Here is a 288,358-nt window from a genome sequence, read left to right as displayed (position 1 = left end):
AAAAGCTACTGTACTCCATGTAAGCAATGCGGACTGGCTTCATATCAGAGGTGCTATTTAGCTGGTTCTGACCAGTTCTCGAGAACCGATAGCAGAAATTTTGAGCAAACCAGCCAATACCAGCTCTGAATGGAGATTTTACAGTATCCTTCCCCTGCCATGCCTACCTAGCCACGCCCACAGAACCGGTAGTAAAAAAAATTGAATCCCACCACTGCTTTACACGTCAGGCTAAAGAATGGTACATATCATTTGTTGAATAAAAATAACATGCTGAGCAATAAACAAACCCCCATTATGGTTTAGCATCAAATATGAAATCAAATATGAACCAAATAATAGAATGAGACTAACCATTATTCCGATGATAATCGCCTTCTGTGCTCACAATGCCCAAGGTCAACACATTTCACACAGAAGTCATATTGATCTTTACAAGAGAAAGAGGATGAAAGAACAGGGACTGTATAGGCCTGTGATGGTGAACCTATGGCATGCATGCCAGAAGTGGCACGCAGAGCCATTTCTGCCGGCACGCGAGCCATCACACGGAACTGATCCAATGCGCATGTCCTGACTGCCAGGTATCTGCCATGCATGAGCGTGTGGGGGATCGTGCCTGCATGCACAGAGGGGCACAGTGCATGTGCAGGGGATCATGTGCATATGCACGGGGGGCAGGAGGGTCTCGGGCACTTTGCATTATGGGTGGAGGCATGTGCACATGCTCATGCACTTTCAGCATGCGATGACAAAAAGGTTAGCCATCACTGATATAAAGCAGAATCAAGCCCAATAGCTCCCGAGCCTCTATCCATGAACCCTGACCCTGACAGAAGCAGCAAAAGCATCTCTATCTCCAAGGGAATAGAGAAAAAGATGAATATCAGGTTGCCATGGATGCCAGGTTAACCATCTATGGAATGAAGATGTAGATAAAAATAGGGCATTGTTTCTGAAGAGGGAGAAGTAGTAGCCTTCATCAAGCACATGAACACAGGTTGAGGGTTGAGTTTAACAGCTGTGCTAAATTCATATGTAAGATGTTAAAGAGAATTCTCTAGCTGTCCTGATCTGTCCAGTACATATTAAGGAAAGCAAAAACCTCAACATTAAAGTATGCAGAAAACCAACACACAGAGATCAGTATTTACACTTCAGATTTTCCTTTTCCCTGACAAGAAATAAGAAAGTTCTAGATAGAAGATGACACCACATCACTATAAAAATCAGTGACTAAATATAGTGATAGCAACAGAAATGTTTTACTTGGAAGTCTCTCTGGGAACTGCAATCATTATTGGAAAACAAGTCTTCTGACTTTGCAAGACTCCAGTGCAAATTTTCTCTGCCTTCTCCCTCTTTTTCAACTGCTTCCTATGGGTAGAACTTTATGGATAGTCTCTGTTTAATGTCATAGAACATACCTGGCAACGTCTATGCTATAAAGTCTTACTGTACCTTATAACGTATACAAAGGTTTGGTTCATGTATGATTCCATGAAATTGTGATAGAATGTGACCAATGTGAGCGAAGACCAAGAAACTGAGAATAAGATGAAAAATAAGTGCGATCTCAAATATTGAAAACCTCACACTTATGAATTTTATAACTGTGATCACAGCTATCACATTTTCCTCTTTTTAATGCAATGTTATTTTGGGTATTATTTGTTTTTTCTTTCCTTCAAACCATCAAATTGCTTTTGGAGTCTCATGTTAAAAGCAAGGTTTAATCCTATTCAGGTGCATCTATATCTGTCCTTTTAAGAGAATGAACAATGATGACCTTACATGTTATTTTCCTAGTGAGAAAACATGCCTAGGAAATGGAAAGTATGTGGACTTATCATGTATTCCAATCAAAACAAAGTTTGTCCTTTTGTTATTTGTTGTTCTGTTCTGTAGGGATGTCATCTCACAAAATGTTATGAGGACATTTTCCTCTTGTAATTTTAATAAAAATGCAGCGACCAAAGCCACAAACAAGTAAGAAAAGACCAGAGAGGAACAATTCATATATATGTCCCAAAGGTTCTTTTTCAGGAGGCAGCTGAACTTTCTTGTTTTTTTTTTTCTTTGAAGTCATTTTGCTTCTCATTCAAGAAGCTTCTTCATATCTGAAAGGATAATGGGGAATGGAAAGATAGTGGGGAATGGAAGGATGAAATCCTTCCATTCCCCAACTATCCTGTCAGAGCTGAAGAAACTTCTTGGATGAGAAGTGAAATGTCTTCAAAGAAACAAAAAACCAGAAAGTCCACTTGCCTCCTGAAAAAGCAACTTTGGGACAACCATGACCTGGATGACTGAGAATCTCTATAGACTTTTAGCTATACAATTTGGGATGAACATTTTAAAAAATATGTCAATCTCTGAATCCAAGGGGCACCATTGCTCTCAAATTGCTTTCCATTAAATCTGCTATCTTGGGAGCATTTCTGCTTTTATAATTAGTAACCTATCAGTCTATTAAAGAACATACCATAATCTCACAGTTTTGGAGGATGTGTTATGTGCCCGAAAAGCACGACTGTACTCTTGTACTCTGCAATGTTAGCACTGAACAAGATAAGCAGACGTTGTTCCATTTCAGAGGATAAGAATTCCTGGACTTGTAATGGTAACAAGAAGGAAATGAAGGACAAGAAGAATTGGAATAGAATAAGGGGGCATTAGCAGCTGGTAAATTTTGCACAGCCAAACTTTATGGTGGTTTCACTTGTAAATTGTCTATGGAGATTCTCAATCATTCAGGTCATGGACTTGTCAAGAAAATACAGTTGCCTTTTAAAAAGCACCTTTAGGACTTGTAACCCAAACTGGAAAAGTTACAGAACTTGACAGATCAAAATAATCGAAACTGTGGATAGAGGTCTTTGATGAAGAGTTACAATAAACGAACTTTTTTCTCTTAGAAAAACATTGAATAGGGAGGATCTAATGAATGATAAAATATTGCATGATATGGAAAATGTGTAAAAGGGTTTAAAATATTACCCTAAAATATTAATTCTCAGGGTCATCCAATAAAGCTGAATAAAGATATTCTGACTTAATAAAAGGAAGTATTCCTTCTTAATTAAAGTCTGAAGTAATGTCATGATGAAAAGATGCTGTTCAACCAAAACAAAGAAGATTTGTTAACATGAATGAGGAAGGTTGTCAGTGGCTGCCTATCATTATGACTATTTATCTTTTGTATGAGTTGTTGGGATCACAAGTGGGAGGTGCTACTGACAGGTGTTAACAGGTTGCAGGGTAGCCTCTCTGATCACAGGACATAGGAGTACCATGTACTACTACATAGTGTAGGCCTTTTATCCAGTGGCCCATTGGTTTTCATAAGTTTCCTACTTTTCCTTAGTTACATGGTCAAATAATAATAATTACATAATAGATATTACACTTGTCTTGGCTTGGCTTCCTAAACAGCTATTGCATCATAGTCAACAGCTATTGGTGCCTTAAATCCTTCTTATGTCTCATTCTTTACAACAGGGATGTCAAACTCCTGGCCCATGGGCTGGATGCATCACACGCTGGCCACACCCACGCCCAGTTTAGCGAAGGGAAAAAAAGTCCCGATATGTCATGTGACACCACTGTGACGACATGAGTTTGACACCCCTGCCTTACAGGCACAAGTGACTTACATCCAGTTCCAATTTCACTATACCTGAACATGACCACCTTCTCCCAGCCTTGGAGACAGTGGTGGTATTCTCCTGGTTCAGCCCGGTTGTGGCATACTGGTAACGCCGAAGATTCACTCCAAGGCTCTCCGAGGCTCTGCAGTTGGGCCCACCCTCCCACCCGTGCTTCTAGGTCCTTTTTAACCTCTCAGCTGTTTGGCACAGCAGAACAGATTGCTGTACTAAACAGCTGAGAGGCAGCATAAGCGCACCAACATGCCTACCGTCCCTGTCCTATTGTTTCTTTTTATTTTTCTTATATGTATCCGTTTTATGTATTTATAACTATGTTTATACTTATACCTGTTATCTTATAATCGCTTGACAAAATAAAATAAATAAAATAAAAAATAAATAAATAAAAACAGTAGCTTCCCACCAAGCCACACCGACAGAACCGGTGGTGGGAACTTTTGAATCCCACCACTGCTTGGAGCATTATATTTCTTTCCTTCACTTTCTTAATGAACACAAAACTAGACAACAGAAAATCCCCTGCTTAGTATAAAACCAGATTTGCTTTTCTCCCTGCCTTTGAAGGAACTTTGAACTTCCTGAAAAGTACTAAAATCTGAATATTTAGGCCTGTAGCATTAAAAATCTACTCCGTAAGCTTTTTTAAAAAAAATTACACTTGGCACAACTTCAGCATTTACCACTCTTCAATCTAGGGCTTGTTATCTTATTTTCAGAGCCTGGTGAACTGTTTTTAATCATCCGGCTACTTTTAAGTATATGCATCACTTATTCTCAACAGTTACTGTGTACAGCATGCCAATTATGCCTGAATGAAAACTTTGGTTTAAAACTATCTGGTTTCTTTTTCCAAATGCATTTGTGCTCCCACCAGAGAAAGCAAATTCTTTTTCACGTTTTTTAAAGAAATACTTACTAATCATATTTATCCATTTTTGTCTAGATTTAGAAATGGAGTTGACAATTTGTATTTTCAACTATTTTTGGCTCCTGGAATAAGAATCTCATATGTTGTATTGGCTCAGATGATTGTATTTATTACAGTGTATGAATGATATAAGGTTAAATAATAAAACAGAGTTCTAAAGCATCATTAAAATGTAAGAAAATATATATATCAAACCATGTCCAAGTGAAAAATCCAAGAAAATTGACCATGATTCCTTGCGACTGTATTTTGGATAGCAATCCAAAACCCAAAATTACACATACATATATACAGTAGAACTGCTGGTCATGACCATAATTTTTTCCATAACTTCAGTTTGCAATCTGATTTGGTTGTGACCTGAACCTAATTTTGGAAATTTGGTGCTTACAAAAAAAATGGTGTGGAAGGGAAATTGGGCGTGAAATTTTTTGTGTGAATTTTTTAGTTGGAAGCTGATTTGGTCATGGTCAGAAGCATTCATGACCAGAAGTTCTACTGTATGCAGTCTCTCTCTCTCTTAGGAATAAAGTTTGCTTCCTCTCTTATAATTTTAAAGCCTCAGCACGAATTTCTATATTTTCCTGATATGAAAAATCCTCTACTCATGGATCTGAAATATTTTCTCTTAATTTCTTATTTTTTCTTACAGTAGAAAATATGCAGCATTCAAGAATGAAAGACAGAATGAAGGACCAATTGCTCCTAGAAGTCCTACTTTTGGAGGGAAGTTTCAATAACTGAATTAGACCTCTTCGTAAATAGGAACATGAATACAGCTAAGGAAGTCCAAAAGAGCAACAGAGATTGATGCTCTTTTATAGGATTTTTGATGAAGTTCCTAATATGGTATCCTTTTCCAATATGATCTTAGAAACAGGTGCATCACCTTCGTCTTGGCCTTTATCTAAAATAATAAACATATTTAAAGCAAAAAAGATGAGTTTCTTGATTTCATTTACATTTGCCATTTTGATACATAACAATGCAAAAATCTTCACTGCATTTCTTGCTCTTTCTCTCTCTTTTTTAGATAGATAGATAGATAGATAGATAGATAGATAGATAGATAGATAGATGATAGAATTCTTTTATTGGCCAAGTGTGATTGGACACACAAGGAATTTGTCTTGGTGCAAATGCTCTCAGTGTACATAAAACAAAAGATACATTCATCAATAGTCAAGAATCATAAGGTACAACATTTAATAATAGTCATAGGGTACAATAAGCAATCAAATCATACTAGGAAACAATCAATAAAAACCGTTAAGATACAAGCAACAAGGTTACAGGCATGCAGTCATAAGTGGGAGGAGATGGATGATAGGAGTGATGAGAAGATTAATAGTAATAGTAGTGCAGACTTTGTCAATAGTTTGACAGTGTTGTGAGGGAATTATTTGTTTAGCAGAGTGATGGAGTTCGGGGGAAAACTGTCCTTGTGTCTAGTTGTTCTGGTGTGCAGTGCTCTATAGCATCATTTTGAGAATAGGAGTTGAAACTGTTTATGTCCAGGATGTGAGGGGGTCTGTAAATATTTTCACAGCCCTCTTTTTAGAATAAATTCATAGGTCAAATATATTTAGGGACAATGGTGAAATTTTTCCTGGTAGATTTCCAAATGTAATCTATGTTGCAATTGTTATTGTTGTTTGGTTGATAAATTATTTCCGATTCTTTACAACTCCATGGACCATAGCACACCAGCCCACATCCTCCACTGTCTCCTGGAGTTTGGCCAAATTCATGTTCACTGTATCAATGTCACTATTTAACCATCTCATCCCCTGTCGTTCCCTTTTCCTTTTGTCTTCCATCTTTCCTAACATCGGGGTCTTTTCCAAAGTATAATCTATACCATGAAACAAAGGTCAGTTTTCTTTCCACCTTTTCTTTTTTCCATAGCATATGCTGACAAAACCTTTGAACTGAAAATTGATTTTTTTTTCCTGAACTTTGCGATGATATAGATGAGAGAGAGAAAAGATAAATGTTTATAATCCAATTGCACTGCGTTAATAAAAGGTATGACTTTAAACAAAAATAAAATAGTCAGGGTAATTTCCTTTGCCCCATTCATTGCCTTAATTATGAGACAAAAAGTCTATATACCCTGCTTTATGTCTTGCTCAAAGCAATAAGAATAGAATAGAATAGAATAGAATAGAATCTCAAATCAAATTGAATTGAATTGAGTAACAGAGTTGGAAGGGACCTTGGAGGTCTTCCAGTCCAACTCCCTGCTTAGGCAGGAAACCCTATACCTTTCAGACAAATCGTTGTCCAATCTCTTCTTTAAAACCTCCAGTGTTGGAGCATTCACAACTTCTGGAGGCAAGTTGTTCCACTGATTAATTGTTCCAACTGTCTCCTTAGTTCTAGGTTCCTTCTCTCCTTCATTAGTTTCCATCCATTGCTTCTACTTTTGCCTTCAGGTTCTTTGGAGAATAGCTTGACTCCCTCTTCTTTGTGGCAGCCCCTGAGATATTGGAACACTACTATCATATCAACTCCCTAGCCCTTCTTTTCAGATTGTATATAGATAGTGTAGTCTAATCAGCATGCTGGCTGTGGAATTCTGAGAATTGAAGGCCACACATCTTAAAGTCACCAAGTTTGAAAAGCACAGATCTAAAGCAACATTAAAATCCTAACACAGGCATTAAGCTTGCTCTTCAGATTAAATAAGGAAATCAAGCCCAATGAAGACACGGGGAGCAAGCAACAATTTCACTCTGACAAGCTGGAAGCTGGGAAAGTCAGCAGAATTGGATAACCATTATTGGATGAGTTTGATTTATCTAAAGAATCTGATTTGGGTGGCAGAATATTCTAGGCTCACTGCTGCTACTGCTGCTGAAAGAAGACTGGTGACTGCCAATGTCCTGGAGACCTCAGGCTAATTTACCACCGTGGGAGCAGAACATTGGATCAGACCTTCTTTAGTTGGTTACACACTTTATTTTTTTTTTAAAAAAAGAAGGATAAAAAAATTACACTATTTATGGATTTACAGATCCTATCTTTCGTGTTTTTAGATATTTATAGTACTGGAACACAAACATCTGTAAATGCAAAATATTTCAGATGTAGAAGAATTTAAAATGAAGATCTTGACATATGATGGCAACAGGCACATACAAAATAGCTTTTGGTTTTGATGAGATGAACAAATGTTTTGAAGATATATGAAAAAAGTCATATGGATCATTTTTAATTTAAAAAAAAAACACAACTTCTGCAAAACACTAATGGTTTTGAACTTAAACCCAGAAAAAGTACAGCTGCTTATAAAAGAAGAAATCAGTGCAGCTGCAGCTCAAAGATAGTTTATCCATTAGGTCAAAGTATTTTGGGCAGAGATCCTAATGAGCACTTTGGCTTTCACTTATATAGCCTGGTTTGTTGGGAAAGCTAATAAATGAGTGGCCTGAACTCTGTCCAAGCTGTTCAGAGACCGGACTTACCCCATGCATGCCTCATAATGATAAAAAGAGAAATTTATGCACTTTCTTAGAAACCTCTGACTAGGCTGGTTGCTCATATCTTAATGCATCTTCATTTGCCAACTATTTCTGTGTGACAATTCTACTAATGAGAGAATAGTAGAGCAAGTCTACTCTAGCACTGATGTTGCCTAGTTTGGGTAATGTAAAATCTGCCAGAAAACAAGCAAGCTCAGAGAGCATCAACCCTTGTCAACCCTGAGCTACAAATATTCTCCTCTGCTAATGTATCCCTGAGGGAACCTCACGGGTCTTTGAGCAATCTAACAATGATTGCTTGATTAACTATGTATATCCCACTTTTCATTGGAGAGCTCACTACCTGGGGAGCAGGCCCGCTTTCACATTTTATCCCCACCACACAGCCCTGTGAGATATGTTGGGCTGAGAGATAGTAATTGATCCAAGGGTGGGCTTCAACAATTTTAGCAATGGGTTAATAATAACAGATAACAGATAATCAGAGTTGGAAGGGACCTTGTAGGTCATCTAGTCCACCCCCCCAAGCGGGAGACCCTACACCATTTCTGACAAATGGCAGTCCAATCTCTTCTTGAAAGTCTCAAGTGATAGCGGTCCCACAACTTCCGAGGGCAAACTGTTCCATTGACTGATTGTTCTCACTGTCAGAAAGTTTCTTCTTATTTCCAGATTAAATCTCTCCTTGTTCAGTTTCCATCCATTATTCTTTGTCTGGCCTACAGGTGCTTTAGAAAATAACTTGACCCCTTCCTCTCTGTGGCAGCCCCTCAAATATTGGAAGACCGGTATCATGTCTCCCCTGGTCCTTCTCTTCACTAGACTAGCCAAGCCCAGTTCCTGTAACCGTTCTCCATATGTTTTAGTCTCCAGTCCCCTAATCATCCTGGTTACTCTTCACTGCACTTTTTTTAGAGTCTCAACACCTTTTTTATAATGTGGTGAACAAAACTGGATACAGTACTCTAGGTGTGGTCTTACTAAGGCTTTATAGAGTGGTATTAGTACCTCCCTGATCTTGATTGTATCCCTCTGTTAATGCAATTTAGGATTGCATTAGCTTTTTTGGCTGCTGCTGCACACTGCTGGCTCATATTTAGCTGGTTGTCCACTAAGACTCCAAGATCCCTCTCACAGTTACTGCTGTTGAGACTGGTTTCACCCAGTCTATATGTGTACTTTGTTTTTTTCTTGCCTAAGTGTAGGACTTTACTTTTCTCTACCTTGAATTTCATTTTATTAGATATGGCCCAGTGTTCTAGTCTGTCAAGATCCATCTGGATCTTGAGCCTATCTTCTTGGGTGTTAGCTATTCCTGCCAGCTTAGTATCATCTGCAAATTTGGTAAGTTCCCCTTCTATTCCCTCATCTAAGTCGTTAATGAAGCTATTGAAGAGTTCTGGGCCTAAGACGGAATTTTGTGGCACCTCATTGCTTACTTCCCTCCATGTAGACTTAAACCCATTAAGGACTACTCGTTGAGTACATTCTCTGAGCTTCAACAATTTTAGCTATGGGTTCTCTGCCTGGTTGCTGGAAGGGTGTGGCCATGGTGTGCATGGCCTATTTGACCTCCTGCACTATGGCGGGGAGGGGTGTTTTTGCCCTCCTTGGGCTCCAGAGGCTTTTCTCGAGTCTCCGGGAGGGCGAAAATGGCTTCCCTGGGTTCTGGAGGGTCTCTGGAAGCCAAAAACAGGCCCATTTCTGTCCTTCCGGAACTTCTGAGAGGCCTGTTTTTCACCTCCCATGAGCCTCCATGCGCACCCTGCATCCAAAACGGGCCACATGGGGATTCCGGGGAGGGGTGGGCAGGGACAGCCAGGAGTGGGATTTGTGGGTTGTCCAAATTGTGCAGAATCTTAACTAGGGGCTCTCCTGAACCCCCAGCAGCTCACACCTGAATTGATCCAAAGGTGAACTGAAGTTGGACTTGCACAGCAAGGAGAGGGCTTCCCGACAACACTTGGGATGCAAAGGCCCATCTTATCAACAAACTCTCTCTATCCAGCTTTATCTTGCCACTTTTCATTGCATTACACACGGAAAAATGACAAATCTAGAGAAAAGTAACAAGAACATAGAGCCAATAGCAAACCACACAATTGCCATCAGTGAAAAGATGAAGAGTCAGTGAAATAAAGAAGGGAAAACTAAGATAATCTAGGCACAGAAACCAAACATGTATAACTCATGGTGGCTTAATGGTGAAGACACTCACTTCCCACTTGGAAGGTTGAAAGTTCAATCCGAGGTAGCAGCAGGTGTTTCTCTCTCAGGGCACAAAGAAAAATATCTGCTGTGAATTCTATATAGGTGTCAGGAAGGGCATCTAGCCAGTAAACACTCAGCTCTACCCAGTTGCCCCAATTCTACCCTGAATAAGGACTACAGGGTTGTAAAAAGGAAAATTTTATGACAAGAAAAAAGCAGAACAGTGTAGGAATAGGCCTAACACATAGTCTTACGGTGAATCAGAATTTGCCCTTTCTAGCTATCATGTGTAAGTAGCAGTCCAAGGTTTTAGATGTGAGTCTTTGCAGACTACCTGCAAAAGTCAGCTATTAAATCTAGGTCAGCTATTAGGGGTGGGCTTCAAAAATTTTAGCAAAGGGTTCTCTGCCTGGTTGCTGGGTGAGTGTGACAATGGAGGACGTGGCTTAGTCGGCCGCCTGCACCACAGGGGGGGGGGGAGTTTTTGCCCTCCCAGGCTCCAGAGGCTTTCCTCAAGCCCCCCTGGGCTCTGAAGGCTCTCTGGAAGCTGGAAATGGGCCATTTCCAGCCTTCCCAAACTTCCAGGAGTCCCGTTTTTTGCCCTTCCCAAGCCTCTGTGTGCGCCCTGCACTTACCTGCATCCAAAATGTGCTGTGTTTGGACTCCTGGGAGGGGCAGGGTTGTCAGGGCCAGCCAGGAGTGGGATTTGGGGGTTCTCCAAACAGCACAGAATCTTAGCTAGGGGCTCTCCTGAACCCAGGGATGGGATTCTACCAGTTTGCACCTATTCGCTAGAACCGGTTGTTAACATTCTAAGCAGTTCGGAGAACCGGTTGTTAGAAGAAATTACTGGCCTAATCCTGTAAGGCAGGCAGGAAGGAAACATTCTGGTGTTGCTTATAGAAACTGTCTCTCCGTTAACCCTTATTACATGCTTGGCAGGACTAGACTTCCTGTCTCTGGAACTTCTCTGGAGTTTTCCCCCCCTCCTTGGCTGGTACTTTGCTTGTGTTGAGTGACCATTCAAAGTTACAATGGCACTGAAAAAGTGATTTATGACCCTTTTTCACACTTACGACTGTTGCAGCATTCCCACAGCCATGAGAGGCCAAGTGAGGAGATGCGTGCCTCGATGTGAGTGATATTGAGTTGCCCACACTCAGCCAATAACATGACCACCAAGCCACGTCCACCCAGTCACATGACCACTAAGCCACGGCCACCATCTAAGCCACAGAACCGGTTGTTAAAAAATTTGAATCCCACCCCTGCTCGAGCCCCTGCAAATCCCCAGCAGCCCACCCCTGATTTAAAGCTTCAACCAGTAAACAGTTGCAATGATTTATCTCTTTTTGGGCTTTAGTTTTTAATTGACTAGCACCTTTCCGAAGGGGAAAAAAAGCAGTTCTTAGGAAATAACATGGACCAACTGCAAATCAGCACTTGAGCCACCTGGGAATCAATGAGGAACAAGAGGCCGTTACTCTTCTCCCACTCGTTATATGGCCCTAGTAAAGCAAAGGAAAAGGAAACGGCAACACCATCAAGAGATTTTGATTGTATCAGCAAACATCTGCAGAGGGCCTCACATTTTCTTAGGAAGGACACAGTCCTCCCAGACATGGTCCTCATTCTTCTGCTGATTTGCTGCTGTGCCTAAATAAATATACAGGGAAAAGAACAGCAGACTGAAGAAGCTGCTACCCCAGATATCTTCTCTTTTGCTAGTTAATACTTGTTTAGATTGTTCCTTCCCTGAATGAAACCCGTGGATCTTGGCCACTGCAGCAAGGAGAAGGTGGGCCTTGACCCAGAGAAGGAAGTAGACCAAGACCACCTTCTAAAATCTGGGGTCGACACAGGCAGCATGGGAAATTAGGGAACGATCAATAGTTGTCTAAGTCATCCCATTGGCAAGTCAGACCAAAACACAGTAAGAGAAAGGCTGGAACTCAACAAGAGTTTTGGAGGGACTTTTTTTTTCTGTATAGTTCCCTGGTTAACGTGTGTGTGTGTGTGTGTGTGTGTGTGTGTGTGTGTCCATAAAAGAACAGCGGACTTTCTCTCCTTAGTCATAGGGCTGATCTGCTTGGCCCATCACCAGTTAGGCCATTCACCCATTCCTGATTGAAGAAATCATCTTCCTTCCACTCACATCCTATTGCAAAGGATCCCCACACCCTTGTTTTGATGCAAAATTGTTGTTTCTCAATCTGAGTGTCAAGATTTCAACTAATGAACCCAACCAATTCAGCACTCCCAGACTTTCAGCTTCCTCAGAGAACTGTTTTATTGAGTACGTCGTTTTGGCATGAGTGAAAACCTTGACACTGAGCTGTCTTAAGCTCTTCTGGGCAGATGATCTCAAGGCTTTCATTCTTGCAGCATCCACAATTCTTACTGGTGGCAGAGCCCCCTTAACCAGCGGTGGGGTTCAACGCAGGGGTGGGATTCAATTTTTTTAACAACTGGTTCTGTGGGTGTGGCTTAGTTGGTGGGCATGGCTTAGTGGTCATGTGACTGGCTGGGCGTGGCCAACTCAATATCATTCACATCGAGGCATGCATCTCCTCGCCTGGCCTCTCATGACTGTGGGGATGCTGCAACAGTCGTAAGTGTGAAAAATGGTCATAAGTCACTTTTTTCAGTGTCATTGTAACTTTGAATGGTCACTCCACACAAGCAAAGTACCAGCAAAGGAGGGGGGAAAAGAACTCCAGAGACGTGCCTGAGACAGGAAGTCTAGTCCTGCCAAGAATGTAATAAGGGTTAACGGAGAGACAGTTTCTATAAGCAACACCAGAATGTTTCCTTCCTGCCTTCCTTACAGGATTAGCCCAGTAATTTCTTCTAACAACCGGTTCTCCGAACTGCTTAGAATGTTAACAACCGGTTCTAGTGAATAGGTGCAAACTGGTAGAATCCCACCCCTGGTTCAACCGGTGTAACAACCATTTTGGTGAGCGCTTCAAACAAAAGAAATATAGGACAGACTAGCGCAGAGGCAGGTGGGTGGGGCCAACTCGTCAATGAATCCCACCACTGCCCAAGCAGTAATTTTGTCTACAGCCACCAGGATTCTGTATTCTCTGCACTGCTTTTTCAAAAATAAGCTTGTGACTGATCCAGTGATGGTCTATTAAATCTATGGATTATCCTCAACTCATCCTTATATCTCCCAATGGACACCTTTCTTTGATTTCTGTCCAAGCTAAGGAAGGCATGCTCTCATTGCTTTCCCTTCCCTTCCCCCCTCCCAAATACTTAAGTTGCAAGACAGGATTGTTACTATGGGTAGAAAGACTTTTGTCTTTCGTTTAATGACAGTTCCAAATTACAACAGCCTTAGAAAAAATGATTTATGGCCTGTACTCTCACTTATAACCATTGTATCACCTCCACACTCATATGATTGCAATTTGGGTATTAGGCCATTGGCTGGCATTTACCACTGGTTGCAGCATTCTGCGGTTGTATAATTGAGACTTGCAACAGTTTTTGCTTGTTTCCAGCAAAAAACACCCATTGGGGAAGTTGGATTTCTTAAAAACCACGTGATTCATTTAATAAAAATTGTTGTAAAAATGGATGGATGCAACTCAATTTATATCTGCAATGATTTACCTTGAAATTCTGGTCCCAATCATGTTTATGAGTAGAGGACTGCTTGTGCTTTGCTTCTATGAAGCTGAACTATCCATTCTGCCTTCTCTAGTTCCATCAGTTTCCATGGATCTATAGAGGAATTTAAGAGCAAAAGAACAACCTGTTCCCTATTGCTTTGATTATTGTATCACAAAGAAAAAGAAAAAAACAGGCTTTGTATTAGTGTCAAATGAGATATGTGGGAAGGGAGTGTGAAAGCCCCCATGTGTGCAAACATTTTGGAAAGCAAAGAAAAGGCATGGGGACTAGTGAAGATCAAACAGTACATAAAAAGAAAATGCAGGCACTGATAGGCCAGTCCACAGTGAGGCTTCCCTTCCTGCATAAGAAATGCTAGAAGTAGAAGAACAACCCATGACGTCTTCTGGTGGCCAGAGTCCAGACCAAGCACCAGCCCAGTCCCCTTGCTGCCCCGTGGCAATCCAGACTGGAATTTCTAAAGCTAACTTTAAAAAAACAGCCCGGAGCAGCATGGGAAACAATTTGCTCAGGCTGGAGGTGGAGTTATCCATGGATGGAAGCAGTGGTGGGATTTTGAAAATTTTTTTTTACTACTGATTCTATGGGCGTGGCATGGTGGGTGTGGTGTGGCATGGTGGGCATGGCAGGGGAAGGATACTGTAAAATCTCCATTCCCTCCCCACAAACTTGCTTTCTAGCACTGTTTTCCTGTGCAGTGCAACAAAAGAAGACCCGACCAACCAGCTGAGATTTGGGAGGCAGAGAATAGATGCGGGCGGGGCCAGTCAGAGGTGGTATTTGCCGGTTCTTTAAACTACTCAAAATTTCCGCTACCGATTCTCCAGAACTGGTCAGAACCTGCTGAATACCACCTCTGGATGGAAGGATATCAATCAAATGTGTTTTTATAGGATACGTTCCTTGGTTTTTCCTGCAGAGTGCAGATCAAAATGTGGAAAGGTTTTGGAAAGGCTTCAGGGTAGACATTCAGGGATGCCCCACAGAGATTTGCAGAAGAACCATTAAATCCTCCCCGTCTTTCCACAAAAGCCCTTCTTGAATGGTCTTCCATTGCCTACCTGCTTTGCATTATGCTCATCTTTCTCCCATCGCCATGGTGTTCAAATATGAAGGATCGTTATGTTTCTCGCAAATGGGGGAAAATGTACTCCTGCTTTAAATTTCAAAGAACTGCGTGGCGTGAGAGGTCTATGCTATTTCTATCTCCAGAGGCAGTAGGCCGCTGAGTTTAGGGAGTTGTCCTGCCTCCCTGACCTTCTGCTTACCATGAGTGAAGAGGGCTGGGCAAGATCAATTTCCCACTATCTTGTGTCTTAAATGGGATGTAAAACATCAGCATGGAAGTTATGAATGGATGCAGATAGTCTTCAACTTGCAACCCTTTGTTTAATGACTGTTCAAAGTTACGACAATATTGGGGGGTGGAATATTGAGATGACCTGTTTTCAGTCTTCTGACTGTTGCTGGATCCCCACAGTCACGTGATCAAACTTGGGGAGATTGACAACTGGCTGTCAACTCATAAAATATTTCTATGGACTTTTTAAAATTGACAACAGAAAGGGAGGGGGAGCAGTGCAGCAGCTTGCATTCCATAAATGTTGTCAAAGATAGTTTCTAGGTGACCGAAGTTTCTGCCGTGCAAAATTCTAACTGGAGAGTACGATTGATGACTCTTGGCTATGGATGTGTCCCATTGGAGAATATGAATTATGATACATCCAGGGGGTGGGGAAAAAACAGGATCAAAGTTGACAATGAATGATGTGACTCAGAGTCAGCTACACCCAGGCAGTGCCAGCATGGAGCCCTGACACTGGCATCTATTCATGATGGTTGCAGCATCCTGGGAGCCTGGAATTGTCATTTGCAACCCTGCTAGGGAGCTTCTGATAGCAAAGTCAATGGGCAGAAGCAAGATTTATTTAGAGACCGCATGAGTCACTTAACAATTGTAGTGATTCGCTTAACAACCACAGCAAGAAAAAGTCATAAAATAGGGCATGACTCCCTTAAAAGCTGCCTTGCTTAGTAATAAAAAATTGGAGCTCAATTATGAAGATAAATCAAGGACTACCTGTATTGTATTCAAAATAAGTATTCAAAAATTTCTAGATTTTTTTTTTAAAAAATCAGCTCTAGATGTCATGCTTCACAAGGCACTTTTGCTGTTGCAACTATTACCTCTTTTCAACTTGCCAACGAACTATGGGGTAGATAGAATATAGCTTCCAGACATCAAGACGTCAGCTGTGGGAACCAAGGATGTTTCAGCAAATGTTTACCAGAACCAAAAGAACTTCTCACAACAATACCAGGGGCCTCCATTGGACAATGTGTCCTAGTCTAATGGGGAGAGGAAAGACTGGAACTTTAACTATATAGGTTTGTGTGGGAAATAGTTAGATCTGATTTTGCCCTCATCTTTGCCGATACGATGTATTCAATAAAGTTTTACATGAAGAGATTGGATCATCTCAGCCCTGCTTGCTTTGGTTGGGTTCGTCAGTTTGGAACGTTGACACTAGATGTATAAGAATTATAGAGTCAGTCTCAGGATATTGCTACTTTCCAGATCTTTCAGTAGCAGTATATTTTTCAGTTTCAGTTAATAATTTTTCCTGTTATTACTGAATCATCCCACAATCCGTTAGTTTTCTTTGTATAGACAAATTTCATGTTTGTGAATGGTATTTTCATGGAGGGAGAGGAGAAGAGGGGAGCGGGAGGGAGGGAGGGAGAGAGAGCGAGAGAGCGAGCGCATAACTCAGTGTCAGAGCACATATATTGTGATGCAATGTTTCCAGACTTAGAAAAATAGAGCCATAATACACAACTAGATAGACCAGTTATTGAATATGGTATAAAGCAGCTTCAACATTTGCTGAATGTAAAAGATACAAAGCAGAAACAGCTGTGTTATGTGCTTTGTCTGATCCCCGAGAACTTGAAATTGTTATGCATCACTGTTTGTCTGGCAGCAATCTGCTCAACTGGAACTTCTGAGGCTTCTTTCTTTGGGTCAGAGTTTTTCTCAAAACACGTTATTGAAATTAGCCTTTTCTCCTTTGGGTTTTGGTAGCCACATTGCAATCCAGTTCCTGTTGGCCCTATAAAACGGAGCAGTGCAAGAGCTCCATCCCTGTCATGCGGGGTTTTATGGCATTTGGTTTTTAGTAGCCTGGCCTGGCTGTGCTGGTGGGAGTTAGTAAAGGGAACAAGAAAAGGGGTGTGGGTGGGTGGGTGGGGGGAGAAAGCTCATTTCTGGCCTTGCGGGGCAGCTGTGCTGTCACAAATCAGACAAAGTGACCTGGCCGCTAACCAAGGCGGTTGTGGGAGATGTCAACATAGCAATCCTATTGCTCCAGCCTGATATTCAAGTGTGGGAGGAAATTCACCTCCTATGTTTCTTCAGGGACATGGTGACTGTTTGACCTAAAAATTGGAGAGATAGGAGGGACGCAGGGAGAGAGGGAGAGAGAGAGACTGCAAAAGGGAGTGTCTGGAGAGAAAAGTTGGGGAATGAACTTTCATGAATGCAGTAGAGCAGTTAATGCTTCCTTTGTCAGGGGAGGGAGAAGACAGTCCATAGGTAGCTTCCCTGGAAGAATGAAAGAGGATATCTTCACCCAAGACAGGAAAGAGGGAGCCACCTGGCTGCAGACAGCATCTTCGCCTTTTCAAGGCCCAAGGTGGAAAGGAGAGGGTTTGTTGGTCATTGCCAAATCCTAGCCTCTGGGGAAGGGCTGGGCAGAAGAACATGAGAGAGAGGTTCTTCCCTCAGTGAAGAAGCAGTAGGTGTTTGGCTGAGCAGATCCAGGAAAAAGTCAACTTGTGCTGAGCAAACTATAGTAAATCCAGCTGTTCCTTTCTTCTCCCTCTCTCTTGACAAGCCAGAAAAAAGCGGGACGAGATGGGGTAAAAGTAGGAGACAGCAAGACAATTAGGGGCCACATAGTCTCTGGGAGAAAGACCTAGGATGCTGCTGGACCCTCAGGATTGTATTGTACATACCGAGGAAATATGTGTTGTAAATAACTTCACCGTACAGGTAGTCAGGTACGACCACAATTGAACCCAAAATTTCTGTTGCCAAACAAGACAACAGAATTGCCAAGCAAGACAACAGTCACTGTTAAGTGGAGGTTTGTTCTAGTTTAGGACCTTTCATGCTACAGTGGTTCAGTGAATCACTGCAGTTGTTAAGTTAATAATAAATTTGTAAAGTGAACCTGGCTTCCCCATTGACTTTGCTCGTCAGAAAGTTGCAAGAGGTGATCACTGCAACAGACATAAATTTGAGGCAGTGGCCAAGTGTCTGAATGTTGATCACGTGACCCTGGGGAGATTTAAATGGTTGCAAGTGTGACAAATTTCATAATTCACATTTTTCAGGGCTTTTCTAACTTTGAATGGCCACTAAATGAAAAGTTGTAGGTTGAGGCCTACTGGTAAATATAAAAAGCACAAAAGCCTCCTTGACTATCCTTCATTGCCAAAATTAAGCTTCTTCCTTTTCTCACTCCGAGTGTTGATTACTGCTAGCACCCAGATATAGTATTCAGCAGGCTCTGACCAGTTCTTGAGAAATTTTGAGTAGTTCTGAGAACCGGCAAATACCACCACTGACTAGAGATTTTACAGTATCTTTCCCCTGCCATGCCCACCAAGCCATGCCCAAAGCACAGGTAGTAAAAAAACTGAATCCCACCACTGCTAGCACCCCTACAGCCATGCCATGCCACAAAACACTACATGCCCTAGGTCTGAAACTCCACATATACGGAACAAATATACTGTGCTAACGGCCTGAGTGTGAGTCTTTCACTCTCGTTTTTTCTTTGTCCGAATTAGAGAGGGGTTTGTCTGAGTTGTTTTCTCAAATTAACTTCTTGAAAAGACTCCAGCCCCACTTGTCTGATCATTGTTTTGATAGTAGCTCCCTCTTATCCTTCAAGGCCATTCCTATTCATTTTACATCTTCCTTCACCTTCATTTGGTTTCTCTGTTTATCATGATGTCTGGGAATGATGGGATTTTTAACCTAATATATCTGGAAGATAGCAGCTTGAGGAATGTTGACTTACGTTCATAATTTGATTATCATAGATCTCTGTGCTAAATAGCCAGTTTTGGGATTTCTTTACAAGATTGTTTAAGCCAACATCCTTTTGAGAATTGACACTCACAGAATGAATAACAGGAAGAGAACATCTGGTAATAGCAACCGTAAGAGAGTGAAAACATTTTTTGAAGGATAGACACTGCTAAAAAAAACTTATCTGTGACCGTATATGGTCCCTTTTCCCACAGTTATTACCCAAACAGCCTTATTATGTTTGATGTTCATCATGTTTTCCAGCTGGGTAATTTAACTCCAGTGTTTTAAACAAAAAGCTCAATAAAATCAATCATTTAAAGCTCAAAGTAAATATTGTCCTTTTCCAAAATAATAAATTGTGAACTGATCAGAAATTAATGCCAAAATTATTTGTGCACTGCAGTTAATTAGAATAAATTAATAAGCTGGGAAATGTGGGGTCAGTTTAACTTGATAGAGCAATTTCAGAGAGGCTAATGTAACCTTTTAGTCTACAAAGGAACATTTATGCTAATATGTCTGATTAGCAAACACACACAAACAAATAAATGATTCAAAGTGCATTTCAGAAAAGCAAGAAGAATAAACAAGCAATCACCATCACCCTATCATCCTCATATTGAGTCTTGTGAGTGTCTAGAATCGCCTTTGGTGAGATGGACAGCATAACAAATTCAATAAATAAACAAAAAAAAAACCCCAAACCCCAAAACCTCACTCTAAAGGTATCATTACTGAAAAACTGCACAAAAATGAAGTATAAGGTATTACTCCTTAATAATTGCTTATAATAGTAGTTTTTTTAAAAAAAAATCATTCTGATGCAATGCCATGGCTGCACAGATATGTACTGAAAAAAAAGTGAATGGACAACTACAAAATGTGTTTTCAAAATATTGTATGTTGACCTGCAAAAGATACTTTTCCTAGAAGAGTCCAAAAGTGAAATGTAAGATTCCTACTGGGATTAGAAATCCAAAGAAATGAAAGCCAGAAAACATCTGTCTAAGTAGTGCAAAGAAATGTAGTGCCAATTTCATAGTTGGAATTCATACAATCAGATTGCCCCCAACCCAATAGAGGCTGGGTTGTTTAGAGAACTCTTTCTAAAATGAAACAAGACAGGAAGCTGCTTTCAAAATAAGTTGGGGCGGATGAACATCGGTGTTCTACAAAACCCATTAACGTGATATCTTCATGCAGGGACAAACAAGGAATGAATTGAGCCTCCAGGCTTTGCACCAGCATATCTAGCTAACAGCAAACAAAGATTGTCATTCTGATCTATGACTGTAATAAACTAAGTCGATTGATTGATTGTCAATTTTAAATGGAGGATGCTGTTGTTGGAAATAATAACATTGGATCAGATGTTCACCAGTCCTTTCTGATTCTCTGTTTGGGAATTTCTAACCTCTATCCGTATTAATAGAAAATAATCCCTTTAAATAACAAAAGTTAAGCAAGAGAGCACCAAATTTCCTCAGAAGAAACAAGTATGATACTCTACCAACAAATTGTGCTTCTGAACAATTTGACTCAGCCCAACCCTGAATATCTTCATTCCTAGGGAAAAACTACAGGAAATGTGGTAGGATACCAGGACAAGCCAACCAAATAATGTGGAACTCTTGACTCTCCAGAATCTCGCAAGGTGGGAGATTTCAGTGAATAGAATGAAGTAATAGTAGCCAGCTTGTCAAGGGGATTACCCAAATGTTTCAAACCATTTTTGTAACCACAATAATAACAAGCTTTCAAAATGCAAACACTTCCCATTTCATTATATCCGATGACAGACTTGAAATCTTCAGAAGCAGAAAGCCAAAGGTTTAATTAATTTGAGAATGAAACCTTACACTGATTCACTGAGAAATAAATTCCACTGCATGTAGCAGGGTGCCCTTTAGAGCAGAGGGTTTTCAACTTTTTTGGCACCAGGGACCAGTTTTGTGGAAGACAATTTTTCCACAGACCACGGGGCAGGAGGAGAATCGCACAACCTAGATCCCACATTTGTGCAATTTTGCTCACCTGCCATTCACCTCCAGCTGTGCGGCCTGGTTCCTAACAGGCCGCAGACCAGTACCAGTTCATGGTCCGGGGTTGGGGATCCTTACTTTAGAATAGAATCAGCATAGGATTGCAGTCTTATTAAACTAGATTTAGATACCACATCCAGATATCCAGGGAAGATCAGAACTGTAGCAAGACTCAAAGTTTGTAGATATTCTCAGTCATCCAGGTCATGGTTGTCCCAAAGGTGTTTTTTTCAGGAGACAACTGGACTGTCTTTTTTGTTTTCTTTGAAGACATTTCACTTTTCATCCAAGAAAATTCTTCAGGTCTGACAGGACGGACATATAAACACACACACACACACACACACACACACACACACACACGTCATAGAATTCTATATTGGCCAAGTGTGATTGCATACACAAGGAATTTGTCTTTGGTGCATAAGCTCTCAGTATACATAAAAAAATATAAGTGATAAATCATGATCATAGTCATCATAATACATTCATCACTTAGTGATAGTCATGGGATAATAAATAAGCAATCAAAATAATACTAGGAAACTAAATAAAACAACATAAATTGTAAAGATACAAGCAACAAGGTTATAGTCATAAGTAGAAAAGGAGGTAGATAATAGGAAGAAGAATAGTAATACAGTCTTAGTAAATAGTTTGACCGTGTTGTGGGACTTAGTTGTTTAGCAGAGTGATGGTGTGTGGGAAAGAGCTGTCCTTGTGTCTAGTTGTTCTGGTGTGCAATGCTCTATAATGTCATTTTGAGGGTAGAAATTGAAACAATTTAACTTGAATTTAACAATTTGATATATATATATTGTCACTGACTCTTTTTGTGGAATTGCATAAACATACATTTAAAAGAATCATTAACTTCATTTAACTTTTCCTAATGTAAGTTAATTTTGATTCTACTTATTTTAAATATTTTATCCATCTATCCAGAGATGTGTGTCAAGTACCCTTCTTCAAGCCAAGATTTCTTATTATGATTGTTTGTTATATTTATGCAGTTTATATTTATAATGAAGAAATAGTTCTGGAAATGTTTTAGATTGATGGAAGCAATGATGCATATTATTTAAAGATTTTTTCATCCTTCCCAAAGGTGGGAACCCTGTGGATAGGATGTAGCAGATGGGATAAATGACATTTCCCATGACTCAAGGCCAATCTGCAAACTGTCCGTTGACCCTGGAAATCTGAGATAAGTCCATCAAGTGTTGCCACCTTTTGGAAAAGAAAGGAAAAGAGAAAAGGAAACTATCCAAAGACAAGGGACACAATAATATATTTATTATTTAGCTGTATTGATGGGTAGGTTAACTAACTTTTGTAATACAGTTTTAGATAAAAATAGATAGAATAGAATAACAGAGTTGGAAAGGACCTCAGAGGTCTTCTAGCCTAACCCCCTGTCCAGGCAGGAAACCCTATATAATTTCTGACAAATCGTTGTCCAATCTCTTCTTTAAAACATTTTAAAACATTTACAGTGTTGGAGAATTCACAACTTCTGGAGGTAAGTTGTTCCACTAGTTAATTGTTCTGTCAATAAATTTCTCCTTAGTTCTAGGTTGCTTCTCTCCTTGATTAGTTTCAATCTAAAGCTTCTAATCCTGACCTCAGGTGCTTTGAAGAATAGCTTGACTCCCTGTTCTTTGTGGCAACCCCTGAGATAGTGGAATAGTGCTATCATGTCACCTCTAGCTCTCTCCCCCACCCATTAAACTAGATACACCCAATTCCAGCAACTGTTCTTTATATTATTAGCCTCCAGTCCCCTAATCATCTTTGTTACTCTTCTCTGTACTTTTTCTAGAGTCTCAACATCTTTTTAAAATTGTGGCGACCAAAACTGAATGCAGTATTCCAAGGCATTTTAAAGTGGTATTAACACTTCACATTATCTTGATTCTATCCCTCTGTTTATGCAGCCTAGAATTGTGCTAGCTCATATTTAAATGATTATCCACTAGGATTCCAAGATCCCTCCCACAGTTACTACTATTGAGTGAAGTACCACCGATACTGTACCTGTGCATTTGGTTTTTCTTGCCTAAAATGGTTTTCTGTGGTAAATCAGGTCATAGATCTTTCTGCCTTTAGAAAAAAATGGTTCTACCAAGGTGATCAAATTCAAATGTTTGAGAAGGATGTAAAGGAATCCTTATGGGTTTGTCGAAGGCATGCCTATATCTTTAAATGTTTAACAGCGATTGTGCTATGGGCTTGAATCAATATTGCTTGCATAAGCTCAAAGAAATATATACAGTACTCCTTCCTCCAGGTGTATCCCTTGACAACAATTTTTTGAGGAAAATTAAGAAGTATTGGCTGGCTCAAAGCCACTAAGGGAACTTCTGTGACTAGAAGTGGACCTGAATCATAGGCTCCCTGGTCCTAATCCAATGCCTTGGTATTTACACCACATTCAAACCTTGCCTGTTCAATTCAGTAGGTTGTGCAATCCATAGACAGGATTCTTTAATGATTCTTCAAGAAGTGAGGCCAATATGTATATTTGCCTATTCTGAGTAGCAACACTGATGGAATGGATTGGCTGAATGGGTGGCTGAAATGATAAATACCTTACTACAAGAGGTAGCTGTTGGGATTCCAGCAGTTACCTCCATTTAAATCATGAGTCTCGAGCCAAATTTCCAAAACTTAAAAAGGATTTATTGGGAGTTAACATGCCATCACTACCTGGGTGTAGCTGATTCTGAGACACATAATTCATTGTCACCCTTGACCCTGGTTTTCCCCCCACCCCCTGGGTGTATCATAATTCATATTCTCCAATGGGACACTTCCATAGCCAATAGTCATCAATCATGCTCTCCAGTTAGAATTTTGTGAGGCAGAAACTTCGGTCACCTAGTTACTATCTTTGAAAACATTTATGGAATGCAGTTTCGGTTTTGCAAGCTGCTGCACTGCTCCCCCCTCCCTTTCTGTTGGCAACTCTAAAAAGACCAGAGAAATATTTTATGAGTTGACAGTAGCTCTTGCAAGAATATCATTAAAGAATATTCTCCCCAAGAATACCTGACCACTCCCTGATATGCCATTTTTCAGTTTCTTCCTCATGAAATAATTCCTCAACTTCAGATCAAACAAAATGGTTTCCTCTCTTTTAAAAGGTGAGCTCTTTATTTGGGAATTTTTCTAAACATGACCTAGAAACCCAACTGTTGACAGTGTCTAGGAGATTGTAGTCAGGAGGGGATGCCAATACAGCCCTTTCTTAAAAATTATGCAGATCTAGTCAACATGACACTTACATATTATATAATACCACCACAGTGCACTTCACACAGTGCTGGCTTTAAAGTCTTTGGAAACAACTGCCTGAAAGATATTGTATAAGCATCCATATGTTAAGAGGGACAGGTCGTCATGGAGAAAATCTATTTATGTGTCTGCTAAGAATTGACACCAACTTGATGGTGCATAATCAATCAATCAATACTTTAACAGGGCTGGCTACAGAAAGCAGACTCTCTTTCTGAAAGAGCTATCCTAGCTTCCAGGAAAAACTGTAACCACTGGTTATGACCTTTTCAGCTCTGAATGATTTAGGACCGTGATATTTTAATGACTGGCTTATCTCATATGATCATCTTCAGAAGCTCTCTTGTTACACCCAACAATTTTTGAGATTCATATTGAAGAGGATCGCTTTGAGGGCTATGCCTAAGCTTTGGAACATCCTTTTCGGGGAGATCTGCCTTGCTTCTTCGCTAACAACTTTTCAGAAGCAAACAATCCAGTTTTATAGGAAGGCCTTTGTTGTTTACTCCTCCCTGCTGTCTGTGTTCTGTGGTATATTTTGGCTACTGCTTTGTGTTTTCTGTGTTTATGCACAAAAGTCATTGTGAAAGATCTTTTTTTTTTAAAGAACTTCCTAGAATTGCAGAGACTGTGTGGAATGTACAGTAAACATAAACAAATTAATAAAATGAAAAAACAAAAGCGTAATATTAGTTATTTATAATCATTACAACACTTAAGAGATTTACCTATGATGTGAACTTTTAAATAGTAATGGTCAATTAAACTGCAAGTTTCAGTTGCATTCAATGTCTTGTTTATTGGATCATAAACTGGAAATTATAAAATCCGCTTTATAAATGCTATCCAGAAAGCATAAAGAAGTACTGCAGACTAATTATCACTTTTATAACCAAGAATTGCTCAGAATACATCAGGTATACTTAAATAATTCACAACCAAACTTGTGGGAACTGACACGGGGAACTGACACTGAGGGGACAATTTAGTTTCAAAGCCCATACAAGAGGTGAACTGCACTCTAAATGCTTTGATCAGAAGACTTTTGGGAAGTCATTAATTAATTAAGCTTCTATCCATAAGAACTCCAATTATAACTGGTGATTTCAGGCTTCTTGGGTGTAAGCGGTAGAAAAGAAAGTTGCAGGATCCAACCTGGATTGGTCACCAGGAGCGGACCCAGTGTCTGGTGACTGATCCACATAAAATCCTGCAACATTATCCTGGGACACGTATATTCACCTTCAATTGTGAGAAAAGAAAATGCTTAGATTAGGGTCTGTCTCTCAGATGCTTCTGAGATTGGGATACAAAGAACCTAGAGTAATGCTCAAAGGGTAATCAATAATAACAGAGAGATATTATCACCAGATAATTCTGACAAATATAATAATTGGAAATAGGATTTTCAACCCTTAGATGGACAGAAAGTTGGAATCGCTCTTTATAATATGTATGCCATTTACTCTGATACATTCTAATATTGTCCACTCAGCAATTCTAAAAGACAAATACTACAAAAAGCGGGGGGGGGGGTATTGTGGACAGGGTGTAATTGAAATGATTCACGTTTTTTCTATATTCTTCATTTCATTTTCACAATATGTTTTGAACCCTATAATTTGCAAACTCCTTGTTGGCTCAGAAGATCTTTATGTTATGTGTGGATTCAAGTTCTAAAGTGGCATGGCAGGTTACAAAATTGTATTGGGCTCTTTAGGGAAGAAGGAGTTGTAATGAAATGCTGTAGAATAAACAGTCACATTTTTATTATTTTACTTTTTATTTGTTACATTTTTATGCCACCTATCTCTCCTATAGGATGACTCTGGGTGGCTTATAAATCATGTAAGTCAGAGGTGGCATTCAGCTGGTTCTGGTTGGTTCTGGTGAACCCATAGTGGAAATTTTGACAGGTTCGGAGACACCCCTTCTGGCTAGCCCCACCCCTCCTCTCCCCGCCTCTTCCAGGAGTCCCCATGTGTCCTATTTTGGCTACCTGGTAAGTGCAGGTAGGCTTACTAGGCCCAAAACGGGGTGCAAGAGGGTGGGGGGGTGCGGCATGCCCTCCCGTGCCCCCTTTTGTATCTCTTGGGACTGCAGGAAGGCTTGCTAGGCCCAAAACGGGGCACAGGGGAGGCCGTCAAGGGAGAAAGTAAGTCTTCAATGGCAAGAGAAAGAAAGAAAGAAAGAAAGAAAGAAAGAAAGAAAGAAAGAAAGAAAGAACATAAGAGGGAGGGAGGAGAGAAAGAAAGGGAGAGAAGGGAAAAAGAAAGAAAGAAAGAAAGAAAGAAAGAAAGAAAGAAAGAAAGAAAGAAAGAAAGAAAGAGGGAGGGAGGGAGGGAGAGAGGGGGGAAAGGAGGAAGAGGAAAGGGAAGAGAAAGTGAATGAGATATGGATGGATGGAGGGAGCGAGGGAGGGAGGGAGGCAGAAAAAAAGGAGAGGAAGGAGGGATCACAAACCTGCTGGCACTAGACACAGCTTCAGAGAATGCTTTGAAATAGCACAGCAATCCAGGACTGGAAAGGACTTCAGAGGTCATTTAGTCCAACCCCCTGTTCCAGCAGGAGACTTTATATCATCTTGGTTATTTTGGTGCTTCTAACACAAAGGAAAATTCCTAGAAATCTCCAGGCATTGCCAACCTGTCTCTCCTAGTAAAAAAGAACAACCCTAGAGCAAAAACTTCATGCAGTATTAAAAGGGAGAATAGAAGAGAGGGCTGCTGTGTATTGTTTAGTGGACTGCTAAATTGGCAAAGTGGACTGTTAAATTTGCCATCCTCACCCAGTCACATGACTACATAGCCACATCCACTAAGCCACGCCCTCACCAAGCTACACCCACAGAACCTGTAGTAAAAAATTTTGAATCCCGGCTATGTTATTTAATTGTGTTTGAGTTTTATTTTGTTGTCTAAGTTGCTTATTTAAAGGGTGAACTTGAATATTGATTACTAACCAATACTTCTTATATTTTTGTAGGTGTAACTGGGTAAATTAGTATAAAAATCTAATTAAGTTCCTCTCCCAAAGAAAGAATATTATCCTGGGCATCTCTTCTAAAACCATCATCCCCACATTGTCTTTAAATTCAGGGAGGGAAGAAATGTTGATTTTTAAAAATAGATTTTTAATAGATTTCTATGAATTATTTTTGTAAGTTTTGTATTACCATATGACATGTTGGCATTGCTTTTGGGGCATATCAGCTGAATCTCCAGTTCTGCTTTAAATCCCCTGTTTACTAATTGTTGGTCACTAAAGTGTTAAGAGTTTTTAATACGTACTCTCTTGGGGAAAACAAATAAGAAATATAGACCTCTTTGGGACTGTACGGGTGTCAAATTCATCGTGAAATCCTAAAATGGGCTGTGTACACATTGTGCCAAAGTAATATAATAGCTGCGCGTGCACACATGTGTGGATGTGTGTGAGTCTTTCAGAACGAAAGGAAAAAAAAGAGGAGGGAGTGAAACTTTGATCTGTCCCAGCTTTGCTTATATTACTTCATGACATTTGTGAGGAAGGCAGAATGAGAGAGAGTGAGGGAGAGAGGGGGAAAGAGAGAGAGAAAGAACAAGAATGTATGAGTTATAGGAAATACTCTTTATATAGTCACAAAGTTGGAAGAAAGTTACTACCGCTATCATTTGGATTCATCCAACTCAGTGCCGGTGTGTGTGTGTGTGTGTGGGAGACAACTAGCATTTATAATGCCTTCTTTTGATGAGGTTTTAAAACAGGCTGGAGACTTTGGAAAGTTTCAAAAAAAGGCCTTCTTCCTTCTGTGTCAGACTGGCATTACCTTCTCCTTTCTATTTGTTGGGATTGTATTTCTGGGACGAGATCCTGAGCAATATTGGTGCAGGATCCCTTGTGTATCTGAACTGAAGAAGCAGTGTGAATGGACTCTTGAAGAGGAATACAACACCACCATTCAAGCCTCGAGCCTGGTGAACTTTTCGCAATGTGAGGGGCATGACATAAAGTGCAATAACGCCAGGCATAATTGTACGTATCCACTGGCTCATCTTACCAACAACAACTTCGCTGGCGAGTCATTTACTACATGCCAGGATGGCTGGCTATTCAAAAAACCTCACTCAACTATTGCCAGTGAGGTAAGTAAAGGCAACGTTATCCAGAAAAATAGGTGTATTTACATAAAGAAAATAAACAAATGTTTGTTATTACTTCTGGTCCATAAATTTTATAAATATATGGTATATTAGATAATAAATACATTGTGCAGTATAAAATTAGATTTGATATTTGGATTATATAGTGTTCATTTCCTATTTTCTACACAGTATACAAGTGTCGTGGATAATACTAGCCTTGTGTCATTGCCTTTTTGAAATAAGTTATATCTGGAGAGAGGGGAGGGGAGAGAGACGGAGGAATGCTATTATAGATGTTGATTTGAATATAGGAATGGGAACAACTTTGAAAATTGAACATATTTGCACACAGACTATACTGTCTCAGTTACAGAATTCTGTCCTTGTCTTCCAGATGAATCAGATGTAATTTCTAATTGGAATACATTTTTTTAAAAAAATGTTTTTTATTGATGGAGCAGGTCAAAGGTTATAAATTCTTTTCCCAGCATCTCCCTTTCAGGAGGTTCGTATAACATGACATGTGAGATTTCTTTCCTTGAGTCCTGGAAGAGCTGTTGTCAGTTATAGAAGAACATACTGATTGAGCTAAGTGGGCAGTTAGCCTTAGCTAAACTAAAGCCATTTTGTTTTAGTTTTTAAATTCCCACCAAATTTCAGGGCAGTTCAGTACCATTTATTTTAATGCAACCTTGGCAAAAATATGAGGCGGGAAAGAAAGGAGGAAGCAATAGCTAGTATCTCAATCAATGCATTTTCAAGACCTAACTAGTGTGCATAGCATAAACTATTACTTAACTACCTAGGCAGTTTAGACAAAATGAATTTTACAGCAGCAGTTCAGTTGTTTTGATAGGGACTGAAAGTAAAAAAAAATCATAAAAAAGCTTTTGAGTGTCAGGAAATACATAATCTGATATTAAATGGCTGGAGGGGGAGGGAAAGTAAGGGAAGAGAAAAGAAGGACTGCTCATATGAGCGATGATGGAAGTTCATTGGCTGTTTATGAATGGTCATTAATTCGGAAGATTCCCAGATTACTAAAATTGCAGCACCGAGTTCAATTAACTAGGGAAGAGCCTTCAGATTATATTATAAGGCTGCAACCTTATGTCAGCCTTATGGGTAGGAATCCCAGTCAGATAAGTTAATACTATTTTATTTAAAGCTGCATTGATGGGATCTTACAAGCCTGAAAGTACAGTCCTCTCCTCTGTCTCCTTTACAGTCTGAGTGGGAAGGTCTCCTCTAAACCTCTTGCCCCACCCACACTACAAATGTTAGGCTATGCCAGGGGTCTCCAACCTTGGCAACTTTAAGACTTGTGGACTTCAACTCCCAGAGTTCCTCAGCCAGCTGAAGAACTCTGGGAGTTGAAGTCCACAAGTCTTAAAGTTGCCAAGGTTGGAGACCCCTGGGCTATGCTGTCTCTTATCTGACCGTTCCCTTGGCAGCATTTCTTGGCCCAGTTTCTCAAGGTCTTTCCCATATATCATTACACTCTGTGACCTCAAAAGTAAATCTAATTGAATGTACCAGGGCTTACTTTTAAGTAGGCTTGTATCAGATTGCACAGAATATTGGCATGTAAGACTACATGCCAAACCACATGGTGATAAAAAAACAATGACTCTTTCATATATTTTTTTTAAAGTTAGAAATAATAGCTATTGACCTGCCCAGCTATGACTGGTGCTCATAGGATCCTCATGAGAGGCAAGAAGAAAGCATGGCAGTCCAGATGCTATTTACTGCTTCTTCCCCTTAGGCAGAGACTTCACAAAATGTCTAAAAACATAAGGGACTAATAGAATAATGAAAAGAATGGATTTATAAACAACAACCACAGAAATCCCTATCAGCACCATACAAAACCAAAAACCAGTGCGGTCATAGAAGAAATAGTAAATAGAAAGAAAATTGCAGGAAGCTTTCCACTAATCTCATTTGTCAATTGAAAAACAACTACTGTAAATGCCTGCTTCCTAGGTCTCATAAGATGACAATGTTTAAAAGAAGGAACCTGGAACATACCTTCCCAATGGGACAGGCAGATGTTCTTGGTAAGGCAGTCCTTCAAGTGCTTATGTACATGCTGCCTTCTAGACCTACTAAAGCTTCCAGGTGGTCTTCAGGAGTAGCCCAAGTACAGCATGTGGCAATAAAAAGAGGAGATGAGAAAGTCATGAGTGACCATGAACAGAGCCTACCAGGCTCAAAATGAGCACAAGTGCAAGAAGCAATTGTGCAAAGCTTTCCACTCCCCATCATCGATGCAACCTATTCTTCAAGCATGAATCACAAGTCCAGCATGAGTCCAGATTGTGCACCAAATCTCAATGTGGCACTGCCCATTCAGAAGCAAAAGTGAGAACACTTTAGATCTCAAATCCAGGCAGTTCATAAACATTCCCTCTTGGAATCACAGCCTCTTCTTCCCCATCCAGACCCTTACAGTCCCCAGATACTGAGACAGTGTCAGGCCTGTCCCAGCCTGGTGTCTTAGGAAAGAAACACCACTGATTCCATTCATAGTGAAAGGGTTACTTTTATTAAAAAGCCAAGGGTAACCAGTACCAAAGCTGGATCTCAAAGTTTGCATGCAAAGATTCATTAGTTCCAGCCCCCTGTAATCTCCCCATTATCTAGTCATATTCGAAGATGTTTTGGGAACTGCCACAGGTGGTATTCAGCAGGTTCTGATCAGTTCTGGAGAACCGGTACCAGACGTTTTGAGCAGTTTGGAGAATACCCCTGACTGGTCCCACCCCCATCTATTCTCTGCCTTACAAGTCCCAGATGATCAGCTGGGTCTTCTTTTGTTGCCCCACACAAGAGAACGGAGCTAGAAAGCAGGTTAGTGGAGTGGGGAGGGAATGGAGATTTTGCAGTATCCTTCCCCTGCCATGCGCACCAAGCCATGCCTACCAAGCCACGCCCACAGAACCTGTAGTAAAAAAAAAATTGAATCCCACCACTGGAATTGTCCCTGCAATGGTTGGGTAGAATGAATAGGCGTTGCAATCCATTTCCAGGTCTGCAGCCTGGGATGTCTTGGGACAGCATGAAGATCACTTTTGATTTCACCCTTGTCTTCCCACAGCTCCCTCCCGCAATGACTTAGGCAAACTGGTATCTAGTGAAGTGTATCTGCCAGTGAAGCATATCTGCAAGTGAAGAATGACAGCTCTGACAGCCACAATAAGAGCAATGGAATATTAAGATAATTAAATGCAATTAAAATTGACTGTCTCTGAATCAAACTCTTATCTAAAAATAAATTTAACCTGATCAGATATACATGGAACAGAAGGCATTCGGTACCAATCCTCTCATATTAGATTTGTGGCTGGTTATTGACTAAAGATCATTTTGAGGCTGTGAACTCGGGGAAGCTGTTCTATCAGCACTAGAAAGATCAGCCTCCTTAACTTAAACCAGACCATTCATTTATTTAGCTCTGTATTATTTCACAAAATTGTAGGTGGGCATTCTTCCCTGCAATTCCTGGAAAACGACAGGAACTGAATTGGCCTTTCATGCACATGGGCTCAGGGACTTGGCTTTTGACAGCAGGTCTAACCCTGACCTAAGTAAACATCTCTACTAAGGCAATGGGTCAGTTCTTATGCACCAATAGGATTTCCTATTAGCTCATGCAATCAAAGTCCCTCTCCATAGTGATTTTTTATGGAATAAACCCTCTGCTGGGAGGATTCAAAAACTGTCAACATAATTCTAGGTTGTCCCAATTTTTTGTCTCTTTCACTACTGATAGTCATACTAGAGAAAAGAAAAACCTGCTCAAATCACAGTTTAAGAAGAACAAATCTCTCTCTATAAAAGTGAAATACCACTCACGCATCATCACAAAATCTCCAGAACCTTAAAGCTTTCAAACTTGAAATTTGACACGGATGTTCCTCTTGGCTTCTAGGTGCTCACTAAGAAAGGGTTTTTCGAAATGACTATCAGAGCATTAGTATTTTGTATATTATTATTAACACATTCTGGTGCTAAGGAGTTCTACTCCCCCTCCCCACCTGAAAAGAAATCTGTTCCAACACAAGCAGAGAGGAGTTTCAGTTTCACAGCACCAAGCAGCTTTAGCACAGAACAGTTGACCTAAGCCACGCCCAGGTTCCTTGCTGCCTCCTTCTTGCTCACACAGCAAATACTATTTCAGTTTCTAAATAGCCCTCAACTCTTTCACACTCTGACAGGATGCTAGCCAGATGAATACTCATGGATGCTGGTAGGCAGAGGCAGATGTTTTCCTCCCTTATTTTCCTCCCCCAAAACTAAGCCCAACCACATAGTTTCGTAGCGAAGCACGGGTATCGAGCTAGTTAGGAAGTAAATCTGGTATTGCCAGGCAATTCTGGTGATGTTGTCAATAACCAATGCATTCTGCTGTCTTTTTTTGCAAGTTTATTTTAGGGAATCCTCATTACATGCGCCTTACGTTACAATGTAAAACACAGAGCACAGTCACAACACCAGGTAGTTAATGCCAGTACAGCAGATAGTTGTAATTAAACTAATTTGCATTATATGCTGGATGTATTTTGTTTTCCTGTAAAAATGCTATTATGAATCTTTTATGACTTCATCATGATTCATCAACATAATCCCACTATCCTACTTTATTAACGTTCATTGAAAAATCAGATAGCTAGATGACCTTATAAAATAAAACAATACAAAAATCCTGAGGATTTTGTCAGGACATAACTCTCCCAGGAAATTTTGTCAAATCCTGAGCTCAGATCCAGCCTCCTGAAATATATCAGTTGTTACCCCATTTTTCCAAATGAGAAGCAAGTAACATTTGTGAGAAAAGAGGAATTATTGCAACACGTTTTCTTGGCTTGTCAACTACATCATCTGTTTTCCTTAATGCAGCTTCCCTGTCACTCCATATCATAGAGGTAAACAAGGTACAGCTTACAGGTGATCTTCCAGCCCTCCTTTTTCAGCCATGACACCACACTCCGATTGTACTGTCCATTATTGATAGCAAAAATGTCGATTTTGAGCTCTGCAATTTTGTATATTTGGAGGAACCAAAATAAGCATATGATGATTGTGCATGTCTTCTTTGCAGTTGGCATACTGTCATCATATAATGATCTAACAAAGCCGTTGGCTTTAAATTTCAAAAATGAAAAATTATTTAATTTCAAATACACTGAGATTACTGTACAGAGGCTTTTTGAGTGTGGAGAAGTGTTTATATGCACACAGATGTGATAGGCATGAATGTGGATGACTCATGCATCAACCATCAACCTTGATTCGTGCATCAACCATCAAAAACTCGGGAGTGGCTTTAAGAGACCACGGAAGGAACAAATCCCTTTTAGATATTAATTTGAACTGGGTATTATCACTGGTGACCCATTCTTAAATATTTTTTTAAAATTTACTCTCTTCTCTCTCTCATATATTGGAATACAGGATCCAGTATGATGACTGGATGATAAACTGTTTGTGTCTAAGAAAGGAGTGGGGAAGGGAAAAGAGGAGCATTAAATACATAAAATAATAAGACTTTTTTTTTTCAAGGCCTAAAATCCATTGTTCCTCTGCTGAGACTTACTGTACTTTTATCCTTCCTCCTGCAGTATGACCTTGTCTGTGACAAAAAGTGGATAATAGACATAACTCAGTCTATACTCAATATAGGATTCCTGGTAGGAGGATTTGTTCTAGGATACGCTGCAGACAGGTAACAATGCCTTATGAACACTTATCTATGGATTGCATTATTTTCCATGACAAATAAGGCTATGCTGTGCATTATGTAGATCAGGGGTGTCGAAGTTGATTTCATTGAGGGCTGCATCAGGGTTGTGTTTGACCTCGGGGGACTGGGTGGGCATGGCCAGGGTGGGTATGGCCAGCTCGACATCACTTGTGTTGGGGGCATCCCTCCTAGACTCCATTTTCAGCTGCAATGGCTTCCTGCATTGCTCTGCCAGAGAAAATGGAGCTTGAGAGGACTGAGGCAGAGGCCCTGTGGGCCTGTCCATTGCAGTTTCCAGGGCGGCCCTGTGGGCCAGATCTAAGCACCCCACGGGCTGAATTCAACCCACAGGCCTTGAGTTTGACACCCATGATATAGATGGAGGGAGAAATACTTTACAGGTAGTCTTTGATTTGTGACCATAATTAAGCCCAAAATTTCTGTTTACTAAGTGAGGGAGTTGTTAAGTGATTTTTTCCCCCATTTTATGACCTTTCTTGCCACAATGAACCTTGCAGTTAAGATAGTAACATGGTTGTTATGTGAAACTGGCTTCCCCATTGACTTTGTTTATCAGAAGGTTGCGGAAGGTGATCCCAAGACTCTAGGGCTCAGCAGCTGCCATAAATATGCCATAAATATTACCAAGCATCCAAATTTTGATCACATGACCATGGGGATGCTGCAACGGTTGTAAGTGTGAAAAACAGTCATAATTCACTTATTTTCAGCACCATTGTAACTTTGAATGGTCACTAAATGAATGGCTGTAAGTAGAGGCTTACCTGTATGTTCTGCATGCCCCTCTCACCCTTCCTCACATTCAAATTCGAGGGAAGGATATTGGAAAGTTGCATTTATGTTTTGCAACAAAACATACTTTTTCTTTCTTGTTCAAATATAGGAAAGTGTGGTTTCTGTCCATTGTAATTTGCTAAGAAACCAACATATCAAAACACTATCCTAGTCAGAGGTGGACAACTAGGGCCCCTTTACATATAGCTGGGCGTTGAAGTCCACAGGTCATAAAGGGTCATTGTTGCCGACCTCTGATCCTATTGATGGACAGAGAGTTCCACACTCTGGAGGCCAGTTCAAATATAAAGCAGTTTATCTGCAATTTCTGGCTCTTGTTCTGACAGCTACAAGTATTTAAATGTAGATGACTAGAATTATGCAAGATTATGATGCTGCATAAACTTTTGCAAAGTTTTGTCCACTTTAACTCTAGTCCAGTCTTTATTATTCCAAAGCCTTCCATGATCTAAGAGTTGTGGGCTACCAAAAGTAACAAAGATAGCAAAAAAGTTGTTTTGTCCCAATAGGAAACCACTGTCCCATATATAGACACTTTTCACCGAGTTTTCTTCCCAGAAAAAGCCATACTTCCAATATTAGGTTTTCTTACGGTGTCTGAAATTTATTGGCTGTCATAGTATGTGGCAGGAAAAGTCATTCTACCAATGTCTGGCAGTGCTTCTAGTTATTATGTGACTCCTGATAGTGTTTTCATCATTTTCAGAGATCCTAAGTCATAATTTTGAACCCTTAAGGCCCAAAGCAACAACAAAATTAATAGTCTGGGATACACTGAACACTTTTGAATATTTGATTAAAATACTAAAGGATAAAAACCTCCAACCCCCTGTATTTCTTGAATGATAAATAGACCATCTTTAATTACGATCATTCATAGGTAGAAGAATGGAGATAATTTTCACATTCTTAACCTTCAACTTCTTATACTTCAAAAGAGTAATAATTTTAAGGCATTTATCTTCACTAGTACAAACAGTGAAGAAGCATCCGATCTCTTCCACAGACAGGCACATACCTAGGATGTTACAGCAATTAATATATGGAGGGAGCTGAACTGGTGTGAGATACCTTGGCATTCAGCTAGGAATTATTCATATTTAGAAGACTTAGCTCTATAGTAGTAACACTATCCTACACATGTTTATGCAGAAGATATTCCCAAATAGTTTTATTAGACAACTTAAATTAATCTAATAAGGCGAATAGCAATGAATGATGCTGATTGAAGGTCATGGAGCTTGTAATTGAATGTATCTGGGCAAAAGTAGTAAAGTGTCTATAATCTGAGAGAAGAAGATAAATTTTGCTAGAGCTTTTCAAAGTTATCTTTTCCTCCCCTTGGTTCCATTTCTTCTTTATTTATTCATTTATTTTGCTTCCCTTGACAGATTTGGCAGAATCACCATTTATCTCTTTTCTTGCTTTGGGGCAGGACTATGTGGCCTAATAGTGGCTTTTGCACCAAACATAGTTGTATTTTCAATATTTCGCTTTCTACAAGGAATCTTTGGAAAGGGAACCTGGATGACAAGCTTTGTACTGGGTAAGGCATGGTATGTTTTCACTTCTTTCCCAATGCAGCTGGGCCAACATACCGAAGCTGAATAGCTTTACTGAAGGAGCTTTGCTGAACTGGATTTTATTGTGAAATTTTTATCATTGTAAAATTTACTATGACATCATTCTGATGAAGGATGGTTTCCTATTGTTTTTTTCTGCTAAAAGCACAGTTTGACTTGTGTGAGCGGCAGGCTGGTGCATGCATGAGTGCCAGCCCACCCCTTGCAGGCCAGTTTCCCTCTCCACCCGCAACCCCCAGGTTGCCAAGCCAGAAGGGTTTGGGACCGCTGCCATAAGACACTGGGAAAATGTGCTAGTACTTCAGCTATGCTTTTTATAATGGATTTCTTGTTATCTTTCAAAGTTTTTGTTTGTCTTTTTGTCAATTCAGTAACAGAGCTGGTTGGTTCAAATCACCGACGGGTCGTTGGAATTGTAATACAGATGTTCTTCACACTCGGAGTTGTGATTCTTCCTGGAATTGCCTATGTGATTCCCACGTGGCAGGGGATTCAACTAGTTACCACACTTCCCAACTTTCTTTTCCTGTTATATTACTGGTAACTCTGCCATTACTTTCCTTTTTCTCCCCCACCCCCAAAATTGTCTTCTGATGCTTTCATGATGAGTGCTATTTAATACAAATAGCAGCTGTTTCTTGCAAAAGAGCCTTTCCCAAGTTAGTTTTTTTTCTAGAAGTTGGACTCTTGGTGTATCTTCAGAGAAGCACATCCAAAAATTATGAATACTATGAGTCCAACACTTATTAATGGCACTAGATGAAGGAAAGCTAAATGAGTTATTGTAATAAGCTGAGAATCATTCTTGTGTTGTGATTAAGACAATTTCTCTGGCTGAATCTCAGTCATTAATTAAAACTGAACTTATATAAGCTCTTATGACATCTACACTATGGAAGCAACAATAATACGGACCTATATTTTGGAGTTATTATATGGATTATTGATTTATATAAGTTTGAAAATAATACTTATCATTATTAACGAACAGCCATAAGTCATCATCCTTATATGCCTATATTCTATTAATATAATTGCAGCTCTTAATAATAAGGTAATTAAGATGTTCAGTTATTAAATTTAAAATAGTCCTAATACATAGTGAAAAAATGGAAATACATTTAAATAAAAAGAAAACCAAATTCATGACAACTAGTAGAGCGATCATGTTTAAAATTTACAATGAAGACACTGAAGTGATGAATATCTTCTCCCTTGTAAGATCATCTATCAAGAGGAAAGGAGCTAGCAGTTAAGAAATATGCTTGCAGACTAGCAATTGATATAGTAGCAGTGAAGATCTTGGAAAAGATATTCAGATGCTGGGATGTATCTTACATCCACAGAATTAGAACCATGGAAACAACATTTTTCCCCATTGTCTTCTATGGAAGTGAAATTGGGATTATGAAGAAGCAGGATAGAAAGAAGGTTTATAGAACTGGTTGTTATGATTCTGTGCAGTTCAGAGAACTGACAAATTTTGTCCCTGGCTGTCCCACCCTCTCCACCTGCCCCTCCCCTCCTTTCACAGTCAATCGTTATCGTGCATGCCTGACATCACTGACTGTGTTCTCCTCCACCCAGTCATTCTTTAAGGTATTTCTTTTTTCCCCTCCCGACGATCAGCTATTCCTATGATCAGCTATGCCGGGATCCTCCTTGCTGTCTTACTGCTTCTCCCAGGAAGCCCAAAAATGGAATGCAGGGGGGGTGCTGCATTTCCCCCCAAGCTCCATTTTTGCCTTCCTGGGCCCCAGGGAAGCCTTCTGGGAGCAATCGCCCCCCAGGAGGCTTCCCTGAGGCCCAGGGGGCAAAAAAATGGGGGGGTGTTGCTGCAAAAAAAGAGAAAGAAGCCACGCCCACCCAGTCACCTGGCTATGACCATCTGGCCACGCCCACAGAACCTGTTGTTAAAAATTTTGAATCCCACCCCTGCACTTGAGGCACAAATGACCAGACTTAAATTACCAAATCTCAGACACATTATGTAAAGACTCTGGGAAAAGTTCTAATGTTGAGAAATTTAGCAGCAGGGAAGATGGATTCAATTACACTGACGATAGGTGAAGTGTTGGAAGATCTGCAAGACCAGGCTGGGGACAAATTGTCCTAGAGAAACTATCTATATGATTACAAGGAGTTGACACCAACCTGATTGCAATTAATCAAACTTGCTGATTATAAAGTGTTGTAAGCCCTAGGCAGAATTTCAGAGCCATCAAATTATGGGTATGAGTCACCTAATAATCAACATGAACTTCTAGATTACTGTTGGCATGATTAGATTCATCAGTTTCACTTAGTTTCACATCACTTAGTTTCACATCAGTCTCACTTCGTTCAAATGTGCTGGATCTCTTGCCTCCTTCACCATATGCAATATCATTTATTGGGTCATAAAAAGTAACAGTAGCTATGCTGGTGTCTCAAGAAAGGTGGGGGGGATATATATATATATGTTTTCTTAAGTTTTCACGGGTATCTATATGTCTGGTATTCAGCTTTGTTCGGGTATTTTCCCACGTCATTATAGTTGTGCTTTTAAAGTTGTAGCGACATTTCGGCAGAATCTCATCTGCCATCATCAGGCTTCTGTATTGTGTTTGTCCGTGAGTCAGGCTTTCACAGCCGTTTCTGTTTTAAATTTGGTGCTAGCTTACTGCTGTGTTAGAATGGTTTTTTTTCTTCATCCTGATTGGTTGGGAGTTTTGGTCTGTGTTTATTGGTCTTGGAGTTTGCTGTGTTCTGCTTGATTGGTGTTTCTAATATCTTCTGTCTGTTTTGTAGTGTTTTTTTGTCTTGATTGGCTGGCAACATTGTGTTTCCTGTATTGAAGGCTTTTAGTGCGGCTTGGCTTCAAGTAAACAGACAACTATCATTTATTAGGAAGCTAGGTTTCATCTGGGTGCCTGGTTGGGGTGTGTTTGAGCTGGAGGTATATGGTGTGTCCTAGTGTACCATCTGTTTTTTTGTAGATTAGTACATCTAGGAATGGTAATTGTTTGTTTGTTTCCGTTTCCATGGTGAATTTGATTTTGGGGTGTGTGCTGTTTAGGTATGTTAGGAAATTGTTTAGGTTTTCTTTTCCATGGGGCCAAATAACAAATGTGTCATCGATGTATCTTAGCCATAGTTTGGGTTTGTGGGTGGCATTGGCTAGGGCTCTGGATTTGAATTCTTCCATGAACAGGTTTGCAATGATGGGTGACAGTGGTGATCCCATAGGGGCTCCTTCAATTTGCTTGTATCTTTGTCCTTTGTATATGAAATATGTGTTCATTAAGCAGTGTTCTGCTAGTTCCATGAGGTGTTTGGGTGGTTGGTATTTATTTTTGATGATTTCTAGGGTTTCTTTTATCGGGACTTGAGCGAATGGTGAAACCATGTCGAAACTTACAAGGAGATCTTTTTGTTTCATGTGTAGATCTTTGATCATTTCCAAGAGGTGGTATGAATTTTATACACATGAAGCTGCTGCTTCAGCATGGGGCTGTAGCTGCTTTGCTAGGTATTTGGCTAGGTATTGTAGTGGTGCTCCTCTTGAGCTGACTATGGGTCTGAGAGGTATGCCTTCTTTGTGTATTTTTGGGAGACCGTATAGTTTGGGGCATCTGGAAAACAGACCCCCCCGATACCTCCAGCTCAAACACACCCCAACATCATCTGGCTTGTGTATTCTGGCACAGCATAGGCTAGCACCAAATTTAAAACAGAAACGGCTGTGAAAGTCTGACTCACAGATGAACACCATACAGAAGCCTGATGATGGCAGATGAGATTCTGCCAAAACGTTGCTACAACTTTAAAAGCACAGCTATAATGACATGGGAAAATACCCGAACAAAGCTGAATACCATACATGTAAGTACCTCGAAAACTTAAGAATATATATATATATATATATATATATATATATATATATATATATATATATATATATATATATGTATGTATGTATGAATGTATGTATATGTATATGTATATATGTGTGTATATATGTATATATATATAAAACAATCTCAACCAAACAAACACAAAAGAGTATGAAACCTTTTGGAAAGATATTTCAAAAAGCAGGAAAGGGGGGTTGGGGGGGTGGACGAAGTGGCCGTATTTGTAAGAGTCACTTTCACCAACAAAAGAAGTTTTCAGGAGGGAGAAAGAAAGTCTGAGTGCCAGGAAAGAACTGAAAGGCTGAAGAACTCATTAAGATGCTGATGAAGTTTTGGCATTCTTGCAGGCAATAAATCTGATCTGCTGACAGCTGCCGACTCTTCCTCATTGGTCTCTCGGTGTTGTTGTTTTTTGGCAGGCTTGTCCCTGAATCTCCACGGTGGCTGATCACTCGCAAAAAAGCCAAGAAGGCCCTGCAGATTATGCAGTCCATTGCCAAGGAAAATGGACAGAGCCTTCCAGTGCATTTTTCGGAGGTACGAACTGTAATTTAATTTGTAAAATGTGATGTTATTACCTTACCACCCAGGGTGGTGTACGATACGCTAAATTTAAAGTAAAACAACCCATGCAACAGACCCAGGGGTTCTGGGGGAAACAAACCACCATCTCACAAATCAAGCAACCCTTCAGGGGCCCACCACCCGCTTTAGCCCAAGGTCTGGGAAAAGAGCCAAAGTTTAAGGACTCGTCTAAATACGGTCAAAGTGGAGCCAAACAGATCTCGGGGAGGGGAGCAGTGTTATTCCAGAGGACAAGCGCTATAACTGCAACAATGGCTAAAACTTTTATCACTGTATCTTAAAGAAAATATTCTGTAAAAATAACTCTTGCCATTTGTTTAGACCAGGGGGCCTCAAACTTGGCAACTTTAAGACTTGTAGACTTCAACTGGCTGGAGGATTCTGGGAGTTGAAGTCCACAAGTCTTAAAGTTGCCAAGTTTGGAGACCTCTGATTTAGACAAAGTCTTCATATACATTCACAGGCTAAGCCCTGGGGAGTGGTTCAAAGCATAGGATCCAAAGGTGGTATTCAGCAGGTTCTGAACAGTTCTGGAGAACCGATAGCAGAAATTTTGAGTAATTTCAGAGAACCAACAAATCCCACCTCTGACTGGAGATTTTACAGTATCTTTCCACTGCCACGCCCACCAAGCCACACCCACAGAACCGATAGTAAAAAAAATTTGAATCCCACTGTGATAGGATTCCCCTCAGCACAGATGTCCTGTAGTTAAGGCAAGAACAGCTTGTAGGCCACATGTATATGTGTTGCTATCAGCCATCAAATTTCTTTGAGGTGTTACATCAGGAAGCCACCTAGTATTTAGGGGAGACTTCTCCCCATTATATTCTTCAGTTGTTTCATGGCTCTGAATTGCCTCCCATTTCTCCTAGATTCCAGTTCAAATGGGAGGAAAAAAACTGAATGCCACTTGTAGCAGTGTTTTGGTTCTTCAGTTCATGTAAGGTTCCCCTCCTCTGTCCATTGCTTCTAACCAGAGCCTATGTTTATTAACAGAGCCCCACAGTCTTCTGGTGATGTCCTCACGTGTTTTCTATACGCAGTTTAAACATTGTACAGTTGTAATATTAATAAGATTATTCTCAATAGTTCTCTTTCTTTCATGATGGATTTTGTCAGTGAGATTGATTTTTCACACAGACACACAGAGAGAGACAGAGACAGAGAGAGACACACAGAGACAGAGACAGAGAGAGACAGAGACAGAGAGACAATAACACACACAGAGAGAGATTTTTCCCAAATTTGATGATCCAGCTTACTTCTAAGTGCAAATAGGCAACTTGAAGAAGTCAATTTTCATTCACTCCTTTGCAAGATGAAAAGAGAAATATGATAGGGGTTTTTCCAATAACTACTCCTGTTTTTTGCTAACATGGATGTCATTGCCAAAAACTTGATGGATTTGTTAAACTTTTCAACAAAACATAGGCATAGTGAATCCTTTCCCAAGGAAATGAAACCTATCTATTTTCAGAGAAGTAGGCGCAGGGATTTAAAATTCTGTTGTTGCTTTTTAAGGAAAATATTGTTTTAGACAAAATTTAATGATTTTTGGATAAATCCTAACAGGCGTTAGGCCACAAAGGAGTCTTGACAGATTGTGAAGGAAGCATTTGTCAGTATTTCCTCACCAACTATCCCTCCCCAACAATTCTTAAACAATATTTACAAAAATAATAAGCATTGTACAGGTATCACTTGTCTTCAGAGGAAAAAAAACCCTTCTAAATTATAGTTAGTTAGTTCTAACTATAATTTCTAACTTAGTTCTAACTTCTATAGTTCTTTTATAGTATAGTTTGAGCAAGCCACCATCAAAGTAAATTTTGGGTTTCCTCCATTCCTAATAGTTGCATGTCTATTACATTTCAAAAGGAGAGGGTTTATGAGCCCGCATTGTCTCTGATTTCATATCTTAGTTTATCTTGCACACAGCACTTAATTCCCTGCTTGGAAAATGTTGTTAGAAAACTAAACTCTTTGAAAGAGAAATGGAATGGAAAATTGGTTATTTTTGCAGTCTCTTAAAAGAGCAAAATTAAGATTCAGTATGGTCCATCCCACATTTCCAAGAAGAATGTACTAAAACTTCATAAATCACTTACAAAGAGATTTTCCAACTTTTCATAACACTTGGACAGCGCTACATGAAAGAGTCTCTTTCAACATAAATCTTATGAAAGCATTGCGTATAAATAAATATATTTGTATAAAGTCAGATTAAAAATAGTAAACAAAAATTGATGCTGGGGAGGGCATCTATCATTTTATACTAAATTCTATTTGTTCAGCCACAATATTTTTAGAACTTTAACCTTGGCTTCCAGATTGTATTACTTTTCCTGCGTCATTTCAAAAATGTTAATCTAAAGTTTCGAGCTAGTGTTCTCAGCCACAATCCTAATTTATTGACAGCTGCAACTGGTTAGTTTTCAGTCATATCTACATATCTAAAGTGCACTTTGGCTCTTTTCCAAAGTCCTTTTGGATACACAAGTCCAGTCATTCTTGATTCTATGCCCAGCAAAGAGCACGATGCTTCCGGAAGTGCTAGGATGGGAACATCAAACACATTTTACATTCTGTACTCTCAGTGGAGTTTCTCCCTAAGTTATGTAGCTCCAGTTTCCAAAGGAAGGTTGCATTTGGGGAAGCAATTACCTCCAAACAACTAGGTATAGCAAACGCCTTCTAGTGCTGGGCTTGTAACAGAATAACAACAGCATCATAGCATTGGCAGAAATAAATTGATGCATTCCTTTTGGGAAAAAAATGATTTGAAACCATATTGCCAAAAAGCGTAATTTAGAAGAAAATCCTCCTAGGTAAGACTTGGAAGAACAGAGCAGTATGGGAGATACCAACCTTTTCCCTCCTTGGATAAAGGATACCAAGATGCCCTGATAATATCTATTTTCTGCCATGCCCCCAGAACTCCATCTTCAGCTTGTTCTCCACCCATGAATGAGATAGCCATAAGTTATTTTTTGCTGTACTGCTGTACAGTATTGCTTTTCCCTTTATGCCAACGGTATTGGTAGGAAAGTATATAACTGAATTTTTTTTACTACCCATTGTGCCAGTTGACAAATAGTAAGTGGAATTGGACTGGTTGCTTGGGCCATCTCAGGCTGATGAAGGCGTGCCCGTTCCCTTTTTGGCCCTGATAACACTCCTATACCATCGTTTTGAAATTCTCTCTCTAAAGAGCTGATTAGATCAACTTTGCTGATGCTCTATTTATTCAGTAGGCAAGGCAGTAGGTGTCCCAAAGGTGTGTTTCCCCCACCCCAAAAGGCAACTGGACTATCTTAGTGTTTTCTTTGAAAATGTTTGCTTCTCATCCAAGAAGCTTCTTCAGTTCTTGGATGAAAAGTAAAACATTTTCAAAGAAGATATCTAGAAAATCCAGTTGCCTTTGGGGGCGGGCGGGAAACACCTTTGGGACAACTATGACCTGGATGATTGAGAATCTCCATAGACAAGACAATAAATGCTTCAACTCAATGCCACCTACTTTTCTTTTCTTTTCTTTATTTATTTTTGTCAATTGCTTACAAGATAAAAGGTATAAGTAAAAACATAGTTATGAATACATGGGTACATATAAGAAAAATAAAAGAAACAATAGGACAGGGACGGTAGGCACGTTGGTGCGCTTATGCACTCCCCCTACAGACCTCTTAGGAAAGGGGTGAGGTCAATAGTAGACAGTCTAAGGTTAAAGTTTTTGGGGTTTGGGGAAGAAACCACAGAGTCAGGTAGAGTTTACTAGTTTACTAGTTTAGTGCCAGGAAAAAATAGTGACACAGTGGTATGATGCCTCCATGGTGTCTCAAATTGAAGAGGAGAAATTGTTATTTGTTGTTTATATAAAAAGAGACAAAAGAATTCATAAGGATAAGTGCTGCACAACTTTGTGAGTCCGTGTATTGAAATCCACACATTTTCAAATGCACAAGGTTGGGAAACACCTTGCTTTGGAGTGTAGCTTTTAAGTGGGTCTAAGTGTTTATAAGCATCATACATTGACTGGAATATAAACAATAGAAAGTTAAAAATTAAATATCTATCTACTTTTTCCAAGCAACTCATTTTTTTTACCCTTTTGTAACATTACATAAAGGGTACAGACTTTAGTATGAAAGTCAAAGATCAAAACTAATTCAGTGCATTTTGCAACTGTTTATTAATGTCGTGCTTAGCATTTGCACAGTTTGAAGCCACCATGTGTTCATGACATTTTAAAAGCCATATTTAACCTTGATACAAACCTTTGCCCTTTCATCTTTAAGATTTAATTGATCAAAGTCATCACAATGTTAAGAATTACTATTTTTTATTGTATAAACAATAAAATGCATAAAACTATACAAAATGTAGTTGGCTAGTTATTCTAGACCTAGAAAACCTTGAATTACGCCGTCTTTGGTCTGATCTAAGTATGGTATATAAAATCATACATTGTAATGACTTACATGTCAATGAATACTTCAGCTTCAACCATAACAACACAAGAGCACACAATAGATACAAACTCAAGGTTAACCGCACCAAACTTGATTGCAGGAAATAGGACTTCAGCAACAGAGTAGTCAGTGTCTGGAATACTCTACCTGACTCTGTGGTTTCTTCCCCAAACCCCAAAAACTTTAACCTTAGACTGTCTACTATTGACCTCACCCCATTCCTAAGAGGTCTGTAGGGGACATGCATAAGCGCACCAACGTGCCTACCGTCCCTGTCCTATTGTTTCTTTTATTTTTCTTATATGTACCCATTTCATGTATTCATAACTATGTATATACTTATACCTATTATCTTGTAAGTGATTGACAAATCAAAATAAATAAATAAAAAATAAATAAAATAGTTTGGGTTCAATCTGTTCCGCAAACTTTGTAAGTATTAAGTAAAGTTCATTCCCACCTGGTAATTGTTAGCTGTAAGCTAAAAATAAGAGTCACTTTGGGATAGTGAGATGGGTGGCATATACATTTAATAAATAATAAGATAGGGTGGAATGCAATGCAATGCAATGCAATGCAACGCAACGCAATGCAACGCAACGCAACGCAACGCAACACAATACAATACAATACATTGTATTGTAGTAGGTTGAACATTTGTGTGGCTACATCCAGCTGTACTCTGTTCACAGGGATGCAGCCATGCAGTTTCGGGAAGACACAAATACCATGGCAAGGAAAAAAAGAAAAAGAATTAAGATGAAATGTGTTGGCTTATTAGCAACTCTTTGGTGGTCATCCCTCTTGCCAATTTGCCTTTTGTTTTTAAAATTAAAACTAGTGTATTTCAAAACGAGAACATTTCCCCACAAAAAACCATTTCTTTACTGTTATTGGGAATATGAACTCTGCCTCTCTTACTTGTTAGATTACAGTCTCTGATGAAGAGGTGAAAAACCCTTCTCTGTTTGATCTGGTTAGAACTCCGCAGATGAGAAAATTCACTTTGATCCTCATGTACGCATGGTAAGTATCTTGCAGCTGCACTGCTGCTATGCCTGTCATGTTTGATATTTCCCAGGCAATCCTGGAGGCCCCACTGTTTCTTCTTTTTGTCTTGCTCTTCAAGGTTCACCAGCGCAGCCGTTTACCAAGGGCTTGTGTTGCGCCTGGGACTCATAGAAGGGAATCTGTATTTAGAGTTCTTCATCTCTGCGGTGATAGAATTGCCATCAGCTTTTTTAATCTTAGCCACCATTGACCGACTTGGCCGGCGCCCTCTCTTTGCCTCAGGAACCCTCGTGGCTGGGGTTGCGTGCTTAATCACAGCATTTTTACCAAAAGGTAACTAGATGGCTTCATTTTTCTTTTTCTTTTCCCTTTGTTATCTCACTTGTCTCTCAAAGCACCCCATTTAAATTGCTTTTTAACAGAAGGTTCAATTCAGGAGTGAAATTCAGCCACTTTGGCCCACCTCAGGAGAGGTGGTAGGGACGATTTGAATCAGTAAAAAGTGCTATAAAATCAGTGCTATTACTATTATACCAAGTATACAAAGCCACGCCCACAGCCACACCCAGAGAGCCAGCAGGGAAAAATATTTAATTTCACCCCTGGTTCAAATACTTCAGTTTGGTGAGATAAGATAGTGTGATACTCTTTCAAAAGTAATGCACTGCTTTTTGGAACATGATGGAAAAATACGGGTAGTGTTGTGGTTAGCTGGCAGCAGGTGCAGATGGCTGAGGATAGCGATGACTCAGATGAGGGGCCAGAACCATGAGGGAGTGGACTGCTGCCTTCAGTGATTGTGGGGGCTGGCAGCAGTGATGAGGAGGTTCCCGAGGAGCCTGTGCCAAGTGTGCGTGAGCGCAGGATGATTCGTAGAAGAAGAGAACAGCTGGAGTAGCACAGGCGACTCGGGAGTAAGGATGCAACAGAATGGCCCCTCCCTCCAGGGAATATAAGCCTGGTTTCAAAAGGTTTTTGCTTTTGCAGAAAGCAAAAACGTTCTAAGGACTCAGCATTGTGTGTGGAGACTCCAGCTTATCTAAAGAATTCTGTCAAGGTTTTTCTGGTTGGACTAATTGGCTGCAAGCCATCTTTTATCTACAAAGAAGTTATTTGTAGATTAAAGCTGAGAAGGTTTGAGTTGCTGCGTTTGTTTGAGATTTTCTTGCTGGTAACACAGTTGGGTCAGAACAGGTAGTCCTCAACTTATGACCAAAATTGAGCCCAACATTTCTGTTATTAAGTGAGAAATTTGTTAAATGAGCTTAGCCCCATTTTACGACTTTTCGTGCCATGCTTGTGAAGTGAATCACTGCAGTTGTTAAATTAGTAACATGGTTGTTAAGTGAATCTGGCTTCCCCATTGACTTTTTTCATCAGAAGGTTGCAAGAGGTGAACACATGACCCCAGGGTGCTGCAACCGTCATAAATATGAGTCAGTTGCTAAGTGTCTGAATTTTGGTCATGTGATTGTGGGGATGCTGCAATGCTTGTAAGTATGAAAAATGATCATACGTCCCTTTTTTCAGTGCCGTTGCAACTTTGAACACTCACTAAACAAACTGTTGTAAGTTGAGGACTATCTGTAATAGAAGAGGTTGCAGCATTCAGCAGTTAACACACAAGGCTCTTCCACACCCAGTGTTGATGCCAATTTAGCCTCGAGGCCTGTTATTTGTCGTCCTTGAGTAGCTCAGTTGATTTTCCTCCAGATTGTCTGTGGCATAAAACTCTCCTTTCGTACCTTGTGATCATATTGGACTTAGTCTTAGAATAACTTTATTGTCACTTTGAATGTACACTAATCAGCATACATTAAAATGAAATTTTGCTGCATACAGCTCTCAAAGGGTCACCACCTCCAATTACACTAACAAAATAAATAATAAATACAAAATTATGCACATTCCCACATATATTATATGACATGGAGTAACAACACAGTCTAGATGGGATCTACACATGTACATGGCGAGAAAAATGAATCTTTATTTTTATTTATTTATTTGATTTGTCAATCGCTTAGAAGATAATAGGTATAAGTATATACATAGTTATCAATACATGAAATGGGTACATATAAGAAAAATAAAAGAAACTTTTATTTTATTAAACTCTTGCAAGTTTACCAGATGGATGAGATAGGGAATACAGCTGTTACAGAATCTGATAGTCCTGCTAGAAATACTTTGAAACCTCCTCCCAGAGGGGAGCAACAGAAACAAACCATGAAGTGGGTGCGTGGGGTCTCTAACAATGTTTTGAGCTCTAAGCACATAACGCTTATAAGCAGTATCCTGAATGACAGGAAGGGAGCTTCCTATAATCTTCTCGGCTGTCCTTACCACTCTCTGTATGAACCTTCTATCTGAGGCACGGCAGCCACCAAACCAAACAGTGATGCAGTTTGTTAAAACATTCTCAATAAAACTCTCCTTTTGCACCTTGTGATTCATATTGGAGTTACTCATTGGAGTTATTGGGGATTGTTTGCTGAGGTCAGCAGGTAGAAAACAGATGCAGGCTAACTTCAAAACACCTTAGAGGTAGTGAGGAGTGACCCAATACCAACAAGTAGAAATGACATCATTTCCAACTGTACCCGATTGCAGGCCTTGATATTCTTATTTGTTGCATGATCAATAACAAAAGTACATGTTCCAGTAATAATATTACATAAAATAATGAGAACTCAATGAAGGCCACAGAGATTGTTTCCCAAGTTTTTCACAGTTTCCCAAGACTTTTGCTTCAGTCTTATCCAGAGTCAGCTTTCATTAATTCACCATTTATCTAAGTATGGATGCTGTGTAAGCACGGAAGGATATGATTTGCCAGTCATTTATAATCTGAGTTAATCTGACTCAGGCTTCTGGGAACACTTATCAGGTGATTCATCGTCAACTTGTGAGCCTAATCAAAGTTCAGGTAGTCCTTGACTTACAACAGTTCACTTAATGTCTGTTCAAAATTAGAATGGCACTGAAAAAGTGACCTATGACCATCAGTTGCTCTCTTTCTTCTTTGGAAGAGATTGCGAAGACCAGACTCCACTCTAGAGCACTAAAAATCTCCATAGAATGTTCTCATCCTGGACATTCATATTTCAATCTGTTACTGTTAAGTTTGAGCAATGAGAGGCTGAACCAGAGCATGAGTGCAACAGTACTTTATTTTACAAATAAAGGGCTGACCGTGCTTGCCAAGCCTGGAACTGGCTCGCAGCAATCAGCAGCCAGTTGGACCCCGCAGCCTGCTTTTATAGCCGGCTGCTGGGGAGAACCAACCAATGGGAATGGGGGAATAACGCCCACACAAAGCGAGTGGACCTGAGTGAGAACTCCTTGAGTCCTCAGGACATAACACCCCTTCCCCCCAGATGCGAACACGCATAGTCCTTGAGGTAGATGGGGGGTTTGTGTTGGCGCCCGGAGCGGCGCAACTCAGGAACATTGTCTGACTGTTCGGTATCAGTCTGTGATGGTTGAGCTGGCATAGTGTCGCCAACACTCTCTCTGGACTGGGCATCCTCGGAAACCACCGGGTTGGTTTCTGGGGTCAAGCTCTCATGGGTTGGATCCGGTTGGTCAACTCTCTGGGCGCTGTTGTCCGAGTTTGGGCTGACCGGAATGACCGCTGGCGCAGACTGGTCACTGGGTGCGGTGTGGCTGGGTGGCGGATGAGACGGTTCCCCTTCGACTGGAGACTCTGGATTCTTGTTTGCGAGGTTGCTGAGGCGCCTTCTGAGTTGGTCTATGTGTCTCCTCCAGACGCGACCATCCTCCAGCCTGACTCTATACGATCTCGGCCCGGTGACGGCGATGACCTCGCCCGGAATCCAAAGTGGGTCCCCAGCGAAATTCCTTGCGAATATCGGCTCCTGTAACATAAAATGTCTAACCCCCGAAGTGGAAGCGAGGGGAGAGTCAGGGCAGTATTGTGGGTGCAGTCTATCTAATACAGTCCTCAGGCGCCGGCCCATCAGAAGTTCTGCTGGGGACTTATTGGTGACTGCACAGGGGGTTGAGTGCTGGCTGATCAGGAACCGTGAGAGTTTGTGGTGCCAGTCATCTCTGCCAAACCTAGCGAAGGCCTCTTTGGTGGTCCTGACGGTCCTTTCAGCCAACCCATTACTCGCAGGGTGAAATGGGGCTGTGAAAATGTGGCGAATGCCTAGGTTGGCTGCAAAACGGCTGAATTCTACTGATGCGAACTGTGGGCCATTATCGGAGACCAAGGAGTCGGGTAGTCCATGTGTAACGAACAGGCGCGTTAACACGTTGGTGATTGCTAGTGTGGTGGTCGTGGATAGCTGCGCCACGTCTATCCACTTGGAATAAGCGTCCACGACCACTAGGAACATCTTTCCATGCACGGGCCGGCCAGATCGATATGGATTCTAGACCAAGGGGCGCTGGCGCTCTCCCATCTGGTAGGGGTGGCGATGGGGGAGCAGGACGGGATTCCTGGCAAATGCTGCAGGAACTTACCCAATTGACAATGTCCTCGTCTAGACCCGGCCACCACACGTAGCTGCGTGCCAACGCCTTCATTCTCACAATGCCGGGTGTCCCTCGTGCAACGCTTCCAGGACTCGGTACGCAGCGAGGTCGGAATGACCACTCGAGTGCCCCACAGTAGACAACCCTGCAAACTGGACAGCTCCTGCATGCGAGTCTTAAAGGGTGCGAATTTGTTATCAACATTGCCTCCCGGCCACCCCTCCTCACCCAGTCGAGCACCTGGGCGAGCGTTTGGTCTGCCTTGGTTTTGGCGGCGATGTCAAGGCGGTGATGGGCAGGTCCAACTGGGTGATTTCAAAAATGGCATTGACAGGAGCTGGGTCTTCAGCCGGAGCGGGTAAGGGGCAGCGACTGAGCGCGTCAGCGTGGGATAGGGTTTTGCCCGGGCGGTGGATAAGTTTGTATGAGTAGGCCGCTAGGAAAAGTGTCCACCTTGTCATCCGAGGGAGAGGACTTGAGGTGTCTGTTTGTCGCCGGCCAGTAGGCCCAGGAGGGGCTTATGGTCAGTGACCAGTTCGAAGAAGTGGCCAAAAAGGAATTCGTGAAACTTTTTCACGGCTGCAACAGCTGCTAGGGCTTCCTTGTCTATTTGGCTGTAATTTCGCTCCGTGGCTGAGAGCGTCCTGGAGAAAAAGGCGATGGGGGCCTCGGCGCCATTGGCGAGTCGGTGACTAAGGACCGCCCCAATTCCAAAAGGGGATGCGTCTGCTGCCAGTACTAAAGGAAGGTTGGGGTCGAATTGGATGAGCACTGCCTCTGACGTAAGTAGTGATTTGACGGTGTTAAACGCCTGGTCTTCTTTGTGCCCCCAGTGCCACGGTGACTTTTTGTCTAGTAATCTGTGTAGGGGTTCGGCTACTGAGGCTTTATGGGGCAAAAAGGATGCATAAAAGTTTAGGAGCCCCAAGAAAGCTTGTAGCTCCGTTTTGGAGGTCGGTGTGGGAGCTTCGTGGATCGCCCTGACCTTGGACTCCAGGGGTGAATGCCAGAGGCGTCAATTTTATAACCCAGAAAGTCCACCTGTCTAGTGGCAATGGCGCATTTTTCTTTTTTTTAACTTGAGGCCATGCTGTCTGAACCTCTCTAACACTGCTCACACTCTCTGGAAGAGTTGGGGTCTGTCCCTGGCCGAGACCAAGATGTCGTCGAAGTAGGGTACTACACCAGGGAGGCCCTGTAAAATCTGCTCCATGAGGGATTGAAAAATACCCGGGGCAACACTTACGCCAAATTGGAGACGCTTGCATCGGAAGGCACCCCTGTGAGTGACGATGGTCTGAAGTTCCGCTGTTTGGTTATCAACAGGGAACTGTTGATATGCTTGAGACATGTCCAATTTAGCAAAAATACTGCCCGGTTCGAATGTGTGCAATAAGTGCTGAATGACGGGCACGGGGTAGGCGCTAACTTGTAAATATTTATTGATTGTTGTCTTGTAGTCCGAGCAAATTCTCAGGCTACCATCTTTTTGAGGGTGTGACAATGGGCGTCTCCCACTTGGCGAAATCTGTTGGCTCAATGACCCCTTGTTTTAGTAGCTTATCCAATTCAGCGTCTAGTTTTGGTCGAATAGCAAATGGAACTCTACGTGGTTTTAATCTGATTGGGACTGCCTGGGGGTCAACGGTGAACGAGATGGGGTTCCATTATAACACCCCAGCTCCTCGCTGAACACATCTGCGTAGTCAGCGAATAAGGAGTCAGTGTCTGAGGTTGAGACAGCATGGACTCCTGTTAACCCTAGGCCGAGGTGGGGAAACCAATCGAGCCCCAATAAGGTGGGTAGATTGCCGTTAACTACCACTAGAGGTAGGTGGCCTTTAAAAGCTCTAAAACTGACAAAGAACTTGCCTCTGCCGATCACGGGAATGGCCTTCCCCTGGTAGTCCTTCAGACCGAACTGGCATCTCTGAAGCCGGGTAGTAGATAGGCTGGGGTGGAGTCTCTTGAGGGTGTTCCACGAGATTATTGAGAGCGCTGACCCTGTGTCAACCTCCATGTGGCACGGTTTACCTTCTAGGGAAACGGAGAGAGAAATTTTACTAACAGAGTGGCAAGTACGCCTGGCAAGGCGGTGCATGCGACAGTTTAATACTTGCCTCTGTGGTCCCGAGTGCGAGGACGGGGTCTGTGTGCAGCGCTTTGGGGGCTTGGCAGACTCTCGCAATGTGCCCCTCTTATGGCAGTTGTTGCAAACGGCTCCTTTAAACTTGCAGGTGGCCCTTTGATGTGATCCCCCACAGGCTAGGCACAGGGTGATGTGCTTGGGTGGACCGGTGTATTCTTGTTTGGCCCCTACCTGCGACCGTCTGTCATTGGTGAGGCGATGGACATCGTTCTCATCGTTGTGGCCTTCCTCCGCTTCCACCTCTTCGGAATGGACTGGGAACGCTGCTAGTTTGGCGCTTGGGCCCTGAATTTCGGTGGCTGAGTTCATTGCTAGCTCGGCTGCTAGGGCCTCCTCTACGCTTGCTTGCGAGGTTGAGGTCTTTTTAGCTAGCAGTCGCCTCTGTAGGTTGAGATCCTTGACCCCACAAACTAATTGATCGAGGAGCATGTCCTCCAGGTATGTTCCAAACCCGCAGTGCAGGGCTGCTGTTCTGAGGCGGCCATATATTGGTTGATGGTCTCCTTACTTGATTGCTTCCTCATTCGGAACGTGAACCTCCTGGCGATTTGTGAAGGCCTGGGAGCGTAGTGGTTTGTGAGGATCTCAAGCAACTCGGACCACGGAACGTTTTTCAATTCTCTCGGCGCCACGAGTGCTGCAGCGGTATCGTAAACGGTGGCTCCACAGTAGATTAGGAAATAGGATTTTTTCCGATGCTCTCCCGCATCCGACAGGCCGACCGCATCGATGTAATGATTGAAACGGTTCTTATACGATTCCCACTTCTCTTCGTCTGGTTTAAACGCCAGGAATACTGGATTGGAACTCATGGTGCTGGAACGGCTGGGCTACCTGCGGAAAAAATCTCTCTGGGACTACGAACGCTCGTGAGTTACTAGTGATATCAGCTCTGGAGAGGTTTTTGCTACCCTCTCTTTCTCTCTCTCTGGGTTACCACGTTGGCTGCTAGCCGTTGGAGGTGTCTTGATTCGCGCCAAAAAGTGGGCGTTAGTGACTCTCTACAGCGCTGTGCTGTGATTCCTACTGGCTCGAAATTCAAATGACACCCGTTTGAATTTCGCGCCAAATGCAGAGCGGCTGCGGCTCGCAGCGCTTCACTTTCTCCGTAGCGGGGCTAACAAGCGGCTACAGACGCTTCTAACTATTTGACTCAGACCGCTTTCTCTGGCTGCGGATCTGCGTTTGCTCTTTTTGATCGCTCGTTTCGCTAGCTGACTGCTCTCTCTGGCTGCGGATCAGCGTTTCCCTTGTCGCCAGCCGATCGCTCTCTCTGGGCTGTAGATCGGTGGCTAGTGACTCAGCGGTTGCAAGGTGCTTCTGGTAGCCATTCCATCCTCGTCGCCAGTGTTAAGTTTGAGCAATGAGAGGCTGAACCAGAGCATGAGTGCAACAGTACTTTATTTTACAAATAAAGGGCTGACCGTGCTTGCCAAGCCTGGAACTGGCTCGCAGCAATCAGCAGCCAGTTGGACCCCGCAGCCTGCTTTTATAGCCGGCTGCTGGGGAGAACCGACCAATGGGAATGGGGGAATAACGCCCACACAAAGCGAATGGACCTGAGTGAGAACTCCTTGAGTCCTCAGGACATAACAGTTACCATCAGAGAGGCATTACAGGAGTCTTAAAATGAGGACTAATAGACTGAGAAACAGTTTCTTTTCCAAAGCAGTAATTGTCTTAAATCAAACAGTACATTTGTGATTTAGTCCTATTATTATTATTATTATAATTATTTTAATTTTTAAAACTCTGTAGTGTGATTGTGATGTGGTATTTGGGGCACGGTGCTGGAGTAGCTTTCAAATTTCATTGTATTCGTGGAATGCAAAGACAATAAAGGTGTTCTACTTTCTTTCTACTTTCTACTTTTCACACTTACGACTGCTGCAATATTCCCATGGTCATGTGATTTACATTTGGATGCTTGATAATTGACTCACATTTATGATGATTGCAGTGTCCTGGGGTCATATGATCCCCTTTTGCGACCTTCTGGCAAGCAAAGTCAATGGGGAAGCCAGATTCACTTAACAACTGGGTTACTAATTAAACCGCAGTGATTCACACTTAACAAATGTGGCAAGAAAAGTTGTAAAATGGGACAAACTCACTTAACAAATGTTTCACTTAGCAACATAAATTTTGTGGTTGTAACTGAAGGACTACCTGTATCTAGAGCCTGTAGTAGATAGATCTGACCTCAACTACACAAAGAAAAGGGATCATTGGAGTCATGAATGGGCCATGAACTTGCAGAGCTAAATGGAGTCTTCTGAAGGAGCCTGATAAATATCTCCTTGTTTAATTATAATTATGATCCCTCTCAACTTTTAGGCCAGAAGGATTCTTAAACTTCTTAAAGTCAAGTCCGCAAAGAACAAGAGATATTGAAGATGGGGCCATGCAGGGGATTTTTGGAGCGCACTGTGGATATCTTATGAAATAAATTTCACTAAGGAAATTTGCACATGTGCAACGTAGTTAGAGGGTAGACACCTCCTCTTTTTGATTTTTATATCCCCAAAATGTTCCTTGCTATTTACAGGTGACTTTTTATTTTTCTGAGCAGGTGGGCATATTTCCCAACCAAACCCTAGATTGCAACTTGCAACCAGGTTTGTTTTGCAGGAATGTTTATGGTGTTCAAAGGCATGAAGATGCATCATCCTTATGCCTTTGAACACCATAAATATTCCTTGGCTGGCATTCTATTTTGTGGAAGTGTCGTCTTTCCATTTATCTCTTTTTAAAAAAGTAAATACATTCTGCCTAGAGAATTCTGGGAGTAGAGATCAACACACTTTAAAGTTGACAGGTTTTACTGATATAGAAAGCTAGGTAAGGAAGGGACCCCAAAAGAATAAGCTCATAGATGTATAACTGTTCGTTGATGTATAGATGCCTTAGACATCATGTAGTGGGTGCCAAGAATACAACTTACAAATATGTTCCACTCATCGGTTATTTCTTTCCCGCTGCTCACCCAACCCCAAATAGAAAGAATAAAAAGAACTGATGCCATCCAGTAAGACTGGAACAAATATTCTCTTGGCTGTAATATTGGAAGAGGTTTTTTTTTTTTATAAGATCAATTTATTTTAAAGGGATCGTGGTCCTATTTTCTCCTTGGGAAAACACATGGATTTGTATCTTATCTGCCCACCGTTGCCTCCAGGTCAGGAGTCCAAGTCAAGTCATGCAATCATTGCATTGCAAAGGTTTGAGATCAATAATGGCAAAGGATAGAAGAACGAAGAAGTTTTTTTCCTCCTGGACTTTTATTTGCTGATCTTACAATACACTAGAAGTTAGGCAAGTTTTTTTTCCATTCTGCCCTTTTCAATGAGATGCTTGGACAGCACACACCATTGGCCCAAAGGCTTTGGTAAATAGTTAGCAAATAATTCATCTTATAAAGTTTTTTAGAGTTTAGAATTTCTCCACTGGGCAAAAAGGGGGCACTGCTTTCCAATCCCACAATCAGACACACACGTGTCCACGATCACACAAAATTACTCCCATAATTACTTAATAGGGAGGGGTTGCCACATGGTGTTATCAGGCTGCCTTATTGGCCCCCAAATTAATTCAAAATGGATAGGCTGGACTATATTCATTGATGTTTCTGTGATCACCCAAGAGAGAAAGTCCAAAAGGTGCTTTTTGAAGAGACAACTGGGCTTTCTGGTTTTTCTCTGAAGATGTTTCACTTCTCAGTCTTCAAAGAAAAACCAGAAAGTCCAGTTGCCTCTTCAAAAGGCACCATTGGTACAGCTGGATAACTGAGAATCTCCACAGACATCCAAGAGAGATCCATGATCGTTTCTAGCTACGGTTGATGGAATAGAGAGCAAGTACCAAGATGCCTAGGGCAACACGGCCTGTGTCTCTTTTTTTTCCGGCAATGACGAGGAAGTTTCAAATACTTCCAGAGACCTTTTTAAATCTAAAAAGAAACAGTTGCTGGGCAATGCACTGTAGTGAAGCTTAACTCCTGCTGATTGCTTTTATTCAGTTTCCTTGGCAGTATTACGGAAGTGGCTTGCAACTGTCCTTTTGCGTAATACTGTCTTTCTTTTTTTCCTCTTTAATTCTCAGTCAAACCAAGAGCTTGAGAACAACAGCAGGAGTGCTGCCACCTGCTGCAGTAAAATGGCAACCACAAGCAGAGAAATTTAGATCTGTCCCTAATGCGATCAGGAAATAAAAGGTCCTACAAAAATGAAATCCAGAAGTGAAGGAGGAAAAAAAACAAAAGCATTCCTCCTCCTCCACCACCTCCTCCTCCTCCTCCTCCTCCTCCTCCTCCTCCTCTTCTTCTTCTTCTTCTTCTTCTTCTTCTTCTTCTTCTTCTTCTTCTTCTTCTTCTTCTTCTTCTTCTGTTCCCTTTCGGAAAAACCTGAGAGTTTACTCTTTTTTAACAATAATACTATTTGCAGCAAGAACAAGAGTCCTTAACAGGAGTAACAATACAGTTATGCTCATAAGTTTACATACTCTGGCAGAATTTATGATTTCTTGGCCATTTTTCAAAGAATATGAATGATAACACAAAAACTTTTCTGTCAGTGGTTAGTGGTTGGCTGAAGCCATTTATTATCAATCAACTGTGTTTACCCTTTTTAAATCACTCCACTATGAACACTAACCCTCATGCAAACTCTTTGTTAATAAAATTTTCCGCTTAGAGATTGTGATGATTAAAGCACTAGATGAACTGCATAAATAAATTAAATTAATTTTTTAAAAAATTAAAGTGCCCCAAAGCTGCTTTTCCAAAAGCATTTGGACTTTCTTGTTTTTTTCCTTGAAAGTGTTTTGTTTCTCATCCAAGAAACTTTTTCCGTTCTGGCTGAATAGTGGAGAATTGAATAATTTATATTCCACCTGGTTGTTAGCACTCTGAAAGTCATTCTCTATCACTAAGAACTTTGAGAGCTGTGTGCAATGAAATTTTATTTTAATGTATGCTGATTAGTGCACATTCAAAGTGGCAATAAAGTTATTCTAAGTCTAAATCTAGATTGTTTTCCCAGGTCTTGCGATAAGGTGATTGTTGCAACATAAATCTGACTAATTGTATTGTTCTGGCTAATCTCCCTTTTTTATACATCCTCTTTTTCTTTTTCCTTCTTTTTATTTGTAATTTACCCAGAATCATTAAGGAATTGGGCAGCCTTGAACCTGAATAATAAATACTTAAATGTTTCTGAAATCAAACTCTTTGGCTAATTAATTTGGAAGGCAGTTCAAAAAATAACACTAGCCAGAGACCAAGATAATAAAATGGGTTAAGGAACAGGATCTTGACATCTGGGTCTCAAGGTTAAGCAAATTCTTTTAACATTTCCTTCCTGCCTACTGTGTATCTCAACAGATATACCATGGTTAAGTACAGCAGTAGCCATCTTGGCAAGATTGGGGATCACCATCACTTTTGAACTTGTGTATCTCGTGAATAGTGAATTGTATCCTACAGTTTTCAGGTAAGTGGAATCTACACGTTGAGCAATTTTCACAAGATCACAGAAAAAAACCCTGCTTTTTAGAAAGTAAGAAATAATATTCAGCAAGAAAGTGACTCATAGAGCTGCAGGGCAATCCTAATGTCTACAACCCTGTTGTATTCAATATGATGTAGTTATCAAGAAATGTATAAAATGTATAAAAGATTGGGATTCTAGAGAAGAGGACGTTCACAGGTCACAGCCACCAATACCCTATTTGAATCTGCTTACAACATCCCCTAATTCAAAACAAATTTTCCTTAAGAGATTAAGAGGCTTATTTCTCAGCCCTTTTGCACTTTTCCAGAAGTAGGGAAAACGTTTTCCTACTTTAATGTCATTATGTTTCACCAAGCAATGTAAAAGGCCCACCTGGCATTGATTAACTAATGACAAGTATAAATTTATAATTATTACAAATTAAGATATTTAATGAAACTTACCTGGAGAGTGTCTGATCCTTCCAACTCTGAATACTTGGACACTTCCATACAAGGATGTATATGAAAGTGTTTGTGATCCACTATTTGTAATGGTGTGTATTAAATTTTGTGGCAAAATTGATCTTTTCTTGAAAATATTATAGTCTTCTAGAACTTCTTAGTGGCCTCTGTTTTGCCATTTGTAGAAAGTCTTTCCTTGTTCATATCCAGCCTTCCAGCCTTCAAGTGCTCTAGCAGCAAGATAAATTGTGATTTGATAGCTTTGCATTTCCCCTTATAGGAGCTTTCCTTCCTTCCTTCCTTCCTTCCTTCCTTCCTTCCTTCCTTCCTTCCTTCCTTCCTTCCTTCCCTCCTTCCTTCCTTCCTTCCTTCCTTCCCTCCCTCCTCCCTCCCTCCCTCCCTCCCAGTATCCTTCCATACCTCCCTTCTTTCTTTCTTTCCTTCCTTCCTTCCCTTCCTTCCCTTTTGTTTTAATTCCATTTATTTATTTAAAACATTTGTAAAGCTGCCTATTTTATGCAATGTAACTTTGGACAGCTCACAAACACAAACACAGATAATTTTCTCCCCCTCCATTCTATTCTTCCCTCCATTCCAACTGCTCGGGGTAGTTAAACGGTCAGGGGTGGGATTCTACCAGTTTGCACCTATTCGCTAGAACTGATTGTTAACATTCTAAGCAGTTTGGAGAACTGGTTGTTAGAAGAAATTACTGGGCTAATCCTGTAAGGAAGGCAGGAAGGAAACATTCTGGTGTTGCTTACAGAAACTGCCTCTCCGTTAACCCTTATTACATTCTTGGCAAGACTAGACTTCCTGTCTTAGGAACATCTCTGCAGTTTTTTTCCCCTCCTTTGCTGGTACTTTGCTTGTGTGGAGTGACCATTTAAAGTTACAATGGCACTGAAAAAAGTGTCTTATGACCCTTTTTCACACTTACGACTGTTGCAGCATCCCCACAGTCATGAGAGGCCAAGCGAGGAGATGGTGGCTCGATGTGAATGATATTGAGTTGGTCATGCCCAGCCCATAACATGACCACCAAGCCATGTCCACCCAGTCACATGATCACCAAGCCATGCCCACCACCTAGGCCACGCCCACAGAACTAGTTGTTAAAAATTTTGAATCCCACCCCTGTAAATGGTTGTTCGCAAAATATTTCAATGGGTTGTTTTGACCCAACATATCTTGAATGAAAAACTACCTTCCTTCTTTTGCACTGAAAAGCCTTTTGTGAGGTATCAAGATGGTAACACATCAACATTTTTGCAACTAGGCACTTTTTCTGATACAGTACCTCCACCCATGCTTGCATGCCGCTATGGAGGATGGGTAGAGGGAAGACATTTTTCTAAAGATTGCTTACAATCAGATATTAAGACAAGATGCTGAACCTATGAAAGAGGGGGAGAAAGTAATGGTTGTCTTGGATATGGAATAAGACAAAGTGTTCATCAATTGGATAATGGCTCATCAATAAGCTCTCAAAAGCTTCTCTTTTGCAAATGGAGAGCTAATCTTTTCTACTCTTCTAGATACACCATAGTAGAGTCAAAGACAAGTACTTAGCAAGCAAGGGATCACATATGTGAGGGATCCCCAACCTGGCTGCTGCATGCTAGCAACAGGTCTCCGCAAAGTCGTGCAAAGCCACGCAAAGAAGCAAAGCCGCATCCAGCACACAAAACCACACCTCCTCTGATCTGAGGAAAAACCTTTCTCCACAGAACTGGTCCCTGGTGCCCCAAAAGTTGGGGGCCACTGACATATGTGACGGATACCTTGCATGCCTATAAAAAGGTTTCTTGTGTGTAGTGAAAAGAAGTAAATATATTAATCTGAACCTGAAAACTATACATCATAAGTAAGATGTTTTCTTTTCTTTTTCTTACAGAAACTTTGGTGTCTCACTATGTTCAGGAATGTGCGATATAGGGGGCACGGTAGCCCCATTTCTGCTTTACCGATTAGCAGCCATCTGGTCAGAGCTTCCTCTGATTGTCTACTGTAAGAAATTATTTCAACATTTGCTTTTCTTTTGCCAGTTTGGAAGAAAGCTCAAGGTTGATGCCATTTCAGAATAAAAAAAGGCATACAATATGATGAGCAAATGCACATACTGACTATTAGTGTATGTTGGTGCTGATCAAACCAACATTGAGAGAGGGAATTTTCAGCAAAAGAGGACAGGGATTGGGAAGAGATGTTTATCATTTGTACTGTACCCTCCTCAAAAATTGCACTTGTTGTAAAATATTTTTACAAAAGTGCCAACAGATCTGTAGTTCTGTACAGAGATAAACAGTTGGAGGAGGAGTTGCAGAAATGGCAGATGGGGATGGGATTTACTTTCTTTTATTTTTTATTTTTATTTATTTATTTGATTTGTTAATCGCTTACAAGATAATAGGTATAAGTATAAACATGAGTAAGAATATAGGAAATAAGTACGAATAAATGGGGACAATAGGATGGTAGGCACGATGGCGCACTTATGCACGTCCCTTACAGACTCTTAGGAATGGGGTGAGGTCATTAGTGGATAGTTTGAGATTAAAGGAGTGGGGTGTTAGAGGATGTAACAACAGAGTCAGGTAGTGCATTCCAGGCATTGACCACTCTGTTGCTGAAGTCATACTTTCTGCAATCGAGTTTGAAGCAGTTTATGTTGAGTTTGTATCTGTTGTGTGCTCTTGTATTGTTTTAGTTGAAGTCATTCACCGGTAGGACAGTGTAGCAGATAATTTTGTGTGCTATGCTTAAGTCTAACCGTAGGCGGCGTAGTTCAAGGTTGTCCAAGCCCAAAATCTCAAGCCTGGTGGTATAGGGTATTCTGTTGCGAGCAGAGGAATGTAGAACTCTCCTCGTGTGAAATACTCTTTTCCAAAGTCACATCACAACGCACAATGGAGTTTAGGAGCATACTTGTATAAAAAGTGAGTTTGGTACTCAGGATAATCATGAATCTACAATACAATACAAGTAGTCTTCAATGTACAAACATTCGGTTAGTGGCCTTTTGAAGTTACAATGGCACTCAAAAAAGTGACCTAGGGCTGGTTTTCATACAACTGTTGCAGCATCCCCGGGGTAACATGATCAATTTTCAAGCACTTGTGTTTATGACAGATGGACTGTCCGTGATCATGTGATTACCATTTGTAGCCTTTCCACCCAACTTTTTACAAGCAAAGTCAAGATTTGTTTAACAATTACAGAGATTCACTTAACTGTGACAAAAATTGTCACAAAATTCACTTAACTACTGCCTTGCTTAGCGATGGAAATTTTGGGCTCTGTTGTGGCTGTAAGTTGAGAGCTACTTCTACTTTTTTTGTCCAAGAATTTAGTTTCCTGTAAGAATATTGTGCATCCCAGAAGAGACCTCCACGTTGCTGGTCTTATTATGTTCATTTTATATAGTCTCAGTTAAAGGAGAGAACAAACTGTGTTAAGGACTGGAATTTATTTTTAAGTTAATTTATTTCTGAGAGAGGTCACTGTTTTACAATTAAAACCAGAGGCGGCATTCAGCAGGTTCTGACTAGTTCTGGAGAACTGGTGGTGGAAATTTTGAGTAGTTTGGAGAACCGGCAAATACTACCTCTGACTGGAGATTTTACAGTATCCTTCCCCTGCCACACCCACGAAGCCACGCCCACAGAACCAGTAGTAAACAAAATTGAATCTCACCACTGATTAAAACAGATTATTATACTATTCCTTAAATTAAAAAATGCTATTAATTGATCCTCATGTTTCAATCCAGACTAATATATTATTCTGCACCTAAGACATTTGGGAAGACCCACCCATAAGCACAAGAGCTGGTTCTGAAACCATAATGAACCAGAAAAACTTAAATTATAGCATTCTTGCTAAGAAAGCACAATAACAAATCACATCCGTGTTGTTGTCCAAAAAATGGCATGGTTGTACTTATGTAGTCACCAGGAGTTGAGTTCAGCTTGAGGAACCTGACTCTATAGAATCTTCCCAACTATCATTCCCAATAAATATGACCCTAATAAGTATGGTATTCATAACCCATCATATCTGAGGAGCTCCAGGTTGGAAAAACAATGATTTGTGGATCACCATCTATAGGACTAGGACAGGATTCTGCCTCTTATATATATATATATTCCATATCTACTAGAACAGGGGTGTCAAATTCAATTTCATTGAGGGCAGCATCAAGGTTGTGTTTGACCTCAGGGGGGCAGGGGCCGTGGCCAGGGTGGGTGTGACCATCTTGATATCACTCGTGTCAGGGCACCTCTGACAGCAAAAACGGCCTTGGTTCCTAAGCTCCATTTTTGTCTGGGAGGGCCTCTTTTGGCCAGCAAAAACGGAGCTCGGGGGGGCTGCGCGTGGCCCTTGTGAACTCTGTTTTTAGTCGGGGTGGCTTCCTGCAGCCTTCTGCCAATGAAAATGGAACTTCCTAATTGCAGGAGGCTGTCACAGCCAAAAACAGAACTCTCCCGAACTCTCTTTTCACTGGCAGAGGCACTGCAAGCCAGACTTTCACTGTTTTCAGGGTGGCCCAGTGAGCTAGATCTAAGCACCCCTCTGGCCTTGAGTTTGACACCTCTAACCCTGATACAATTGGATAAGTTATATCTCAATTTTGAACCTATATTTTAAATATGTAAAATGCTGCCTCAGTGCAATATTTCATGGGATTTTAATCAGGTGATTTAGACCTTTTCTTGCGCCCTACATTAAAAAAAAACTATTTAAACTGTAGCTTTTTTTCCCAGCACAAACAGTAGAATTAAAAAAAAAATCTAGGACAAATGTCTAATGCCTGATATATTTTTCCCTTCACTTTTTCATAGGCATACTTTCTCTTCTCTGTGGGATTCTGGTGCTACTTTTACCTGAGACCAAGGGGCAGCCCTTACCAGAGACAGTGGAAGACGTGGAGAAAATGTCAAGGTATTGACTAAATATCCTTAGAAGAGAATGTAGGCATCCTTAGATATTCTTGCACACCCTCTGGAAAATTCAGCCTTTAGACGATTCATTCTAGACTTTAGTTCAACAATTTTTGAGAGACTTAGCACAAAGTATACACTAAATACATATGCATCTGTATTTGTGTGTATTCATGCACCTTAACATCCATGTATGTTTTTTTCTTTAAAAAAAGTCATTGCAAGGAGCAGTTTGGACTAGAAGCAGAATAAGAGCAGAAGGAATTAATTTTATTCCCGCCCCCCATGAATAAAATTATGGCATCTATATTTTACCTTCCTCCAAGAAAATGAAAGCAGCATTTATTTTCACCTGTTACCATTCCAATTATCACAATTATTCAAAATAGGTTAGGCTAAATATAGCAGAACAGTTTGTACTCACATTAAGCTATTGATTGTTTTTATAACATAATAGGTAGGTTTGTCTAAGCCAGAATGGCTGAGTTTATACAACATCCTAAGCCAAAACAAGCCACATTATACTTCAATGTGATGCCAGATGAGTTGAAATTGCAATGCTATCTCCTTGGTCTTAGTCTGACCACTGCATTCTTTAATTTAGGAGAGAGGAGCATCACTGTTCATCTAATCCTTGGTACAAGAGCAAATTCACTTTTATTTTTATTCATAAACCCAACCTAAATTTGGCCCTCTTGAGCTGCCTATTTTTAAAAAATTCCAGTGCACCTTACAAAGTGAGATTCAGTCTCAAAAATCACTTTAAAGAAATGGCATTTCTGCTAAAATCATTCTGCCCAATAAAGTCAATCACTTATAAACTTATTTTTTTATTTCTTCTCTACGCAGTTTCAATGGCTTTTGTGAAAAAAACAAGCATCAAAATTCCAGCAAAGAAATTTGATATTTGGTTAATATTGCAAAGCCTCATGAGCTACCTGGTTTTCTATTTCACAACCACTGGACACCACCTTCCTGTTGGAGGAGATGAATTCAATCATGTCATAAGCTCTAAAAGAAACTTTTTATAAAGAAAGCATAGAATTTTTCTATGGAGTAAATGTGAACATATTTTTGAAACCTATTGTTTCCAGATAGGGAACTATTACATGCGGCTCTCATAGAAGAGTAATCACTTTCATTAAATATTTTGTTTTACTACAGGATCTTGGTGTATGTATATCAGTGGTGGGATTCAAAGTTTTTTACTACTGGTTCTGTGGATGTGGCTTGGTGGGTGTGGCAGGAGAAGGATACTGCAAAATCTCCGCTCCCATCCCATTCCAGGGAAGGATATTGCAAAATCCCATTCGCTCCCCACCCCAAAAAACTGTTTTGCAGCTCCGTTCTTCTGTGCATGGCAACAAAAGAAGATGCAGCCAATCAGCTGGGACTCAGGAGGCAAAGAATAAATGGGGGCAGGGGCAGCCAGAGGTGGTATTTGCCGGTTCTCCAAACTACTCAAAATATCCGCTATCGGTTCTCCAGAACTGGACAGAACCTGCTGAATACAACCTCTGATGTATATACGCAGGGGTGGGATTCTACTGGTTCTGTCCGGCTCTGTAGAACCAGTAGCTCTGAAGAGCAGCAGACACAGAACCGGTTCTGTGTCTGCTGCTGTATTGGCCCATCTGCCCACCCGGGCTCTTACCTGACCTTTATTTCCTGCTTTTTCAACCTCAGCTGCTTTGCGAGGCACAACTGCCGTTGAAAAAGCAGGAAAAAAGTGCTTTTTCAAATGCTGTGCTACTCAGCTGTCCAGGCAGCAAACTGGCGATGTTTCACATGCATGCGCAGCACGTGTCAGGCATGCGCGTGCCCGCAAATCGTAAATCACCGAACCGGTAGTTACACTGGTTGGATCCCACCCCTGCATATACGTATATATACACATAATATATATACACTATATAGTGTAGATTTTTTCAAAGTATTGTCAACTTACATGGAATCAACCAGAAGCCATTCATTTCATTTATTGGAACAGGATCAGAATGGAATTTTAAAAACATTTCCAAAGAAATATGTTTCTTATTTCGAAGGTTTGTATGAATAAAGACATTCCTACAAGAAATGTAGGAATTAACTCTGCTTCCCGTGGATTCAGAACAACAAGCACCTGTGTATATCCTCATAATAATGCTGTGGTGTGGGTAAGACTTTAAAATAGTTTCTTGATGCAGACTCAACAGGGACTTTCAAGTTGGCCTGGGAATTAGAAATTAGCTTTCTATTAGAAACAGCTTTCCATGTTTAACCTCAGCACAGTTAGCATTACAAGCTGATATTAAATTGTTAGCCTGTCTTGGATGCATCGAAGTTCCAGAGATTAGTCCAGCCACAGTTAGACAGGTTAAAGATGCAAAAACTTAGGTACTGTTAATATTTAGCTCAACAATAGTTCTTGGTATGAATCAAGCAGTGGTGAGATTCAAAATATTTTACTAGCGATTCTGTGGGTGTGGCTTGATGGGTGTGGCAGGGAAAGGATCCTGTAAAATCTCCATTCCCACCCCACTCCAGGGGAAGGATACTGTAAAATCCCCATTCCCTCCCCACCCCACTAACCTGCTTTCCAGCTCCGTTCTCCTGTGCATGGCAACAAAAGACCCAGCCAATCAGCTGGGACTCGGGAGGCAGAGAATAGATGGGGGCAGGCCCAATGAGAGGGGTATTTGCCGGTTCTCTTTCTGAACTATTCAAAATTTCCACTACCGGTTCTCCAGAACTGGTCAGAACTTGCTGAATACCACCTCTGGATGAAGGTGAATATATGTTGTTCTGCTCTTCAATTACTAGCTGAATTTAAGGCAGACAGATTCAAACTCCACAAAGGCATCCATATAAAGTTTCTTTATTGGTTCATCAGGCATCCTCAAATATAACTCACAGTTACGTCGAGATTCATCTCAATGTCCAATTTTCTGTATAGCTGACTTTCTGGTATAAAAGGATGGTAATCTCTCATCCCATATTGAAGGAGCAAGGAGGTGAGACGCCAACATGATGCTGGGTTCAGGCAAGAGTGAAGGAACCTCCCACAACCCAACCAAGGGTCAATTCAGTGACCAATCAGGATTACAGATTGGCCACATGATATGGACTACCTTTCCCAAGATACCTTAACTACATTTACCATGATGCTTTCCCTTAAGGGGACAGCTCCCAATTCCTAACTAACTATTCCAATTCCCAATTAACTATAACTGGCTGGACAGCGCATATGTGTCCCAGGATAATGTTTCAGGATCCAGTCTGGATCAGTGTCACTGGGACAAGGGATTTAATCTTCCAAGCTTTTGTACTCATGCTGGAGCCCATTCTCAGGGAACTTCACTCTGGTTAGAAGGAGGATTGGCTCCAGTAGGGGTTCAAAAGCTTGGAAGACTAAACCTCTGATCCCAGTGATTGACCCAGATTAGATCCAGGTATTGAAATCTTGATTAACTTTTTTGAAGCATACAGAGTTACCTCCATTACTGGAGGCAACACTAAAGTCAAAACTCATATTCCAAGTAAAATTTTCCTTAGGTTTTCATGCTTCCTCCTGAAGCAAAAGCTATTTCAATTTTTTCATGCATACATAACTAACATTGCTTGCATTATAGCTGGGCACCGAATATAAAGCCAGATTAAATTTTCTCTCTGGTTTCTCCCTGAAGATAGATTTAGTGCTCAAAACAGAAGATAATTTGCCTATCACTTTCTCCTCCCACACCCAGCAACTGGTCTAATACTTGTATTATTAATCAGGTTTTCTGTATAAATATGAGGTAGCTACATATTGTGCACACATTATACTGGGCTAGGCTTGTTAGTCATGGTTTTAGATGCACTCTAAAAGTGAGTCAAAGTAAGTCAGACAAAACAATATACAAAACAGAAATAGACAGAAAGGACTGTTGCAGATGCATGTTCAGTTATAACTTGGGGAAACATTTCTTGGTGAATTTTTACTCCTGGTGCTCCATGAACCTGTATGAGCAATGCATGTAAGGCAGCATTAAAGATGATGCCATTTGTAGAAAGACATGGATCTTCCACCATCATAGCCATCCAGCATTGCTGCATAGAAATTTTGTAGACATTTTTCTCCAGCTCATCTTAAGAAAGAGCCTTTCCTTTTGGAACCATATTGTATTCTTCTGGATACTAGGTAGGTAGATAGGCAAATAGGTAAGTAGATTAGATGATAGCTGTATACCTAGATAGCTACAGAGGTGGTATTCAGCTGGTTCAGACTGGTTCTACTGAACCGATAGTGATAATTCCATGCAGTTCGGGGAACCGTCAATTAGCACCACCGGCTGGCCCCACCTACCCCATCCCACCCAGCTCCACCTCGCCCTATATATCTTGCCTTCACCATGTGGCCCAGCTAATCTCCATGCCTCGCTCGCATAAGCATGCCGCTGGTTCACCCTTTGCCTTGGATCGGGGTCCAGGGATGTGCCATTCCCCGGCTCCAGCCTTGTTCCAGAGCCTCCGCCCACTCACCATTCACCTCAGCTGGGTTGGGAAACATGCCACAGCCTAGTCCCAGAGCCTCCCCCCAACTTCGGCCGGGTCAGGCAATGCACCATTCCCCTGCTCTGGCCTTGCCCCGGACTTCCGCCTATATGCTGCTACCCCCCCTCTGGTCTCAAATTACGGCCTCCCAGGCTGAAGTAATTTATTTGACTTGTAGCCTTCTGCACCAGGCTGAAGGACCACGTGGGCAGGGGAGCACAGGAGGGTCGAAGCTGTTTGGGAATGGACTGGACAGTTCTTCTTACCTGTAAGAAGTCCCATCCGGAAAACACTACAGTGGAGATCTTGCAGGCCGCTTCTTCCATTCCTTGCCGAGCCTCATTCACTCGCGGAGACACTCCATGTGCTCTCCAGGTCGGCATCTGCTTCTCTCCACTGCTGCTCTTGCTGGGAGAGCGTCTTGTGAAATTTAGCAGCTGTGAGCCACTGCTTTGCTCTAAGTCCCATCCAGAAAGCACTGCAGCTGAGAGAAACCACATTCAACATGGCTGCTGCTTCTTTGTGCTGCAGCGCTTTCCGGATGGGACTTAGAGCAAAGCAGTGGCTCACAGCTGTTAAATTGCACAAGACGCTCTCCCAGCAGTGCGGAGAGAAGCAGCCACTGCCCTGGAGAGCAGAGATGGAGGGGAGCAGGCCCCGAAATGCTGCTCAGTTGAGCCTCACCACATGGTGGAAGCCTTGTGCATGCACATGCTAACATTTTCAGTGAACCCGGTGGTGAAATTATTTGAAACCCACTGGATATCTAGATAGCAAGATAGCAAGATAGCTAGATAGCTAGATAGCTAGATAGCTAGATAGCTAGATAGCTAGATAGCTAGATAGATAGATAGATAGATAGGCAGGCAGGCAGGCAGGCAGGCAGGCAGGCAGGCAGGCAGATGCCATGTGTTTCATAGGTCAAAAGTAATGCAATAATACCATATTCCTCCTTCAGTGGCTATTTATCCTGGCAAATGCTAGCAATTCAATTTCTGCAGATTTTCTGCATCATTACTAACACAGCTGACAGTTCCACAAACTCAGACACCTTGTAAACCAGTGTTAACCAACAAAGAAAGAGACGTTTATGGGATATTCGTGGTATTTATTTTACAGTCATGTGAATTATTTCATTATATTGCACTTCACTTCTATTTATTCTTCTCTCTCTTTGTTGCTTTCGGCAAGAGGTCACTGTCAGCTCAATTATTGCTCATTGTTCTTATGATCCATGGAATAAAGTGAGACACTCTCACATAAACACCAGGTTTCATGGGCCGGGCACAGCCCAGCCCCCAGGAGGTGACTCCATGTAGCACATACCTTCCTTCCTCTTCACAGACCAGCGGGCCTCCGCTGTCACCCTGGAACCGATTAATTGGAGGGGAAAAAATGAACCAGGAGTGCAAGAGAAATCAACATAGCCCCAAGATGAGTTACACACCATTCTTTACTGGATGACTTTTATTGCCTGACAATAACATTTTTTAGGGATGAAAATTTACAAAGCTAATCATTAAAAGGACATTATGAGGTTCAAATTAGACTTGTGATGGTGAACCTATGGCACGTGTGCCCGATGTGGCATGCAGAGTCATCTTTCCAGGCATGCCAGCTGTTGCATGTTGTTCTGCCGGGTTCCGGCACACACATACATGCCGACCAGCTGGTCTTTGCATGCACATGTGCATCAGAAACCGGAAGACCAGGTGACCAGTACACATGCACATGCTGGGGGGCTGGTCTTCCGGTTTCCAGTGCTTCCCCATGCATGTGCACATGCTCCCGTTTTGGCATACGGTGCCGAAAAGGTTCACCAACACTGAACTAGACCCAAAGGGTGGATGTTATACAAACAACTTGAACTGGGTGGGTTCTTAACTAAGAAGATATTTAATTAATTAAATGTATTTAATTGGGTCTAGATATAATATATATATATATATATATATATATATATATATATATATATATATATATATATATATATATATGTGGATCTTTGGTTGTTCGGTTTTCTCCCGCGTAAGATTCAAGTATCTAGGCAACGTTTCGATGAAGTCTCATTCATCATCTTCAGGCTTCTGTCTCTGGCTCTGTGCTCGAAACGTTGCCTAGATACTTCGAATCTTACGCGGGAGAAAACCCGAACAACCAAAGATCCACATATAAATACCCGCGAGAACCTCAGAAAACATATATATATATATATATATATATAGGTCTAGGTGTGTTCGGGTCTTTTCCCGTGTAAGATGTGAATAAGATGTGCACTGGCACGAAGCTGAAAGCACCAGCCTGAGGATGGCGAGTGGGACCTTGCTGAAACGTCTCCAAGATACTCTTAATCTTACACGGGAAAAGACCCGAACATACTATATATATATATAGTTATAGTTATAGCTAATTAATATATATATATATATATATATATATATATATATATATATATATATATATATATATATATATATAGTAGCTATAACTTTAAAAGCACAACTATAATGATGTGGGAAAATACCCGAACAAAGCTGAATACCATACATATAGATACCCACGAAAACTTAAGAAAACATATAGATAGATAGATAGATAGATAGATAGATAGATAGATAGACAGACAGACAGACAGATAGATATAGCCACCGATCTCAGTATATGCCTTGGAGTGGCTCACAATATTAAAACAAATAAAAGTATATACAACAATAAAATAAACAAGAAATAAAAACAAAGATTAGCATTGAGAATCATAAAAACATCCTCAACACAGCCTGGAAACAGGCTGTGTCACACAGCCACATTCAGGATATAAAATGAATATTTTCTTCACTTGCCGTAATAATTAGAGGGGGAAACCCTCTGAAGGTAGCATTTTCACTGGGAGGAAAAAAAGTGAAACATCCTTGGGTTTATTGACAAAGGCAGCATGCCATATCTTACCTGACAGCTATCAGATACCCCATCAATATTACCAGCACAGAGTTCGTGGTTACGGACTCTGTTATTAAGGAACTCAGGCCGGTTACACACTTTATTCTCAATGACAGGGAAGCCAGTCTCTTTAAGCAAGCCATCTCCACCAGTTCCTTTGAAAAGCAGACAGGAGGGAGGAAATAATGAAAGGAAAATCCATACAGGATAATGCAGTGAAGAAGCAACATAGATGATTAGGGGACTGGAGGCTAAAATATATAAAGAACGGTTGCTGGAATTGGGCATGTCTAGTTTAAAGAAGGACATGATATCTCAGGGGTTGCCATAAAGAAGAGAGAGTCAAGCTATTCTTCAAAGCACCTGAGGGCAGGACAAGAAGCAATGGGTGGAAACTAATCAAGGAGAGAAACAACTTAGAACTAAGGAGAAATTTCCTGACAGTTAGAACAATTAATCAGTGGAACAATTTGCCTCCAACACTGAAAGCTCCAACACTGGAAAATTTTAAGAAACATTTAGACAACCATTTGTCTGAAATGGTATAGGGTTTCCTGCCTGAACAGTGGGCTGGACTAGAAGACCTTCAAGGTCCCTATCAGCTGTGTTATTCTGTATGTTTCCTGATCTGGTAAGAATGGGATCAGATACATTCTTCTAGCTTTTTCTAATGGAAATGTTACTTAAAGTTTCAGGATGCAGGCATGATTTTTCCATGGTATAAGTTCAAGCTTAAGTTCAAACCTTTATTGTCAATGCACAACATGTGTACAATGAAATTGAATGAGCCTCCATTGGTTCAGCCCACACAAAACACAATACATCTCAATAAGAAAATCCCTAAACCCAAGTAAGTTAATCTATATCTATATCTATATCATCTATATCTATATCTATATCTATATCTATATCTATATCTATATCTATATCTATCTATCTATCTATCTATCTATCTATCTATCTAATCTCTCTCTCTCTCTCTCTCTCTCTCTCTCTCTCTCTATCTCTCTCTATCTCTATCTCTATATATAGATATAGACATATTACTACCAATAGTAGTATTATAACCAATAGCATTCTTATATGCTTAAGGAAGCATATTCATCACCAAGTATGGCACCATAAAAAACTCCCTTTTTATCACTTTTAATCCCTACAAATTCCATATGACTAACTTGCCCTTCAGAAACTAAAAAGTGTAGGCTTTTGTTGCCATCTGGTGGTCATGTGGATCTTGCAGCCCAATATAATTCAGGTAATCCTCATTTAGTGAGAAACCACTTACTTCAGGTTTCCTTTGCTTTACAGACTCGTGAAGGTCAAAAATGTGAGGACTTGTCACAAACTACTTTTTCATCACCATCATAACCGCAAATGGTCACTACACAAGGATTACCGTTAGTCTTAACCGAGTGTCTTGCAAAAATTTTTAACCACTCTGAGGTTACTCACCTTTTGTATCACCCCATCCTGTGACATAACATTCTGCTCCATCTGCTACAACAGTGTTGGCGGAAGGCAAGCAGACCGGGATGACTTCATTGGTGATCTTTACTGGGCTGGAAGAAAAATGATATCTTTTCATTCTAGTCACTCTATTATTATATTACACTGTGTGCATCTCCGGCCTTTATATTTTATTTGCAAATAACCAAACACAGCAAACATATTGGCTATGGCAGGACTTGAACTCATGGCCACTTGCTTTCTAGCCTTGTGCCTTAATTACTAGACCACACTGGCTCACATTAGATTCTGGTTTGTTAGCCCATGGACATTTTTTAAGTAGTACATGCCTAGGAGGCTAAGGTTTATACATTGTGAAGTCAGCTTACTTGCTAGTTGCTTAGGCAACTCATGAAACTTCAGAATTTGGTCTCTAAAATGAATATAAATATAACATTTACATTAATGCAATCACTATAACTTAGCATTGTATGGTATGGCCATGTATCACATATCTCCCTGTTTCAGCTCGTCTGTTCTTCAAGTCAAACAATTCTTGCTACTGCATTCATGTTTTTGAAAGAAAGATAATCTGATATAACAGTTAAGAGGGTTGCACTCCTTGAGTTATCCTATATAAAAGCACAGTCTCCAGGAGATAATCTTTGGTATAATGGAATTGAATCTTAATGTTGCATGAATAAAGAATTAATTAAGGTAGCTTCAGCATCACTGTAGCCTCTAGTGCAGTGTTTCTCAACCTTGACAACTTTAAGATGGGTGGATTTCAACTCCCAGAATTCCTCAGCCAACCGGGAAACATTGCTCTACTGTTTCTTTTGTAAAGTTATCCTGCCTTCATGCTATTTCACGTTGTCAGCTATTTTCCAGCAAAACAACCACAAATATCTCAAGTGGGTTTTTTTCAAGTGAGCTGAGAAAAACCTGGGTTTTGAAATAAATTACAGGTAGTCCTTGACCTGTGGCCACAACTGAGTCCAAACTATCTAAGTAAGACAGTTGTTAAGTGAGTTTTGCCCCATTTTATGACCTTTCTTGCTACAGTTGTTAAGTGAATCACTGTAGCTTTTAAAGATAGTAACATGGTTGTTAAGTGAATCTGGCTTCCCCATTGACTTTGTTTGTCAAAAGGTCACAAAAGGAGATCACAAGATCCCTGGGACATTGCAACGGTCATAAATATGAGTCGGTTTCCAAGCGTCTGAATTTCGATCTCGTGACCATGGGGATGCCACAATTGTCATAAGGGTGAAAAAATGGTCATAAGTCACTTTTTCAGAGCCATTGTGAATTTGAACAGTCATTAAATGAACTCTTGTAAGTAGAAGACTTCCTGTATTTACACTTCTCTGGAAGTAAAGGAACAGGAAGGCATATCAAGGTTAGGGATGGTCAGAGAGAAAGAAAAAGAAAAATTGTGGAAACTCCTCAAATTTAAGCTGGAATCTACCCAAACACAAATTTTCCAGGAAGCACATTGTCTATTCCAGAGTGAATTTATTCTCTAGGCTAGAGCAAGGTTTCTCAAATTTGTCAATTTTAAGAGGGTGGACCTCAACTACCAAAATTCTGGGAATGATTTGTGGGAGTTGAAGTCCACACATAAGTTGCCAAAATTGAGAAGTACTACTATACTTTTAGGAGTCCAAATTGGTCTTTATACTGAGGGAGTCCAGATAAGCATCATCCTTTTACTTGTCTTGGGAATTCGAAGATATAACTATCCTTTTACTATTCTGTCCTCTATAATTTCTGACTGAATGTATAAAGGCAGATAGATAACTCCACAAAACATCCATACAAAGTCTTTTTATTGGCTCGTCAGGCATCCTCAATATAACTTACAGTTACGTCAAGATTAATCTCAATGTCCAACTCTTTGCATAGCTGACTTTCTGGTGTAAAAGGATAGTAATCTTTCATCCCCAAAATGAAGGAGCAAGGGGGAGAGACAGCAGCATGTGGCTGGGTTCCAGGCAAGAGTGAAGGAACCTCCCCCAACCCACCAAGGGTCAATTCAGTGACCAATCAGGATTACAGATTGGCCACATGACATGGACTACATTTCCCAGGGTACCTTAACTACATTTACCATGATGCATTCCCTTAAGAGGACAGCTCCCAATTCCTAATTAACTATACCAATTCCCATTACTATATACTGGCTGGACAGCACAACTACTCTAGAGGATTTGGGAACAGATAACGAAGAACTGGAGAAACATTAACTTGTGTGGAGGGAGTGCTATGCATCCCACCATGAGCCTTTGGAAGAAAGGAAGGACATAAATCTCAGAAACAAGTAATACAAATAAGTCACCTGGTAGAAGAACTTTATGTTTTTATCTTTAGTGGACCTAAACTTAGGTATTGGGAAATAAAAGCTCTAAGTATGCTATTGTTATAGATTGATTCCTATATATTTACTGCTAAAGCCAAATTTGAAGTTAATGTTCTTCCTTCTAAATTGTATGCAAACCAATTTGTATCAGTTAAAAAATAAAAAACTATATGGATACTATTCCATATAGAAGCTTATCCCAGTTACAATGATTTTGTCCATAACAAAAATGCAATTGCCTAAAAACAAAGGCACGGTGTGCATTAATAAATTTGGACGTTACTTCAGTCAAGCATTGTACCATAATAAAATTGGATCAATTCAAAGGTCATTTTAGTAATGTTACTATATTCACAGCAAGGAGTTTTGGAATGGAGGATAGAGAGAGAGAGAATATTAAAGATAAATATTGTCACCCAAAGGATACCTGCTTAATTTCAGCAGGGCAATGTCCGCCCTACTTGGTTCTTTGAATATTTTCTCAACGTTGCGATGTTGGGTGGATGGCTCTAAACCTGCCTCTGTGTGCAGGCCAAGCGACACTTTGTAAAAAGTAGGATTTGGTGACCTACAAAAGACAAATTTCTCAGGTGAGAATATCTTCATAGACGCACAACTTACGTAGATAAGAAGAAGACAATTCAGTAAGAATTTCTGAAGTCTGGAGCCATAGCAGTGGTGAGATTCAAATTTTTTTACTACTGATTCTGTGGGCGTGGCTTGGTGGGCATGGCAGGGGAAGGATACTGTAAAATCTCCAGTCAGAGGTGATATTTGCTGGTTCTCTGAACTACTCAACATTTCCACTACTGGTTCTTCAGAACTGGTCAGAACTTGAATGCCACCTCTGAGCCATAGGTGGATGTATGTCATGTAAGTCTGCAGGGAGAACAAATAGGGCTAAACTAGCTGTGAGAATTGGGGGGGGGGGGAATGTGCTGGACTTAACAAGCTAAATGATTGGAAATCACTGTTTCAGTGGGAACATTTGGGGAATTATGGAAAACCAGAATATCAGATAACAAGCATAGGATGCCAATGGCTCTTTAATTATATTCATTTATTAAACGGCACTAATTGCTATTAATCTATAATCTATGCATAATTGGTTGGAGCTATTTGTTCTTTATTGAGAAACAAAGAAGCTGAAACACCAAGCCAGGCTATTATTCCATACTTATACAGCTCAGTATTACCACTGTGCCACTTGGCAAGTGGTTTCCAAGGCTTTAGATGCAGATCCTTGCCAGCCCTGGACAAAAATACCAATTAAGTACTTTTCTGTATCCAAAGCAGGATCATGTCACCCTGGAGCTTTCAACCTTTTTCCATGCGCAATTACTCAGAGATAGTAGCTGAGAAAAAGACAATATATGAGGGGCCCTTGGTATTCTCTGAGTTGGTGGACGTTTCATTACCCAAACTAGGTAACATAATCACTGCTAGTAAGGAGTGGGGGTTTGCTTTCAGTTTAAATTCTAATAGCTCGGTGGAGGAAGAATCTTAGAGATTCTTTGATTGGGCTGTTTACTGTTAGCAATTGTAGTGAATATCTGTAGCTCGGGTGTAGGATGAGGGTGAAGGTTTGTTCTCCGAGCTTGTGGTTGCTTTCTAAACATTTCATTGCCTCTTTTTGTTTACTGTTTATGTTTTTGTTTACATTTGTTTATGTTTACATTTTTGTTTACTGTTACCTGGTTTGGCAATTCTTTGATTTATTTCTTGTTGGTCTTCGTGTTAATCTATGCTCGTCTGGGTATTGACTGCTAATGGGAAAGTGTTTTTGTCTTTTTGTTCCTTTTTTGGTTTGTTGATTGTCTCTTTTGCATAGTATATAGATATCTATGCTTGTGTATATATATCTATTCTAGAGATAGTCATTCCCTTTGGCCATCAGGTCTTTCTGAGAACCCAGTTAATAGGTATGCCAAGCCACAACAGAGATATTTACACACATCACAAAAGCCAGATCCAAACAAATCATACTATGGATTGGAACAAACTGTGAACCAAGCCACAATCTGTGTTGTATAAGGAGATCTTGCTGTCAATTGGTCATGTATAGTTCATGTAGGTCATACATAGATGTGGTCTGGTCTAAGCATAGTACACAAAATTGTCTGATACAACATCTTACCTGTCAACAACTTCTTCAGCCTCGATCACAATAATACATGGGCAAACAACTAATAGAAACTCAAGATAAACCACTCTGAACTCGATTGCACAAAATACGACTTCAGCAACAGAGTGGTCAACACTTGGAATGCTTTACCTCCGTTGTTATAACCCCTCACAGCTTCAGCCTCAAACTGTCTACTGTGGACCTCACCCCATTCCTAAGAGGTCTTTAAAAGGGGCCTGCGTATGCCTATCGTCCTTGTCTTACTGTGCCCATTTATCTGTATTTACTCCCATTGTCTTGTTTATGTTCATACTTACATTTGTTATCTTGTACATGTTTTACAAATAAATAAATAAATAAATAAATAAATAAATAAATGTCCAATGAAAAGCTTTCAAATTTTGTTAATAGTATATTAATTCTCAGAAATTACTTTCTGAGTAATTGCTTTCTTCTGATTTCTGATTCTAGTTTTGTTTTTTTCCTCAAATAGTTTCCTAAGAGCTAATAATCTTATATAACATTGCAATTTCTAGTGTCATGGTGAGATATCTGTACATCCAACAGGTTGCTTGCCAGCTGCAAACAGATTACAAACCTCTACTCTCAGAATTGCATTGAAGGATGGGATATAAACCACTCAGGTAATCAAGAGTGAATTAAACTGCAGGCATGGCATATTTGTCATCATGGCAAAATGGTAGATTGACCATAATCTGACAGATACCTGCTAGGATTAATATAATGGTACCACAAAATGGCTCCAAACAGACACAGAAAGCTCCAACTCTTTGTTGCTAACTGATGGTCATCTGAATTTCTGCAACCCAGGTACAATAGTCTAATGTCTACTGTGTTCTGGTGTTTTCTAGCTATCGAGTGACTACAACTCCCAGAATTCCCAGGTTGTGAATTTTGCCAGTTGACATTTCAACCCATTGCAATAGTATTGAAATGGGAAAATCTGGTCTCTTGCTCAAGGGAAGTTTTATTTTTATTTATCATATTTTGAAGCTTCCCATCTCCTTCATAAAGGGACTCTGGGCAGTGTACAAATAAAAGTTTTACCGGTCTAAGCAGTGAGTTGCTGTCAGAACCCATTGTGGCTGTATTAAAGTGCCTCCACAAAAATGAAAATTGTTGTAACTGAAAAAAAGAAAACAGAAGATTAATTTTATAGTAAATAAGGCTGTCCATTCATTATTCAATCTCCTTATTCTCAAGCATTACACAGAGCAAATACCAGCATCCATGAAATGGCTTTAATTTTTACAACAGTTCAGAACAAACTGAATGGCATTTCTTTTCTTGCTTCTTTGAGACTAATAAATTCAGAGTGTGAAACCATATTTTCAGAGCAGAATATTATACTACCCAAACTACTAGTACATATATTATTGCTTTAGACTTTGTGGATCTATCTTGCAAAGTGACATCTACATTAACAATGTATTACAAGCAGATGACAGACAGATGTAAACCATTAGGGAAAGCAACAATGGTATGTAAAAAGCACTGTTTCAATAGTACAGGGTAAATGTTAAAAGGATAATAATTGCTCATGACACTGTTCTAAACAGGGACAGAATTGGCTGTTCTGACCAAGGCTTCCTGAGACACCAACAAACATGCCCTTTTATTTTAGTTCAACAGCTGTGAATTATCATCATTCATAGCCCGCAATGAGTCTCAACCAGTTATAAATAGTCCCATGGAAATCTGCCAAAGTCCTTCTGAAGAAGTCTGATAAAAACACACCTTTATCTTTCTTGAAGTGCTGCCAATGACTAAAGTAACAATTAGTCTTTCAAAACCAAATGGAGCACAAATTTACCACGGAGCTTTCGGGTTCCAAACCAACCAGAGCAAACAACGTTGCTTCCTGCAAAGGTTCCTGTCCCTTTGCACTTCCTTTATATCTTATGGGAGGGGCAATCACCTCCAAGCCTTACTCCCAGGTCGCCCCTTTTGTCTTAGCTGCTCTTGCCTTCTGGCAGCTCTGCGTACACGTGCACTGGGAACAGGCTCCCCTTGTACCTCTGCCTCACTGCTTTCAGATTCTGGAGGCTCTGGAGTCAGCACATAACTCCCAGATGGCCCTTGCCCCATCTCTGTATCGGACTCAGGACCATCATCTGAGTCCTCCCCAGACTCCCAGACTGGCCCATGTTCTTCCCCACTTCTGCTGCCATCTCCACAGGCTGCTTATGGACCACAACATTGGCTAGTGCTAGAATGGGAGACCACATGAAGACCTCACAGTTGCATTCTAGACTTGAGAGTTGAAGGCACTGGCAAAACACTTCCAGGTATTGCCACTGAAACATGGATATAAAGTTTGCAGGAATGAAATGTTATTTGAGAGAGCCTTTACATTTATATTTATTATTATTATTGTTGTTGTTGTTGTTGTTTCTCTTACTGTTATTCTGAACAGACTGAGGTCCTTTCATCATTGCTGAATTGAAGTGCTGCTACCCACTGGTTTGGGAGAAAACCATACCAGAATGAAAGTTGTAACCAATCCAAGCCCTGTTTCTGCTGTTACCTCTATTGAAGTCAATATAACCAGCTGACTCTCTTCCAGAAACCTGAGTGACAAAATCCAGAATATTTCATATCCTTTCAGACTACTTTGGGGAAGCATCATAATATGAGGAGAAATACTATTTTAATAAAGATACAGTTAAGAGCAATCTAAGAGATGAAGCCAACATCATGGAAAGGTGGCAGAACTGATGTTGTCGTTGCATATTTGTGCCATGGTTAGATGCAGCTGGGGAAAAATCTTGAGTGATGCAACATTGCACAATTAACATCTCCCTCATCCAAAGTGATGTCTGGAGATAACTTTACCTGTATGTCAGCCACATAAGAGAAGGCTCAGAAAAGGACGTTGGTACTGCAAAAATGGGAAACATCTGGTACCAAGATTTAGTGAGAGGATAAAGGCTTTACTGCTTGCCTGGAAGCAAAATTCAAGCTAATTTCACCCGGGTGGACTGCTGGAAGCTCACAGGGGCTCGGGAGAGCCACTAGCTAAGACTCTGCAGGGCTCGGAGAGCCCCAATAACCTCAGAAAGACAAGCAGCAAGGGAAAGCTCTTAATAGGCTTAATTGAACTTCTGGGCATTCAGCCAAGAGCATTTCACACCTTGTGAAAGTGTTGCAAGCTAGATAAACGATCCACTTAGCACTTGCGAGGGAGAGCCATTGAGAAAATCAGATAACATAGCCACTAGCTTCCAAGGGGATTAATTCCCAAATAATAAGAATCACGTAACTCACCAGAAACTCCACTAAGACTCCAAGATCCCTCTCGTAGTCACTGCTATTAAGTCTGGTTTCATCCAGTCTTTTATTCAAGTATTAAATGCACAAAATAAACCACTTTTTGGTATATATCCTTTTTTAGATAATTAGGGCAAAGAAGCGATGTCAAGTTGGCCACGCCCACCCAGGCATGACCAGTCATTAGGGCAGAGAGCACCTTGCTAAAAAATTTGAAGCCCACCCCTGAATTTCACCCATGTGGAATAATACATTCTGTCTGCCCTCAGTAACTAGGGTAGTCCCTATGACCTTAGACTTATGACCATAAGTGAGCCGCAATTCATGGTGAACATAAAGCAGGTCATCACCTGATTTGATTTGGCATTCCTGGCTTACCCAGGTGTGGTCATTAAGTGGACAGAGCAAAAGGACTGCTTGCTGAAGCTCTCCTCTACATGGGCAGAAGAGAACAGCAATGCAGAGCTTTTCAGCCAGCTTCCTGGAACCAGCTAGGTGCCAACAGCTTGTGGATTTCCCTGCCGGCTTCCCTGATGACTTTCTGGGGAAGCCAGCAGGGGAGACTACAAATGATGATCACACGATCACGAGGCACTTGGCAACATGTCATAGGTATGAATGCTTGCCAAATGCATAGGTCACAATTATGTAACTGTGGGTGTACTGGAAGCTTAGCTGTAGGTCATTAGTCTCTTTGTTCAGCAGTGTTGTAATTACAAACGGTTGCTGAACAAATGGTCACTAAGTGAGGACAATCTGTGTAGAGAAACTAGCTTTGATAAGGAAAGATGGGCTGCTATTTACAACTTTTGAGAAAATAATTTGGTCCCTTAAAAAAGAACTATAAGCAAGTTCATTGAAAAGTTTCAAATAATAAAGGTAGAGCCCTGAGCAATAAACAGAAGAACAAATGTAGAGTAAAAATAGTAAATCAAATAGGACACAGGAGAAAATCACAATCCAAGCCTAGAATATAACCACAGAGAGATTTTTGCTTATTGGGTGGATGAGAAGTATAATAAATAATCCTATTATTTATTTATCTATATCCCACCTTTAGTATTCTTATAAATAACTCAAGGTAGTGAACGTACCTAATATTCCTTCCTCCTTCTATATTTTACCTACAACAGCAGTATGTAAGATATTTATATTATATATTATATATATATATATATAATTATTTAATACCGAACACGGAGACTGATCTGCCAGGGCCAAGAATGAGGTTTTGAAACACAGCCACCAACAATTCTTCCAAAACATAGAAGCGGTGGATATTTGGCTTTCCCACATCCAGCATCAGAAGCAGCTGAAATATGAATGGGAGAGATGTAAGATATGCATACTGTAGCAAAGGTTCAATAATTTCTTTTTAATGAGAAATCCTGAAAATTGTCTTCGTCTGTGGAGGAATAGGTCCAGAAGTTAAGAGTTATTAATTTTGTCAACAGCTGAGGCCTGAAACAGTTCAGTTGGGCTATCTGAAGAGAACCATATGCGCCATATGTTTGCATATGATGGGGCAAGGATAGGGAATTAGAGATGGCTGCTCTTCTCAAAATTTGGAATTTTTAGTGTAAACTACTGAAACACTTTGATTGTCATGGTACATCAAGATCACAGACAGGTAGATGGATGGATGATAGATCAAACTAGATAGTTGATAGATTAGATCAGGGATCTTCAAACTTGACAGCTTTAAGTCTAGTGGACTCCAATTCCCAGAATTCCTCCTCCAGTCATGTTAGCTCAGGAATTCTGGCAGTTGAAGTCCACAAGTCTTAAACTTGACAAGTCTGAAGACACTTGGATTAGATGATATATGTTAAATGATAGATAGATAGATAGATAGATAGATAGATGATATATGAGACAGAGACAGAGAGATGGAGACAGAGAGACAGAGGCAGAGGGGGAGAGAGAGAGATGATATAAAACCTTTTAAATGAAATTGAGAAGTCAGCAATGGGAACCAGCAGTCTAACTACTGGCTGCAGCCTTTATCTTCTTCAGCAATTAATCATTAAGAAAAATAAGCATGTGTTTAGGGTATCAAGGGCAGTGGGGGAAGCAACACAGAGTTCCTCGGTTATCCTGCTCTCAATTTTTTCACTGCAACATTCAACATTATACTTTTATTGAGTCTTAATGTCGTTTTGGTTAAGAACCAAAGAGCCATCGTTGCTGGGCTACGCTTAGGACAGGACATCAATTGGCCTTAATCTGGATCTCCCTTAATTTAAATTACTCAACTGAATGTGGGGAGAAGAATTTTGGGCAGGGAGAGTAAATTCTATAGTAAAGAGCAGAATAAGAGAAGATGATAAAAATTAAATAGTCATTGCCAGTTATGGTCATCCCACTGCGGCCTCATCCATCATTATTTCCCACTAAAGAAGGATTTCTCGCCCCCAAACTAATAATAATACAGTTATTAATAGTGTACTTACGGCACTGCGGAACGTCACAGTAATCCCAGATTTTATTTGTATCTGTTGTATAGCACCAAGGACCATTTGTATCACCATCAGGATTTCTGCAGTACTATAAAGAAATAAAGTAATACTGTGCTTTCCTAAAAATAAGGCCCAACCAGAAAATAAGCCCTAGCTTGATTTTTCAGGATGCTCGTAATATCACCCCTATCCCAAAAATAAGCCCCAGTTAAGATTGTCATCCAGATGGGTGCATTTTGGCCCATATTTCCCCCAAAATAAGACTAGTGAAAAATAAGCCCTAATGTGTCTTTTGGTACAAACATTAATCTAAGACCCAGTCTTATTTTCTGGGACACACAGGTATTAACAAGACTGAACTATATTTAGCACGCTATTTTAAAAAATGAAGCCTAAGTAAATGTCGGTATAGTGAAATGAACATAGTTATGGAAATATGAGGCGAAATAGTAGTCATTTATTTATGTATAGTACCAACATGATATTGACTTGCTCAGAAATCATGGTCTGCCATTCAAGAGTGAGACTTTTTTGCTGCCTTCCATTTCTCTTATCACAAATAAAAATATTTACACTTCTTTTAGTAGCCTTAACCATAATTCAGTAGCCTCAACCATGTCTCAGTCTTGCAGTGTCTCATTTTCAATTAGGTTATGCAAATAACCTAAGAGACTACGAATCTAGAGATCCAGTTTGGTCCAGTGGCTAAAGCACCAGGCTAGAAACCAGGAGCCTGTGAGTTCTACTCCTGCCTTAAGCATGAAAGTTGGCTGGATGACTTTGAGCCAGTCACTCTCTCTCAGCCCAACCCACCTCACAGAGTTATTGTGGTAGGAAAAATAGGAGGAAGAAGGAACATAAAGTATGTTAGCCATCTTGAATTATTTATAAAAAATAATAAAGGCAGGAAAAAAACATAATAACTGATTTAGTTTACTACTACAGTGTCATGTTTTGTAATACAAAACATTTTAGAGTGAGGGCAGAGCTGGCATCGTGGCAGTATGACACACAAACTTGATCCTCCAAGATCACCGTCGATATCTCCGCTGCTGGATGGTCCCACCAGACCTAAACCATCCTGTAGAGACAGTGACTGATAAGTGCACGTCTTGCTGATCCCAGAGACATCGCAAAGTCCCTGGTTGATCCAGGAAATGCCCTTTTTGCTGGCAGCGGAGAGGCAGCCATTCAAGCTGCTGAAGCTGGCATAGCTCCAGAACGGAAGAGATCGGAAGAAAGTGTGTCAGTTTGGTGAGATGAACTTTTACTTATTGTTTTTTGGAGAGAACACCCTGAAAGACTTAAAGTGGAATTAAAAGTGAAGAGAAAAGAGCTTAAGTGGTGAGATTAAGCTAGTTAAAATGAAAGTTTCTTTTTTCCCCCTTTTTATTGGAACTTGGAATTTGGCATAGTTTCTCAATTTTAAACTGGACTGGTCTTTTTAAATTTTTCATCTTTTTAAAAAAAAATAATTTTCTTGAAAGTCTGTTTTGATTAAGACTCTTCTTTCTGATTTGAGATTTATTTATTTCTCTTTTTAAAAAAAGAAAAGATCTTACTTTTTTCTGTTCCTGGCTTTGGATACATGAGGGAAAGTGAAAGTGAAGAAAAATAAGTAGCACTGCCACCTAGAGGCTTGGATATACTGTTTTCTTTTTTTCTTTTTCTTTGTGTGTATTTGTGTTATACTCAAGGACTCTAAGCTTGGCACTGAAAAAGATAGTGGGATGAGCATGGCAGATTGTTTATACAGGTGCTCATCTGTGAAACTATAGAGAGCCAAATTCTGGAGTTGAAGTTGAAAGAAAGAAAATTGAAGTGACCTTGAAGATACTGGAACTGGAAAGTCTGAGCTGATTCACCAAAGAACCTTGGATATTTAGTGGCAGTGGTTTGCCTTCTATTATAATTGTTTGTTATTTCTTACCTTCTTTTTTACTTCCCCTCTAGTTGGATTTTTATACTTGGATTTTAACCTTTTAACCCAGGAACTAGAATATAATTTTTTCCTTTGCTTTCTTTTTTTATTAAGAGAAATACATAGACTGTTATTTTTTAATTGTTTTAATTTTTTCCTCCTTCTCCCATCCTCTTTTTTTTCAAAAAAAAATTTTTTTTCCCCACATCTTCTCTTTTTTTGCATATTACTGCAACTAATTAGATTAAGGTATACAAGTGCCTGAAGATTTTTCTTCTTTTTTATTTTTTGGAGTGGCAGCTGTTTGCTTTTGCTCCCTTTTTTTCCTTTTTTTCTTTCTCTTTCTTTTTCTACAGATGAGTATTATAAGATGAGCAGGAAGACAACAGGCCCAGCTTCCTCAATACCAATAGCCTCCTCTTCACTATCTGGAGGACAATGATCAATACAGATAATGCTACAACAGGAGAAAGAGACAGTGACATTGCAGATGATTATGCAAGGAATCCAGAAGATTGAAAAGAGAATAGAGAATATTGAGCAAAAGGACTGAAAAGGCAGATGAGAAAGTAGAGAATATTCAACAGATGATGATGAAATATGAGGACAGATTTAAGAAAAATGAAGAAGATATACAAAGAGATAAGAAAATTGGAGATATTGATACTCAATTGAGTGATGTTGAAAATGGCAGGAGTGGACCATTAGGATGGGAAATCAGAATTTTACCTGAGATTTCAAAATGTAGAAGAAGAAAAAGGTGAAAACCTTGCTGAAATAATGACAGAAATGTTGGCAGAAGTGTTAGAGATAACCAAAGAGAAGATGATGGATGGGAGGGATGAAGTATTCCGTGTCTATAGATATGCAATGAGAAATAGGTTACCAAGAGACGTTCACATCAGATTTACCAAGAAAATTATTAAAACACAGATAATACAGGTGGCAAGAGGGAAAATATTAAAGTACAAAGACAAAGAAATTGTGGTGCTGAAACAGATACCAATAAGAGTAAGAGAGATGAGAAGAGAATATTTATTTTTGACTAAAGGGTTACTTAAAAGAGGAGTAAATTACAGATGGCTGATGCCAGAAGGTCTCTTGTTCACCTGGCAGGAACAAAGTCACAGAATTGACACAGTCAAAAAAGCTGAGCTATTCTACTTAGAATATCTTACAGGAAAGGAGGAAGACAAAGAAAAGAAGAGTCGTTAATTGAATTTCAAGAGGAGTGTACAGCAGTACTTGAAAAAAGAAAAAGAAGGTGCAGTAGGTGGTGTACCCAGAGAGCAACGAGAACTAAGATCTACTAGAACAATAAAACCCTCTCACAAAACTTAATATGGATGAAAGAAAATTGATTACAATTAACATAAATGGACAATTTAGCTACTAAAAGAAGAAATGTATTTCATAAATTAGAGAAATTAAAATTTGACATAATTTGCCTACAAGAAGTACATATTAAAAACAAAAAATATATATATTGAAACAAAAAAAATTAGGGAAACTATTCATGTTGTTAACACAATGTAAAAAAAGAGGTGTGGTCTTATATATTAGAGATACAATTTTGGCAGAACTAATTTATACAGATGACAATGGAAGGATTTTGATGGTGGAAATAATGGACAATAATGTTAAAACACTTTTAATTGCAATTTATGCTCCAAATGACTACCAAACTCTTTCTTTCGAATGATAGAAGAAGCAAACTTAAAAGATGCATGGAGAGAGAGAAATGTGGAAAATAAGCAATATACTTTTTACTCAAACAGACATGCATCATGGTCTAAAATAGGCATGATATGGATGTCAGCAGAATTACTTGCTAACACACGAAAAATTGAAATAGATACAAGCACTTGGGCAGACCACAACCCAATGACAGTCATTTGGAAAGGACAAAAGAGGAGATCTAGATGGACTTTAAATAATATGATATCAAAGGAAAAAGACTTTAAACAGAAAATAGAGAAAGAATTGGTTTTCTTTTTTAAAGAAAATAGAAAAGAGGATACATCTTTACAGAATCTCTGGACACGATGAAGGCCTACACAAGAGGATTGATAATAGACTATACAAGGAAAAGAAACAGAAAACAGAAAAAGACTTTCAAAATACTGGAAGATGACTATAAAAGACTGGAAAAAGAATTATGGAAGTCCCCACAAAAAAAGACATTAAAATTAAAATGTACATAACTAAACATAAAATGGGACTAATGGAAAAAGAAGAATTAGCACAAAAAATTAAAAATGCTAAACAGAATTACTTTGAAGACACAGACAAACCAGGCAGATGGTTAGCCTATACATTGAAAAAGGAAGGAGAATCAAGAAGGATTAATCAATTAATAAATGAAGAAGGACATGTTTGCTATGGAAATGAGGAGAAGAAAAATATTATACAAGATTACTATGGAAAATTGTATTATCACGACACTATTCAAAAAGAAAATGTTAAGCAATATTTACAGAAAGCGAAATTACCCCAGGTACCCAAAGATATTGAAACAATGCTAGAAGGGAACATAACAATGATGGAATTAACAGAAGCTTTAAAAGAACAGAATGTTGGAAAAGCACCAGGTCCAGATGGATTGCCAGTGGAATTTTACAAGACCTTTCAGGAAATATTGAATCTTCACCTATTAGAAGTCATGAATGAAGTTATGTCAAAGAAGAATACCCAAAACATGGTCAGAAGCATATATTACACTTATACCAAAGGAAGATACAGACCTGCAGCAAGTTAAAAATTATAGACCTATATCCCTATTAAATTCAGATTATAAAATCTTTGCTTCAATCCTGGCAGAAAGACTGAAAAGATATTTAAATAACTTTATCCATGCTGATCAAAATGGATTTCTGCCAAAGAGACAAATCAAAGACAATGGGAGAATAATTCTGGACACTTTGGGATACTATGAGGCACATCCTGAAAAGCAAATGGCCTTGATGTTTTTAGATGCACAAAAAGCCTTTGACAAAGTGAGTTGGCGATTCATCTTACTGCAATTGATACAAAAATTGGTAAAAAATTTATCCAAGCCATTGAAACGATATATCATAAACAAACTGCAAAGATTATGGTAAATGGACAATTAACAGAATCCATAGATATAAGAAAAGGGACAAGACAGGGTTGTCCACTGTCGCCTCTGCTGTTTGTGTTAACATTGGAAGTGTTGAATAGGAATATTAGAGAAGAAAAAGAAATAAAAGGAATGAAAATCAAAAAGGAAGAGTATAAATTGCATGCCTTTGCAGACGACCTGGTATTTATATTAGAGGATCCATTGGAAACAGCACCTAAATTAATAGAAAAGATAGAAGAATATGGAAAAGTAGCAGGTTTGAAAATAAATAAAGATAAAACAAAGATATTAACAAAGAATATGTTAGCAAGATGAAAGAAAGAGTTGGGAGAAGTTTTAGAAATACAGGTCACAAATAAGGTTAAGTATTTAGGGATATACATTACACCAAGATGTAGCACACTGAAGGAGGAACAGCAGATTGTGACAGATTTGACAAAATGGGAAAACTTACAATTATCACTGACTGGGAGAATATCTACAATTAAGATGAATGTATTGCCTAGAATTTTATATCTATTCCAGACAATTCCAGTTCGACTAGGGAAAGTGTTTTTTGAAGACTTAAACAGAATTGTGCTGAAATATATTCGGCAGGGTAAGAAAGCAAGAATAAAACTTAAACTGTTACAAGATGCAAGAACAAGAGGAGGGTTTGACTTGCCCAATTGGGAGCTGTATTACCAGGCGACGCATCTGATGTGGGTAAAGGAATAGATAACATTAGAAGGGCATGACTTGCTGCTGGGATGGTAAAAGACAATACTACTTAAAAATTCCATTATGGATATCTACAATTGAAGCTTTTTCTTATCCAATAATATATAAAAAGGAACAGTTAGATATGGTAAGATATTGAATAAAAAGGGTGAACTTAAATCTATGCAAGCATTGGAAGAACAAGGTGTAAAAATGAATTGGTTTTCATATCTGCAAATACAATCTAGATTTGATAAAGATTTTAAAACAGAAGGTATTTATGATAAGTTGACAGATTTAGATAAAACTCTGATGGGTAGTGATGAAAAGGTAATTAAAAACCTCTATGGACATTTATTAGAATTTAAGTTGGAGGAAGAACAAGTTAAAGAAACGATGATTGCTTGGGGGGGGGGGATTTTGAATATAGGATCAATTTAGAGAAATGGCAAAAATTGTGCTCTCAGAATTATAAAATGGCAATGTCAACTGCATATAAAGAAATTTTGTATAAGATGTTTTACAGGTGGCATCTACCCCCGACAAAAATCGCGAGAATGTTTAAGAACAAATTGGGTAAATGTTGGAAATGTCATCAGATACCTGGTTCATATTACCATATGTGGTGGACATGTTCAGATGCAAAAAGATATTGGACTAAAATCCACACATGGTTGGAAAAAATGATAAAACAACAGATAGACTTTAAACCAGAGATCTTTTTATTGGGAATTATACCAGAAATATACAATAAAGAGCTGAAATATTTGATTGTAAAGGTTTTAACAGCAGCTAGAATTGTATTTGCTAAGAATTGGAAAAATGAAAATATACCTATGCAGGAGGAAGTTATTAAGAAAATTATGGACTGTGCTGAAATGAATAGATTGACATTTGCAATCAGAGAGCAAGATGATAAATAGTTTTATATGAAATGGGATTTGTTTTATCAATGGTTGGACAAAAAGACATGGTAATGTAATAAATTAGATAATTTTTGTAATAGAAGGTTAATAGATTGATATAAAATACAATATAGACAATATAAACTTCAAAATAAAATTTGGAATATCTTGTTTAAAATGATAGAATAAATAGTTTAGTCATGGATGATTAATAACTGATAATATATAAGCATATGTTAGTTTGACAATGTGAAAATTTATATAAACTGAGTAATGACTACGAAAGGATAGCACAAAAGATTTGTAACTGACACACTGTATGTATATAAAATGGAAGATAGTTTTATGTTTTTATGTTTTGTTTGTATATGTTTGTCTTAAAAAATAAAAACTTTTATAAAAAAAATTAGAGCAAGATATAGGCTATTAATTGAGAAGGGAAGGATAGAAATAACAGGGGGGAAAGAAGAAATCATGTCCAAGAGCAAGAATATTGATGGGGAAACAACACTTTCATAATTCTTGTCATAAACCTGAATATGAGCTTGTCTGATAACATTGTTATTATTGTAATTGGTCACGTAGTCAGCCAGATGTTTAGATGGAATCTGGCAATTTTATCTGCTTATCAAGGCTGGTGATATGTAGCAGATATTTTGGGATTCTATACGAAGTGCCTATTATTATTGGTGCTATCTTTGCTTTCTTTTGCCATAGTCCTTCTACTTCTATTTACAGGTCTTCGTATTTTGTGATTTTTCTCCAGCTCTTTCTCTTCTCTTCTCCTGTCTCCAGATACTACTATGTCCACTATTCAGACCTTTTTGTCTTTCTTATTGACAATTGTTAAATCAGGGGCCCGATTCTCGTGGCCAATGGTACTTACATTTTTCTCCAGTCTTGACCTTGGGTGAGTCTCTGGTGTGAAAGAAGTATGTTCATGAGGGACCTGTGACTGCCATTCTTGGCAGGTCCTACCATTCACTGTGGTTGCAATATGTCCATGATAGTCTCTGCCACTTCCAACCCTACAGTCTTTAAAGAGAGAAAAGGATGAATTAGAACTTGCTATTACATAGGATACAGGTTTATTTCAGCACAGGTTGAATAGCTATTTATGAGAATTTCTGGGAGCTACCATTGTATGTGGGGGAATAGGCCCGACAGCTAACAGTTATTCATTTTACTGGTAACTGTGGTCTGAAATAGGAACACTTGGAATATCTGAGGGCAAAATTTTCATGTTGCAAAAAGTGAAGCCCAGATTACTTTTGAAAGTTTTAATTTCTGACATTTTCTGGACTGTAGCCACAAAGGGCATAAAAAACAATTCAACATACATGTGGTAGGTGCTGAGTTTAAGGTGAAAGGGCCCAAATTTTTCAGGGCTATCTGATAGGTTTACCTGAATGGATAATCTGAAGAAAAGGGGGAATGAATACTTTTAAAATCTCCCAATTAAGAATCTAGAATCACCTGAGGTTTATGAGTAGAGACAGAAGGAATAGATGAAATAAAGCAAAAGAGATTGAAGTAAAATAGGAAAGAAGGTAGATTCGGAACAATCCTAATGGAGATTTCAAAAGTGATCAGAAAGATAGAGAAAAGATCTCTCTCTCTCTCTCTCTCTCTCTCTCTCTCACACACACACACACACACACACACACACACACACACACAGGTAGAGACAGACATATACAGACAGACAGACAGACAGACGATAGAGATCAATGAGTCTCAATCTTTTGGTACATGTAGTAAAGTGGAATTTCAAAATAGCCTCAGCAGAACCAGTCAATGTAAAAGTACTCAATGGAATACTGCACAGATGGAATAAATGAATACTATAATAGTGGGATTCTTATTAAAACAAATTTCCTTCTCAGAATTAAAATGTCTTTATTTTTGCTTTGGTAGCTCATGCACAATTCCATGACAAAATCCTTGGTGAGACTTCAATATGAAACCTGAGCATCAATGTTATACATAATGACTCAAAACACTGACCACACAGGTCAGCAAGACTTATATTCAAGTAAGTAAATGTCTTCAGTCCTATATCTATTTGTCTTGAAATAAGTTTAATTATCTAATTGTCACTGAAAGATCATTAGAAATGGAATATGACTTCTATTGAAGTATAGACAAAGAATAAACAAAGTTTAGGAAGAAGAGGTTCAGATTAAGAATAAAGTATGGAGATGTGATGGTAAAATCCCCAAAACTCAAGGTACCAAATTCCTTTAAAAAAACAAAATTAAGTATGGGGAGGGCAGAGGTAAGAAATAGCTTCATCAGAAAAAGAAGCCATGGAATTCTAAGTCCTAATCATCTGCTCATCTTCTCTCATGCACAAATTTTTCAGAAATAATTATCTGAAAAATTAATAGAACGTGATATAAAGAACAATGAACTTGGCTATGGATTGCTAATGGTCTCTTAAAAACCTCATGGCTTGAGCTGGAGTTCTCTCCAGCCACTAAATAACTCTTTTCTACATTGAAAACAATGGCATTCACAAGTTAAGAGTGGCTTTTGCCTGGTTGCTTGTTCTAGGACAAGAGGAGAAGTCATACCCATGTTTGGTGTCAATGTCTGTGAAGTTCCCGAGTTAGCACACTTTTTCAGGTTGCAGTACTCCCACCTTGTATCAGGATGAATGGTATAACACCAGGGTGCTGTGTCACCCTCTGGGTTTCGGCAATAGTTCCTTCTCAAGTCCCTAATAATAAATGGATAAAGTGGATTAAATCTTATGTTATAGAGCAGAGATGGGCAACTTGGTGATAAAAGTACATTAACAGGCATGAATATTTCTTGGTGAGAATATCCACAGACAAAGGATGAATTATTAAGCCCATACATTTAGAAGAGCATCTCTCATCGTAGAACAATGTTCTGCAAGTTCTGCCAACAAATCTACATGTTGTGATAAATGTGCGGCTTCCTCTTTGTCCCATATAGTTTCCTAAGTATTATGTAGTTATACTATCTCATTACCCTGCAGGTGTTACCACACCTGGTTCAGTTGCTAAGTCATGTCCCACTCTTTGCGGCTCTGTGGACCTTAACACCCCAGGGCCCCCCTCCTGAGGTTTGCCCAAATTCATGTTCATGGCATCAATGACACTATCTTATCATCTCATCCTCTGCCGTCCCCTTCTTCTTTTGCCTTCAGTCTTTCCAAACATCAGGGTCTTTTCCATTGAGTCCTTTCTTCTCATTTGGTGGCCAAAGTATTTGAGCATTGTGTTTGATCATCACACCCATACGAAGTCCTATTCTATCCAAAGGGAAGTGGAAAACAATCAGAAGCAGTTGATCTGAAGTAGTTGAGCTGAAGTATTCTGAAGTGCTAATTGCCCAAGTGCATAGCATGTTTGCTCATGTAAAGGATCTCTAATGGATCTCTCCACATGGAGATCAGCTACATACTGAGATCACTGTCATAACCTGGAGAGAGGAGAGACTGTTCACTGCTCCTGTTGTGTATGATCTGAACATGGCTATTTTGTACCCAGGGGAATTTTGACATTTAATGGCCAGCACACACAACAGATAATGAACACTTCAAGAAACCTACGCATGTGGGAATGCAGAGGGTGTCTTAGAGTGACGATGGGGCCTCATAGAAGCCCATGCTTGGCATTTCTTTCCTGTGGTGGTCACTGCAGTAGTACCCCGATAACTTGAGCCGTTGTCATAATAGCAATCATCAACCTGTTGAGGTACTTGTTGAGGTACCTGTTGAGGTACTTGGGGAGGAACAACAGGGACAGTAGCTACATTAAAGAAAAAAAAGCAGAAATAAAAAAAAATTGTAGGAAATTATAGTATTTTCTTTATTGCCAAAGACCTTAAAATCAATCTTATCAATGTCCCATTCTCACTTAATTGTATAGTAATAACAGTGCAACTCTTCCTATTTTTCTTTATCGATTTTTCCTTATGATTTTGGTGACAATATATTATTTATTTATTTGTTAATATAAAGTGCATTCTGTTTTGCAAGTGTGTAGTAGTTCCAAGCCACTATCCAAAATATTTTAACCAGAAGAAAGTTCTTTTCACACTCCTCTTAATAGCTGAGCTCCAGACTGTATTTCTAAAATTAGAAGATTTCTATCAACATTTAAATTGCTCCTGTCATTTTCTGTAAATAAGCACTAATATGAAATAAATATAATAAGCATAAAGAGCCACGATGGCACAGTGGTTAGAATGCAGTGCTGCAGGATACTTCTGCTGATTACAGGCTGCCAGCAATATGGCAAATCGAATCTCACTAGGCTCAAGATTGACTCAGCTTTCCATCCTTCTGAGGTCGGTAAAATGAGGACTCAAATTGTTGGGGGCAACATGCTGACTCTGTAAACCACTTAGAGAGGTCTGTAAAGCCCTATAAAGCAGTATATAAATCTAAGTCTATTACTATTGCTATAACAACATCTGTATTTAAAACATGCTTTTCATAAATCATATTGAATTCACTCAACCTGCCAAGTCTATTTCTATTTCTCAATTTTACTTTAGTTTTCTTTTAAAGTTCAAAACATTTTATTTACTTCACCCCTTTCTCAGTTATACAAATATAAATATTCTTACCAGTAACTGTGATGACATCATCACATTTAGCAATGTTGCAGTATTCCCATCGGGTACTTGAGTCAGCTGTATAGCACCAAGGCTTAGTCTCTCCATCAGGGTTTCTACAATAGTTTGCTTTCAGATCTCTGAAATAAAATGTGCATAAAAGCAAGAGGGGAACAAGAGAGGTAAACATTACTAGAACATGAGTTAGTAGCTTGTAAACAGGTATTGAAAAATCAAAATTCTCCATTAAGTTTCAGATTCTAATTTGATTCTGCGCCCATTTTTTAATGCAATGGTTGGGTTCATTGCAAGGATTTTTCATTGAGAGTTTGTTAAGGAAGCCATAGGGGGCTGTTCCATATATAACTTGCTAGAAATTTTTCTGAAGTTGCTCACCCTTTATGGAACATTGACTATGATGAGAATTTATAGAATTGAATGAATGAATGAATGAATGAATGAACAAATGAATGAATGAATGATACATCATGACTGAAAGATGCATGCATTAAATTAAGCCAAAAATAAATAAATAAGCCATGCTGGAGCTTGGCACAATATGGAGCTACCCACTATTTTGAAAGATGCTAAGTAAGACTATGTCCGTTGAACACTATCCTTTGTACACTTTGCACACTGTCTTCCTTGAAAATGGATATCAGAATAAAAATCAGAGTACAAACTTAGGTTACATATCTCCACGTGAGGTTTGGGCACCATTAACTTCTTAGACCAAGCCTTCCCCAAATTAAGGTCAGGGTGAAGCCTTCCTTTAGATTAACTTAATCCCTGATTATACGAACACATCTATATGTGGTATTTTTAGCAACAGCATCAGAGGTGCTATTCAGCAGATTCTGACCAGTTCTGGAGAACCAGTAGCGGAAAATTTGAGTAGTTCAGAAAACTGGCAAATACCACCTTTGACTGGAGACTACAGTATCCTTCCCCTGCCACGCCCACATAACTGGTAGTAAAAAAAAATTGAATCCCACCACTGAACAGCATTGAAATAGTCTGTCACTAACTCCTTCCATCCTTTGGAGGATGGGATGGAAGTGAAAGGGAGATTCCTTGAGATTTCCTAGTGGTTTTCATCCAAGTGCTAACCAGATCAAGCCTGCTTAGCTTTTATGTGATCTACCAAATCTAAATGAATTCAGCTTCAATACCCATAATAATCAGTTGGCACCAGCTGGAAGCCTTCAATTTGAGGAAAGCCAATTCGTTTTTTTAAGATGCCTAATACAAGTTGCATACTACTTGGCAGACATGAGATCTCTGCCAAGTCTTGAGGTAGCAGAATGAACCTGACTGAATTTTGAACAGAATTCCTGGTTGAAACTTGTTTAACTCACATGCCCTCTCCTTGATTTTCAGAAAGTGAGAGAAAAGACACAGCTCCAATAGAACCGTGGTGGTGCAGTGGTTAGAATGCAGTATTGCAGGCTAATTCTGCCCACTGCCAGGAATTTGATCTGGACTGGGCTCAAAGTTGACTCATTCTTCTATACTTCCAAGGTGGGTAAAATGAGGACCCAGATTGATGGGGACAATATGCTGACTCTGTAAACCACTTAGAGAAGGCTGTAAAGGACTGTGAAGTGGTATGTAAGCTATTGTTATTGCTATCTTGGAAGCAGAATAGCTGAACTGTGTGTGGTTTGTTTCTGAGTGCCTCGCTTTTTTCTTTACCATAGCGACAAGGTGATGACAGAGCTGTTTAACATACTTGCAAGGGTAGTTCTCTGGAGTTCTTCCATGGGCATGAGGTTCTTGGGATGCCCATGATTGACAGGTTTTTCCAGATTCTGTCACTCCTACATTTCCTCGATAATCTTCTCCATTTCCAACAAGACACTGTTGGCCCGTAATAGCTGGTGGAGATGTAGCTATATCGGCAAAGGTAATGTAAAAGAAATCAGCACCTTCAGAATCTGTATGCTAAAAATGGCAAGGTCCTGGCAATCCACAGGTGTGAAAAGCCAAAAAAGCTACTGCATATGAAAATAATATCACAGGTAGTCCTCCTTTAGTGACTGCCTCATTTAGTGACCATTTGTAGTTATACTGTGATAAAAAAGTAACTTTGTGTACAATCCTTGCATTTATGACCTTTGCGAGTTTGTAAAGCAAAGGAAAACTGAAGTAAGATTATAAGTACAAAGTTTTTCTTAGCAACGACCACTTCACTAACAACAGTTGTGGTAGCTAAATGAGGACTACCTGTACCGCACTTCTTATTTTAAAAATATAGATATATGGAATATATATGCCATATAGACAAATAGAATAGATATGCTATTCTCAAGGTTGACTCAGCCTTGCATCTGGGTAAAATGAAGACCCAGATTGTTGGGGAGCAATACGCTGACTCTGTAAACTGCTTAGAGAGGGCTGCAAAGCACTGTCAAATGAGATATAAGAGCTATTGCTATTGCTATTAAACGCCACTTTGAAAGAGTGTCTTTCAAGATTATAGCCTGCATATTCTATTTGTATATATTTTTTACATTTATAAAAGAGACATCACAGAATAATAAGTTGCACTGAATTGAAACGTACAGATTATGGCACAGAATAATAATATTCAAGTTACATGTTATATTGTAATGCCTTGATTATAGTATAGCTATTAATAGCCAGCAATTAAATTGAATATTCAATAATTGTTTACCTGTTGTCAAAATATTTCTTATTAGATTAACATTTCACTCAAACTAAGCCGCAATCCTGGTGATTTGATGGTGATATCACTTAAGATCTATTCATATTCCTGGGACAGTGACGACCCCCCCAAAAAAAATAACTAACCTGTGGTGTCCACTATAAATCTGTTTGGGAGTTTATTTTTATTTTCCAAATCATATTTTATCCCCTCAGCTGCATTAATTTTGCCTTTTACCCATTTTTAAAAGCTACAGCCAATTAAAAAAGATTGAAAGGAAACACCCAAACTCTCCTGCTTGAATTAAAACATTGTTTTCTCCACAGAATTGTTACTCTATTATGACCATTGCGGGTCAGTAATTATATAAATGATACTTACCGCACCGTGGAATGTTACAGAATTCCCAGCGTTTCGTCAGGAGGGAAGTGAAGCACCAAGGACGTGGCTCACCATCTGGATTACGGCAGTAATTTGATATCAGATTTTTTTCTGGAAACCTGAATATTGGATGAAAAAGTAGAAATGTCAGCCTACCATCTCTTGACAGGTTGGGCTTTAACCCAATGGTCTTTCAATGTTGACAGAATGGTGCTTACCCAAGATAACGTATACCTGTATTCCCATTCCATACTTCCACATTCTGTGATCTCAAATTTATTCCTGTTAATCTCTTCTGGTAGTTCAGAGAATACTCAGAGCAGATTTGATGTGTGGGAAATAAAGGTAGTGGAGAAAAAGGAAAATTCTCTTTGATAACCAGAATTTCCTTTGGATGTTGCCCAATACAGATAGTTCTCAACTTGCAACAGTTCATTTAGTGATGGTTCAAAGTTACCACCAGATTGAACAAAAGTGACTTATGACTTTTTTCACACTTATGACCACATGATCATGTGATCAAAATTCAGATGCTTGGGAACTGACTCATATTTATAACGGTTGCAGTCTCCTGGGGTCACTTGATCACCTTCTGCGACCTTCTGACAAGCAAAGTAAATGGGGAAGCCAGATTCACTTAACAACCATTTTACTTACTTAACACCTTCAGTGACAAGAAAACAACTATGGCAAGCAACATTGTAAAATGGGGCAAAACTCACTTAACAAATGTTTCATTAAACAACAGAAATGTTGGGCTCAATTGTGATCTTCAGTTGAGGACTACCTGTATCACCATGGAAAATTATGTAAACGTGGGTATTGGGGTGTATGTGTGTGTGTCAAAATCCAAGATAGTAAGACTAGTGTGAGTAAATGCATTGATTGTAATGTGTAAAAAGGGACGATGACTTTTATTGTACCCTCACATCTAGGGTCTTGGCTTTTTTCAACCACTTGCCCTGTGAACAGATATCTCTGCATATCAGATTACATTATTTCTGTTCAGACTACATCTCTGAGCTAAAAGAAACAACCAAAGACTTATTTGTTAGATGCCAAAGCCTTTAGTTCTGGTACAGATGAAAAATACTATTTTCAGTCACCCTAATGAAATTTGAAGTAAAAGTCCTTCCAGTGAACCATGTGTGCTGCTTAATATATTACATACAAAATAAGGTATACTGTTATTTTTATTGTCAAGGAATCAGCTACCTGAAATTTTGCATTTCCCACGCACACTTTGACTTTTCCCCATATGTCACTAATAACGGACCCATAAGTGAAACTGAGGCTTGTAGACTTACTTGGAAGGAATGTATCCATGAGTGTGAGGCTCTTGAGAAGCCCATGCCTGGCAGGTGACCCCAGATTCTGTGGTGGAAACTTTGCCTCGATAGTTTTCCCCACTGCAGTGCATACACTCATCTGTAAGGATAAATATTGAGTGAGTGGAGCAGATTTATCCTACTAGATTATTTTATTTTCTGTCCTCTGGATGGCAGGAATCATGATGCCCAAGTCTTCTGCTGTCTGAAATGGGATCTGTTATTCTAGATTGCTCAGCGATCACGTTTCTCATTTTATAAGGAATCTAGAATGGTGAGGATTAGTTCCTGAAATTGCTTTGAGCTAACTCTAAACAAAAATTACAAATTAATATTTTCGTTTTGTCTTTGTAGACACCTAATTTACACTATAGTGTAAATGGTGTGATGGTGAAGGCATCAAGTTAGAAACCAAGAGTTCTAGTCCCATCTTAGGTACAAAGCTAGCTGCATAAACTTGAACCAGTCCTTCTCTCTTTGCCCTAGGAAAGACATAAGAGCAAACCACTGCTGAAAAACTTTGCCAAGAGAACTTTGTGTGTGTGTGTGTGTGTGTGTGTGTGTAGATAGTTATAGATATAGATAGATATAGATATATACACACACATATACACACATACACACTATTACTCTAGGCCTTACACATAAACACATCTATTGACATTGCCTTTTGATTTTGAAATGATTTCCTCTTTCTTGTTTTTGTCTAAAGAGATTCATATCAGGTATGGGCTGATACGCAATTTTTCTCTGGTAATTATTTATTGTTTTATTTTTTCATGCACTAAATCTCAACGGACCACAATAATCTTTAGCACCTTGAAGACATAGCATGATGATTTGCCAAATCATTAAAAAGATATTACAATAGAACAAATGGGGAGCTTTTCTCCAGTGTATTACAAGTTTTATATGAATAGAACTTCTCACAGAACTTCTCACTTTGCTCAATGGTTTGCAAATTTCTGCATACGACTGGCATTTATGTAGACATGCATTGGTTGTAAATGGACCAATTGGTGCCTACAGGGAATTTATTGTAATAAAGTTCATCTCTATCATACAATACTTTTGCCTTTTTAAAAAACAGAGGCATTTACAAACAAAAGAACATCAAATTGTTGACTAGTACAGCAATAGCTTAAATATAACAATAACTTTTAAATATAACAATATTTGTTCTACATTTGCAAATGTTTCAACTTCTATTAGTTATAAATGTTTCAAAATATTGTCATTTTCATTATTATTAAACTATTTCTATCTATGAAATGCTATTGTTAGAGAAGTTACACATTTCTTGAGAATAAATCTACAGCTATTTAATTTAACCTGTTCCATATCATGAAACATACATAGGTTAATTATATGTAAATAATTATCATTCCACCTTGATCACTTCAGTGATATTATTATAATTATGTTCATGTTTTATTTTATTTGAAATAGAAAATAAATATTAAATAAAAAGAATGAAATAACATTATGTCTAATTGATATTTACTTGGGAAACTATTCAGTTACCGCTTTTTAAATAATTGCTAGCATTCTTTCATGTTCTATCATATTTGAATAAGAAAGTGCTACTCCAATTTTTACTTTTTTTCCTAAATATTGTACAGTGCAGGTAAGAAAAATAGATTTTCTACCTATATGTCATTAAAAAGAACAATACTTTGCATTCAAAATTTTCTTGAGGAACTAAAATTCCAGTGTGTGCAATTCTACCTTCACATTCAGGAATGTTGCAAAAATCAAATCTGATTTCAGGATTTGTTGTATAGCACCAGGGACCTCTAGGATCACGATCTGGATTTCTGCAGTAGTTTTCTTCTAATGAAGCATTAGGATAAGCAGAAGGTTTAAAACTAACAAAAAGAAAAGAAAAGACTATTGTTGCAGAAGTCATACTTTTTTTTCTTAGAGATTCAGAAGATTAAGCTCTATTAGACAACCTTTGACTCATTTAATCATGGTAGTGAAGTTCGATTTGACCAGAATGAACATTAAATTATTTTTGGATGGCACTGCTACCACTTTGCTTTGAAAACTAAAGCAGAAAATATCAGTTTATTCAAGAAGAAAGACCCAAACAGATAAACAGAATTGATCACAGGCCGGCAAAAAAGCAACAACGGTGGGGGGAACTTCTGACTTCCTGCGGACTTCCCCATTCACTTTTCTTGGGGGAAGCTGTCCGAGGGCATCATAAATCATGACTACATGACCCCGGAAATGCTGCAGTGGCCACCATTTTGCAAATAAAACTGATCTGAACTTGTGGAAATTTCAATTTCCCTGGAGTCCTCGATTTTTTTTGCACATTATTTGAATGACATCAGGTTTGGACAAGGAAATGTTATCAGGACACAGTCAACAAGAGTTTAACTTGTTAAAAGAAAACATTTAGAACTGCTGGAGGCTTCCAGACAGGAAGAGCTGAAATTATTCACCTTTTCCCCATCCCACCTGGGGCAAAATGAGGGGAGGGTTTTAACGGAAAGACAGTGCTTCTCTTTGGAGATTTCACATGGGTAAAAGCATTTCTTTCTTGCTTATACTACTGCTTTCCCCAATATTCTACCATTCTATTCCATTGCTGATATATCTCCCAAGTTGTCCTCCAAGTCAAATTTTAGTAAATACAGTCTTACAACTTTGAACAGACATCACAAGCGAACGATGTCTCTTAACAACAGCAGCAACAACAACAATGTCATGTGCATCCATGGTATGAAGGTTTCCTGGCAATGATTTAGAAATGGTTTTACCTTTTTTAAAGAACATAAAGAATTGGCCAGAAGTTGTCACTCACTATGATAATTTTGTAATAAGTGAAGAACATAATAAAAAATTTTTTTTTTAAATGTATTGAACATGTATTAATTCAAAGCTTTTGGGGATAGCTTTAAAAAAGCAGCAACAATTACTTCATACAGCTGTAGTCCAGATATATTAGTATTTAATAATGTTTTCTGCAACATGTGGGAATAGAGAGAAGCCAATGGAAATTCTAGTTGAGGCACACTAATATGCTTCACTGTACTCTATGCAATTTCAGAAAACTGTTCAGTAAACTTGTTCTTATTAATGGGACAAGAATCCTAGAGTTGCTTCAGTGAGATGGGCGGCTTTGAAGTTTAATAATTTAGTTTAATAATAAGTAAAATAATTTTTAAAAATCTCAATTCCAAAGATCCTGTTGAATTCAATACAGCTAGTTCCTTTCAGTTAAGCAAGCAGAAGATTGCAGCCTTAGCCATGGCTAACATGAATTATTGTATACACGTTTCTTACAAAAATTCAGGTCAAATCATTCTAAATTCATACAGCTATTGAAAATAGAAGACCATTTTGCTGGGAAAAAGCCATACTTGGGAATATGAGGACTGTTCTCGGCCCATTTCTGGCATAGTACACCATTCTGTGTTTTTGATTCCGTTCCTCTGTAGTCCACTCCAATTCCAATTCTGCATTCCAGGAGATACACTGAAAGAAAATGTGGTTATTAAAAATTGCTATAGTTATCACAGAGCACCTTTCCACCAAAAAAATAACCATTGCTTACAGATGGAACTCTCAGATCATGAAATTGCAAACCTTGGATTACAAGCAAATGTTTAACAAACTTAGTTAAAAGGGTAAAGATTCTCCCAAGCTGGACTTGATTTTCAGGGATCTCATGGCTACAACCTGGAAAATGTATGTCATTACCTTCTTCTGCTTATTTTTAAAAATTTGCCAATCAAGATTGAATCCTGAGATTTACTGTTGGTCTCCCATGTAAGTGCTGGATCCAATGCTGGCTAGCTTTTTTCAGCTTTGCCAAGTTTGGTTTGATTCTACCTCTAGCTAAGGTCTCAAAATTATTACCAGATGGTTATTTTAATTATGATAGTCCAGAGGGAATGCAGTATGAAATTGGTGACTAGAGAATAATTATATTAAACCAGTTTTGATATTAATTCAATACAGAGGTGGTATTCAGCAGGTTCTGACCAGTTCTGGAGAACCGGTAGCAGAAATTTTGAGTAGTTCGGAGAACCTGCAAATATCACTTCTGACTAGAGATTTTAGAGTATCCTTCCTCTGCCTCGCCCATCAAGCCACACCCACTGAACCAGTAGTAAAAAATTTTTTAACCCCACCACTGATTCAATATAAATGTAAGTCAAACCAAATTTAAGGTGTTTTTTTTTAATGTTTTGAATTCCTGGTGCTCATTCCCTGAGCACAGAATAGAAATTTGAGCTGAGCGATAAATGAGAGATTATCCAAATGAAATTAACAACTGCTTGAATCACAACATTGGTGACTACATCAGCTTCTCTTTCCAATTGCAAATACAGTAAGGGACGTATAGGACGCCATGAAAAACAAACTTATAGAGGGTGACCTTCAATTTTACTCAAGGGGACCATTTCCTGCTCTGTTGTAGCCTCCTATGTTCCTTAAACTACTTCATGGAGTATTCCAATCTCATGAAATAGTATTGGACTCAGTTGGGTGTGTGTGTGACACATTGAAAAAGAGGGGATAACTGACACCATTTTGTTGGCATCATTGAACAAAACTACAGGTAGTCCTCAACTTACGGCCACAATTGATCCCAGAATGTATGTTACTAAGTGAGAAATTTGTTAAGTGAGAAATTTGTGAGAAATGAGGTTTGCCCCATTTTACGACTTTTCTTGCCACGTTTGTTAAATTAAATTGGTAACACGGTTGTTAAGCGAATCTGGTTTCCACATTAAATTCACCTAGCAGAAGGTCGCAAAAGATCATCACATGACCCCGGGACAATGCAGCCGTCATAAATATGAAGCACTTGTCAAGCATCCAAATGTAAATCATGTGACCATGGGGGTACTGTAACAGTCATAAGTGTGAAAAATGGTCATAAGCCACTTTTTTCAGTGCCTTTGGAACTTTGAACAATCACTAAATGAACTGTTGCAAGCTGAGGACTATCTGCACATATGGATCTGTCAGAAACCCATCAACATGTTGCATTCACCCACTATGATCTTGTAATGCTTTTTGCATTTGCCAAGTTCCTTGGGCTACTGATTGGTAAATCTTACAGGGCTGCTGATTGGTAAAGCTTACGTGGCTATTGATTGGTTTATATTTAGCTGGGCTTTGAAACAACTTCGGATGAATAGTTTCTTGCTTGCTTCCATGTTTTATCATATCACAACCAATATCTTGAATTGATTCACCTTATTGACTTTTTCTCCTGAGGTCAAAGTTCCGTTGACAAAAAGAAAATACCACCTGCAAAATTCATACTACCCCAACTAACAATTCTTCCAAATTTCATGAATGTCGCCCAGTGATGGGATTCAAATTTTTTTACTATCGGTTCTGTGGGCATGGCTTGGTGGGCGTAGCTTGATGGGCATGGCATGGGAAGGATACTGCAAAATCTCCATTCCCACTGCACCCCACTAACTTGCTTTCCATCTCCGTTCTTCTATGCAGGGCAACAAAAGAAGAACCAGCCGATCAGGTGGGATTCGGGAGGCAGAGAATAGATGGGGACGGGGCCAGTCAGAGGTGGTATTTGCCCGTTCTCCAAACTACTCAAAATTTCCGCTACCAGTTCTCCAGAACTGGTCAGAACCTGCTGAATACTACCTCTGATGTCACCTAAAGAACTGCAAAAGGCATAATATCCAAAAGTGTACACTTACTTCGTTTTTCAAAGAGAATGGCCCCCGCTTTTCTGAACACAGCCGCTGTTTTAGTATTCTCTTTCAATGTAATACATTGCTGCTCTTTCACTGTGAATAGAAACGCCCTGTGGAAAGGGCAGAGAAGAGGCATAGTTTCTTAGACTTAGAATAACTTTATCGTTACTTTGAATGTACATTAATCGGCATACATTAAAATGAAATTTTGCTGCATACATCTCTCAAAGTGTCACCACCATCAATGTACACTACATAAACACGACTAAAAAAATAAATAAGCTGCAGTGGCACAGTGGTTAGAGTGCAGTACTCAGGTTACTTCTGCTGACTGCCGGTTGCCTGCAATTTGGCAGTTCAAATCTCACCAGGCTCAAGGTTGACTCAGCTTTCCATCCTTCCGAGGTGGGTAAAATGGGGAGCCAAATTGTTGGGGGCAATAGGCTAACTCTGTAAACTGCTTAGAGAGAGCTTTGTAAAGCACTGTGAAGTGGTATATAAGTGCTATTGCTATTGCTAAATAAATACCAAATTATGCATATACCCACATATATTATATGACACAGAGAAACAACACAGTCTAGTTCGGATGTATACATGTACATGGCGGGAACCTTTAATTGTTGATTTGCATTTTATTTCGAAGTGTAATTTACCCAATTTGGAGGCTCATTCCAACTTACCATAAAATAACAGCAACAAAATACATTAAAAGCTAAAGAAGGTGGACAGTCATAAAACAGCAGCATTCAACCCAGTGTAGATCAGATCGACTGAACTTTGTATGAAGAGCTAAGGGTTCTCCTCTTCTTCTGTACCTTTTATACCTTCACTAAATCTACTTGGAAGTCTAGATTTGGAGCGAAGGAAGAATTGCTAAGGAGCAAAAGATTCTCCTCCTTTTACTGGTTCAAGCTGTAATGGAGGAGATCGTTGGATCCTCATGCAGATTAAATGCCAATACTAAATGCATACTTCTGAGGATCCTTTTCCTGATTTTATACAGTAAGAATGAAGCACTTGAAAAAGAAGAGTCATATTTAAAAAGTCACAAGTGGTATCTGCTCCTGGAAACAAATCACAGTTCAATACAAAAATCACAAGGGTCCTTAATACAGGTAGTCCTCGACTTACAACAGTTTGCTTGGCAACCATTTGAAGTTACACTGGCACTGAAAAAAGTGACTTAAAACTGTTTTACGCACTTTGAAACATTGCAGCCCCCCGGCATGGTCAGGTGATCAAAATTTGGCTGCTTGGAAACTGGCATGTACTTATGCCAGCTGCAGTGTCCCAGAGGCACGAGACCATTTTTTGCAACCTTTTGACCAGCAACGTCAATGGGGAAGACAGATTCACTCAACATGTGACTAACTTAACATCTGCAGTGATTCACTTAACAACTATGGAAAGAAAGATAGTAAAATGGGAGGGGGCAAAACTCACTTAACAACTATCTTGCTTAGCAATGGAAGGTTTGGGCTCAATTGTGGTTGTAAGTCAAGGACTGTAAGTCAAGGACTGCCCATAGAGTTGCACCGCATTGTATCAAGCTGTCTAACTATTAGCTGAATTTTGTCTTCATTACTGTCATTCGTCTCTAACGAAGATTTCAGATAATCAGCGACAATCAAAGCATTTGAGCAACTTTCATAAAATGCAAGAATCCTATGATTACCTGCAGGTAAATGCTGTTTCAGTTTCACATTTGATACCACAAGCTGTTTTAGTTAAAGTTCTGTAGGTGCTGGATTCTTGACCAAGGATCCAAGCCCCATCTGTCCTTACATAATTGTCCAGAATATCTCCTTGAACTAAGAGAGAGAGAGGAAAGCGAGAAGAGTTTAGAAAGTAAAAATACCAAATACATACTGTACTTTTCACCAGATGAGAGGCTTCCTCATTCTGCATGCAGGGAAGGATGTATACCAGAATGTAAAGTCTGCAGATTGCCTGAACATGTAAGAATTATATTGGTGCACAGGGTTAAATTAACACTTGGGAAAAACTTTAATTATTCCAGTGGCAGGTGGGAAAGAAAATTCACCCAAAGTTATTGTGTGGTGATCTGAGTGGAAGAATAAGAGTGCTTGTGAGAAAGTGACATTTCTGGGACTGGAATCATGGCCTAGGAACTAGAATAACAGGCCTGCGGATGAAAGTTTGATTCCCCTGAGCAAGGGATGATAAACCTGCAAATGAAATGATAATTCCTAGATTTCTTATTAGAAAGACAGAGTAGGGCTACAGTGATCGGAATGATTACAGCAGGGCTGCCAAACTCCCAGCCCGCGGGCCAGATGTGTCATACGCTGGCCACGCCCATGCCCAGTTTAGCGAAGGGGAAAAAGTCCCGATACATTACATGACAACATGAGTTTGACACTCCTGGATTACAGCAAAGGAAGATCCTGAGACTCTGCACTGTTTTTCTGCAGTATTTGACATGGAATCCTTCTAATGCTTCTGCTGGTTTTATAAGTGTCTATATAAACTCAACAGCAGGAAAGCACTGAGTTAGATAAAAATAATTGCCTCGGGTACCAAATAAGGATATGTATATTTGCAAAAGAAATAATGCCAACACACCCTTTCATTTTACACCTGTTGTGCATTGACAATAAACGTTTGATTGATTGATTACTTGTTTGTTTAGATTTTGTTTAACTCGCCTTTATTATTTTTGTAAATAACTCAAGGTGGTGAACATATCAATATTCCTCCCTCTTTTTATTTCCCCTTACAACAACCCTGGGAGGTGAGTTGGGCTGAGAGTGAGCGATGGGCCCAAAGTCCCCCAGTCACTTTCATTCCTAAGGCAGGACTAGAACTCCCAGTGTCCTGTTTTCTAGCATGGTGTCTTAACCACTAAGGCCAAACTGGCTCTCTTCTTGCAGTTCTTTGCAATTCCTTAGGTAGTTATCGCTGTCTTAGGAAGAAGCAACAGTGCTTAAATGCCATCTCTTCTAAAAACCAGCTGCTGCCTTAGGTGAAGGAGGGTGGCATTCTATCTCTTGATAGTCTTGATAATCTTCAGTTTCCAGGCCAGGAGATAAAATGGGGAAAAGACCACAAACCAACTTTTTCAAGGCCTCAAAGTTGTGCTATCATTGGGCTCATTGCTAATTTTTTGTTCACTTTTATAATTTATCCATGGGAAAAGTAGAGATTGTGAGATTTTGAGTCCCAGGATGCTGTTGTTTATTTCACTGTTAATGATACTCTGCAAAATCAAGTCCTTTGTCCGCTGGCTTGATTTTGGCTATGTTTTAAAGAATGTCTCCAGTAAACCTTATGCAATGGCAAACTGTTGAGGCAAACAAAAGGTCACCTTTGGGAAATTGTTATTTGTTTTGTTTCTACCTTTTCTGGTTGAGCTCAGAGTGGTATGAGTGATATGTCTTAGGCATTTTCTATTTAAGCAGGAGAAAACCTAGGTCTTAATAAGCTTAGAAGAGAAAAACTGTTATTTATCTCCAGCCTCTAGGATTCTCCTTATCCATTCCTGAAGTCCGAATGGACTTCAGCATCTGACACCGTAGTGAATTGTTGATTGAAAGCTATTAATATAGGAGAGAAAAAAACCTAAGTGACAGAAACCTTGTCCATCTGGAATATCTAACAATATGCTAAATAAAGTCAACACACAACTAGGCTATGTTAAAAATTATTGTATAGAAGTTCTGTCTTCTTTCTGGTTTAGGATGAAGAACGGCTCTAATGGTCATTAAGATGGCTGCTGAATTACTGAATTACACATGCTGCTGCTGTCAGCTTTGTTGTATTCAGAAACATTTAATTCCCCTTTTAAGAAAGTATTGTCCAGCTAGAAAACTGACCTAGAACTTGTTTATAATATGAAACATATTTAGTTTGTGCCTCTTCTGAAATAACTTGTGATGTTTTCTGACAAAAGATAGAGTTGTCCCACCACTAATTAAATCTAGCTCTATAGCCTGCCTGCCCAGTAATATTATTTTTAAACAACCAAGAGACATCTAGAGGAAAACAAGAGGAATATAATCCAAGGATAATAAATATTAATAGAAGAAGCAATGTCATATAAGATACTGAAGTTTCATAGACAATATGATACACATGCTTGCTTTATATGAGCTGTTCTTAGATTATTGAACATTACATAGCATACAGGACCCAATTTGCAAAATTTTAGCTATAGAAACTCTCACATCTCATTTTACATTAAAATGGGCACAGACTTCTTCAGCCAGTTTCTCTTAGCATTATTAGTTCCTGGGACTGTTCAACATTTAGAAAAATCAGATCTCATTGTAACATAAGGTTTTAGAAACAGAAATGCAATTGTTTAGTATTTTATATATAACGTTAGTAACAACAGGCATTTATCCAGTATGTGCCCATTCAAACTTCCAAAGTTAAGTCCAACACCCATTAAATATGATAATATTTCTGAGAAATCTATTATCTCCATTCTTCTGAAAAGCAACAAAAAAGAAACATACCTGTGTAGAAAAAGAAAACTAATCCAAATATATATTTGCACCACTCCATTTTGGGACAGGTAAGTTCTGTGCTGAAAGCTCTGTGTGTCTGCGGACAAAGTTTTATTGACTTAGCTTAGTTAGACAAGCCTCGAGCAAAGGAGATTAACCAAATTGGGTTAAATATTCTCTCAGTACTTTGGGTCTCTCTTCTCTGGTTGAAATGTTCAAACATTACCTTGAATCCAGGATCTTACAAAATGACATTTAAATGTTTGAATTGATGAAACAGAAAGGTAGAAGACCTTTTCCTAGATTTTTTTTATTCTGAAATTTTCCTTTACTTAATCAAAAACGAAGTATCATTAAGAAATATAGGTGGATAGATAGACAGACTGACTGAAAAAGAAGGATAGGATAGAATAAAGTAGGATAAGGGTAGGGATGGAGTAAGAGTAGGGTAAGGGTAGGAAAGGAGAGGCGAGGGGGGAGGGGAGGGAAGGGAAGGGAGGAATAGATGTTTTTTTAATGAGTTGCTTAGCTAAATTCATATATAGCTTCTTGCAACCTTTTTCAAGATATGACATTGATGGGGAATCCTAGTTCAGGCTGTTTTCTAGCTAGTGTAGGATGTATTTGTTAACTTTATACATTTGATTTAGCTTTTGGATACATAAACAACAATTCTCCTAGTGTGGCATAACCCAATCCAACACATGGCAGGAAATGAGTAAATGTCACCACAAGAGAAAATGGTTGGAAATCTGCCGGGGAAAGCCTTTCAACTGACACAGCTTTAAAATATTAACTTTGGCTCCATTTATGCATATGCATTTCTTGCTCCAGCCATACTCAAGCATATTGTCATCTGGTGACATAAGAAAGGAATCAAGTATTGGTAGCGTTACAAGCAGTTCCTAGTACAGAAAGCATTGAATCATGATTATTAGCCATTGCTGAAATTCCCCCTTTAAGAAAGCATATTTATTTCCATAGCATCTTTTCAGCTAAATATATATCTAATCTTTCTTAATAATCAAAACTTGGTTTTCAATCCCCAAGGTAATGTTTGAAGATTTCAACCAGAGAAAAACATTCCTTCGAGAGAAATTCCCTAAGGATGGGTTCCAGCATAAGCCCCAAAGCTTGGAAGACTAAACTTCTGGTCCCAGTGACTGACCCAGATTGGATCCTGCAACAATCCTGAACTCCTTAAATATAAGATTTTCTCTATATGGGCAACATGTATAGATAGTTGGGAAAGGATTAACCTTGCTGGAGCAGAAGAGACTAGAGTGGTCAATGCCTGGAACTCACTACCTGACTGTTGTTACATCCTCAAACCTCCAAAACTTTAACCTTAAACTGTCTACCGTGGACCTCACTCCGTTCCTAAGAGGTCTGTAAGGGGGAGGCCATAAGCGCACCAGCATGCCTACTTCCCTGTTCTACTGTTCCCATTTATTCATACTCATCTATTATGTATAAACTTATCCCATTTTATAATTATATGTTTACATGTTATGTTCATTCTAATACTTGTTTTCTTATGCATGCTTGACAAACTAAACTAAATAAATAAAAATAAATAAATACTTAACAGAATATTCAGCATGTAGAATAACAAACTTGGAAGAGATCTTGGATGTCTTCTAATCCCACCCCCTGGTCAAGTAGGAAACCCTAAACAATTTCAGACAAATCATTGTCCAATCTCTTGCTAAAAATGTCCAACGTTGGAGCAATCACAAATTCCTGAGGCAAGTTGTTCCACTGATTAATTGTTCTAATTGTCAGGAAATTTCTCCTTAGTTTTTAGGGTGTTTCTCTCCTTAATTACTTTCCATCCATTGCTCCTTGTTCTATCTTCAGGTGCTTTGGAGAATAGCTTGACTCTCTCTTCTTTGTGGCACCCGCTTAGATATTGGAACATTGCTATCATGCCACCCCTACAGTGGTGAGATTCAAAAAATTTTTACTACCGGTTCTGTGGGCATGGCTTGGTGGGCGTGGCAGAGGAAGGATACTATAAAATCTCCAGTCAGAGGTGGTGTTTGCTGGTTCTCCGAACTACTCAAAATTTTTGCTACTAGTTCTCCAGAACTGGTCAGAACCTGCTGAATACCACCTCTGCACCCCTAGTCCTTCCTTTCATTAAACTAGACATACCCAATTCCTGCAATCATTCTTTATATGTTTAGCTTTCTGTGCCCTAATCATCTTTGTTGCTCTTCTTGGCTAGCTTCTATGACCTCTTTGCATGCTGTCTTTTTATTTAAGAACGTCAATTTTCATCTGGAGGCTGGAACTACTAAGATGCTGACAGTGCATATTAAGGATGTTTTGGCTTGTAAATAGGAAGGAGTTCCTACTATTGCTGCTTCCTCTCTATCAGATATCTTGACTTACCTTTGAGGACCTCTTGATATATCATGTTTGCCTTCTTTGATACACAGAGGTTTACCTTGAAGAGTGTATTTGTTGGAGATAACTCAGGGCTGGCCCTTTAGTTAGCATAGTGGTTAAATTGTAATCAGCTGCAGAACACATTTAAGTAGCAGTGTACCACTGAAGTTTTCCTCTCATGTGACTGACTATACATTACCTACTAGCATAGAAATAATTTTGGCTAATGTTTTTGTCTCTAAATTTAGGTCATTGTTGAATGTTTGGGGAAATCCAAAAATTACAACTCTGAAATCATTGACATAATTATTTACAAAACTAATAGACTTTCAGAAGGCAAGAAGTGATCTAGAAAGGATTGGACAAAGGCCAAACTACCGGAGGCTTACCAAACTGATGGCAAAATACTGACATGCAATCTTTTTTTAAATGCTAGGTCAACAGTGAACAAGTCTTCTGAACATTCCTGTTGTCTTTCTCTGAAGCTGTTCCCACTTGGATACATTTTGTCACTGGACAAAAGTGCGGGGGGCGGGGGGGGGGAATGCTTGAATCTGATCAGAGTAGAATAAAATGGAACAATTGCTTTCTGCACTATAAAATTATATTTCTGATAATAGATTGATTATCCCCAAGAAGGAAATTCTTTGCTGCCACAATATGCTGATGATTCATCTTCAGCTTGCAATCAACTATTAATCCAAGGTCTACTTTATGCTTGTTATTGCCCAGTCAAGGATCCCCCCCCCCCCATGATTTCAGTGTCTTAAGTGAATAATTTTGCATTTGCTTGGTACATTTTAGTCTGGTGACTTCAAGTTTTATTTCTGACTTGGCCACCCACTTTTATCATTTGCAGGTTTGCGAGGCATTCCCTCCCCATTTCATCCCAGCTGTTAATAAAATAGTGAAGGAATTCAGAGCCAAGGATTGAACTTTGTGGAAGTCCACTATTCTCTATATCTTTTCCACTTGGTTAAGGATAGATTCTCTTGCAGCTCTGGAGCTGCATTAATACACAATCTGATAAAGCAGTGGCCCCCAACCTTTTTTGTACCATGGTCCGGTACCGGCATCACAAAATGATCCACGGACCAGTACCGGCATCAGCACGCACGACCAAGGCAAGGTGAGCTGAGCAACTGGCCAGCCAGCCGTCCCCCACTTTTCCCCGCCACCTTCAACTCCTCCTTTGTACCTTTTTTGTGTTTTTCGGGCTCTTTCTTAATCTCCTCCTGAGTAACGCGAGACTCTACCGCCATCGGGACGGCTCTTCGTTCGAAGCCGCCCCCCCTTCGACAAAACTAAGGCGTGAGGATTCCTTCAGCACCCAAATGCTGCTTTCCAACAACCAACAACCAACAAGCTCACCCGGAAGTACTTTCTCAAGCACCGTCGAAATAAGATGGCGGTGCCCAAGCAAAATAGGCGGCCCGGTACAAAATGATCCACGGACCGGTACTGGTCCGGGGCCCGGTGGTTGGGGACCACTGCTTTAAAGAGTAAATATGTATACTGTCCTAACATTTGCTGCCCTAATTAATTGTATTAATACAGGATAAGTTAATAAAAGTGACTGGTAGATTCTCCTAGATCCATTTCCTCTTCTCACCAAGCATTACTTGCCAATTGGAAAAGTAACCACCTTTGTAGGGCAGGGAGAAGAGGCAGGAATAGGTTGAGATGGGCAAATGAAGGCAGGTCCTTAGGGTGGCTGATCTGAGAACCCACAAAGGTTCTTTTGGACTAAGAAATGCAAAGTGGGAAGGGACATTTATATTTCAATCTGTTACCATCAGGGAGACGTTATAGGTGTCTTAAAATGAGGACTAATAGATTGAGAAACAGTTACTTTTCCAAGACAATAATTGCCTTGAATCAAATGGTGCATTTGTGATTTAGCAATTTATTATAATTATTTTAATTTTTAAAACTCTGTAGTGTGATTGTGATGTGGTGTTTGGGGCACTGTGCTACTCGCTTTCAAATTTCATTTTATTTGTGGAATGCAATGACAATAAAGGTATTCTATCAGGAGAAAGAGCCAGGATTGTTGCAGTGGGGGATCTGAGGTGATACTGATGATTGTGTCTTGCTTGTCTGTCCTTTTGGTGCAGCTGGCCAAGGTAAAATCTTGGGGTGGCTTATGTGGGACCAAGGAGGGCAAGATGGCTGGCAATAGCAACCCAGGAAATAAAAGGCTACCTCTCTGTGTCTTTGGTTTTTCTTCTACTCAGGAATGGAGGGAATGTAGCCTGCCAGTTCTTTGTGGAATCCAAGTTATATTGGGGAGATGAGTGAAGCCAAGTCACAAAGCACCCTCACTGGTAGCTGACCAGTGACTGGCCTGATCCTTATTAAGGGACAGCCCATGTCAAGAACATACTTGTGGGGCCTGCCTGGTGCAATGCAGTGACTTGCCAGCCATATTTCCTCCATTGTCCAGTGAACACGATGCACTTGCCCACCTGGGCATTCATTAAAGCCCATCCATAGGGCTCTGCAGTCAGCAGTAGACTTCTTTGGCATTTCACTCAATGGCTCTTGCTTCTAAGCAAGGACAGACCGCCTGAGGCTGCATTCTGTTACATGTTTATCTAGCAGTAAGCTTGGTGAAAGAACTGGAGCTACCTGTTCAATAGGTTTTTTTCCCTTCTCCTTACACAATTGTTGCCAACAATATGTGAATGCATCACCTTGTCCTGTACAACTTCTCTTTCTCCTGCCCTTACACACAGAAATGCAGAATACAAGTGTGTTAACTGTAATGTTATTACAGTTGTTCACTGTAAAGCGCTCTCTCTCTCTCTCTCTCTCTCTCTCTCTCTCTCTCTCTCTCTCCCCAAATCCTGATGCTTATGTGCTGCATGAAGAAAGAAAACTGGGTGGGGATTTCTAGTTCAGCCTTTTTTCCTCTTCAGAGCCAGTATGGTGTACTGTTTTGTTTCCTGGGATTACTTCATTCCTCAGAGACATTATTTTCCGCTTCTTTCAGAGCCTTGGCTAAAGAATTGTAGTCTTCTTCAGAATTGTACAAGCAAGGATATGGAAATTGTTTGCAGATTGCTGGGAGTGTTTTCCTCACACAGAAACAAAATCAAGGAGGAGTGTGACAGAATAACAATACAGAGTTGGAAGGGACTCTAGTCCAATCCACTGCTCAAGCAGCAGACCCTATACCATTTCAGAGAAGTGGCTGTCCAGTCCCTTCTTAAAAGCTTCCAGTGATGAGACACCCACTACTTCTGGAGGCATTTGGTTAATTGTTTTCACTGTTAGGAAATTTCTCCTTAGTTCTAGATTCCTTCTCTCCCAGATTAGTTTCCATCCATTGTTTCTTGTTTTGCCTTTCTTGCCCCTTCTTCTTTCCGTTGTTTAATTAATGCTTCTTGCAATCCTTCTTCAAGGTCACCTCTATATTCCTGGATCCTACAGAGGCTAGGCCTTTCCTGATCGATTAGGAGGGAAATTGCTTGAAAATACATATGCTAGAAAAAATATATGAAAAATATGTTTATGAGGAGAAGTTGAAATAGTTATTTCGGTCCAGTTACAACTTCTTTCAGTCAAGCTACTCCACAGCCTTGATGCTGAAGGAAAAGTAGGAGGAAGGGGCATTATTACATGTGCTGCCTTGGGCTCTTGGACAACAGTTGGAATATAAATCTAATAAAACAAACAAAGCAATGTACTTGAAGATCCGTACAAATTTTCAGATATGTGTTTTCTCTGCTGGCTTTGCAAATTAACGAAGGAAAGGTGTAAAACCTAAACAATGGATTCACTCATCCACAATGAGAGCCATTTGAGTAATTACAGTATATAATTGTGATTCTAAACAAATGACATGCTAAGAAAGATTTATCTATTTGTGAGTCACACTAGCTCATTGAGAAGTTTAGAATGGAGTTTGTCAGCCTGCATCTAGTTTAAGGAGGAGTTATATAAGCTGAAAAATAGCACTTGTGCGTACACGACACATTTTTCAATACCAGTCATCCACAACATATATTTTGACAGCAATGAAATTCCTCCCATTTTTCGGGAATAGGCAAAATTAAGAGCTAACTGGGAAGGCTTTAACTTAAGTCATATTCATTCTTCTTGAGTGATCTTGGGCACATCAGAACTTTATTCTGAACATGATCATGGAAGTCAGAAGAGACATTTTGCACCTTCAGCCTGAAATTTATCATTATAATTATACAGGACCTTTTAGTCATTCCTTAGGTAAGCTTTCATTCAACATACAGTACTCATTTGGATAATGTATTCTCTATTATTTAAAATGTATTATGAATCTAATTGCACAATACATTTTAAAAATCTAGTATTACTTGATTTGGGAAAGCTATTAGGTAAACTAATTATATAATACATACCGGTGTATATTTAATTATGAACATGTTGAAGCCCACTCCAAAATTCGAATCTGTAATTCTATATATTACATTAGAGCTGTGATGGCGAACCTAAGGCACTTGTGCTGGACGTGGCATGCAGAGCCATCTCTCTAGGCATGCCAGCCGTTGTCTGATGCTCTTCCGGGTTCCGGCACGCACATGCCCACTAGTTTTCGCATGCATGAGAGTGCTGGAAACTGGAAGAGCAGCTCCCCGGCATGCATGCATGCGCCAGGAAGCTGAGCTTCTGGTTTCCAGGATCTGCATGCGTGACAGCCAGCTGGTCTTCGCAAGTATGGGACCACTGGAAACCGGAAGAGCAGCTCCCTGGAGTGCATGCATGTGCCAGGAAGCTTAGCTTCTGGTTTCTGGGGCATGCATGCGTGCCGGCCAGCTGCTCTTTGCGTGTGTGGGAGCACTGGAAATCAAAACAGCAGCTCCCTGTGGTGTATGCATGCACCGCAAAGCTGAACTTCCGGTTTCCGGGGTGCGCATGCTGCATCACTTGGAAGCTTTCAAGAGGAGACTGGACAGCCACTTCTTTAAAATGGTATAGGGTCTCCTGCTTGAGCAGTGGATTGGACTAGAAGACCTCTAAGGTCCCTTCCAACTCTGCATTCTGTTATTCTGTCACACTCCTCCTTGATTTTGTTTCTGTGTAAGGAAAACACTCCCAGCAATCTGCAAACAATTTCCATATCCTTGCTTGTACAATTCTGAAGAAGACTACAATTCTTTAGCCAAGGCTCTGAAAGAAGTGGAAAAGAATATTTCTGAGGATTGAAGTTATCCCAGGAAACGAAACAATATACCATGCTGGCTCTGAAGATGAAAAAGGCTAATCTAATAAAATAAACAAATCCCCACCCAGCACTGGAAACCAAAAGAGCAGTTCCCCGGTGCAAATGCACATTTACCAAAAGTGTAAATCTTATTAAGATACCCTCTGGGTTGAGATTGGACAATTGAAACAGCACTATTACTCACTTTATTTATCAAAGCAGCTTTCATTTAACCTTTTGTTCTGTATTCTAGATTGAATTATTGATCAGTTTTGCTGTACTTTGCCTCCACCCGAATCATAATTCAGTTTTATACACTACCCAACACAAATTAATATCAAAAGAAAGAACACAAGCGTTTGGACTTGACTTTGTTATTAAAAGCTTGATCTTTAAAAGCTCGATCACCCACAAATTAGGCCATGCCCACAGAACCAGTTAGTGGTCCCTGGGATTTAAATTATGAGTTTGGTGGTCCCTGAGGTCCTAAAGGTTGGCGACTCCTGTCCAAGAGTATCTTTAGTAAATGCTTGGCCCCATCTGGCAGAGTTGGGGTGCTCCAGGTTCTATCTATTAAAGAATGCCACCTATCAGGACCCCCTCTTATAGTAGCTTCTCCTGTCTGAAATGACATTCTCCCAAAACTGAAACTATCCCATCCTACAGATATTTCTAAGAACCCTAAAACCTGGTTCTGGTAAGGAAAACTGATGCTTTGTATTTCTTTCCTTTGTTCCCCTCTGGGTTTGTTTTCTGTTCCATCATTGCTCTTTTGTCTTCTGCTGTTTTCATGTTTTTTTATGTTTTTTTGACTACACGGACAAGTCTGTTCAATTTCTTGGCAACAATACAGAAGCAGTTTGCCACTTCCATTTTCCACAATTTTTTTCCCCCATAATTTGGGGGTATCTTAGTGGTCTCCCAAGTGGTAATGCTTTTTCAGTATTATCTAATGCTAAATAGTGTTACTTATTGACCTGTGCTTTCATATTTGTTCTGGCTAGTAATTTTTAAATTCTACTGACTGCATTGTGCTTTACTGCACAATATTTGCCTATTTTAGGCTTGTTGGTTTTTAGATCAATTATTGCAGGAATTTTTACATCATGTTATGATGTTTATGGAATCTGCAACATTAGAATATTTCTTTTATAATGCATCTAGTAAAAAACAATTTAAAAAATTTCAAGATAACACAGTTCCAATATCATATCCATGTATATCCCGAGAAAAGCAAGAAAATTGGTGGGTGTAATTTTAATTACCTTTTAATATTTTGGATTCTGATTTGACCAGAGGAGATAGGGCTAACACTTTTCAAAATATATACAAAAATCTAGTAACTAAACTAACAATTGCATTATAGCAGTGAATTTTTGAAGCAACATGCCAATTGTCTCATATTCATACATGTTCCTAACCATGATGATGCCATTGCCAAAATGTCCATTATAAGTTCCACTTTTGGTACCTGCATCATGGCATTGCACATAAATACATAAGAGTTTGTCACAATACATGTTTTGTCACTTGCCCCTCCAGGGTAAAGTTGCAGAGATAGCAAATTTACATGAACAATTTGTCTCATTTCCATGCAAATGTGCAGAGGCAAGCCTACATTGGTTACATACTGTTCAACTCTGAATTCTGAAAGATTTTTTTCTAGAGGTGCTCAGCATTCTCCAGTAAAACTGCAATTCTATCGGAAGAACGCCTTTAAACCAACTGAAATGTCTGGCTGACAAGCCACAAAAGTCTCTGAAATACCACCAGATGGAAAGCTCTTCTTAACTGTAGTCATTTCTATGCAAAGGACAGATTGTAATCCACAAGTACACAAACAGCAGACTTGCAATGAGAAAATAGAGCTTGGTTATAGTAAGAGAATGTTCACTTAGCCAGAGGCAGATTAGTGGTATCACTGCATTATCATTTTACCAGACATAATGTTGCCTAGAGGCCCCCTGAAAGTAAATCCTGGGCTGATCTTACTTTAAATTAGAGCTAGGGCTAAATTAGAAAACTCAAAAGAATCTTTAGCAACTCAAATGGTAAATGACTATTTATAAGACATAACCCAGATCTAATTGGACAATCTCAAAGTACAACTGGGTGGAAGCCATTCTATCAAAATGCAACTCCAAGGAAGTGTTGATGTTTTCCACAAATTCTCCAGGGATCCAAGGCATTTTTGAAGAGTAAAAGGAAATTATTCCACATTCATCATCATTTCAACCATTTGACTACAGCAAAGTTGGCTCCATTGTGCCAAAGAACCAAAAAACCCTGCAAAGAAGTGAGCTCTATCAGTGTCACACGTTTAAAAAAAAAAAAAAAAGCAGGGGGGGGGGAGTTCGCACTGTAGCTGCTAACATGACTTTTTAAAACCATATCCTGTAGGTGGCTCTGATGAATAGAAAAACAGGGAACAAAGTGCTCACCAAATATTAAAGTAAGCAGATGCCGGCTGTATAGAGTCCCTCCAGACTGAGTGGATCTAAAATCAAGGAACCATTTTTAATCGTATTTGTGTCTATGGGGGCATGCATAAGTGCACCAACATGCCTACGTCCCTGTCCTATTGTTTCTTTTATATATATATTTTTTATTTTTCTTATATGTATCCATGTGTTCATAACTATGTTTTTACTTATACCTATTATCTTGTAAGCAATTGACAAATAAAAAATAAAATTAAAAAATTAAAAAGTGGGTTAACGGAAAGTACCTGACCTGTGCTTTAGTATTGGTTCTTGCAATGAATTATAAAACAAAATAAGTCTACAGACCATTCTACTGAAGTTATGGCATCCTCAGCCATTATTTCTATGGCTCCCTTCCCCTTTCAGGCTAATATCAGTGACTGATAAGTAATGAATGATGATTTATAATCCTTAAAGCCTAATTCATGCAATAGACTTACCCAAAACCACATATTAGCTTAGCTGCTTGTAGAAATGAGATCATAACTCCACACTACTCAGAGATCATTAAACTCAACTAGTGACTTACCTGCATAACATCAGTATCTATTCATAGGTTATCTACTCCTAGTATCTTTGGGGCATTAAACACAAGCATTTATTTAATCATTTATAAAATGTAGATCCCACGTTTTTACCTCCCCCCACCTTTTAATCAATCTTGGTACATTTCACATCAAGCCAGCCCCATCTTGGCACACATTCCACAATCCTAGCAAGTATGCCCAATGTCTACGGAGATTATGGTAACTGTAGTTCCATTCAATTCAATTGCAATTCAAGACTACAGGTAGTCCTCGACTTATGATCACAATTGAGCCCAAAAGTTATGTTGCTAAATGGAACATTTATTGAGTTTTGCCCCATTTTATTTTTCTTGCTATATTTGTTAAATGAATCACTGCAATTATGTGCCAAGATGAGATGGCTTGCTGTGAAATGTGCTAAGGGGGAAAAAAAGAAAATGTGGAAGTTACATTTTATAAATTTAGTAAAACTGTTAAGTGAATCTGGCTATCCCATTAACTTTGCTAGTCAGAAGGTCACAAAAAGTGATCACATGACCCCATGACATTGCAACCATCATAAATAGGAACCGGTTGTCAAGCATCCAAATGTAAATCACATGACCATGGGGATGCGATAATGGTCCTAAGTGTGAAAAACAGCCATGAGACACTTTTTTCAGTGCTGTTGTAACTTTTAACCATAACTAAATGAACTATTGTAAGTCTAGGACCACCTATAGCTGTGAGGGCGAACCTATGGCACGCATCCCACAGGTAGCACGCAAAGCCATTTGTGCGCGCACACGAGCCCTAGCCAAACTTACCTGCACTGCGCATGTGTGTGCCTCCTAGCTGATTTTTGACTCATTTGAGGCCTTTTTCAGCCTTCCAGGGGCTTGAGGGAAGCCTCTGCAGCCTTTGGAGGCCGAAAAACAGGCCCATTTTGTTGGATCTATTTTTCGGCCTTCAAATACTGCAGAGGCTTTCCTCAAGCCTCTAGGAGGGCGAAAAAGGCCTCAAACGAGCCGAAAATCAGCTGGGAGGTACACACATGCACAGTGCAGGTAAGGGGGCATGGGGGGGCACATCCATTGCCTGCTGGGTACTGGCATGTGCACACATGTGCGAGAACGTGCGCGCAATTTTCGGCACAGGAGTCCCAAATAACAAGTTGTAACATGTGTTACCGCTGGTTGTACAATCCGAGGTTTTGGCAAAAAGTCGTTTATTGTGGACCTCCTGCACCAAAAATATGGTTTACAAACAGGGGTGGGATCCGACAGGGTTAACTACCCGTTCGGTCATTTACGAGGTTCAGTGATTTACGATGTGCTTCCCTGCACTCTGCCGGCGCCCGCTTGTAAATAGTCATCAGCATGCTGCGTGCAGAGACGCAGCCTTTCAAAAAGCCCCTTTTTCCTGCTTTTTTAACTGCAGTTGTGCCTTGCATGGCAGCTGAAGTTGAAAAAATCAGGAAATAAAGGTCAAGTAAGAGCCCGGGTGGGCAGATGGGCAAAAACATCAGCAGACATAGAACCGCTTCTATGTCTGCTGCTCTTCAGAGCTTCCGGTTCTACAGAGATAGACAGAACCGGTAGAAACTCATCCCTGTTTACAAACTGTCTAGGAAAGTATTAGATATTTTACTTGATTACTACACTAACTTCCATTAGAGAAGAAACGCAGGTAAATCTCAGGTACAGGTAGTCCTCAACCTATACCACAACTGGGCCTGGCCCAAAATTTATATTGTTCAATGAAAAATTTGTTAAGTTAATTTGTCCCCTTTTGCAACTTTTCTTGCCAGGCTTGTTAAGGGAATCCCTGCCGTCCTTAAATTAGTAACAGGGTTGTTAAGTGAATCAGGCTTCTCCATTGGCTTTGCTTGTCAGAACGTCACAAAATGACTCCGGAGCACTGCAACCATCATAAATAGGAGTCCATTGTCAAGTATCTGAATGTAAATCAGGTGACCACTGGGATGTTGCAATGGTCATAAGTGTGAAAAATGTTCACAAGTCACTCTTTTCCATACTGTGTAATTTTGAACGGTCACTAAATGAACTGTTGTAAATCGAGGACTACCTGTACTTAGATCCCACCTCACTTTTTTGGGGGGGGGGGCTACGCTTTGAAGAGCGCCCCAAAGAGGGCAGCCTTCTCTAAGCGCCCGTTGGCCTCTTTTTCCCAAAATCGCCCCATCCGAGGAGATGGTACGATTCGGAGAAGCCTCTCCCTCGGGGCCGCGCCTTCTCCAACGCCCCTCACGCTGGCAACCCGGGTTGCTCGATCGCCTCCTTTCCGCTAAAAGGAAAAGGAAAGAGCCCCAAATTGGCCGCGGCTTCTCCCCCGCCCTGAAAGACGCGAGGTAGGAGGTTGCACAATTGCGCAACCCCTCGGCTGAGCCGGGGGAGCCGCTGCCTTCCGACTGAGGCCGCGTGGGAACATCGCGGGCAACTTTTCTCCATTGTTCTCCGGCCTCTCCCGAACGGGAAGATTATTATGGGTGTAAAGCCAGCGAGGCAGCAGGTTTCTAGCAGCTCTTCTGATCCTCGGTGGAAAACCGGATGATTTAGTGGATGCAAGTAAGGCCTATTTACTTTCGTCATCCCTCTGTGTTGGTTTCTTGGGAAGGAGCGGCCCGCAACAAAAGTTTTAATACTCCAGGGATCCTCGCCGTCCTGTAAATACTCGGGCTGCAGTCATAAACGCGTCGGAGCCCCCCGGATTTGCAATTTTCGAGGAAGGTAGGTAAAGGCGATCTGGCTGCTCGAAATGTAGGCAGCAATCCTGTGTGCGTGGACACACTTCATTGCGTCCAGTGGCACATTCCTTTGAGAGGTAAAGGCGATCTGGCTGCTCGAAATGTAGGCAGCAATCCTGTGTGCGTGGACACACTTCATTGCGTCCAGTGGCACATTCCTTTGAGAGAGGGAGAGAGAGAGAATAGAGTTTGAAACAGAAGTTAAAAAATGAACAAGAACGAATGCAAAGTAAAAATGAAAAAGGGAAAAGTCGCAAAAAGATAAATTAGAAGTCACCTTGAATTTCCTTTACAAAAAGTATAGTTTACAAATACAAAATTACCTCTAACTCTATGGTTACAAAAACAAACCCTCTTTTTTTCTTTATTTAGTTTTTGTCTAATCATCTAAACTGCAAGTCCTCAATTCATTTCTTTTCCCTTGTATCTATCTACTTCCAAGGAAGCCGGCTTGTTGCTCTGTCCATCAACAGGCATTTCAGCCTTTCTTGGCATTACTGTCTTCCTTTCTTTTCTTTCTTTTTCTTTGGGGGGGGGGGGAGGGGGACATTGTTGCATATGGGAACAGGGAAGAGTTCACAGGTGAAAGGGAATATCCCTCAATCCAATTGCTAAGTAAAAGCTTTTTCTGGCATATCCTTGCTGTCGTGTACTTGTCACTTTGTGCCATGACCCATCAGTGTGTCCTTATGATGGCCCTTGGCAACAGAATAGTTTCTGCATAGGTCACCTTTGTTTTAATAGGTAATTAATGTATCGGTCCTTAAACACAGAAAAATGGCATAGAAACAACTTCAATTTGATTTTCCAGAAATATGCTATTTGTAAAGCTGCTTATACTGTATATATTTGACAGTATACAAATTGCCTTGTATCTATTTTTCTTTGCCTGATTGAAAAATCTGAATTGTTATGGGTGGCACACTTTTCCTGCCATAGCTTGGGTATATGCTGGTATTTGAATTCAGAAGCATTTTCATGTCAAATATGTTGCTGAATTAAAACCCTTCCATAGCCTAATTATGAACCATTTTTAGTAAGTATGCTGTGAATTTAGCCCAAACCTAGGTGCCTTTTTTTCTGGGAGTTCCTGAGGTTTATTTAGTTCCTGAGGTTTATTGTGCTTTAAAGATAAATTGTCTTAGATTTGCTGGAGGAATTAGTGCTATTATCCTTTGGCTGGTGAGCATCTTAAAATCAAGGTCGACTTCCTTTTGCGTAAATATAACATGCATAAACAATATTGTAAGCGTAGAGCGTGACCCTGGTTTTTTCCCCCATAAAGATAATTTAAACTGAGTTTAGTTTGTAAGTATGTGCAGGAGTCCTATCAATACTTTTTTCAGTAAAGTTCCACTTTTTTTCAATAAAACCTGCTTCTTGGTAAATGGGAATATCCATAGGATTGAAACCTTACTGTGCAGAAATATTTTAGATGTAGCAGAATTTATATCTTCTTCTAAACATAGAGTTGGTTAAGGAGATGATGTTACTAGTTGTCAGTTCTAGAATACAGATGTTATCAGCAAAGTTAAATTACCTTTACATAAATACATAATTTGCATGTCCAGATTAGATTGCTTGGTGCCTGGATTACTCTGAGAACAAAGGAAGGTTGGGCTGTGTATTTGGTATCTTCTGTTTGGCACTTGCAAGAAGTTCTAGGAAATTGTTAAGACTGCATGACTGATGAGTTTGGACCTTTATGTGTTTTATCTCTAGGCTTGCTGCATTAAATTATATTTATTACATTTGTAACCATCCAACTACTGAGTTTCTAGAAGATGCACATTTTGAATTGTCTTCTAATCCATATGTCATTCTTGTTATGCTCTGTCTTTACATTGCAAAGATAATTTGCTATGGATGGCTGTGATCATTTGCTGCTGCTAATAGGATCTCATATATCACTCATAGAGTTCTCAGAGAAGGGTCCAAAAGTCATCTGCAGCTGGCCGGAGGTCTTGAAGATTGATCTCCTGGCATACTCAAAAGCCTACTGTCCATGATTGTTACTCCAGCATCATATGGTTTACCCTAATTGGACAAGATCTGTGTATATGTGCTGGATTCAAAGATCATCCTAAGATGTGGTTTGCTTTAACTATGGTTTGATGAAAAAGTCCAGTTTCTATATACTGTTTCATGATAAACTGGTTCACAAATCATGCTGAGCCCAAATCAACAGTCCACAAAACAGTTCAGCATGAAACCAACAACTGCAGAAACCATAGAGGAACTATATTCATGTATTCAGGAACTATGGTTGCCCTTTTGTAATAACACATCCAAAGTTGCTGAAAATTTGTGGTTAATACATATCCTGGAACACCACATTAAATGGAGCAATATTCCCTTCAGGTGGGTTGGGAGATGTTTCTGCAGAAAGCTGTCATTTACTCAGGTATGCATGAACTTTATGTAAGAGTTGTTGAATAATTTTCTAGAGTAGCCCAATTACAGACTAGATCACTGGATCTGAACAATGTTCTAAGTCAACTCATACATTAACATAATTTAGTGTGATGGCTTCTTCAACAAACCATAGTTAGCAAATAAATGTATTAAATTCCTGATGACCAAGTTCTCATCCTCTGAGGAAAAGTTTATAAAGTGTTAGATAAATTTAGAAGAAATAGACAGTTTGAATATCTTGTTACGCTGAAGATAACACAAAATTTATTTTTCCTAAGTTTGGTAGTAGTAGTGCCCAAGCCAATTTGGTAAGAGAAAGCTTGATCGGTTGAGTTTCTGACAATTTGCTATAGTAACTTGGGGGCTGAGATCGCTGAGTAAATTAATATACCTTGTATTACATAGCATGTGAGAAAGATTAGGTATGGCAATGAAGTAGTAGTTGTTTTTAGTTGCGAAGTCATGTCTGACCCATGGACAGTGTGCCTCCAGGCAGGGGTGGGATTCAAATTTTTTAACAACTAGTTCTGTGGGTGTGGCTCAGTTGGGCATGGCTTGGTGGTCATGTGACTGGCTGGGTGTGGTCAACTCAACATCATTCACATAGAGGCATGCATCTCCTCGCCTGGCCTCTCATTACTGTGGGGATGCTGCAACAGTCATAAGTGTCAAAAATGGTCATAAGTCACTTTTTTCAGGGCCATTGTAACTGTGAATGGTCACTCCACACAAGCAAAGTACCAGCAAAGGGGGAAAAAAAACTTCAGAGAAGTTCCAGAGAAGGAAGTCTAGTCCTGCCAAGAATGTAATAAGGGTTAGCGCAGAGACACTTTCTGTAAGCAACACCAGAATGTTTCCATCCTGCCTTCCTTACAGGATTAGGCCAGTAACTTCTTCTAACCACCTGTTCTCCGAACTGCTTAGAATGTTAACAACCAGTTCTAGCGAATAGGTGCGAACCTGTAGAATCCCACCCCTGCCTCCAGGCCTCCCTCTCCTCTACCATCCCCCGGAGTCCATTTAAGCTCACACTGACTGCTTCAGTGACTTCATCCAGCCACCTCATTCTCTGTCATCCCCTTCTTCTTTTGGCCTCAAACATTCCCAGCATTAGGCTCTTCTCCAGTGAGTCCTTCCTTCTTATCAGGTGACTGAAGTATTTGAGTTTCATCTTCAGGATCTGGCCTTCTAAAGAGCAGTCAGGGTTGATCTCCTCTAGGACTGACTGGTTAGATCATCTTGCAGTCCAAGGGACTCGCAGGAGCCTTCTCCAGCACTGTAGTTCAAAGGCCTCAATTCTTTGGCGCTCAGCCTTCCTTATGGTCCAACTTTCACAACCATACATTGCAACTGGGAAAACCATCGCCTTGACTCTATGCACTTTTTCTTGGCAGGGTGAAGTAGTATTGAATGTAAAGCGCCCCCAATAAAAAAAATAAAAATAAAACTACCCAGAACATAAAGATTAAAAGAAAGGTAAAAATCTATATGTAAGCTTATACTTCTGTCCCATGAAATAAATATGGAATAATCATTGGACATGTAAAGTGCAATCCTCCACATACTTGCTCCGAAGCAAGTACAGTATATTATCAGGATGTAAATGAATAAAGGCTTTCTTGAACTGAGCTAAATTCCTGGTGACATTCATATTGGTTTCTCAGCTGCACTATGGAAAATGTTCCATTCGTTGCAAATTAGATGTCCTTCATCACATGAACTTAAAGCTATTTCCCATTCTTTCCCCAAATAGCTGACATTTTATTCTACTGAGTGGAAAGAACCCTGGGTTCTGTGTAGAAGGTGGAAAAATAAAGGGAAACCAGTGAAATTGGCTTTTAAGACCACAAGACTAACTTCCTTTCGCTTGCAGGAATCCAGATGTAATGTTTTCAAAAAGTTTTTTTAAATATATATTTATATATATCCTCCTCTCTCTCTCTCTCTCTCTGCCTGTTTTCAAGCATCATAATTATTGCTTAAACAATTCAGTATTGACCCTTTTGAAGATTATTGGATACTTCTCAAAGTGGGATAAACCACAAAGAAGTCACCTTTTTATTCTTGCAGATTTTCAAATTGCAGCCTCATTTAATCTCTTTGTGGATGTATACTCTGTTAAATACAAGAACAGAACAAGATAAAGGATTTGTGTCTATAATTAAGCTTATTGTACAAGCTCACGCCTGTTATGAAACAGCTAGTGCTTGGTTTTTTAGCGTTCATCCTGTTTTTGTCTACAACACTGTGCCTTCTGTAACTCCTTCCCCTTTCTAATTCTCCCTACATTTGGAACTGTTTTTTTTCCTCCGTGTTGTTTAGTTCTTTTCCATTTTTATAAAAGTTGAGTTAGTTTATGCTTATACTCCCTTAGACTCTTAGACTCAGTAATTGAGCAAAGGCTCACAGATACAGGCAACCTAAAATTCCACATCTTAACACAAATATGTCTAGTAGAATATCCTAGCAAACAAAGCATAAATGAAATATTAATATATACACGTGCTGTTTCTATACAGTCTAATTTTATCAGCACTTCTACAGGATTTGTAGATTAATTGCAGGGAAAAACAAGTTTCTTCTTCAATTTGGATGTCATTTTGTAGCAACCTAATTAAAAATCCTGATTGCTTTTTACAGCCCCGTTCCCTGAATATGAAGTTGGTAGTGAGGAACAGCTTCTTGCCTGTGTTTGGTGATATTAAAATTTCTGCTTTGTGTTTTTGTGATAGTACCGAAGTGCTGGTAAAATTAAACTTGTGTTTGCTTCTGCCCAATTTCTTCCCTTATTTCCAACTATTGTATTCTGTGATTTCTGAAGTTTCAGCATATTGATTTTCAAAATGGGATCCTTCTGAGGCTGAGTTCACTTGAATCCATTTTTTTTATCTTGGTATGTGGGTTCTTGTTGCCTAATGTAGCACAAAAATATTGAATATAATCTTTTTCCTCACTTCAGATCATATTTATGTTTAAGTTTTCAGCATTAACATGATTACAATATGAACCTTGAGAACTGAGGTTTGGAAACACAGACATGCTTGTTTATATTCATGGGATTTGGGAATTGGATTAATAACACATTTGGCATCTAGAGCATGCAATATACTACAAATGCTGCACTTGGTATGTAGAGTTCAAGCTCCCTTTCCATTCCATGTTAAGTGAGAAATTTTCAATGAGATAGATAGGCCTGTAGCGTAGGATTTCATTCAGCATTAGTCTTCAATCATACAATGGAAGATCTTGTTGACTTAGACCCAGCAGAGGTACAGTACCTACCTATTATGGAGCTAGCATTATTTGTGAGTCATCATGTCAGTGGCCCTTGAAAGAAATGCTCTTTAAATTACTTTTGTAAGCTACCTAGAGTCACTGAGAGTATAAATGTTCTTAAATACATAAACGGTGGACAGTTGTTCCTGAGTCCTGTTCCACTTCTTATGTGGTACAGTGGTTAGAATGCAGTATTGCAGGCTACTTCTGCTGATTGTCTGCAGTTTGGCAATTTGATTCTTACTGGCTCAGGGTTGATAAAATGAGGACTCAGATTGTTGGGGACAGTATGCTGATTCTGTTAACCGCTTACAGAGGACTGTAAAGTACTGTGAAGCGGTATAGAAGTCTAAGTGCTTTTGCTACGTACCCACTCCAGGTCAGGAACACATGAAGCTGTCTTATACAACATTAGACAATTTACCTCAGGTTCCCCTTGACTCCCACCTCCCACCCATCTCATATTAATGTTCTCTATCAGTGGTCAGGTAGGGTATTGGTGACAGGAGCTGTAGAGTCCGTGGTGGTCTCTGAGTTTGGTTGTTTCCTTTCAGACATTTCATTACCCAGATAGGTAACATCCCCAGCACTAGTCAGTGTGGATTTCCTGAGAAAAGAAAAAGAGAGGTCTAAACCTAGGAATTGAACTGAAAAGTAATGCTCTTAAACTTAACAAAAATAATATCCAAGCAACACACACAATATGGTAAAGCTATTCACGAAACAATATGAAGTTTAGACAGTTTGTTTCCTTTAAGCCATTGTATTGTATCGTTACAGTTCTTTTGATGTTTACATTTTAGAAAGGAGAAAAATGTTTAAAATATACAGGGTAGTTATTTTCAGGTGGCTTAAGCAATAACACATCAGTCACTTGAATTTGCTTCTACTTGCCATTATTTGTGCAGGCAGTCCTCAACTTATGATCACAATTGAGCTCAAAAGTTTCTGTTGCTGAGTGAAAAAAGTTGTGAAGTGAGCTTTGCCCCATTTTACGACCTTTCTTTCCACAGTTGTTAAGTGAATCACTGTAATTGTTAACTTAATGACATGATTGTTAAGTGAAGCTGGCTTCCCCATTGACTTTGGTTTGCCAGAATTTCGCAAAAGGCAACCACATGACCCCGGGACACTGCAACCGTCATAAATATGAGCCAGTTGCCAAGGGTCTGATTTTTGATCATGTGACCATGATGATATTGCAATGGTTGTAGGTGTGAAAATGATCATGTCACTTTTTTCAGTACCATTGTAACTTTGAATGGTCACTAAATGAATTGTAAGTCGAGAACTACTTGTATACATGGACGCATAACAATACTTTTCCCACTATTGTTTCCCTGTGGGATGCCAATGATTGAAGAATAGTTTTGACAACCTTCTCTGCCTGATATTCTTCAGGTATATTGATATTGTAACACCAAGAACTCCCAACTAGCACGACTATCTGTTACAGTCTCAAAACAACTGGAAAATATCAAATAGGTGCAGGCTAAGCTAGAAATATGGGAAATCTGTCAGGGAGGGAAGAGGATACACCAGTTGTTAATGTTATGGCAATACAACTGCATGAGCTGTTCTTTTCTTATGTAGGTTGCCTCTTTGGTGTTAGCATGAGTCATTACTCTAGACTTGCCTTCTTCCAGTCAGGAGGCATACCCAGATCAGTGATTCATCTCAACATGTTTGGAGGTAAGAACATGGGAAGCTGAATTGGAGTTGTTCAGACAAACTGTCTTTTTTAATCCATAATTTGTTTTCTCTGACAGACAGAAGCTTTTTGCATTAACTGTCAACTGTTTGGAGAAAAAGTGAAGAGTAGGTGTGTCTCCCCAAATGTCACCATTGTTGAGGGTCTTGGATTGTTTGCTTGAGGCTCCTAAAGCAATAATTCATTTTGCTCTAAGTAGATAGATGCATACATTCTTCTTGCCTGTATTCCTCGCATACAGAGCCTGTCAGCGCATCAGGTACTGGATTCTTTTTGTTTGGTTTATATTTTGGACAGGGAAGAGAACTTCTATGAAATTTTGTGTAATATTACAGATTTTTGTCTGTGTTTATGTTTTTCCACATAATTTCTTTTAGAAAAGAGAGAAGTAGGGATTACATAAAGACAAGGTTTGCTTAACTGCGGTTTGTTGAATAAACTGTGACTGTGACTGACTGTAATCGCACATTATGTTACACGATGAATTTTGGTTAACAGCACAAAATGGCTGGGTTCACCCAAACCACAACTTGATCCCTAAATATCAAATATTCCCATCAGCCAGGAAAGGTCTGGATCCCTAGTGGAAGCTTCTTCTACTGCTCCAGATTTCTCTTATTTATAAACACATTTCTGTCAGCTTTTAAAACTCATTCAAAAAAATGTACTATTATGATAAGTTCTACTGCTTCTAAAGTTGGACAAGAAAGATACAATCATATTAGCATCCTGGGATAGAGTTGAACAGAGGTGAAGAGAAGCTGGTCTGCAAAGCAAGAAGATCCAAGTTTAAATCCTATCTCAATCCACATGGAAGCTTTGATAGCTTGTGTCTCTAAGGTTGGAGGATCAATAAAGGGGGCAGGTTCAAGATATCTTCTAGTAGTCCCCAAACATCTGCTTAACTAGTTGCGAGTTGGGGAAAATTCTACATGGAACCAAAGATAGAATAAACTCCCCTCTTCCTTCTATTTCAGCAGCACAAACCCAATAAGACTCTGGATGTGGTGGCACCTCCATTTTTCTGCTGCTGACCAAATCACTCAAGTCCAAGTGAACTCAGTGGTATTTCAATAGCAAAATTGTGACCAAGGCTTCAGCCTTTGGGTGGAATTGGGTTCCTTGAAGTCTACATTTCCTGGAAGAAAAGTTAGAATGCTTATGCCCTAAATAAAATATGAAATTTTTGACTTTGTATAATTTTTTCAATTTATAAAGATTTTAATCAGATTTAAGGAATTTGGGGAAAAAAAAATATAATTTCTGTTCTGTTGTTCAGAGCTGAACAGTTTTTCGTAAAGAGGTTGATCCAAAGGTTAGAGCAGCTAAACTTAGACTGACTCTAGCTTAAAATCCCTAATTAGGGAGTTGAATGATAAATAGTTGCATGACCTCATGCAGCCATGATAGTTATGTAACTTTGGCACAGAACTTTGCAACCAATCATATCTAATGCCTATTATAGACAGGTTTGTCAGCAATCTTTTTCTCACTGCTAGAAGGATAACACTGGTTCTCTTTAAAATGGTTGTTGAACCCAAGTGAGTATCAGTGATGAATGAGTGATGAATGTACATGGAGACTCCTCAAGAGTTTGGTGAGATTTTCCAGAATAATTAGCAAGCTACTTTTAAATGGGAGTTTCTGTCACTTACCATTCTCTCAACTGATTTAATTTTATTGCTCATTTATATACAGGTAGCTAATTACTGATATTATTTGCCTTTCCACTAAATGTTGATTTACAAAACTGTTAAAATATATTCTTTTTTTAAAAAGGAAGAAATTAAAATAAGATGAGTTTATATTTTAGATTCTGAAATTAGTTTTATTTGTTTTTGAGGGATAATGAGTGGTTTAAGATAGTTTACTCATGCTACGTATCATTCCAGAATCTCTGTTGGAAAGTTTGAAGCTTTGTTTTAAGAACTTCAGCTTTTCTGAATTGGCTTCTTCATTATAGTGATTGTATTTTTGAAATCAGCTTTGATGGCCTGAGGTATAGGAAGAACAGTAGTTTTATGAAGTCAGTCCTCAGATGAAAGAAATTAGTGTCTTCTGTTCACTGGTTTTTATGACTGAGATCCACAAAGCTCCATTTTAGCTCCAATCTTGCTTAACTTCCTTTGGAAATGATTGCCTAGATTTGATCTTCAATGATGTAAGGATGGTGGTAATAAAAGGTGAGAGAGGCATGCTTAGGTACCGTAGAATGAGACATTTCAATTATCCTGGCGTCTGGTGAAAATGTAACTCTTGACAAGACTTACAGATCCAGCAAATTCTTGTCCTCTCTCGTTAGAAAAGGCAAGAAATTTTTTTTACTATCTTCTTTTAGTAAATTTGGTAATGGTTAATGGTGAGAAGACAGAACTTCTTTACTCTTACTGTGTATCTGTCTTTTCTCAATAGGGAAATGGTGCCTAGTTCCTTGAGGAAAGGAAGGATATTGAGCTTAAGCTAAACAAGAAGAGGGTAAGAGAGATTTTTGCTAATTTAAGCTAACTTGGGTCTCTGGGCCAGAGAGATTTCAAACCAGGATACTGAATGAACTAGCAGACATGATTATAGAATTGCTGTCAGGAATTGTTGAGAATTTGTTAGACTGATAAGGTCCCAGAAGGTTGGGAAAGAGCAAATGTTGTCCCTATCTTCAAGAAAGGAAAATATAGAACCACAGTTTGATATCTATACTGGGCAAGATCCTCAAACAGATTATTAAAATGCATTTGTGAGCTCTTGTGTAGGCATGCTGCAATTAACAGAAGACAGTCTGGGTTTCTCATAAACAAATCTTGCCAGACTAACTTCACCTCTTTAAGTACAGTAATTTAGTAGAGCATGAAATCCATGGACACAATGCACCTCAGTAAAGCCTTTGACAGTCTATCACAAAATTCTTTGTTAATAAAATGAGAAAATAAGGGCTAGAGGGAAGATTCAGAAAGATCCAAACAGGATGGAACAGTGTGCTGAAATGAAAAGACCTTGTTGACCACACATTAAACATGAGCCAATGGTGTAAAGCAACTGTCAGGAGGACAAATACTATTGCAGAATATATGAATAGAACCATAATGTCCAGATCAGAGAAGAAATTGTTCAATTCAATTGCTCAGTTTCATTCAGCCCTTATCATATCCTATTTGAAATATTTTGCCCAATTCTGGGCACCACAATTTAAAAAGAACCATGATAAATTAGAACAAGTTCAGAAAAGGACAGTCAGAAGAAATAGTGAAAGAATCTGATGATGTTTAACTTATAGAAAGGCCTAAGGGGCGATATGATAGTAGTCTTCAAATACCTGAAGGATTACCACACAGATGAGGTAGTGGATTTATTCTCTATTGCCCTAGAGAGCTGAACCAGAGACCACAAGAAAGGAGTGTCAGGCTAGATATCGGGAGGAACTTTCTGCCTCTACACGCTGTTAACCAGTTGGACACTGACACATGAAGTGGTGAGTTCTCCTTCATTGGAGGTTTTCAAACAATCTATTATAGTTTTATATTGTTTAAGTCTTATCTTAAATATATTGCAAGCCACCTAGAGTCCAGTTAGAATGAGATGGTGTATTCATTGCAAATAAATTAATAAAGATGCTGTAGTGCACAGGTGGAGAACGATAGTCCTTTTATGACTTGTGGACTTCAACTCCCAGAATTCCTGAGCCAGCCAAGTCCATAAAAAGGGCCATCCCCACCCCTGCTCTAGTGGATCTTACACAGAGGTTCCGTCCTACTCTCTGTGATTCCACAGTACTCATATTACTCTGTTTCTCTCATATCTGAGTCTAGACATTTGGTGGACATCCTATGTTAGTTTACTAGGCTCCATGGGGAGATAAAAAAACCAAACTTAGATTTAATTCAATTTACTACAGCTTCTTTTGGGATTTATAGCCAATCTGGAAATGAATTTTCAGTTTGTTGTGGCTTCAGTTTGCACTTCTCTCTAAATAAAAGGTTTACAGAGTGGAAATGTGCCAGTGTCTAGCTTTGCACTTGCATAACCATTACATTACATTAATTTCCCATTACTTTTGCATAAATTCAGTTACTGTGTTGACTATTTTCCTGGTAAAACAGAGGTTGCCTTGGTAACTGCTTAAACGACTTAAATACATTCTCTGTAAAGATGCTTTGGGAAAAAAAACTGATATTCTGGGTGGGAGCTTCTTTTGAACTTCAATTGATGCAAAATGAAGATTTGTATTTTCACAGCACTAAATCTTTTTGGATGACCTTTTGAATTTAGACAATTTTCTCATAGCGATTTTGTGCCAATGGCAGGAAACTTTTCTGCCCCAGGAGTTGTTTCCATTCTCAATTTTTAATAGAAATTCTGTTCAAGGCAGGAGGGTTTGCTCTATCTTTTTGCTCTCACTAAAAACACCTTCCTTTTTAATCATCTTCAGTGCTGTGAAACAGCTCTGTGCAATTAACGAAGTAGACAAACTCTCCCTATCACAGATTTTAGCACGGGTTGCTGACTACCAACACCCACTAATGCCTTGAGCTGACCGTGGAATTAATCTGTGATTTAAGACGTAGTGCTGTGGTGCTGAATAATCGTATAACTGTACTGCACGGTCTGCTTATCATGATTTATAACATACAAATCAAAGACAAAATATTTTGGTAGCCTCTATGTTTTTTCCCCAAGACATCTATTGCATATTTATTCTTTCTCAGAATTTGTCAAGGGATCTGAATTCCTAAACTTCCACATATAGTCTTTCCAACTTTTTCCATGCCTTGGAGTGGAAAGTGGAGCATGCTAAACAGAAAAGTTAAAGTATCTGTTCAGTAAATTTGGATAGTCATCTTTTGAAAACGCTCTTTCCTGTTACTCCCTTATACTGATTTTGACCTTAATAAGCTCACAGTGGTTATCAAATCAGTATGTCAAGGTTTGAGGAAGGGCACAGGTCAGCAAACAGACACCAAACTACTGTGTGAACACAAAAATAAAAGCAAACTGTACTGTTATAGATGAACATGCAGGTCCTTTTAATATAGAGATACCTTATCCACTTTCAGCAATTCATACATGGCAAATGCTTGATAAGTAACTGTTGTTAAATGAATTAGTCACAGTGGATGGAGCTTCATCCTTTCTGGATATGTCCTCCTGTGCTGAAGCCAGTGTGAACTGGGGGTGTGGTATTTGGATTCAAATGTTTGTTCAGTAACAAAGCTTATAGATGATCTAGGTTTCAGGGCTCCAACAAATCCACCCTCATTCAAATCCAAAGCTGCATCTCAGAGAAAATCAAATTGATTTATTAGAGGTTGCCATGTTGGCACGTGGCTGGGTGCGGTCGATACTAGATTACATCATACATTTCCCCCTTGACCCTGGATGTGACTTCTCCAATGGGACATATCCATCCCCAAGAGTCATCCATCATGCTCTCCAATAACCTTCTTATGCTCCGAAAACTTTGGGCTACCGGGGTGATTATCTAGGCATTTCAAGAATGCCTTGTTTTTCCCCACTCCCTTTTTTGGGCAGCTAAAAAGACCAAAGGAGTATCTTTTTAGTTGACACTAGGACCAATTACAGGTAGTCTGTGACTTACAATTGAGTTTTCTGTTGCTAAGCAAAACAGTTGTTAGATGAGTCTTGTCCCATTTTACAATCTTTCTCACCACAGTTGTTAAGTGAGTTACTGTAGTTGTTAAATGAATCTACCTTCCCCGTTGACCTGGATTGTCGGAAGTTTGCAAAAGGTGATCACATGACCCCAGGACACTGCAACCATCATAAATACATGCCAATTGCCAAGCAACCAAATATTGATCACTTGACCATGGAGATGTTGCAATAATTATACATGTGGAAAAACAGTCACAAGTTACCTTTTCACTGCCATTGTAACTTCAAATGATCACTAAACGAATATTAAGTCAAGAGCTATCTGTACTGCTAAACATATGTGAGACATTTAATATGCTTTATGAATACAACAGTCATCTATGGAACAAATGACTTGGCATCTCAAACTACCTTGAACACTTGCCCTTCTGCTATGCATGTTACCCTCAGGGATATAGATGTATTTGTTGTACATACTACCTCACTCATTCTCCCGGAATAAGTGACAATATGCAAAAAAAGCGTAGAAAGTGAGCAAAATAAATTAAAGGAACGAGATAACAGAAAAGGAATTCTGTTTACATTTAGTTTACACTAAAATCTTTCCATATTTTACTGTCTTTATTTCCCCCTTGCCATATTTTGTTCTTTTAAATGGTCACATTTTTGTGGATCTCTTCAAGATTTGTCTGTCTGTTTATCTATCTACCTTCCTACCTATCTCCATCCATTGATCCATCCATTATTTTCTTCCCCTTTCTCTCAACTCATTCACGCTTCTTTCATATATATATTCAATCCTAAACACTTAAAGTCTTGTCAGGAAAGCTTTGGAATAAGATCTTTGGTATTTATAGCATAATGTTTACATGACTTTATCTGCCAATAAAAATTTGAAATGGCTATTATATAAGAAGCAAGATGTACTGTAATTTATAATAGCTTTTCAAGACAGGAAGTACAGACACATTCTTTAGCGGGCAGAAGCAAGAGAGAATGAAGCTCAAGAATTCTCTGACCTTATGGCACCATGCTTTAAAGTCTCCCAGAATAGCAGTGACTTAATAGCACCCAGATTTGATACGTAGAGAGTAAGATGAAGGTGCTAAGACAAAAATATCCTTTCTGTCAAAGGTTTTTCTTGGTGCCTAATGTAGGCTCAGGGTTAAAATTTTGCAAGTATGGCAACAGTAGCTTTCAGGAAAGAATGTGTTGCAGTAGAAATGCCTAATTGAAGATAGATATATTTATTAATTTATAATTATTTAGAAAATGTATGTATGTATCTTCAGCTTAAACAAATAACTGCAGTTGATTAATAAATACGGCAGTATACAAGGAAAGACCACATTATAGAAAGGACAATTAAAAATAATAATACAGGTTGTCCTTGACTTACAACCATTTGTTTGTGTTACAACAGCATTGAAAAAAGTGACTTATGACCAATTCTTGCATTTATGATTGTTATAACCCCCAGTCATATGATCAGAATTTGGGAACTTGGCAACCAGTATTTATTTACAATGGATGCAGAGTCCTAGATCACATGATCTCTATTTGCCACCTTCCCAGCAGGCTTCCAAGAAAAATCATGAGGAAGCCAGATTCACTTAACAACCATGTTACTAACTTAACAACTGCAGTGATTCACTTGAACAACTGTAGCAACAAAGTTCATAAAAAAAATTCACTGAACTGTCACACTTCCTGAACAGAAATATTGGGCTCAATTGTGGCCTTTAAGTCGAGGACTACCTATATTGAGAAGAGGAGGTAACCTGGCCGTGTGCCATGTGGGTAATAAACAAGCACGTAGAATTGTACCTGAAAGGCTTCTGGAAGACAGGGCAGCTGGATGGTGGTGCTGCATGGGTAAACCTTGCCCAATGGGACGTATGCCACTGCATTCTGGACCAGCTGAAGAAGCTTCTGAATGTTTTTTTTAGGGCATTCCCACGTAGAGTCCATTGCTGAAGGCCAAATGGGAAGTGACTAAGGCATCATATATTGTTAAATGATTTTAATGATAGGTTAATTTATTTTAATTGTATTAGGTTTTATGTCATGTTCTGTAGTCTGCATTTTGTTTTATCGTTGTAAAATGCTTGGTGGGTTTGGAAAAACAGAAAAGTGGGGTATCTGTTTAATAATAAATAAATACATTGAGGTGGCAGTTTATGGTATTCCAGATATTCCTGGACTGCCATTTCCATACTTCTTAACCTAGTTGCCATGCTGACTGAACTTTAGAAGAGTCAAAGATAAATAGTACCCTGAGGGCAACTCATTAGCTGTCTCTGCTGATTACATACAGACACGTAGGACCTGCCACCCAAACCAATGTGAACTGTTGCTATCTGGTCAGAGAACGTTGTGTGACACTGAGCGTAGCCAGTCCTTGTGCTTGCTTGCCTTTTTTTTTAATGAATAGTGCCAATTGAACTCTTTTAAAACATTCATTGGATCTTACTATTCCACTAAAAAGTTAAAATAATACATTTCAAAAATTGAAGAAAGAGCTGGGACCTCGCAACAAAACAACGCATCAATCACTATTGTCTGTGGAGATAGAATAGAATACTTTATTGGCCCAAGTGTGATTGGACACACAAGGAATTTGTCTTGGTGTAAATACTCTCAGTATACATAAAAGAAATGATACATTCATCAGGAGTCAAGAATCATAAGGTACGACACTTAATGATAGTCATAGGGTACAATAAGCAATCAAGATTCTCAGTTATCCAGCTCATGGTTTGTCCTTAAGGTGCTTTTCAAAAGGTAACTGGACTTTGGTTTTTCTTTGAAGACATTTCACTTCTCATCCAGGAAGCTTCTTCAGTTTTGGCTGAATGGTGGAGGATGGAAGGATTTGTATTCCTTGCAGCCACCTGGAAAACTTGGAGGTGTATCTGCATCCTCAGGGTCACCTGAATAGTGCAAATGAGTGTGGAATCTTCTTGGAACTGCAGAAAGGACAGTGTTGTAAACAGGAGATTGGGGTGTCATATCCCTCCCCCTCTATTGAGAGAGGGTTGTTAGTGCTACCTATGTGTATTGAGATAATTGAAAAAACAAAGGGTACCCTCACAAGCCTGCATGTGATTTGTGGTATTCCTTATCAGTCCCTTCTCCTATGAGGTCTCCCAATATAGTCTCTCCTTGGCAGGCAAGCCACTTTGGTTCCAGTTGAGGTACATTTCCAAGATGAAAGAAACTCATGGAGGACAAGGAAACTCACTTTTGATTTCTTCACAGTTTAAGGATGGACCTGTTTTCTACTGCTGGGAAACACTGTCTTACTGCCCCCAGTGGTTAAGTCATTGTTGCATTTTTTTTTCTCTTCTGCTATTTTAATACTGTACTCTGAGCAGATATATATGGTGCTTCGACTGTGTTGCAGTTAACCATGATGGCCATCTGTTTTTGAAGGGGTTGGCTTGAAACTGTTTCAAAATGGTGGCAGAATGGATGAGACCAAAGGCAGGATTTTTTTTTTCTTCTACAGGTAGTCCTTGACTTACGGCCACAATTAAACCCCAAATTTCTCTTGCTAAGTGAAACATTTGTTAAATAAACGTTGCCCTATTTTACAACCTTTCTTGCCACAGTTAAGTGAATCATTTCAGCTGTTAAGTAACTAATATCATTGTTAAGTGAAACTAGCTTCCCTGTTGACTGCTTGTCAGAAGATTGCAAAAGGTGATCACCAGACCCAAGGACACTGCAATGGTCATAAATGAGAGTCGGTTGCCAAGCATTTGAATTTTGATCATGTGACCATGGGGATCCTGCAGTGATCATAAGTGTGAAAAATGGGTCATAGGTCACTTTTTACAGTGCCATTGTAACTAACTGTGAACTGTTTTCAGTCGAGGACCGTAAGTTTGATGGCTCTGGCTCTGGCCAGAGTCAAGGACTGCCTGTATTCAGTTGTGTCCAATTCTCAGAGATTTTCTAGAGAAGTGCAGTTTTCTTGGGGAGATTTTTCAGAAGTGATTTACTATTGCCTCCGTCCTAAGACTGAGAAAGTTTGGCCCAATCACTTAGCTGGCTTAGTGCCTGAGGTGAAACTAGAACTCACGATCTCCCAGATTTTAATCTGATGCCTTAACTACTACACCAAATTCAAATATAGGAACATCTACTCTTAAACTTAACATTAAAAAAGGTGAGAATTTTAGAAATAAAAGTGCAATCAGTCTGTATGCAAATTAAAGAGCATGTCCCTTATCTCTTTTCTGTTTTCCCAATACACAATTGGCATGTTAAGTTGATTCATCAGGTTTAATCACTACTGTTGGTCTTTTGGGGATTCCCCACAATCACCCTTTTACTTTTTCTGACAAATTTTTATACTTTTGCAAGTAATGTGTGATCTTTCTACTCCACCCCTTTTTGCTGTTTTGCATTGTTTCAGTACAGCTTCCTGTGAAATCTTACCTCAAGTGATTTTGGGTCAGTCACTTTGCTTCCAGGGTTATGGCTGTGGAGAAAATTAAAAGGAGGAAGAGTACTTATACTACCTTGAGCTTATGATGGAAAGATAGGATATTATTCTGAAAAAAATCATTAAAATGAAATAATCTGTGAATTGATATAGTGACTAGAATATTGATAATAAATCATGGTTTGCTTAGTTGGAATCCATGTACCATTTATTTTCCCTAAATTCAATACACATGCCCATATTGGTCATTTGTCTAACCCTGTTGTTCTTTCTAAGAAAGTTTGATGGCTTTTAAAATGTCAGCATTGCTTTAATGTTTGCGTACAGCAGTAATTGTTTGCCAATTTGTTTTTAGATACCAAACTGCCAGAATAACACATGGCATAGATTTTTCCAAAATAACTATGTGTTGACCTATAATAACATTACACTTTATTTTATAATTAACTGCTGGCACAGAGGAGTACATTGAAGCTCACTACACAACTGTTTCATAATGACGCATTGGAAAGGCATGAAATGTTGGTGGCTAATATAGTGTTTGAACCTTGGCAGAAAACGGGCATACCAACAGATAATCCCTGGATAAAACTTCTGATCAATGGTTTTACTAGCAAAGAATAACTTTGGTCTTTATTCTTTTTAGTTTTACAACTCTGTATCCACCTTTCACTTTCAGTGTGCTTTAATGACATCTTGTCCTCAGCTGAACTTCCTGTATTTTAGAGCAACTCACCTATGGGTATTTGGCATTTCCTCTCCAAGACTGAGCAGCTATGGGGTCCCTTCTGGGAATGATAATAAATCTTAATCCTTTGATTTTTAGCATCAACTGGAAACAGCTTCTGATCTAATAATTCCTTCAATGAGCCATTAACATGGCAGGGTATTCACAATGGTTTATACAAAATTAATAATTATAATGAGTTTTACAATAGGAGCTTCTTTCCCTGTCTTTTGAAATGTCTGCAGCTACCCTTCAGGAAAATGGGAAGCTGTCTTATATCAACGGGATTTAGTAAGCCATAATGTGGCTTGTAATAGCTAAGCATGTTGCATGATAGTTAAGCATGTTGCATGATCTCATTTATTGTGGTTTGGTTAATGGCTTAGTAGTTATGAAACAAGTTATTGTCTTGTTCAACAAATTACAATTAAAACAAACTATATCTTTGTATGCTGTATAGGTTAATGACATATGTAATTCAGTATAACTAACATGAATTTTGCAGGGATGCTGGCTAAAGTTGCTCTTATTCTCCCCACTCTTTCTTGCAAATAATATTTTTGAGTCTGATTATAGTAGTAGATTTGTATAAACTTAGACAGAAAGTGTACATCCACATATATTTTTGTTTGCATTTATTTTTATTTATATGAACATTCAATCCTTGCTCTGCAATAAGGATGAAAGACTGAAAGCTTCCATTAGCTTGATATTTGTAATGTAAAATAAAAGTAATAAAATATAATCACAATCACATTGATGTAAATAAAGAGGCGGCCATGCTTCTTTTACAAAAGATTTGTGAATTACCTTGTTCTACTGCCTATAAAAAGAGACACTTTTTATCATTTGAAAGATCATCTATGATCTACTATTTAATGGATTTCACATTGAACCAAATTTCAATCTAAACTGATAGAAACATGCCATAGGTACAGTAAGATCTTTTTAAAAGCCCAAACTTGTAGGAGAGTACAAGGCAATATCCTTAAAGGTAAGATGAAATGTAAAAAGGCATTTGACTGAATCATATCAGAGAGCCAATTTAGTGTAGTGTTTTGGCATTGGATTAGAAATAGAGGCTCAGGTTCTAGTTTAACCTGTTTCAGGCACTAATTGGGTGACTTTTGGCCAATCATACTGTACTTTGTCCAGCCTACCTCATAAGATTGCAGTTGTGGAATAAAATGGACACAGCCTTTCCCTACCTTGACTTAAATATAAAAATAATAGAGGTGGGATAAAAAGTCTTTTTTTAAATGCATCAGTAACATTTACTAAGGGGCCTTTGCTTAAAAACAAAAATCTCCTATTTGTTTCACCGTTATATCAAAGTGTTAATTATGTATACACCCAACTTCCATCTATTTCACTGTTTACAGAAAAAGGCTTTTTGAAAGAAGGCTAAAAAACTTGATTGTATGCTCAATTCTAAGGATTGCATGATTTCATTAGTGTACATCTTGAGGCCAATCGTTTGTGTGTTATATTGCGCATAGATTTTTAGTCCCTGATGGACTCTATATGCACATTATTTTATTTTTTCTCAGTCTGGTAAATTTAGGGTCTGCAATACTATGATTTTCAAATTCCGGACCAAGATTGGATTACACAGTTAAAATACATTTGAAGGACATCCGGTTGGGAAAGTGCAATAACTCCTGTAGTAACAGGATAATTTTCATGAACATGCACACTAAGAGGTAACTAGAGGCTGTTTGTTCAGTATGTTACGTACAGTATTAAAAAAGCCTTAAATGTGCATTTATTTTTTAAACATAAAACATGGGATGTTTTATGGTACTTTAGACCCCATAGTCGAACGGGAGAAAGACATAGATTATTTTACGTAATATTGAGTGGCGTTTTTCGTGCTTACACTAAAAAAAACAAACCCCACTGCGTCCAAGCAAGTAACTAACTACCCAGCGGTATCAATGAATAAGCCTTGCTGAGGTCAGTGACGCCGCCTCCGAGTACATGAGGCAAAAGCGTTGATTTGCAAGGATATGACGCTTACCTGATTCTCTCCTCCAATAAATGAATAAGTAATATCCCCGTCTCCTGCCTATATCCCTTATTCTACCTTTTAGCTTTACTTGGCTCTCCTTATCCCTGAGATAAGGAAAGCTTTCTCCCGAAAACGAGCCCAGCCCTCCGCACCACGCGGCTGCAGCAGCCACGGTGGGGCTGCAATCCGGGATTTGCAAAAGGAAGGAATTCCGAGCGGAGAAGAGAGGTCCGGTCCTCCCAGACGCGCGCCGTCTCCACTCGTGCACGGGACATTCCCTTCCTCTTCCTTCCGGGTGGCGTCCCGTTCCACTTGTTGCTCCGAGGAGCGAATGAGAGTGCCTGTGGAGGGCTTTGTCCCTAGACGCTCTCCGTACGAGCGATGCTCCCGGCTTTGCTCCTCTTGGAGCCTCTTTCCAAGATGGCGGCTGCACGGCCAGCTCGGCGCGGTTGGGTCTCTGCAGCCGGGTCGTGAGTGAGCGAGTGAGTGACATCGCTTCTTTTTTGTCGGTCGGCTGCCCCCCCCCGCCCCCGCGCTCCTTCGCTGTGGTCGCCTGGCCGGGCTGCGGAAGAGCCCCTGTGGGTTGCCATGCCTGCCCTGGTGCACGCATGAAAGACGCCGCCGCCGCCTCCGTCAGAGCCATGGAGGAGCCAACGCCGGAATGCAGCTGCTCGGCAAGCAGGTCAGACTCGGACGGGGCTGCCAAAAATTAATGCATTAGCAAGAAAGAAAGTTGCTCGGTTTTTCCCCCTCCTCCCTTTCCTACAGCTGCCTCGCCTGCCTTTTCAGTAACTTTTTCTTTCTGTAGCTTCCGCCTCTCTTGCTGTTTCTGCAAGAGGGGTTGCTTTTTTTAGATGCTCTTTTTGGTAAAGTAGACGAAAGCCTTTTGCCGACCCAAAAGCACTCTATTACCAGTGCTCTGCGCTCAGCCAGTAGGGTTGCTTTGAGTCGGATTTTGTAGAACGTAAAATCTTACTTTTGCCTTTTGCAGAACGGATTCCAAAAATAGGCAGTTATTACCCTCTTGCAACGAGTGTTGGCCGTATGCATTGAAGTGCATTGAAACCAGTTCTTTTACCTCCCCCGGAAGATCTTTTCCAGGCTCGTTTTGCATTATTCATATGGTAAATAACATTTCAACATGCCACAGCTCCATCCTGTGTGAGCTTATTCAGAAGTTCAATGGGTCATAGTCGAAAGGCAGCGGGAAACAGATCAGGGGTCTAGTTCTTGTGCTCTTTTAGCATGAAAATCCCTCAATCTCTCTGCTCTACTTTTTCTCTGCAAGGGAAAATTCTGAAGCCGATATATTTTCTAGTGGTTGTTGCAGGCTTGCTGCAACAGGAATAATTGCACTAAGGGAAAGGGGTGCAGGTTTCCTTTAAAAATATGAAATGTGGTTGTGTTGCAGTATAGATTGCATAAATCCATTGAAATGAATTCTTCAGTCCTAAAACGCTACTAAAGAAATAGATTCAGATGTGAACATTTGGACAAAGAGGAAAAAGACCTTCATTATTTTGAAATTCATTTCATTGATGCAATAAATTTGACGCTTTTGTTACAAAAACTCAAGTGTACTAAATTTGTTACTCAGATCTAGTATAGTGCTTTGTAAATAAGTTTACATTCAAATTTTTATGAATTTATTTGATCTCTCTTGTTCGCCAGGTTAACTAATTTCCCACTCTTCATACTTTTTGTTCATATGCCACTGTAATGCAGTTTTCACTAAATATTGCAGTAGCAACATGATATTTCAGATTTTCTGTCAAGTACAGTTCTGATTTCAAGTGCAAATAAGTTAATTTCCCCACCAAGTTTCAACAAGGGGGAAAAAAATACATAAAACTGAGGTAATTGAAAAATGTGTTTTTTCTGTTTCTTTTTAAAGCAGGGTGTTAGAAATGCAGTCTATAAGGTATTCAGAAAATGACTTTCAAATTGTGTTTAACTGGTGATTATTTGGAAAGAAAAGTCTAGTCTCAAGAACTTGGTCCACAGAAAGTGAATCTGCTCTTCTGTTTTCAATGTATCACTATAGAAAGGATATATTTGGCATTCAGATTACTGCTTTCACCCAAACTCCCTGTTTTCCTGAAAATGTGCAGTGCTTTGTTGTTTATACCTTTCTTTATAGTTTCAGGTTTTCTGTTAAGGAAATATTAACCAGTTCTTGTTTTATTCTGTGCACAGCCATGTTGTATGTAATGATTAGGATAGGAATAGTGGCTTGTCATAGGCAGCTCAGGAAACTTTCATGACTGGAGAGGCAAATTAACGTGAATCGGTAGTATTTAATCTTAGAATCAGTTATCTCTACTGAAGAAGATCTGAAATTGATAAAATAACGTTTCCTTGCATAGCAAACCAGAACTCCAGTAACATTAAGATACGTATTATGGATTGCTTGAAACTACAATTTTCTGGAATCTAATTGTAAACTCCATGTGATCATTTCTTTGTACTATACTGCATTGCATATCTAATGTACATTAGTGGGAATTGGTCTTGGGAAATGAGAATGAAAATTATTTCATGCCTCTGATATTTTCAGACTTCCAGCTGACTGTCAAAGTGCTACATTAATCTTTGTAATTCCCAAGCAATTATTTTTCTCACTTGGATAACATCCTGTTGATTCATGTTACTTCTCACCAGCAGGTACTCAGGAAATGCCTTCTTTTAAGACTCCAGCATTGTACACTATCAGTACAGGATGGATTATAAAATAAGTAGTTATATTTTGACAAAAGAAAGAAAGGTGAACTCCTTGTACATATGACTTAGCTTTGTATCTCTTCTTTAAGAAGCCATTGCTGTCTGTACCCAATTTTGATCCAGGCTCCAACCTTCCCTTAGTTATTGTGAAGGTGACTGAGCATGCAGCTTCATAGGACTTTGAAGGAAATAGATTATCTGAACCCATTTCAGTTGGGTTTCAGATCAGGGTATCTTACAAGCATCAGTCCTCTTTGCTGATATCCTTTGATGGAGCTGGGATGAGGATAATGTATCTTCCCTGGCTCTCTGATTTCTCAGTGGTTTTTGATACCATCAATCGTAGTACCCGTTCAGACTGTCCAAGTGAAATGGTTGTGGGGAGGGGTCTCTTGTGCCAGAGGGTGTGTGTTCATAATCCCTTTGATTAAACAGTAAACAATTATCGGGACCCAGGAAACATTCTTTTTCTATCACAGCATCTGCCCTCTGGAACTGCAACACTCCCCCCCCCTCCCATTTACCTGAATTCCACCTTGATGATGTTCAAGAGATCTTTGAAAACCTGGCTGTTTTCCCAGACCTTGAGTGAGTGTGGATTTTGAAAGAAGGATTTTATCTAAAGAACCGTTTTTTTTTTCTTGATTCACATGGCTTTGTGTTATTTTTGTTGTATTGCTGCATTGCCTCAATCAATTTAATGCTAGCTCAGTCATGATATCCTCCTTTATCAAGTGCTGAAAAGGAAGCAGTTTATTTTTTCTAATGGATTGGATCTTCTTAGCCTGTTGCTGCTGAAGTTTCTGACATTGAGTGATTGAAAGTGATGCAAATATTTAAACTGTCAAGAATAATATGTCAGGTTTTTTTTCAGACCTACCTTCCTATGAAGGGAGGAAATTTTGTTGTGGCAAAGTTTCACAAACCTATGACAAAGAATGCTTAATGCATGCCCAGTACTACATGCCGTCTAATAAATCCATAGGTAGAGATTCTCTGAACCTCTCCCCCAGTTCTCTGCAAATTGTAATCTCTGTCATGATTGTAAAAACAATCAGCTGCATAAGGAATGACAATGTTAACTGTAATCAGTTAATTTAATTTCATTCCATTTGAATAGAAATTAAATTGCATTAACTTGTTCCATTCACCCGTTTTTTGTTTTATCATGTTTTGATTTAACCCTCACCCCAAGAGGAATTTTCATATCCTTATTTTATGGCTGTGCTTTTATTTTTATTAATCACAGAATGGGAATTAAAAATAGGTAGAAGAGATAGCTATAGGTTTTTCAGACCTAATCTTCATGGCATTGTTTTATTTTGCTTGGGTTTAGCTTTGGAAGGGGCACTTTAGAATGTTTGGAAGTACAAATACAGTATTGGCTGCACCTTGTTAAAGGAGGCTTCTCTGTTTCAAGAATTTCACAGCAGCACAGTCCTGTAGACCAAGGGTCTTCAAACTTGGCAAGTTTAAGACTTGTAGACTTCAAGTCCCAGAATTCCTGAGCTAATATGATTGGAGGAGGAATTCTGGGAGTTGAAGTCCACAAGTCTTAAAGCTGTCAAGTTTGAAGACCCCTTCTGTAGACAGTCTATTTCAGTGAGTCACAGATGAGTGCTATGGTCATGATTCTGCACGTGCTGAAGCATTGCATAGCCATATTAAATATATTCTTAATAGCACAGAGAATTGCAGGAATGAAGTAGGACAGTATTTTCATGTTCCCCTAAAATCTATTGCTGAACCAATAGATTCAATAGATTGGTTCACTTTTGCTGAACCAATCAAAGGATTCTCATTTTCAAAGTAGGTCCGGCAAGTTCTTTTGAGAAACCCATAAGTGTTTGTGAAAAGCCCATAAGAGAATGTGATGACTAAATTCAACATTTGATTTTTAATGATGCATTTTTCTCACAATATGGATTGGCCACAATTATCACGGCCAGGAGCCATTGATAAACCTCTGAACTAAATTCAGCTTATGACATACTTAGTGTGCCAGTAATTTCCATAGACTAATCATGCAGTTGTTGTGTGAAGAAGTGTTCTTTGCCCATGACTATTGTAAATCAGTTGGATAGGCTGATTCAGGGTTCTAATATTAGTGCACCTGGTCCACAAAAGATTTGTGCAACAGTGCTTACAGTATACTTTTTCAGAGAAGCTGGATGGTAAAAGATCCAAGATACTATTACTTAGTAACTTCCCAGTAGTTACTCAATGATTATTTCGCAGAGGAGAAAGGCTAGTCTTGGAATGTGATTTCATGTTTCTCAGCTGGCTTAATTCCCAAACATTTGGAGCCTGATAAATCATGAAACTATAATTGATGCTTGTGTAACTACAAATTGGGAATGTAAATATATGGGTGTTTAGACTTATATAATAATACAAAAAAATCTGTAGTGAAATACTGATCATGTTGCATACAAGGTAATTGGTTTTCATGGAGGATAATACTGGCACAATTTATGGGAAAACTTTTGAATTTTTCTTCAATTGTTATTTATTATTTATTTGATTTATATTGTCATCCATTTTATGTACTATAGGTCTGGGTTGCTCACACAAAAAACAACAAGAAAGAGACAGTAGAACCAGAATCAAAAACTCCTGGCACCCCGAAAACAAATACTCCTTCATACAGCAACATTTAAATTGATTGGGATCCATCTTCCCCCTAGCCCTGTGATGGTGAACCTATGGCATGCATGCTGGAAGGGGCACGCAGAACCATTTCTCCCGGCACATGAGAGCTTGCCTGGAAGAGCCCCACTGCGCATGCATTCGCCGCCGCCTGACAGCTGATTGTCAGGTAGCTGGCACACATGCATGGGGGAGCGCGGGAGACATGTGCATGCACAGAGACTTGCAGCGCATGCTGGGGTCGTGTGTGCATGCTCATATGGATGGCGGGGTGATTGCGCGCAAATGCACAGATGTGCGGTGCACGGAGGGATGAGCGTGCATGCATAGATGCATGGTGCGTGGTGGGGGAATCGTGCGTGGAGGCACAGAAATGCATGGCGCACAGCAAGAGGATTGCATGTGCAGACATGCAGCGCACGGCAAGGGGATTGCATGCACAGATGCGCAGTGTGCTGCGGGGGGATCAAATGCGCATGCACGGGGGTGGGGGCCATCACGCATTGCCTTCCGGGGGCTGGCACAGGAGCACACGTGCAATTATCGGCACAGGAGCTGAAAAAGGTTTGCCACCACTGCCCTAGCCCTATGATTGGGGAAGGATGGGCCTGCTCTTCACGCTTTCTGGAAGGCTAGGAGGATAGGCAGCCCGCAGGAACTCAGTGTGGAAGATCTACAGAACTAAGGCTGCTTCAGAGGAGATCTACTTCCAAAGTCCTATCAAATGTCATTTAAAGTAATGAACCTAGAGTGTTTCTATCCCATCTGGTAAAGGAACAGATGGTAAAGGAACAGATACTCTCAGGGAGAGGCAGTCCTGCAAATAGTTTAGCCCTGTGTCATTCAGGCTTTTAAAGTTGATAAGCAGCACCTTGTATTGTAGCTGGAAAGAAACTGGAAGCACATACTGCAGCAGCTGCAGCAGCGTATGAGCAAACCAGGAGTGCCCGCCCATAAGTGTGCGTCCCACTGCATTCTGGACCCGCTGTAACTTCCAGATTGACTTCAAGGGCAGCCCATGTACAACACATTGTAATAATCCAAATGGGAAGTAACAAGTGTATGACTGGCTATGAACAAGGTCTCCTAATCTAGAAAATGGCACAAGTGGCACAAAAGATTGATCTACACAAAGACTCCCTTAGCCATGGCTGCCACCTGGTCTTCCAACTTACAATAAGAGTCCCAGAGGACCCCCAAATTATACAAGCTGTGGTCAGGAAAGTGATATCCTGTCAAGAGTCAAAGATAACCTCTTATTAATTCTGAGGTAGCAAAAGCCTAAAGTCTTTCCTGATCAGATGTTATTCTCTCCATCCAGACCCTCACAGCCTTCAGGTATTGGGACAGTATTTGAGTAGTACCACTTGGTTGGCCAGAAGTGCAGATTAGCAACCTCATCATACTGAAGATAATGCACCAAATGCCATTGAATTACCTTCCCCAGTGGTCTCATGTTGATATTAAAGAGGAAGCCAAGCCCTACCATATCATAAGGGTCTAGGGCTACATGCAGGACCAAGAGGTGGGCTTTATTCTGGACTAGCTTGAAACCCATGCTTCACTACGAAACTATATGGCCGGGCTTAGTTTGGGGGGAGGAAAATAAGGGGGGAAAATTCTGCCTCTGCCTACCAACTTCCATCAGTATTCATCTGGCTAACATCCTGTCAATGTGTGAGAGAGTTGAGGGCTGTTTGGAAACTGAAACAGAATTTGCTATGTGAGCAAGAAGGAGACAGTAAGGAGCCTGCGAGTGGCTTAGCTCAAGTGTTCTGTACTAAAGCTTCTTGGTGTTGTGAAACTGAAACTCCTCTGCTTGTGTTTTGCATTTGGAACAGATTTCTTTTCATGTGGGGAGAGGGAGTAGAACTCCTTAGCATCAGAGCCTGTTAATAATAATATACGAAATACTAATGCTCTGATGGTCACTTTGAAAAATCCTTTCGTAGTGAGTACCTAGAAGCCAAGAGGAACATCCGTGTCAAATTTCAAGTTTGAAGGCTTTATGGTTCTGGAGATTTTGTGATGATGCGTGAGTGGTATTTCACTTTTAGATATATATATATATAGATGAGCCTGGCATTAAGTAGTAACAACTGGAGTTCAGAGCAGCCCAAATTGAAGGTTTTTAGGGTGAGCATAGATGATTGGAATACAGTACTTGCATAAACACTGTCTCTTGCCATTCTTCCTCATGACCACCTCTGCAATAACCACCATGCACCTCTCCCTACACATCTTCCCACTGCCAAGCCTAAAGGACCCATCGAGCCCAAGAGAAACAGAATACAGCAAAGACCCAAATACCAGGACTTCTCTAAACCATTCAGCACCTACTTCACCAAACCCTATTCCACTCCACTTTAAGCAAAATATTTGATGTCGGGGGGAGCCTAGGTTACGTGGCTGGAAACCATGGCAATGGATTCAATGTTTGTTTTTTGTATAAAACTATCTTTAGTATGTTTTTCTTACTAGTTATGTGATTTGGATATGGGTGGTATAGTAACAACGTGTTGAACTGACTAGGCATTTGATTGGACCCTGTAGTTTGGACATTGTTTTGTCCAAGAAGGCATTAGTGACAGCTGAAATATTTGTATAATTATAGTTTAGGCTAGATATTTCTGAAGAATTCACAAATATTCATATTCCAAAAAGATTGCTAGCATTCTTCTTGACTATCCAAAAAGTATTTACCTATGATGTGAGCAAATATTCTAATATGTATACATTTGGAATGTGTGGTGAGTTTTCATATAATTTGTGAAACAAATTTTACAGTTGGATAAAATACATTCATAAACTAGAATGATGGAGCATAAATAATAGACTGAAAATTTTAATAGCTTTGGAAATTGACCTTTAGAATATACACATTTAAATGTATATAATTAGAGGTTGTCAAATGCTTTACAGTTTGAGTTTTCATTAAAATCTTAATGCATTCCCCTCCTCCTTACCTTCACTGTTACTTATATCCTTACACAATGAGCTCAGTTTTGTGTTGGCATTAAATAAGGTATTGAACTCATCCAGTGTCTGTTCATTCCTTCTAGATTGCTTCTCTGAAGCAGTAGCCAAAGAAACGGCTGTCATCCTAATGTTCCAGAGAAGGAATGGGGGTGTAGGAGGCTTGGTGGTTTGGTCTTGCATGCTCAAAATATTTTGAATGTCCTGATCATAAAGCTCAACTGCTAGGATGATTTCCACCCACTTCTTCATATTATTCAAGCCAGAAGGTGATGCCTTAGTTACCATAGCATAAATGTTGTTGCAGTAATAAAAAATATGGAAGTCTCTCATCCAGGTCCTGCCAGTAGCACAAAGATAGCATATTCTGACGGTTTGTGTATATGGCTGGGTACATCTCAAGAAGATCACAGAGAGGAAAAAAAGAATAGGGCATCTGATGCTCAAATATATTATATCTGAACTCACTGATATAGCTGGCACCTGGTGTCTGCACCAGGTGTTTTCAATTCTAGAATTAGATTGTATAAATGTTTATAGAAGTGTTAAAGATGGCTTTCTGCAACACCTTGTGTCCTGTTTCTTGTTCTGCTGGGTGAGTGCTTATATGGGTTTTGTACTTCGTGAATGAACAGTTTTAAGAGCATATTATTATTTTCAGTGTGTACAGGGAGGATTAGAGTTAGGTTTACATTTATAAATATTAAACTAGAACAGTATTGTATTTACATTTTGAACTTAAATACAGAATAGTGTTGAACATTGCATAATTCAGAATATTTCTTTTAAGTAATGTTTAGTAGATGTTCTAACATTTATTAGTTCATGCTGTACTTACCTGAAATAATGATAGGTTTAACACTTTTGCTATGATGGAATATCATGGGATTTATTCATCACAAATTTTATTATAAAATTATTTGTCACTAATCTACTTCACATGTAGAAGTACTCGAAGGAAAGATAAAGATATGATAAATAGATAAGCTCACAGATATTAGCTATGCATGTTCAATAGGAATATAGATTGAGGATAATGTCATATGTAAAGCCACTTTATTACACTGGCAATCATATTAACTGATAATGTTAAATATTGTCAGGGACTGTTTATATATAAAAGCTTGATTGTGACAACAGATTTGTATGATATAAGTGTTGAGAGTTCTGCATGTTAGACTTCAGCTTCATCGACATCAGTACGTTTTACACATAGTTTTCAAGTGTTATATTTTTATTTTCTAATTTTCAGTTATAGATGAATATTTGGTCATGTGCAATAAAGAAAGAAAGGTGATCTTAAACCATCTTTGAATTGTAATATAAAAAATCATAATATAAAGAGTATTCATAATTTGCTTGGCTTATGTGCAGTTCTAGTCACACCTGATTTGTTCTTAAAAGGAACCAGAACACAAAACTCAGAACCTAAGATTTTGGTGTAAAGCTAGTTCTTGGGAATTTATGAAACTTCAGGAGGATTGGAGCCTCTCTGATGTCAGCAGGATTGCTGTTCTAGAGACCCAGGGCAATGACAAAAAAGTTCAGACACTTGCTAAGACACGGGTATCAAATTCGCCATGTCATTTTGCTGTCATGTGACGTATCGCAATGTTTTTTTCCTTCATGGAGCTGGGGTGGGCATAGCCTGTGGGTGACACATCCAACCCGCAGGCCACCGGTTGGACACCTCTGTGCTAAGGGATGGAATCTAGAAAGAGTCTTCTCTTCTATATCTTAGTGGCTTGGCAGAAACCCCTGCAAGTGGATAATCTAATGCGTACCCAGGTCCCAAACCATAAAAGCTTTTAAGGGTGAGAACCAGCACCTTCTTAAATTGCACTAGGAAACATGCAACCACTTCAACTCTTAAAAGCAGAGATGTTTCATGGCCAGATTGTTTAGTGCTTATAACTGCTTGAGCTGATGTATCCTGGAGCATTTGGAACTACTAAGTGGTTCTCAAAGTAGTCCCTTGTAGTTTTCATTGCAGTAATCCAAAGAGGTGGTGACTAAGGCCTCCTGTTCCAGAGAAGATAGGTCTTACCCGTGTTCAGTCAGATGTAGTATTTTTTAGTATTTATTTGATATGTCAATCGCTTACAAGATACAGGTTTAAGAATAAATATAGTTTTGAATACATGAGATAGATACTTATAAGAAAAATAAAAAACAATACGACAGGGATGGTAGGCACGATTGGTACGCTTATGCACGCCCCCTACAGGCCTCTTAGGAAGAGGGTGAGGTCAATAGTAGACAGTCTAAGGTTAAAGTTTTTGGGGTTTGAGGAAGAAACCACAGAGTCAGGTAGAGTATTCCAGACATTGACCACACTGTTGCTGAAGTCGTATTTTCTGCAGTCAAGTTTGGTGCGGTTAACCTTGAGTTTGTATCTATTCGGTGCTCTTGTATTGTTATGATTGAAGCTGAAGTATTCATTTGCAGGTAGGACATTGCAATTTAGATCGGACTGGAGGCAGTGTAGTTCTAGATCTAGAGTTTCAAGTCTTGCTGTTCAGTTTTGGCCAGCAGCGCTCTAGAATGTTTCTTTTATCAACCAAGTAAACCAAGGAGCAACTGCAGATTGGATAAAGAGAAGAGGTTACTTGGATATCTTGTTGCCTTATTATTTCAAGCTTAGCAGAACTGCCAATCATGCTCCTGGAAAATTTTCCAGCACCCTATGGAAACTGAAGAGGTTCGTTAGGTATCTGAGGCAGACCAATCAAACAGGTCTTCCCTCCTTGCAGAGGTTTGTGATACCAGTCACTTCATAGCAAACAGCGATCTTTTTCATTTCCCAGCCTCAGACCATGTCACATCTGTTCCAAGATGAAAAATGGATCTTATTTTTTTTTTAATAAGTTGGGCTCTTGATGACCTGGGACAAGTCCAGACTTACCATGGTAGCCATGAAATTTCAAGTTGCCCAAGAAGGCAGCTGGAAATCCCCTAGCACCATTGGGTTTAGGGCAAGGGTGAGGAATTATGGCCCTTTTATGACTTGTGGACTTCAATTCCTGCTGGCTCAGGAATTCTGGGAGTCACACAAGGGCCATAGTACCCCAATTCTATTTTAGGGAAATATTCTGCCTATGTTAAGATGAAGTCTTAACAGCTTAGCAAGGGGCGTTGCATATTCAGTTGCCACCCATCTCTTGCCCAAGGTTCATGACTAGTGCTAGACTGAAAACCCCAAAGATCCAAATTCTGATGGGCACAATATCCTAATATGAATGCAATCTGTAGTGAGTATATACTTGTAGGGCAGTTAGTACTTGTCTAATCTTGGAATTGGTCTGAAAATTAAGTTTAATTTTAATTAGCAAGAAAAGAAGTGGGATGATTATTTTCCTGGAAAAGTAGATCCATAGATTCCTTAAGTTGGATTGCTTTAAAGATCCGAAGGAAAAGTATTCTGTGTTTGTGCACTGGAGTCTGTTTTGTCCATGAGCAGTGTTAAGATCATTATTGCCAGTCCACTCCATGCTGTTGCCTAATAGGTATTTGCTTTGCGTGGTTACCTTAGATGTTTTCATGTATGTTAATTAACAGTGTCAAAGCTGTTTATATTGTTATGTAACCTAGAAATATTGGCCTTTGTGGAATGTTTACTACAATTTGGTGACAGTACAATCTCTTGTCTCTGTTTAGGGGGATGTTTTGGGTGAACAGCAACAGAAATTTATATTGAAGGACAAGTTTCTGAGATGGAATTATAATTGTGAAAGTTGATTACATAGAATTGCATATACATTGAAATGACTTGTATACTGCATAATTCATGAGTGCTTGTATAAATTCTATAAATAAAAATCACTGATAAACTTTTGATATGAAATTTCAAAATTTATGGAAGAAGAATAAATGGTCATATTTCTACAGGTTTACCTCTTGTACTTTTAAGCTTCTCAGCAATAGTGTTCTCTGTACCTCATACTTTAGCCCCAATGCAATATGTTTTGTATGGGGGGTGGGTTTAATAGTAAAATCAGCATGTGCACCTTTAGTTGCATTGCATAGACATGTATTTGCTTGAAATATTCCTATATGAAAATTCAGTAATTGCCACACAGAGATATTTTTCTTTGAAGGGTATCTTTTCCTTTGTACAGTTCATAAAATATGTTTCAATTAGTGAAATTTAAATTTATGTATTACACTTTTATCATTTTGTTTTGTTAATTTTGGATTTATTTCATCTTATCTAACTTTCTGTATGTTTGCAGTTCATATAGCTAAATTACTTTATATACAACTGCAAAAACTCTAATGGAAGGCCCCAGAATAGTATAATCAACTAAGTTAATTAGTGGGCATGGCATATTAATAAACTACTAGAAGAGTTAAAACTGGTTGGACATAGGCCATTATTTTTCTATTTTTATTTCTATTGTGGAAGGCAGCACAGCTGACTGGCATGAGATTCCTCTACATCAGTTTTCAGTTGCAGATCTACTTTCTTCCATCCATATTGCACTAATAATCTAGTAATCACAGCAGCTGGCAATATATAGCTGACCTTGAAAAGCAAAGCAAACTTGGGCCTGGTTAATAGTTGTTGTTTTTTTAAATAGTGTGACATTCAATTAGAATGTCCTTAACAAAACATCCCAATAATGTGATTGCTACTAAAAAAAAAACCTGTGCTATGAAATCCTCTCTTCTCCTCCATGCTGCATCGAGAGCCCAGGATGGGTTGACTCCTTCCTATGACGTCATTTAGCTGAGTCTGTATTAAGATATAAAAGTCAGCCCCCGGGAGAGACCCCAGCTTTTGACTCAGCTCCTTTTAGTCACTAGCTGTGTCTCTGAAAGCGTTTCTGTTAGAGAGCACTCACCAGCAATCTTCAGTACTTTTTTCCTTGCTTCAAGCAGCTCCCAGGGCAGCTGCTCTTCCAGGAGAGCAGGGCCCTCTCTCTCCCTCTCCCTCCCCCCCTCTCTCCTGCAACGTTGGGAGCAGCTTTACAGAGCTCTGTGCAGGCAAGCTGGGCAGCGTCTGCAGACCTCCCCCACACCTGCAGTTTGGAGGATCGTTAAAACGATTGGCAAACTGATAAGAGCTCCAGCCAGCTGATCGTGTGGCTGGTTGCTCCGTTTTCCCTTGCTGATTTTGCTCGGGGCTCTGTATAGCCTAAGGAGCAATTCTTCGATCTTGGAGCCTGTTTCCCATCTTGTTGGCCATCTTGGATTCAAGCCTTCCACCACGAGATGAGCGGCCATTTTGTAAGCCCCCATTTATACCCTAAGGGGTTTAATAGAAAAATTTCTAAAACGGCTTCTTTCTAATGCAAGAGCCTTTATTCTACAAGGCTCAGGCAGAGCTCCCCCCCCTCCCCCCCCCCTGGAACAGTCTCTTAAGCTCAATAAGAGAAAAAGACGTAGGCAACGCACCCAATCAGTCCAGAGGGAGGTGGCTGCTAAAATTAAAGCTAAGGCTCTAGCCCCTAAGAAAACAACTCAGGCTGAATTGAGAGCAGAGAAGCGCAGACATGCAGCTCTAGAGAGGCATTTCAACAGAACTATTCAACAGAAGGGAGTGCAACTACAGCATGTTTCAGGTGATACTCGTGGGCCCCAACCAAGCCATCCCAGGTGAGAAGTTATCTATGAGCCTTTCCATCTTCCATCGTGGTCTTCTGAGGTTCTTGCAGTACAATCAGATCTTCAGGATCTAAGCAGATCTGGGCCTTATTTCCAACAGGCTTCTGGTCCCTATGCTCCTCCCCCTTCCTCCAGGCCTCGAACCTTTTCTCAATCTAGGCCTGAAGTCACCTTCACTCGTACAGCAGCGGGCCTTTGGCCTTCTGCCTCTACCCTTGAGCATAGACCAGGGGATATCCAAGATGTTGTCTCATTAGCCATTAGGCAAGGATTGGCTGAAGGCTTCAAGCAAATTCTTCAACCTCTGGAAAGGGTTCAGGCCCTTCTCCCTTCTCAATCTATAAGTTCCTTGTCTCATCATCCTGATTTACACAGGCCCCAGGACTTCCATTCTTCCCTACCAGAATGGGAAGAGGTTGATGAGGAAGGAAGGCCTTCACCATCTGAACACAGTTACTCTTCTCATTCGGAGTGTGAAGAGGGTGAGATTTCTGACCAAAATATTTCGGAGGAAGAGGATTCTCGCCCAGAGCAGACATCCTCTGCATTGGTCTTCAAACCTACTCTCTTCAGGCCATTACTCAGCAAGGCCTTGGTCACTGTCAGGCTGTCGCCCGAGGAAGTGACTCCTGAGCCACAATGAAATTCCACTAGCCAAGGGGATTCACTCTTCTCCAAGCCTGCAGTACATGCAGAGATTTTACCTTTCCCATTTTGTTCCTGGACATGGTCAAGGAACAGTGTGCTTCTCCTTCAGCAGGTCCTCGCCCATCTTGTCTGGATAAGTGTTTCTACACTGTCAGTGCAGCTCTGGACAATGCCCTGGCAGTGCCTTCTGTTGACATTCCGGTTCTGGCCTCGTTCTCATCTTCTGGCACTCCCACGAAGCCAGAAGATATCCTGAAACTGGATGATAAACACTCCAAACAGACCCTCAAGGGCAATCACCAGGCCGCTGCTTGGGCTGCTTGGGCTTCAACAGCAGCATCGTTCTTCACCAGGGCATCCATACGGTGGCTGCGCCAACTCCAGAATAGATTGCCTGCTTCTGACCTTCGGTCTCACCAAGACCTTAATAAGATTATTGCAGCGGCGGAATTCACCGCGGATGCCACTCAATTCCACCAAATTTGCATCCAAGGCCATGGCATCTTCTGTAGCAGCAAGAAGACTTTTATGGCTCCGAAATTGGCAGGCGGAGTCACACCAAAAATGGAAGCTGGCTTCAGTTCCTTTTGCAGGCGATAAGCTTTTTGGCAGTGCTCTGGAACCTTATCTCATCAAAACCAGAGATAAACGTAAAATTCTCTCTTCCTCTGGGAAGAAAGCCGACTATTGCCCTGCTCCTTATCGCCCTTCTGCCTTCCGAGCAGAGACCTCATTTCTCTTCCCCTGCTCACACAGGCCATACTCCCAACGCCAAGACCAACAGGCGGAATAATAATCTGGCAGACAACAAACTTCTACTGGTAAACGGCCCTTTTCGGGGGGAGGGGGTCGTTCCTTCCATCGCTCTAAGTAATCCCCACCCATAGGAGGTCGCCTAGCCTTCTTTGCCTCCAAATGGGAGGAGTCAACGACAGACGCCTGGGTGCTCAGCACTATTAGGTCAGGGTTACAGTAAATTGGACTTCCTAATGCCACCTCCCAAAATTTTTTTGATCTGTCCTGTCTCTCGGGACATTTCCAGGCAAGCCCTCATGAATCAGGCCATTCAGCACCTTGAAATCAGGGCTATTCAATCTGTTCCTCCCTCTCAACGGGGATGTGGGCTTTACTCTCATCTTTTCATCGTTCCCAAAGCCTCAGGGGGGTGGCGAGCCATCCTTGATCTCAAATTTCTCAACCAATTTGTAAAATACAGGCGGTTTAAAATGCAGGCTCTGCATTCTATTTTAGAGAGTGTTCAGGAGGGCGACCTTCTCTCTTCCATTGATCTCACTGAGGCTTACCTCCACATCCCAATTTGGCCTCATCATCGCCAGTTTCTCCGTTTCTGTTATCAGAATACCCATTACCAGTATCAAGCACTTTCCTTCGGCCTCTCATCGGCTCCAAGTGTCTTCACAAAGGCTCTGGCAGCATTGATGGCATCTCTGCGTTCTATTCTAGTGAGGATCCAATACTACTTGAACGACATTTTGAGTCTTTCCTCTTCCATCCATGCAGCTCATTGGGATCTGCAAATTACCCTGTCATGTCTCCAGAGCCACGGATTTTCCATTAACACCAAAAAGAGCCAGCTCTCTCCTACAACCAAATTGCAACACTTGGGAGCAGTCATCGATACCATGTCGTGCCAGGTTTTCCTGTCCCCAGCTCGTGGCAAGAGCCTTGTAGACATCATCAGCCAGATCCAGCAACATCAACTTGTCCCTCTGTCGCTGCTGTCCAAACTTCTGGGGAAGATGGTCTCCTGTATTGGCATCGTCCCGTGGGCTCGGCTCCACTCCCGATGGTTCCTGCTTCCTCCACTGGTCCCTGCTTCCCTACTAACGAGCAGGAACCAGCCACTCCTCCATCAAGGTCCCACTCCCGCCACAAATCTGGAGATCTCTCAATTGGGACTAAACTATGTTGTACTTGTTAGACAGAATTAAGAGTTCTGATGTTTTTGAGAACATGAAGAGTTTCCAGAAATGCTAAATGCTTCATTTTTTTAAATTGGTGATCTCGAAGGCTCAGAAATATGTTAAATGTTTAAGTAGCTTAGGAATCCTGTTTAGGATATGAATTTGGGACACTGTTCTTTTCCTCTTGGATTCAAGCAGAAAGTACAAGTGGTCATCCATTAATGACCATTTGCTCCTTGACTATTCAAAGTTACAATAGTGTTGAACAAGAAGACTTATCCCTGGTCTTCAAAATTGCAACTGTTGAGCGGCCCTGTGGTCATGTGATCACAATTAGGGTGCTTGGCAACCAGCTAATATCTACAGTGGTCATAACATCTCACAGTTAATTACATGCTCACTATTTGTGACCTTCATTGCCAGTTTCTGACAGTCAATGGACAAGCAAGTAGAGTAAATGACACCTGACATAAATCTTAATAACTCACACAATGAACTTATTCCCAATAGGACTATGGACTACATTTTTTACTGGCTTTTTTTTTTTTACCATGTCACCTCCTGAGTCTACCAAACTCTCAAAAAATGTTTCATATGTGTGTACAAAATGGCTTTGACTCTAGTTTAGTTCTGATTCCTGGCTGCCTACAAGAAGTCCCTGCAGTTTTCTTTGCAACGTTTTTGGAAGTGGTTTGCCATTGCCTTCTTCCTAAGGTTGAGAAAGAGTGACTGTCCCTAAATCACCCAGCTGGTTTTGTGGCTAAGGCAGGGCTAGAACTCAACCTTCTGATTTCTGATCTGATACCATGAAAGACTACATCAAGCTGACTTGTTAGTAATACAATAAATTCAATTGCCTTCATAAGTTTTTTCCTTCCTTCCTTCCTTCCTTTCTTTTTTCTTATTTTATTAATGATTAAAATACAGAAAATTTGAGAGCCTTTGAGGAAAGAAATATACCTTCTCAGATTTTGCACACCTAAAGAATTGTGAAAATGCAACAGCTACGAAATGCAACTGCCAGGAAAAATCATTGTATAACCCTGTTGCTGGACACGCCTCAGCTTTCGACTCAGTCCTCTCGCGAGGAAAAGCCTTACAAGGCATGAAAAGGAAAAAGTTTAAAAATTGCTGCTCCGCTTCACAGCTGATCAGCAGAGCCTCAAAATAGGTGTTTTACCACTTCGGTGGCTCCAGTATTGCCGGCAAAGGCCGCAGAGGCCATTTTTGGGCTCCATGGTGGAGGGAGGCCAATTCAGGACCCTGGATCTCCTAATCCTTCAGTGTAGGCTCCTTCTTCCCTGGCAGGGGAAGGAGATAAAAGAGAGCCTGACCTTTCTGAAGATGAGGGTTTGGCTCCTGATCAGCCAGCCTTTTCCGGTCTGTTCCGCCCTAATCTATTCAAGTCATTGCTATTTAAGGCCAGAAATACTGCCTATCTGGGCCCAGATGCTGATGACAGAGATTGCAGCGGGGACAGTCCTATGGAGTCTGATACTCTGATGAACCAACTGTCTGAACGGAGGTTGTTCCACCTCCTAAGCTCTTCCTTAAGGTGATGCACAAACAACTAGATACACCTGTTTTAGGCTGCAGTCTGTACTACTGAACATAGATTTTTCAACATGGGGCCAGAACTTAACCAAGAGCCTGCAAGTTCCAGTAGTAGATGCTTCTGTGGCAGCATTGTCATCATTGTCATCTGCTCCTTCTGCTCCTGGCTGACAAAAAAAATATTGAGCAGTTGTTGCAGAGGGCCCATCAAGCGGCTACTTGAGCAGTGAAGGCATCCACGGCTGCTTCTTTTTTCACTAGAGCCTCCCTCCAGATGGCTGAGACAACTGCAGGATTGGCTTCCAGTCTCAGATATTAGAGTCCACCAGATATCAATAAGCTGGTTGTGGCTGCAGAATTTACTGCGAATGCCACTCTGCATATTTCAGGCAGTGACAGTGTGCAGGCAGACTGGTTCAGCAGGGCACCCCTTTTTCTCCAACTGACTTGGAGATTCGGTCAACCCTTGGTGAATCTGCTTGCCACACCTGTCAGTGCACAGTTGCCATGATTTTTCACCAGGTTCGTCACCCTGGGGAGCTGAGGAGACCAACAGTCTCCACAGCAGGTGGCCTTCCAGCCTGTTGTATGCCTTTCCTCCTCTGCCACTGTTATTGGCAGTGGTACGGAAATTCCTGGCAGAGAGGGTGGAGGTTATCCTCCTGGCTCCATATTGGCCCCAACGTCCTTGGTTCATGGACCTGGTGAACCTCTAAGTGCTCAACCCTGACAGATTCCTAAGGAAGATATCTCCTCCAGGGGTCCCTGATACATCCAGAGCCCCAGTGGCTACAGCTGACAGCTTGGCACTTGAGTGGAGTGCTTTAAAACATGACTAATTATCCAGCAAAGTAATAAGGACTATTCAGGCTTCCAGGCGACCTTCCACAATTCGCATTTATGATACTACATGACAAGCCTTTTGCCTTTGGTACTCTAAGTAAAAAATTAAGCTTATAGAGGCTTTGATAGCGCAGATTCTGGATTTCTTGCAGGCAGGAGTAGATAGGGGTCTTTCCCTAATACCTTTTGACATTAAGTGGCAGCCCTATCATCGGTGTTGACATGTGGAAGGTTGGAATTGTTGGCACATGACCCAACCATTTGCAGGTTCCTCAGAGGTGCTTCCAACCTACGGCCACCGGTAGTTCACAGTTATCCCACTTGGGACCTGTCAAAGGTATTGCAGTCCCTGACTAAAGCTCAATTTGAACCTCTCAGGTTGACAAGTTTGTACCTTCTGACTGTTAAAGTAGTCTTCTTGGTTGCTATCACATCGGCAAGGAGAGTATCAGAGATGGTGGTTCTCTCAGTGCGTCCAGACCTGTGTATATTTCACCCTCGATTTGGAGTTACACTCAAAATTAAAGTGGGAAAAAACACTACAGGCTGATCCAACTTTGATGTACTATCGTTAAAACAAGTCAAAATGAGGCTCGGTAGTGTGTGTGGCCTCCACGTGCCTGTATGATCTCCCTACAAAGCCTGGGCATGCTCCTGATGAGGCGGATGGTCTTCTGAGGGATCTCTTCCCACACCTGGACTAAAGCATCCCTTAACTCCTGGACAGTCTGTGGTGTAACATGGCATTGGTGAATGGAGCGAGACATGATATCCCTGATGTGCTCAATTGGATTCAGGTCTGGGGAACAGGCGGGCCAGTCCATAGCATCAATGCCTTCGTCTTGCAGGAACTGCTGACACACTCCAGCCACATGAGCTCTAGCTTTGTTGTGCATTAGGAGGAACCCAGGGCCAACGGCACCAGCATATGATCTCACAAGGGGTCTGAGGATCTCATCTCAGTACCTAATGGCAGTTAGGCTACCTCTGGCAAGCACATGGAGGGCTGTGCGGCCTCTTAAAGAAATGCCACCCCACACCATTACTGACCCACTGCCAAACTAGTCATGCTGGAGGATGTTGCAGGCAGCAGAATGTTCTCCACAGTGTCTCCAGAAACTGTCATGTCTGTCACATGTGCTCAGTGTGAATCTGCTTTCATCTGTGAAGAGCACAGGGCGCCAGTGGCGAATTTGCCAATCTTGGTGTTCTCTGGAAAATGCCAAACATCCTGCACGGTGTTGGGCTGTAAGCACAACCCCCACCTGTGGACATCGGGCCCTCATGGAGTCTGTTTCTGACCGTTTGAGCAGCCATGTGCACATTTGTGGCCCGCTGGAGGTCATTTTGCAGGGCTCTGGCAGTGCTCTTCCTGTCCCTCCTTGCACAAAGGCGGAGGTAGCAGTCCTGATGCTGGGTTGTTGCCCTCCTACAGCCTCCTCCACGTCTGCTGATGTCCTGGCCTGTTTCCTGGTAGCGCCTCCATGCTTACATTGTGTTCTTTAAGTGTTCCCTTAATTTTTTTGAGCAGTGTACATCAAATGGACTTTTGACTTCCGCAAGATGGAATCCCTATTTGTTTCTTTTCAGCCTGCCACGTTGGGTTGTAAGGTAACTCCTTCTGCAGTTAGCAGGTGGATCAAGTCCTGTATCTCCAGGGCATACACGAGTTGCTCCCTACTAGTACCAAGAGGGGTCATGGCTCATTCTACTCATAGCGCTGCTATAACAGTTGCTTGGGCTACACAAGCTTCGATTTAAGAAGTCTGGAAGGCAGCCACGTGGACATCCCCTTCTCCATTTATCTGGAATGATCGTTTGGATGCTTTTGCATCAGCGGATGCAGCGTTTGGCAAACGGGTTCTACAGAGAGTCCTCAGGGAGCATGGGGATCAGGACCAGCCGTGGGCCCTGCTGTGGACACTCCAGCTTTGGTATGTCTCTTTGCCTGGACTCTTGTAATCTTCCAAGGGAGAAAAGGCATTGGTCTTACCTGATACGCTTCTTCTCCTTGTAGGTTAGAGAGTCTAGCCCCTCCCTGAGTGGTTTGATCCAGGGCATGGGCCGAGGGGGGGGTGGGGGCTGATAATCTGGGTTCTGTTTTTTCGTTTCAGAGGCAAGTCCTGTCTGTCATGTTGTCTTCGCCGAAAGCTGGGGCATGTCCAGCAACAGGGGCGGAGCTAAACAGCTTTGACAGACTCAATCCAATCGGCTAGGAGACGGAGTTAACCCTTTGCCTGGACTCTCTAACCTATAAGAATAGGCGTATCAGGTAAGACCATTGCCCTCTTTCAGAAGGCGCACATCATCCAAAAAATAAGCTGACTCAATCCAATTTCCTATTTAACTAATGATCAGTTAAATGTGGCTTAAGTCCAGTTCCAAAAACTAGTTTGAGAAAATGTCTTAGACAGACCCCTCCCTAATTCACATAAAGATAAACTGAGGGAGAAGGAAAGTGCAAGATGTTGATCCATCTACCCTATAGAGATGATAATAAATGACAATAAAAGTCAGAATGGAGTATAACCATTTCTTGGATAACTTTTCCTTAATCAGTCAACCTGAGAAACAGCTGCAACTGGCACAACTCTAATTGTGCAAACATGCTGGTTTCCATAGTTGCTGTTTGTGAATCAAATGACAGCTGATCATCAAGGGCATTTCTAGATGGAAAAACCTGCTCTTTCAGTGGAGCTGCAACTCAATTAACAATATAAGATAAATCTCAGTCCAATTTCTTAATCAAGAGTGCTGATTTAATTTCAGCTTTATCCAACTCATTAGAGAAGTTAGTGCATATTTTGGAAAACAGATTATTAGCTCTGTGAAGTTGAATGATAGCTATAGCAGGCTTGAGTATCATTACCTTACAAAGCTTTGAATTATTTCTCCTTTTGATTTTATGTTGGTATTTGCTTCTGGGGAGTCAAGTTGAATTCTATGTGATATCCCAATCAACAGCTTAGTCCCGTGATGGCGAACCTATGGCACAAGTGCCAAAGGTGGCACGCAGAGTCTTTTCTGTGAGCGCATGAGCCACCGCCCCAGCTTGGCTCCACCACATATGCGCATGCACCTCCCACCAGCCAGCTGGTCTTCATGTGTCTGCCACACATGCACGGGGCAGGTGCATGTGGGGATGCATGTGGGGACACACGCATGTGGGGGATGCATGTGCGTGGGGCGGGGTGCATGTGTGGCGCTGCGTGCACGTTGCATTTGGGTGGGTTTGCGCGCGTGTGCATTTGCACATGCTTTGGGCACTTGGTGCCAAAAAGGTTAGCCATCACTGCCTTAAGGGATAGGAACCAGAAAAAGTCTCTTCCTCCAGATTTCAATAGAGGGGGAGTGATATTATGTTGGAGCATTTTGTGCTCTGTAATTTTGAAAATGCAAGCCAAATAAAAATGTTATTCCCATTCTTGTAGATATTAGCATTGCATTGGGTTGAGTAGCCAAGTTTGTAATAAAAAATAATTTGCTGAATGTCTATTCTCATTCTGGGTTAATTGGTAATTCCTTTAGAACGGACATCTTTCTATTCCAGATCAGCCTGTTCCTCGGCTGCAGATATGCTTTGCACTTAGAGATACTTATTACTTCTGATTTTATCATGATGCATGAGATATATTTTTCTCCCTTATTCATTAGTTTGACAGATGGTGACATTACAAATCAGTTCCTTTTACCTCATACATAAAACAACTTGCTCTTTTAGCTGTTTTTCTTGGCTTAGCTTTAACAATATTTCAAATGTCAGTAATGATATTTTACAAGGATTATAGTCATTTACCAGTCACATTAAAGTTGGTTCTTAGGGCAGAGCCCAATATTTTAATTTTAAGAATAAAAGTAAGTGCTTTTAATCATCAAAATTAATTATTTAAAATTCAGAAGAGGTCTAGACAAATTAATAATGCTTGCTCTCTGTCAATCAAAAGATAAATAATTTTAAAAAAATTGTTGCAGTATTTCCTTCAACTCATTAGTTCTTGTTCCTTTCATTTGTTTTTTTTTTTAAATGGGTGTTAGATGAATAATACAGTGTTCCTTATTTTTGTTGAAATTCTGCTTTTGGATAATTTCATTCAGGGGTGGATTTCTACCGGTTCTGTCCACCTCTGTAGAACCGGTAGCTCTGAAGAGCAGCAGACATAGAACCGCTTCTATGTCTGCTGATGTTTTTGCCCACCTGCCCACCCGGGCTCTTACCTGATCTTCATTTCCTGATTTTTCAACTTCAGCTGCCGAACAAGGCACAGCTGCCGTATCCCACCCCTGATTTCATTGGATAAATTGTAAGTTTATTAATTTGAGGTGATTATTTTACTGAAAAATGCAATAATGCCATTTATATTACTAAATGTAAAGACCTTTGTTTGTAACCTATTTTGATTGCATTTTAATCTCGTTTAAAATTCTGCAACTACTCAGTATAATGTACTGAATATTTATAGTTTCATAGCTCTTGTTGTAGTGGGAAAGCCTAGCATTGTGTCTCAAAAATTAACATCTTGTTTTAATTTAAATATATGGGATGTGAAATGTAGGCAAATATGGTTTTTCTTGTCTCATAGCCACAAGAAGTACAGTAGTATACCATTCCATTTGTTTATGAGTTTTTATTTTTACTGCTACTAAGCCAGTGACATCAGCTCTTTTAGTTTCAGTTAGTTGCAATACAACAGGAGTAGCTGTATTTTAGAAATGGATATGTATTAGCACTTTTGCCATTATCTTGAGTTGGCTGTTATTTTAGAAACTATTAAAGACAATATGAGATTTAGACTGAAATGGTATTAATCTTTGTTCTGAGTTGGATTGGTTTAATTTCTGAAATGGCATTAATCTTTGTTCTGAGTTGGATTGGTTTAATTTACACACATATATCACATCACAGAAGTACTAAGGATTTTTCCAAGAAGTCTTCATTATGTCAGGGAGAGCAATCACTATCACATCTGATGTTTTGAATTCTTTAGAAGAAAAGATTGAGCTACTTAGATGTTCACATGTAGCCTTCTTCCAAAGAGTTTTCTGTGCAACCTACTCCAATTCAGAGGCAAAGTATGTACTGTACTACATATTAAGCTGTTTCAGACTGAATCAGTATGTTCTTCAACATAACCCAGTATTATGTGTGCTGACTGCAACTGAACGTAAGTAGGTTTTGTCCCAAGGCTTTTTACCACAAAATCATTTTAATGAGGAAACAGGTTCCATAATTTGAAATCTGGTTTTTCTACACTGAACTACAAGTAATCCTCTGCTTAAAACAGTTCGTTTAGTGGAAGTTACAGCAGCAGTGAAAAAAGTGTCCTGTGACCTTTCTTAAATGACCATTGCAGCATACCCATGGTCACATAATCAGAATTCAGATGCTTGGCAATTGACTCGTATTTATGACAGTTGCAGTGTCTTGGGGTCATGTTATCCACTTTTTGTGACCTTCTAACAAGCAAAATCAATAAGGAAGCCAGATTCACTTAACAACCATGTTACCAATTTAATAACAGCAGTGATTCACTTAACTATGGCAAGAAAGGTCACAAAATGAATAACTGTCTTACTTAGCAACAGAAATTTGGGGCCCAATTGTGGTTGTAAGTCAAGGACTACCTCTACTCTTAACTTTTTTTAAAAAAAAAAAGTTTTTTATTTTTATTTTTTACACATCTCTTCATGTGAGCAACATGATTTAGATTACAATATTTATACATAGTCATACTTACATTTTCAACTTTCTTATTTAATATCACATCAAATTATTATCCACTCCACTAATCTTCAAATAAATTTCCATTTCATATTTCAATTCGTTAATTCAATATCAAAATCATTTCCTCACATATATTTCTAATTCTTTATCCCCTATTATTTCCATTTTCAGCTTACCACCTATTTTATTTTGCCTTATACATTATTGTCTTCATTAATTAACTCAAGATCGATATATAATAAACACTAAAAAGAAGTAAAATTAAAATAAAATTAATGTATTTAGGATCCTCAAGACTTGGCACTTGGCACTTGAGCGGCAGACCTTGAAGGAGGCCAAATTTTCTGATAGGGTGACTGACACCATTCAGGCCTCCCGGAAGCCTTCCACCTTGTGCAGCTACGATGCTACCTGGAAGGTCTTCTGCTCATGGGCAGCCAAGTCTGCTGTTGTGCCTTCCTTGGTGTCCTTTGAAGAGGTGTTAAGTTTCCTCCAGGATGGCCTTGATAAGGGTCTCGCCCCCAATACTCTTCGCCGCCAAGTGGCGGCTCTGTCCTCTGTTTTGGCCTGGGAGAGTTTTGATTCCTTATCTCATCATCCCTCTGTACGCAGGTTTCTGGTGGGGGGGAAGACTAACCTTTGTCCTCCAGTGGTTCACAGATTTCCCACGTGAGATCTCCCTTCCATTCTACAGACCCTTACGGGGCCTCCCTTTGAACCCCTTAAGTCAGTTTCTCTTCAAATGATGACATTTTTGGTGGCCATCACTTAGACCAGGAGGGTGTCGGAGTGTTTTTCCATTAGGCAAGATCTTCGTGTGTTCCACGAGAACCGGGTGTTACTGAGATTAGATCCCACGTTTGTTCCTAAGGTGAATTCCTGGTTTGAGTTGGAGTGTAGGTGGCACAGGCTGGATGTAAGGCGGGTCCTCAAGATTTATATCAAGAGGACAGCAGAATTCTGACAATCGGAGGCCATATTGGTGTCCTTTCATCCCACCTCCTTGGGTACCAAGGTGGCTCCCTCTACGATTGGGAGGTGGATTCGATCTTGCATCGCCAAGGCCTATCAAGCTTTGTGCCTGCCAGTGCCTATGAACATCACGGCCCACTCCACTAGAAGTGCAGCTACTTCAGCTGCCTGGTCTATGCAGGCTTCGCTGGAGGAGATTTGCAGGGCGGCTACCTGGGCGTCGCCATCGCCTTTCATATGTCATTATAGGTTGGATTCCTTTGCTTCGGCGGACGCCTCCTTTGGACAGAGGGTGCTTCAGCAGGTGATTCCACAGTTGGAGTGACCTGCCCAGACGTTGACCCTCCCATGAACAGGCGAGCTTTGGTATATCCCATTTCCTCGACACTCTTAGCAGAGTGTATGAGAATGGGCATTGGTAGAATTACCTGAGAACGCCCTTTCTATATACGCCGCAAGTGTGTCCAGCCCCGACCTAGTTCGTCCGGGGGGGTTTGTTTGGTTCTAATTTGTTTGTTTATCTTTCAGAGACACGTTATGTCTGTCAAGAATCTTTGCCTAAAAGATGGCGAGCAGCTAAGGCTGATTGGTTTTATAGTGGCAGACCAAGCTCTATGACGTCAGTAGGAGGAGTCACACCCATTTCCTGGACACTCTTGCAGTGTATATAGAAAGGGCATTCTCAGGTAATTCTACCAAGGCCCATTTTCCATAAAATTCTGAAGGAAAAAAGTATTTAACCATTAGATGGCGCTATATCACTTTCCACTTTTCAAAGTTCTTTTCTCTTTTCAAGTATATTTACGGTAATTTCCAACCATTTCCACTATTAGCTTCCTTAAAAATAGTCAATTCCAGGCAAGTCCAGCATTTTGTCCAATGCCTAATGCCAAATTATATATATTATTCCAAATTTAGTCTCTAATTTCATTGTGGCTTTTTATGCTCCAATTTTGTTTACCTTATATTTTCCTCTTATTTTCCGTTCACCGCTATGATACTCTTAAGCGAGGGCTCTTTCTTTCTGCTTCTCAGGGTTATTAAGAAAAAATCAAGTTCTTTTATCTGGTTACATCGCTCACCACTTCACCGCTCCAGCGTATGCTTAGGTCCCGGCAGCTTTCCGCCTTCAGGGCAGCCATTAAACTGCCGTTTCTCCTTGTCTTCCAGAGGAGTAATACCTAGCTAGGGAGGGGAGATGTGGCTCCCCTCGACCCAGCTGGTGGTCTCCCCTTCTTCCCCCATACATCTGAGGTGGGTCAGATGGTTCCGGTCCCACAGGAACCCTTCCAACAAGGTAAACATGGATCAAAGCCCCACACGATTGCGGTCTCTGATCCATCTTCAATGGAAACGCCACTGGAAGTCACTCTGTTCTTAACTTTGAAGGTTCCTTGATGTTCATCTCATCCAATACATCTAGAGGTTTTAAATATTATAACATTTGTGCTGAGTAACTGTTCTGCTTCCACTGAAAACATATAAAGGGATTCCAGTGTTTTCTGATATAGGTTATTCCAGTACTAAATAGTATAATGAGGACATTTTTAATGATGTTTAATGAAAATAGTCTTTTTGGTATTGTGAATTTATTGGCTTAGGTTCAGTCTCTTTTTTTTTCCATGTAAAGGATAATCTTTCGAATATTAGAATGTTTACTCCCAATAACTTCTCTCTACACAGCTTCTTCAGTTTATTCACATAGAACCAGGAGAGCCAGATCTGTTATCTTCTTTCTTGGCCCTTTTAGGATACATTAGATTTAAGTAGAGATAGTCCTCGATTTACGACTGTAAGTGAGCCTGCAATTATGTTCCTGTCATAATGCTCGTTAAACAGGTCATTGTGTGATCAGGATAGATTTTAAGACCTTTTATGCAGTGTTTGCTAAATGAATGCAGTAATCATTAAACAAATACGGCAGTTAAGCAATCCATTGTTTGCTATGTGGTGTTTTTTGCCAGAAATGAAATAAATGCTGGTTTGGGGTAAAAACTTCATAAATCATGTGGCCGTGGGATGCCACAAACAACTATAAATGCAGGCTGCTTGCCAAAGTGCTCAAAATGTGGTCACATGATTGCAGGAGGGGGTTTCTGGCCAGAACTTTGAATGAATCTGGGTCATTAAATAACTTTTGAGGGGTCTGGTGTAACTTTAAATGGTTGCTAAGCCACCAGTTTTGAGTACATGGCCTGTAATTCAGTACATGGCCAATTGACATCCTGATACTGCACTGACATAGATATTATATAGTAGCAGGGTTTTATAGAGGAGCATTGATACACATGGAAATTGTAGTTCTCTGATGCTGGAAATTCAAAATTTGTAATGTTTTCATATAAGTAAAATCTGTTTCTTGTTTTTCTATAGAACCTTCCCTCAAAGGTTTTCTATAATATTTTTTTCAGTTGTAAAAGTCATGTATTTTTCTCTGTAGAAACATAACTTAAACATTCTTAAGTTTGTAGAAGATGTTGGTCTTCATATTAGGTGTCTGCTGCCTTTCCCAATGAGATAAGAAGTCTGCATTGCATGTATATAGAAATTAGGTAAAGGTAAAGTTTCCCTTCGCACATACGTGCTAGTCGTTGCCGGCTCTAGGGGCGGTACTCATCTCCGTTACAAAGCCGAAGAGTCAGCGCTATCCAAAGACATCTCTGTGGTCATGTGGCTGGTGTGATTAAACACCGAATGCGCATGGTACGCTGTTAACTTCCCACCAAAGTGGTCCCTATTTTTCTACATGCATTTTTACATGCTTTCAATCTGCTAGGTTGGCAAAAGCTGGGACAAGTAATAGGTGCTCACTCCGTTACGTGGCGCTAGGGATTCGAACCACCGAACTGCCAACCTTTCTGGTTGACAATTTCAGCATCTTAGCCACTGAGCCACCACATCCCTTATAGAAATTAGTAGCCTGTTAATGGTTTGATCGCCAATTTATGTGGCATTGGTGTCCACAGAATTGGTGAAAGAAGGATCAAATGATGAAATGTCCCTCATACTGTAGTCTCAATGCAATTTCCACCCCTTTTATACTCATATAGTTGCAAGCAAATAGATAAGGGATAACACTTCATGACAATGCACATTTGACAAAAAGTTTGCTGCAGAGGCATTAAGTATTTGGCAACATGTATGCACAATTCTTTGTGCTATTGCATATTCATTTTTTAATAGATGCAAATGTAGATATGTCAATTTGTGATGTAATTCTGGAAATTCTACCAATTTGTACATCTCATTTTTGTCCTGTTAACTGATCATAGGGGTTCATTTTAAAAAATTCAATTCAGTCTACAAGATTTTTCCAACCAGACAAAAAAGTGATGCGCTAGGAAAAAAACCTGCTTTGGCAGAGCTGCTATATACATCACTGGAGTGGCAAAGGTGCAGAAAGATCCTGACACTTAGATGAAAGCATTTAAGGTGGGGTGGGGATTGTAAATCTATAATTCCTAATTTCTTTCATTGCATATACTTAGGCAAGAGTGCAGATTTGAAGATGCTACTTGCAAGATATCTGAATCTGATACTGAAGACTTATCAGATGAAGCAAATTCTGAAACTTTCTATGGAACCTCCCCTCCTAGTACACCACGGCAGATGAAACGCCTGTCAACGAAACATCTGAAAAGTAACGTTGGGAAACTTACCAACCGTTCTGCTTTGAAAGGTACGCAAGAATTTTTCTGGATTGCAAAAAGTAAAGCAGTCAGCAGTGAGTGGTATTCTGCCTGAAATCTACTGTCGTTTTCCCAGTATGTTTATATTAGACGGACAAAATGGGAGCTTTCATCCAATGCAGTGAAAATTGAGAAATGAATTGTTTATGTGGGGAGAGAGGAAGGAGAATTGATAGTCTCTCCCTTTCTGCTGAATGTGCAGAAATCTTCCATTCCCCTTTTTCATTGGATGAAGAATGAATAGCCAAGCTTACATGCATGGAGCCTACTGTTCTGCCACTCCTGATACAGAATGGCTAAGTGTTAGTGGGAAGATCAAAGGGCCTCAGATTTCTGTCTCATCACCTGCTCTTTTGCAATACAACTGGCACAGCAGAGCAGCAGGATTAAGAGGGTTAATTCGTTACAAAGTATATTAAAAGCAATTAGAAATAGGAATCAAATAGCATTGTGAATAATCAACTTGTCCCAAGGTTGTCTAGTTGTCTATTTAGCTTGGTATTATGTATTCTGACAGGCAGTGATTGTTCAAAGTTGTCTGATATAGAGAAAAGATATTTCCTGAAACTGTTTAACTGTTTTATATTTATTAAGCAAGGCAGGTGCTCCACAGTTCTGCATGGGCTTATGTAAGCAAGATAGTGCAAATAGAAGTCATATATCTTGAATGCATATACATTATTTTGACAAATATGCATGATTATTCCCATGAAAATAAAATCATCTACTGACTTTTTATTTTGCAAAATGTTGTTTTCACTTTCACTAAATGGTAATAGTAACAGTATGGTAATAGTCTTTTATTGAGAGCTAGTTTGGTGTAGTAGTTAAGCAGTGAACTAGAACCCAGGATACTGGCTGGATGATCTTGGGGGAAGCATACCCCTTTTAGGCAAGGACAAACTACTATTGAAATTTTGTCAAGAAAACTGCAGGGACATATCCACCAGGGATGGTCACCAGGAATCAGCCATGACTTAAAGGCATCTCCTCCCCCCCCCCCCAAAAAAGTAAAATATTATTATGTCAGTCTGTATGTATTATATTAGTATTGGCAATATGCTTTGCAAAATATATGAATATTGTCAAAAACTAGAAATATTCCTCATCCTATTTAGCAGAATTTCAGGTGTAGTAAAATAATTTTATTAAAACTTTTATAAGTTTATTAAATAATTATCTTTTTCTGCTGCTTTTTATTATAGATGAGATGAATAAAAGGATGTAGAACTTCAAAAGTATTCCACATTTTATCTTCCTTAAAATAACTCCTAAAATAGGTCAGTGTTATATTATCCCAAGAGCATGGCTACCTGCTAAGATTTGAACTAGCTTTGTCCATCTAACTATTCATAACACTTAGTACCTTAGTTGTTATATAGAAGGACAAAGTAGTAATAAAAACATATTTTTTTAGATCTAGATATATTTATATGGGTTTACAAGCCATTATGCACATTATTTGTATGTAACTGTTACTCAACTGCTGAAAATTCAAGATATAGGGAAAAATGAGTGTAGGAATGAGTTTATGCTTTTGTATTCAAATTTGGAATAAATTTTAGTAAAATTTCCATCATCTCTGCATCTCAATAATACTGAAAAGACAAATATGTATAGTTGTGTCCCTGCTCCAGATTATATGAAGCTTCTTTAAATACTCTGTTGATAAAACAGCTATTTTTACAATAAGATTAATAAAAAATGCATTTATTAAATTTAGATTGTCACTCAAAACCCAATTTTTCAAGGACAGCACACCATACATTAAGATCATAGTTTAAAATGTTTGGAAGTTGCAAGAAAAGCCATGTTGAAGTAATTAGAAGTTCCTAACCAACATATATTTTGAAATGTTGTATATAGTCATATAATAAAGTAATCTTTCTCTGGTGATGAATAGACAGTAATGTTGGTTCCAGGCTTACTAAGGAGGGCATGCCAGAATCTATAGGCTATTACTAAAAAGTCCAATTCCCAAGGGAACACCTACCACATCTTGCTTCTGCAAAGCACTAACAACCTCTTAGTATGAACAATTTCATACTAAAGAACACAAGAAAAGGGAGGATTTTTTTTCAGATTCATAAGGTCCATAAGTTGATATACCTTACCAACCAATGTTGGCAAAATACACTTACCACAGAGGACACTTGGGTTTTTAGTGACTGAAAGAAAACTCAAACTGTGAAATTTGTATTGTAAGAGTTGCAGATCACTTTCCAGAATAAGGGGACCATTGTTCACCTGGATAAACTTATCTGCTCTCAGCATTTCTCTTGTTCAGAAATGCTGGACAGACAAGCAAAAGTTGTTAGCCTTTATCCAGCCCATTACTGTGGCCAACACTGAATTAATATTTCTGCTTCACCTGGAGCTAATGAAAATAGACAGCTGTGTGTCATGAGCAAAGTGGTGACACTTTATTCTTAATCTCCAAACGATCTCACTCAGCAGCTTCATGTAGATTTTAAACAGCATGGGAGATAAAATGCAACCTTGCAGAATCCTGCAGCATCATTTTCAGGAGATGGCTATGCTGTGCAAGCAGGCCGTGCGTAGAGTTCCTTTTCATCTAACTTGGACAAACCTCTCCAGGAAGACATCACGATCAGTAATTCAAAAGCCCACTCAAGAGGTTCAACAGAATCATCAATCACTTACCCTCCATGTTCTTTCTCTCAGCTAAGAGAGATTAAGATGGTTAAGGGTTATTATGTTAGCGTCAATGGAATGAAATAATGTTTTACAATTAGTTTTACAACCTCATAGTTTTGCCTTTTAGATCTTATGCAATAGTGTAGACATTTTAGAAAGATTTAATCCGGAGTTTTAAGAAAAAAAATGTTATTCCTCTCCATTCCATCAAGGCTTATGCTCTGAAGACTTGTTTAGTCACTGGTTCCAGTTGCTATGTATAGTAAAAGAGATAATTGTAATGAGAGTCACTTCTTAGGATTACAATTAGGGCAACTGAATGTTTCCAATAGCCCTGTTATTTTAGAAACTCCACAATATAATTATGATGCCCTTAGGTACAAAATGACTCAGCGTGCCTTGAATTTTGAGGGAAGTATGTTTCAAAGAGCTCTTTGGTGTGGTTATCAATTATTACTACTTACACATTCATGGACATTTCTAAAATACGTTTTTTTCGTTCTCATGTTAGATTTTTCCTTAAGTTGAATGACTAGGAAGGTATAATAAAAAAGATATAAAAATTAAGTTAACTGAGGTTTATCTCATTGTTTAAAAATAGCAGTAACACAAAAAAAACTGAAGTTTTAAGTAAAAAGTTAATTTGGTATGTGGTTTTGTAATGACAGGAACCTAATAATTCAGAGTTTCAAACCTGGCCACAGATAACTTTAGATGTAATTGCTGAAGGATCAGTGGGTTATAGTTGAATGAGTGGGATATGACTATCCTGTTGCCATTTTCATAACTACTAAGACGTTTTATCATCTTAATTTGTGGGCACAGCTAAGTACCGGGTAATAATCTGCTCTGTGCGGATATCATAGGAAGGCAAATGGAGAGTGATGTCGTATGTCTTACGACATCATTACCTAAATAGTGCACATTCTGTACCGTACACCATCTGCATCATGATTTGACTGAGCCAAATTACATAATTTGCATAATTCACATGTTGCGCTATGTTTGACATCAGTGTGGTTTCTATTGGATGCCTGTGTTCCAGTGTTTGATAAATTTATGACGTTAGACAAAAACATGGGCAGAGTATTTGAGTGGCATTTGAATTATGTGTGATATCTATTAGGTTTTGAACCTCTTACATAACATTAAGGGACTATTTTGAATGTGTCAGGTATATTTAGAATACAACAAAAATGAACACTTATGGAATGGAAGAAGTAAATAAAATTAGTATAAAGTTGGTTTTTTTTTTAAAAGCATGTTTTTCTTTTGACGTGAAAAAAATGTATTTCATGTTATGATTTCAGAGAAAATGAGCTCACCCAACCAGCTGCCTAACAAAGATAATATTAAAATCTCCGAAAACTCAGAAGAGCACAGCTATAAGCAGGGGAAAAAGATCCGAGCCACCCTAAGGACAACTGAGAGGGATCACAAAAAAAACGTACAGTGTTCGTTCATGTTGGATTCGGTTAGTGGGTCCTTACCAAAAAAGTCGATTCCAGATGTTGATCTCAATAAGCCTTACCTCAGCCTTGGCTGCAGCAATGCTAAGCCTCCAGTATCTGTACCCGTGCCTATAGCCAAAACTACACGCCAGACGTCTCGTACCGATTACCCAGCAGACCGCTTGAAATTTTTTGAGACCCTGCGGCTATTGCTAAAGCTTACCTCAGTTTCCAAGAAAAAGGACAAAGAGCAGAAAGGCCAGGAAAGCACTTCCTCTGTTGAATTAAACCGATCCAATGAATTAATCTGGCTTGAACTGCAGGCATGGCATGCAGGGCGGACTATTAAGGACCAAGACTTCTATTTGTACACAGCTCGTCAAGCCATCCCTGATATTATCAATGAAATTTTTACTTTCAAGGTAAACTATCGGAACCTCTCCTGTGTGGGAAATGGAGCTAGTCTTAATGGTACGTCGACAAGACAGTGTAAAGCAGCCCATGGAGCTAATGTAATGGGCTACTCAAGCTATCACGAGCACCTCCATCGCCAGCGGGTCTCTTTTGAACAGGTAAAGCGGATAATGGAGCTGTTAGAATACGTAGAAGCACTTTATCCATCTCTGAAGGCCCTTCAAAGTGACTATGAAAAATATGCTGCAAGGGATTTTCAAGACAGGGTGCAGGCACTTTGTCTTTGGTTAAACATTACAAAAGATTTAAATCAGAAACTAAGGATTATGGGGACTGTTTTGGGCATCAAGGATCTTTCTAACATTGGCTGGCCAGTGTTTGAAATCCCTTCTCCTCGTTCATTCAGGGACAATGATTCAGAGGATGAAGTTTACGATGAAGATGAGGACGATAGGGTAACCTCAGGTGCGTGCACAGAGGAAAGTGAAGGTGAAGAACAAATCTCTGAGGAGAATCTCATAAGACAAGCCATCTGGAAAAATCTTGCCAATGAGACAAATTTTGACTTTGAGGCACAGGATCATTTGTCAAGAAAGCTTGATAGGCTTGAATCTGAAGATGACTCAACCCGCGGGGCAGTTACAGAGTGCAACAGAGACCCAGGCTGCAGTGGAGATTTGACCTCTATTTATAGGCCATTTGTAGATAAAGCACTGAAACAGATGGGGTTGAGGAAACTCATTTTAAGACTGCACAAGTTAATGCATGGTTCCTTGCAGAGGGCCCGAATGGCATTGATAAAGAACGATCAGCAGCTGGAGGTAGGTTTGGGGAGGCGGGTGGAATGGATGATGCTCAAGCAATAGTCCTTTTAAGCAATGTTTTTCTTCAAAAAGTTTTTCTATGTAAAAATGCGCTTATAGTTTGAAACATGCTAAAACATGTTGACTTGCTTTGATAATGGTGACATTATCAGGTGAAACATAATGTTATGTATGTGGTCTTTCCTTGTCAATTCTGTAGTGTCTGGTGCTACAAAAAAGCCACAACACAAAAAGTTATACAGGTAGTCCTTGACTTACAGCCATTCCTTTAGTGACCGCTCAAAATTACGATGACACTTTAAAAAGTGACTTATGTCCACTTTTCACACTTAACAACCGTTGCAGCAGCCTCTTTGGGCGCTTTGCAACAGGAATGTATTTATGACGGTAGTTGCACTGTTGCAGAGTTATGATCACTATTTGTACCTTTCCTAGCCAGTTTCCGACAAGCACCATCAATGGAAGAACCCAGATTCACTTAGTGACTGCATGATTGACTTAACTACTGTTGTGGCAGAAAAGGTTGTAAAATGGGGCAAAACTCACTTAACAACTGCCTTGCTTAAATTTTGGACTCTGTTGTGGTCATAAGTTGAGGACTACCTGTATCCTGACAGTTAAAGGTTAGTGGAAATACACTACATCAAGGGTTCCCAACCCCTGCTTTGTGGACCGACACTGGTCCACAGCATGCCAGGGACCAGTGTGCTCAAAACAAGCAAAGCCTCATCCACAGGATGAAGGCAGCACATGAAACCCCTCCAGTCCATGGAATAAACTCCACAGAATCGGTCCCTAGTGCCCCAAAGATTATGGGCCGCTGCACTAGATACTCAATTTCTCCCATTCTCTTCCTTCTTTCTTAGTGATGATATTAATAACCCTATAATATGGGACAGGCCTTATTGGCGTAATAATGGGCAAGTGCTAGAAATGAAAGTTTCCTCACAGAATATTATCTATGCTAATTTATTGTTTTCTCATATGATTTTGATTGTGGAAGAATGGATATTCATTAGACTGAAATGTAATTTTATACAAAATGAAAAAAAGAATAAATGTTCCAATCCTTCTGAAATTTAGGGAATAAAAATTGCCAGGAAGTGTTGTGAGAGCTAAGCTACAGTAAACTGAATATTTTAAATACACTTAAATTCAAAATAATTGATACAAAAACATTATACGTTATTGTATTTATATTTTGCTCTTCCTCCAAGTAGCTCTAGAAGCCTGCCTGCTTTTTTCCTCTCCTGTTTATTCTTGCAATAATTTTGTCAAGAAGATTATGCTGGATGAGAGTAGCTAACCAAAACCATCCAGTTATTTTAATGATTTACAGGAGAATTGAATTTCTTGTCTTGCATGCTTAACCCCTTCAAAAAACCCCATCCTCATTCATTACATTTCTTTTGGGTTTGCTGCATGCTGGCTGAGTAGAGGGTGCATTCAAATGTTATGTCCGTGTCAGATTCCTGGAATTAATTTTTAAATGGAAGAAGACAATTTTTTTCATGTTATGATACAAACTCAAATATTAATTTCAATTGTGTAATTTGTGTGGTTATCATATAATGATCCATATATATGATAAATGTTTTATTATACCTTGTCTCTCAAATTTGTTTTTTTAATAATCACTGTGTAATTTTAAACCCACAAAAGTAGAATTACGTTACTGAAATTATGAAGCAAATAGTGTCTCGAAGCAGGGTTTTTAACCTCTGAATGTTGTAGGTGGAGAAAAATGCTGCTACCTTTCTATGTAAATTCCTCCATAGACATAGCAATTTGACTGTTTTTCCTGATACCTGATCTGTTTGACTGCAGATTTTGATAATATGGATAAAGATGATGATTGTTTTAACTTGTAAATGGTTTTTATCAACTTTACAGAGTGTTAAATTATTGTCTTGTTTTTATAAAGAATTACAAATATTTAGGAAAATATATAGAATAGAATAGAATAGAATAGAATAGAATAGAATAGAATAGAATAGTTCATTGGCCAAGTGTGATTGGACACACAAGGAATTTGTCTTGGTGTAAATACTCTCAGTATACATAAAGAAAAGGTACATTTGTTAAGAATCAAGAATCATAACGTACAACACTTAATGATAGTCATAGGGTGCAATCAACAATCAAATCATACTAGGAAACAGTCAAGTGGGAGGGGATGGGTGATAAGGAGTGATGAGAAGATTAACAGTAATAGTGTACACTTTGTAAATAGTTGAACAGTGTTGAGGGAAATATATATATATGTATAATATAATATAATATAAATATATTATATTATATTATATTATATTATATTATATTATATTATATTATATTATATTATATTATATTATATATATAAAATATGGGATCTGAAGAAGACCACTGAAAAAGCAAAGATTGGGTTTTTTTTTTTTTAGAAAAGGTTTAAACTGGGTCCATATTGCAGAATAATTTATCCTTAGTTCCTAGGACTGGGGTAAAACCTACTTCTATTTAAATTTTTAGACATGATAGTTGGAGAAGATTCAAAGCCAGGTAAGTCTGCTTCTCTTTTTTATAGCATTCTCTCTCTCTCTATTTTCATTCCCTAAGTGAATGACAGTGCTGGCCAGTGAAAATTAGGTTTGAAGCGAAGCAAAGTTGGGGATGGTTAGGATGAGAGCCCCACCCTCCTCTCAGGCTGTAGGCTCAACTGGGCAGTCAGAAAACATCCCAGAAGAAACCTGAGGGACACCATAGTAGACTATACTTATCAGGCCCAATTCAAGGGAAACATTTCCTTTGCCTGATGTTTTTTGCACATGCTTCAGTTATATGTATAGTGATGAATGCCTGGTACATGAACTTCACATTTGATCAGCAGTTTGGTTACTACTATTATGGAGTAGGTTGTGAAAACTGGCAAGAACTTTCTTCATATTAATCCTTATCATCAACATCTGGCACCCCGGGATGTGTGCTGGACTGTCAATGGCTCAGCTTCCCAGCATTTCCCTATACTATTTCCCTATGTCCAGGTATTCTGATTTAATGGTCTCTTGTTTTAATTTCCCATTGAGCTATATAATGATACCATCCCAAGTCCAGAGTGAAAATAGCAGCTACCAGCTGCCTCTGTGGTTCTCTTATGTAGGCCCAAGAAAGGCAAGCTTAAAGACATTTAAGACATTGTTGGTATTTTAATAATTGATGTATCTATTCCTTTATCTCATTGGCATTTTAGTTTTATGTAGTTTCTGTTAAATACCATTTTCCTTGGGTATTACAAAACGTCTTTTTGTAAATCTAGCAACCATGCTGGTTATGTATCATTGCTACAAGCCTGATTACTCCTATGGTGCTACTTTTCTGGAGCAACCAGTTGTTTAATCCCAATCTAACTCCCATGCTTGCATCAAAAGGGATTTTTTTATTGGGGGAGGAGAGGTAGCATACATCATCCGTGCTGTATAGCATAGAAGACCTTTCTTGAAACATTTATCTGCAAGGATAGGATGCAGTTTAAACAGAAGGTGGTTTTGCTTCATGTATTTTCAGCAGTTGTTTTTAAAGTTAATATCTGATTTATTAAAAAAAATGCTGTTCTAAAGAAGAGAAGAAATTAATCATCAAATTCTCTCTTTCTCTCTTTTATTGCTGTTAGTTTTCTGAATACCCAGATCCCATTTTATGTTCAGATTATGTGCAGTTGTCAAATTCTCCAGCTTCTTCAGATCAAAAATGCAGTACTGTATCATGGGAAGAGTTGAAATCTATGGATTTGCCATCTTTTGAACCTGCCTTTCTGGTTCTTTGCCGAGTTCTTCTCAATGTTATCCATGAGTGTCTCAAATTAAGATTGGAACAGCGGCCTGCTGGGAAGTCATCCCTCCTGAGTATTAAGCAGGTTTGCCTGTCTTATTTTATTTTATTTTCTTCTATAGTATTAGGTAAAAATGTATCTTCTTTTCAATATTGACAATTCTCTCCTATAGCCCAGATGCTGCTCACAAGATAATGAACTAGAACATTGCTTGTGACAAATACTAAAGGCTTACAAATAATGATTTCATCAACCATGAAAAAATGATGTTTTGTGCAACTTCTAAATTGTTTACAAATGATAAGCACTTCAGGAGAATAGCTATGAGATGTTGATTTTTATGTTTTGAAAAGAGGATTCTGTGGAGGGCATAAAAGCAATCTATTTTCCCCCCCAAATTAAATAAAATGGCTTCTTAGTAAAACCATTCACATGTTTTCTAACTTTGGACAATTTATGCTGTAATGCAAAATGAAGATGTGTATGCTGCATAATGTTTACAAATTTCAGTGTAATATATATTTATAAATGATTGACTAATTTGTATATTTATAAGTGGTTGACTAATTAAGTGTCAATCCCCCCTCCCCCTCCACTCCCTCCTCCTCCTCCTCCATCTTGGGATAATGGTTTTATTTTGTCTGCATTGTCATTTTATACTTGATGTTAGTGTTTTTATTCTGTTATTGCTATGTCATTCACTAATCAACAATACTTAGGCTGATAAGAAAAATGGCCTTTTGATATAGATGGTACCAATAATCCACAGTCAGTATCCTCCAAGAAAAAAATAAATAAACATAGTGAATACTGTATTGCTGTGATCCTCAGTAATACGCTGAGTGAATGGCATATATGTGTGTGTGTGTGTGTATGATATATATATATAATATCTATATATATTTATATATTTGTATCTATATATGTATATGTATATCTATATGAAATAACTCAATATTTACCTCTGCATGTTTTAAAGAAGCATATATAATTAGCTGGTTATTGAAAAATTATAAATTTTTGGTCTTAAACGCAAACTACACCTATTCAGTATTCAAGCGAATATGAAAAAATGCAGGCGGTTGAAGGATAATTGTACTTGCAGAATTCCATGAGACAAAACATTACAGCAAGAGGCCATGTGAAGATGGAAAATGGATGACCAAGGATTCATGCTTTGCAGACATCAGCTGTTCTACAAATTGGGGTTTTTTTTGCATCACTCTTTTTGTGAGCTGTTTGTCTCATGTACCAGCTGAACTTAAGAGGACAGATATTTATAGAATTTGCTCTTTAGAAACATCTTTGCATTTTGCAGGATGAAAACACCAGATTGATCAGTGTACTATTTCTGGGCTATTCTCTTGCAGCTAGTGCGCGAGTGTAGAGAGGTTCTAAAAGGTGGCCTCCTGATGAAGCAATATTACCAGTTTATGTTACGTGAGGTTGTGGATGACCTTCAGGACCACTGCAACATCGACTATTTCGAAAATGACTTGCATAAGATGTTAATGGTAACTAACAATTCAGTGTAATAGTTGATAATTCAAGTTTTGTTTGGTTATTTTTAGATTACTTCAATTAACAAATAACTTTCCTGGCCTGCAAAAAACTGGGAATGGGAAATTCTCTGATTATATACTGCCTATTCTTTTATATATATATATTTTCTTTTTAATAAAATCATTCCATATACTGTCTATTCTGTGGGCTACCTGAGCCCATCAATGAGCCAGTGAAGCAGGACTACCAGAAAATAAACCAGTACTACTTATATATTTGAAGCACACCCGTGATATATTATTTTGTACATTATTCAGGCTGCAGATCTGAAGAGACATAGATTTTGGCTTCTTCCCTTTCCCTAAGAGCCTTTAAGGGTTTGCTTGTTTATATTTAGTCAATATATTGATAGCCACCCTGTTGAAAACAGTCAAGGTAAAGACTATTAACATTAGGGAGCAAACAGTCATAAAATGCAATAAATGATGACAGATTATGCCGCAGATATACAACCATTGTAAAATTTGAACCAGACAGGTTGACAAATTTGATCATGTACTTATGAGACTAAGTCTTCCAAGTTTAAAAAAAAATGCAGGCAAGGTCAAGACCATCTGGGGCTCAGAAGGAAATACTGTTTCAAAGGGAGGGAACAGGGACAGAAACCACGGTTAGAATGTCTATGGAGATTCTCAGTCATCCAAGTCATGGCTGTCCCAAAGGTATTTTTTCAAGAGGCAACTGGACTTTCTGGTTTTTCTTTGAGGCCTCTTTTGCTGGTCAAGAGAGCTGAAGAAGCTTCTTGGATGAGAAGTGAAACATCTTCAAAGTAAAACCAGAAAGTCCAGTTGCCTCTTGGAAAACCACCTTTGGGACATGGTTAGAACCATGGATGTTTTCTAGGAAGGATGTTGTGATGAGAAGTTAACATGACCCCATCCAAAAAGAGCAACTGCAGGGAGCTTACTCTTTGTAGATATTCCTGGCTCTGCAGAACACATATTACCTTCTGTCATCTGCCAGGGGAACTAGGCCCACAGAGAAAGAGATGTATTTTTCTCCCAGGTAAAAAACAGTTTTCAAAGTGCAGCTCTTGACAGTAATAAGTCTATTTGTATGAGTCACCAATAGACTCTCTTTTTGGTGTTAAAAGCCACAGGTATGCTGCAGGTCCTTTTAATACATGTTATAGTAGACCTGTGCTGTTGATTGAATTAAGTACAGGAAGTCCTCAACGTATGACCACAATTGAGCCCAAAATTTCTGTTAACTCAGACATTTGTTGAGTTGTACCCCATTTTATGACCTTTTTTCGCCATAGTTGTTAGGCGAATCACTGTAGTTGATAAGTAACATGTTTATTAAGTGAATCTGCATTCCCCTTGATTTTGCTTGTCAAAAGGTTGCAAAAGGGGATGACATAAACCTGGGACATAGCAACAGTCATAAGTATGAACCAGTTGCCAAGCATCTGAATTTTGATCATATGATCTTGGGGCTTCTACAAAGGTTGTAAGTAGGAAAAATGGTCATAAGTCACTTTTTCAGGGCCGTTGTAACTTTGAATGGTCACTAAATGTTGTAACTTGAGGACTACCTGCACACAATTCTTTATGTGAAAGTATCCCTTTTCCAAGCCAATGAAGCCTCTATAGTTTCCAGTAGTTTCTGAGGAATTCTGTCTCTTGATTGGCATGGAGGATGGGGGACTGTAATTCTGCACCAGGAACATGAGAATTGATAAAAGGATTCTATATTGGGAAGAGAATTGTAAGCAGTGTTCAATTTTATAAATCTAACATGATATTATGGATGAGGGATTTGTCTTTGCTCTTTAAATGGCTTTCCCTACTCTTTCTTCCCTCTGGGTTTCAAGGTTTATGTTAATTACATGCAAAACTGGATCGAAATGCTACAGCAGTTACCTCAGGCATCTCATAGCTTAAAAAATCTTTTGGAAGAAGAATGGAATTTCACCAAAGAAATAGCGCCTTATATACAAGGAGGTGAAGCTGAAGCTGGAAAACTATTCTGGTATAATTGCATTATTACTATGAATCTTCTTTTTGTTTATATTGGTTTACTTTTTTCCAGTAAGTGAAAATTCAGATCTTTGAAAAATAGTTCCCATTTAAAATTTCTGGGATTTATTTTAAAGTCCAACTGACTTTTTAATACTACATTTCCATTAACAACTGTAATACATTTTAATAAGTTGCTTATATGTGTCCCAATTTTTATATTCTGACAAATTAAAAGTTCATCTTTTTAATGATAACTAACACTTCTAGTTTGATATTAATAATTTGAATAATTTTAATGGAAGCCAATTATTTGTTCAAAATATGTCTACTTACTGTTTAGCTCTGTTCTTGGTGCTAATATTTTCTTTTTCACACATTGTTCTACATGTCAAATAGACTCCTTAAAGTTTGGCCAAGAAATTTGTCTATCCAGGAGTGTTGAATTTCATTTGCTGCTCTTTTCCAAAACACTTATCCTATGTTTTGGCACAGAAATATCTTACGGAGGAAACACTAGGTTGCCATGTTATTCTTTTACAAATTAAACAAAGTTACAGGGCAGAGTCTAATCTATTGAAGAGGTCTCCAAACTTGGCAATATGCTGTCTGAGGAATTCTGGGAGTTGAAGTCCACAAGTCTTAAAGTTTCCAAGTTTATAGACCCCTGATCTATTGCATCCTGGAATGCAAATGTGGGACATGGCTTTTATATCTGCTTATGTGTGCTCTATTTAGCCATGTACAGAAACTGTTTCTAATTATATATAGCTGTGATGAAAATTCTTAATGCAAAATTAAGTTAATGTACTAAAAGTAGTAGCAATTTTCTTAGCTGTATATTTTTTTTAAAAAAAACTTCAACCCACTTGAAATCAGGATCAGAAATATTTGATTTTATCAGACAGCTTTATTTACATCTTATGTAAATAAATGAAAAAAGGATATTCTTTTTTTGATAAACGTATCTAACTTTTCCTCCCATGTTCAGTCTTTTTTTTAATTGCAAACTATCCCTCCAAATAAGATGGATAAAAAAATAAGACGGGAGGAATTTAAATATCATATGCTTATATCTGAATTACTGCTTGCCTGGTAGTGCAGAGATGCAGAACGTGGCTGTGCAGAACCATAATTTCCAGCGTCTGAGTCAGTCTGGGTTGAGAAATGTTAGGTTTTGCACTGAGCAATGTTTGGAGGGCCAGTATTCCTTTATCTCTATTATGGTTCCAGGAAAGGAACTTTTTGGTGTGTAAACTTTCTCAGAAGTGACTGTTTTATTTTTGTTGCAGTAAGATTGCAGGAATACTATTAAAATCAACAGGAATCTTTCTGGACTCTGGCTTACAAGAGAGCTGTAATGAATTTTGGGCTAGTGCTGATGATAGTGCTGCTTCAGATGAAATCAGGTATTCCTCCTCGGAAAATGTTCATATATGAATAGAGTACCATTGTTGATACTGATTAGAGTTAATGAGGAATATAGCCAAGATGAGGAGAACAATTTTTGTGCAACACACATGGATAATAGGTGACCGCATCATTGGGATATTGTGCTTTCAGTGATCCCAGTTAGGTTCATCCTCAACTGATATTATTTCATTATAAATTGCTGTTGTGTTTTGTTGTAATTCTATGTGTGCCACCTAGAGTCATAATTTTGAGATTGGCAGCTATATCAATAGATATAATCAATGCAGGTAATCCTTGCTTAGCGACTGCCTGACTTAGTGGCTGCTAATACGTCAATAATCTAAAGTAACTCTACAACCTTTTTTGGACTGCAAAGCAAAGCTGAAGTAAGATCATAAGCACAGTTACTGTTTCCCTGATGATTATTTTGTTTCATGAGTGTGTTGCCAGTCCCAGTTGTGATCCCTAACAAGAACTGCTTGTAAATAAAATACATACTTTAGCTATCGCAATTGCATTTTTAGTTTCTTGTTTGCACGTATTTGCTTTCTGATCTTCATTTACATGCTCTTTTCCGAATTGGAATATTGAAATGAAAGGTTTTGTGAATGCATTTTGTTTGATTTTTGTAGGAGGTCTGTTATAGAAACCAGCCGGGCATTGAAAGAGCTATTTCATGAAGCTAGAGAGAGAGCATCGAAAGCTCTTGGCTTTGCCAAGAGATTAAGAAAGGTAAACAAATTAGACCAAATCCAGTTGCAATTACATGCTAAGCCGTTCATTTGTAACAAAATGTACTTTTCTCACCATATTTGTAGGACCTTGAAATAGCAGCGGAGTTCACATTATCTGCCTCTGTGAGGGATTTCCTTGCTGTTCTGAAAGCACAGCAGTACACAAAGGTAAAAATCAGTCCAGGGGCTACGTAGCATGGGAATATTAGTGGAAGGAGTCCTTGAGCTTACTCAGAAATTCAGATACATGGGATGGCAGCTTAAATATACTTAAATGGGAAGACAAATGCCTGCTGTTTCTAGATACTTACTAAGGCTAGACTGCTAGCAACCAGGTAATGATGATATAAATATTTTTTGCAACTGGAATTGTCACAGTTCAGAGGAATTCCCATAATTAAGTCTCCGAAAACTTTTTGCACATCAAAGAAACAAAAGCAGTCTGTATTGGAGGCTGGGGGAAGGGGGGGGTGTTACAAACCTTTTTTATTTTGCATAGATAATCCATTTGTTTTGACCTCTCCACCAAACAGAGAAAATTATGAAAATGGGATATGGATCTCCTTATTAACTGTTTCGACCTTTTTGATTTGTTTTACAGGTACAAATTCCTGGGCTTGAAAATTTACAAATTTTCGTGCCAGATACTTTTGCACAGGAAAAATCTCTTATCTTGCAGTTGCTTAATGCAGCTGCAGGAAAGGATTGCTCGAAAGATTCTGATGAGGTTGCAGGGGAATCGTTTTTACTGATGACAAAATACAGTGAAAAAGACCAAGAATTTGATGATAGCTGGAGCACTTGGGAAGGCCAGCCAATCAAAATAGTTCCTCAAGTGGAAACTATTAATACACTGAAAAATATGAAGGTAAAGTCTTTCTGTGTTAGCTAAAACACTGACCCAAATGCTTAATGTGTTCTAAATTATATCTGAAATATTACTACCATAAGGTCCCGGATATTTAATAATGTGGCTTTCCCTTGTTAGGTATTTTAAACATGTTATCGAGCCAGTCTGATTTAATGCTTAAAAGTGCTGGACTAGGAACCAGGAGACAGTGAGTGCTAGTCCTTCCTTTGGCTCAAAGCCATCTGGGTGACTTTGGGTGAGCCATACACTCTTCACCCTTAGAAAAGAAGTCACAGCAAACCATTTCTGAAAAACATTGGTAATAAATCTGCACGGATTTGTCTAGGAAGTTCCCTGACAATCATGATCTGAAGGCACAAATAAAAGTAGGGTAGTATTTTCATGTTGTAAACAAACCTTTCATCTTTAATTTCCCCAAGAAACAACACACATAAGTGTAATTAAAATTCCAGTGAGAATGACCGCCTTTTGACAAATGGGATAATTAACACTTTTTTTTTTAGCACACAAGATTCTCATTCCTCTATTAACTTCCAGTAAATATTTGGACAAACCCTATGCATAGAAACCTGCTTCTATTTATAAAATTGGTTTTAATTGATTATAATGAGAGAAGCCTTTAGTAAATCCAAAACTGTAACTGATTCTCGTTAAGTTGGTTAATTTTTCTGGGAAGAGAAGTTCCATCCTTGGAATATTTAGAGTGCATCAAATAATTTGAATTCTCTTTTCAGCAACACTGTGTTCCCTTTTGCTCTAGGTTGACAACCTCCTCCTTGTGGTAATGCAGCCGGTTCATCTTGTAAACCAGAGAAAATCCTTTCAGCAGTTACTTGAAGGATTGATCTCTTTGCAGCAGGAGCAAACTTCCAGCCAACCGGAAATTGCCAAAGCTTTGCAAGAGTTGAAGGTACAGTACTTTTTTAATTTATTTTCTCCTAGACCAGGAGCACACTGCTATGGCTCTTCTATGACCTGTGGACTTCAGGTCACAGGTGCTAAAGGGACCATAGTTGTCCTCTCTTGGTGTCAGCTGCTGATTCTACTCCATTTATTGTTTCAAAATATACAATAAACCACTTAGATCTGCTTTCCATAGAAAGTCAGTAAGGCAATATGTGCCCTGAGTTTTACAAATATTTGTCATTTTATAAATTGTCTAGAACTGTTGAGAGCTTATGAATTTGGATTAGCGATTTGCAAATAAGTTGAACGTGACATTTTGTAAGGATTGCATGTACTGTTTAGGCAGCAGAACTGTCTCTGTTTTGATACATATTAAAAACATTTTCATAAGTGCTGCATAATAGGAAGTGGAAACAGAACCTTTAAAAAAACTATATGTATCTTTGAGGAGTTATCAATATATTCCTAACATGACTGAAAATACACTGCTCAAAAAAATAAAGGGAACACAAAACGTCCTGCACGGTATTGGGCTGTAAGCACAAACCCCACCTGTGGATGTCAGGCCCTCATACCACCCTCATGGAGTCTGTTTCTGACCATTTGAGCAGCCACATGCACATTTATAGCCTGCTGGAGGTCATTTTGCAGGGCTCTGGCAGTGCTCGTCCTGTCCCTCCTTGCACAAAGGTGGAGGTAGCAGTCCTGATGCTGGGTTGTTGCCCTCCTACAGCCTCCTCCACGTCTCCTGATGTATTGGCCTGTCTCCTGGTAGCGCCTCCATGCTCTGGACACTACGCTGACAGACACAGCAAACCTTGCCACAGCTCGTATTGATGTGCCATCCTGGATGAGCTGCACTACCTGAGCCACTTGTGTGGGTTATAGACTCCGTCTCATGCTATCACTAGAGTGACAGCACCTCTAGCATTCAAAAGTGACCAAACCATCAGCCAGAAAGCATAGGAACTGAGAAGTGGTCTGTGGTCACCACTTGCAGAACCACTCCTTTATTGGGGATGTCTTGCTAACTGCCTATGCTTTCCACCTGTTGTCTATTCCATTTGCATGTGAAATTGATTGTCAATCAGTGTTGCTACCTAAGTGGACAGTTTGATTTCACTGAAGTGTGATTGACTTGGAGTTACATTGTGTTGTTTAAGTGTTCCCTTTATTTTTTTTGAGCAGTGTATATATAAATATAATTATGAAGTGTGTGTAAGAGACATGTTTTCATGTCCACAACTCATAGTCAAATGTATCTGCCAAAAGAATACATGCCATATTACTGATGACTTTTTTTTAGTTGTTAATATTATATTTCTACACACATTGACAGAAGTAATTCCATTAATTTCAGTGAGGCTAACTCCAGGTACATGTACACAGGTAGTCCCTGACTTACAACCAGAATTGTTACTAGAATTTCAGTCATAAGTTATGACAGTGATAAAATGAGGCACCTAGGTGACTGCATATTCTACAATCATTTTTATAGCGGTTGTTAAGTAAGTAACATGATCATAGGTTCAAATCAGTTGTAAGTGTGAAACCATCATCCTAAATGGACATTTTTTGCCAGAAACTGGCTGCAGGACACTACAACCAATTGTAAATGGAGAGCAGGAGTGACATTTTATAATGGGCTGAAGTACTTTATTGACTGTAAAGCATCCTTTCCTGTCGTAACTCTGAACAGTTGAGATCTACCTGCTTAGGATTGTAATACTACCCCTCAATTCTAGATTAATGCTCTAAATAGCAAGGATGTAGGCATTTATGTTTATTATTAATATTGTTATGTTTATGTAAATTCCAGCAGAATTATGCGTCTTTACATTCCAAACATATCAGCAGAGCTTTTTTCCGTATTTTCCAGAGTGATGCTTTGCACCTGTGCAATAAAATAAGCAGCGCAATCGATAGAGTTGATCATATGTTCACTTCCGAATTTGATGCTGAATTTGATGAATCAGAATTTGCCACCCTGCAGCAATATTATAGAGAAGCCATGATTCAGTGTTACAACTTCGGCTTTGAGGTAGGTCCAAGAGAAAATTCTTTTGCCTTTTCAGAAGAAAAGGAAGTCGTATATTTTAACTAAACATTGGCAAACTGTTACTTCATCTCAACCTATTTCGGACAAATTAATTTGTCCAAAATTAGGTAAACTTTTTACAGCACCGGCCGACCAACACAAGAAAAAAGGAATTGCAATTTATGTAAAACAAGATGTAAAGGCAGAATTAATCTGGTCGGATCCTGAAGGAAGAACTCTGGTTATACAAGTTTGGATAAACCACATCACATTTTTACTTGTAGCAATCTATGCCCCAAATGATGACCAGGGGAAATTTTTTAAACACCTTCACCAAAAAATAGTAGGCTTTGAAAAAAGAAACATTTGCTTGATTGGCGATTTTAACTCCATTGCAGACTACCAGAAAGACCATAGTAATATGGGGAAAAACAAGAAGGGGAAAAGGGAACTCTGCGGCATGTAAGGAAATGTTGAGAGAGTTAAATTTAAAAGATCTATGGAGGGAACGGAATCTTGAAGGAAAACAATTTACATATTATTCTAACCCACATAAGACTTGGACCAGAATAGATATGGCTTGGATGGATTTGGACTTGGCTAATGAAATAAAAGAAATCAAAATTCTACCGAATGAATGGGCTGATCATAACCCAATACAGCTAATTTGGAGGGATAGGAGACGAATAAAAAAAAGATGGACACTAAATAACCAAATTGTAAACAAAGAAGAGTATATTAATAAACTGAAAGAGGAGCTAAACTATTTTCTAAAAGATAATAATAATGAAACAACTTCAAAACAGAACATTTGGGATACTATGAAAGCATTTATAAGAGGCACAACAATTTCCTATAATGCTATGAGAAACAAGAGAATTTATGCCCAACAAAACGCGTTACAACAACAAATCCAAGACTTAGAAACACAATTACAAAAAACCCCTAAGACCCAAGGACTACAAAATCAGTTAATACTAGCCAAACATAAGCTGAATTTAATTGAACAAGATAAAATAGAAGTTAGCTTGAGAAGGTCCAAACAAAATTATTTTGAACACGCCAATAAACCAGGAAGATGGCTATCTTATAAACTTAAAAAAGAAAAAGAAAAGAGATTGATACACCAATTAATAGACGAGAAAGGCATCCCACAACATGAGATTGAGAAGAAAAAGGATATTATATTAAACTATTTCCAAAGATTATATAAAAAGAAGAAATCATTGAGGATAAAATAAGAACTTATCTGGAGAATACGAATGATAAAACAATAGGGGAAGGAGACAAAGAATTACTAAATAAGGATATTACATGGTCTGAGTTAAAATCTGCAATGGAAAATCAATGTAATAATAAATCCCCTGGTCCAGATGGGATTCCAGTAGAATTGTATAAAGCCACAATAGATTTAGTAGGGCCTCTGATGCTGGAAGTGTTTAACGAAGTACTTTCGGCTGCCAAAATGCCAGACTCATGGAGGAGGCGTTGATTGCGTTAATTCCAAGGAGGATGTGGATGCCAGATATATCAACAATTATAGACCAATCTCACTTTTAAACGCCGATTATAAATTATTTACCTCAATTATTGCGAATAGAGTAAAACAAGTTTTAAATTTATACATTCATGAAGACCAAAATGGTTTCCTTCCATTCCGCCAAATTAAAAACAATTTAAGAACCGTTATTGACGTCTTAGAATATTATGAAGCTCATCCAGAGAAACAATTTACACTCTTGTTTCTAGATGCGGAGAAAGCATTCGATAACTTACATTGGCACTTTTAATACAAAAATCTATAACATGAATCTGGGCACTAAATTCGAGAATATTATCACAACAATTTACAATACCCAACAAGCCAATATACTAATTAATGGTGAACAAACAGGCCCACTAAGCATTGAAAAGGGCGTTAGACAGGGTTGCCCTCTCTCACCCCTCTTATTTATATTTGCTTTAGAATCATTGTTAACGCGGATAAGACAAAATCCTGAAATCCAAGGGGTTAGGGTCAAGGCAGAGGAATATAAATTACAGGCGTTTGCAGACGATATGGTTTTCTTCCTAGAGGATCCCATGGAAAAAGGACATAATCTAATAAAAGAACTAGAACAATATGGTTCAGTAGCAGGATTAAAGATCAACAGAAATAAGACGAAATTACTGACTAAAAATCTAACAGAGAACCAGAGGAAAGAATTAGAAAAACCATGGGGATACAGGCAACAAAAAAGGTCAAATATTTAGGCATATGGTTAACACCACATAGTAAATCACTCAAAGAGAATAATTATGATAAACTGTTACAGCAAATTAAGAAAGATCTAGAATCTTGGAATAAGTTGCAGCTTTCTTTACTGGGCAGGATTGCCACAATCAAAATGAACATTTTACCAAAACTCCTTTACTTATTCCAGACAATCCCAATAAAATTATCAAAAATTTTTTTGATGATATAAATAAGGTAACTCTTAAATTTATTTGGCAAGGGAAAAAGCTAGAATCAGTATTAAGGCCTTACAAGATGCAAAAAGTAGAGGTGGGCTAGCGCCCAAACTGGGAATTATATTATTGGGCAGCCAACTTACTATGGTTAAAAGACTGGGTCAATTTACGGAATAAAAGAACTCTAGCCTTGGAAGGGCACGACCTTCAGAGAGGATGGCACGCATTTCTATGGGATGTGGGGAAAACTAAACAGGCGTATTTTCATAGACATCTTATTAGAGATTCACTATTAACTAATTGGAAAAAATATGTAAAAACATTATTTAAAAATTCGATTTGGCTTTCAACAATGGAGGCAATGGTTCATCCCAACAATTTGGATATAACAAAAACGACTAAATATAAAGATTTATTAGATTCTTTAGGAAAATTAAGAACTCGACAGGACTTACAGGAACAGGGATTTAAAATTGATCAGTGGTTATATATACAAATCCATAGTAGATACAAACAAGATATCAAAGAGTTTGGAATCTATAGCAAATTACAACACTTAGATAAAATCTTATTAGGATCAAATAAAAAGAATATCTCTAAATTTTATAAATATTTATTGGAGGTAGAATTAGAGCAAGAGATAGTGAAAGGGAACATGATAATGTGGAGTAGGAATATTGGAAGAAGCATTACATTAACAGAATGGGAAAAGATCTGGAATAGAATCATTAAGATTACGAAATCTGCGGCGTACAAAGAAAATATGTATAAAATGTTATATAGATGGCACTTACCCCTTTGAGGTTAGCGAAAATGAACCCAAACTCTAGTCCAAAATGTTGGAAATGTAAAAACATAGAGGGAACCTACTTTCATATGTGGTGGACCTGTAAAGAAGCCCAGAAATACTGGCAAAAAATTAGAAAATGGCTGGAGGAGATAACCAAAGATCAAATTGAATATAAACCAGAGTTCTTCCTACTAGGGATTTCTGATAAACATTTTCCTAAAAGACGAAATATATAATAATTCATATTCTAACTGCGGCCAGATTAGCATTTGCTCAGTGCTGGAAATCATCCCGTTTACCTACAGATCAATTGGTCATTCAGAAAATATGTGACTGCGCAGAAATGGACAATTTAACCATAGCTCTTAAAAATAAAGAGTCTTCAGCATTTGATAATAATTGGAATGCATGGTATAATTGGTTATATCAGAGATAAACTGTTCAATGAGCATAAATAAGCATAAATATCCATAAATAGCGATAAGATGTGTATATTTAAAGTAAGAGAAGAATTGGAGAATTGGATCTTGTAGACTGTCAAAAAGAATATTTGTCTGGTTTTAACGTATTTTCTTTTTTCTTCCGTTTCTTTGGTGTTTTTTTTTGTTTTTTTTTTCTCTCTTTTATACTCCTTTTTCTCCTTTTTCGGTCGCAAGACCGAGCGTTTTTTTTTTTTTTTCTCTTTCTCTTCTTTCTTTCTTCTTTTTCTCTCTCTGTTTCTTATGTAATGTTGTTATGTTATTTTTTTAATTGTAAATTCAATAAAATTTATATGCAATCATCTCAACCTATTTCATAGCTATTACATGTAAATCAACATACAGGAAAATTAGAGCTAAGATAATATCATAGTTAAGGTGACAGACTGGAAATGAGAAATCTCAGGTTCTAGCTGGATGATCGGAGCTGATTACTCTTTCTCAGCCACAGAGGGTGAGTGAGGTGAGGGAAAATAAGCATGAATTGCAGAGTTCCAGTTTTGTCTAGTGGTTAAGGCACCAGGCTAGCAGTCAGTAAGACCGTGAGTTCAAATCCTGCCTTAGTCATGAAAGCCAGCTGAGTGATCTTGGACTAGTCAGTCGCTGTCAGCCCAACTCACCTCACAGGGTTGTTGTTATTATGGGGAAAATTAAGAGGAGGAAGATGTTCACTACCTTGAATTATTTGTTTAAAAAGTACAAATTAAATAAACAAATACTATGCACATTACCCTGATCTCCACAAAAGGCGGAATAAAAATCTAATGTATTAAACCCAATATTTATCATGATCAGAATACATGCTTTTTTGAAAACCAAAAATGGGTTTTTTGATGTTGTTGACAATTCTGTGTTGTATCTTATGTGCATGACAAAAAGGACCAAGCTTGCCTGCTTTGACAGAGATTGCTGCATTTTGAAATAAACTCTTGATCTTTCTGTTTTAAAACATACATGATATTCTTCCGACTAAAATCGGAATTCCAATTTTTTTTCTTTTCCGAACATCATCATCATCATCATCATTATTATGCCTTTTTTGCAAAGTTGCCACTGGTCGGTGGAAAAAAGCCAGCCGGTTGTCTCCGCTTGCAAGCGTGGGAAGCGCCGGAAGTCCGCGTTTTTAAGTGGTGGGGAGGAAGACCTGAACCAAGCCGAGCCGCGCAGCTGGGCTGTTTTGAGTTCCGTGTTTCCTTTGCAACTTGTAAGCATGGGGGTAATCGGAAGCAGAAAAATTCTTGCCTGGTTTCCAAGGCGTCTCCTCTCCTGTTCCTCACCCCCTCTGTCCCCTCTCCCCCTAATTCCTACCTCCCCCCACACCTCCGACTCAATAAGCAGCGCTGTTAGTTTGGACTACCGGTAGCAGGTTGCTGGCTGGCTGCTCTTCTTTGCTCGCGCTGCTCTTTCTGTGGTTTTTGCATTTGCAAGGTGCAAAGCAGTGGCGGCGGATCGCGCGTGCTGGAAAGGGCTTGACTGTATTCCGGTAAGAGAGAGAGAGAGAGATCGTAAAAATGGCTCTTGCTTTTTTCGCCAGCTCCGGGCGCTGGGGGGCTTGCAAGGGAGAGAGTGACTCCTGCCTCCCGCTGTCATCATCATCTTCTTTTGGGTGGGTGGGAGAAGGAAGTTGTGTTTCTCAAGGCATGCAAAAAAAGAAAGAAAGAAAGAAAAATAAAATAAAATGCATGGCCGAATTGTTGGGAGGGAGCTAGAAAGAAGCATAGAGAAGCAATGCTGATCAAAGGAAAGGGAACAAAGAGAAAGTCCAATTAGATTTGAAGCATTGTGGCTGTTTTTCTGTCTGTTAAGCAGGGTTTGTTTGTTGTTTTTGTTTGTTTTATTTTTTAAATGTGAAATCCTTTGCCCGAGAGCATTCTCATGGTGCTTTCTATTATTATTTTTTGTCAAACAATAAAACTTAATCATGTAGACTCACCTTGAAAAATCACTTTTGATTACTTTACTCTGCTAAAGCTTCAAGGGGGCGTTGCCAATTTAATTCCCACGGGGCGCTACGCAGACCGCGGCGGGTGCTTAGGCAACCCCTGCACCCCTGGCTACTTTTCAGATTTTTTTTTTCAGAGGGGAATATCATGCCTGTTAAAAGCAATCTGTTCCAGTGGTGCTTATAGTGTGGAATGTGTGCTTTCAAACTTATTTGTTGTTTGCTTGTTAGCTAAAGGTATGTCCCATCTTAATTCTTTAGCAGCTCAGGACAGTCTTCAAAGCACTCCTCCCTCCCATTTTTCCCCAAAACAAGGACTCTGTGAGGAAGGTTGGGCTGAGAGAAAGAATGCCTAGCCCAAAGTCACCCTTCCATGGCTGAGGGAGGACTTAGAATTTGAGTCTCTCTACTTCACTTCCCACCTCCAATCTAAACCCTTAAGCATGGCACCATGTTGGCTATCTCTTTTGTTAGTGGTTTATCAGAAGGTTTCAGAAGTAGGACAGAGGTCCCAGTAGTCCCCAGTTTCTCTAGTAAGATCCAGACATGCAAAACATTTGTGTTGCATCTTATTTCAGTTGCAGTAGATCAGTTCTAGGTAGCAGGATGAGACTTCTTTCAGGTAAAAAAAAAAGGGGGTGGGTGGGAGGTATGTCCTAACCACATTTGGATGCTACCGCCAATCTTTTTCTTTTCTGGGAGATGCCATTACCTGTCAATCATAGAGGTCTTCCTCTGCCTTTAGAGCAAGGTCAAAGATGGGCACAAAGTCCACCCATCACCATTGTAAGTGAGTCCATCCATCTTACTGCTGGTCACCAACGTCTTCTCTTTCCTTCCACCTTTCCTAGAATTTTCCAAAGAGCTGGATCTTTGGATAATGTGTCCAAAGTACTGTAGGATAATTTGTGTCTGATTGTTCTTTAGCCTGTTCTAACCATTTGAATGCTCATTATCTGGACTGATCATTGAAATCTATTACAGTATCACAAAGAAGTCATCCGACTAATGTCTGGAGAATTTAGACAGAAAATTGGAGACCAGTATATCAGTTTTGCAAGAAAATGGATGAATTATGTCCTCACTAAATGTGAGAGTGGACGTGGCACCAGGCCCAGGTAATGACAAAGTAGATGCTTTTTACATGTTTTCTATCCCTTTCATTTCCGTGAAGTGTGTATCTTAAACACAGAAGAGAATTGCTGTCTAGCAATTGATTTAATTAGCACTGATTAAATTATTAAATAATAATTAATGCAGTGTCCATGCATTAAATCATCACTGCAGTTTCGATAGAATATAGTCACTATTGCCTCAGTTAAGAGTACACTTGAACTTCATGAATTCCGTGGGAAGTGACAGTATAGTTGAAAGTATATTGTGGCATTGAACTTCCTTTCTAATATACTTATTTTAAAAAATAATTGTTATGGCTCGAGATATTGTGGAATTGGTGGGGCGGGGCTAATAAGTCTGGAGGAAGAAGAATATCAGTATCTCCTTGCCTGATCCTAATCAAGTTTGTGGTTTCCAACTGCAACAGTGTGTTCCAAGCCATTCAGCACCTTACATGGGATAAAGAACATACTTTGCTTGCTTGCTTGCTTTGTACGCTGTCTGTTCCCAAAGTGGCTAACAATTTCAATCATTACATAGATTACAATAACCTTGAAAATAATGGATAAGTTGACATACAATATAAACAAAATTAATAACAAACATGTCAAAAAAAAAAATACACAAAATTATGTGCCTACCAATTTCTCACTACATGCCCCCTCCTGCCTGTATGAAATACCTAGGTAGAAGTTGCTCTCCTCAAACCAAGGACAGAATGAGCAAACCAGATCTCTGTGGGGCGGAGTTCCAATGCATGGAGGTAGAAAGCCAAAATGCCACTTTCCAAAATCCCATCAGGTCGCATTTTGCATTTGGCCTGATTGGATGGGCAGATGAACCTGGGTGGTTTTCCCACAGATAACCCGTTCATTGTCATGTGGGGATTTAAGGGTCATATCAACACTTTTGAATTGTACCCAGAAGCCCACTGGCAACCAGTGCAGTTTTCCAAACAGCAGGGTCGCCTGAGCATAAATGGGATATACCCATTACTGTTCAGGCTGCCACATATACCAGTTGCTGCTTCCAAATGCTTTCCCAGGGCAGCCCCACATAAAGCATATTGCAGTACAGCAGGCATATTGCAGTACACCTCCTAGCAGGAGGTGATTAAGTCATGAATAACTCAGTATATTTAAAGCAAAAATGCCAAGTTGACTTCTATCCAAGGCCTACCGTGTTTTCAGCTTTATTCTGATTTTATATTTTCTCAGTCCAGATTCAGCAGTTTTTCCCAATTTGTTTGGAGGGGTTTTTGATAATTTTTGCTGAATCTTATTTTTTATCTAAAAAAGCGACCTTAGAAAAACTTGAAGGATCACCTGATTTCTTTTTGTAAAGTATCTTTAATTAAACATGTGGAGATTACTGCACTGTTTCTGATTAATAGTTTTAAAGTAGCTTTAGGTATGCAACCTTGAATTAATCCGATTACTTAAATTATAAATACTTGAAAGGCCAGACTTAGGTAGTATAACAGAGTATTATTTTAGGTGGTCCTCAACTTTTAACTGGTTGCTTAATGATCATTCAAAGTTATGATGGCTTCGTAATGGGTGCTTTACAGTGCCATGGGCATATTTCATGGGTTTTTCAACCAGTTCAATTTATGACTCATTGTAGCACCCTGTGGTGATGTAATTTGCTGGCTTCTGATAAAAAAAAAATCCCATTTGGGAGAATGGTTTCATTTAATGATATGCGATTTCCTTAATGACCATGTGATTTGCTTAATGACCATGTGATTCAGATGTACAGCTGTGGTTTGCTTAAAAACTGCCGTAAAATCAGTAGGGAAAAAAGAAACCTGGTACAGTCATATAAGTGCCTTGACTTATGACCACAATAACTTATGACTAAAGTTCTGGTCCCAGTTGTGGTCAAAAGTTGAGGATTACCTGTGTTCTCAATGAATAGAATTTTTGGTATAAACATCAACAAATAATTTTTTTCTGTTGGACAGGTGGGCAACACAGGGGTTTGATTTTCTTCAAGCCATTGAACCAGCCTTTATTTCTGCTCTGCCTGAAGATGATTTCTTGGTATGCTGTTAATTAATCATACATTTCAAATGGATAAACATTGCCAACTATATATGAAACCAGTAATTGTCCTACTAAAACATGATTTAATAGTTTATCCTTATTAATGGCTTAATCTTCATTAAGTTAACGTAATGGGTTCCCAATCTATTCGTTTTTCATGATTTGAAGATACAGCAGTATAACTTTCAATGGGCTTTTTTCTGTGTTTTTCCCCCCAGAGTTTGCAGTCATTGATGAATGAATGCATTGGCCATGTTATAGGAAAGCCTCACAGTCCTGTTACAGGTTTGTACCTTGGTAAGGCAGCAGTTGTAGTCTCTTCTATGGAATTTTGAAGCTAATAGCTTATAAAAATGGGATGGGATCTAAGTTATTTGGAAATTAAATAAGCACTGGTTTAATCACAGTTACAAGAATGATTACGTTAGCATTTTTAAATATGAGAAGCCCCAGGTAATATGTTTTAAGATAGAAGCAAGAAAGAGAAGACAAAATAGCAAAGACGCAGAGTTTTTTCCGAAATAGAGATTGTATTAGAATGACATTAGGCAAGGAGCCATATTGCTTTTCCAGAGAACAGACATTCCAGGCATAGCAGCTGAGAAGGCCCTCTTGCACATTCCTCTTGTCAAATGAGTCTTGGAAATCAGGATATGCAGCTGGGTCTTTCCAGATGATGTCAAAGAGTGGGCAGCTTCACATGGGAGGGAGTGGCATTTTAGGAATCCTGGCCCCAAATTGTTCAAAGCTCTAATGGTAATGAACAGTTTTTACAATGAGCTCTGAAACTAGAGGCCCAGAGGATAACAATGGAGTTGCATGTTTTGGATAACTTCTTGTAGCCCATAGCTTTGCCACTGTATTTTTCTACTGATTGAAGTTTTTGGATCCTCTTCAAAGGCTTCCGCCAGTGGGCACATTATTGCAGTCTTCTATTCATCTTAACGTGGATCTAAGGCCTTTGTAATCAAGAGAAACAGACTACAATGTAATTTCTTACAGTTGTCATTGCAAGTGCCAAAAACCAGATATTTAGCTATCTCTATGCATTTCTTTCACAGGGTCCTATCTGAGATTCCTTAATTTTGAGTTGTGTACCTTATACCTTGCAACTTAAAATATAGTTCACTGACTGTCTATTACAACATTCCAAGAGACTGGCAAACTATCCATCATTCTCCTGTTATAGTTGACGAGGAGAAAAAAATTTGATACTATTCTGCTGATTGATTTCATTGGATACAAGCCTATATGGTTAAATGCGGAATCTCATCTGCAAACTGCAACATGTATTTCTCAACTGGGTGTAGCTTTCTCTGAAGGAAATGAGTTGCTTATGTTAAACATGACAGCACGGCTGCATCTATATGGCTATAGAAAAGAACTATTCCATTACAAGTAGTCCTTGTTTAGTGACTACCTCATTTAACAACTGTTCAAAGCTACAACAGTGATTAAAAAGGCAACTTTGCAACCAAACCTTCCATTTCCGTAAAGGAAAAGAAAAGATGAATTAAGATTGTAAGCACAGTCACAGTTTCACTTAGCAACCACTTTGCTTAATGACTGAATAGCCAGTCCCATGAGGATTACCTCTGACATTAAAAATGCATTTGTTCATCAAAGATGGGCCTGAAAAGTGAGTCGTTCAAACCAATCCAGGTTAATTGTGAAAATTATGCCTACAGGCAAGTTAAACAGCTGGTAGCAACAGCTGGACACTTTGTCTGGGCTTGTAACCATGTAAGCAAACCACTTCTGGGTTGTTGCCTTGGTTATGTCTCTGTAGCCCTGAAGACATGTTAACCAACTCATCAAGGTTGGAATTGGCTTATGACTTAGGTAACTTTTTACTTTTACCTGCTTCTTGTGAATTCTGATGCCAAATGACTTCAACATAAATTACTCTGGTTTTGCTGCTCAGTTTACTAGCCTATTTATTTTGAACTGATTAGATAATTAAAGTTCATTTTAGTAGTTTGGTAGACACGTTTGAAGACAAAACCATGAACTGTTTAAAAACAGTTACAAAATCAGTGAATTCCAGTGCATCCTCTCATTTTTGACAGTTATTATAATTCAACGAGCATACAATCTGGGGTGTGATGTGATGCTGCCTGTTCCCACACAAGTGTTCTTCTCTTTTTTTTTGCTTGTAGCTATTAATCGGAATAGTCCTCGTCCCGTGAAAGTACCTAGATGCCACAGTGATCCCCCAAATCCTCACCTCATCATCCCAACACCTGAAGGGTTCAGGTATGTAAAGCCTTGTCCCACGTTTTTATTAACTTACCGAAAACAAAAATGAGGTTTTTAAAGCAGTTCCAGCAATATCATCCTCTAGCTATCCTTCCTCCCCTTCTACATTGAAGCACAGTCTTTGTACTCCTGGGGAAAACACAACTTTCTGTCCAACCTTGGTAAGGACTTGCTCTTCTGTGTGGTGTGTGCAGCATGCCTGTCTGTAGTGGAATTGCATCTTTGACGATTGCTGAATGACAAGCCGAGGCGTAATTTAGTTCTTCCTCTCCCTCTGCTGATTTTTAAATTAAAGAACACTTTACGTTGCCTTTTTCGTTTCTCCGTGGCCTGCAAGACAATCAGAATGAAGCAAGTCTTCCTTTTTCTACTCTTATACATATAACCTAGCTCTGTGCTACATTTCCTTTCTGAATGCTCAGTCTTGAGGTGATCAAGAAAAGGAGGCTGTCCCTCAGATCAGTCTACCAGTCTACATTTTTAATGAGGCCTTGAGAATCTGCTTCTGATGGTGTTTACTAACATTTACTAAAAATGCCCACTTTTAAGAGATTGCCAAGGAACTGAGATGCAGAAGATAAACTTTGGTGGTATCGCATTATCTTCTGTTTCTTAAAAATAAATGTACGTGGATTCGTCTATAGCATGGCGGCTTCCATGTTTTGTTGTTGATGAAACTTAGTTGAACGCAACTAAGAACCATGTTTTGTTAGTTGAATACACGTCCATAAATTAAAACCCCAAGTGACTTCTGAAGTGGTCCATGATCTTCATTACCTTTTTTCTTTCTTTCTTTCTTTCTAATTTTGCCTTCAGCACTTCATGTTCAGAAATCCTTCCCGTGAGTTAGAAGCCAAGTTTTAATGTTTTACAAGATTTTGGTTTCCAGGCTGCTGTTTTGAGTCATCTTACTTTTTTTAAAAAAAAATCCATTTTAAAGTGGAGGCAGAGCTTTTTCTTTTTTTTCCTGAAGCTTTTCTTCTCACTGCAGCACAAGGAATATCCCATGTGATGTACGGAACCATTGCAGCCCTGCTTTCAGTCGCCCCACTCCTGTTGGGAGTGACTCAACTCAGCCAAAACCCGTCAGCAGTGCAAATGACCTCAGGTAGCTCCACTCCCCAGTGTGGCAGACTCATGCTTGTTCATGCCACTCATACAAACCATGTGTGCACTTAGACCTCAGTAGTTCCTCTTGATTCCATTGTGTGTTCCCCATGACTGACTTGTTTCCATTCAGGGTGTCAAATTCTTAAAGACATTTCCACGAAGTGCATGTTTGACTACATTTTTGAATAATGCATGTTTTATTTTTATTTTTAAAACAGTTTGAATTATTTCATTCTCTTTAATGCATGCCGTTCCTTTTGTCTACCCTTTCTACATTTCTGTAGTACCACCTGTGATTCAAGTCATGAAATTAGACCAATGATACAGCCAGTACAAATGCATAGATATAAACACATTTGAGATATGACCAGGACCACAGATACACGATGTTATATAAGTGCATTTGCAAACTGGTGGTGAAACCAGTGCTTTACCATTCCATTTCCTAAAACTGCAATTTGTGTATCTGTCAATTAAAACTCTTTTCAAAAAGCTGGCCTATGGTAATGCCAAAGATTTCAGTTATTAATTTATTAGGAGATTATTGGGGTTTTTAAAATCACTCATATATGCAGCTTAAGGTTTACATTGGTATATGCCGGCTATTTTCACATTTAATTTCACTGACTCTTAACATTAAAAACAATATTTGTTTTTTAAAAATTTTTTTTTTTAAAAAAAGGTCCTTTATTAAGAATAATGGATACAGTTATGTGGCTATATATTATACATATTTAGCTTGGTTTTTTTTTAACTATAGCTTTGGTTAACACAACCAGTCACAGCTGTGTTCTTATTTGCATTTTCATTCTTTTGCCACTTTAGAAATGAGGGGAGTAAAAGTCCTGATCAATAAAACAACTGTGTTTTTTTTATTGTTTCATTTAAAAAAAACAGAGGCTCCAGTGTTCCTGAAAATGATCGCCTGGCTTCAATTGCTGCTGAACTACAGTTTAGATCACTAAGCCGACATTCAAGTCCCACAGAAGAAAGAGAAGGTGCTATTTTAATGATGATTGTATATGAATGCTATTTCCCCTAAAATATATTTATCATATCCTGGCAAAGCTTCTGCTTAACTTTCAGTTTGGTATCCTCACTCTGATATAATTATGGGGATTTTGATAATATAGGGTCAGGTTTTTTTTTTTAAATAGAATGGCTTTTTAAAAAATTAATTCCATTCTTGAAATTTATTTGTATGGCACTTTCATTTGAAGTTGCCTAAACTTCAACAAGCTATGACAACAACTATAACAACTATCTGAGCACAAATAAAATCAGGATCCATATGTTTGAGGGCGGAAGAGCTGGCAGAAAAGAAGGTCTTAAATAGGTTTCCCTAGGAGATAGTCTTTCTGGGATATGTGTGGGCTGGGGTTGAGAAGACTGCTGCAAACTTGTTGGTAAACACATTAAATTAAATATCTATGGGGATTCTCAGATGTCAAGGTCCTGGTTGTTCCAAAGGTGTTTTCTTTCAAAAGCCAGTGGACTTTCTTGTTTGCCTCATGAGACTCAAAAAGACAACATGACTGCAAGGAATTCTCCACCATTCAGTCAGAACTGAAGAAGCTTCTTGGATAAAAAGCAAAACATCTTCAAGCAAAAGAAGAAAGTCCAGTTGCCTTTCGAAAGAAAGCACCTTTGAGACATTAAAGAAAAATTCCCAAAGAAAGCATTCACTAGGAATCCATCACTCAAAGAGCATCCTCTTTAGGCAATAAGTAGTAAAAGGAAGTTACTTTTGTCCCAAAGATGCTTTTTTAAGAGGCAACTGGACTGTCTGGTTTTTCTTTGAAGACATTGAAGATGTTTCACTTCTTATTCAAGAAGCTTCTTAGCTCTGACTGGATGGTGGGGAATAGAAGCTTCCATATCCCCACCATCCAGTCAGAGCTGAAGAAGCTTCTTGGATGAGAAGTGAAACATCTTCAGATAAAAACCAGGAAGTCTAGTTGTCTCTTGAAAAAGCACCTTTGAGACAACCACGACTTGGATGCCTGAGAATCTCCATTAAGCTACCTTTGTTTCACCTGTTGCATCGTTTCCCTTTCTGCACATAAATATACAGGTGAAACATGTTTATAAAGCAAATTGCAGTCATGGACTCTAAAGGAATGAAAGCGCCTTTCCTGCAATTTACTGCATACATAAATTCCAATAAGGTGCAGATTTGGAAGAGCTCAAACACATATTTTTGGAGTGGAAGACAATAATACTAACACCTTTTCTAAAAGCTTGGCATATTTACATCGTCTCCAGGAAGGGAGAAAAAGAGATGCTTGGTTACTATCTTTGGCTTTCCTTTTTCACAGGTTTACAGAAAACAGGGTAACTGGGTACAATATAGTGGAGAAATAGGTTGAAAGGTGTGCCCTCACCTTTCTTACATATGTGATTTCTTACATAATAATTTCCTGTTTTCCTTTAAAGGAATTAATATGAACCAACAGTATTCATATGCTTTTGGAGCTGCCAGAATTGCATATATGAATCTCGTTCATCTGACATTTCTTTGTGCTAACTCTTCATAACTTCATGGCCTCCAGCTGTTTTTAAATACTACATTCCCATCTACTGTGCTGATGGATGTACTACATATTTATGTACTATATAGGTATCATAGAAATTATAGTCCAGTACAGCTAGAAGGCTCAGTTCTGGCGGAACCATACAAATATAGGAAAACGATAACCTATAATGTATAAAAAATTATCTGACTTAAATATAATCTAGAGAATTGCCTGTCGTTGGATAACTTGTATTTTTGTATGACCCTTCAAGTAATTTGGTATGACTATTCAAGCACGAGATGTAAACCAATTTTTTTTATTTCTTATGTAAATCAAGATTCAGTTATTCAAAACAAGACAGTTTGTTTTGATGAACCGTTTGAATTCTGTATGGTATAATTAGGCACAGTTGCTTGAATTTCTTAGTGGCTATGGATGCATTAGCTATAAATATCCAATTGAGCCTAATAGCAATAGCATTTAGACTTATATACCATTTTACAGTGCTTTACAGCCCTCTAACTGGTTTACAGAATCAACATATTGCCCCCAACAATCTGGGTCCTCATTTTACCCACCTCGGAAGGATGGAAGGCTAAGTCAACCTTGAGCCTAGTGGGATTTGAACTGCCAAATTGTAGGCAACCGGCTGCAGCAGAAGTAGCTTGCAGTATTGCACTCTAACCACAGCGCCACAGAGGCTCCAAATAGCTTCAAATAAATAAATAAAGGCATTTTTAACATTGGGTAAAGGTCCATAGTTTACCACATATCACCAAATTGGTTTTTAAAATCTATTTTGCTTCCTTTAGGGCTGCTCTCTCAGATTTTTAAGTAAGCAGATGAGCTCCTGGCCCAGGCAGAGATAGTAGACATTTTTTTTTTCCTGGAAGTGAAGTAGTGAAAGTACTTGAAGTAGTTTCTTGTTGGAAAAATTAGCATTCGTTTCCTTTCAGCAGTTTTTAATTTAAAGAAAGCAGCTTCTTTGTTAAGATGCCCTTCGGGTTTTAGCTTGAATACAGATAGTCCTCCACTTACAACACTTTGTTTAATGACAGGTCAAAGTTACAGTGGCACTGAAAAAAGTGAGCTATGAACAATTTACACACTGAACGACTGTTGCAGTGTCCCTCACCAGCTCGAGGTTGACTCAGCCTTCCATCCTTCCGGAGGACCCAGATTGTTGGGGGGCAATATGCTGACTCAGAAAACCCCTTAGAGAGGGCTCTAAAAGCACTATGAAGTGGTATATAAGTGCTATTTCTGTTGCTGTGGTCTCATGAACAAAATTTGGCTGCTTGACAACTGATTCAGATAACAGATAACCAGAATTGGAAGGGACCTTGTAGGTCATCTAGTCCAACCCCCCGCCCAAGTGGGAGACCCTACACCATTTCTGACAAATGGCAGTCCAATCTCTTCTTGAAAGTCTCAAGTGATGGTGCTCCCACAACTTCCAAGAGCAAGCTATTCATATTTATGCTGGTTGCAGTGTCCTGGGGTCATGGGATCACCTTTTGTGACCTTGTGTCAACCAAAGTCAATAGATTCACTTAACAACAACCGTGTTCCTAACTTAACAACTGCAGTGATTCATTTAACAAGTGTGGCAAGAAAAGTTGTAAAATGGGGAGAAACGAATGTCTTGCTTAGCAACAGAAATTTGGGCTCAAATGTGGTTATAAGTCAAGGACCACCTATATTCTTTAGTCAGGACATAAACATTCAAACTCCATTTCTTATACAAAGAACAAGAGTACTTCGTATATTTAAGGTAACCTTCGCTGGTCTTTATGGCTTTTTCTTATTTAATGTGCTCCATTGAATACAACATTTCCAAGGTCCACTCTATTACACTTAGTGAAGAGAATGGGCTTCATTTATTTCAGTTACTTTGCTGTTCACTTTCCTTTTTGAATAGAAATTCTACTTCTTCACTTCATTGTTTTCTTCTGCACAGGTCTATTTTTACATAACCTTCAATGTTTCCATTTTTTTTTCCAGAGTATTCATTTTAAACTATTGCCATGGAGTCAGAAATGCCCTGTTTGAGCTGTAGCATGCTTCCACTATAAAATTCAAATAACTGCCCTCCATCCCCAGGACGTGATGCAGTCTGCAGTCTATAACTGAGGATCTGCTGATCCTTGAGAAGTTATTTTTTCACGGGGGGAGGAATTGGTTGTAGTATGTAGGAGTAGGGATGCTTGTTCCTTGACTGGTTCTTCACATTTAGCTACTGTCTTTAGAATAGAGGTGGGGAACTATGGCCCTTTTATGACTTGTGGACTGAGCATGGCTGGCTCAGGAATTCTGGGAGTTGAAGTCCACAAGTCACAAAAGAGCCACAGTTCCCCACCTCTGACTCTAGGATAAAGAATAGGAGATGAGGGGCCCAATGTTTATCATAACTGTAAGTGCTTGATATGTGAATAGTGTCTCTTGTTAGGGAGCCCTGTTCATACACTCACAATAGCTTTTCATCTCATCTTCATACAAACAGGAATTCTTAAAAGCTGCTGATCAAAGGGTAAGAAATCTGTTCTTGGCTCTTTGTGCGTGTGTATGTGTGTGCCATACATTTCTTAACAGCATCTTTTTTTCACAGAGCCATCTTATCCAAAAGGGGATACAAGTGGAACAGCCCGAAAAAGTTGGGAGCTTCGGACGCTTATCAGTCAGACCAAAGGTTAAAAAAAAAGTGTTTGTTATTTTGGCAAGCAATGTATTTCAAACTGCCCTTTCATAGTAGTTATAATTTAGTATTTCTCTCAAAGGTTATTTTTCGTACAGTTGCATCCAACTGTAATCATATTTTTGGTTCCTAAACAAATCAAGCTTGTTCTTTTATTTCCCCCTTCAAGCATATCCTTATATTTATCCATATTCTAGATAGTTTCAGTAGAAACTAGGAAGCCTTTTGCCCTCAGATAATAACAATAGTAATATGGCCAGTGATGACAGATACAAGTTCAAAATCATCCGGGTGGCCCTGTCCCTTTTGTATGGGATATAAAAGGTGGATTAAATAAGTGTCAGTTCCTACATTCTTCTTGCTAGTAACGGCCCATGGAGCTTGTCACCTTTGTTCAGTACAAATATATCCACATAATTTGGAAACAGGTGTGGTATAGTAGTTAAGGTGAAGGACTAGGAACAGAGAGAATCACTCCTTAAGCATAAAATGGCCGGATGACTTTACTCACTCACTTACCCATCCAATCACCTACCTGGATTAGGAAGTTGAATCAACCATCCTGCATTGGACCGGTGTGTTAGATTGTAGTCTGGTGTGGGGAAAAATAGTCCCTGAATGCATATAGGAGGCACAATCACCAGACAATGTTGGTTGTGCTTAAAGTGGGATTATGCAACCTACCTGTGTTTCCCAGTGCAGACATAGACACAAACTTGCAGAGATATAAAAACACCCAGATGCAATCCATGGCAAAGAAGAACAGTTGTAGGAATTAGGTATGGCTAGTCTAATGAAAAGAAGGACTAGGGATAGTCTGATAGCTAGGTTCCAATATTTAAGGGGCTGCCACAAAGAAGATGGGGTTGACTTATTTTTCAAAGCATCAGAAGGCAGGAAAAGAAAAAATGGATGAAAACTAATCAAGGAGAGAAGCAACCTGGAATTAAGGCGAAACTTTCTAACAGTGAGAGCATCAACCAGTGGAACAAAGGCAACAATCACTGGATGCTTTTAAGAAGAGACAGCCATTTGTCTGAAATAATATAAGGTCTCCTGCTTAAGCAGTGGATTATACCAAATTCCCTTCCAGAGCTGCAGTGGTTAGAATACAGTATTGCAGGCTACTTCTGCTGGCTGCTGCAATTTGGCAGTTCGAATTTCACCAGGCTCAAGGTTGACTCAGCCTTACATCCTTCCGAGGTCGGTAGGACCCAGATTGTTGGGAGCAATAGGCTGACTCTGTAAATCACTTAGAGAGGGTTGTAGAGCACTGTGAAGCGGTACATAAGTCTAAGTGCTATTGCTCTTCCAGTTATGATGAAGATGACGTAGTAAATCAAACTGCTTCTGTGCTGCTAAGTGGGGGTGAAAGTAATCTAGGAACCATGGCTGCATGCCCAATTTTTACAGCTGAATATATATATGAATTTGAATCATGGGGGAGGGAGGAGAGGGAGGAATGAGAAGCAATTATCTTGTAAATAAATATTCCCTTCATAAAAATAAAAGTCTAAAAGACTGTCATTTTTATTCTAAACCTTTAGAATATTTAGACCATTCATTAGTCTTGCCTCTCTAATAGTTTTCATGCTGCTTTAATGGTTTCGGTAAATAAGTGCAGTTCATTCATGATCAATGCTTTTGCCTATTCTGTTCGTTTCTAGACACTGCTTCCAGACAGGGACCCATGGAAGCAGTTCAAAAATCTGTCCAGCTGTTTGAAGAAAAGAGGTATCGGGAAATGAGACGGAAAAACATCATTGGCCAAGTTTGTGACACGCCCAAATCCTGTGATAATGTTATGCATGTAGGCTTAAGAAAGGTCACTTTTAAGTGGCAAAGAGGAAACAAAATTGGTAGGTTTCTAGGGAACTATCGTTTGATATTTCAGTTAATGGAGAGAGTTACATTTATGCTTTTAACCCAGAAATGACATCCATGTGTCTTCCTGCATGTTTTATTTTTACCCGGCTCAAGGACTTTGCTTTTGTCAACCTGTGTCTTTATAATTGCTGGTTTGTTTAAAAGCCATGATGGATTAAAGCATGCTAAGTCCAAAATATTCTGTAAGTTACTGTAGGTGATTTAGAAGTAAAATCTGCCCTGTAATGCAACTGTGTAAAGAGAGGTACTTAGGGTAAAATGACATACATTTTAGATAGAAATCATTAGCTTTGGGATTAGATGAAATAAGTCAGGAGCTAGGTGATGGTGTTAATATGCACTTTTCATAACGGCATATTCTCGTCTGTGTATGTGTGTATTTAAAACACTTTCTGTTTAAATGCTTGTGCATTAGTTAGATTATTCATTCCTAGAGCATTCAAGGCACCTAACAAAAGAATCCACACATATATTTGTGTAAATATTCTGCAGAAGTCAGTTATATGACTTATACTGAGAAGACATTAAAAATATTTTCAGAGTGCTTAGATCTTTTTTTTTTAAATTGCAATTCTGCAGGAGAAGGCCAATATGGGAAAGTTTATACCTGTATCAGCGTGGACACTGGTGAATTGATGGCAATGAAAGAAGTAAGCAGTGTGCTTGTAAAAGCAATTTTATATGTTTATATTTTTTGTTCGTACAATTTATTTAATTATTCAAATGACAGCTTTTTAAACTAAGTCATTTACTGTGAGAGAACGCGTTTTTCCTACCAACATATCTACTTTTTAGTATCAGAAGGAGAGGCTTCCCATCCTATTCAACATAGAATGAAAGCATGGGGAAATGACAAGATAGGGCCTTCTCATTAGTTCTAGTAGCATTATTTAATAACTTGTTGTATGAAGAAATATGGACCCTTAGCTCGTTTGCTGACTGGTAAATATTCTGCCATTCTTTTCTCTGTAGCCCGTGTTTGATTATATTTTTGACAGATTTTAAACTTTTGTTTCTTGCCCTAGATATAGTATATTAAGAATAGAACAGAAGTGAAGAGACCTCTATATTATCTGTACAGATCTGTGATTGCTCTTACTCATTCAGTGTGATAGAATAAACAGATCTGGGTGTGGTTTCAGTATTGCTTTTTTCTAGTCATTTTTCCTGTTAGCTTGGTTTGCAACACTCATGAAACAGAATGTCTTTTTGCAGATAAGATTTCAACCCAACGATCACAAAACGATCAAAGAAACTGCAGATGAACTGAAAATTTTTGAAGGCATTAAGCATCCTAATCTGGTCCGCTACTTTGGTGTAGAACTTCACAGGGTAAGGAGGCGGTGGTCACTGACTTTTGCAGTCAGTATAGAGTATAAATTAAAATTGATTTTGTTAATAAGGGTATATGGGAATGTTGGTCTTGCTTTGTGTTTTTAAGCTATGTACTTAATCTGTGTTTCATTTTGTTTGTGGAAGTAAGTATCTGTAGATTGTTCCAGGATTACATTCGGTGATTTAGGGAGCAAATTGAACGTGTGAGAAGCATGGTCCAATTTCCCAACAAAAGCAGTGGATTTAGTTAAAGGATTCATAAGGGTTGATATCTCTTAACCTTCATCTATTATAATTTCTCTATTCCAAAAGGTATTACTAGTTGAAGAGAGGGAAAATCCAGAGGTAGTTTATATATTCATGTTACTTTTCTTCCTTTCAAAATTATTAGAAATTGAAATGATTGGCAATTAAAACTGGAGAACAATTAAGACAAAAAAGGATTCTGTTTCACCTTTCTATAATTGGTTTTTGCACTGGGACTTCGAGGGAAGAAATGGCAAAATGAAGATTCCTTTGATAAAAATGTAGCCTACAACCACAGTGGAATGAAGAGCCGGCAAATAGACCGACTCTTTGTAATCCTTCTTTGGACAGGAGCGAGCTTGAAATTGCTCCTAAATTCTCCAGACAGTTGTTCATTGGGAGGAATCCACAAGACTGTCTCTGGCAGGTTTCAAGGAGATGAGGGAATAGCTACCATAGCCCACGACTCAAGATTGTGAATCTGAAACAGCTCTTCCAAATGAATCCATGGAATGGGATTCAGGAGACGCCAGGCCAGGAATTACATGAGGCTGATTGACAAAAAAGCACCACCTGGATAGCTGGAGCAGTCAAATGAGGATAATGTATAAAGCCTTCCATCCCTTGCACCTCGTGAAGATAGGAGAGTAGAGTAAAAACATTCTATGAGGCTTCTTGTCAAGCAAGGGAGTAAAAATCTTCAAGTACCTGCAGTCTGATTTAAGAGGCAGCCCTGACCCATGTTCCTGTCCTGGAAACAAACCACTGATCTCTGGGTCTTGCATGGCAATTTGGTTGGATTCTGCTTGTAAAATTCTGTGCTCTGGACTGGCTGACAATCCTAACCTGGCTTTTCAAATCTTGGACTGATTTTGGACTGTTCTTCTGCACACTGCTGTTAAAAAGCTTCAGGCAAGCCTCTTTCAGAGACTTTGTTGTTTGTTTGCATGCTTTGACTGTTATTATCTCTTTGATCATGAATAAACATTGAATTACCATGGAATCTTATGTTTTGAGGGTATTTGAGATTAAAAGCAGGACAGTAGCCATCATGTTGAAGCGGCAGTCAGCTAACCTGAAATTAATGTGAAAATGGATTTTTAAATGATGGGCTATATAAGAATATATGTAAAAAGATGCTGTATCGATATACAAATGAAACCAGCTAATGTTTAATTAAAAGAGAAATACAAAAAGCAAAGAAGTGATTTGGATTATTTTCCTATATTGTATTTACAAAAGAGACTTGTTTAAGCTTTGAAAACAAATTGTGATGTGAAGGGACAAAAAAAAAATTGAAAACAAATCAAATTCTAGGACATTTGAAGAGATTAAAAATCAAGATTGTTAAAAGTAAAAGGAAAGAATATAAAGTTGATAAATTCGATCAAGGTTGAATAGATGTAGCGTCATCTCTTGTAACCCTTAATGAATTTTAGCTGTTCAGGACTGAAATGATGAAGTTTTAGATAAAAAGATGGGATATTGTTTATTGTATTTTAAGAGAAGATGACAAATTACTAAAATTGTTTTTGCTTGTGGTGAAGGGAGAAGTCATTTCTTTATGTATTGCTTTTTTTTCTTTATTATATTCTTATAATAAAGAAAAATAATGATCTTTTCTGCACTTTCTATTTTATTTTTCTTTTATTTTTTTTAGTTTTTATTGTAATTGCTTTGCAGTTTGTGATACAGAGAAAATCTACCTTATTATGAATATCAATTCATAAGGTGCAATAAAATACTTGGCTGCTGCTAGTGGTCTTTAATAGTACAATAAAATTATGTTCAACAAAAAGGAGACGAGGTGGAAAAAGAAAAAAAAATACCTTAGACATTGTTCCCTCTTTTAATTATATCAAATATAAAAAAGAACTTGCGTAGCCTGAAAAATTAGCTTTGTTTCAAGTAGAAGAGAGGCCTCTTTTCTTAGGATAGCTGATGAAATAGACTTGATTCTCTTTTCTACCTTTGACTGAATTTTGTTTGTGGGGAAGGCTGCTAATTTGAGAAAGAACAACGTACAGCACTAAAAAGCATGTAATATCCCACCTATAGTTAGACATTATATAAGTAATTTGCTGCAAACATGTTTGTTGTCCATCACAGCAAAGATTTGTTCTCTTTCCTACTATATGCTACTGTATAGACATTGGACTGTTAGTTAAAAATGCATTTGGACTCTGTCACACACGCTAATACAGGAGTGTCAAACTCAATTTCATTGAGGGAGGTATCGGGACTGTGGTTGACCTTGGGGGGTGGGCTGGGGGGCCGTGACCAAGTGGTTGGACGTGGCCAGGTTTACGCCACTCCCCAAACTGCTGGCATGTTTCCTTTTTGCACTGGGTAGACTGGACCAAAGCCATGCTGGCCCGATGTTTCCTCTTTGCATTGGGTAGACTGGGCCCAAGCGACGTGGGCCGGTCCCTTTTCCAAGACTGCCCCATGGGCCAGATCTGGCCAGCAGGTCTTGGGTTTGACATGCTCTAATACAGAGGTGGGCAATTATGGCCCCTTTATGACTTGTGGACTAGCATGGCTTGCTCAGGAATTCTGGGAGTTGAAGTCCATAATTCATAAAAGGGCCATAGTTGCCCACCCCTGCTCTAATATAATCAGTCCATTGCAAGATGAAGCCTTCTTTATTGAAGGTTATGGAGTGTAACCTGCCAAGTATGTATTGGCAGAGCACAGTTTTTCCTTGTCTAGGCTTGCAAGTGAGCAACTGGGAAGTTCTGTGTGTAAGGGAGAACTCCTGGTCACCTGGCTTCTAGTCCAGTGTCTTTAACCACAACACCAAAGTAGCTCTCATGTTTCACATTCAGAGCTTATTGGAGCTGCTTTCTACCTAGTGAGGACATCCAAATAAACCTCTTTGCACCCCAATTACAGGAAGAAATGTACATCTTTATGGAGTATTGTGACGAGGGGACTCTGGAAGAAGTGTCAAGGCTGGGCCTCCAGGAGCATGTTATTAGACTCTACACAAAGCAGATCACAACTGCCATCAATGTGCTGCACGAACATGGTATAGTGCATCGAGATATTAAAGGTAGAGATTTATTTAGATTTCTCTTTTACTTTGGACTGCTCAACAGACTTTTGTTTAAAGCCAAACGTAGGTAATAGACATTTTAGAAACCAATCGCTTTGAATAACATGCTGTATGATTTTCAGCCTTTCCCAGTTCCACTTCTCTGCAAATGGATGCTTTAAGAGAGATTTGCTTGCTTGCCAGCCAGAATTTATGGCTCATTGTGCCTTTGACAGTTGTGATCGATATTTATAGATGAAGATAACAGAAGGTTATTAGGAAATAACAGAAAAATTTTGACACTTCCCACTGAAACTGAAGGGTGCCTTTGGACTACGACCGTGCTTTGCTGATAAATGAAACCACTTATCAAGACACAAATGGGGATATACTACAACAATAATTACATCAGCATACACAAAAGAAAATCTTACACATTGACATTTAGGGGATTGTTTAGGGAATAGAAGCAGCAGGCAGTTATGCTTAGCTACATGATGTTCATGATTGTTTTTCACCATTAGCTGAAGCAGTGAGATAGACCTGCTCAGTGTCTGCTTCTCCTTCTCTTGAGGACCATTTTCAGTTTCCATAGCAATGCACCTAGGAAGCATCCTGCAGATGGATGCTCTTCCTCCCTTTCAGAGCTTCAGCTGGAGTAGAAAAATAGGAGCAACTGCTATCAGTCTTGTAGGACCAGGAATTATGCAAACAAATGAGAGGTTTTCTTCTTGACTCTTCCTTGTGCTTAGAGATCATGAAAGGGATATAAAATGAAAGTCCCCATCTTTTATTTGGAGAATGCAGGAATGCTGAGTCAGAAATAAGATTCAGATAAATGAATCAAAGGAAACGTGTGATTTCCCCCAGCCTTGGTTGCATGCAATATATATATGTGTATGTGTGTGTATGTGGTAAGTTTTCGCGGGTACTTACATGTATGGTATTCAGCTTTGTTCGGGTATTTTCCCATGTCATTGTAGTTGTGCTTTTAAAGTTGTAGCAACATTTCAGCAGAATCTCATCTGCCATCATCAAGCTTCTGTACTGTGTTCGTCTGTGAATCAGACTTTCACAGCTGTTTCTGTTTTAAATTTGGTGCTAGCCTACGCGATGCCAGAATGGTTTTTTTTTTTTTCATCCTGATTGGTTGGGAGTCTTGGTCTGTGTTTATTGGTCTTGGAGTTTGCTGTGTTCTGCTTGATTGGTGTTTCTAATATCTTCTCTCTGTTTTGCAGCTTTTTTTGTCTTGATTGGCTGGCAACATTGTGTTTCCTGTATTGGAGGCTTTTAGTGCAGCTTGGCTCCGAGTAAATGGATGGCTATAATTTATTAGGAAGCTAGGTTTCATCTGGGTGCCTGGTTGGGGTGTGCTTGAGCTGGAGATATCAGGGGGGATCTGTTGGTGCCCAGGTGTTTGCCTGGCTGGTGGTGTGGAGATTTTTTCATTTGAGAGTGCAGGCTTCCAGATAATTGACAATCTGGTGGAGTCATCTCTTCTATTTATGCTTTCAGGTCTTTTTTCAATCTCTATGGCTTCTCTGATAATTCTGTGGCTGGGGTTTTCTATAGTGGCTAGGGTTTTGGTGCCAATGAAGTTAATGCTATGACCTGTGGCTTTCATGTGTTGGACTAGTGAGGAAGTGTATTCCAGCTTTTTTACTGCATTTTGTGTTCATCTAGGCGGGTACTTATTCTTCTATTGATCTGTCCAATGTATGTGGCAGGGCATGATGCACAGGGGACTTCATATATGCCTTGGTTTTCCAGGTCAATTTTATCTTTGGGGTTTCTTAGGATGACTGCTATTTTTCTGTCTCTTTTGAAGGCGGTCTTGATGTGATGCCTGTGTAGTATCTTACTGATTTTGTCTGTAGTACCTCTTATGTAGGGCAGGACAGCTGTTCCATAGGTCTGTTCATCTTCTAGGTCTCCATTATGTCTCAGTGTGTTTTTGTGGATCAGGCCTGTGATTTTGCTTTTGTGGAACCCGTTGGCTGTCAGTACTTTAGTCAGGGTGCATAGTTCAGTCTTTATGTGTGTCTTGTCTGCCAGGCGTTTGGTTCTGGCAATTAGTGTTTTGGCCACGGAGTTTATCTGTGCTGGGTGGTGGTGGGATTGGGCGTTGAGGTAGCGGTTGGTGTGTGTTTTCTTCTGGTATATGGTGTGTCCTAGTGTGCCATCTGTTTTTTTTGTAGATTAGTACATCTAGGAATGGTAGTTGTTTGTTTGTTTCCGTTTCCATGGTGAATTTGATTTTGGGGTGTGTGCTGTTTAGGTGTGTTAGGAAATTGTTTAGGTTTTCTTTACCACGGGGCCAAATAACAAATGTGTCATCGATGTATCTTAACCATAGTTTGGGTTTGTGGGTGGCATTGGCTAGGGCTCTGGATTCGAATTCTTTCATGAATAGGTTTGCAATGATGGGTGATAGTGGTGATCCCATAGGGGATCCCATAAGCTTGCACTGGCACGAAGCCGAAAGCACCAGCCTGAGGATGGTGAGTGGGACCTCGTCGAAACGTCGCCAAGATACTCTCAATCTTACATGGGAAAAGACCCGAACACACCTAGACCTACATACCTGTACCCGTGAAAATCTACAAAAACAAACATATGTATGTATGCACGTATGTATGTATGAATTTGTAAGGAAGAATACAGGTAGGTCCTCAACTTACGATCACAGTTGTGCCCGAAATGTATGTTGCTAAGTGAGAAATTTGTTAAGTGAGCTTTGCCCCATTTTCTTGCAGTTGTTCCTGCAATCATTGCAGTTGTTAAATAAATAAAATGGTTGTTAAGTGAAACTGATTTCTGTCCTGACTCTGCTTGTCAGAAGGTTGGATCACATGACCCTGGGACATGGCAACCGTCATAAATGTGAGTCAGTTGCCAAGTGTCTGAATTTTGGTCATGTGACCATGGGGATCAGTGGTGGCATTCTACCGGTTCGGCCCTGTTCTGAAGAGCCGGTAACAGCAATGAGCAGCAGAGACTGAAACAATTCTCTCCACTGCTCTGCTGTTGGGCCTACCCGCCTGCCCGCCCGCCCGGGCTCTCCTACTCACCTTTGTCCTCTGAATTTGAAGCACAGCTGCTTTGTGCGGCACAGAAGAGCACCGTGCGGCAGCTGCTGTAGCGACTGGGATCGTGCAGGCTTGCAGGAGGTGAGTTAGAACGCCTCTGCGCCTGCGCAAAATGCACGTTTGGCATGTGTGCAAAGCCCGCCTACCAAGCTACGCCCACTGAACTGGTGGTAAAAATATTTGAATCCCACCCCTGATGGATCCCACCCCTATGGATGCTTCAACTATCCATAAGTGAAAAATGGTCATAAGTCACTTTTTTCAGTGCCGTTGTAACTTCAAAGGGTCACTAAACGAACTGTTGTAAGTTGAGGACTATTTGTGTTAACCGTCCAGATATTTATAATGCATGTGCGTTTATAGTTGAGCCCGATCGTTCTGAAGCACCTGGGAACTAAAATCTTCTGTAATGTTTAACTATGAAATCTTGCTCATTCATTTCATTCGTTCATTCATTTTGGCTTTTAGGAGCAAACATATTTCTTACATCATCAGGATTGATAAAGCTGGGAGATTTTGGCTGCTCGGTAAAATTAAAGAATAATATGCAGACAATGCCTGGAGAGGTGAATAGTACCCTGGGAACTGCCGGTAAGGAAGAACATACAATGAAATCTCTGTATATAACAGCCATTGAGATTCTCTAGTTATACTGTTGACTTCGTGCCTGATTTTATTAGGAGAATGTTAAGGTCTGATCTACAACAAGTATCCATCCTCCATTCCAAGTACTGGCTTAGCTACTGTTTAGGTTTTCAAGATTGATCCACATTGCTTAAATCCTGCCACCTTCTGGAATATCCATGTCATTACACAGCTGTAAATCTAAATCAAAAAAACCCAAAATCTTCAGATTGCATGTCCAGGATTGTCCAAACTGCATATCAGTAAAGTGCTCATCAGTATTACCCGTTGTTGTTATTATCTTTGCTGTTACGCAAAGAGATTTTATAGGGATGTGCAACTGTTTGGATGCAGAACAGAAAAGATGTTTTGGAAGAGATATGCACCTACTTGGTGCCACCTGCAAGCCAATTCTTAAACCCCCAACTTTTCCTTGCTCTCACTAAAGCTGTGCAGCATTAGAAAAATAGGCTTATGCGTTATGGAGATGGTAATTGGGTATGATGGCCGTTTTGCACCTTGTTGAGGGTTCAGATCAAATGTGCATTTTCCTGGGACCACATGATCGCTGTGCATGGGGGGGGGGGGATTGTCAAAGAAAGCCCTGACTTGGATAGTGAACCATATCCACATCACACTCCAAAACTGCTTTTCTGCATTATGATCCAAGTAGCCGTGCACTACTAAGGCTTTACGATATTAACTTCTAGCTTTGTACTAGAGACCTTATAATTGTGCGAAGATATTTCCCTTGCACTGGAGAGAGTGGGACACCTGTAGCTTCCAAGAGAAGGTATCTTGGAAAGGCATAATAAGATTGGTGAAAATGCTTCTAAAGCAGGGGTCTCAAACTCACGTCGTCACGGCCGTGTCACGTGACGTATCGGGACTTCCCCCCCCCTTCTCTAAACCGGGTGTGGGCATGGCCAGCATGTGACGCATCTGGTCCACCGGCCGTGACTTTGACAGCACTGTTCTAAAGTCAGCAACAATGTCTATGTTAAGTTCGCGTAGAATAAGTGAAAGTTGTACTTTGTACTTAGTGACTTGGCAGCACATATAGGTAGATTACGATTGATCTTGGCTTTGGTTTCTGGGACAAATCCTTTTGTTGAGAAACCTCCTGTTCCTTTTGTTGCATAAACTAATGTGACCCTTTGTGTTTTTTCAAAGCATACATGGCTCCTGAAGTGATTACCAGAGCGAAAGGAGAAGGCCACGGGCGAGCAGCAGACATCTGGAGCCTTGGATGTGTTGTGATCGAAATGGTCACAGGGAAGGTAAGTCTCCTATATGACATTCAATCAGTTTAGTTACTGAGAATGATCTAAATTCTAAAGCATGCCATTATTGGATTTCTGGGGAATTAAGTCACTTGAACTTTGCTCGGTTAAAAGCCCCTGGCAAGAGAAGAATTAATTTTGACTGAAATGCTGACTGTACTCTCCTCCGCTTAATAGAAAGAACTGATTCAACTGTGTATAACCTATTTATTAAAGCTGAAGTATGAATATATCTTGTCCTCGCAACTTCATTTAGTTCAATTATCTTGTTGAGCATAAAGACCTCAGGAAGTCTGCAAAGACTTCTGCTATCTCCATATAGGGAGTAAATTAGTTTCCAGATTTCAGATAAGCCAACCTTATAAACAAAGCCCCATTGGTGTAAAGAATTGCTCGGGAACATTGATGCGTTGCTTGCTTCTTAAATATATTAATGGAATAGAGAAATAGCTAAAGGTTGCCCACTGATTGGAATTGGCACCCACCCCATGTGCATATTTGTGGAGCTTTATACTCAGGGTTATTTGTTATGCTTATCAGAGCTTATTGTTATCAAAGAAGAAATGCACCAACTAACGCAATGTATACATTGTCTAGTTCGTGAGAAAATTCAGTTTCTTAACCTAGATATTCCTGCTTTGTTATAGAGACCCTGGCATGAATTCGAACACAACTTTCAGATCATGTACAGGGTAGGGATGGGTCATAAGCCTCCGATTCCTGAAAGGATAAGTCCAGAAGGAAAAGGTTTCCTTTCTCATTGCCTGGAAAGTGATCCAAAGATGAGATGGACAGCTAGCCAGCTCCTCGATCATTCGTTTGTCAAGGTTAGTTAAGCGTGACTATTCTTATTAGTAACTATCAGGGTCTTATTACACAAGAGTAACTGTTTAAATTTTAAAAAGCTTGTGGATTTGAGTTCTAGTCTTCATAAGCAATTACTACACGTTTTTCTTCTTTTAGAGTCACCAGAAGAATTGAAACAGCATCAATAATTCAGTAGTACAGAACCCCTAGCTAACTGGGAGATAAAGACATTGCTTTCATTTGCAGAGCTTTCTCCTATTGGCCACTTCCAAATGATTAGGCTTTGTGTGCCATTGGGACAAGGCACAAGGCACAAAATGGAGGTAGGGGTACATTTGGGAGAGCCTACTGTTTTGCTGCTGGGCTAAGCATCTTTCAAGCAAAATTATCCTAACCCTAACCAGATACGCTCAGCGGCCATAAGATGCTGGAGGTGGATGGATGAGAGGTGTGAAGGGTGAAATCCAGATCAGCATAATTCCAAAGTGCAACATTTGGCTTAGTCCAGGGGTATCCAACCGTGGCAACTTCAATACCTGTTGACTTCAACTGCCCGTTTCCTTATCGGTGGCCATGCTGGCAGTGGAATTCTGAGAGTTGAAATCCTTACACCTAGAAATGGCCAAGTTTGGGAAACACTATCCAATGGCATCCTTCAGGCGGTTTTCACACTTTGGAGGATCACATCACTTCTCTTGAAAAGAATGATATAATTTTGTCTACATAGTAATTACCGTAGATCTTAGTTGAACTGCAGTGTAAGATGTTACATCTGAGGAGTCCCTGTCAGGGAAGCAGAAGCATACCTTTAAAAGAAAAGCTCAGTTTGGGTTAATTATCTGCTCTCTCCTTGTTACCAACCAGGTGTGCACAGATGAAGAATGAAGCTATGCACATGGTTGCCTGTACTCGGGTGAAGTATTTTTGAATCACTACTATATGTAATATTTACATTTGGACTGTGTTAAGGCACAGGATATGACTCAAGGCCTAACATGACTGAAGACTGCACAAGTGACAGGCGTCACTTTTACTGCTGCTGCTGTTTGTTTCCCTTGGCACCTGTTGTTCCCTTGGCAGCCCCCCTGAGTTTAAAGAAGCTGCATGTTTCAGTGAAAGTGCCATTACTACTGTATAATGGACCATGAACTTATTTTTGTCCTTTCTCTGTTTCTCAGATGACTGAGAACTGTAATGTTAATATGTAGGATTTTTGAGCTTTTAGGTTCAAAAACAAAGTTAGTGTTATATCAGGCAGTCTGAACTTTATTTTTAATCTCCTGTTTGTTGAGTGCACTGACTGTGAACTTCTACTTTTCTGTTTTTGTTTTTGTTTTTTATTGGCCAGCTTGATTTGTTATGCGGACGTTGATTGAAGAATAAATTTAAAAGCTTTTTCTCAATAAATGGTTTATTTTAGGAAGTCTTTTGTTTCCTATTTTGTTTGAAGCTGATACTTAAAATGGCTTTATCATCCTCGGGAGTCTTATGTGAGGGTTGCCCTTGTGTTTCAAACGGTGTAGCTATTTGAGCTATAGTTTGGATAGGCTTTTAATAATTTGGGTGAAGTAACACCTTTACTCTTGCTCACAGTTATGCTTATGTCTGGCCACTAAAGAGCTACTGAAATGTGAATCCAGCTCTTCAGATGTAACTGATGTAGGAATCAGTTATGTTGCTCACCTGCAGTTATAGTCTTCAGCGACATATTGGGCTGTGGGTTTAACTCACTACTACTACGCTAGCTCTTTCTCCCCAAATCAAAATTCAGAGTTGCAAGTGAAATGAAGCTTCTATAAATAATTCCTTTAAACAATTCAGGGGTTCATTTCCTTGACCAAATACCAAGTACCAAATTCATCTCATAGAGAAAGGTAGTTATCAGCTAAGACTAGCTAAGTTGCATATGATTATCAAAGCAAAAGTCTAGCAAAGAAAGAGTGATTCAATTTATGCACATTTGGCTACCGTTATAAGGGCTTAAAGTTAATGTTCATGGTTCTCTCACACAGACTTAATCACTAAATTTTAATCTTTGCTTTTTAACTCCTATACTTGTTTAAATCAGATGTGGCTTCTTCCTGTACAATATCCATATTTACAGTTCTTTTAAAGACGCGTGCATCACTCTTAATATCGTATGCTTATATTTAGCTCTGATTTCTCAGCACCCTTCTATTTTGTTAATGATGTGTTGAAAAACACATTTACTTCATATCTAAGTATACTGCTATTTTAGCAACAATTAAGCTATATGGAGGTATTCGTAACAGAATCCTCCAATCCAGAACAATTTGTCCCATTAAAACACATAAGTTAGTTGAGGTTTACAGTGGGATATAATCTTGTTTGGCATTTGTATATTACGGTGACATGGCATCTAGGGTCACTTTGGTTTTTTTAGACTGAGAAAAAATGCTCGTTCAATGAAGCACTAAATATTTAATTTTGCATTTCATTTGGTTCTGGAACTTGAAAGAAACTAAGCAGGAACAAGGCAGCCTTGTAAAATAAAGTAATCCTGCTGTACATGGAATAAATTTTGTTTCCAAGAAATACATCAAAAACAACACTGGGCAGGAAGATCCAGTTGGTATTCTGATCAATATTATCCATTGAAAACAAAAGTTCAAGAAGAGATTCGTTCTTCAAGTAAACTTTGAAAAGTGGTAAATAAAAGATTGGGGAATCATAAGTCCATTAGAGTAATAAATAGATTTGGTAAGTAATGGATTAAGTGCAGCAGTAAAGTGAAGTGTTTTGGAAATCTCTAGTTTAGCATAGTGGAAAACGGAAACCGAACAAGGGAATTTTAATACATTATCTTAAATGCCTCCATACTACAAGTAGTCCTTACGACTAGAGGTGAACGTAAAATTTCTTTTGCTAAGAGAGACAACTGTTGAGTTTTATGACCTTTCTTGCCAGTTAAATGAATCATTAGTTAAGTTAGTACTACAGCTGTTTAGTGAATCTAGCTTCCTCACTGACTGCTCTTCAGAGGATTGCAAAAGTGATCCCATGACCCTGGGACACTGCAACCATCATAAATATGAGTCAATTGCCAAACATTTTGATACCATAGCCACAGAGAAGCTGCAGTGGTCGTAAGTGTAAAAAAGAGCTATAAGTCTTTTTTTTTTCAGCGCCGTTGTATGTTCAAATGGTCAAGTGAACTATTGTAAGTTGAGGACTACTTGTATGTCGGGAATGAACTTATCTGCATACAGGTCTACTGGATTAATGGTAACAGACCTGTTGAAAGCAACTGGGCTAAAATAAAAAGGCAAGCTAATCCAAAGAATCTGTTGCTTGGAGTTTGCTATAAATCATCAAAGCTGTCAGAAGAGAAAAAAGCAGGATTGATGTCTCAAAAAAAATGAAATGGTTTTGACGAAAGATTTCAACTGTCCAGGTATCTGCTAACAAGGCTCATTCTGCCAAATGTACCGGCTAAATTACTGTGTTGCTGATAATTTTCTCTTTCAAAAGTATGAGGATGGCTCTGTTATGTTGGATTTGGTCTTTGCGTAAGGTTCACTGAGTATTTTTAAATAGTTGGGACATTGGGTCACTAACTACTAAAAATAGTCTACCTCAAGCAATGGATTTTAGAATGCTAAACAAACCATTGTAGTATAAAAGTTGGTTTGTTCCTTAAGCCACAGAACTATAAACTTTTGTTTCCAAATGAAAATCGCAATAATTTTCAGGTTTATTTGGTCTAAATCAAACAATCTACATTACAGTCTAGAGCCGTAATGGCGAACCTATGGCTTATGTCAGGGGTGGGATCTGACAGGGTTAACTACTCGTTTGTTGATTTACGATGTGCTTCCCTCATCAGCCTGGTGCCTGGACAGCTGCGTGCCGAGAAGCAGCCTTTGAAAAAGCCCTTTTTTTCCTGCTTTTTTAACTGCGGCCATGCCTCGCACAGCAGCTGAAGTTGAAAAAAATCAGGAAATAAAAGTCAGGAAAGAGCCCAGGTGGGCGGGTGGGCAAAAACATCAGCAGACATAGAAGCGGTTCTATGTCTGCTGCTCTTCAGAGCTACTGGTTCTACAGAGGTGGACAGAACCAGTAGAAACCTCCCTGGCTCATGTGCCAGAAGCGGCATGCAGAGCCACTTCTGCCAGCGAGAGATCGCCCGGAAGAGCCCCACCACTTGCCAGACAGCTAATTGTCAGGTATCTGCTGCGCATGTGTATGGGGAGACGTGCACACATGGGCAGAGGCATGCAACATGCAGGGGGTTGCGTGTGCATGCATAGAGCGTGCAGTGCAGGGTTGCATGCACATGTGCAGGGGGGACAGGAGTCACATGGGTGCAGGCACACGAACGCCAGCGCACTTTTGGGACAATGTGGAAAAGGTTAGCCATCACTGATCTAGGGTAATTAGACTATGATAAACTCCACAAGGAGACATTATAGCAGCAGTGCAGATCTATATATTAAAGGGGCCATAGTACTATCCAAGCTGAGATAAATATTGTCAATATCTTAATATAATTTTCATGATCAATATTTATATACTAGGAATACAGCCAATGTAACACCTGTGTTTAAAGTTGAAATGTGATTCTAGAAAAGTCAGGCCAATTTACTGTCCAATTTGGAAAGTAGTATTAAAGATAATATTGTGCATATAGAAAATAAATTTTAGTGTATAAGTTTCTAAAGAAATAACTTCTCTCACTAATGTTTTGAGTTCCTTGAGAATGTTGATGTATGAATAACTGCATTGTGCTGGATATTTATATGAATGGATTTTCAAACAGCTTTTTCTTTCAGTTATTCGTACATCAAAATCTTGGGATTTAAGAGGCAGTCTCATATTCATAATGATTAAAGAACAAGAAGCAAAAAAAAGTAAAATTGTTTTTTACAGTAGAAGAATGCAAGAAATAGATTTTTTTTAGGATATGTAAATATGACTGGAAATGTTAAACCTTTCCGAATATAATAAAAGATTTAGAATGAATACTTGTAGCGAAGTCTGCAAAGAAATTAAACAAGTGCAAATTAAAAAATGGGATTGCAAAATAAAAGGGAAGTGCATTTCACTTCACTTTCTGAAGTGAATTGAAAACAAACTGGTAATAAAAGTGTCTTGGCAAACTGAAAACAACTGTTAGGAGGAAAGTCTTCCTATTTTTATCAGGCTGGCCAAAGGATAAATATTTGGATAGTGCTAAGTAGTTCAGTGAAAGTACTACTCAAGAATCACTCATTGGTTAAAACAATTACTTTCACAAAAATAAAGAGATTAGAAGTGAAACTAAATAAAATGCATTTGGAATACAAGGTTAATAACAAGTCTCTGGGCTTTCCAGAAGCCGCTTGTTGGTCACAATTGGGAAATCGGCTACCAGACTAAAAAGAACAAAGTAAAATAGTTCTTAGTTAATTATATAAAATACTCATTTTGTTGTCATCTTATAGGAAAGTAAATTTTATTTCATATTTTAATCCATTAAAGATTTATTCAGAAAAAAAAATATTCATTCATTCGCTTCCTTCCTAATACTATGTCTGCATACTTTCTCTTCGTTAATTAAAAAAAAAAAGAATGGTTTCTCTGGAAAATCTGAATTAAAGAAAAGTATAGAAAAATAAAATAAAATAAATTGCGGAATATTGACTTTTGTTGCCAGCTGGAGAATTGGAGGAGATGGATAGAGAAGAGATGAAGAGATGTAACTTCAGTGGAGGCATCAGCTTTCTCTAACAGATTCCTGGTCTTCATGACTGAAGACTGTTCACAGTAGTTCACAAGCTTGTTCCCTTTGGGTATGAAGCAGTCTCTGGAGATTTTCACTTTTGCTTCTCCTTGTGTCCCTGGTGGCCGTAAGTTGAGCCTTTGTTAATTTCTGTTACTCCTATCATCCATCGAACACCAACTGAAACTGAATTTTTTTTTTTAAAAAAAGAGGATATCTGGTGTTAAACAACTACAATTCGAAAACTAAGAGCAAATTTGCTCTCATATATCAAAGCATATACAAACTTTATATTGCAGTATTAGAAGTCTACCATGTTATGCAAAGAAAGATAATTTATTTGGGATATCATGCTAGAAATAAATGTTTTTTGTCTGTAGTTTTAAAAATATTCCAGGAGAAAAGATAGGGACAAAAACACACAAGATGATTGTCAGATACTTTGTTCAACTAGATGGACTGCTGTACAGTACTGTCCACTTTATTTCATTAAAGCAGCTATATCACTAATTTGAAATCATTTACATATCCCTTACTGGAAATGGTTTTTGTGTGTTAATTGGTTAAAACAATATAGCAATTTCTCCAATGAAGAGTTATTTTTAAAAAAACAACACCTGATGTCAAACCTGATTGGTGGTGTCAGGAAACTAGAAGCCAGGACAGAGTTCAGAAAGTACTGCAAGTTTATTCCATGCAACCTACTGTATATACAAAAATCTGATCCACTAATGGTCAAGGTAAATTGGTACCAGATGAGAGTCAATGGACTTGGGGCGGGGGGGGGGAGGCTACATGTACAGTTCAAAGGTCTCCTGAACATCAAAGGCCGGTCACTAGCCTGTAACCTTTTGATATTTAATGATGACTTCTAAAAGCATGATCCTTCCACAACCTAGTCAATTTTGCATCCTATAGTTGCAAGGGTATTATAAGTTAACTTCTAAAACTCTTCTCCCTTAGTAGCAGCAATGTCTCTTACAGCATAAATTATTGCCAAGCATTTTGACAGCGTTTAAATTCATCAGCCATTCATAAATACAATAAAACATTATTTGCAGAGAGCACAAATGCTGTCGTCATATTCACTTGTTACAGAATAGCATGGACTATGTACAGAAAATTCATTGTGGTATTAGAAAGACTAATTCATCTAAGCTTAACAGCTTTACAACAGGCTATTAAATAATCATAAACACACTTCCAAAGCAGAATAATCAACCACCAAATACATCAGGAGTCTCCAACCTTGGCAACTTTAAGACTTGTGGACTTCAACTCCCAGAATTGTCCAGCCAGCATGACTAGCTGAGGAATTCTGGGAGTTGAAGTCCACAAATCTTGAAAGACATCATTTGGTGAACACACTCACCAGCTCCAGCTAGGGAAATCCAAGAATCTGACAAATATAAAATATATGATTCCCATTATATCAAAATAGTTTTGAATGAGCACAGTTAAAGCTACATTGATCATAAAAACAAAAACTCAAAGCACAAACTAGTTTACAAATGACAATGCTTTTTGCATTAACTATATTATTTCAAGTCAATTTGTTGTGGAAAATACAGCTATGGTAATATAAGGAAATTACTGTTTTCTTCTTAACTGGAACTTCAGTAATAACCAAGAGAGAGAGAATAGCACTAGAAGTTCAGTTTTCACAATATCTCATCCCATCTCTGTTGTTCTAATGGACCTGAGTGAGATACTCAGTCCTGGGTCAGCTCAAACAATTTCACTTACTGCTGTCTAGCCTTCTTCAAGATTCTTAACCATTAGACTCCTAGCAGAGGCCTAGAAAGGAGGAGAAAGTAAGAGAGAGAGAGAGAGAGAGAGAAAGAGAAAGGAAACAGATGCACAGGAATGCATGCACCACCGTTCAATTGAAACTGCATGCTCATGCACTTATATAAAAGACATTGTGTTGAGCTGACTGTTGCAGAAATTATTGAAAAGAATCCATACTCTAGTATAAGGTACAGGCTCGTTTTTGAAAGGGTATGGGACCGGTCATTTACTGTCTGCCTTGTTTAATAGCCATTTCAAGTTACAATGGTTGGGGAAAAACCTGCTTTGTGACCACTCCTTCCATTTAGTCACTACAACATCCTGCAGTCATGTGATCGCCATTTGGATCCTTGCCCATTTACAACAATCGCAGCATCCTGCTGTCACCTAATGGTCATTTGTGAGCCTCACAACTGGCTTCCAACAAGCAGAATTAAGGGAAAACACAGAAGTGAAATCACAAGCCATTAATTGAAATGTGATGTCTCGCTTGATGTCCGCGGTGATTTCTTAATGATGGAAGTGTGAGTCACAAGATTATTTTGCTTAGAGACCAGGACACTCAGTAACAAGTTTCCAGTCCCAACTACTGTTAATAAGCAAGGCCTATTCGTACTTTCTATTCAATTATGTTACTAATCCAGAATCCATTTTAATTCTTGCTGCAAACAGATAAGAAGGAAGGGACTAGTTTAGAGAACTGTGCGTGAGAGACAGGTGTGCAAGGTAAAGAACTAATCTCAAAATGTCTTAAATATATGACCAACTTCTGTGCAGTGTGGTCATAATGCTTCTAATAATTAGCCCATTTCCTGTTTAGCTGAAACTGAACTAGATGAATTAGGTATTAATAAAGGAGAATATCTGGTGCTCAGGTTGAAAGGAGGGGTCTTTGCTATTCTCTCAGCTGGGGGTTTTGTTTTGTTTTCTGGGCAGACATTTCATTCATCACTGATGATATTACCTAGGGTGGGCAATTGAAATCTCTGCAAGAAAACAACCAAGCTCAGAATTCTATATTTTTGAACAGCAGCTATCAGAAGGCTAATATACTGGCAGTTACCTGGAAAATGAAAACTATGGAAAATAAACATCAAGAGGAAACAAATATACTTGAGATTGTGATAGCAGCCACTAGCACCGCATCATTCAGAGACTTCATCAATCAATTATATATGGGACTTCCCTGTAGAGCAGGGATGTCAAACTCTGTATTTCATTGAGGGCCGCATCGGGGTTGTGTTGACCACAGGGGGCCATGGGGTGGGCATGGCTGGGATGGGCATCACTGGTCGAGGTTCCATTTTTAGCCATGACTGCTTCCTGCAGCCCTCTGCCAGTGAAAATGAAGCTTGGAAAGGCCACAAACAGCCCGGGCGGCCAAAAACCGAACCCGGGCAGGCTGCATGCGGCTTCCCCAAGCTTCCTTTTCGCTGGGAGAGGCACTGTGAGCCAGTCCTTCCCTGTTTCCAGAGTGGCCTCATGAGCCAGATCTAAGCACCTTGTGGGCCTTGAGTTTTGACACCCCTGCTGTAGAGGATACTTTGTCTGAACATGCAGAAGAACAATCCTTTCACATATGGTGCATATGATATCCATCATCATGTACAGAAGAAAACTTCATGCTGGTGAGAGAAAATGCTGTTGATGTGGTCAGCATTCATCCAATCAACTGTTGATTGGATGAATGTCCTTTAGTTTTAATCCTATTTATTTTACATACTTTTATATGCACTATATTTCTATGACCTATGTTATACTTATTTTACATGCTCAAATGTTGAACATTATATGTCTATAAAGGTGCCTCTGACACAAATAAAGAAAAAAAAAATCAATTATTATCTTAACTCTTCCAGTTGATGAAGTTCTCCCTCTGCTGCATGGTTTCTTGTAAATTATTTTGAAACACTCATGTTTACCACAATTGTGCAACACTCCGGGTTTAAAGGGAAGAAGACGCTTTACAGTGCATGAGACGGTAGCAACTTTATCAGGATTGCAATGTTGCCCTGTAGCATGACCCCAGGCAGAGACATATTCTTTTTTAAGAAGTTGCAGGTAAGTACTACGTATGCACCCCTGTGTGTTCCAAAGAACCTTTCTACAACGTACTATTATTTTGAACATCCCAAGCTCATCCTTTGCCTTTCTTGTCTCTTTTTATGTCACATTTTTTTTAAGAAATCAAACTGTAGGCAAGGACTCCCCACCCCACCCCTTGTAGCTGAAGAGTGGAATCATTTCTATGAATGTACAAAAAGCAACTTTCTAACCTCCCTCATCTACCTAGCACATCATCTAGAAGAGCTCAAATTGAAAATCTACTGACACAATAGCAAATAAGGCCCTAAGAAACCAAAGCACTTGTTGGTCACAGAAGCCATGGAAGTGTGTTAAGATTTATATCCTGTCTTTCTTTCAGGAGCTCAACTGGACATGCATTCTCCTCATTCTTTACACAATGAGTGGGGTAGGATCGTACAAGAGCGAAAGATTGTTGAACTGCTGTGGCTAAGGAAAATCTCAGATCTAATCTTTGTCAACATCTTAACTGCACCATACCAGATCTCTCAAAGGGCCACTATTCTGCTAGGTACTATTAAGGGGACTGATGCAAATTAGCTAAAAGCAGAAACAGAAGATAATATTTATCTATGCAGGACTTTAAGATCAGTGTAACCACAAATGTCCTTTATATGTCCTCAAACCAAATACCTCCTTATCAAAATGACAAATGCCCTTCATTAAGGCAGCAAGTTGCATATCCCGCTGTCACAAGAAAGCAATACTTAGAGACCATAATGAGGCCAAGTCCAGCTTTATTCAACTCCTGGCTATCCAAAGCAAGGTGATTTTTTAAAACTGAATCTCTGGAATTCAAATAGATATTCAAATTATTCTTCCGGAAGAACCAGATGAAATATAAGTCTCAGATTATACTTTAACCCATCTACCATGCTATCATTCAACACCTGGACTTCAATGCTACTTTGAGATGCATGTGCATTAAAGATGCTTTCCTTATACTGAAGGAAGAAAAATGTAATAATGTGTGCGCACATTGCTGTTTCAAGAGAGTGTATAGTATTTTGCACCCGTTAAAAACATTCTTTCAATAGCTTCTTTCACACTGCTAACAATTTTAACTAAGTGGTCATCTTAATATTTTCAAAAAATAATTTAGGTTGCAGAGTTGAAATAATGCTATATATAAGTGAAAAAGTTCACTTCTTAAAATTACTTCTATCATCAAATTATTTCCAATCTTAAAAGATTCACCAGACATTCTATTGGATAGTAATTGACAGCGATAACATTTAACAGGTTTATTAATAATCGGTGGAATGTATTCAGTATTTATTTATTATATAATATTAATAGCTTATGTTAAAATACTCCTATCCATCATGGCTAAAGCTGTCTTATGCTTAGTTTAGCAAATAATGTCTCCATTTTGGGGACAAGGAGTCTGGTGATAATATTTGCTATTATCCTTTTTTAATTGTTTTTATCATATGATGAATGCTTAGTATTTTAAGCATTCAAGATCATAAAAATTATGGAACATTAGGAACATTAAAAATGTAATATCAAAATCAATTAACCTGGAGTAGTGTTTAAGATGATAAAACATTTTTCAAAGGCTTCTTTGAATTAAATAAGGAAAGCCAGCAGAAATTTGTAATAAATGTGTTTGACAATTCTAGATTATGGTAACCAGATTTACTATAATCAGACACATTTCTTCGTAGTATGATATGAGTAAGTAATTTGATGTTTCCAGCTCTCCAAACTAATAATGTCTATTGAAATTAAGGTATTTGTTAACTGGGTGTGACATTTCTGTGTTTATTTTGCAGCAGACTTGGCTGGGTCACATAAATAGCTTTTATATTTATTATGAAATTTGTGCTATGTGCAAAGATTCAGTGATTAAAATCTCCACTTGCTTGAAAGTTTAAAGTCAACATTTTTATAATGGTTTCAAAAAAACTGCATGCAAAAACATGCAGCCATGCGTGCAACCAGAGTAACCCACCAACGATTTTCCTCTTAAAGGTTGGGTTTTCTCTTTTAGGAAATCAATCTTAAAATCTAGCCTGGATGATTACAAAATGAATAATATTCTTAATATCCTTTCCATCACAAAAATTGGTGGGTACATACTCTCCCATTACATTACCTATATATACAGTAATTGTGGTCATGCAGTTCTAATCTCTCATTATTATCTGTTTATTTTTTTACGATCAGCTCATTCTCTTGGATGTTAAATGTTTACATTGGAAACATTTTGTACCAGTTTAAGTTCCTCTTACTATTAAATATTCAAAACCAACATCATCATTTCCTTTAAAAAGGGGCAAAGCTCTTTCTGACAGATAGTTCAGGAAGCAATCAAAGTTTCGCTGCTGATGCAACACTGCATCAAAAATGTAAGAATTTCTGCTTCATCTCTTAATGGAAGGGGGTGAAGAAGAGGACAGGATGTAAACCTTTGGAGAGATACAATAATAATCACAAAACCTCTGTGCCATGGAATAAATATGGTGCAAAACTACTTTTCTCTTATTTCCATATACAAAGGCTGATTCATTTCATTTAGTCAGAATGAAGCTGACTAATAGTGCACCTGTTTTGATGAAAGTATCCTCCAAATTCCATCTGGGTCAAGACCCTAGTTATGTAGTAGGATGAGTAGACAATCCTTAAGAGTTGTGGCATATGCTTGTTGCAACTGAGTTGGCTAATCCAATTTAACATATCCACAATACAATTTTTGGGGGGGAGACAAATAATTATATATACCGTTTTTTTTTGCTCCATAAGACACATTCCCTCCCCCCACAAAGTGGGTGGAAATGTCTGTGTTGGTGCCAGTCCTTTGGTGAATAGCAACCAAGCCATGGTGGTGGGGTCCTTTTACAGTGCTGAACCCCGCCTCTTCTGTCTTAGTCATTGCCTGCCTCTCTGTCTCTTTTCCGCAGTGCAGGTGTCAATAGGCAGAGCTGGCACATGAGAGGACACCTATCTGTGGTCCTCTCAGGCTCCTCCTGATATTTTTTTTTCTTGTTTTCCTCCCCTAAACCTGGGTGTCTTATGGTCAGGTGCATCTTATGGAGTGAAAAATATGGTAAATAAGCTCTGCCTGATGCAAGTATTCCTCTGTACTATCTATCACACACCAATCTTTGCCATTTCTTATTCCAAACATCTTAAATGGTGAATACCCGGTTCAATTTTCAGGAACTGCCTGTAGGGAGGAAACATATTTATTCTACACTCTACATATGAACATAGTGATAGGTATTTTGCAGAAATGAAAGATCCGATACTGGTTCCACTTATCCTTAAAAATCATGTTAGATTGATGGGATTAGACAGAAACTTTATTATTGAAAATATAAAAACTAATACAACTAAAAAAAGTAAATAAAAAAATAAAAAGCGCAGAAAAGAAAAATAAGAATATAGTAAAGAAAAAGAAAATATGTATAGAATTTACTTCCCGGCATCACAAGTATAAATAATTTTAATAATTTATCACCGTTTCAACTTCTCTTAAATGTAACAAACTATCTGCTTCCCATGTCCCATCTCTTATCTATAAACAATTTATTAAAGCCGCCTTGTTTAATCCTGGACAGCAAAAGTCCATTTAGGGTTACCAGAGATAACAATTATATATTTTAACCTTGATCAAATAAGCCAATGGAAAAAAAACAACAACAGACAGCTAACACTATCTCCTGCATTCTAAATACATAGACATAAATTGGTCAGTGTGCAAAATTGGTGCAGAATGTAGGTTACTTCAACACAGTCCTTTCTGTCTTTGAGTCAGGGGTGAAACTATATACAAAAATCACAGTAGAGATTATAAGCTATAAAGAGAATCACCCTTATATCTTTTTTTCTCTGACAACCCCAAATTATTATGCAGAGACATGCAGCCCACAGGGGGCTGTGTCTTGCATGCATGCACAGAGGTGCAGCGTGGGGTGATAATGCATGCGCAGATGCATGGCACGTGGGCGGATCGTGCACGCAGGTGCAGAGATGCGCAGTGCTTGAGGGGCACATGCATTGCCTTCTGGGTGCTGGCATATGAGTGTGCGCGCACACAATTTTCAGCACAGGAGCCCCAAAAGGTCAGCCACTACTGACATACAGCATTCAAGTTTTAAATGCCTTAATAAGTGCATTATTTGGAAGAACTGCTGGGGACCCGGCAGAAGCACAGAACCGTACTAATTAAAGCAGCCAACTCTTTATTTCAGACTTTGACATGAGTCTCAATAGACGTGTTTGCTTTAATTAGTAGCACTATCCCAAATTCAGGCATAGCTCCAATGATCAACAAGGAATTCCACGCACAATAAAAGAACAAACAATCTATTTTGCTGCAGTTTCAGGGTGTCCATCATTTGTTCCTAACTCAATACTCTGTAGAATTTCCTAAAGTGCACATTTGATCATTAAGCTCAGTGAGAAGTATTGAAATAAAAGGCACGCCTTACTATGGAAGGATTTTGCCTTCCATAATGATAGCCCTCCTACTATAGGTGAAGAGGCTGTGAGAAACAGATAGCTTATATATAAGCAACGTTTCCCAGTCTTAATAACTTTAAAGATGTGTGGATCTCAATTCCCAAAATTCTCGCAATAGCAGGGTTGAGAAACCCTGCTCTTTCTAGAGGGAAAGGCAATAAAGAGAAAATGCAAAGTGGAGGATTTCAAGACCATATTCCAGATAATTTGGAAATGGGAACTTGCCCTCATACACTTGCTGCTTTTCTACCCATATAGCCCAACCATTTCTTATTCAACGTTGCTTGGAAACAGGTGCTACTTGATGGGAAACGAGCATCATCAGAATCAATTGCCCATCTATGATCATTCATGCTCCATCCAGAATTTCATGAGAACAATAATAAAACAACATATACTCTTGCTAGACAATGGCTGATGCCATTTCTATTTATAACAATTTGGCTACAAAATAAAAGTAGAATGTTGAGCAAGATGAGTTCTTAAGCATAATTAATCAATCAATCAAATATGTATAGCTGCCCATCTCATCAGACTGGACAGTGCACAACAATCGTATTTAAAAAACACATTAAAAAAACCCACAGATGTGGTTGGGGGAACTATATTAAGAAATAAATAGCATAAAAAAACCAAATATACCATACCCCTAGGCAAAGAGAGAATAAAAATGCCCATCTTAACTATGGAGTCATCCAAGCATAGCTCAGATTCCCTGCGAGGCTGCGAGCCATAGGCCTTATAATATAACCAGGTGTTGAGAGCCTTCAGGAATGTCAAAAAGGATGGAGCTAATTAATTTTGAGGAAAGAATGTTCCAGAAGGTGTAGGGGCCAGGGCATAGAAGGAATGTCTCCTGGGATTTACCACATGTAGTTTCATTACAGAAGGGACTAGCAGCATGCGTCTTCTGCCGGATGATGGGACAGGCAGATGTAATTTTGGAGAGCCCTCAAGCAACCCAACCCCATACCATGAATGGCTTTCAAGCTCAAAATCAGAACTTTAAATTGGATCCAGAAGAAAGCTGACAACCAATGCAGCTCACATAACACAGATATAACATGTGGTCTTGTAGAGGTAAATATAACTGCCTCTACCATTGCATTTTCTCCCAGCTGAAGCTTCTGGATAGTTTTCATGGGCAGCCCCAGATAGAACACAGGACAGTAAGAGATGATTAAGGCATGAGTGACTCAGCAGAGAATTGATTAAACTGTTAAAAGTGGCAGTGGGAAGTTTGCAGCTCCAGACTTGCAAGATTGATGACAGCCCTCCCTGGTAAATATACCGGAAACACAATTAGATGAGCTAATTCTACTTCATTGTAAGGCTACATTAACAGCATCTTGTAAGTCTAAACGTGTATCTTTCCCGCTGCCACCTAAGCAACTGAGCAAGTAGGGTAGGTTCTTCCAAAGTTTCCTTCTCTGACCATTATGCCACTGGGACTCCTCCCTCTCACTTGGTTGTTTTCCAAACAGCACCTCTTCATCCCGCCCCCAGAGCCATCCACACATTCAGGGAACAGGAACATGAAACTGGAATAAGGAAATGGACCTACAAACTCCAAGTGCAGCCTGTTTCCTGCCTGGCACCATACATAACGGTGCCCCATTTGGGGATGTGGGGCGGGGGATGATTCCCCTCCACATCCCCAAAGGCCACATCCATCCTGGCTCCTCAGCTCCAGAAGCAGTGGTCCTCCCATTGTCCTTTATGAATGGCATAATGCATCCCAGGGAGGGAAAGCCAGATAACTTGAGGTGCCATAAGGGTGATTTTAAGAAAGAAAGAAAATGTCAGAAAGAGAAATGTTAGATGGATCTGAGAAACAATAAGCCACACATTGGAAAATTTGCTAGCTATAAACGTTCTTTTCTGCCTTTTTTCTTCAGTATTTCCTAGTGCAGTTCCAATGCAATTATGTAAATTTCTAAAAAAACCAAGTCATTTGTAGGACAACAGCTGAGTGAAATTTTAGATCACCAAATTCTCCTCTGTCTTCAGAGTTAAACTGAGGTTACCAAAGCCCAAATTTACTCCTCCCACTCAGATTCATCTATCCACATTAGATGCTGAGGGCGGAGTTTTTGGTAGGGTTAGTAAAGAAGGCCTTTCTCGTGGGGGCTGGAAACAACTCACCTGCAATCAAGACAGAGGCTACAGTGGCAAGTGTCAGGTATGAGCCACTGCTAATCATGTTGATGAGCAGCTTGAATAAAGGGTAGAGTAGCAACAAGGCCCAGAAAAGCCAATTCAAGAGAGGCCATGGCCGCCGAGGAAGCACAGTAGAGTTCTCTGGATATCTTCCTGTCCTGTAATATTCTTCTTGGATGATATCCTAGTCAGAACAATATGGGAACGAGCTGGTTATCTGCTAAATTCATCACTGCAAGCAGAAAGTGTGATTTCTCTCCCTATTTCTGGTGTTTCTGTTCCTCTAGGGAACGGAAGACATAAACCTGATGGCTATTGAGTGCATTATTCCTCCACCCAGCCAATTGCCATTTTCTCATTTGCAAAACCTACAGGTTCAATCAGCTCTTCTTTTTAAGAAAACTAAGCAATCACTTTCAGATTTCAGGAATGGAAATGTATGACAACTGAACAGCGAGAGCAGGGTTGGGCAATTACTTTTTCCAAGGGGCCACCTGAGAGATTGGGATTGTTGTAGAGGGCCGTCTCAAATCTTAATCATCATAAGAACGGTTAAATAATGAACCAACCTTTTCTTGATAGAGTTTGTAAAGCCAATCAGAACACTCCTGGTCACCTTCTGGAACTTCCTCTAATGGAATCCGCCTAGAAATATTGAAAAAGAGAGCACAGGATGAAGAGAAGATTTAAAAACAAACCATATAACCACCCTGCTTACTTTCAGGTACAGGAGAACGTAAGCAACAAGATTTGGGTGGAAAAAAATTACAAGTTATTAGTGTTTCAATATAAAGCTTTTTTTTTTCTTCTTCTTCTATCCTATCATGTCCAATCCTTTCAGACAGCTTGGATTAGTCCCTGCAGTTTTCTTGGCAAGCGTTTTCAGAAGTGGCTTGCCATTGCTTTTTTCCTAGGGCTAAGAGGACTACAACTGACAGCCTCCCAGTTTCTAGCCAGAAGCCTTCATTACTATACCAAAATGGCTCTCCTAATATAAAGATATAATTGTGGCAGACAGAGAGGTGTGGAAGCAGTACTCAAGGACATTAGCGGACCTCGCCCGAGCGCGAGACAAACGCTGAAGAAAAAGAAGAAGAAGAAGAATATAAAGATATAATTATAAGCTCTATTATTATAAAGAATTTTATATTCAAAATGCCTTAGAGGCATTTTCACCACAGTTCCTTTTGGATTGCAATTACACTATGCCTTTTAAAGCTGTTAAGAAAAAGGTACTTGCCTTACATATAAATCTGCATGGTATTTCTTCCCATGTAAAATTCCAAGTAGTGTTGGATTTTCATTATTTCTGAAGTTCAGCGTAGAATCATATACAGCTGAAACTGTAGAATAGGGTACATTAAAACATGGTGACAACTGTCAGAGGTTTCAAAACATGATCCTGTAAACATCATGTAAGCTCAGGTTATCAAAACGAGGAGCTTTGGCAGTTGAGGAAAAATAATTGTTATAGTTTAGTACCAAATATAAATAGGGTTACAAAAAGTCTGTCAAGGCATAGCCAGATTTTGTTGTGTTCCAAGAAAATCGAGCAGAAGTTCAAAGTCCAATCCAGCCATAAAAAGACAACTTCATGTTTTTTTTTAATAGACTGGTTCAAATGTCAGCCCAACCATCTCTGGTGCACTTTATGGGAGTAATTCAGCTGAAGAGGGTTTTCAAACCGAACTTTTGAATTCTAGTGGGTCCCAAAGTTGCTAATCACAACATATTGAATGAACAAAGCAGCAAATTGTAATTGTTAAGAGGCACTGACATAGTTTTCTCCTGCTGCAATGGAGGGCATTAAGGAATTAGAGCTATATCTGGCTAAATCTCACACCTCCATTAAATCAAGGTATGACTATCTATACAGTAAATATGATTATTGAGACTTAAAGAAAGACTTAAAGGAAGATAATGTTTAGATATCATCCCTCAACAGGGCTATTTTTCAGAACATGGCAATCAAAAGTTGATGTCAGCTTGCTATCTGATTACAAACATTTAAAATGGTGAATTAGATGTGTTGGGTATGTTATTCCTTACCTACATTTCTCAAACATTGGACGGTGAGTGCAAATCCTTTGGTTCGCGGGAGGAGGTGATGTTTGAGCTTTGGCAAGCCTTTCGCTTCAGCCACCTGCATGCTGATTTCATGTTTTTGCTCAGTAAATCTTGTGCCTTCACAGTGAATCAAAAACTGAAGAGAAGAAGAAGAAAGGAAACTGAAGAGATGTATTGGGGGTGTGGAAGGAAGAAGTACATTTCTTTATGGAATACTGCATCCCAATGGATGGGTCACAGGGGAAAACAAAAGACCACTTCTATACATTAATCACAACACTGTGATAAATCTCAAATACACACCTTTTTCTTAAGACCTAAACATAATTCAGGAAGAGCAATCTGCAAGGCCCTTCATGATAATGCCTTTTTGCAAGAACAATTAACATGCAATGTTCTTTTTTGAGTACCAGTAGCTGCTTTCTCTCTTGTCCAAAGACACAACCATTTCCTGTTTGAACTATTTTAAAAACACAAAGACTGTATTGCTATCAGCACTATTTTGAGCACGAGTAGTTGGAACAGAGTAAAGTTATGCTTTAAGGAGCATTTCACCAGAAACATTTATCAATTCCTATTTAGACTCTCCTATCTGATTCAGCAGCAATCACAAAAAGCAGCATCCTATCAGAAATTGCAGACATGTTCCCCGAAAGATGGTTGAAAGCAACATTGGTTGCATTCTGAAGATCAAGTTACATGTTATATTTGGAGGGGAAGTAAAACTTGTCTTATCATCAGTGAGATGGGCGGCATATAAAATTATTAACAAATAAATAAAGATGTTTGAATTGTGGTGGCACTATTCAACCTTCACTGGATGCCAATACAGCAAGGGCTGAATTAGATGGATTAAATGTGCAGAGCAAGGGTGGGCAATTGATTTTCCCAAAGAAAAAACTGGGACTGTTGTGGAGGGCTAAACCAAAAGGGCTGTGAAGCTGTGTAGGTGTGCAAGGATGCACATACATAAATTGAAAATAAAACAATAGTCGTCTTCAAAATAAAAGTAATTCATGGAGGCTGGACAGGGACATTCAAAGGGCCAGATGTGGCTTGAGGGCTATATAATGCCCAAGTCTGGTATAGAGGTTTCTTTTTTAAAGCAAAAAATGGCAACAACTGGGGGAGGGAAAGGGAAAGGGAGGGAGGAAAGAGAATGAAATAGATATATAGATAGAGAATTGTCACTTTTCCCTTCATCAAATACACACACACACAAACCATACACACACACACAAACCATACACACACACGCACACTAGCTTGATACTTGTATGGTCGGGCTTAGTTTTGGGGGAGGAAAATAAGGGTGGGACATCCTGCCTCTACCTACCAGCATCCATCGGTATTCATCTGGCTAGCATCCTGTCAGTGTGTGAGAGAGTTGAGGGCTGTTTGGAAACTGAAACAGTATTTGCTGTGTGAGCAAGGAGACAGCAAGGAGCCTGGGCGTGGCTTAGCTCAACTGTTCTGTACTAAAGCTACTTGGTGCTGTGAAACTTAACCGAAACCGCAACTCCTCTCCTCTGCTTGTGTTTTGCATTTGGAACAGATTTCTTTTCAGGTGGGGAGGGGGAGTAGAACTCCTTAGCATCAGAGCATGTTAATAATAATATAAGAAATACTAATGCTCTGATAGTCATTTCGAAAAACCCTTTCTTAGTGAGCACCTAGAAGCCAAGAGGAACATACATGCCAAATTTCAAGTTTGTAAGCTTTATGGTTTTGGAGATTTCGTGATGCGTGAGTGGTATTTTGTGTGTGTGTGTGTGTGTGTGTGTGTGTGTGTGTGTGTGTATACACACATACAATCTTAGAAAATGAAACTATTCTCTAAAGCACACAAGTTCCTAGGCAGACGCACCCAGATCCTCAATGCAGTATCTAATGTGTAAAAGACAAATGCAGGTTTAACAGCAAATTCAGGTTTAATAGCAGACTGAATGCAGTCCATATTGCATTCTAGATTAGAGCAGTAGTCCGTCTTTGCAAAGCTGGATCTGTTTACATACATACATACATACATACATACGCATTTAGACTCACTTGTTCTTATATAGGTAGCCCTTAACGTATCACCACAATTGAGCCTACAATTTATGTTGCTAAGTGAGAAATGTGTTCGGTGAGTTTGTCCCATTTATGCTTTTCTTGCTACATTTTGTTAAATGAACCTCTGCAGTAGTTAAATTGGTAAGACTGTTGTTAAGTGAATCTGGCTTCCCCACTGACTTTGCTTGCCAGAAGGTCGCAAAAGGGGATCACAAGACCACAGGACACTGCAACCGTCATAAATATGAACAGGTTGTCAAGCATCCAAATGTAAATCACGTGACCATGGGGGTGCTGCAATGGTCATCACTGTGAAAAATGGTCATAACTCCCTTTTTTTCAGTGACATTGTAATTTTGAACTGTCAATAAATGAACTGTTGTATGTTAAAGCCACTTGTATTTGTACGGTAGCCTTGGCCAACTGGACAGGGAAACATATATCTTTATTGTTATTGTCATTTTAAATCAAATCATAATTCCTGAACACCTGAAGAGTGGGCAGTACAGGAAGCCTTCCGCTTACAACAGTTCATTTAGTGACCTTTTGAAGTGACAATGACATTGAAAAGGTTGAGTTGTCAGGGCTCCAACACATTCCCCTCATTCCAAGCAAAAGTCTCTAGCCGCATCTCAGAAACAGCAGATTGGTTTATTAGAAGTTGCCATGTTGGTGCGTGTCTGGGTGCAGCTGGTACTAAATCACATCATACATTTCCCCCTTGACCCTGGATGTGATTTCTCCAATAGGACACATCCGTCTCCAAGAGTCGTCCATCATGCTCTCCAATAACCTTCTTATGCTCCGACAACTTTGGGTTGCTGAAGTGATTATCTAGGCATTTCAAGAATGCCTTGTTTTCCCCCACGCCCTTTTTCTGGGAGCTCAAAAGACCAAAGGAGCATCTTTTTAGTTGCCATGAGTTATAGCTGTTTTTCACACTTATGACCATTGCAGGACCCCATGATCACATGATCAGATACTTCATAACCGGCTCCCATTTATGGTGCAGTATCCTGGGGTCACACGATCATTTCTTGCGATTTTCTGATAACCAAAGTCAACGGGGAAGCCACGTTCACTTAACAACTGTGTTACTAACTTAACAACTGCAGTGTTTCACTTATCAACTGTAGCAAACAAGGCCGTAAAATGAAGCAAAACTCACTTAACGACTGACTCATTTAGCAACAGAAACGTTGGGCTCAATTGTGGTCATAAGTGGAGGACTGCCTATAAGTGCTTTTCAAGCAGCAATCTAAACCTCTACAGTCCTCCACTTATGATCACAATTGACCACAACATTTCTGTTACTGAGTCAGTTGTTAAGTGAGTTTTGCTCTGTTTTACGGCATTTCTTGTCACAGTTGCTAAGTGAATTGTTGCATTTAAGCTAGTAACATGCTTGTTACGTGAATCTGGCTTCCCCGTTTATTTTGCTTGTCAGAAGGGGATCACATGAGCCTGGAATACTGAATTGTCATAAATATGAATCTTGATCAAATGACCAAAGGGATGATGCAAAGGTCATAACAGTAAAAAATGGTCATAAGTCACTTTTTTCAGTGTTGTAACATTGAACAGTCACTAAATGAGCTGTTATAAATTGAGGACTACCTGTACTCCATGGGAGGAAAAACTCCTTTCACCTGACAAAACAATATAAAAATGCAACCCTATAAATTCTTACAAAATATGCAAGCTGCCCTGAATTTAACCAGGTTTTTGAAGAGATATATGCACAATAAAACCTACCTGGGTCAATTTCAGTTTGAAAAAGCAGTACTAAAATAACATCAAACCAATCTTCCAGAAAGTCAACAGAAATAAATCATGAGCCCAAAATAGAAATAAATCATGAATCCTGCGACAAAATCAATCTAGATGTATTGCTTTGAATGTTTTTGTTTTCAGCCTATGCAGGTTTTTGCCTCTCCCCTCCCTTATGCCTATGTGTAGAGTCTGGGCTCTGAGGGAAAGGAGGAACAGCCAGACAGGGAGTGGTGGTGTAGCTCCGGAGGTTGTGGAGGAGGCTGGGGAAGGGCAGAGGCCAGCTGGGCAGTCAGAGGAGGACCCAGGCCCATCCCCTCTGCATCCTAGGAAATGCAGGGAGGAATGGAGAAGGCAACAACTTGGCTTATGAGAGAGGAAGCGGCCATGATCCCCTCATTGGTTGCAGCTAGGGAGACTAGTATATAAGAGAGACGATTACAACACAGTGTTGCCAGAAGCAAAGCGTGGTGGTTTTTTTTGGGGGCTGAAGTTATCTTCCAACAGACTGTGCCTTGTTATCTCCTTGAATTTGGTAATTACTTATCCTGGTCCATTGTGAAATTTTTGTCATTGTAATTTGTTTGGTTTTTAATCTGTTCATTAAGTTTGGACTGCATTGCTTTCTTTTGAAGACTATTTTTGTGTACGTTTTTCCTCCAACTGAGAATTATTGAACAGCGGGGCCAAGTTGGAGGCATTAAAGGACATTTATTTACATTTTTGGATTTTGTTATGTTTGTGTTACACTCCTGGTCATCACACTGAGTTCCTAGTAGTCAGGCCCAATTTCCCCCCTTCTCATTTTTCAGTGATTCTCCCACTTATAACTCCACCTTCACTCTCTCTTAATGGAAAAACATGAAACTGAAATGACGATCTCATCTCCCTTTCTTGATTTGTAACATTAATAGAACCTATGTTATTCAGGTTCAGAGAGTATTTTGCCTTTATGCCGGCCAGACTTTCTAAAAATGCAATTGTGATGAAGGTGCTACTTTACAGTAATGTTTCATACCCAGAAGTATTCAGGATAATCTCGGAGATTGAGCAGGCTGCGCATGACAGTCTTCCGATCCTCTCCCCATTTTCGCTTGCAGAACACCATCTCTAGGAAGTACCACATCCAGCCAATGATCGGCATGTAGGAAAGTTCTTTCTTGGCAAAGACTTTGGAGCTCTATAAAACATACAGAAAAGAGGCGGAGGCACAAATCCAAATTATTTGGGTAGATATTGGTACGATATGGCAAAAAGGGTTGCAATTGGATGAAGTACAACAGGCTCCCATGGCTTTGGAAAATAACATATACTGTAAGAATGTATGCTACTTAAAAGCATACACACACACACACACACACATACATACATACATACATATATACATATATTGCTTATAACCTTATAAGCAGGAGTGGGATTCTACCAGTTCACACCTATTTGCTTAGAAGAAATTACTGGCCTAATCCTGTAAGGAAGGCTGGAAGGAAACATTCTGGTGTTGCTTACAGAAACTGCCTCTCCATTAACTCTTATTACATTCTTGGCAGGACTAGACTTCCTGTCTCAGGAATGTCTCTGGAGTTTTTTTTTTCACTCCTTTGCTGGTATTTTGCTTGTGTGGAGTGACCATTCAGTTATAATGGTACTGAAAAAAATGACTTATGACCATTTTTCACACTTATGCACTGTTGCAGCATCCCCACAGTCATGAGAGGCCAGGCGAGGAGATGCGTACCTCAATGTGAGTGATATTGAGTTGGCCACGCCCAGCCAACATGACCACCAAGCCATGTCCACCCAGTCACATGATCACCAAGCCACGCCCATCACCTAAGCCATGCCCACAGAACCAGTTGTTAAAAATTTGAATCCCACCCCTGAGGATAAAGTAGCCTAGTAGCATATGACTTTTTCAGGACAGCAAAATCTACTGGGTGATCAATCAAAATTCCAGTTCCTGAGTTATTTCTTTACATGGCAGCCATACTGAAAAGTTTTCCCTTGGGTTGTCTGGTATTGGTGTGGTGGAGGAATCATAAAGAAAGCTAGAATCGAACCAGAGGGAGGAAAGAATAAGAAACATTAGCATACACTCAGTAATGCTTACTTCTTCTGTCTTTCCGTCAGCTTTTAAGAATGAGTTGCAAACAATTTAACAACACGTAAACAACCAATTTAATATCCCTGCTGTTTTAATACAAGTTCTAGCACAAATGTTGCTTTATCACCTTCTGAGATTTCATGCTTCATTACATATTCATTTTTTATGAAACCAATATTCCAGCATTTAATTCTTGCTACTCGTAGCAAATTTACTCTCAATTCTACTTTTACATAAGGCAAATACTGTCCTTTCATAGAGAAGTAAATGATTATATTATATAATATATTTTCTATAATATAAAACATATATTATATACATTATGAATAAATTTAAAAATGCCTAATGTGAACATAATGATCTCCAAATAAAGGGAGTGAAACTTTTAAAAAAGGTTTTGACTTGAGCTTTAGGACAGTCAAGAATATGTTTAGGAAAAAAAAATTGTATTAGAGAACCGGGTGCAAAATTTGGGAACTTTTCAGCATCAACACCATCACTAAAGGTGATCAACTTTCCTGATGGATGTTAAAAACAAGTTTAAGGTAGGCTGAAGTTTATCAGGACAATTAGGCATTATCCTTGCAGCAGCTTGCATCATGCTGATCTAAGATCTTTTATTCAGCAGCAGAATACCATGTCAACATTGTACCAACTGCTGTTCGGTTGAAAAACAGTGTCTTTATTATAGCACTCAAAACTGTGATTCAAGGTACTCTTTGTTCTATTTTCATTCTGGGTATTTGGTTTCTATTTTGTTATTAGAAAGCTTTATGCTGATCTGTCAAATGAAAATCAAAACTAAGAACAAACGCAGCCAGGGAAAAATAAACATTTTAAGTGGCGGGGTGGTGATCAGTATCCAGGCAATTGGTTCTTTTGGATCCAGGGACAGTGAACAGTCCAGTAAATGAAGAGATTTTAAACTTTGTTATTAACCCAAAAAACAAATAAATAAATACACACACACACACACACACACACAGTAGGAAATAATTCTTCAAATTACACCTAACTATTGGTATACTAAAAGAGTTCAGTGATGAAAAAAGAATCTAAATTCTGCCTCTTGAAAAGAAAATCAGAAACACAAGTTGTGGATGCCTATTTCAAAATCAATGCATACTACAGGAGAAGTAATAGGACTTAATTCCTTTAGCCTTTGGCTGTATATGCATTCAAGGGCACCGAATGTCTCTGCTGATGCATCACCCGGATTCTAGTTACTCTCACAATTGGTTGCCTTGGCAAGACCCAAATCCACCCAACTTCCAGGAAAGTGACACATACGGGTTTTGACACTATCTCTGATGTTATGAATGCTGGTACCCTTTAATACTATTACACTGGCATTTCAAAGCATTTCTTTTCAAAGCATTTCTTTTGTTGGGTCAACACTTTTCTAATGCTAAGGACAACACTTCCTTAGCTGCTTTTATTTTTCAAGCTTAAAAGGTTATACAACAAAATGTGTTATTTTGCACTATTATCACAATGCAGGTATTTCAGGATGATTCACATGCGGATTAAAGCTGAGCAATAAATTCAGGTTGAAATAAAATATTAAGAACACAAGAATAAAAAGGAGAGTAAGTACAAAAACCATCAAGGCCAATCCTTTACCTAGTGTGTGAATTTAAATTAAAGCAAATTAAAGATGTCCTTTGCGTGAACTTGTCTAATGAAGAGGAGGTGACTATCTCTCTGGATAGGTGGTTTCACTTGTGAACTCTTCTTACTTTTAAGGAATGTTTTCTAACATTCAATCAGAATCTGTGATTCTGGAATTTATACCCATTACTCCATTACCTGTGTTCTACAATGAGCAAGAACATATTTTAACCATGTGATATCCTTCCAAGTATTTAAACATTGCTATCATTCCTTTCATTCAGTCACCTTTTCTTTAAGGTGTTTTCTCTAAACATACCCAACTCCCCTTCACAGGGGAGGTTTCCTTTCCACAGGTCCTCGTTTATAAGTATCCTAGTTGTTCTTTGAAGTTGTTACATTTTGGTCTGAATATTTAAACTGTGATCCCAAAATGCAAACAGTACTCCAGATGGGCTTTGACCAATGAAGAAAGTCATTTAACAATTATTTCTCATAGTTTGGATAATTTAGTTCATGCAACCTAAAGTTTTGTTTATATTTTTTGACAGCACAGTTTGGCTTATTCTTAAGTTGCAAATGCTTGCTAATCAAGCATATTTTTCAGAAATACGATTGCCAAGGTGTGTATCTCCCATTCTACACTTCATCTTATTTTTATTTCTATTAATTCAGCCCACTTCTCTAAATTATTATGTCGTTCATTTTATTTCTGTTTTCTATGATAATAGACACTTTTGTGTTATATACACATTCAATAAGCATTCCCTAAACCTCCATCAAAATAATAAAAAGGAACAACAGCAGAGAACCAAGGAGATAAATGTTTTTAATACCTTTCTCCGATTCTTTATCCTCCAAATTGCTTCAGTGTTTTAAAGCTAACAGAATAAAAAAATGGAAATATTGAAGAAAATACGTAAATAAATACCAAATTGGCCATGAAAGCAGTTGTGTTGCATCACATTGGAGAGGAAAAAATGGAATCTGCTAACATGTTAAGAAAAACTCACCCCCAGAACCCCAAATTTTTCACAACAGCTCCAACCACAGATAAAATCGATTTCAAAGTTGTGATTAAGGATGACAATGGCATTCTCTTTCCCAACGTTGTGCTTTGATTGTTCATCCATGTGGACGCTACAGGTAGTGCCTGACCACCATTCCAGCAACACCACCAACTCTGGAACAAATAATAACAAATGATTAAATAGACATAGTACCTATAGGCTTAAATAAACAGTTGCTTTGCTACTGCAAAGAGGCAAAAAGTGTGCCATTTCAATATTGACCCCACAAATCACTCTACTCATTCAAGTATAAGATTAAAATTCAAGATTAAGGTGAACAGACGAGAACAGATGAACATTCATTTGGTATCCTCTCCATTTTCGCTTGGCTACTCTAATTTACAAAATATTAAATGATAGCAATAGAAAACTTACTCTGAATCTATACATTTATTTACACATTATGAAAGATTCAAACATATGTTTGCATTTTTAAAAACAGAGGACAGAATAATAACTCCCTATTTTGTGAAAGATTATAGTAAGTTGCCACATAAACATTTAAAAAGTTGTACCGAAGCAGATGGATTATGTTAGTATTTATCTGGATTTCAGTCCATTCACACACACACACACACACACGTGAGAAATCTTAATTAGATGCTCCTTTACAGCAGAACCTGAGGATTTGTGGCTCACCGGATGTTGATAAATCACAATTCCCAGCAGTTCTAGGGTAAATAATTATGGGAACTTCATTTCAGTAAAAGCTAAAGGACTACAGGTTTCTTGCTTCTGTTTTCTATGACTCACCTTTCCTCCTATACATTGTTTTCTTCAAACTGGTGCCCTCCAGTTTTATTAGTTCTATTGCTAGATACATCACATTTGTGGAGAATGCAAAGCTGCGGTCTCAGTATACCTCGAGGGTACAAGATTATAGAAATATGCCATAATGCAGGGGTGTCAAACCCATGTGGTCATGGCATTGTCATGTAAACATCTCATGACTTTTCTCCCCCTTTGCTAACTGGACATGCGTGTGGCCAGCACATGATGCATCTGGCCTGCAGGCTGTGAGTTTGACAGCCCTGCTGTAATGTAAGTAGCAGCAGATTAATCATACAGATAGTCCTCGACTTAGTTCATTTAGTCACTATGCGAAGCTACAATGGCACTGAAAAAAGTGACTTATGACTGTTTTCCCACACTTGCAATTGTTGCAGCATCCCCATCATTATGTAATCAAAATTCAGGTGCTTGGCAACTGAATCACATTTGTAATGGTTGCATTGCCAGTGACCTAGTAGAATGCTGAATTATAAAGTTGTGTTACAGCTATAAATCTCAAAAAAATAAAATAAAGAAATGATAAAAGTATTTGCAGTCTTAATTCCCCTCCTACATTTAAGAAAACACTATCTAGTTCTATTTATATCTTCTTCCTTTTGTTCACAAAATGGGGACATTTAGTTTTTCTATTTCTAATATGGATGTTTTAAAAGAAAAAAATGGCACCCATGTCATCTCTGTCAAGTATATATTTGCATCCTGCTAATAGAGGCACAATAATGTAAAAAGGACAAGATGGTTTAAAGGTAAAATCTTATCAATTGTTATGTAACATATCCACCATTGAGCTGCTTTAGAAATTAGATTCAGGCATCTGCATAATCCTCCCATATGTTGAATGAATTATTGAGCTGAAATCTTGTTATCAGTTCATTTGCTCATAGCACATTTACGAAAAGCTGAAAACAGAACAAAGTATCCTGCAAAAGATGCCATTTCCTTTATTAATGATGAACTGGGTGCACGGTAAGACTAAAACAAAACAGTTCAATCAGAACACATAGCAGTCCTTACAGCAGGAGCAAAATTAAAACATAAGATTTCATGATTTGTTCAGCCAAATGCACATTAAGCTAAAAAAGAATCAAAATAATTAGATTTGAGACCATCAACTATGAAAATCAAGAACAGTGACCAGGCAGGTTCGAAACAACCTTAAAACACCAAGCCAACTGAAGCACAAAATCCAGTGCTCAAGGGGATATTTAAAATGGTTTTGAAATCATGCATTGCGAGGCTTCAGACTGAGATGGATAGAGGTGTCACGTCTCTCTTTGTCTGTGATTTGTATTGTATAGAATGACTAAATCCCCATTTGTTCTGTTTTGCATTGGGTTTTTTAAAAAAATGTTTATTATGTTTATTTTAGCATTTTTGGTTGAAGAATTCTGTGTCAGGCACAAAGAATCACGATCAATCGTAAGGTTGCAGCATAGAACATTTATTCAAGTCTATACACAGGAATCTGGTCAACCAAAATTCAAGATTAAATTGGCATCAGGTAGGGTCAACGGAATTTAGGAGGGGTTAGACTCAGAGCACTTGTGGGAATTTAAAGATTCTAAACTAAAGGCAAGCTTAACACCTTCCCCCAGCTCTGGCTGCTCTTCTCCTACACTGTGTGTGTTGAAGTCCACACAACTTTACCACCGTCGAGTTTGAAAAACTCTGTTCTAATAGAATGTTCTCTAAGAGCAATTCATTAACTGAAGCAGTTGCTATTGTTCTTAAACCTGCATATCCATTTAACTTTTATACTCTTTCAGACCTCTCTGCTGCATTGACACTTCATTTTCTTCTACTTTGGAATTCAAACTGGCTCAGCTTTTAAATTCTGAACTGGCCTACCGGACATTTTTCTGTGACTGCTTTTAGATCTCAGGTTAAGTATGCTTTTTATCTTTCCCAGTGCCTAACTCCACCCAGAACAGAGGAAAGAGGAGAGTTAAGTATGTTGTCAATGTTGCAAATTATATTCATTATATTATAGGCAGGCAGGCAGGCAGGCAGGCAGGCAGGCAGGCAAAGAGATTCATCCAGCCAAGGTCTAAAATATGCCCGAGCATCAGCATTTTTCTAAGTAAAATTACCACTTTGTGCTACAAATATTTATAATTTGGTGTTTTGTTTTTAAGCATCCAGTGAGAGTTTAATAATCTATTTGGCATTCTGTCTAAAGCAAAACTAGCAAAACAAATATTGAATCATGCAATGTTTCTATTCAAGGTGTCAGACAACCATTCATACCTTCCTCCACAATATCCCAATTCATATTCTTCCCATCTGTTTTTCCAGGGTTTTCCCCAAGTCAGTCAACATTCTGTACCATCCTTCCCACTTTAGCTTTCTTTTCTTAAGCATTTTTGTATGATGACATCATGTCTTAGGCATGAAAGACATCTGGTGACTTTGGGCCAGTCACTCTCTCTCAGCCATATCCACCTCACAGGGATGCTAGAGTATTAGACATGTTTGTCTCCTTGAGTTATTTATAAAAATAAAAAAGGCAAGATATAATTACTGTAAATAAATCTTGAGGTTCCCCAATACCTCTGTTTTGTGTGCGTGTATACCATTCATGATATAAAAGTAAGAGCCTGAATCTTGGAAAAATGACAGGTGCTGCTTTTGCATCTAGGAATTCAAACTGTGATGGTCTGACTTTTTTTTATCATAAACACCATTTGACAATTTTAATTGAAGGATAACATATATAGCAATTCTCCTTGCACTCCCTGAGTCTTAATATTCTCTTTCAGTCTTGGAAGGACAAATATAGAGGAAAAAATATCAGGGTCCATCTCAATTTCTTTCTCAACCATGGAAAGCAAGGGGCAAGAGACAAGTTTCCACCCATTCCTACAGTGTTCGCTGGAATATCAAAGCTATATCTACTACTGCTTTCCTCCTGAGCTGTCTCTAGCACAGGGGTGTCAAACTCAAGGCCTGCGGGCCAGACCTGGCCCATGGAGTGTTTAAATCTGGTCCGCGGGGCTGGCCTGGAAATATCAAAAGGACTGGCCCGCAGTGCCTCTGTCGGCCAAAAAATTTATACGTGGCTTTTCTTTCACAATTTTACCATTTGTTTCATTAACCATTCTGTGCTGAACTGTTTACATTCTTTAGTGGTGTGTTACATTTTGATATTGTTTCACTGAACTTGCCACAACACAGATGCTCTTTCCCTTTCCTTATCAAGTAGGTTTGACTGTTTTATTTGACCCCCCGCTAATCAGGAATATGAGAAGGGTAGTGATGGTTCAGCCATTAAAGAAACTGAGCTTGTCATTGATTCGAGACCCAAGCTTTGTGCAATGGGATAAGCTCCAGTAACTTGCCCCAACTGCTGGCCACCTAGCAGTTCGAAAGCATGCAAGTGTGAGTAGATAAATAGGTACCATCTCTGTGAGACGATAAGAACATTCCAAGCACCTTGGTGTATAGTCATGTTAGCCACATGACTACGGAAGCATTTTCAGACAACACTGACTCCCTAAGAAATAGAGATGAACATCACTTCCTGGATTTGGACATAACTGGACAGGGGAAACCTTTACCAGGGAACATGTAATCATACTTTATGTATTTTAAGCAGAATTGGGTATTTAAAAAAAGAAAACCTGTACACATCTGAGAAATGAACTTGTTTGAAGTGGCAAAGGAACTGACAATCAAAACAGATAACGTCGTTTCAATTTGGAGGCGTTCAAATAACTTCAAAAGTATTTACAGCATCAGAGCCTCTTTCCCCAAAACATATTCCAAGTAACAATACAACTTAAAATGCTGCATGGATGGCACATCTTCACAATTTTACAAGTTGTGTAAAATCTGCACAGTTCATGGGGATGGGAAACTATGTGTAACCTGACTAGCTATGGGCTAAAATATGCAGCCAGTACTTTCAACAGCGAGGTTCTTTATAGTAAAAGACAGTGAAATTCATGTGTGCCACAATGTTCTTGTCAATCAGCAATAAATGTTTAAGGGACTGCTACAACAGAACAAAAGGAGCTTTAAATTTCTCTCATAAATCGTAATGGAAGAAGAAATTAAATTGTATCAGCAAGGCACTGAAACTTGCACAACCACTGCTTCCTTATTTATTTATTTTAATTTACTGATTCTATTCACTCTATTGATTACCAATAAAATGCAAATCAATGAAAGGAGCAGATGAAAAAAAGAACTCAATTAGTCAGTGAAACGTAAGATTAGTAGGTTCAGATTACTCAGTAATCTTAGAGCCATAATTAATTGCAAATCTCTTGGGCTCATGTCTACTTACAATTGTTTATGCCAAGTACCTTCACTGTTATCCAGGAAGAAAACAGCATACAGCAGAGCTTCCACAAACAGTATCTATTGGAGTGGGCAGCCATAACAAATTTAAGTAAATAAATAACAATAAAAGTGTCACATTGTAGTTAAAAAAATACAACTGGGAAATTTGGATAGCTTTGTCTTTTTTCTTCTTGTACCCTAGATGTATATTTCAATCATCATCTCAATGTATCTCCAGAGCTCTTCCACAGCTGAATCAATACCAACAACAAGAGCAATGCTGGGCCTGTGAATAGGGCAATTTTCTACAGTGAAAATTTTCACCCCATGGCTTTGCCTCCCACACCTTCATCATTTCCTTTCTCTGAAGTCAAGGTGGTTTTGCCACCTTTTGATTTTATTTTTATTTGAACAGAGAAGAAGCACTGAAGCTCTCACTTTAGGGAGTGTCTCCACAAAAACAAAAACAAACGGGGGGAAGGGAAGCACTGACTGGATGCTTCTTCTACTGGTCAGTTATTGTCAACACTGCTCAGTTCGAAGAGAGTACTAGAAAGTCGCAAAAATAGCATCATTGATGGCACTCACAGGTCTTCTGAACTTGAGTGATTATGCAACTGTGTGCTTCGTTGGTGGCTATGTGTCTGTGTCCTTAGACTCTATTATTGCAACCACATTGACTCTTTGTACTGTTATTGCATTCAGAAACTTTACAAAATGACTGAGAAAAGTCAAGACAATTTATTATAGCATCTTTCCTAAACATTTATACTTCGGCAACAAATCAAAATACCTGCTTGTAATCAAAGACAAAACTTTGAAAACTATACATGAACTTAATCCCAAACTCTTGGCTAGGTAGTTCACATGCTTGTCATATACAATTAAGTATCGGTGTTTGGTTCCCTATCAATATGCAAGGTTATAAATATTGGCTTGTTTTAGAGCAAGCCATATATCTACTTCTGAACTAGTCTAGAGAGGATGATTCCTTACAATATAAATAATCATATTTGCAACAACAAGAGAATTTTCCAGAAACTTGGATCATTATGTTCAAAATAATCCATACAAATGAGAAAAGACTAGAGATTCAGTCATAAAATGCTTCTTAAAATATAAACTGACAGCACAACACTATGTATGTTTAATCAGAATTAAAGCTCAGTGAATTCATCTTCTAGGATAGCAAATGTGGGATTATAGCTTAAACATTCTTGATTCAGATACATTTTATACTAGATAATTTGAAAGGGTTATAAAGTATTTTAATCAAATAAAAATGACTCATTTTCTTTAAAAATGATTTGTTCTGATATTTGTTAGGGGAAGAAGGATTTATGATTCTTGCCCTAATTTCTGTACTTGTTCAAAAACAACAAAATCAAACAAAAAAGCCAAACTTGAAGCACAGCAGAAATGGTTTGGTATTCTCTCAGGGGACAGAGTTAACAAAAAATCTATCTCCTCTAAACAATTTCTGTTCATTAGTGATTACTCCTTCTTATTAACAGAGTCTTTATTAATAAGTATGCATTTCTCGGGAGGCTCACCAGCCTCATGTTCTGGCTTGACAAGCAAAGGGGAATAAGAAGTTCATTAAAAAAAAGATGGATTTAAGGAAAAGCATATTGCCATAATACCCAGTCACTTCTTGCATTTCAGTTGAGTACTGGTTTTGGGGAGGGGGCGGGGGAAGAGGAGATGATGTGACAAGTAGCCTTTTTAGGGGAGTTTAGGGGAACTCAATTCCCCTAAAATATGCTGAAGATGTTACCTAGCCTGATAACAAAATGTTTGGAAACCAACCCACAAGCTTGAAGAACAAACCTTCACCCTCACAAATATATATTTAAGTCCTAATTTTTTAAAAAACAAAAACAGACCAAAAAGAAACCAGAGTCTGTAAAACAGAAGGAATGTCCAAAGGGAAAATACACCAAGACCATGGTAGATCTTAGAGACTTGTTCTATGTTCTTAAATAATACTCTACCGGTAATCCTCGACTTACAGCTACAAGTGGGATGTGAACTGCCATCACTAAGCAAAGTAATCATTAAGTGAGTTGCATTTGATTTTACAATGTTTCTGCCAGTGATATTTGTTCAGTGAATCACTATGGTCATTAAGTGAATCCAGTTTCCCACACTGAGTTTGTTTGTCAGAAGCCCCTGGATGTTAATACATGATAATTATGTGACCTTGGGACATTTCAACTATGGTAAATATATGTTGATTGCCAAGCGCCTGAATTTTGATCATGTGAATACAGGGACACTGCAATGTGAAGACTAGTCGTAAATGTGTGGATCAGTCTTAAATCACCTTTTTGATGCCTTTGGAACTTCGATGAGTTGTTAAGTCAAAAGTTGAGGGCTATCTGTATTTACTATCATTAATACTGCTTCTAAGCAGATATGGGAGGATTTATATCCTGAAAGCAGGATGCAAATAATTGCAATATATGTATATCATTAAAAAAAAGAAGGGAGAGGAAAAAATACTATTTTGGCCAACTGAAACTAATGTTTATGGAGAAAGGGGATTACATGCCTTAAGAACAATGTATTTTATTCATTCTGTATTTAAAGGACTACACGCTCCCTATGTTCAATGAGAAGAAATGGATATAGCGAGTGAGAGCTGTTCCATTAATGAAATTCTACTCATCCTGTTCAAGCAAACAGAGAAGAATTATCAGCAGGAAGAACAGTCAAGATTGACTGAATAGCAAGGACAAGCTATCACTTTGGGGGTAGACACACATTGGGAAGTTTGAGAATTTGTGGTGGGGTATGTTACCTTAGGATGCTCTCCACATTTTTAATGGGACTTTTGTGAATCCCCCAAACATTGCTAGAAATAAATAGGATGGTAGAGGCTGAATTTTGCTTGAAGCAGACCTCTCTCTCTTTCAAGGGGAAAGCAGTGAGTTAGGTAATTTAATAAGGAAAATTCCGGGGACACATAGTTGCTTGTCGGAAAGACTAAGGGACTGTGAGAAATCTAGCATGAACTAAGTTTTTAGGGAGAAGCTGTGATAAAGTCAAGGAACAATAACTGTTAGGTACATCAAGAGAAACTCTGCAACAAAGAGTACTTCAATAAAAGAATGCCTATACAAGGAGTCCTCAACCTATAACCATTCATTTAATAACCATTCAAAGTTAAGCCAGTGCTAAAGAAAGTGATTTACAACCAATCCTTGCCCTTGCGACCACAGCAGTGTTTCCAGGAACGCATGATCAAAATTTGGGTGGTTGACAACCAGCATGTATTTACAATGATTGCAGTATTCTGGGGTCACATGATCACCATTTGTAATCTTTCCAGGGAGCGTCTGACAATCAAAATCAATGGGGGAAATCGGATTCATTTAACAACAATGATCTGCTAAATGAATGCAGCAGAAAGGCCATAAACACAGGCATATTTCTTAACATCGTTTAGTAATGAATGTTCTAGTCCCCATTGTATTCTTAAGTTAAGGATTACTGCATTGCAAAGGAAGGAATAAAAAACACTTGACTGCACTTTTGAATGTTGGTTATTCTTGCATTTTTTAAGAAAAAAAAACATGGATTTGGAGGTCCCCCTCAATGAAAAACACTGTTCTGCAGAATCCTTACTACTCTCCTAGTGCACCATCTATCTGTGTAGCTACCTTTTAGTTGTATTTCTCAATAATTAACTTTAGAGCAGCTGAACTCACATTAGTATATAAAGTATATATCCAAAGAAGGAAAGAGAATTTGCAGAAAGGAAAAAATGAAAAAAAAACCCAAGTTCCTTATTAATACGTGTTCTTCCAGGGCAGCATTTCTAAAAGTATTTCAGTAAAACATCTTTTTTCACATTTAAAATCTGCCTGTCCTAAATAATACTATTTGTTAAAACAAAGGTAAGAATATAAAAACATCTTACGGCTTGAAAGAGAATATGACAGCTTGCAGTTGATTTTTCTGAAAAGTTGCTTGTTGAATGGCCAGAGAATTAGCGTGAAGAGTTGAATGAGGTTGATTATCAACCCTGACATTATAAATACATAACTGAGAATAAGATGACAAATGAATTGAGACTTCAGAAATCCCATGATGTCCATGGTTTAAGGCAGCAAGGCAAATCCTCCAGAAAAGGAGAGAACAGTGCTCAAATTTGGAACGGTAACTGTGGAAAGACAATAGAACCATAACATTAGAAATAATCCACATGGAGTCTCTGCATTGCTTTCATTATCTTTTTACTTTATATTGCCCTCCCCTAAATACACTATTACTTCCAACTTAAAGTAGTTTAAAGAAACATATGAAAATAGATACCCTGAAACAAACACCTGTGTGTAAAGACAATATGACAATGTGTGCAAAAAGCAGGACTATACTATAACTGCTTGCTCAAACTCCTCGCCTTTCTATAGAACTAAACATTTCAGTTTAAAAATATGATATTTGTTTACAGTTCAAAAAAAAAAAAAGAAGTGTCTTATTCACAGCGGTAATAAGTACAGGGCCTGTAAAAGCTTGGAAAGCATGATTTGATAATAATAATCATAATAAAAAACCCTTTCAGAATGGGCTTCTTTGCTGCCAAGATCATACCAAACACGTTAAGCCTCAGTGTTACTTGGAAAATTATGGGTCACTTTTGACCGATTTTTAAAAAATGACAAATCATTTAATGTTTACTGACTTCAGATTCTAAAAATTCTAGTTTAGATATTTCTAAATGCTTCTATTAGTCTTTCCAAGCAATAAAAAAGAAATATTTTGTATTCTTTTTCCACTTTAACCCAAGGAATTTTTTCAAGAATTTACATATGCTATTTAAGCAAAGCATCAGATCCTATTATTGCTATTATCAACCCTACACCTCTATTGCAAAGTCAATTATTATTCATGGTGTCCAGTTTGTGTTCTCTCTCTGTCTGTCTGTCTGTCTGTCTCTCTCTCTCCCTCCCTCCCTCCCTCCACCTATCTATCTATCTCTCAGAGGTGGTATTCAGCAGGTTCTGACCAGTTCTGGAGAAACGGAAATTTTGAGTAGTTTGGAGAACTGGCAAATACCACCTCTGACTGGAGATTTTACAGTATCCTTCCCCTGCCACACCCACCAACCACATCCACAAAACTGGTAGTAAAAACATTTGAACTGTTGCTACATGTATAAATCAGCAGAAAAGCTTCTGAGAAAAACTTCTGAATGCCTGTTGTTATGTCAATCCTTAGTGATTACTGAAATAAGACCATGCAGTTTTCTTGGCAACATTTTCAAAAATGGCTTACCAATCAGAGTGGATTTGATTTAAATCAAGTCGATTTAAATCACGATTTAAATCACTAATAAAAAGGCTTGATTTAAATCATAATTTTTAAACAGCAACTGTCATCTCTTTCCCACAGCTGCTCTTCCTTTGACCTGCTGTTGTCTCACCAACAGTCTCAATATTACAGTATAGCCTCATGCTACAAAACGAAGCTCATTTCATGCTGAATAAACTAAATTATTAATGTATCTTAAATAGAAAACTATTTTACACAGATTTTTTACTCCAGTGGCATTTGATTAAAATACATTTGATAAAAATAAATATATATCTGATTTGAATTTAAGAAAGCATTTTAATTTTTTTTCAAATCAACAATTTTTACCCACCCTGTTACCAATACTTTATTCCTAAAGTTAAGAGAGAATAATTGGCAAAGTCACCTAGATGACTTTCACGCCTAAGAACAATCTCCCAGCTTCTAATCCAGTGCCTTGGATGACTATTCACAATTCCACTCTTGTGAAAGCTGTGTCTATCTAATCTGTGAGTCCAGCACTAGCATTCAAACTTCAAACAAACTTACTTAGTTGCATAAATTCAAGTCTATATGACTTTATGATACCTATAGAAACGGAATAAATAAACATCATAATGCCAGAAAATCATCACATATTTAAAAGAAAATTGGACTGTCTGAACTGAATTGAATTAAAGTAATGTATTAGTTTAATAATGGCTCCAGCCTAACTAAGAACTATCAGAGAAACTGCTCTTTCGGGATATTCCAAGTTTACTTTCTCAGGCACCTCTAAGAAATCTTTGAAATTGTGAAATAGATTTACTTTCTGAAGCAAAACACAGTAATTGTCCAAATTATGAGGCTGCATGGTAAGGATTAGGGAGGAATCTGATAAACCTACCTGTAAGGGACTGACATTTTGCTAAAGTAGTAAAAAGAAATGCATCGGAGTGAAAAGGGATATACTGTAACAAAAACTATTGAAATAGGAATACTATTTATTCATTTATTATATTCAGTATTTGGTATTGAATATGCTCTTTGGACAGACTACCTCAGATTATTATTAAGCAATTATTATTTGCAGAAATCAGTCTTCCTGTTTATTTAGTTTTCTAAGTTAAAAGGAGGAATAAAGATGCAAGTTCAGGAACCACAAACAAGAGAAGCATTTGGCATAGTTCTCAATAACTTTAAAAAAAATAGCTAAGCATCCAATTAGCCATCCCCGTCTTTTTACTTTTTTCATACTTTATTTCAGCTTTGTTTACAATCCTCATTGCTGAGCCAAACTTTTCTAGAACCGATATAATGAATATGTTCTCTTCCTATATTATATATATACTATGTTACAATATATCGGATACATACTATTTTTCATATAATATTGACATCCTAAGAATAAATCAGACAGGGTAGGGATGCTCTGGAACAGGGGTGTCAAACTCGATTTCATTGAGGGCTGCATAATGGTTGTATTTGACCTTGGGGAGGCTGAGGTTGCTGGGCATAGCTGGGGTAGGCATGGCCAGAGTGGGTGTGGCCATCTCAACATCACTCATATTGGGGGCACCTGGGGGGCCAAGTGCTAAGGCGGGACTTCCCTCAGGCTCTCCCTCTCATTATAATCTCCTTACTTCCTGTTGTGGTTCGCCGGCAGCAGGTGTGGACAGTTGAGGTCTTGGGAGACTCAGATGAGGGGCCTGAGTGTGATGCAGGGATGGGGTCAGGACTATCAGGGAGTGGAATGCTGCCTTTGGAGATTGTGGAGGCTGGCAGCAGTCATGAAGAGGTCCCCAAGGAGCCTGTGCCCAATGCACGTGCACTCAGAGCTGTTTGAAGGAAAGAACAGCTGCAGCAGCACGGACAATTCAGGAGTAAGGCTGTAAGGTAATGGCCCCTCCGTTAAGAGATAAAAGCCAGCTGAGAAACCGGACTTCTTTGGAGGAAGCAAAGAAGTTTTTGCACTCAAGCCTTGTGGATGTTCGGAATCTCTTAGTTGGTGTTTGGAGACTCTTTCTGTTTCAAATATTGCTTGGTAACTTTATCTTGTGTTCTCGGCAGCCTTGCACAACCTTGGCAAGACTCGTTCTTATCAGAGACAATTAGTTTGAAACAGCCTTTTAATCGGGAAGGAACGGAATTCATAAAGAATCATTAAAAGGTTTTGCTGTTACTTCCGTTTCGTGTTTGTTTCCTTGGAACAAGGTTTGGGTCAGAACACTTCCTTCCTTCCTTCCTTCTTCTTCTTCCTTCCCTCTTCCTTCTCCTTTCTTCTTCCTTCCCTTCTTTCCTTATTTTTCCTTCCTTGCTCTCTTCCCACCTTTTTCTGTCTTTCCACTTTCCTTTCCTGTCCCTTCTTGCATGATCAAATGCAAAAGGGGAAATATTGCTCCTTTTGTTTTGTTTTTAGTTTGTTTTGCTAGCCCTCTGCCAGCGAAAATGGAGCTATGGGCCAATCCTTTGTGGTTTCCAGGGTAGTCCCGCAGGCCAGATCTAAGTAACCCATGGGCTGGATCTGGCCCGAGGGCCTTGAGTTGACACCCCTGTTCTCAACCCCTTTCCTGAAATCTTGCCATTTCGTGGGACCTCACAAGTGTGTCTTTTCTGTGGCTGCTCCTACAATGTGGACTATTCCCCCCTCCCAATGATTTGGCAAGGCCCCACCCTCATTAAGACCTGGTTCTTTAACCAAAGATAAGATTCTATAGATAGAAATATGGAATGAGAACAATTGAAGCTTGCTGCAGGGTATATCTCAGAGGCACGACTAAAGCACAGGCTTTTTGTTTTTATCACTTTATCGGTTTACTGTTTTATGACTGTTTTATAGCCATTGGTTTTATTGATGCTGTGAGCAGTCCAGAGTTGCTTAAGATGGGCAGCCATATCAATCCTTTAAATAAATAAACAATACAGTATTAGAAAAACCTAGTTGCTAAAATGATGAGAATATCATTTTCTAATATAACCAGGGATGCTGTAGGGTGGCACTTCTGGTAAGTATGAAGTCAAGAGTTTCCCAAAACAGGAAGGCATCAAGTCAAGTGAAGTATTGGTGGAAATCCAATTTCAGAGTTGTACATGGTTGGGCAGGAATTGGCAGAGATTTAAAGTTATAAGCATGCAATAGGAACAAAAATGCCCGAAGCACTTAACTATCATCTGCACTTTGAAGAGTCTGAAGCAGAAGATAAAGTTTGAAAAAAGAAAGATAACGGAGACCAGGCACTGTACTTTTTCCTACTCAACTTATTTTCTTCTACTGATTGTACTAGTAAGAAAAATAGTTCCATCATTCATTGCTAACATTTTAGGGATTTGAGTGCATCTTGTGCATGAATGCCAGAAGTCAGATTTGGATTGATGGAGCACAATCTCTGGGTAAAACTACTTGTTTATTCAATAGCATGACAGAAAAAAAAATCGGATCTGGAAAAACATAATTCACAAAAAGTTCCCTAAATGACATGGTATTGCACGTAAATCAAGTTTAATAGAAAATTAAACTAGCCAAGCAATGATTTTAAACACTCCCAACTTATATTATAGGAATGTAACTCATACAGGTAGTCCTCAACTTACGACCACAATTGAGCCCCAAATTTCTGTTGCTAAGTGAGAAAATTGTTGGGTGAGTTTTCTTCCCACTTTACCTCCTTTCTTGCCACATTTGTTAAGTGAATCACTGCAGTTGATAAGTGAGTAACAAAAATTGTTAAAATGAATCTGGCTTCTCCATTGATTTTGCTTATCAGGAAGTCGCAAAAAGGGATCCCGTGACTCTGAGACTCTGCCTCTGTCATAAATATGAGTCAGTTGCCAAGCATCCAGATATAAATCATGATACCATAGGGATGTTGCAACAATCATAAGTGTGAAAAATGGACGAAAATCCCTTTTTCCAGTGCCATTGTGACTTCAAATAGTCACTAAATGAACTGTTGTAAATCGAGGACTATCTGTAATTTATTCTACAGGAAGGTATGTGATCATTCTGTTAGACATTTTTCCAACATTTGAGAGGCTGCCACAGGGAGGAAGGAGTCAAGCTATTTTCTAAAGCGGCTGTAGGCCAGACAAGGAATAATGGATGGAAACTGAACAAGGAGAGATTTAACCTGGAAATAAGGAGAAACTTTCTGACAGTGAGAACAATCAACCAATGGAACAGCTTGCCCGCGGAAGTTGTGGGAGCGCCATCACTTGAGACCTTCAAGAAGAGATTGGACTGCCATTTGTCAAATATGGTGTAGGGTCTCTTGCTTGGGCGGGGGGTTGGACTAGATGACCTATAAGGTCCCTTCCAACTCTGATTATCTGTTATCTGTTTAACATAAACATATGTTTTTCTTTAGAAGAAGAGTGGGTATGCTTTCTGATAGTAGAGCAGGTTGGAAATATAACTGCACCATTCAGAATAAATTACCAGCAAAAAGATTACATATCCCAAACAAGTGGACAGTAAAGTGGTAAATACATATTTGAAAAGCTTAATTTAGCAGATCAGGAAGGAATTGCCTGTTACAGCAAAGAATGAAGAGCTTTAGTTTTCTTTAAAAACTCACATATTGCAAAAGCTTCCAGAGACTGTAAACTATCATAGTGAAGGGGATGGAAGATTACAATACAATCATTTTAAGAAAGCTTGACAATAAATATTTGGGCACATCAAATATTTGCTGTTTCAAAACAACGAAGGATAAAAAGGAAATTAACTGGAAAGAGCACTGAAAGTAATATTATCTTATTTTTGGCAGCCATTCACACTGTGCCCAAATATTTATTGTAAAGTTTTCTTATAATGGTTCCATGCTAAAAATATTATTGATACAGCGCTCCTGACCTATTTCTTTCATACTTAGGGGAGGAGGTTGCACAGGTGGTTCTAGAATTATAACCACAAGAGCCCAGCAATTATGCTTATAACCCATAACAGTTGTAAATCAGGACATCATGTGACTGGACCTGAATTTGTAACCTTTTTTTGTGGCAATCATTACATTTGTGACCTTTTTTGTGGCATTTATTGTTTACTACGGAAACGGAAATTTGCTGAAAATTGGAAATTGCAAGGTGTGGTCACGTGACTGCAGGGTTCTGCAAATGGCCATAAATGCAGACTGGTTGCGGAATGCCCAAAATGTGGTCATTTGTGAACTGCAAAACCAGCTTGTAAGTAGCTTCTGTCATAACTTCGAACACTTGCTAAGCAAGCAATCATAAGTTAAGGACTGTCTATATTTAGTTACCAGTCTGCATCATTTGATGGAAACAACTAAAGCTTATTTTTCCCTATATCACTAGAGGGTACAAATCGTCCTGTATGAGGTTCCTTAAATAAGCAGGATCTATAACATGACCTCTCTGTACTTACAGCAGATTTATTTTTATATCTACTCAAAAGCCCATCATTGCAAGCTATAAAACTGCAGGCTCAGTTATTTAAATTGTGATGGCTGAATCACCAAAAATGAAATGACCTTCATTTATCTTGTCTACTGTGCTGGTCACACCAAAAAGCCGAACCTCGTAAGTAATGAGACATTATTTGAGATGTCATTTTGTGACAGCTACTGTGGAATTTATAAAGAAGACAAAGCTCCATAGTATGTAGTGCAGATTTCAAATTGGTTCATTACAGATTCCTGGCCAATAGATTTGTTGGGTGCATGTAGATAGAGCAGGACCAGGATTTCTTCAGCCTATCACAAGTGTTGCTACACGTAAGTAAAGATGACTCCTGTTTGAGTCATGGGAAAATTCCCATCATGAGTTGTATTCTCATTAAAGTCTGCATAATGAATGTAAAAGCTCCCTTCAAACTGGTTTAGACATGTACACAATAGGGACAAATTGTTCCTATTACCTGTCTGCTAGGGATTATCACAACATATATGAATGAATAAAACAAACCACAGCATCAGTCATTGTAATTGCAGATCAACCACATCCACCTTCAAACAATCAGAACAGTCAATCAATCAGAATAGAGCTGGAAGGGACCTTAGAGGTCATTTAGACCAATCCCCTGGTCAAATAGGAGAACCTATACCATCTCAGATAAGTGACTGTCCAGTTTCTTCTTAAAAATCTCCAGTAATGAAGCACCTACAACTTCTGACAGCACGCTGTTCCAAGCTGCTTAATTATTCTCACCATTAATTGTTCTCACTCACATTGTTAACTATCATTCCAGGGGAAGGAAAAATTAATACGAGAGAGAATAATCTGTGTAGTTGTCAAGTTCTTGATTGCTCCACCTCCACAAAAAATACAATTCTTTCATAGTTGTTGTACAGCAGAGGTTAGGATAAAGTAAAAAAAAAAAATCTCAGCACACAGATTACAAGTAATCCTTGACTTACTACTATTCATTTAGTGACTGTTCAAAGTTACAACGGCACTGAAAAGGTGACTTGTGATCATTTTTCATACTTACAACCGTTGCAGTATTCCCCTGGGCACATGGTCAAAATTTGGATGTTTGGCAACCAGCATGCATTTGAGTGTCCCAGGGTGATGTGATCACATTTGCAACCTTATGACAAGCCAAGTCAAGAAGGAAGAACTGTGGCAAGAACGGTCGTAAAATGGGGCAAAACTCACCTAACAACTGTCTTGTTTAGCAACAGAAATGTTGGGCTCATTTGTGTTCATAAGTTGAAGCCTACATTCCATTACAATGGAACTGATTTCCCATATTCCCAGGGTGGGGTCTTTCTCAGTTTCTTTCACAGAACTCCTGCATGAGCTGGTGGGAATCTGTTCTTTTCATTGATTAAAAAAAGAGAAATATTACACTGATTAAAATAATTTTCTTTTGTGTGCTAAGTGTACCTTTAAAGTAGCAAAGATCAGAACTCTAGAATTGGTCCTCATAAAATGTAAGCCAGCTTGCTACCTCTTCTCAAAGACAAGAGCATTTGAAAGAGGAGGAATGTCAGTCCACTAAACCAGATGATCATCAATGAGGTGTTTCTTAAGATAATGACACATTCTTCCTCTAACTTCTTTAAAAAAAAATTAAAGTTGTCTTGGTAAATGTTTATCCCAAAAGTGGATAAAAAGACTAAAAAACCTAGAGAGATAAAAGTTGACATTCTTTCAAATTTATTTGGATTTTTTTTTAAAAAAGTAATGACCTAATTGTCATTTTTTTCCCTTCATTGCAAAAGCTTGTTCTCAGAAACGTACGAAATTAAGTAACTGTGTCTTTCATACTTATATATTTAAATTACACTGAACATTCAGCAATTGCTAATCTCATCTCAGTTACAAATATAATATCTTCAGAAATGTTGACTCAAATGCAGTTATTAATTGAAAAGGGAAGAAACAAAAGTATCTATACGCACAGGCAACATTTTAGCAGGTTTTAAAGATACATAATTATGTATTCACTTTATAAAAAATAGTACATAAATGTTGGTTTGTCCATAAAAGTACACCTAGGTTATATAATTGAACAGTATAATTCAAACAATAATGATTCATTTATACACTGATTTTACAATTGTCTGGGTCTTCCAATCAGTGGACTTCAGATGCACTAGAAAACATTTTTGTTTAGATTTTACTTGAACAACGAACGGCCACTGTTAAAGCAATCCAGATATTACATTTAATCAATATTTGCATAATTGTATAACTGATATTTCGACACTGTTCACATCAGTTTCAATAATTTTGTAATACAAAAGAAGTGATTTCAAAATTAGCTGCCATTGAGAATTCAAGGATACTCATTCCCCCAACAGTTCATTAAACTAAGGTTTTATAGTACTATTATTCTGTTGATGTGATTTGAAACACAGATATAAACTACTGAATTCTGAGAATGATAGGATCATTTAATTTTTGCCCGCTTGGGAGAAAGATAAACATTGAAAACAGAAGAAATAATCATTTCTGTAATAAACTAACTTGGTTTTAAAATAATTATTGCAAAACATTTCTCAATTACATTAAGTTAAATACCAATTTAACTGACACACATCCTCCACGATTAAATCAGAAATATGAGAAAATTATATGTTTACCATTATTCTTTCAATGTATAGTATAGATAGGTTTATCATCGTCTAAAAGTGCTGCCATATCATAACATGGTTTCCTATTCAAACATGATACTGACAAACCAGGTTTTTCTCTATGACACATCTGTGCCTGATTTTTATTTGAAGCCCATTAAATATTAGCTTATCTAATTTATACCTTTAAAAGTACAGATCCCATAAACTCACAAAGTCTAAAAGTAGTTCCTAACCCTCAAATCTGATGAAGCACATCCTTATGAAGCACAAGAACACACCTTCAGGAATTAGTATAACAAAGAAAATGAGCGCAATTCTATTTAATCCTAATTTTAGGATTTTGCAAGGAAGTAGTAGGTGAGAATAAAGACATCTAGATAAAAACAACAGAAGAGAACAGAAGAGAAGCTCAGGGTTGAACTGCGGAGTCTTAAATGTCTGCAAGCAAGCAACAAAGCACAGAGAACACCAAGCCACACCTAGATAAATTCTGGAAGTTGTGGAACGTAAATCTGCTCACAAAAAGAGCATATTAGATTTCTCCATTGGTAGTATATTGCAGTGACACTCATTATTTCAAAATTATCCCATGAGATGCCAATTAGCATGCACTAAAACACTCCAAATTAACCAAAAGTATGGTCTAATCAAAGTATATCCTACTATGCTGCAGGTTAAATATATCTCCGTCAGACATAGGAAGCTAAAATGGAAATAGAAATTGGGTATCTGTATGATGCAGAGAGATTTTTTTTAAAGCATTGTAAGTAGAATGGATAGAGTATAATTTGGAATCTAACTGACAAAAGAAATGATTTGGGCCAGCAGATTATGCTACCTCTTTGGATGCATACATAAAATTATATAAATGCACTCCTTTCCCCTCTGATGTTAATATCAGTCTGCATTGAATGTCAAAAAAACCCCTATAAATATAATACTACACACTCTCTCCATATCAGTTAGGCACAGTAAAACTCTTCCATAAACTACTGAGAGTTAGTTTGCACTGTAGTGCTGTTTTGTCCATAACTCAGGATGAACTGCTTTTAACAACAAAGTACAAAAGAGACTGCTTTATGCATGCTTGTAGCAGAAAGGAAAGCATTTCTATATGCTAGGTTAGACAGTATTTTTCTACTAATATGTTCTTTCCTAAAAAAATTACTATTTTTTTTCCAGCTGATTCGAATCTTCTCCTCTCAAACTAAGAACTTACCTCCTTTCGCAAGGGCCACAGCGTCATCATTTAGACTTCTGCGTATAAATGAATATTACATTTATCATCTCATTTCTTAGATGTCACTAATTATTTATTCACCACCAGAACACAAACAATGAAAGTCAAAGACTAAAATCTGATAAAAGAAGGAAGGAAGGAATGCAAAGCAAAGAGAAGCCATAAGTCAACATTCAAACTCAGTATTTCTTAATGGTGGAAGGAAGGGCAGACAAAAATGTCGTTCAAGTATAATTCATTCCTAGATGACAATACACAAAGGTGGACATTGTTATTTTCTTGGTAACAATACTACTTCTGAAACATTTGACTTCGCAGCCTAGACTTAAGAGCCCTGGGTTTCCTGATAGTCTTTCATTTAAATACTAATCAGACCTGAACTTCAGTTTCTTCCAGATTAGCAGTAGACAAACCTTTTTAGAAGCTACCCTTATGCAATTAAGTCACTCACAGGTCAGGATGTTCTGGAGGGCTGGCGCTTAAGGGCCATAGAAACAATTGTTTCAGAGTTGCTTTCATCCATTGTTAAAAATTAAAAATCAATAACCGATTCTTCTCAATCCTAAAGGGCAACTTAAGGCATTTGAGTCCTAACCTAAAAGCATCTAAAAGCTTCGCAAATTATTTACATGAGCATAATTGCACTTTAGGCTTCATACACATTGGTCATCATAGGAGGGGTTAACCTTACATAGGATAAGAAAATCATCCCATAAGTTCAGCCTTATTGGAATATAAATGGCCTTGTTCCTCCAAAATTTGGCTCCAAGGAGATAAGCAAATCTTTTGAATCCTCAAACTCAAAGAATTAGAAGTGAAAACCCTTCAAGTTCATGGGCTTTAATATAGAAGTCTTTCAGCAAGAATGATCTTAGCAAGAAGGAAAGGACACTATAGAGCACTGCACACCAGAACAACTAGACACAAGGAAAAAATTTTCCCGAACGCCATCACTCTGCTAAACAAATAATTCCCTCAACATTGTCCAACTATTTACAAAGTCTGCATTACTACTACTAATCTTCTCATCACTCCTTATCACCCCCCTTTCCACTTCTGACTGTATGACTGTATCTTTGTCACTTGTATCCTTACGATTTACATTGACTGTTTTGTAGTATGACTAGATTGCTTATTGTACCTTATGACTATTAAGTGTTGTACCTTATAATTCTTGACTCTATTCTATTACCTATACACAAAGAGAGAGGGAAAGAGAGACTCACAAATGAAAAAGTCCTCTGATAATTTAGCTACTTTTGCCTTTGCAAGCAAGATAGTCAAGGCTGGAGAAAGCTATCTCCAGATGAGTGGATCTGAACTTCTAGAATTATTGCTGAAAACTCTGAAAATTTAAGTATGCGCATCTCAAAGCTATCTGGTTTAAGAAAAGTTGCTCAAACATTTCAGATTTTTAAGTGAAACAGAGTCAGTTCAGAAGACTCAAACAATCACATATTCGTTATGTTTAACTATCCACTGGTGCATAGGAATAGTACACCCGAAGAGTGTTATTTAAATATCTAGTTGTCAGTAGGGTATGAAGCATACCACAGGAATTTAGTGATATTATAACATCTTATAAGACTAAAGCCTATTGAGAAAGCTACTCTTATTATCTATTTAGTTTCCATTCTATTTTTCAATATAACACATTCAAAGTAATCACACCCTATTGCATTCATATTTCAACACCATCACTATGCAACATGCATTACATTCAGCTATTTGTTATTCTTGTTAGGTTTACATCAGAATCTGGAATGTACAATCCAGACAAACCACCTAGGTAACTGATTCCAAGAAAGCCCTCCAAGAATACACTTTGCACATCGATGCACAGTATGCTGTCAAGCACAATACGAATCCAGGGTAATTGCTTTCCTTCATCTCCACCCCAGTGCAGGTAGCTGTTTCCTGCTTGCCTGAGTTACGTGTTTCTGATCAAAAGCATTTTCCAAAACTGAGGAGCAAATACAGCTTTTCCTACAGACGCTTTCTTGAATCACAAGGGGCAGATTCCACCTGCAAGCAGAAACATACTCAAAAAAAGAGCGTTAGAAGAGGGCACAGCTCTTCCATCCATTAATTTCTTCCCATAGAAGAATCAAATGTTTTGCACACCTAGGAAGCCAAATGTCCCAGTTGCAACATCTGAGCGAATAGATGTGGAATTTCATCCAAGCATCTGCCAGCAGCCTTAAAGTAAGATGCAAGAGACACAAACGTCTTCATCAAGGCACAACTTCTGATAGTTAAACTAGCAGTCAGGGCACTTAATTTTTCGCACCTTCGCTAATATCCTCATACCTTCCCTAGCGACCACTCATTACTTAAGGCAACCTCCGTGTCCTCCTTGGAAAGTGAAGCATATTCAGGAGAGCATCTGCGACCTAAAATGTCACAAACGTCTGTTTCCTAGGCAACCCCTCCCCTCCCCCACCTTCTCCTTGTGCTTGGGGAAACAGGCCAGAAAGGAAGCAACGCGCGAAACACGCTGGAAACCTTGCACAAATTATATGCATCCCAATACCCCACGGGCCTCGCTTAAGGGCCGTATGAGGTTTCCTACCCCCCCACCCAAAAAAAACCCAACTCTTCTTTTTTCGGCGGTGTCCATGGAAACGGTGACGGGGGAGAAATCTGTTGCACGACCCGAGAGAGAGAGAGAGAGAAGCAGCCGGTACCCCGGACATTGCTCGTTCGGCTTCGACTCCCTTTCCTCAGAAAGAGAGGGTTTTTTTCTTTGTTTTGTTTTTGCAAAACCGGAATCGAAGGGCTTCTCTATTGAGGGAGTGGGGGAGAGGAAAACCGAAAATCACGACCACGTCCTTCCCCCCGACCCCAAAAAATCAAGGTCCTCCTCCCGACCCCCCACCTCATCTTTCTTCCTTCCCCCACCTCTCCACCCTTCCCTCCACTCTCAAACAACTAGACACTTCCGTGCTTTTCAAAGGCGACATCCCAAGCCGAGGGAAGAGGGGGCGAAGGGATGTGGTTTTTGTGTGTGTGTGTGTCGGGGAAGGGAGGAGCGGGAAACCCCCGAAACAAATGTTAGGCATGCAAAGGGGAAGGTTCCCTGCAACTCACAGCAACAAAATCCACGCGTGCCTCGGGCTCACCCGCCGCTAACATCGATGTTCCGAAGAAGTGGGGCGCCAGCCGGCTCGTCGCCGCTTCTTCGCCCCAGCCTGGAATCAACCGACGGGGGGCGGGGAGGGAGGGAGGAGAAGGGAAAGCGAGACTCCACCTACGGGGCGGCTCCTTCAAAATAAATTTTAATTTTTAAAAATATATTAATTTAATGGGTGTGTGTATGTATATGTATATATTGTTAATGTTATATTCGTTTATATATATAGAGAGAGGCATTAGCTGAATATATATATATATATATATATATATATATATATATATATATATATATATATATATATATATATATATATTATAATCTATATCTATATCTCTATCTATCTCTATCTATCTATCTATCTCTATCCATCCATCCATCCATCCATCCATCTATCTTCAGCTACAACTTTAAAAGCACAACTATAATGACGTGGGAAAATACCCGAACAAAGCTGAATACCATATATATATAGATATATAGATATATTGATAGATAGATAGATAGATAGATAGATAGATAGATATAGATAGATAGATACAGATATATAGATATATAAATAATAGAATTCTTTATCGGCCAAGGAATTTGTCTTGGTGCAAATACTCTCAGAATCCATAAAAGAAAAGATACATTCGTCAAGAGTGGAGAATCATAAGGTATAACACTTAATAATACTCATAGGGTACAATAAGTAATCAATATATATATCGACATATATATTGATATATGTGTGTGTGTGTACGTGGTGTGTATATATAATGTTATATACATTTATATGGAGAGAGATATTAGCTATTTCAAATTTATATATGAATGTTATATATAAATATAAAAATGTAAAAACTAAAAACCACCTCTGACGTCTCTGTCCCCACCGCTTGTCACTTCCTTCGGAACATTGGCCGGGGGCGGGGTGGGGAGGAAGAGAGCCGTATGACTCGACATCTCGTCCAGCAACGCCCAGTTATTTCAGAAGACGCCGCCCTCACCTCGGGGCCCCCCACCCGGCCTTTTGCTTTCCCCGAAGACCGAAACCGACGGCCGAACAAAAGCTCTCGGGAGAGCAGCGTTTTCCTCCCCGCGCCCATCTTTCCCGCTTTTTCTTTGGGCGAAAAGAGATGAGGAAAAAGCTCTTTCCGCAACACGCAATCACACCCCTTTCGGGCTTTTGCCGAGCCGAGACGGGAGCGCGCGCTTCCCCGTTAGGGCTCCATTTAAAAAAAAACCCGAGCGTGAAAAGGCCAAGGGGCCCCGGGAGCGCTGCTTCTGTTTTTTGGGTCGCTTTTATTACGGTAGGAAACAGGTTGCGATTTCCATACCGTTTCTCCTGATTGTAAATGAAGGGGAGCTGGTAGTGGTTAGTTGGCTGCTGGCGAACCTTCCCCCCCACCCACACACACACTTTTGTCCGAGCAAGGGAGCTGGCTGGAGCCCGAGTCTGTTTATCTGGGAATGAATGAACTTTTGTGGCTCTCGCTCAAGTAAGAAGGGAGGATGGGTTGGACCTAGAAGAGCCTCAAGTTGGAAGGTCTTTTCCAGCTCTGTTATTTTGTATCACCTTAAGAAAAAGAGCCTGCACCGATTTTCATCCTTCTGCTTAAAAGTTGAGGATGTGTACTTCTAGGTACTGCAGGTAGTCCTCGAATTATGACCACAATCGAGCCCAAAAGTTACATTGAGAAATTTGTTAAGTGAGTTTTGACCCATTTTACGATTTCCCCCAACACATTTGTTAAGCTGATCCCTGCAACTCTTATATTAGTTACATGGTTTGTTAAGTGAATCTGGCATCTTCGATTGACTTTGCTTATGAGAAGGTTGCAAAATGGGATCCAGGATACTGCAACCGTCACAAACATGAATCAATTGTCAAGCATCACGTGACCATGAGGATGCTGCAACGGTCATAAACTGTAAAAATTGGTCTTGGGTCAACTTTTTTTGAAGTTGCTTTGTAACATCAAACCACCACTAAATGAGGACTACCTGTACAGGCTGCAGAAATTTGAAGGAGGGGGAGAATCATTTAAAGGAGGAGGAGGCTTTGACAGCAGCAAGACACAAAGTCTAATGGCATTTACCTGGGTGAAGCCAACTCTCAGATACGTAATTCACACTTGATCCTGCTTTCCCCCCCACCCCACCCCTCTGGGAGTATCATTCAACAAAAAAAGTCCATAGCCAAGAGTCATCAGTCATGCTCTCCAATTAGATTTTTGTGGGACAGAAGCTTCAGTCATCCATCCTTTGGATACTCAGGCATTGGGATGAGGTTCCATGCCGCTCACTACCTTGAAGGGGTTAGTCCTGTGTTACTGTGAACAACATTATTGCACATGACCTCTGCGAAAGGCAGGAGGTCCGCCCAATTGGACTGCTGATAATTCACATAGCACCTCAGATACTGCTCTACAATGGTGTTCAATTTCTCTGCCTCCCCATTGGTGCTTGGATGAAAGGCCGAGCTAAGACCCTTGGACAATCCAAGGAACTCCCTCCAAAATTTGGCTGTGAATTGGACCTCTCTGTCTGAGATCATTCTCCGTGGTACTCCATGCAGCTGGTAGATGTGCTTCAGGAACAGCTTAGCTAGCTGGCGGGCTGAGGGTAGCCCACGGCAAGGTATGAAATGTGTCTGTTTGGAAAATAAATCTATTACAGTCCAGATCATCGTGTTTCCTCCACTTTTCGGCAACTCCACTATGAAGTCAGGATCTGTCAGGATTCCGGCAGTTACTCCAATTAAATCATGAGCCTTGAGCCACGCTCCCTAAACTAAAAAATATTTATTTGAAGTTAACATTCTATGTCCGGCATTTACCTGGGCATAGCCAACTCTGAGATATGTAATTCACTGACACCCTTGATCCTGCTTCCCCCACCAACCCCTCTGGGTATATCATCCAACAAAAAACATCTATAGCCAAGAGTCATCAATCATGCTCTCCAATTAGTTTTTTGCACGGCAGAAGCAAAAGTCATCTAATCAGTCTTTGAAGAAAATATGAATGGAATGTACTTTCAGTTCCACACTGCCACCTGCTCTTTGAAACTCTCCCCCCCCTCCGTTCTTTCTGTTGTCCATGTATACAAAATGTTTTATGAGTTGACATTTATTCTCAGTTTATACCCTAGTGGCTTGCCCTGTCAGTGTTGGTGGGAGTGAACAGAAATGTATATAATTTTGTAAGCTGTATGTGAATACTACATTGCTTAACTTTTTTATTTGCACTCAAATCAGTATCAGCATAGTTTACTGAACTAATTTGACTGATCAAATTTGACCAAAATCTGATGGAATTATGAGACACATTTACTTGAACAGATCTACTATTTGAGCATTTATAAAAAAAAATCAGTAATCTTTTAAAAAGTCACATCTTCCCCTCCTTTCCAGTTCTAGAAAAAGTGAACAGCCCAGATCCATTAACGTAAGAAATGTGATACAGTGATTACAAGACCTTTTTACTTATATCTCATTAATATTAATCTATCTTGCTGAATGCGGACATGTTTAGAAATCCTGTAAATACACGCAAATATAGTGTTATTTACAGTTTCCATTATGCCCCACTTCAACTTTTCCACCTTATAAGCAATTCTAAACTGTGTGGTTAATCTAATTTAGTGCTAAAAGCAACTTGGCAGCTCAGAGACTGCATGTGGACAAAATTTTTATTTATTTTACTCAGAGATAGCCTTCCTAGTGACATTAAGTCGGGATTTGTCTAAACATTCCATACAGTAAGTCATAGACTCTGACAATAATACAAACCACGATGGATAGTTTCTAAAATATGCAATGGCACAACAAGAGTCGCCTTGTAGTGAGATGGGTGGGAAATAAATTTAATAAAATAAATAAAAAATAAAACATGTTAAGCCTTATCAATGAGCCCAGTCATATATTAAATTAAACTATTTTGTTACCCCTCATTAATGCCTTTTGCCCATATCTGATTTTATTTTTACCTGTTGCTTTTTTCTGTTAATTATTTATTATGCTGTATACCAGGTATGCTCAACCCACAGACCACATGCAGTCCTGGACAGCTGGTAATGTGCACCCACAAAAACATGAACTTTTAACATGTGACTTATATACTGTACATTAACTATATTATATGTTTTATATAATTCCTCTTCACGCAGTGCAGCCCAGGCAAGCCAAAAGGTTGGATACCCATGTTTTAAACCTTGCTTTAAACAAACATTTACTTGGCATAGTTTGGGCAATTACTCTGTTAGGTGATCTTTGATCATTAGCATTTATATTGGAATGCATACATTTTATTTGAATTCGCTGTATAAATGTTCAATTCTACAAGAAATATTATAGCCATTTTTTTAAAAAAAGTGCCATTTGTATAGCACATCTGTTCCTTCTACATAGAATCTCAGCCCATTCATTATAATTTCTAACAGTAATCTTTCTCTAACATGTGAAATATTGAATTTTTCCTATGTAAGTATGAAGAGTTTCTGCAACCAGAAATGAATTCTCTTTAAAAACAGGATAAAACAGGATATTGCTTGGTGCATAGATAAAGCAGATTCACTACTGGAATCATTGTCTTTTTGACCTTTATTAATATATCTAGCAAAGAATGGGGCAGAAACTCTGATTCTTCTAGAACATACCTCCTCTTCCTTTCCTCCTCCTGGTGTAGACGGAGTTTTTTAAAATGTTTTCAGGTGATAGAAATTGTTAGCTTAAAAAGGATAGTCACAGAACCATCTCTCAAACCCACCAGATGCCCCCTTGGTCTGGTGCTTTTCAATGTCAGCTATTCCACCTATTCCACTGTGCTTTAGGAAAATTGCTAAGATCATCCCTTGTTGCATCTCAGTGGTTTTGTTTTCCCTTAATTTGTTTAAAAAGTTTTTAAGTGAATCACTGCAGTTGTTAAATTAGTGACACAGTTGTTCAGTGAATCTGGTTTCCCCATTAGCTTTGCTGGTCAGAAAGTTGCAAAAGGTGATCACATGACCCCAGGACGCTGCAACTGTCCTAAATGCCAGTTGCCAAACTTCCAAATTTTGATCACGTGACCAGGGGATGCTGCAATGGTTGTGTGAAAAACCACTTTTTTTCAATGACGTTTTAAGTTTGAATGATCACTGAACAAATGGTTGTAAGTCAAGGATTAACTGTAAATCAGAAAGATTGAATAAAGCCCCCTTGAAGTGCCAAAAGCTGTATTCTCCTTTTTAAAGAAATAATTTTGTAAGCTTCACTTTAAAATGCCTTCCAGTGTCGGTGCTTTTCTGAGCATCAACAGTTAGTTTTCTGTGAAACAGCTGTGGTCTTTTGCTTTGTGGGGACCAATATACAGTATAATTGAGCATTTTGAGCTCAAGCATCATCGCTTGTTTAGTTTCTTGTGAACTCAATATTATGGCAGAAAACTGTTCAGCCCAGTACATTTTTATTTGTTCTTGTTTTTTTAATCTTCAGTTTGTGTTTGGGGAAATTTGCTTTTGTGATTGATCTTGTTGCCATGGCAGCGGAGATAGAAAGTTGTCAACCAATTGGTGAGATGCTCAGATGTGCCCACCAACCCCAAATGATTGGGACATTTGATTTATCTGTGGAGTGCTGGAATTTTATAATAATTACTAGATATCTGATAAGGGAAGCTATAAAACCTCTTTCTTTGGCTAAATATGCAGGCTTGAATTCTGTAGGGTGTAAATGCTTGAAGATTTCTCCTTTTACCTCTTTATGTTTTTTCTTGTTTTGAAAGAAAACAGTCAGTAAACATCCAGTGGAGGATCTGAGTCTTCACCCTTTTAAATTCATGGGCATTCTGCCATTCATTTACACAGAGATAAGATTTCATTCATCAATAATAATTGGAAGACACTATTCCTTAAATAATTTATCTACTATGAATTGCCAGTATAGCTTCTCTGTAGTTTGTAGCTTAAGGTCGTAGCATAAATTGTTCAAATCATACTTTAAGGTTGACTAATGTGATGAGAGTGTTGAAAAAAAAACTTTGAAATAACAACTGCTAGTACATAAATGTGCAAAGAATGGAAAACAGGCAGAACTATATTCTTTAGTAGAGTTGTCACAACCACAAGAAAACAATACTTTTAATGAAATGAAAGCAGATGGTTGAAGTATAGCAGCTATGCCAGCTGCTGACAAGAGGAATGAAAACCCGATCTAATTGGATTTATATGGAGGGAGGGAAAAGAGCAATTGCCTCAAGAAATATGTTTTATCTTTTGAATTATTCAGAATTAGAAGCATAAGGGATCAGCTTTGTTGATCACCTCACTCTTCTATATCAATACAAATTAATTTTTTTCCTCTTATATAACTGTATGGATAATCATCCAAACTAAGTGGAAAAGGTTTTTTTTATCTGATTTATAGCATTGAAACAAATATATTAGGGACCAATGCAGCTGATCTATAGCATAAATATAGAGGGCAATCAACTGTAGTGTCCATGGGGCAGTCTCAATGCTTCTTAAATTTTGGCAGAATTGTTATAGGTTAAATTCACTAAGATATATGACCCAACAATGCACTTCATCTACAGTCAGTCTTTATAAGGCATAGTTTCTACACACACAGTTTTTCTGATGTTTGAATAGTCCACTTCGAATCACTCTGGAATGCTGGGAATGAGACTGACCATAGGGTGAAATTTTAATCCTAAATAGTACAATCAGCATCACTAATCGATTTTGCTGGATAAAAGAAAATCTGGGAAAGGAATGATAAATTGAAGACGGATGACCATAGCGAAATGAAGAGCCAGCAACTAGACCAGCTCTTCATAATTCTTCTCTGAACAAGGAGAAGACTTTAGAATCACCCACAAATATAAATTATGTGTGTAACTACATTTTTACAACCATAATTATAAGTTCAAAACAGGTTCCAATGAGAATTTTAATTGTGGATTCTTTGCATAGCTCCAAGTTCTTCATATTTACATGGCCTTACATTACAGTATTCACTCCACAGCCAGCTCTGCATGAGGAGACTACAAGACAATAGTTTTGGACAGATTTGAAACTGGGAGACAAGGCAGAGGCCATCTTGCTAGAACTGCAGTCTGTGCCTGCCCACCCCTTTTTTTACTTCATATTAGTTTTTATCTTTTTAATTCTAAATTAAAATATTACTATATCAAAAAGATTTCGCTGAACAAACACCTTCCAAGAAACATCCCTAGGCTACAAATATAAATATAAATCATGCATGTAACTACATTTTTACAATCATAATTGTAAGTTCAAAACAGGTTCCAATGAGAATTTTAATTGTGGATTCTTTGCGTAGCTCCAAGTTCTTCATATTTACATGGCCTTACATTGCAGTATTCACTCCACAGCCAGTGTGGTTTATTTGTGCCTCAGTTACTGTATTCTAGAGCATGTTTGGTGTAGTGGTTAAAGGCACCTGGCCTTAACCACTACACCACAAGCAAAGACCACAAGCGTATGTGAGCATGAATTTGGGACTCATTTTCTTTCAGGATTGCAGATCTGCTGTCTACGATTGCTGTGTGATCCCTGAAAACAATGCAGTGACTTTACGGTATTGCAGACAAATGCTATGTTTAGGATAAGATGATACAAATATGCTAGCACACTATCTTTTTGCCATCAGCATGGTACAGTTACTCCTCATTTAGTGACTACAATTTGGACTGGCAGCTCTGTCTTTAGGGGAAGCCGTCATTAAGTGGTAAATGACGGTGACTGTTTTTTTCCAATCCCCCACTCTTTGGAAAACTCACCTGCCCCACCTGCTCAAAAACCAATTAGACTAATCAGGTATACCTTCTGCTTTTGTTTGCCTCCTAACCACTTTGGAAAGTTCACCCTGGCACTGTATAATTAACAAGAAGGGAATAAATGTTTGTACACTGCTCAAAAAAATAAAGGGAACACTTAAAGAACACAATGTAACTCCAAGTCAATAACACTTCAGTGAAATCAAACTGTCCACTTAGGTAGCAACACTGATTGACAATCAATTTCACATGCTGTTGTGCAAATGGAACAGACAACAGGTGGAAAGCATAGGCAGTTAGCAAGACATCCCCAATAAAGGAGTGGTCCTGCAGGTGGTGACCACAGATCACTTCTCAGTTCCTATGCTTTCTGGCTGATGGTTTGGTCACTTTTGAATGCTGGCGGTGCTTTCACTCTAGTGGTAGCATGAGACGGAGTCTACAAGCCACACAAGTGGCTCAGGTAGTGCAGCTCATCCAGGATGGCACATCAATGCGAGCTGTGGCAAGAAGGTTTGCTGTGTCTGTCAGCATAGTGTCCAGAGCATGGAGGCTCTACTAGGAGACAGGCCAGTACATCAGGAGACGTGGAGGAGGCTCTAGGAGGGCAACAACCCAGCATCAGGTCCGCTACCTCTGCCTTTGTACAAGGAGGGACAGGAGCACTGCCAGAGCCCTGCAAAATGACCTCCAGCGGGCCACAAATGTGCATGTGGCTGCTCAAACGGTCAGAAACAGACTCCATGAGGGTGGTATGAGGGCCCGACATCCACAGGTGGGGATTGTGCTTACAGCCCAACACCATGCAGGACGTTTGGCATTTGCCAGAGAACACCAAGATTGGTAAATTCATCACTGGAGCCCTGTGCTCTTCACAGATGAAAGCAGGTTCACACTGAGCACATGTGACAGATGTGATAGGGTCTGGAGATGCCTTGGAGAACGTTCTGCCTGCAACATCCACCAGCATGTCCGGTTTTGCAGTGGGTCAGTAATGGAGTGGGGTGGCAATTCTTTAGGGGGCCGCACAGCCCTCCATGTAGCCTGACTAGGCCAGAGGTAGCCTGACTGCTATTAGGTACCCAGATAAGATTCTCAGACCCCTTGTGAGACCATATGCTGGTGTGGTTGGCCCTGGGTTCCTCCTAATGCACAACAATGCTAGAGCTCATGTGGCTGGAGTGTGTCAGCAGTTCCTGCAAGACGAAGGCATTGATGCTATGGACTGGCCCACCCGTTCCCCAGACCTGAATCCAATTGAGCATATCTGGGATATCATGGCTCGCTCCATCCACCAACACCACCTTGCACCACAGACTGTCCAGGAGTTGGGGGATGCTTTAGTCCAGGTGTGGGAGGAGATCCCTCAGGAGACCGTCCGCCACCTCATCAGGAGCATACCCAGGCATTGTAGGGAGGTCATACAGGCACATGGAGGCCACACACGCTACTGAGCCTCATTTTGACTTGTTTTAAGGACATTACATCAAAGTTGGATCAGTCTGTAATGTTTTTTTCCACTTTAATTTTGAGTGTAAGTCCAAATCCAGACCTCCATGGGTTGCTAAATTTGATTTCCATTGATAATTTTTGTGTGATTTGGTTGTCGGCACATTCAACTATGTAATGAACATACTTAATAAGAATATTTCATTCATTCAGATCTAGGATGTCTTATTTTTGTGTTCCCTTTATTTTTTTGAGCAGTGTATTTGCAATTGGAGAGGAAGGGATTCATAGAGGGTAAAATAGGCACGTAATGAAGAATGCACATCAAAAGGAAAGCTCTGTGCTGGCAAGAATGGGCATGCCACACAAATAACTCAGGATTGTTCTTAATGTGCCTGCCTACTTTTATTTCATTGCTTCCTCTTTAATGTCTTCACCCTGCAAGGTCAGGTGCAGAGCCGTGTGTACTGATTGTGATCTCAGGTGACTGAAGGAAATGGCAGAAGTTGTGAATGTAGTCAATGGTTATTTTTTTCAGCACCCTTGTAACTTTGAATAGTCACTAACCAAGGATTTAAATGCAACAAGTGAACCATCTATTTACAACCAGGAACATTAATATAATAACGATTGCTTCTTTCACTGAAAAATGAAACAATAAAATTGCTGAAAATATGGGTTGCTAGCATTTTATTGTCTCCTATGATCAAAGGGGAGATGAAAATATCCATCAATTTTATTTATGGCTAAAAAGGCCAAAAGCAAGTTACAAACATAATCTAAACTTGACAGTAGATAAAACAATTTAACTAGTACAATATTTAATAAATATTATATAATAGCCTTAAAACCCCAGCTCATTTAATTATTATTAAAAACCTTGTGTGTGTGTGTGCATATACATACACTCACATACACACATATATCGAGAGACTGTTTCCTAGTATGACTTGATTGCTTATTGTGCCCTATGACTATTAAGCGTTGTACCTTATGATTCTTGACTCTTGACGAATGTATCTTTTATGTACACTGAAAGCTTATGCACCAGGACAAATTCCTTGTGTGTCCAATCACACTTGGTCAATAAAGAATTCTATTCCATTCTATATCCATAGTTAAAAAACTGACTGTTGCCATTGTAATTTTAGTATTTTTATGTGCAAGTAAAATTTTTACATATTCAGAAATATCTCTTCCTGATTTGGAGTTTATAATTGGCCAGATAACTTCTTGCTGAAAACTCTGGTAAAATGTTAAATAATAAAAAGTCAAACAATACTTTGGCAATTAATTCCTGTACTGAATTATCCTATAGTCTTTGCTTGATAAAATTAATTGCTTCTGACACACCGCTGGAGAATAAACAATCAGAATCAATGCCAATCTGATGAATATTTTGAGTCACGCGTTTAAGCCCTAACCCCCAAAAGAACTCCGTCTCTCTTTCTCTGTCTCCAAACTTAATAATGCTTAACCAAGTCTTTGTTACCAAAGAAGATTGTTGAATTTCCAGGAGAATAACAATATTTGGAACACAGTTTGGGACACTTAAAAGAGGTCTTTAAAATTTCATCTGTTCATATGTTATTAGCGAGTATGATCCAAACTGGAGCTCCATATTGTTGCGATATCACCCAATGATCCAATGATACCATACCTGCCAGGTAACATATGTAAAGCTATGATTGGTCAACATAGTGAGGCAGGTAACAAAACAACCAACAACATGTGTAAAGCTATGATTGGTCAACATAGGTATTACCTTATATGGTCAGTATGCCTTATATGGTCAGTTTCCTTATATGGTCAAATATGCAAATACATAGCCTTATATGGTCAAATGTACCCAAAAGGAATGTTTCCTCACACACCCCTAAACCCCACCCTAAACTTGCACAATAAAAGAGAGGGGCAAAGTTTGCTCTGGGCTTCTCCCCCAAGAACATGCCTTTGTGTCCTTGTCTTCATTGCCTCTGCGAGAGAAGCCCGTCCGGGCAGTCGGTCCGGGCGTGGGCTACCAGCTGACCCCTCATCCCGGCACTGGGACCAGCAACTCATCATCAACTGGTGACCCCGGCGTGATCGCTTCTACGATCACGTCCACTTCACAACGTGCTCCTTTTCTAGGGAGGCGTCGCCCTGACTCCCGTACTACCCACTGGACAACAGCAAAGCGCATTCGTAAAGTATGGGCTCCCACTTTCCAAAGTTCTGTCCAAGCATGTGGATGAACTTCATTTTTAGTCAGGAAGGCCAATGCTCTGCAAAGAACTAATGGCATGACAGTCTTTCCTCTTTCAAGGAAAGCTATAATATCTTTTCTCCTCTATCTTCAAAAACATTGCCCAGCTTATTCCGAGGATGGCACTCTTAAACGCTCCACATGGGAGAAAATTGGGAAATGGATCCATCAACCTCCTCGGGCAGCGCCACATATTCTCTGTACCTGGAGAGCGCTCATGGCTGCGATTGATATTTTTTATCCTTCTCCTGATTCAACTTCGAATCAACAAGATTCCCTGCCTCCTTCTTCAAATCCCCCCACTGCTCTTTCGGCAGCTCCTTTGCCTAATCCCCCTGCTCTTTCAGCAGCTCCTTTGTCTAATCCCCCACCTCCCTTCCAGCAGAAACTTCACCCATCTCCTCTTTGTCTTCAAACACCCCCGCTCCCCCTCCCTCTTCCCCTTCAACAAAAGCCTTACATTCCTCGCATTCCTCTCCCCCTTCCCCCCTCCCCCTCCCTACAGCATTTCAGCCTCAAAATCTTCCTTTACAAAACCTGACTCCTTCCCCTCTAATACCCCTCCCCTTGCTTAAGTAACACCTTTCAGGAAGCTTTAGCTAATGGGAAGATTAATGCAGAAGATCTTTCTTGCTTCCCCATGATCCTTCAAGCCCCAGTGGCAGGAGGCAATCCAGTTGCTCAGTATGCCCCCATGGAATGGAATCTTATGAAAGATCTTAAATCTGCCACCACCAACTACGGTCTAAAGTCACCCTATGTGCGTGCCATGCTGGAGAATATCTCTAACAACCATAATATTCTCTTTTCTGAATGGCAAACGATGGCTTCAATGCTTTTAACATCTTCCCAACTTGCCGCCCGCTCCACACAAACAGCTTTTCCTGTTCTGCTTTCAACTGCTACCACCCCAAACTCCTCTTTGATCATGGAAGGGGTGGTCGCTGCCCCTTTCTTTATGACTCATCCACTCTTAATTGCCTCTCTCTTACAGCAGTAGGTGATAGACCTTTCTCATTGCCTGCTAACACTACAGTAGCCACTCTTGTTATTGCAACCCTTTCCTCTATTCCATGCCCTCAAGGGCTTGATCGCATCATTCCTAACTGTCTGCTATCTTTGGCTATCTTGCCCACAGCTATTCTCTTCCAAACAGCCCCCAAAACAAAAAGCTGTACATCATCGAATGGCTTCACCTCCCTCACACTCCTAGCCATCACAGTTTTCACTGATGGCTCTAAAACAATTAAGATGCCTCAACCTTCCCCTCTATTAGCAGGGGAAAGTCATAGTTATTTTCATCAAAACAAAAAGGCTCTGGTTAAACAATTTGGCATTTCTCTGCAGTTTGCAAGCAAAAACTTTTCCTCAAGGGATTAATCCCAGGGGCATAGAGGCTTGTGAGACATGGAAAATGGATGTCACTCAATTCTCACCTTTTGCCCCTTGGAAATACCTTCATGTGTCTATTGACACCTATTCAGGTTTCATCATGGCAACCCCTCAAAGGGGAGAAAAGTCAAAGCATGTTATTAATCATTGTATTCGGACCTTCGTAGTACTGGGACTGCCAAAAATCTAAAACAGATAATGCACCAGCCTATATCAGCTCTCAATTCTCTGAGTTCTGCTATCACTGGTCCATTATCCACAAGTTTGGGATTGCCTACAATAGCCAGGGGCAAGCTATTGTTGAAAGGGCTCATCAAACCTTAAATTGGCATTGCAACCATACATGGGGTCAAAAGGCCTTAAAGGCCCCCCTAGCCTCCCAGTATTACAAAATGTGTTAAATGTTTGTCTGTATACGCTTAACTTCCTCAATCTCACTGGCACCCCCTGTCTGCTGCGTCTCGACACTTTACTAAACCACCTGTTCCCACTTCGAGACCACTTTCCTGCATGGAAAGGACCTGCTGAATTGATCACCTGAGGTCAAGGCTACGCAGCAGTCCAGCTTCCTGACAGAACTCTTTGGGTTCCTGCAAGGTGTGTCCGCCCATATCACCGCCCACAACCAGCGGAGCCATCATCCGAAAAAGATGACAGCACTCCTCTTCTTCCTGCTTGGCTGTTCGTTTCGCTGGACTGATGGGACATCCACCAGCCTTAACACCCACAAACCACACAACATCACATGGGTCATCAAGGCGCTTATGGACAAATACTCAACTCTACAACTAATTACACCATGATTTCTTCCTATTTCCCCAAATTACATTTTGACTTTGCTGAAATGATTATGTATTATTGACAAAAAAATCATTTTGTATTCAGGTACAATTGTTTCCCAAAATTGATGTATATAACTCAGAAGATTTTGTTTCTTTACTAGAACCTAGACAATGTAACCTTAGGGCAAAAAGAGAAGTAGTAACTGCTTTGATGCTAACTGTACTGCTGGGATTGGGGCTTCTGGGACGGCCACAGGTATAGCTGGCCTTGTTACTTCTGGATCAGCATCTTCGCCAGTTAAGTGCCACCATAGATGAAGATCTTAGAAGGGTCGAAAAATCCATTCTTGCCTTGCAAACTTCTCTTACCTCTTTATCTGAGGTGGTCTTACAAAACCGCAGAGGCCTAGACCTCTTGTTTTTGAAACAAGGGGGACTATGTGCTGCTCTTAAAGAAGAGTGTTGTTTCTATGCTGATAGCTCAGGAGTTGTCCTAGATTCCATGAAAGAACTAGACACCAGATTAAAATTAAGAGAAAGGGAACGAGCTTCACAACATACTTGGTATCAAGGACTATTTAACCTTTCCCCATGGTTAACAACATTGTTATCTGCTATAGCTGGTCCACTTATCCTTCTCTTGTTGGCATGTACCATTGGACCATGTGTGATAGGTAAATTCTTAGAAATCCTTAAAAGAAAATTTGGCCAAATTGATTCGGATTTATACTCAAAACAAAAACAAATTAATGCGCTAATAGAGAAAAAGGTCCTCTTGCAATTCTCCTCGGATTCCGATAACTCTGATAACGAGTTCACCAAAGATGCTGCCAAAGGGGAACCACGAATTCTCATGAACCTATGACAGGATGAGTCGGAGGACCTAGACTGGACATAACAGTGAGGATAGTGAGTAAATAGCCCTAAAAACAAAATAAAAACAGGGGAGATGTTGCGATATCACCCAATGATCCAATGATACCATACCTGCCAGGTAACATATGTAAAGCTATGATTGGTCAACATAGTGAGGCAGGTAACAAAACAACCAACAACATGTGTAAAGCTATGATTGGTCAACATAGGTATTACCTTATATGGTCAGTATGCCTTATATGGTCAGTTTCTTATATGGTCAAATATGCAAATACATAGCCTTATATGGTCAAATGTACCCAAAAGGAATGTTTCCTCACACACCCTAAACCCCACCCTAAACTTGCACAATAAAAGAGAGGGGCAAAGTTTGCTCTGGGCTTCCTCCCCAAGAACATGCCTTTGTGTCCTTGTCTTCATTGCCTCTGCGAGAGAAGCCCGTCCGGGCAGTCGGTCCGGGCGTGGGCTACCAGCTGACCCCTCATCCCGGCACTGGGACCAGCAACTCATCACATATAAAATTTGAAATGCAATTTTGGTATTAAAATGTTTATTGCCATAGGAACAAATCTTCCTTCTTTTCTGTTTTCCTGAAAGATAGTTTTTGCTACTTTAGTGATTTTAAAGTGGCTTTTGACTCTGTTATCGGAGCTAAGTTAGAGAATTTGGTTCCCAACAGGCATCTTACATAAATCAGGTACTATATCAAGATAATATAAATTACAGGTAGTCCTCAACTTATGACCACAATTGAGCCCAAAATGTTTGTTACTGAGAAATTTGTTAAGTGAGTTTTGTCCCATTTTACAACTTTTCTTGCTCCATTGCAGTTGTTAAATTAGTGGTTAAATGAATTGGTGGTTAAATGAATCTGGCTTCCCCATTGACCTTGCTTGTCAGAAGGTAACAAAAGGGGATCACATGACCCCAGGACACTGCAACCGTCATAAATATGAAGCAGTTGTCAAGCATTGGAATCACATGACCAAGGGGACTGCTGCAACAATCATGTGAAAAATGTTGTGCAAATGGAATAGACAACAGGTGGAAAGCATAGGCAGTTAGCAAGACATCCCCCGATAAAGGAGTGGTTCTGCAGGTGGTGACCACAGACCACTTCTCAGTTCCTATGCTTTCTGGCTGATGGTTTGGTCACTTTTGAATGCTGGCGGTGCTTTCACTCTAGTGGTAGCATGAGACGGAGTCTACAACCCACATAAGTGGCTCAGGTAGTGCAGCTCATCCAGGATGGCACATCAATACGAGCTGTGGCAAGAAGGTTTGCTGTGTCTGTCAGCATAGTGTCCAGAGCATGGAGGCTCTGCTAGGAGACAGGCCAGTACTTCAGGAGACGTGGAGGAAGCCATAGGAGGGCAACAACCCAGCATCAGGATTTAGGGCTCTGATGAACATGGATTTTAACATAGTCTATTCAAGGAAGACCATCTTTTGGGATTGGGCCATTTGGAAAGTCGAGTATTATTAATACTCAAACATGATCTTCAAAGTTGGTATTAGCAACAAAATTGTGAGACAGCTCCTTTCTGGGATTCCCTACCAGAAGCTTTCAAACTTTAAAGAGGGATCCTCACACTAACTTCCATAAAGCATCTTTTTCAGTGGTTTGCCAACTCCAGTTTACTTTCTTCTACTAAAAACCTGAATGCATTTCTTCAGTGGCATGTTCACAATTACACCCATTGCCTCAAATCACAGTATACTGGCAAGGCGGAAGACCATTATTATTTCAAGGAGCTTAGTGACATATTTTGATTTCTTCTTCATATTAAGAAAAGTCTAGACATTTGGAGCTCACTCTGAGCTAGCCTGCTTGGTTTTTTTTCATCCTTATTGAATAGAGAGAATAAAGGGAAATTTTCATGTAGTTTCAAAGCTATTCTGATTGTGAAAGTCTGACTTTCAATTCTCATCTCAAGAATCATGGACATCAACTTACTTTTAGCAGTAATGCAATATATTCTTGGAGTAATAGGTCAAGGTTATAGAAAAACACACGGCTCCTTAAATTCTTAACGCTGAGAGATTATCACAATCCCTAACTCATTTAACTTTTGAAGTATAAGATTGGCAGATACAGTTGCAAAACAATGTGTCAACTCTGATTTAGTAATGTGTAAGATACCCACTCAGTGTATATTTGCTTTCAAGTACTTTCACACTGTCTTTACCATAATAAATCTGAAGTAATCATATACCATCAAAAACATGAAACACCAGAACTTTTATTGAGGATGAAACATATAGCAAGATCTTTTTTTAAAATACTGGCAAAGCTTCAACCAAAAACTTCTAAAAATATAATGCTAAAAATCAAATCCACCCTGCCCCCCAAATAAATCAAAATCAATCTGCTTTATAACCATTTGGGGTAATTCTAGTAGAACTGTAAATATTTCTATCATGTCAGACAATAAGATCATAGAACTCAAATTAATGTTGACTTAGAAAAACTTCGCCCAAGTCTCCAATGTATATATTGTAGCCAATCTCCTTTAGCTCTACTAGGAATGTACATACCAAGGGGGTCAAAAGAAGAAAACAAACATCTATATTTTTATTTGTGACTTAGGCCTGGAAATCAATCCAGTAAAAATCGTGTCACTATAAAAAATTGTACTATAAAAGTTTTGGTTTTGGAAGGCAAGTTGTGTAATATATCTGAAAATGCACTTGTGATTATACCTATGTAATTTAAAAATTAACATTTCTAAATCTTCAAACACAAAGTCACAAACTGAATTGCTGATAAATACAAACCATGATAGTTTGAACTATTTGAGAGGCCCAGTTTGTATAGTTCTTTATTTTGCCAATAATAGATAACAAATCAAAGATGAAATCAATTAAAAACAGAAACTAGCTGTTTCTCATGACATGACATAGTTTTCAAGGGAGGAGGCACCATTACAGAGTTGTCCTGATGTAAGCAGAATATATCTAACAAATGATAGTCTGGTCCTTCTGGTTGTTATTATTTAATTCTGAGTATACATACTGATGTGTGGTGCTGAAAAATGCATACACAAATGCCAAATGTCCTAATTAATCCCACAATTAATAGTTGTAAGAAATTCAAAGCTGAAACAAGATCTTTGGAATCTGATATAGTGTGAAGAAACTGTGAAGGTCACTGTGACTTTGCAGCAATTTGTTGTTTCTAGGATTACTTAAGGATCAGTCAAACCAGTGATCTCCCATGCACGTTCTGTTCCATTCTAGGCTACATTTCCAACACCATTCAAATTTACACTGAGATTGAGGACATTTCATATGCATACATCCACCTAGGAGAAAATCAATAATATGTATAAGAAAATCATACAGGACAGACAACCATTAGTACAAATGCAAACATAAGCAGATAATAAGTTGGCATGTCTGTGGGTATCACAATAATTACCTATGGGTTTCACTCCAGATCCTACTGTTAATTTATATGTGAAAGAGACAGTGGAGCTCTTAATATTGCAAACTCTTCATTGCTCAGGATAGCGGCTCAGTGTCTTCTAGGTGGCACGGGTAGTATAGAAATGTGATGAATATATAAATAAAATAAACAACCATTTGTAGATTAATTTATTGAATTATGTTTTCAAGAATCATTAATTGAAGGGAGGAAAGAATGTGGTTTATGAAATGTTGCACTTATCCATTCTAAATTCCTTTTCAATTGATGGAAATTGAGCTCAGATGAAATTCTGATTCTGAAGTGAGCCCAAAGGAGACACTCAATGTGAAATGCAATTTTCTCTGCATTTATAGTTTCTCTAAAGTCCAGAATGATGTTTGGTCATCCCTGAATCTGTAGTGTTCATATACTGTATATATGAGAGAGTTATTAGTTGAGGATTAAAGTAGACTCAACAGGATTATAAATTTCAGAATGTAGT

General features: G+C 39.1%; 6 protein-coding genes and 1 long non-coding RNA gene across 28 annotated transcripts in view; 3 read left to right on the top strand and 4 right to left on the bottom strand.

Annotated features, from left to right (window-relative positions):
• The first annotated feature begins 27,811 nt into the window (after positions 1–27,811).
• SLC22A3 (solute carrier family 22 member 3) lies at positions 27,812–65,334 on the top strand. The gene is made up of 11 exons (XM_026705084.2): positions 27,812–28,510; positions 34,138–34,241; positions 36,467–36,621; positions 37,030–37,198; positions 40,974–41,091; positions 46,543–46,640; positions 46,744–46,958; positions 58,658–58,766; positions 61,128–61,240; positions 64,075–64,174; positions 65,023–65,334. Exons 1-11 carry the CDS (start codon positions 28,103–28,105, stop codon positions 65,075–65,077), a joined length of 1,644 nt encoding a protein of 547 aa, XP_026560869.1. The 5' UTR covers positions 27,812–28,102; the 3' UTR covers positions 65,078–65,334.
• A 4,438-nt stretch (positions 65,335–69,772) lies between these two features.
• On the bottom strand, positions 69,773–109,166 carry PLG (plasminogen). The gene is made up of 19 exons (XM_026705085.2): positions 109,081–109,166; positions 106,275–106,410; positions 104,600–104,706; positions 102,278–102,392; positions 100,632–100,771; positions 98,883–99,003; positions 97,576–97,694; positions 96,259–96,418; positions 94,539–94,666; positions 93,517–93,715; positions 92,510–92,655; positions 90,820–90,968; positions 83,300–83,393; positions 82,038–82,158; positions 78,624–78,701; positions 75,858–75,998; positions 73,075–73,181; positions 71,632–71,777; positions 69,773–70,052 (listed from the first exon to the last, which is right to left on the bottom strand). Exons 1-19 carry the CDS (start codon positions 109,127–109,129, stop codon positions 69,891–69,893), a joined length of 2,418 nt encoding a protein of 805 aa, XP_026560870.1. The 5' UTR covers positions 109,130–109,166; the 3' UTR covers positions 69,773–69,890.
• A 12,784-nt stretch (positions 109,167–121,950) lies between these two features.
• MAP3K4 (mitogen-activated protein kinase kinase kinase 4) lies at positions 121,951–221,684 on the top strand. Of its 16 annotated transcripts, XM_087938686.1 has the most exons (28): positions 142,999–143,285; positions 171,709–171,899; positions 173,115–173,189; positions 175,878–177,253; positions 180,903–181,145; positions 182,432–182,575; positions 184,441–184,598; positions 185,878–185,994; positions 186,631–186,730; positions 186,817–186,900; positions 187,334–187,600; positions 188,364–188,513; positions 190,389–190,550; positions 197,194–197,327; positions 199,292–199,370; positions 199,592–199,670; positions 201,533–201,629; positions 202,624–202,740; positions 203,640–203,740; positions 207,867–207,947; positions 209,621–209,812; positions 210,420–210,490; positions 211,056–211,172; positions 214,317–214,476; positions 218,016–218,138; positions 219,345–219,451; positions 220,102–220,281; positions 221,126–221,684. In XM_087938686.1, the coding sequence occupies exons 4-28, from the start codon at positions 175,883–175,885 to the stop codon at positions 221,144–221,146; spliced, it is 4,455 nt and encodes a 1,484-aa protein (XP_087794812.1). In that variant the 5' UTR covers positions 142,999–143,285; positions 171,709–171,899; positions 173,115–173,189; positions 175,878–175,882; the 3' UTR covers positions 221,147–221,684. The 16 variants fall into 16 exon arrangements, with proteins under 16 accessions (XP_087794818.1, XP_087794839.1, XP_087794790.1 ...); XM_087938664.1 differs by lacking the exons at positions 142,999–143,285; positions 173,115–173,189 and adding an exon at positions 122,029–122,227; XM_087938722.1 differs by lacking the exons at positions 142,999–143,285; positions 202,624–202,740 and adding an exon at positions 122,029–122,227.
• LOC148127687 (uncharacterized) lies at positions 128,522–142,860 on the bottom strand. Its single transcript, XR_015744620.1, has 3 exons — positions 142,613–142,860; positions 139,859–139,901; positions 128,522–128,704 (listed from the first exon to the last, which is right to left on the bottom strand). It is a non-coding gene; the product is annotated as an uncharacterized LOC148127687 (long non-coding RNA).
• On the top strand, positions 148,351–159,156 carry LOC148127686 (uncharacterized). Its single transcript, XM_087923525.1, is given in 3 exon segments — positions 148,351–148,537; positions 158,092–158,177; positions 158,179–159,156. Coding segments are annotated over 3 exon segments (1,251 nt in total).
• A 3,999-nt stretch (positions 221,685–225,683) lies between the features above and the next one.
• Positions 225,684–270,027, bottom strand: AGPAT4 (1-acylglycerol-3-phosphate O-acyltransferase 4). Of its 3 annotated transcripts, XM_087938746.1 has the most exons (10): positions 269,895–269,997; positions 264,138–264,293; positions 256,168–256,410; positions 247,110–247,279; positions 243,400–243,561; positions 238,539–238,692; positions 237,730–237,832; positions 237,059–237,134; positions 236,475–236,673; positions 225,684–226,169 (listed from the first exon to the last, which is right to left on the bottom strand). In XM_087938746.1, exons 3-10 carry the CDS (start codon positions 256,343–256,345, stop codon positions 226,078–226,080), a joined length of 1,134 nt encoding a protein of 377 aa, XP_087794872.1. In that variant the 5' UTR covers positions 256,346–256,410; positions 264,138–264,293; positions 269,895–269,997; the 3' UTR covers positions 225,684–226,077. The 3 variants fall into 3 exon arrangements, with proteins under 3 accessions (XP_087794872.1, XP_026560874.1, XP_026560875.1); XM_026705089.2 differs by lacking the exon at positions 264,138–264,293 and having other exon boundaries at positions 269,895–270,027; XM_026705090.2 differs by lacking the exon at positions 264,138–264,293 and having other exon boundaries at positions 269,927–270,006.
• Positions 270,028–286,670: 16,643 nt separating this feature from the next.
• The window catches only part of PRKN (parkin RBR E3 ubiquitin protein ligase), a 737,950-nt gene continuing 736,262 nt past the window's right edge, over positions 286,671–288,358 (bottom strand). For all 5 annotated transcript variants that reach the window (XM_087938586.1, XM_087938601.1, XM_026705091.2 and 2 more), the window contains one exon: positions 286,671–287,752. In XM_087938586.1, the coding sequence (XP_087794712.1) occupies positions 287,643–287,752 (110 nt within the window). In that variant the 3' untranslated portion in view covers positions 286,671–287,642. The remainder of the gene's footprint in view (positions 287,753–288,358) is intronic.

The sequence above is a fragment of the Pseudonaja textilis genome, chromosome 1 (genome assembly GCF_049901715.1).
Source record: "Pseudonaja textilis isolate UNSWEBS1 chromosome 1, rPseTex1.2, whole genome shotgun sequence".
Classification (NCBI taxonomy): Eukaryota; Metazoa; Chordata; class Lepidosauria; order Squamata; family Elapidae; genus Pseudonaja; species Pseudonaja textilis.
The sequence above is the reverse complement of the archived record's forward strand: the minus strand, read 5'-3'. Positions and strand labels throughout refer to the sequence as shown.

Excerpts from the sequence above, each read along its gene's own strand:
- MAP3K4 (XM_087938720.1), top strand. The coding sequence starts at position 143,212 with ATGAAAGACGCCGCCGCCGCCTCCGTCAGAGCCATGGAGGAGCCAACG. Across the intron at positions 207,948-209,620 it reads GCTTATCAGTCAGACCAAAG|ACACTGCTTCCAGACAGGGA; the intron begins GTTAAAAAAAAA and ends GTTCGTTTCTAG. Across the intron at positions 218,139-219,344 it reads TAGTACCCTGGGAACTGCCG|CATACATGGCTCCTGAAGTG; the intron begins GTAAGGAAGAAC and ends GTTTTTTCAAAG.
- AGPAT4 (XM_026705089.2), bottom strand. The coding sequence starts at position 256,345 with ATGGACATCATGGGATTTCTGAAGTCTCAATTCATTTGTCATCTTATT. Across the intron at positions 247,280-256,167 it reads GTCATATTCTCTTTCAAGCC|AGTTGGTGGTGTTGCTGGAA; the intron begins GTAAGATGTTTT and ends TATTTGTTCCAG. Across the intron at positions 238,693-243,399 it reads ATTATCCTGAATACTTCTGG|TTTTTGATTCACTGTGAAGG; the intron begins GTATGAAACATT and ends TCTTCTCTTCAG.
- SLC22A3 (XM_026705084.2), top strand. The coding sequence starts at position 28,103 with ATGCCTTCTTTTGATGAGGTTTTAAAACAGGCTGGAGACTTTGGAAAG. Across the intron at positions 36,622-37,029 it reads GATGACAAGCTTTGTACTGG|TAACAGAGCTGGTTGGTTCA; the intron begins GTAAGGCATGGT and ends TTGTCAATTCAG. Across the intron at positions 46,641-46,743 it reads TTGATCCTCATGTACGCATG|GTTCACCAGCGCAGCCGTTT; the intron begins GTAAGTATCTTG and ends TTGCTCTTCAAG.
- PLG (XM_026705085.2), bottom strand. The coding sequence starts at position 109,129 with ATGGAGTGGTGCAAATATATATTTGGATTAGTTTTCTTTTTCTACACA. Across the intron at positions 92,656-93,516 it reads CCCTCTGCATTCCCACATGC|GGACTTGAGAAGGAACTATT; the intron begins GTAGGTTTCTTG and ends ATTTATTATTAG. Across the intron at positions 73,182-75,857 it reads GCCCTGCTGAAATTAAGCAG|CCCAGTAAAGATCACCAATG; the intron begins GTATCCTTTGGG and ends TTTTTCTTCCAG.